This window comes from Polypterus senegalus, chromosome 14 (assembly GCF_016835505.1).
Source record: "Polypterus senegalus isolate Bchr_013 chromosome 14, ASM1683550v1, whole genome shotgun sequence".
NCBI lineage: Eukaryota > Metazoa > Chordata > Cladistia > Polypteriformes > Polypteridae > Polypterus > Polypterus senegalus.
In genome coordinates, this window is record NC_053167.1 from 63902825 (window position 1) to 64167406 (window position 264582).

The 264582-nt window shown below is 38.2% G+C and overlaps 3 protein-coding genes across 5 annotated transcripts in view; 1 reads left to right on the forward strand and 2 right to left on the reverse strand.

Annotated features, from left to right (window-relative positions):
• Positions 1-29564: 29564 nt before the first annotated feature.
• Positions 29565-194537, reverse strand: ddah1 (dimethylarginine dimethylaminohydrolase 1). 3 transcript variants are annotated; one of them, XM_039735417.1, is made up of 6 exons: positions 194064-194537; positions 67535-67634; positions 59311-59384; positions 58358-58477; positions 48590-48733; positions 29565-33575 (listed from the first exon to the last, which is right to left on the reverse strand). In XM_039735417.1, the coding sequence occupies exons 1-6, from the start codon at positions 194067-194069 to the stop codon at positions 33459-33461; spliced, it is 561 nt and encodes a 186-aa protein (XP_039591351.1). In that variant the 5' UTR covers positions 194070-194537; the 3' UTR covers positions 29565-33458. The 3 variants fall into 3 exon arrangements, with proteins under 3 accessions (XP_039591351.1, XP_039591349.1, XP_039591350.1); XM_039735415.1 differs by lacking the exon at positions 194064-194537 and adding an exon at positions 155811-156197; XM_039735416.1 differs by lacking the exons at positions 48590-48733; positions 194064-194537 and adding an exon at positions 155811-156214.
• A 1112-nt stretch (positions 194538-195649) lies between these two features.
• Positions 195650-198276, forward strand: ccn1 (cellular communication network factor 1). Its single transcript, XM_039735492.1, has 5 exons — positions 195650-195831; positions 196112-196328; positions 196652-197005; positions 197165-197367; positions 197474-198276. Exons 1-5 carry the CDS (start codon positions 195784-195786, stop codon positions 197774-197776), a joined length of 1125 nt encoding a protein of 374 aa, XP_039591426.1. The 5' UTR covers positions 195650-195783; the 3' UTR covers positions 197777-198276.
• A 57308-nt stretch (positions 198277-255584) lies between these two features.
• LOC120515020 (box C/D snoRNA protein 1-like) overlaps positions 255585-264582 on the reverse strand; it is a 51272-nt gene continuing 42274 nt past the window's right edge. The window contains exons 5-6 of the mRNA XM_039735711.1: positions 258301-258425; positions 255585-256448 (exon numbers count right to left, since the gene is read on the reverse strand). Of these exons, the coding sequence (XP_039591645.1) occupies positions 256354-256448; positions 258301-258425 (220 nt within the window). The 3' untranslated portion in view covers positions 255585-256353. The remainder of the gene's footprint in view (positions 256449-258300; positions 258426-264582) is intronic.

Here is a 264582-nt window from a genome sequence, read left to right on the forward strand (position 1 = left end):
AACTCGTACTCTCCCACTGGTTGCGTCCCTACCCTTTGTACACACCCCCCTCCCACCTCGCAACTACCGTTGTCGGATGTCTTGGTGGATTATATATAGAAAAGCAGCCAAAACCACACAGAGCAATGAAACGTCTATGTCAGTCACAGGTGTATCTGGACTGTCTAAAGACGACGACTCAAGTGACGAGTTGGAGCTGGGCACATGAGCGGGCAGCGCTTACTGAACGAGAAATCAGCAGACTAGCATGACGGACGGAGCTGAATGGACGTCCTTCTCCTCTCCTCCCGTTCCACACTCCGCGCCGTACACCCCCATCCCTCCGTCTGGCAGGCGAAGGCGCGAGGGCGGTCCTCCAGTTTTCAGTCACGGACGATTGTGTGTTGGTTCGTTCCGTGCATTGTTACAATGTTGCTTTTCTTGCTGATTTATTACATTACCGATTTTTCAAATGTTAATTTTCTCCCTGTGCTTAAAAATCATTAAAAAACCGGCCTGATTATGCGGCGTATGGTACACCGCGGGTTGGCTAGTATTTGTTATTATGGCTGGTTGATCAGTAACCTTATGATGTGTTGGTTGAAACTGTAAACGAGTCTCCTGGAGTGAATGCCAATGGTCTCATAACTGTGTTGCCAGAATGTGAGGAAAAATGGCTGTACAGGATAACTGAGGTTTTTAATAATCCTGTTTGCTTTTCTGAAGCAGCAAATTTGGCATATATCATGGACAGAAGGTAGCTTGGTGCCAGTAGCATTCTGTGCCACCTTCAACAGCCTCTGCACCACTTTATGATCTTGAGCAGTGCAGGTGTCATGCTAGGATGTGATGTAGCCAATGAGGATGGACTTGACTGCGCACCTTTAGAAGTTTGTGAGAACAGATGGAGAAATCTGAGCTGACCAATGATATCAGAGGAAATAGAGGCATCAGTGAGCTTCTTTGACAAGAACTGAAATATGTTGTGCCCATTTCAGTTTGTCAGAGAGATCCACTCAAAGAATTATACAGCTGCTCACCCTTTTGACAGTATGCCCTTTGATATAGTTGGAAGTGTGGTCTGCCTTCTGCTTCATGCTCCTTTATTTAGTTTTGCTGACATTGAGAATCAGATTGTTGTTCTGGTGCTATGGAGTCAGTAGGTAAATCTGTCTTTAAGCTATCTTATCATTGGTAGAGATTGTGCCTATGGTCGTGGTGTCAACAGCATATTTAAAGATGGACATGATGCTAAATGTGACTATAAAATCAGAGGTGAACTAGCGCTACAGAAGGGAGCTCAGTACACTATCTTGTGGAGTGTCTTGTGTTGAGGATCAGCGTGCAGGATGTGATGCTGCCAATCTGCACATGCTGATTGCACTTGGGTACGATTTCCTAAACAAACAAAATGAGGTGCTGCTAAGTCCTAAGTGTAATTGAGGAGTCTGGTGGTCAGCTTTGCCAGTTCAACACTTAAATACTGAGCTCTAGCCTATAAATAGGACTCTGTCATAGCAGATTTTATTATCCACATGTGCCAGGAATCTACAAAGTGCAAGGGTTATTGCATCCTCTGTAGACTTGTAATGTTATGCAGACTGGAGGTTAACATGACTATCTGGAAAATTATTTTTAATATATCCCACACACAGTCTTTCAAAGTACACTGGTCAAATTAATGGTTCTTGAGCCAAAACACTATCTATCCACATAAAGTGATAAATTTTGATATTATTATACAGTGTTAGTTGAAATGGAAACAAGTGTGCCAGACCAGTGAGTAGGCAAATGTAGTTTTTCATTAAAGGATGATGTAAAATGTTAATCAGTGCAACTAAGGAGACTAGACATGTTGTATTTCACTAGTAAACTTATAGATCTGTTTGAAACTCATTGATCTGTATGTATGTATAATGAGCAGAATAAAACATAAAAAGTCCATTATAACACAAAATTACATTATATTATAAAGAGCATGTTTTTGATTACAGAAAAAATCCAAAATATTGGAATGGGTCCCCAAAAAATGGATACAAACACTAAAACTTACTACACCAAATTTTCTTACAGTGGTAAACAACAGAATGTAATAAGTATTCAGGATGTTTCATTTTGTAAATTTTCTGTTAGGGGTTGTGATATTAAAGCCATGCTTTTACAAAATGAAGCACCCTGAATATTTCAGTTTAACACATTAACTCCCCACTGGCTCAATGAGGCAAAAAATGTTGTGTTTTCTCTGAAAAGAGGTTATAGTGGGTCCATAGCATATTCTGTTGTTCCCCAATATAAAAACGTTCAGCTTTTACATTTTCACTTTTTTGTCTTATGAGTTTAGGTAAAATGGGTTTCAGTGTTTGTACTTTACTACATTTAACTCTAGGCCTATAATTATTTCCTTCCTTATCTGTAGACATGTAATATTTTGTCTCCTTTGGTTTTATGTCTCCAGTTAATAATTATATTCTGTTGGATGACTAATACATATGGCATGGTTAAGCTTGTCATACATATTTGTATTATTGTATCCTAGTTGTGAATATCAATTTTGTTTGCTTTGTATTACAACATTTGGATTTTTCTCTTTATTATTTGTTCAGCACCACGCTTCTAAGCCCTGAGGAAGTCACAGTGGGTCACAAAATGAGTTAGCAGTTTTATCATTGAGGTTGCCTTTTTTCCAAAGCTGGAACACTTCTTCAACACTTTCCTTTTTGTGGCTTGGACTGATACATTCTCAGGGATGCTGCCTCAGTTTCGGGGACCCTTTTCAATATTAAGGACTTTCTCCTTAAGCAAAGAACATTTTGTTTATTGTACAGTATAATGTGATTTTGTGTTACAATAGAATTTATATAGTTTTTATTTTGCTCATTGTCATACCTAAGCATTACTGACATTTCTGTGGGTTTATTTGTAAAATATATTTACTCTTTTTTTGTTTAATTCATTAATAATTGAATGTGTTGGTTTAAAAATGTTGCTGGTATTTTTTTGTATTATGATTTCATAATATGATTATTAATCATCAATTCGGATTTAAAACAAAAAGTGTAAATTGGGCTAGAAGGGATATACAATTGTAGTAATTTATTGTTTTCAGGTCCTTATTGTATGTTTGGTAAATACTGTTGTAAGTTTGTGTAACACTTTTGGAAAGAAAAATTATATACTTTACTTATTTGTTGAGAAGAAATGAAGACAAGCCTTTATCAAACAGTAATAGTAGTTTACAGTAATTGGAAAAGGGCATATAATACCAAACATAGGTAACGCATTAATTTTTTTTTAAATAGAAATGCGAAGGTTATCTTGGAAATATAAAACTCAAAAAGAAACATTTTAGAGCAAGATGTGTGCAGCATTGCAAATCATTCACATGGTTAATCTATGGTATATTTAGTATGGAATTGTCATCTAGGTGTGTCACAGGTCAGTTACAAATAATATGTAATTTTATGTTCTGTGGAGAAGGCATTGAAACATACAGTATTTTTAAAGATACAGCTATGTCATAAAGATAAAATTATTTTATTAATCTCATTCATCCATCAGCTTTATCCTGGGTAAAGTGATAGGAAACTAAAGCCTACTCTGGCAGCACTGGTCACAAGGTATTATTTAGCCTTTAGTGAAAATCACTACACCTCAAGGAGTGCTTTGTGGCGGATGGCTGGGGCCCTTGCCCGGCCGGGACGCCTGTCCCTTGCATGGACTGGGGGAGCAAGCCTGGTCAGGACAGCACCTCCCCCAGAATGCTAGATGGCAGCCCCACTGGGTTGCAGTGGTGCCTGGGACTCCCACAGGGCTTCATGGGAGTTGGAGTTTGATGCAGCCCTGTTGGGATCCGTGGGTGCCGCCAGGGAGTGCTGTAGATGCTGCTGAGCCCTAGGGAGCAGCTGTGCTGTCGGTAATAGGACATCAAGCACCTGGAGCACTTCTGGGTGTGCTATAAAAGGAGCCAGCAGCCACTAATCCGGGAGCCAGAGTTGGGACGAGGAGGACGAAGCTTGCTGGAGGGAGAGTGGAGGAAAGAGAAGGAAAAGTATTGTGTTGTGCTGGAGACTGAGTGTTATACTTGTGGGGAATGGGGAAGGCGTTTCCCAGAAGGGAAAAGAAAATAAAAACTGCTTGTGTGATTTGAACCTGTGTCCCATGTTTGTCTGTGTCAGGGCTAGCCTTTACTGCTACCTCACACCACATTCATTCAGACTTGGTGGAAGTAAACTTAAGAGCGTGTGGGAGGAAACCCACATCAGCATGGGATGAACACATAAACTGCGCAAAGCAGACATACCAGTTAGGAGCTGAGCAAGGTTCTCTCTTAACGCTGCCTGCAGACAACGCTGCCTCACTTACAGCTCAGTAATGTTCTTAGCTCTAGGAGTTCCACTGTAATTCAGCTTAGCATATTGCAGGCTGAGGCAATGATAGTACAAAACAGTAACATACTGTGAAATACAGGAGGTGATGCTCTGCTTGTAGATTTACACTAATCACATGTAGGGCATTGTAGGTCCAGAAGGAATCTAAAAACGAGGGACACAACTGAGCCTTTATCAACTTAAAATAATTAAATTACAACCAAGTAGTGCAAAATTGAAAAAATTAAGGACACATAGAAATATGTTTAATGGTTATGTGAAGTGTACATCTACTTCCATGTTCTTCTCTGCCTACAGCAGAGAACTGCAGCAAAAACAGAGTAAGCTAAGAGGGCCAAAGTAACATCTCAGCAACCTGTGTTCACTTTATGAGGGTTATAAACCACAGTTTTTTTTTATGGTTTTCCTTTCTCTTGAGTGGTACCGTGATAGATTTTGGAACATTTAAAAGTTATTTGAAATTTATAATCCTGTTTTCTATTTCTGAGGCCTGGACAAGCCTGAAGCTTGGTGGGCTTTTAGTAAAGCTTTTTTGGGCATGCTACCCTGGCTTGTTCTATGGGTGTTTTTCAGAGTCTCACCCATTTTGCCATTTAGTGTGCTGCTCCATTACAACAGAGTGAATAATAAGCCCATTGTATTACTTTATAGACCATCATGTATGTTAAAACATCAAAAGTTGAACACAACAAAGGCAGAGCTGTGCCACATTTATTTTAGAACAATATTAGTGAAGTCCTGCCAAATTGTGAGGAAGATTTGCAAAGACCCTCACAAGGAACGTTTTTGATTTTTTCTAGTTTAAGATAATACATTGGCTTTCCATTGAATTATCGAGGGCTCATTTAGAATTCTTCTAACTGAGTAAGTATTTCTAAGTTTTATTCCATGAGTTTGTTTGGTTAAAGAAACAAGCATATTTCTTCAAAATGGACTTAGTGCTGGACAGTCTTAAAAGAAATGATTTAGTGAGGAAGGTGCTTGATGACACTGTTTGCTGTTAGGATCCTGGCCCTGATACATTTTAGATAATTTTTAAGCTTGGAAGATGTGTAAATACTCATGTATAAGTATAATACTGTATAAACTTTACAATGTTTGAATGTATGTTATAAATTTAATTCTACTGAAATTGTACAGGGGTGTGAACTGTGAAGTTATTTTAAAAATTCTGAAGATGATATATTCTCCTCATTATTAGCTAAACTATATTCAATCATAGATATTCATGAACAATTAGGAAAGTCGTCAAAAATGGTATGTTTCTGAAAGTCTGAAAGTGTAGCTGATTAGAGCATGCATCCATGTTGTCATTGTGGAGGTATGTAAAGGTCTGGATACTTAACAACTTCGATAAATGAAATATTGTGAATGGTAGAGAGGGTTGGGATATATACAGTATAATTATCTTGCACTGCGGGCAGAATAGTATAGCATCACTGCCATAAAGTATTTCTTATGTTGCTTCCATATTTAATGCAAGTGATACACAATAGGTTTTCTAATGTGGGCACAGAAGACAGAGAGGAGTTTGACGAAGATTTCCAAGTCTATGCAAGTAGATGCATTTTCATTAGCTTCTGATTATAGTCCTGGAGCACAAACATTCACAATGCACAAGTGAAACTGTAAGGTAGATAATCCAATGTCAGCCTCTGCTTTAGATCTTTGTGATATTGTGTTTCGTTTTTTTTTTTTTTGCTATCTATATGAAAGAGATTACAGGCTTCAGGGGCGGCACGGTGCCGCAGTGGTAGCGCTGCTGCCTCGCAGTTAGGAGACCCGGGTTCGCTTCCCGGGTCCTCCCTGCGTGGAGTTTGCATGTTCTCCCCGTGTCTGCGTGGGTTTCCTCCCACAGTCCAAAGACATGCAGGTTAGGTGGATTGGCGATTCTAAATTGGCCCTAGTGTGTGCTTGGTGTGTGGGTGTGTTTGTGTGTGTCCTGCGGTGGGTTGGCACCCTGCCCAGGATTGGTTCCTGCCTTGTGCCCTGTGTTGGCTGGGATTGACTCCAGCAGACCCCCGTGACCCTGTATTCGGATTCAGCAGGTTAGAAAATGGATGGATGGATGGATGGATTACAGGCTTCACCTGCTATGTGATGATAATTTGTTCCTGAAAGTGTTCCCTGCACCAACACATTAATTTTATCTCAAATAACATCAAAATGCATTAAAATTGACAGAACTAGTTTAATATTTGTTGTAAAATGTAATCCCAAACATAGCAAAGCAGTCTAGGACCTTCACTAGCCAACCCAGATGATGCACACTTTAGACCAGATTGTCCCTGACGATTATTTGCTGGCTTCTGGCCTAGCAGGCCCCAAAATGGGAAACTGGCTTTCAAAGCTCAGAAAGTTCATAATAGTCTCACAAGAATGAGTATTACTGTAAACCTGTGGCTTGTGCACAAAAGAGCAAACAAAGGATGATTATAAATAAATAATTTATTGGACAAAATAGACAAATACAACAAAAATACTTAAAGGACTGAAGACAGGTAAAAATGGGTTGCTGAAAAGGTGAGCCTACAGCAGACACATCCCAAAGCGCAATCCACAAAATCCTCAAACAGAAGCAAAACGTTCATAAACAAAATCAGAAATATTAGTAAAAAAACAGCAATAATTACAACTCCCAATACAAACTCAATGATTGCCTACCTTGAACCTTCTCTGCCCTCACTTTAAAGAGAGGGGGCTCTGAAGCTGGGATGTCAGGGTTGCCCCACCTCCTGGGGTTCCATAACACCCAACATAAGCAATAGAGACACATTTAAAAGGAGAGTACATAACTGCAAACATAACACAAAATACATAAAGAAAACATTAATTACACACACAAACACAAACTAATACATAATAATATTAGCCATCAAAACAAATCAAAGACCTTTTATCGTAAATAAAGAATAAGTTCAGTATTTGTCAGATCAAAGTTATTTTTTCACAGTTATGCATACATTTACCATGGGAAATTGTGTTCTTAAGCAAAAGATTTTTTGTACATTTCCAAAAACACAGTGCCTACTGTTGTGATTTACTGTACATTGGGCTCACTGGGCATTTTTGTGAAGTGGTTATTTGTAAATGGGAAGCTTGCACAAATAAATCTAACGTTTTGTAAAAGACTTCTTAATTTATTTAGAATAACACAAAAGGTTGGGGCAGTACAAGTGATTCAATTTAACTTGCTGTTGGAAAACATTGAAAAATTGAATAGGTCAGGAGATGTGCTGTCCTCTGCTGTCATTGTGACAAGAGGCTGCTTTAAATGGTTGAGAATGAAGGAGATGGGTCCAGAGGTAGAAATAAGACAATGTCATTCATTTTCTTCCAAGTCTTGGTTTTCCTTACAGACAGTAAAAAAGCCCGGTGCCTTCCTTTAGTTGGAGGCTCCCATACGGGCTCTGCACCAGGGGAGTCGCCCTACCTGCAGGTGCAGCTGCCTTCAGCATTGGTCCAGTAGCCTCCTGGCCCCTGGCTCCATACAGCTTTCGCCGGACTGAGACTCAGGTTCCCCAGTGACGCTGGGGCTCACTCTCCCAAGCCTCACTGACTCCCGCTGCCTTTCATGGCAAGCCAACCACCTACTTGGCCACTCCAGTTCCTGGAGATTACTCAGCTGGAGGGACTGCTTCCTGTCCTGAGTGTCGGCCATACACTCCTGCTGAGGGGCTCTCCTCCAAGCTGCTTGCATCCACCAGCCTTCTCTCGCTCATTCGCTCCCACATCGGCTCTCTGCACCTCCTGCTTTCTTCTTATTTCTATTAACCTCCATTCTCTTTCTTTCTTCTCTCCCCTCCACACTTGCGTTTCTCCTATTTATAACGGGGACATGACACAGGTGTGGCGATTAGCAGATTATGGACACGGGTGATCACGCACCTGTGCAAGTCAGTGTGGAAACACCCACTCCCGTATCTCTCCCAGGAACTGCTCCGGCCACAATACCAGCGAGTGTGGCGATTATTTATTTAAAAAGCTGGCCTTTCATTCAGAGCTGCGGACCTGCTATACCACAGCAACCGAGAGTGAAGAGGCATAGACGAGGACCAGCACCTCCAAACCTGAGGCCATGGTCCTCAGTTAGAAAAAGGTGTACTTACTCTCTGAGTGGGAGGTGAGGTATTGCCTCAACTGGAGGAGTTTAAGTAGCTTGGGGTCTTGTTCACGATTGAGAGGAAAAGGGATGGTGAGACTGACAAATTGGGGCAAAGAGGGCAGTTAATGGGGTCACCATACCAATTTGTAGTGATAAAGAAGGATCTCAGGCAGAAAGTGAAGCTCTTGATTTACCAGTCAATCTATGTCCTTAACCTCTCCTATGGTCATGAGATGAAAGGACAGATGCAGTTGGCCAAAAAGTGCTTTCTCCATACAGTGGCTGGGCTATCTCTTACAGGCAGGATGAGGAGCGCAGACATACTGGTGAGGCTTGGAGTAGAGCCACTGACCCTCCACATCGAGAGGAGCCAATTGAGGTGATTCAGGCATCTGATATGGATGCCTACCTGTGGAGATTTTAGGGGCACAGCCAGCTGGGAGGGTACCTAGGGAAGACCCAAGATTACACTATATCTCCCAGATGGCCTGGGAATGACATGAGTTCCCACAGTTGGCCAGTGGGGCTGGAGAGAGGGATGTATGGGCCCCTCCACTAAGGCTGCTGCACCTCCCCCACCCGACCTGGTCCCAGATAATTAGTGGAAAATGAATGAATGAAAAAGTCCGTGACTGACATCTCGAAGAAGTAGTGGCACTCTATAATAAATACAGAATGGTCACTAGAAAGAAGTGAGAAGAACAAAGGACTAGGCAGGCAGGCAGACATAAAGTCTAAGATCAGGCTAAAATTCAGTAAGAAAATGTTTAAAAATTGGCGATTAATCCAAAACTGCTTATTGACTCCACACCCATTTACATTCAAAGGGAAATATTATGTTGATAAATGGCTGCCAAGGAGCTCCTCAATATTCTGTGTCTACTTCTAGGAATTCAGCTATTTCTTGCATGGTTGCCTGGTTAAAGACACAATCACAAGCTCGGGGGCACAAGAGAAAATCGGTGGTGAAAAAGAAAGCCAGCGTGCAGAGGATTGTTTTTTCAGATATCATAATGCTAGGATGTAAGGCATACTGTGCTGCTAGCAAAACAGAGGTGGCTTGACAGAACAACATGCCAAGTGACCACCGGTAACACACATCGCCACAGTAAACAATATGGCTGTTTCCAGAAAAACAAACACAAAATGGCAACAGGAACAGCAATAATACATGACTGTGAGAGGAAAAATTAACAATTTAAAAATGAAATATTTCCATTCAAAACTTCAAAATAAAAGAAATATATTCACGACAGTGTGGAGAAAAGTGTTATCTTCACTTGCTTCCTCAAACACAAGCGTCATCAACACAAAGCTAACGTAATTTACAGATTTTCCAACTGCTCTGTTAATCTCTACGCTTACATTCCAAATTTTCTGTGACAGACTGGCACCCGATGCTTACTGGGATAGGCTCCGTCTTCCCTGGATAAGCAGGCTTGGAAGTGGATGGTATTGTTAGGCATTTATTGAGCTGAAGTCTTATTAGCTATTAGTATTATTAATAAGAATTTCATGACCTAAAAATTAGGGCAGCATGGCGGTGCAGTGGTGGTGCTGTTGCTTCCTGGCAGTGAGTAGAGTGGAAATTACAAGGTTCTTCAAGTGTCAACGAGGGTGAATTGGTGTGTGTGTGTTCACTGTGTGGTAGACTGGTGCCATGTCCAGGGGTTGTTCCTGCCTTGCACCCTATGCTTGCCGGAATGGACTCCAGGTGCCCCCTGACCCTGTCCTGGATAAGTGAGTTAAGAAAATGATCAGATAAAGGGGATTAGCAGAGAAGGACTGGAACAGAAAATCTCATTATATGCAGACGATATGGTACTGTATATTTCGGACCCAGAAAATTCTGTGCCTGCAGTCTTAGCAGCACTCACAGAATTTCAAAAGCTCTCTGGTGAATTCTCAAGCATATAATATTAGATTAGACACCCTACCTTTTATCATTGCAGAACAGTTTAAATACCTCGGGGTAAACATCACAAGTAAACATAAAGCTCTATATCAACAAAATTTCGCAGTCTGCATGGAAAAAATTAAACAAGACTTGCATAGATGGTCAACCCTTGATCTCACACTAGCTGGAAGAATTAACACTGTTAAGATGAATATTCTTCCTAAGCTCCTTTTTTTATTTCAAAACATCCCAATATACATTAATAAATCATTCTTTAAGCAATTAGATTCAACAATAACCTCATTTATTTGGAATTCTAAACATCCAGTTTTATTACTGGGCAGCAAATATACAGGCGATAAGAACCTGGACACAAATAGAAGAACATACACAGGCTTGGACGCAATAGAAGTAAAATCCTGCAGTACTTCTTTGTATTCCCTGCTCTGCGCTCCAATAAACACACGTTATCGGCAATACACTAATAACCCAATTGTGCTCCACTCACTTAGAATCTGGAACCAATGTAGAAAGCATTTTAAGACGGAGAAGCTTCTATCTGTGGCACCCCTGCAAGAGAACCACCTATTTCAACCTTCACAAACATATGCAGTTTTTAATATCTGGAAAAATTAGGAATTAACTTGCTTAGAGATCTTTATATAGACAACGTCTTTGCATCCTATGAACAATTACAATCCAAATTTAACATTCCAGCTACACATTTCTTTCACTATCTTCAAATCAGGAACTTTGTTAAACAGAACCTTCCAGATTTTCCTCATCTTGCACCCTCATCCACGCTGGAAAAAATATTGCTCAATTTTAAGGAATTAGACTCCATCTCTACAATATATAAAATCATTTTACAATCCCTTCCTTTCAAAGATCCAAGAGGACACTGGGAAAAAGACCTCTCAATATATCAGAAAAGGAGTGGAAAGTAGCAATGCAGAGAATTCACTCGAGCTCCATATGCGCAAAGCATACAATTATACAACTCAAAATTATATATCGAGCACATCTGTCTCAACTAAAACTCTCCAAAATGTTTCCAGGGCATGATCCAACCTGCGAACGTTGGAACCAAGCCCCAGCCTCACTGGGTCAAATGTTCTGGGCCTGCACCAAATTAACATTATTCTGGACAAAAATTTTTAATTACCTCTCAGACAGCCTTGGACTCACAATCCCTCCTAACCCATTAACAGCTGTGTTTGGGGTTCTTCCAGAGGGGCTTAAAGTGGAGAAGGACAAACAAATTGTGATTGCATTCACTACACTGTTGGCACGCAGACTTATTCTGATAAACTGGAAGAACCCAAACTCTCCTCTTTTAAGTCAGTGGGAAACTGATGTGTTATACTATTTGAAATTGGAAAAATCAAATACTCAGTTAGAGGATCTGTACAGACATTTTCAAAACATGGCAGGATCTAATCAGTAATATTTTAAAATAAGTTTATAAAGCACAGAGAATTTATTAATTTAGGTATTTTTACAAGCCTTAAATTTTACGCCGTTTGGCTTGCTCTCTCTCTCAGGGGTGGGGATCGATCTGTTCTTAACATAATTCTTTTTTGTAAAAACTTGATTGCTATGTATTGATTGTAATAAAATTAATAAATAAAAAAAAAGAAAATGGACGGATGACTTAAAAAGGAGTTCCATTATTTCTTTTGTGTCTAAAAGATGAAATACTGTTTGCAGGTTTTTTGTAGAGAATATAATAGCGAGGATAATGTAAATAGTAAGGTGGAAAGATTTAATACTAAAGTGAGGGCTGCTGTTGACATAGTTGCACCTGAAAAGACAGTGAAAAAATCTTCTAGCATTGTTATAACATGGAAGACCCAAAGAGTGTCTGATTTAAAGAGAACATACCGCAGAGCTGAGCGTAAATGGAGGAAGACTAAACTTACTATCCACTATGAAATATTAAAAGTTAAAATAACAGAATACAATAACACTGTCTGTCTTGAGAGGCGCTGCTAATTATAAATAACAATGCTAGTAATTCCAGAGTCTTATTTTCCACAATTAATCGCCTAATAAACCCAGGTAACTCAAAGGAATGCCTCTTAAGTACTTCCAGTAAAACCTGTGAGGCTATCGCTGTATTTTTCAATCAAAAAATTAATGATATTAGAAATAACATAGTATATCCCTCCAACACTAAGGATCCTCCTAAACCCCAGCATTCTGTTATAAACAAATTAAACTCTTTCACTAGGATAGATTTACCTGATTTACAAAAAATAATATCTCAATTAAAACCCTCCACCTGCGTCCTTGATCCAATACCAACAAATTATTTCAAAGAAGTATCAGGCGTGCTAATTGATAATGTTCTTGACATAGTAAATTCGTCATTAGATACGGGGGTCTTCCCAGACTGTCTTAAGACTGCTGTAGTTAAACCCCTTCTTAAGAAACATAATCTTGACCCCTCGCTCTTGAAAATTTTAGACCCATCTCTAACCTGCCTTTCTTAAGTAAAGTTCTGGAGAAGGCAGTCATTATGCAGTTAAATGACCACCTCAATAAACATGCTATTCTTGATAAATTTCAGTCGGGTTTTAGAACAAATCACAGCACAGAAACTGCACTCGTTAAAGTAGTAAATGATTTGGGTGAATGCAGACAGAGGCCATTTATCTGTTCTCATCCTCTTAGATCTGAGTGCTGCATTTGACACCATTGATCATAATATTCTTAGAAATCGCCTTAGTCAATGGGTGGGCCTCTCTGGCAGTGTCTTAAATTGGTTTGAATCCTACCTGACAGGGAGAAAATTTTTGTTAGTTGTGGTAATTACAACTCAAGACACATGATATCCATATGGTGTTCCACAAGGCTCTATCCTGGGTCCGCTGTTATTCTCAATCTACATGCTTCCGTTAGGTCAGATTATCTCAGGGCACAACGTGAGCTACCACAGCTATGCTGATGACACACAGCTGTACTTATCAATAGCACCTGATGACCCTGATTCTCTTGATTCACTAACACAATGTCTGACTGTATCTCAGAATGGATGAATAGTAACTTTCTCAAGTTAAATAAAGAAAACTGAAATCTTAGTGATTGCAATAATGGATACAATGAGGCTATTAGAAATAAACTGGATACATTAGGATTAAAAGTCAAGACGGAGGTAAAAAGCTTAGGGGTAATTGTTGACTGTAATCTGAATTTTAAATCGCATCACTAGGACAGCATTTTTTCACTTAAGAAACATAGCTAAAGTTAGACCTCTTATATCATTGAAAGATGCTGAGAAATTAGTTCACGCTTTGTTTTCAGTCGACTAGATTACTGTAACGCACTCCTCTCAGGACTACCCAAAAAGACATAAATCGTTTGCAACTAGTGCAGAATGCAGCTGCTAGAATCCTAACTAGGAAAAGAAAATCCGAACACATTTCTCCAGTTTTGATGTCACTACACTGGTTACCTGTGTCATTCAGGATTGACTTTAAAATTCTGCTTATGGTTTATAAAGCCTTAAATAATCTGACCCCATCTTATATATCGGAATGTCTGACACCTTATATTCCAAATCGTAACCTCAGATCCTCAAATGAGTGTCTCCTTAGAATTCCAAGAACAAAACTTAAAAGAAGTGGTGAGGCGGCCTTCTGCTGTTATGCACCTAAAATCTGGAATAGCCTGCCAATAGGAATTCGCCAGGCTGATACAGTAGAGCACTTTAAAACACTGCTGAAAACACATTACTTTAACATGGCCTTTTTATAACTTCAATTTAACTTAATTTAACTTAATCCTGATACTCTGTATGTTCAATTCTCATAATAACTATTCATGGTGGCTCTAAAATCTGTACTGACCCCTACTCTCTTTTCTGTTTCTTTTTCCGGTTTCTTTGTGGTGGTGGCCTGCGCCACCTCCACCTACTCAAAGCTTCATGATGCTCCAACAATGATGGATGGATTAAAAGGCAGAAGTCTACATGACCATCATCATCAAGCCCTTCCGTGAGAACCCTAAATCCAAAGAGGACTGTTTCATTTATGTTAGGTAGAATGCCCAGAGGGACTGGGCGGTCTCATGGCCTGGAATCCCTACAGATTTTATTTTTCTCCAGCCGTCTGGAGTTTTTTTTGTTTTTTCTGTCCACCCTGGCCATTGAACCTTACTCTTATTCAATGTTATTTAATGTTGATTTATTTTGTTTTCTTATTGTGTCTTTTATTTTTCTATTCTTTATTATGTAAAGCACTTTGAGCTACTGTTTGTATGAAAATGTGCTATATAAATAAATGTTGTTATCATTTAATAAATTACATGCTTTTGCTTAACGTAAGAAATCTCAGAAATTAGTTCTGATGTCCTTCTAGTTTGCAGTTTACCTTTATGTGAAACATTTGAAATGATTTCTCCCCTGTGATACACTTTAAGTGTTTCTCAGTTTATCGTGATGACAACTAAAGGGCCTGCATAACGGTAATTCCATATCCAACCAGGGGCGGCGGAGTGCACTAACAGTCTTTCTCGATCCCTTGCAGACCTTTCTCGGGAAATCCCACCGGGTTCCAGCGCATCTGATGACATCACTTCTGTTTCCAGCACCTTTTATGACATCACTTACAATCTTGCCTTCGATGACTCCACTTCAGGTCCCACCCCCCGATGACATCACTTCCTGTTCCAGTCCCAAATGACATCATTTCCTACCCTGGCCTTTAATGTAGCCATCTTGTTTGTATACTGGCAGTTCGGTTGTGGACTCCCATCTGTAAAGATCTGTGCTAAATCTTAACCATCTGCAGCCAGGATATAATATACGGGTGGCTGGCCCAAACCTTCTTGATGTCTTTGTGTGCTCCTTGTGACAGTGGCCTATGCTGAGTTTTAGTTGTGAATAATGACTTTGGTTCCAGGATCCAAGGAGCACAATCTGAGATTATGAGTGTTTCATATTTACAAATATAAGAGAAGACAGAAACTAGGGAGACAGACAATCATTTTTATCAGCCTGAAGTCTGAACCAGTGAACAGATGTCTAAAAATAAAGAAGCCATTTCTTAACTATGTTAGTTACATTATTGCTTTATGCCCAAAAGAACATGGAATCCTTTTATCAAGCTCTTGCTTTGACGTGTTCTGCAGTACATACCGTCCACAACGTGCATTTCCCAAGAACATAATGTACAAAACTCTGTATAGTAATGAGTGAAATGCACTTTATTCAGCACTCCTGACTTGATCGTTGCTGCTAGACAACACCAGGCATGAAGCACAGGCTCTCATATGGCACGTCAGTCACGGGAGGTCATCTAGCCAAGTAGTCCAAAAGCAGTGATGATGAAATGGCAAAGATGTTCCTCACTTTGCCAGTATTTAACACATTCTCTTAAATGGAGTGCTACTTTCCATAGTTAACTTTACTTAGTTTTTTTTTAGTTCAAGTGCCATGGAGTAAACATGAAAAAGCCAGTTGTCACTTCATATTTATTTTTCTTTTGTATTTGGTACACTGATTTAAAATACCAAGGAAACATCCCTGAGTGGATTAGGCAGGAGGTGAGCACAGCACACAAACTCCATCCTGCGTAGGCCAAAAAAGGAAAAGTTTGGTTTCAACTCAGCTGAAAAACCAACTGAAGGCAACCCGTGAAAGCAAGTCATGGAGAAGGTCAGCAGGGCACTAACATGAATATCGATGTTGCATTCCTTCATTGTGAGAAACAAAAATCATAGTGTAACATGAAAAGAAATGCATTAGGATGGAGCAGTCTGCGAATCTGAGAAAATCATAATTCTGATGAAAGCAACAAACCAGGAGATGAGAGCCAACATTAAAGATTACTGAAGGAAGCACTGCATTCATCTTCAACGTACTGTAGATCATCAGATCACGGCACAGGGTTTCTGCATTGGAAGCTATATTTGTATAACTGTCCTAGAAGTCAAAAGGGCTTGTGGAGAAAATTGATGACTTGGATAACCAGCCTACATGAAAGAACATTTGTATTGTACAGTGAGAAGAAAACAATATAGCTATATCACCATCAGCATCCTTACTGAGAAGGTGCAGAGATTTGCTAAAAGTCCCAAAGTGCATGGAGCTGAAGGGGCTTTTAATCCATAGCTGAACTCTGGTCAAGGACTACATCCAATAATCATTAAAGACTCCTGCACTCACAAGATTTTTATGTAAGAATGATGGGAACCTGATGTTTGAAAATGACAAAGTCCATAAGTTCTTGGGCCTCAGTGCAGACTTGGCAAACACACGTCTAATGGCATCGATATACAGATTAATATCGGAGGTCAGTGTTATTGTGTTATTGTAGCTTGTTCACCTGTATAACATGCACTTCTTCAGGGCTCGTGAAGAGATCGAGGTTTTTCTTAATAGACATGTTACTGCATTTCAGGTTTCCACTGAAGCATTACATGTCACTTAAAACAACTGAACCATCCACCGTTACAGTCAAATAATATCCTGGTATTTCATAGTTTACTGAAAACGCCTATTTGGGTTTGTATCCGCTTGCCTTTTTTGCTGCTTATTTATTCAAATATTTTTATCTTATCTATTTTGTATAACACTCAGTGAGTTCTTACCTTAAATTACCTGTGTGATACTGTTACAGTCGACCATATGGGAAAGTATGCAAGTGCTGAAGATGTTGATTTGACCCTTATTGTCCAAAGTTGGTTTCCCACAATCTTTAGCAAGTGCAGCACTACAAGTCTAGCAACATTATTACCACTAATCCTCCTTAATTAAAGGATAAGTGTCTGTATGTCTGTCTGTGCGTCCACCTGGCTGTAATGTCTGTGTCATTCCAACAAGTGACACATCGCAAACATTTTTAGTAGTAAAATGCACTGCATTTGTCATTCTTACTGATGGCACATCCCAATAATTAGCATTGCTTTTACAAATCCCATACTAAGTCACATATAACAGACACATATGCATTGCATGGTGCTCTGCAAACATTAACGCTGAGGTCTGCAATACTTATTTAGATTTCAAGCCATCTTCAACGGGTAGCACAGCTGGCAACACACTCTGTTCCAACTCTGCTTTATGACAGACAGAGGGTTTTAAAGTAATCAACACAAGTTGGGACACCTGCACAAATTGTTTGCTTCAACTTGCACGGCTTATTTTACTTAACTTGCTGCAGAACATCTTATTAGTTGTTCCATGAAGAACAAATGTCCTTTTTTTCCCCAAGAACCCTAACATAAACTTTAAATGTAAACCTCTGGCAGTTTACTGCTTACCGTTTCACCATTTTAAGTCATTCATTTCATTTCAACTGATTAAGTTTGAAGAAAAACTGAGGTGTTCTAAAAGTTTTGACTGGTAGTGTACATGTTAAAATGGTGTGGCATGTTTGGTATTTCCCGTTAGACAGTAATCCTAACCTACTTTAGTTATTCGTTTAGAAGTGCATTCAGAAGGAGTTTCCTGGGGTGCACATTTACTCTTTCTGATGAACTGAGCACCAAAACCTGCATCTCCTGTGGATCTTAAACAGAGTTCAGTAAACTGGGTGTGAAGGGACACTGTTCAGTTCAAATGCATTATAGTGTTACAGCTGATCTTTAGTGACCATAAGGTGCCAATTCTGTGAACCTCACATTGATTCTGACTGGATCATGGTGACGTTGAGTGACACAAACTGCTGGTGACAATGCATCATTCTCCTTCACCACTAGCCCAGTGATGTCTTTGTGTGCCAAAGTACAGTCTGGTTTTACAGAAAGGTTTCTTCATTGCAACAAGTTATGTTCATTTTTAACATATATGTCCTCCAAACACACAACACATATTTATATGTTTCACTCAAGTCTTTTTAGACTTTTCAGCCATAGAGTGTTTATCCATAATAACCACAGGCTTGCTGTCGGTGGAGGACGTCGAGCAGACAGTCACCTGTCTTTGGTGTTGAAATCATTGCCCCAACTATAATCCCCCCATTTCATGAGGCGTTGGTTTAGAAATGTCACACCCACACTTAAGGTAAATTCATGCATGATTGTCTTCAAATGTATATCTTGTACTATATAATGGATATCTAATACTTAATATTCTATATTATAGTATATACTAGCCGGAGTACCAGATGTTGCCCGGGAATGTATAACCGGTGAATTTCCCAAATGAAAGAAACAAAACATAGAAATAGAACAAACAGTTTTGTAATTCACATTTTATTGTAAGTTGCTCCACTCTGGATTCTGTCTGCTGTGACGTTTCAGACGCCCATCAAATCGAGTTTCTTCTGCCATCTGAAGTGGACCTTCCAATTGTACGTCTTTTTTTCGGTGGCATGGGTATATTAGCGAAATGCAGGACAATTATAATGTGTTACATGGTATTACGTATGGAATAAGTACCACAGTGAGATGAATTTACCTTATTTACAATATGTAGGAAATTGAACAAATAGCACCACAAATACAGAATGCCAGTGAGAAAGAATAGCACTGAAACCGTACAGGGAAAAATGGCAGGGAGGGGTGGTCTGTTTGTAAGGAGCGTCTGTGTTGAACCGTGATGTCATCTAATGGACGTTGGTGATGGTAACTACAGAGAGTACAGAGAAGTGACATACCACCGCTGCTGCATCTGGGGAAAATATTGGGGGAAGGATGCTGTCGTTTTAAGGCGAGTCTCTGTTGAAACGTGCTTGCATATAACGGACATTGCCAAATGAAATACAACACTATCAGTGCGTGTGGGAGTGTTACCCGCGGAAACGCTGGTGTGTCAGCCGGTCAGGCTTACTGGGTCGTTCACGTTTTACATCCATACGACAGTTCGCCTTCACCCGATCAAAACAGTCGGCCTTCTCATACTTGGACCCTTGTGCCATCTCTTGGCAATTTAAAGAAACATGGGTAAAGAGCGATGCACAGAGGCCAAACGTGGCACTAGATGGCGCCGCCGTGAACGTCTGTTGCAACATGTGTGCCAAACATTTTGTCGGTGAAAAGGTGCCCTGCGCTTCACCACGAATATTTGTCCCAACCAAACATACCCCATGACCTTCTCCTGGTCACAAAGGAGCCCCATCCCCAGTTTGGCGGCGACTGGACACCCGGTGCAGATCTGTATGGCGGACAAACAAACATACATACTGTACATACACACACACACATACATACATACATCGACTCTGCTTTATATATTAGATTATACATCTGGCTCTACAAGCTGATAAACTGCACCAATTCTGGTTTATACCAGAGCTGTCAAATTAGACAACAAATAAGGTTAAATATTTAAATTAAAAATAAGTAAATATTCAAATATATTGAAACACATGTCAACAATTATGAATACTGAATGTACGTTTGTACATTCTTTTTATATATTATTATTATTATGGTAACAATATGCTAACACTATTCAGTCAACTTTTATTTAAATATAAGAGACATCAAAATCTTGCTGAGGTGCCCCTTATAAAAGGGATGAATGTGCACAGCTGTCTTGTCTTCCATAAAGAACTGACAACTAGCTGAACAAATACCTGTTGGCACAGCTGGCCATAAAAACAGCCATGAGAAGGAGCTCAAACCCTTACGAGCCGTGCATGCTGGCTCTGCGATTCGCTACATTGATTTTTTTTTTTACTTGTGGTGCGTCTACAGAGCATGAAACTCTTATGACACAGTTGCATGGCCACTGTAACCTTCAAATGAAAAGACAGCCTTTCTTCAAAACAAGACTCTCTGTGCGTACAAAGTGACGTGACGCTGCCAGTAATGTTCATATGATGACCAGACAAAATCGACCATGATTACTTAAACACACTAAACACAGTCAATGTTTTATTTTTTTCCAATTATGCAGCTTTTTGGTTCTCGAGGTCAGAAGATGGTTACTGTCTTTTACATAAATTGAGGCATTGTGAATCTATTAGTGTCTCCAAAATGAAGTAACTGAATGTACTAAAGGCTGCATTGTAATGTCCTTTAAGTGCTTAGTCCTCATTATAATTTTTATTTAGCAGATGTTTTCAAAGCAACTTAAATTCTGTAAAACGAGTTTAAGTGTTTACCAGGAAACTACAGAGTTAGCAAACAATATAAAAACAACATTTTAATGATAATATATATATAGGATGTCACAATTTAAAATGATAAATAAATAAAAACAGCACTGGTACAAAGTAGAGTGTGCAGACCCCGACTTGATAAATCGGTAGCGCTGAGCACTGGCTGAGTGCTATAAGCAGGAGCCAGCAGTCAAAACAGCAGATGGCATTAGACTAAATGGAGTCTTTTTCTTTCTTTATCAGATACAGCAAAGCTGTAGTAAAGGTGAGCTGAATATTTTTAATTATGCCTCCATGTTTCAGGCATTATGTGCCAAGCAAACAGCCATGTGAGAGGAAAACACCACGAGTTGGTGGAGGTGACAACATGTGCATTGGCGACGGGCAGAGGTGGGTAGAGTAGCCAAAAATTGTACTCAGGTAAGAGTAGCGTTACTTCAAAATAATATTACTCAAGTAGAAGTAAAAAGTAGTCATCCAAACAATTACTCAAGTAAGAGTAAAAAAGTATTTGGTGAAAAGACTACTCAAGTACTGAGTAACTATTTGATCATAATAAATGATTTATTTTTTAGAAATGTTGTAATACAGACAGACAAAAATATAAAATAATGTGCAAATTCTGCTATTCCCAAATAATGAAATAAAAATGAGTAAGAATAAATAACATCTTTACAAAATAAAGATGCGCAAATAACACAAAGTTCCAAATCTCAGTTTTTCACAACAAAGCTTTTGAAGCCGATACCTACAGTAGGTAACATGTACGTGTGAACAGTGCAAACTACTTACAGTGACAAGCTATCCTGCACACTGACAGTATAATACTGCATATTCACTTGCTGATAGAAAAAAACATTAGAACAAGGCAGCTTGTGCACGTACAAGAAGCCTCACTTTACCTTGACTGTCTGTGTCTATGCATGTTTGGTTAAAACGGGCTTGTTCTTCACTCAGTGAAGTGATAGTTAAGCATCAGCAGGAGTTGGCTCTCATTTTTCTTGCATTATTTTCTCTCCCTGTCCGCTGTCTGTGAGGAGTTTGTGCCGCTTTGCCGCTACAGTTTGTGTGTGGTCATGTGACTGCATGGCTACGTCTGATTGGTGAAACAGAGCCATGTGATTATTTGTTGCTACGTCTGATTGGTGAAACAGTCATGCAGTAGATCCACTGGCAGCTTCTCTCTGGCAAAAATACTGTACAGTAATCCCTCCTCGATCGCGGGGGTTGCGTTCCAGAACCCCCCACGATAGATGAAAATCCGCAAAGTAGAAACCATATGTTTGTGTAGTTATTTTTATATATTTTAAGCCCTTATAAACTCTCCCACACTGTTAACATTATTAGAGCCCTCTAGACATGAAATAACACCCTTTAGTCAAAAGTTTAAACTGTCCTCCATGACAAGACAGAGATGACAGTTCTTTCTCACAATTAAAAGAATGCAAATAGATCTTCTCTTCAAAGGAGTGTCTGCATCAGGAGCAGAGAATTTCAGAGAGAGAGAGCGCGCTCGCAAAGAAAAGCAAACAATCAAAAAATCAATACGTGTGCTTTTAAGTTTGCCGAAGCACCGCAATAAAGCAGCATTTTTTAGAGGAGCATCCGTATCTTCTAAGCAAACAGCCTCTGTGCAAACAGCCCCTCTGCTCACATCTCCTCCGTCAGGCGCAGAGAACATCAGAGAGAGAGAGAGAGAGAGCGCGAGATTAAAGCAAACAATCAAAAAATCAATAAGTGTGCTTTTGGACGCACCTCAATAAAGCGGCATTTCTTAGAGGAGCGTCTGTATCCACTAGGCAAACAGCTTCTGTGCAAACAGCACCTCTGCTCACACCCCCTCCGTCAGGCGCAGAGAATGTCAGAGAGGGTGAGATAGAGGCAGAGACAAGCAAACAATCGAGCACCGCGCAGGAGGCATATCTTATAGCATTGAGGAGTTTTAGTTAATATGTAATACGTGCTCTGATTGGGTAGCTCCAAACCATCCTCCAATAGCGTCCCTTGTATGAAATCAACTGGGCAAACAAACTGAGGAAGCATGTAGCATAAATTAAAAGACACATTGTCCGCAGAAATCCGCGAACCAGTGAAAAATCCGTGATATATATTTAAATGTGCTTACATTTAAAATCCGCGATAGAGTGAAGCCGCGAAAGTCGAAGTGCGATATAGCGAGGGATTACTGTATAGTGTATATATTGGAAAAAAGATAACGATTCGAGTGTTGCCCAATGTAGCGGAGTAAGAGTAGCGATTCTTCTTCACAAGTGTACTCAAGTAAAAGTATAAAGTATGGTGCAGTAAAATTACTCTTTTAAGTACTCAAGTAAATGCAATGGAATACATGGAACGCGTTTCTACCCACCTCCGGTGATGGGAGACTTTAAATTGTTACAATAATAAAAAGAAAATCACAATTGTGACTTTATTTTTCATTTGCATTAATGAGATCAAAGAACAGTCAGGAATCACAGGTTTAGGAGTGACCTAGGAGACAGTTAGGCCTAAGAAATCTCATCCTGAAGACTGATGGGAAATATGTATAGATGGCCAGGTCTGATCTTCACAAGAAACAGTTCGCAGTACAGACTGATTTTTTGAACTGTTATTAAAATCATGATATTCATAAAATCAATATGCAAATCGTGACGTGATTCTAATTTCTGTATGAAAACATTGTGTCAGGCTTCTAAAAAACAAATGAGTAAACAATAATTGTGTATCTTGAATCATTCCTCATGTAAACACCTTGATGTCAAGCACACATCTAGAAAAAGTGCTGCCTTCTATTATTTCACAGGATAAGATCGGGTTAGTTAAGGCTAATCATACCTTTTACACTTTCTGCACTCTGTTTGTTATAATATATTATTTACTGTGTCACAGCACACAGAGTTGACATCTTCTCTGGGTTGAATTAAATGTGGTGATATGTAGGTTGAGATTTGGTCTTCACATTATACCCTACAGTAGATTACGTTGTTTTGCATAGATTTCAAAGCTTCTGTTCATACACATCACAGATACGCCGATTTTATGCTCTTATGTATAGTGTAAGAATTAGATTGCCTTTTCTTCAGACCCTGTGACCCTGTGTTAGGATATAGCGGGTTAGACAATGACTGACTGACTGACTATTACCACAATTTGTCATTAGTGTGCTCAGCCATGCACAAGGGTTGCGTGCAGATGATATTTTGCTCTGCATTACTATCTCCAACCTTCCACTTTCACATGATTGTTATTCAATGCATACTGGAGTTTAGGATCAATTTGAGTAAAAGCATTTTATTTCTGGTGAATTCAAGTGTACGCTTGTATAAATTTGAACAGTTTCTGTTCACTGTGTCTCATTAAAGAACAAGATTGGTATTTTTCAAGTCAAACTTATTATCATGGTATATATTCATATGTTGCATAAAATGTTGTTCTAAGGTATAGCAAATTTTATAAATTAAAAAAATAATAATTACTTTGCGTTTTATGATGGAGCTATTTGATATTCATTTTTGGCACATGATCTCTTGACTTGTCGATATTATTAGACCTTTACCTTTGTCTCCTGACCGTGGTTTTTTCTTTTTTTTTAACTGTCATCTCTTGTTGTTTGAGAACCATTTAATTTTGGTTCCTGAGATGGAGGTATTGTTTAAAAGACTAGATTTGAATAAAAAAGCAAGTCCAACACGTGGACAAAAAATAGAGTGGGGAGAAAAAGAAAACAAACTCTGTTCCCAAATCAAGCCCATGTTTCTGTAATCAGTGTAAAATATGATGTCTGTAGACAGTTTAACCAGAGAGGGCTGCCCATTATCACCCAGGCTTTTTACAATGTCAGTTGAACCCCTAGCTGAAAATCTCCAAAATGTCCAGTGATTAAACAGAAGGACTTGAACAAAAAGTATATCTTTATGTGGATGACATTGTACTCGATATCGCTGATCCATGGAATGTACTGGAGATCCTCTATAGGATTTCTGAGTTCACAATTAACTTTAATAGGAGTGCACAGTTTCCAGGGTTTTGTTGCATTGTGGTTCTTTACTTTGAGTCTACAAACAGTTCAAAGATCTTTTAAGCTATCGTGAGAAAAACTCTCTTTAGAATTTATTTTTTTGCAGTTTGTGTACTTGTGTGTTATCATTGTGTTATCCTTTTGAGTGCCTCCATTTTAGTCTGTACTGTATTGTTTTTAGTTCTTATAGTTGTTGCTACCTTGTGAAAACAGGATGTTATGACCTACAGTGTTATTCACGTGACAATATAACGGTTTGCGTTGCACTTATCCCATTGCCCACATTTCGCAGGATCTAGTGGTGAATTAGCACCTCTTGGCTTTATTACTTATCATTGCTTTTAATTTCGTTTTTTAGATTATTGTTTAGGTTTTGTTTATTTAACTTCTTTTGAACTTTGGTTTCAACTGCAATCTGTTGTTTGACAACACATTTTAATGAGTCCATCTTCTGGCCCCTTTAAATGTCTTTTCTAGTCTACTTTTTCCTCCAAGCAGTACATAAGACTTGAAAGGTTATGCTCAATTACTTAACATTAAGCTGAATCCACCAAAGGCTAGGTCTCCTCTCCTCTCATATTCTGGATTTGCATGGATGGGATATCACGATGAAGTCACCTTTAACAGCCAAGAGTTGTAGACCTCCTCTTGGTGAATGATGTTCTCCACTTGGCCCCTTTAGGCCATGGTCCTCATCTGTCAGTGATAACAGTCAGCATCTCCAAATAGGTACGTGGTTATGGTCACCTCCCAGAAATGGGGGGCCTGTTTTTTCTAGTTCTGGTTTCTCTGGTTAGATCGAGCAACTGTCTAGAATGGAAGACTTCAATATGTTGGGGGTCTTATTCATGGGTAGGGTATAGGTGATGGTGAGATTGACTAATGAATTGGTTCACAGGTTGCAGCTTTGAAACATTCTGCTTGACTGGGCTGTGTTCTTGAATGAAGCTTGCTGTCTGTTGGGTTGGCTGTCAGTGACAGGATTGTGAGTTCAACAGTGCAGTACAACCCCTCTGCATCTCCAGATTCAGGAGTTTACTGAAGTGTTTTGGTATGCAGTTAGGGTGACTGACTCCCAGGGCACTTCCCATGAAAAGTGTGCTGGACACAGCTCACTGGGAGGAGACCAAGGAGCAGTGCTAGGGCACCTTTGGGGGGGCTGGAGGGTTATATTTCAATTTACCTGGGAATTCCCCAAAACTCTTGCTGATCGTAATCCTCACCAGAGGCCTCATATACAAAATTAAGCCATTTTCTTACATTAAAGTCAGGATTTATAAAACATGAATTTGGCGTGAGAATTGGCATATCATTCATGCAGATTTCAACCATCTTTTGGTGTTAGCATTTTAGTGACACCAGGTGGCAGCACAATGGAGTGAACAGGAAATCTCCTTTTGTTATGCATTTCAGTTAACTGACTGGTAATATGAATATTCAATGTGGCCAAGCATGGAAAACAGACATGATGTCAATGATGCGACACGTCAGATGGTGCAATTCTCATTTCATTGTCTATCTTTTGAGTTAAAAACGTTTTTTTATTCTCACCTAACACATGAACGTGAATTGCAGTTGGCAAGAAAAGCTGCAGATTCCTTTCTTAACATGATTTGTCACCGTAAAAATCGTCTCGTAAGTCCAGCACAATTAACAGCAAAATGCTGTGCTGCACACTCAATAAATCTGTAAGAGGGTAAAGCATCATCTGCTATACGTGACTCCAAAACAATCACAAAATTAGTTAAATCATTTCGACATGCATGCTGTCACTCCGTGTCCGGATCTTGTTTTGGCTTGACATAAAGTTGCATGGTCACGATAAAAGCAGGCCCAGAATTTTAAGCGCGGTGTGAGTGCAGGCCAGCAGGGGAGTCGGGACAATCGTACTTGGGCACGGCACACAATAAACGTGCCTAGTGTGAGTACACCCTCAATGTGTACCCAATCTAATTGATCAATAAAAAGAGAGTTCTGTGTGTTGTAGGACATAAATGGCAATGGAGGATCACCTTGGATAAAGGTGTCTGCTAAATAATAATAATAATAATAATAATAATTGATTGGTTTATTAAGAGGATGATGCCGGAGTCTGGACTTACAGCCCCACAAAGGTTTGCTGCATTGTGAACCCAGCGCACAGACATGGAAGGCCAGCACGGGTGACCCAGAGCCTCTCCCTCAGGACATCAACACAATGACAATTCAGAGACCTTTAAATGTTGTACGCTGAATGTAAAGAAATTGTGTGTATTGCAACATTGACGTTTTACTTGGCAGAGTAATTAGATTTTTTTATTACAAGTTTAAAGTTAATGTTCTTAATATCTCGCAGTTGTGTGCACCTAGCCAGTGTCAGTTCATGCTGTGTGTTGGCAGAGGTGCGGGCACTGCATGATGGCACATTGCTATTGCTCTCTCCACTCAGCTGCTCCCACTTTTGATTTTTTCTTTCATTTGTGACTCTCACAGAGAGACAATTAAAAAGTTAGTGATATCCGAGTTCACATCCACTGAAGTTTTGCTTTCTGCCTTTTTCCCTCTGTTCCTCCATGGTTTGAACTTGGTCACATTCTTATAGTGATTTGATCAGGAATATTCAAAAAAAGGCATTTTATGGCATAAATGGTCAGTGACGGGGAGTGACTACGAGCATGTCGCTCATTTTAGATGTCTAAAAGAACTATGAGGTACATATGGTTTTGTCTTTCAAATGTAAGCAAACTTTTAGTATGAATGTATGCCAAGTTTTATACATGAGGCCCCGGGTTTGTGAGTGAATCTACGCAGAGGCAGACCCCACCCGGCCACAAGTTTCTTCCACTGTACATCCCCCTCCAGTTAGCTGTCAGACGCCCTTCATATCCCGATAGCCCCTCATCCACTTGTTTGCTGTCATACCAGGTGGGCCGCTCACCCTCCATGATTATTGTAATGGAGCTGCCTTTATTACATTGCCAGGTTGCTGACAAATTTCAGTCAGCTGGAAAAAACTCGTGCAGTAAAATTCATTTCACAATTACAAAAGAATACACGTTCATGAAAAAAGAAACGGGAATCACCTCAGCTGTTCTGCAAAATGTGATACTCCTGGACGCAGCACTCCTCATTTATGAAAGGCTTCATGAGGAGGGATAAGTGGGCAGAGGAACTGAACGGCTACTTGAGCATGTGATGAGACAACAGTGAAAAGCGAATGCGTGGCATGTGGCATTCAGACTTGAGCACAAATATGTCTCCGGCCTGACGTTTACCATTCTTATTCAGCATTTGTAATGACTTTCACTGAAGAGATGTGTGTCAATTTGCCAAAACAGATTTGTTTTTATTTTCAACAAGCTCCCTGAATGTCTCAAATGCAGGCGGATCCAAAAACGGCTAATGAGCAGGACGGGTGACATTAGATAGGAAGTCCTGCATTTACAGCGTGTTATTGTGGTGTGTCCTACAAAGTGAGAAACAAACGGCCACAGCCTGGACATCAAACAGGGCCACCGCAGCAAGTACTGGAGATCGAGGGGCCGCACCTTCAAAACTTCACGTTCAACACAAGAGCTTTTAAATTTAAATAAAATAATATTTGGGCAAAAGGCAAGGCACTGAAGCAGCCGCAGTGTGTGGGCCTTTTAAAGATACCAGATTCCCCAGGACAACGCAAATGCCGCAACTGTTTATACAATAAAAAAAATATTTATTTAGTTACATTTCTGTTTATTGTATTGTAAATATTTTGGCTTCATACCACTTATCTTTTTTGCTTTTAAATCTGGTGAAAGTTGACGTCCTTCGTCCTGACGTGTGTACGGAGTTTCTGGCGGCCATCGGGGTGGCCTGTACGGGGTGCTCGGTGATTTTTGGCTTATTCCTCAGGTTCTCCCTTTTCTTACTGTAGCTGTGTGCTGTTTTTTGATCCATTTTGTCTTTTGTGCTGGTACGGTACCAAGGGGTCCTGCTGTGTTCCAGCCCTGAACTTTTATTTTTGAGAGTTTACTATACTGTTTGAGCAGGAACCAAATGTTGGATTTGTAGCTCCTCTAATACTCAGCTAGCCAGTCTATGAGGGCGCTTGATTTACAAGCTAGGATGGGAACGGCAGCCACAGCATGAAAATGTGCTAAAAGAAGACGAGGAGCAGCTACTCATCTGTCAAAAGCTTAAAAAGTAATGTGTGCATTCACAGATCAGACGAAACAGGAAAAACTGTAAAATCAGCCTGCTGATGAAAATGCAACGTTAAAAACAATAAATAGTAAAGTAAGTAAGAGGAGTGCCCTGGCGGTGCAGGACTTAGCACTGCTGCCTCACATGTCCAGTGTCTGGGCGTCTCGGTGGCATGTTCTCCCCAGGTCGGGGTTTCCCAGAGATGTCCTCGTCGTGTTCATGTTCCATGCCTCCAGATGCGCCCATGAGACACTCGTACTCTCCAACGGCGTCCTGTCCAGCACGGCTCCTGCATTGGCCTAAACCAGGGGTCCTCAATCCCAGTCCTGGAGAGCCGCAGTGGCTGCAGGTTTTTGTTCTGACCTGGTTGCTTAATTAGAAAGCAATTCTTGCCAATAAAGCACTAACAAGCTATGAAATTAAATTAACTCTGCTATGTCAGGTCATTCTCATATCCTAGATTTTCTTTCCCTTTCTATCATGCAAATGATTTGAAGGCTAAAATGGACGAGGAATTCTCAGTCCTTCACTTTTTTCTCTTCATTTTTCTTCCAAGTATTTAATTAAACCCAATAGTGCAGATAAATACACACAGGTGTAAATGTAAATAAGCTAAATGGAGAAATGCTGCTCTCTCTTGTCATTTGCATGTTATTGATAATAAGGAGCAATTAAAATAGCTGTTTACGACAAAATTAAGCAATAAGGGCTCAAAATCACTAAAGTGAAGCAGAAGTGTTACTTTAGCAATAAGCGCTTTTTATTAAGCAACTGGGTTGGAGCAAAAACCTGCAGCCACTGCGGCCCCCCAGGACCGTGATTGAGGACCCCTGGTCTAAACGGATTGAGTTTAAGAAAGTTAGGTTATGTTGTTGGGAGAAATAAAAGCCATCGACAGGACACAAGCATGTATACAAATCATCCAAATGAGTACATGAAAAAGAAATAAATTCAAAACCAGTCTAGAGAAATACCCACGTTATTGTTTATTTTTTCATTTCATTTGTAAAATTTTCATTTAGAACGATACGATTAAACAGCATATTACAAAATCAAGCTACAGTACTCTCTGTATAGAACTGAAAACCTCATTCTTGTAACATTTGATTCTGAGTAACATATATAATCTTGGTACAGTGACACTCCTGAATATCTGACAATTACTACAGAATGCTGACTGTAAAGATAATTAAGACAAAAAAATAATCACAGTTACAGTTATACTGATTGACTACAATATGATGGAGCCGAACTTGATCAGTTTACTAAATTAACAGTGCAGCTGAAGCAAGTCGACTGTGTGAGGAGAGAGGCAGAGACGCTAAAACAAAGGGAAACTACGACGGGCCAGTCGTGCTCCTCACTCAAGCCTGATGGTCTTGACCAGTAGATGGCAGTATAAAGCTACCACTTTGTTTCCCAGGCCAGTCGATTGCTTCAGATCTTTATTGATTCAATCACAGTTTGTAAACCTAAACGAGTCATCCTATCAGTATCATTAGAATAGTAAGTCTAATCACATATAAAAGGCACTGGCTGTGGCAGTTGAATGTGGATGAAGACAGTGCAGCAAGTGTTTATGGGACACAGAGCAGCTAGTGATAGTACCTTTGATGGACAGCAGGATTCACACGCGGACGATGCTGGGAATGCCGATGGCGTGTCTTTTTGGCTTGCTATGCGGTGTGCACACAATTGTGCTGTCCCAGAAGGACACTTTACAAATGAGAACAGCTGGAGTTTTACGATGACAGAGTAGACATTTGCTAGTTCATCACATCTATTGCCTCCAAAAGCAAACCGAGGACACTTCTGTTTTCATGTACAGTAGTCTGTGGTGTCTCGATCTGAAGGACATCGACAAAGACACAAACCTCCAAAAAGTGCCTAAGATTATCTGAATAGCTGACAGATGAATCAGTTACAGTATCTCCATGCCGCATTGGTATTTCACGTGACGTGACATCATTAGTGCTTTTCAGATTTCAAGTTTACCTTGCCATTTTTAACAAGCATACTAGAATTGCGTATTTGCATTTATTCTCTCAGTAACAGATTTGTGAAAGTAAAACTACACAGTTTTACAAAGGGGAATAATCGATATTATATAGTATGGTTTATGCATTTGTCTAAATAAATACACTTTATAAGCCAGTACTTCCCTTCCGATGGATTCATCAATCAGTCATCCTTCGACAGACCACTACAGCAGTCAAACTGGCATCTGAACGATGAATTAGCCACACATGACGAGTACGGGCAACGTCAGTCCAACTGCAGACATGTCGATGTGCCTACCATGTAAAGAAGTTCTCAAGCTAAACTGACACCTGAGCTGAAGCAGCCGTGGAGGCCGCACTAACGGTGACTCCAAGGTCAATCAGAACAGCAGTGTCATGGCCACTCATTGGGCCTGTTTGCTCGATTCAGTCAAGGACAACTTCTTATAAGACCAGCTAACCGTTCTTTTGAGTGTGAGTCACAAAAGATTAACAGAACTGACGCCTGGCATTTATGTCTCTAAGTGATTGCTTCCTTAATAGAAAAAAATTAAAATAAAAAGTCAGTGAGACTAGAAGATGTGATTTTGAATTTCCCCTTGGGATGAATAAAGTATCTATCTATCTAGAAGTTACACTGGCACTGAACCATTTGGTATTAAAAGAATCTGCGCTCGTGTAGTGACTGTGTGTCTTCAGACTACAATACACACTTCACAAAGCCATGGCGTTAAACTTGATGTAGGAATGATCTCGGCCCGGGGAGTCACCCACAGACGACGCCTGCACATCGCTCCTTAGCCGTGGATCTACTGAGGCGCCAGGCTCCGAACAACACCTAGTAGTGGCTTCCTAAGAAACCGTTATGTTTGCCATTTTGATGTCGACTGATTTTTCTCTAAGAAGATGTGTGATTTTCAAAAAAAAAAACATTTTTATTTCAACAAGCTTCCCAAATGTCTCCAGTGCTGGCAGGTCTCATCAAATAAATTCTCTTAAAATAATTCTGTGGATAAAGTAAGGGGTATTTGACTTTCAAAACTGTAAAAACGGTGCCATAATGTTTTCCAAGTTCTCCTGAGATTGTTCGACAAAGTTGTGCCAGTTTAGGGCACGGCAGCCCACTGTGCTGGGCTTCAGTGCCACACTTGGTTGTTGTCCTTCTGCTCATCTGAGTGAGTTTCCCGTCACCTTCTCTGGTTTTCCTCCCCAAAGACATTCATGTTAGGTCACTGATGTCTTTTTACACCCCTCAGTATGACCCCAAAGTGACCGAGTGTGCTGAGACAGGCATCAGGCCCAGCAGAGCTGAACTGGATTAGGCAACTTTGATAAAGTTTTTCTTTTTTTTGTTGTCAGCTTTAATGTCCCAGCTGACTACCCCTGATGACCACGTCCACAGTGTGAGCAAAAAACCTGCAATGGCTGATATAAAGGGTCTTCTACAGGATTATCACCGCTGTTCAAAAAAGACAGGGTTGCCAAATTTGTGAAAACGTCTTTTGAACCATCTAGAATGATCCGAATTGTGAGGCCTAACATGTCAATGACCTTCACAACAAGGTCAACATGAACAAGTGAAACCCAAAGATTGTTCTTGGCGCTATATTTGTTGTGCAAGATCAGTTTGGTCGTGTGAGCCAGAGTGGCCATGCATGCGCTTTGGTGTGCCTCATGACAGCCCTGCCTGTGGCAGACGATGGCGTTCAGATATAGACGGGAGGACTTTTTCCAGCACTGTACATATTCTTCTCTATTTCTGCATTTCACAAGCAGTTACTGAAGTGTAAACAAAATAACCAACTGAGCTCCAGCCGAGAAAATTCTGTACCAGACAATGGCGTCTGCGTATTTCAGCCTGAGCGTTACTGGGTCGGTGTTCTGCCGTCCTCCTCTAAATATCACCCTGCACGGCGCTGAATGTAACGTTTGGCAGAGGGCCACCGAGGTGTAAAGGATCTCCAGGACTCAGTGGCGTAGCGTGGGTGTCAGCCGCCCGGGGTGGAGGAACATTTCAATTTAAAAGACTAAAATATACAGTAATTCTTGCCGCCCCAACTACGCTACACCACTGCCAGGACTAAAGACTTCATCTTTGATTAAAGAGTTTTGGGAAAATCCGAATTTCATCTCGCTTCCCTTTTCATTCTATAATCAAAATTGTTGGGGGCCACCGTTCCAGTGTATTCACCATGCAGTCTCAAATCATAAAGTGATGGCTCATCTTTAAGCAGAAGTCAAAACCTACAATACTTTCTTTCCTAGCTGTACTGTTGTTTGAGTCTTAGAAAAGAAAGATGGGCAATTCATATTTCAAAACTCTTAAATTCTTAGCTCAATGAGCTGCTGTTGGCCTTAACATATCTTATGATTACACCGGAATAAAAAAAAAGAAAAACACGTATAAAGCCATCTACACCCGAGTGGGCCGCATGTTCACAGGCAACAGCATTCAGCCTAAATGATTTTAAGAGCCTTATTTCATTTTAAGTCATTTAGAGCAGACAATCGATTGAAAGTGTGACATATTCTCATATTAATAACATAAAAAAGAACTAAAGAGAAACCTGTACTCTCTTCTGACATTTTCACAACCACATGGAAATGCACAACAAAGCCCTCTTCAAAGCCTTCACTGACATAATGAGATACTGAAAGCTGATACGAGCACCCAGAAACATAACTCATATTCCAGAAAGCCAGGAGAAGACCACTTGATTAGAAAGGCTGGAAATTGGAATTCTTAGCACAGTGACAAGGGGGGCATGAAAACACAGGGGTGAGCTGCTTAGGTTGGGGCTCAAGTACCGCCATTTGGATATTATTGCCAGTTTCCAGGTTATTTATCTTCATTCCTTTCACATTTCATGCCGTTTGTTGACAAGAATCGAGCAGCAAGACAGAGAACCGTCGACTTTTGCCATCTGTGTAAGGGGCACCGGGATCAGCATGTGGTCCTTCAATCTCTCAAACACCTGGGGACAAACGAGAAAACAGAATAGGATAAGCAGACGGCTGGCGCTCCGTGTGTTCTGTGCACAAAACTTTTACACATCTGCAAGTTCTCGCATTATTTGTAAGATAAAGGATGAAACTGTCCCCGGCTATTTTCCCCCCTTTAACCTACTGGAGTTTCAGGAAGAACTTCTGGGTGGCATGTGGGTGTTGGGGTTAGGGAACAGGGTCTGGTCCACACTCGGGATTCTGGAAGTAAAATGGGCATTGCTTAGGGAACTATTACAGTGGAGCTGTAGCTGCTTGTTTCATGGAGCTCCAAGGGGTGATGGGAGTCTGCTACCTCATCCCGATTTCATGTTCCATTTAGCAACAGGGCCCAGAACATGTCACGCTTGTGGTCCCCATGTAAACTCTAAGAGTATGAAGCTGCATTCAGCCGAGTTTCCAGATTATCACAAAGTGTTTTTTATCAACTGCGAAACAATATAAGCAGACATGACTTTGTCAGGAAAGTGCTTTTCCTTGTTAGAATTGGCCCAAAACAGTTCAAACGATGACCATAATGCACTATTAGCAGAAGCAGCAGTACAGCGGCCTCCAGAGAACGTCACATCAGTAGACGGGGTCAAGGATTCATCCGGCTGCTGTCTGAGCTCCTAGATTACGGCAGCAGAGGCACTCGCAGCTGGCTCTGTGCTGGCTGCTTGACGGCGTTAGGGGACTTAAATTAGTCATGTTGGGTACTCTGAAGTGATGTGATGCATTAGCTGTAAATGGCCCACTTAGATCTGAGTTCATTACAGAAACTTCTGAAAGACAATGGTAATTCAGATTGTCGCAATCAAGTACAGTCGCTTCATTCTTACATTTTCATGTCTTTGGCATTCTGGTCTTGGCTGTAAGGAGTCTGAGTCTCTCCCAGCTGTGATGAATAGAAGACAGAAAGCTCCAGAAATCTGTGCAGAGCAGTAAACGGCCGGACAAGCTAACACTGGGAGAAAACGTAGCTGTGACACAAAAGGCAACCCAGGACTCCGCTCCATCAGCACATCCTCTTTGGTCCTTTTTGCAAACACAGCAGTTGTTAACCTTTATTGGCCTCTTAGTGGTTAGGACTGTTGAGTCGGAGAGTCAGGGACTTGAGTTCATTTTAAAGCAGCACTCTGTGTGGTGTCTGCATGTTCTTCTCAGGATTCCTCTCACATGCTAGATATGTGATAACACTGGATGATAAGCTGGTTAACATGACTGGTCTGCCTACATTGGCCCTGTAATGGACTGGTATGCCACCCAGAGTTGGTTTCTGCCCTGCACCTGATGCTGCCAGGTGTTGTTGATGCTTCACCAATTATGAAACTGGACATTAAGGTTCAGAAAATGGATAAATGGAAGGATCCTAACAAATTCAAACCTGTAATTAGTCCTTTTTATTTGGTTATTTCACTGGTATGCAATTATCAGTCTTGAGTCCCCGGTATATAACTCCAAGATGTGGGCCACAAACAGGAATGAAACATAGTAGCAGTAATAGTATTAATAGCAGTATTGTCATATGTAAAGACTACAGTACGAGCATGACAGACCAACATGCAACACTTCGCCACTCTGTGGTGCCACCATAAACTACCTAAACTAATAACTTCAGGCTATTAAAGAGGAATTCAGTTTGTTGTTGTTCTCAAACATCTGAGAGGACCAAAGAGCTGACAAGAGGAGCTGTGCATGAATGCGGAAACACTGGCCCTCCTTACAGTGAGATCTCCACACCTAACACATGGCTTGGCTTTTCTCAGGGCTGCTTCTCAACTGGAAGAAAGCAATTTCCCAGAACCCGCGGTCTGTTTTAAAGCAAAATAAAGTGTGTTTTAACAAATCTGCACATTTCACTTTGATTCCTAAACAAGAACACCTTTTTCCAAAATATGTTCCATGAGTCTTTGAACAATTCTGGGCATTGGTAAATCCTCATGGGCTAATCCTTCAAAGTATGGACTGTCTTCAGAAAAATAAAAAATGATCTCTTTTCCAAAACGTGTTCCAAGTCAAAATTTCTACACATCCACATATGCTGCAGCCTTAGAAATTCCACTTCTGTGATGTCATGATGGGTTTTGCTGTCGCTTCAAGCAAATTCAGAAAGTAGACTTGTTTTTTTTTGTCTCTTAAAATCGAGCATTTCATTTCTCTCTGAGTAGACTACAAATCAGACTTTCAGTAGCTTTTTATGGAATGCGTTTTGTTAATGATGTCTCAAAAAAAACAAAAGCATCAATTAGATGTGATAAGGATAGCAAGGCTCCCATGCCGAGTCTTTTGACTTATTTAGCCCCACGTCCCTTTAGTGTGTGTTAAACCAAAGCCGAAGAAAAGATCAAGAAGTCGGTGACATTACGTCGTGTTTTACATTAGAACTTGAGATGAACTGAAAAGGAGATAACAGCAGGGCTGCGTAAATTATCAGCTAAGCCCATCTAATTGGTGGAAAACTCTGAAGTGCAATAAATTCTGAACATCAACTGTGAAGGCTGCCGACTTTCCATAGCTATAAGCGTAACACGCAGACCCTGTAATGTGCATACATGTTCCTACAAGGCCCTCTTAGATGTGCTGTGCAGATTAGAGAAGCACAAAGAAGAGTTCTGGCACTGCCATTCTTCTCTTTTGTACAACACACCAGGACTCTCTGTGGCTACCAGCAAAATAACTGAAATGCACTCTTTAATTGCTTTACCATTTGTTTCTTATGCGCTGCAGTGATATTGTTGTGAAAATCCGTCAAGACTATTTATTGCTATAACAGTAAAGGAAATTATAGTTGACTGACAGATATGGGAAGAATGTCCAGCATATTGTGGAAAGCATATGAAAGTTTTTAATTAAAACAGCATGACATGGGTAAGGCCTCTGATTTCAATTAATCAACTTTTAGCCTATGTTTTATACATAACTTTTTGAAACCTAATGCGTCAAGTGTCAACGTCAATTTATAACATTTGAAGTTTAGCCTAAAATGTACCGCATGTCATGCCGGAGCAGATCACATATCTTAAACAGGGAATATTTTTGTAATATATATTTCTATCAAAAGGAGTAGGCTGTGACACTTAAAACACACACACACTCACTAACAAATATATCTATATGGGACAATGGCACATTTTTCCTTGATGCCCCCTTTTTTCTACACAGTTTAAAATTACTAATCAAACAATTCAGAGGTGACTAAAGTGCACACTGCAGGCTGTCATTTCAGGGTATTTGCATACATTTTAGTCACAGCGTGTAGAAATGACAACACTTTTTGTATATGTATGCCCCCCATTTTAGGGCACCATAATGTTTGGGACAATTGGTGTCCCAGGTGCTTGTGATTCCTCAGGTGTATTGTATTGTTTCATTAGAGCACACATAAGATAAATGCCTAGGCTTGCTTCTACCCTATGGTTGTCATTTTCAACATGAGGACAAGAGCTGTGCCAATGAAAGTCAAGGAAGCCATTACAAGGCTGTAGAACAATGTTCAAACTTTAGGGCTACTTGAATCAACTGTCTGGAATATCATGAAGAAGAAGGAACACACTGGCGAGCTCAGTAATCGCAAGGGTCTGGCAGGCCAAGGAAGAATTCTCACTGTGCTAAAGAAAAAGTCCCAAATGCCTATCTGACAGATCAGACACAGTCTTCAGATGTGTATGTGTGCAAGCCTACGATCCGCAGAAATACAGAGTCCACACTGCAAAATGCAAACCACTAATTAGCCACAAAAACAGGATGGCCAGATAACCGTTTGCAAGAAAAATACTTAAAAAGCCTGCATAATTCTGGACAAAGGTCTTGTGGACAGACAAGGCAAAGATGAATCTGTATCAGAGTGATGACAAGAGTAAAGTGTGGAGACGAAAAGAAACTGTCCAAGAGCCAAAGCCCATCAACTCATCTGTTAAACGTGCAACAGGTATTGGCACACTTGTCTTCATGGATGATGACAGTGGCACAATGAATTCTGAGGTGCACAGAGACATCTTACCTACTCAAGTTCCAGTAAACGCCTCCAAAATTATTGGATGAGGCTTCAACCTACAACAAGATAATGATCCCAAACATACTGCTAAGGCAACACAGGAGTTTTTTTAAAGCTTAAAAATGCAAAATTCTTGAAAGGCCAAGCCAGTCACTCAATTTAAGTCAAATTGAACTGAAGAGAGTTTTTAAGTGGACATGTCCTGAAACGAGCAGGAGCTGAAGATGGTTGCATCAGAGGTCTGTCAGAGCATCACCAGATAAGATACTCGGTACCTGGTGATGTTTATGAACGCAGACTTGAAGTAGTCACTGCGTACAAGAGATACGCTAAATATGACTGATTTAATATACCCACCATTCCTATGTCCTAAACATTATGGTGCCCTAAAATATGTGCCCATGGAGGAAAAAATGTCATTTTCTGCATGGTGTGACCAAAATGAATACAAATACCCTTAAATGAAAATCTGCAATGTGCACTTTAAAAATTTAAATCACGTAATTCAGACGTGATTAAACTGTGAAGAAGAGGGGTACATCAAAAAAAAAGTGTCTTTGTCCCAAATATTATAGAGAGCACGGAATATATACAGAGAAAGACAGAGAGAGACAGAGAGAGAATTAGAACATTAGATCAGTCTAGACGAGAACAGGCCACTGGGCATAATAAAGCTCACCAGTCCTTTCCACTTAATTCTTCTAAAAAACATCAAGTCTAGTTTTTAAAGTTCCTAAAGTCTTACTGTCTGTCACACTGCTTGGTAACATATTCCATGTGTCAATGGCTTTTTGTGCACAGAGAAACTTCCTAATGTTTATGTGAAATTTACCCTTAACAAGTTTCCAACTGTGTCCCCGTGTTCTTGATGAACTAATTTTAAAATACAAGTCTCGATCCACTGTTCCCTTCATAATTTTAAACACTTCAATCATGTCACCTCTTCATCTTCTTTTGCTTAAACTGTAAAGGCTCAGCTCTTTTAATCTTTCCTCATAATTCAACCCCTGTATCCCTGGAATCAGCCTAGTCGCTCTTCTCTGGACCTTTTCTAGTGCTGCTATGTCCTTTTTGTAGCCCGGAGACCAAAACTGCACACAGTACTCAAGATGAGGCTTCACCAGTGCATTATAAAGGTTGAGCATAACCTCCTGTGACTTGTACTACAAACATCAAGGCGCTATATAACCTAACATTCTGTTAGCCTTCTTGATGGCTTCTGAACACTGTTTGGAAGTTGATAGCTTAGAGCCCACTATGACTCCTAAATTCTTTCTCATAAGGTAGACTCTCGATTTTCCGACCGCCCATTGTGTATTCAAACCTAACATTTTTACTTCCTATGTGTAATACTTTACATTTACTGACATTAAATTTCATCTGCCACAAATCTCTCAAGCCTGCTGTCTAAGTCCTTCTGTAATGATATAACGGATTCCAAATTATCTGCTAATCCACCTATCTTGGTATCATCTGCAAACTTAACCAGCTTGTTACTTATATTCCTATCTAAATCATTTATGTATATTAAAAATAGCAGCAGCCCTAGCACTGACCCCTGTGGAGCACCACTCTTAACATTAATTCTTCCCTGAACAGAAACACAGCTTTACTGAAAAGCCAAATGTGGACTTGATGTTTTGTCACAACTGATGGAATTCACACTAGAAATGATAAAGGCAGCTGACCATGGCTTCTCTTTGAATGGGTGTACAGTTAACATTCCTTCAAGCAGAGTAAGGAACTAAGGTGAAGGAGCAATAATTGTAATGGGTACAGCGTCTTCAATCAAGTTATAAAACTTGTGGTTGATGACAGGCCTTTAAATGAAAGACATGAACGCATGGCTGTAATGAAATGTGGCTTTAGACATTATGAATAACCCCTCACTCCAAACAAGTTTCCCAGCTGAGGATAACACCATTTTGAGAAGCTTGGAGGGCTTAATGTTTGAGTAAAAAAATAAAATGAAAATGAAGGGACAGTGGACACATTTCCAAGAATGAGAGACATTTAAATGTTGGTGTAGGCCATAGAGCCTGATGGGACATTTAGCCACCTTTACAGGTAGGTGTAGACAAGAGCACAGATTATTTTATACTTCTGGGTTTATTTAGTTTGATCTCTGCACTTTTCCTCCTCGTGAACAGTTAACACATTTTCTGCCTTGTTTTTACATTAGACCTGAAATAGTACAAGGTATACGCAGACATTGAGGATCATAAATGATATCTGATGCTAGTGGGACAGCCCTTCATTATTCATTTATTTTGCAGAATGAAACTCTATTTTTTACTCCTAGTGGACAGATGTTAAAAAAATTACTTCTTAGTTAAATCTAGGAAGCTGTTCAGAGGAAAGCCTGTAAAAAGAAAAGTCCAAGAAAAGTACATTCCAAGACCTTCAACGTGCCCTTGTTGTGGCTGATTTGTACATTAGTAATCCCTTTTCACTTCACATTCCCAGACGTACGCAGGAATTTTGTTTAGGGAGACTTCACTAAACCTTAAGAAAGGTCACTGGTAAAACAATTCCTGCACAGTCCAATGCCTATTTCTACTAAACCAGCACCATAAACCTTCTGAAGGAAGTAATATAAATTTACACTTTGAACTGAATGCAGCATAAATTAAAATACTGTGCGATGTAAACCCACAGACGTCAGGCAAATGAAAGTACAGAACTGAAACTTGGGAGTGTGACGCAGAACAATTCAAGTAGTCTATTTAATTTAATATTGTTTCTTTGTATCAGTATACTGCTGCTGGATTATGTGAATTTCCCCTTGGGATTAATAAAGTATCTATCTATCTATCTATCTATCTATCTATCTATCTATCTATCTATCTATCTATCTATCTATCTATCTATCTATCTATCTATCTATCTATCTATCTATCTATCTATCTATCTATCTATCTAGTCAACTGTTGGAAAAATAAAATCCAACTGAACAATAAATAATGAAATCCAGAGCACTGTGTGTAGAGTTTGGCCTTAACAAAATAGCACAGAGAATGCTAATTCACTTTTAAGGGACAACTAGCAAAAGGCTGCTCCAGTAATGACTGGGTCTTTAAACTGAGAACTGACATATTGGTGTCAGTGCCTTCCAGCTATCATTTGTTCTCTGATGGACTCTTTTGTACCTACAATACTTTTGCAACTTCTCGTGTCCTGTCAATCAACTCTTAAGCACTCTCAGGTTAACTTTTATTTTAAATTATTCACTTACTTCATGTTCTTGGACTGCTCCCTATCTTATTACTTCTCATGACACTCTGGTATGTTCTGGTATGGCTACTGGATTAAGTAACATGGCATATAGCCACGTCCTTGGTCACACCATCAACCTGCATGCTGCTGTTCCTAACCACATCTCCAAACGCTACTTCACGGCCCCATGAGGCTTCTCTGCGCAGCACACTAGCTTACTTACACACGCACCTTACCTGACTCTCGGCTCAGCTGCTGAGTAATACCTGGCCTTCTTGCTTATTTTGTTTTCTTCTTTGATTATTTTTTGTTTCAGTCTGTTTTTTGGTGCACTTGCTTTTTTTTGCTGGCTTTGACTGTTTCTTAGTGCACACTGATAAGTAAAACCCTTTGTTCTCTCTTGAGAGCTCTGACAAATGAATCTATGTTGTCAGCAACCTTAAAGTAACCAATACTAAATAACAGATCTAAGTAAGACCTATTTCTAGAACACTGATTTTAAACACAAACACACACACGAGGATTCAATGATGCAATTGTAGGTTCAAAAGGGGTACTAAACTAATGACATTGGTAAATGAAGATATGTGCATTACACAGAATAAGACAATAACACAAAACCAATAACAGAGACACAACTTACAAAAACAGATACAGAATTTATAGCAATCATACTGAATCTGTCGTAAAAGTCCTCTAGTTACAAATGAAAAGGAATCAGTTTAGTTATGTGATCAATGGCTGATGAAGATCAGTTTCCTAAAACAGTACAATTTATGTCTTACTATACTCTGGTGTGGAGAGTGGCTCAGCAAAAGCCTGGTCTGAAGATGGCCAGGTAAGAGCAGAGGTGCACTTGTGCTGGCAGTTTTACTGACACTCTGTGTTACGGGTGGTCCTGCACTGCCCGGCCTTACTGGTAATACTTTACTTGCTATGGCTGGCAATGCTGCCTCCTCAGAAGTGGTTTCATTTTTTTTTTTCTTTACTCTTATTGAGCATGTATTGTTGGACGGGTACTGAGGTGGAACTGTACCCTGGAACAACTGTCACTGGCAGAGTCTAAGAATACTTCTAAGGGAGTCCTCACCTTAAAGCTACACTTTAGATTAAGTAAGTAGTTTGGCACATTTCAAAGGACACACACAGACCAACTTCAAAATGTAATATGTTTAGCCATCACACTGTCCACACACCGCCTCCCATACCCCACTCGGGGCCAAATTAGGATTTGAGGGTGCCCACATTTATTGTATTTGTTTATATATTTAAATCTGTGCCACAATAAACCTGGTAGTTGAGTGGACCTAAATGTTTTATGATTTTGTTGCCAACCAAACCATCTTGGTTTAAGCCTACTGGTGATCATGTTGCCTTGAGAGAAGTTATCACTACAAAAAGGACATAGCAGCGCTAGAAAAGGTCCAGAGAAGAGCGACTAGGCTGACTCCAGGTCTACAGGGGTTGAATTATGTGGAAAGATTAAAAGAACTGAGCCTTTACAGTTTAAGGAAAAGAAGATTAAGAGGTGACATGATTGAAGTGTTTAAAATTATGAGGGGATTAGTACAGTGGATCGAGAGTCCACCTTATGAGAAGGATTTAGGAGTCATAGTGGACTCCAAGCTATCAACTTCCTGACAGTGTTCAGAAGCCATTAAGAAGGCTAACAGAATGTTAGGTTATATAGCACGATGTGTGGAGTACAAGTCACAGGAGGTGATGCTCAACCTTTATAATGCACTGGTGAGGCCTCATCTTGAGTACTGTGTGCAGTTTTGGTCTCCAGGCTACAAAAAGGACATAGCAGCACTAGAAAAGGTCCAGAGAAGAGCGACTAAGCTGATTCCAGGGCTACAGGGGTTGAATTATGAGGAAAGATTAAAAGAGCTGAGCCTTTACAGTTTAAGCAAAAGAAGATTAAGAGGTGACATGATTGAAGTGTTTAAAATTATGAAGGGAACAGTGGATCGAGACTTGTATTTTAAAATGAGCTCATCAAGAACACGGGGACACAGTTGGAAACTTGTTAAGGGTAAATTTCGCACAAACATTAGGAAGTTTTTCTTTACACAAAGAACAATAGACACTTGGAATAAGCTACCAAGTAGTGCGGTAGACAGTAAGATGTATGGGACTTTCAAAACTCGACTTGATGTTTTCTTGGAAGAAATAAGTGAATAAGACGAGTTTTGTTGGGCTGAATGGCCTGTTCTCATCTAGAATGTTCTAATCTCTTTAACCTGACATATTGTTTATTTTTTTGGCATTTGTTGTAGCATCTGTTGGTCTAGTTTGGGCAGCCATCATCCTTTCTTGCACCTGCGTAAGTTGCTCCAAACAGCAAAAGAGATTATAGGTTTTACATACCAGCATACATTAGTAAATTAAAATACCAGATCCAATCAGTGATCAACAGTGAAAGGAGAATGCACAGCCTACGGACAGATAACTCTATAAATATGATAAACCCAAAGAACACTGGTTTGTACAAATTTCATTTGAAAGGATTGCAATATATCCCAGGAAAATCCACAAAGTGCTCCCATAACTATTGATGAAATGGACATTCTCAGTATATTAAGTACAAGGAGCATGCTTAAAAGAGAGTGCAACACAAGACACAGAATCAAACAAGAGGACATGATGTTGCCATAACTGCTGTTGCAGAAGACGAAGCCGATGAGGAGAGCTACATAATAGGAGGTTTTGTCCCAGCTGAGCTCTTAATCACTTTGGTCCTACACAATCAGGGATGGCCAGAGATGGTCATCCATCACACAGAGCAGAGACAGCCCAGTGCGCTGCTGGGCTGTGCAGTAATGAGGTTCATAGTTTTGATTTATGATTTTATCTTTTTTTAACAGGACGTGTATAAAGCTGATAAAGCAGCTGTGAATACTTTGTATATGAAGTAACTATAACCAAATTCTCCATATTTATGGGTGTCAGATTGCTGTAGCCTATTGCTCTATTTGTATTTTTATTTTATCTGTTTCTGTAATGGTCATGTAGTACCCATGCTCAAATTTAAAGAATTCTCTAGACAAAAGGGCAAGGTGGCAGCTGAACAGACAGGGCCATCTACAGATCTGAGACTTAAAGGCTGTGTGGTGGCAGCTCTCAGCAATCATAGTGGGTGTAGACACATTCAAAAGAGCTTCCAGATGTTACTGAGGAAATTAATAAATAATAAATAAATTATTTTTTTTCCTTCTAGGAAGTGTGAACTCCTTTTAAAAAGTTAATGAAAACACATTAATTGCAAAGTGTTTGTCCACAATTTTCATAATTAATTATATAAAGAAAAAAATAAATAAAACAAACCGTGACGCCACAGTGACCCATTAGTTAGTAATAATAATAATAACACTTTACATTTATATAGCACTTGTCTCACTACTCAAAGCACTACCACACAGGGAGGACCGGGAACACAAAACCATGATCTGCCCAGTCAGTCGCCATGTAGAGTTTACATATTCGGTCCTTGTCTATGGATAACCTCCATCCCAAAAGATGTGCAGTTCAGGGTTAGGCTCAATGGGATATTCTCAGCTGACTTGTTGTCTCATCAATGGCTAGTTCTGCCTTTACGTCTGATGCTGCTCAGAGAGGCTTTGTCACCACACAATTCTGCAACTGGGCTAAGAAAGCTCACCAATGGAACAAAATGAAGACCAATAACATGATCTAAACATTATTTTCGCATCAAGGAAAGAATACAAACTGATAAACAAGTCTTCTAATTCAAGTACTAAGAAAACACCTTATGTGAGTTATTAATGAGCAAAAGTTAAATATAAATCAAAATCATCAACATATCAAATTCTGAACTGTGCTGCCTGCTGTATTGACTTTCAATATGGTGTCCTAGTTTTACTCCAAGCAACTACATTTATTTTTCTCTCACAAGCTATAACCAAGCATTCAGTTTACATGGTGTCTTCAAAATCAACCCAGTGTGCCTTTCTGTTTCGCCTTTTTTGTACCTCTTGTCACAGATATATATCCCATGCAGGGTGGACTTCTGATTTCCTGCCTTGTGCTTATTGTCCGTGGAGCAGCTCTGCTTACATGCAATGGTTAGCAGGATAAACTGGTTGCAAAGACAGATTTACCGTCAAGGGGCAGCTGTATTAAAACCTCTGAAAAGTAACTACTGGTTTACGTTGCCATAACTTTCACATTGTCTAGACTAGTGTTTCCCAACCTTTTTCCTTTGGTGGCACAGTTTTTGTAACCAAAAACAGCCCAAGGCACACCACGATCTTACTAACCACAAACTGGAGAAGCTGGTAAAAAGGAGCTCCGAGTTCGAGATCAGCATTTGCAGACATGGCACTTAGTTGCTGCATGCTTTCCTCTCCTTCCTAGGGTCTTATTGGGCCCTGCTCCAGCCCTATGTGTCCCTTTCCTGCCTGCAATTCTTCTTATAGATTCATACTTATAAATTCATTTCAGAAATCTGGACGGAAGCTAAACTGCAACTGTCAAACTGTGCAGTAGTTGAGAATGCATTGTAAACAACACTATAAAAACTGTCCAATACTATTTTCTAATATGCCACAAAAAGAGATGTAAAACGATAGAAAGGAAGGTAAAGGTTGCTGTGTTATCTGTTTAGACCAGGCGTAGGAAACGTTGGTCCTGGAGGGCCGTAGTGGCTGCAGGTTTTTTTTATTTTATTTTTTAATGTAGTGTTCTTTTATATTGTAGATTTTTTCCTTTCCAAAGATATAATCTAATTTGATTTGAAGCCTAAAACTGATCATTTTCAGTCTGTCACATTTTTGTCTTAATTGTTTTATTAAACCAAACAGTGCATGATAAATCCACACAGGTGTAAATGGAAACAAGTTAAATGGCATTAGTTGCATCTTATTGCCAGTAAGGAGCCATTAAAAACACTGAATGCAGCTGCTTAAGATTGAAATAATCAATTAAGGGTGAGGAACCTTAATAAGCAAGACCACTAAAATGAAGTATCAAAATGTCACTTGAGCAATAAGTGCTTCATCAGCAATAACTGGCCTCCAGCCACTACGGCCCTCCAGGACCGATGTTGCCTATTCCCAATTTAGACATTTCCGACTAGTTCATCTAGTGGACAACAGCTCACCAGATGCTTCTTTCAATAAAAAGACAACTTGTGTCTCATCTTTTTCCATTACAGCATCCAATAATCTTTTTTCTTTCTCCTAGTTTGCCTTTTATCTTTAACATGTCATCTACCAATATCAGTGCCTTCTCTAGTGAGCCTTTTTTTCTCATGATGTAACAAGTACAGTATTTCATCTCTAGTTTTCATACAGAATTGTAGCATTTAGCCTGGTTGGGACAGGTCTAAAGCCCACTAATCATCTGCAGTACCATAGTTCACAAGTGGAGATTTTTCTTTTGGCCTTAAGTTGCTACCGTGACTGTTGTTATTATTGAGACTTGTGCCACTATTACTTATTTGAATTTTATAATTGGCTTGTTCAGGAGTGTCACTTCCTACAGTTTCAGTTTTTACACCTGCCATTCCCGAGCACTTTAATCAAAATTCTGTTCCAGAATTCTCTTAGGCAGAATGCATGTTATCTGGGTATCCTCATCAATACTGCTAAGAGCGGGGTCAGAAAGTCATACAGGCAGGATGAAACAGTCTAAGAAAAGTTGGAGAGGTCAGGAAGTATTACTGTAAATGTAAACATTTTCCATACGATTGCGAATGATTGAAAATGTTAAAAAAACACTAAAATTGAGTAATGTGAACACAGAATTGAGAAGTATAATTAAAACCAAGACAAATCTATATTCAATAGAGTTTTAAAAAGTTCCAAAAAGTACACAATTTATTCTTGGCAGGCTGTTCATATCCAGTGGCTCATAGTTAAATGGCCCCGATTATCTTGTGCAGGTGTCTTTAAGAAATTTGGAGTGCCCATTACAATTACAAGTATTTTGTTTGATGCTGCTGTTGTTGTTCTTTGAGGGAATTTTCAATTTATAAACCACAGCCTGTCAACTTTTCAGTTTATTGTTTTCAGGCAAGCATTCTTCTCGGTTATTTAGAAGTTTTGATTACATTACTGTAAAAAAGTAAAGCTTACTGTGCTGTAATTACTAGCACAATTTTATCTTTCTTTATGCAGACTACAATCACATTTCCAACTTTCCATTTCTAAGAAAGTTCTCCCTACTTAAGTGGTTGTTGGAAAACATTTGTCAGCAGTGGCTGTTCCTTATGTCAGCGTTACAGACACCGGGGATCCGTTGGTTTTTGTGAAGTGAGTCACATCTCACTCTTTTGTTTAAAAACATAGATTCGTTTTCTTCTGTCTAAGGCACTTCATTCATTATTTAATTTGAAAAGCTTAAATATTTACTTACCGTATATACTCGCAGATAAGTTCTCCCGAGGATAAGTCGGGACTTGATTTTACAGTATAATTTCTGGTATTTTATAATGTCGGTCGTATAAGTTGATTGCGGAAAACTCCCACTATTGGTCCAAGGGATTATGATATGCTAGCGCCCACCTGAGAGAGTAACAACGGAGCACACTACCTTTTTTTTTCTATGTGGGTGCGACAATGTGCTGTATCAGCGTGTGCTCCTAACCTCTCTCTCTCACTCGCTATTGAGCCTACGTGACCACACGGTAATTCCCGAACTATTCTGAAGCAACATCTGCACTGTTTTGTATTTTTTGTATCTCGCACCCTCATACACCTTTATCGTAAGAGCACCCCTTAACTACAATGGAGCGTTCAATCAGAAGGAAATATGAAGCTGGTTTTAAATTAAGCGTTGTCGAAGTAGCAAAAGAAATTGGTAACTGCGCTGCTGCAACAAAATTTGATGTGTCTGAGAATCTGGTGCTGATTGGAGGAAGCAAGAAGATGTTAAAAAAAAAATGAAGTGTCACATTTTTGAGCGGCGTATAAGTCGGGGTCTGATTTTATGATTGATTTTTCAGGTTTCAAGACCCGACTTATACCTGAGTATATATAGTTGTTCATTGAGTATTTTCTTGCACATTTTTCATGACATTTACATGTGTATCTGAATTTTCTTTTTTTTACTTGAATAGTACTGGAAGGATCCATTGCGTTTTGTCTTAGCTCAACTGCAATTCTTTTCTTGTTTCCTTTGTAACACTCTAATGCTTTCTTTGTTCTTTATTTACATTGTCAAAATGGGGATAGTTTTAGTCTTCAAATTATTTTGTTTGTTTTTGAAATGGACTTATTTTGCAATTAATACCCACAGTATAAAGATTTTTGTTTTTCCATTGTCCAAATCAATGCTTTCTGAAACGAAGTCTTCAATGATTGCTTGTGTGTATTCAAATTATGCTTCAGAGGATTGGTCACTTCTGTCTCTCTTACTCTGTCAAGAAAAACCAAGCTGAGGGATGAAGCAGCTTTTCCCTTGAGCACAATTTCCATGTCCTCTCATATCTTTCTAACTGCCTTTTCACAGTTTGGAAAGTAAAACAATGTAAGGTCAGAACATCTTTTCTGCTACATATATGTCTTATTTTGTTAAAAACAGCTGAGCCCTGTGATGGACTGACATCCTACACAGCATCCAAGATACTGGGATATGGCAAAATTGAATTATTACGCGTGCCAGGAGTTGTTTTGTTAAATTATGCTGAATACGATGCAATCTTTGACTTGCCACAATTTGGTGGTATGATAACAAATTTGATTCACTGCAACTATTGATATAAATTTACAGATGAAGAGATGGATGCTACACAGAAATAAAACAAAAATAACTTCAATAAAATCAACTCACCTTTGAGCTTTCTGGGTACTCCTCTGGTGGGGAATGCAGCAAGACGTGTCCTTTGTTTGGAATATTTAAATAAATGCAGTTTGCAGCCGCATCGTCAGGAATGGTCAACTTGTCATATCGATAATCACTCATTTGCTGTATGACCTAGAAAATTGCAGCCAAATGATATATAAGAACCTGACACATCCACATTTTCTGTACAAACAGCCTATGAGAAGGTGCCTTTTTTGGGAAGTCAGCAATCTATTTTTCTACAGTGAAAATAAAAGGACAGAGATTCTTGTGACCCGACATTTGTGCGATAGACATATGCGCGCCGACAAAATAGCGCAGATTAAAACGTGCCGTCAAAATCGCCCTGACAAAATCTCGAAAGTTTCATTAAATATGAATTACTAGTTTAAACCATATATAATAATGTTTATTTTAGAAGTCAATATTATGAGACGCGGCATGCCATCAGCACGGCACACAGATAGTCCTTAAGATCACGCCCTGCATGTGTAGGAAGAATTGCAGCAAGGGCGTCGCACTCTCGTGGTCTCTCTCACGATTTTGTCCGTCGCGGTTTTGTCGGCGCGCATATGTCTATCGCGCTTTTGTCGGTAAACCGAGATTCTAGCCCACTTCAGTGTCCATGCAAAAAAGCTGCCCATTCGCCTGTACTCAGCAACTGAAATCATCAATCAACCTGAGGAGTCCATGGACTGTGGAAGTTCACAAAGTTAGATTGTAGATCATGATAACAGAACGTTGGATACAGTTCTATGTTTCACGCATTTTTTTATTAAGTCAATAATAATTTAATCTTTAGATTTGCTTAAGGTAATGCACTTAAAACAAACACACTATAAATTAAAATTGACAATTTATTTAGTTGTTTCAAATTTGCTTTGCATTTTTGTGTATCCGTTTAAAGAGTGGTAAAAGCTACAAAAAAATCAATAATAAATAATAAAAAATAATTTCAGTCAATTCCTTTAAAGAATAAGTTCAATGCATATGCATATTTATTTTCATAGTATGACTTTTTACATGTGTGTCATGTGAAACATTTATCATAAGGTAGGTAGGCTATGTAGTTTCAATACAAATGATGGCTAATATGGAGCTATATTCTACAAAATATAATTATTAGTACAGCTATACATTTTCTATTAATGACTACAAACAATCTTTTATCATTGTTGCAAAAAATGGAGGCTTTTGCATAACCTTGTTTCTCCAGAATAGCTTATGAGAAGCAGAACCGTCACTTTATCAGGAGCAGACAGTACTTAAAATATTCAGTGTTTTAAAATGTACTTTTTGTATAGTATAAAAGAGACAATGCCAAAAAGTAAACTTAAATTGTGGTAATTTAATGGTGAGTCTAAATTGAAATACACAGACATAAAGGTGTTTTGTATTAATTGGCAAAAACAAATAGAATTTAAAATGAGGTAATGCTAATCATGTGAATTCCAAATCAATAATCCAGACTTGGTATTGAAATATGCAATGATTTTACAAATAAATGTCGCATGGCTGGTTCTTTTCATTCAATGAGAATTGCTGGAATGGCCTGTTGTATTGCAAGTATTGGACTAAGCAGGTCAGGAAAATAGATAGATAGATAGATAGATAGATAGATAGATAGATAGATAGATAGATAGATAGATAGATAGATAGATAGATAGATACTTTATTAATCCCAAAATAAATAAATGCACAAGTTTCTTAACCGCTGTGTCAATGTTCAGTTCCACAAAGCTCTCGAATGAGGGACAAAATAATCAAATAGATTTAAATGTACTAAAGAAATTTTCATTTTCTTTCATTAAAGGCATTTTCTGAATACAAAGACTTTGAAATAATTCTCACAAACTGTTTCTTATTGAAACTAAAAACTGAAGTATTGAAATTATTTTTAACGTATATATACCATAACATACCATGCCATGACTTAACCTTCTCAAATCTGCTTAACCCAATTCAGCGTCATTGGGAACTGGAGCCTATACTGGGTATGAGGCAGGGCATCTGGACTGGGTAAAAATCATGTGCATGGCAATCTCCATACTGCATTGTAACATCAATTCTAACAAGTCCATCTAAGGATTGCACAGCTAAATACTAATATCAGAGTCAGAGCATTTGACCAATGAATTATAAAATAAAATATCTTGTCTATTACTCAGTTCGTAATAACCGGGGACACTATATTTCCTCTTCATAATATGGAAAAGTCTCATTACAGTGATATACTGAAAGCCTACCTTTACAGTAGCAAGTGTCTGATTAATTGGCGTGCCTGCTGCTTTTCGCATGCAGTAAGAGCATCCAATAACCTCACAGCTTTTTAGATAGCCTTTTATTTTTAAAAAGTACTCAAAACACTGTTGCCTTTGTGTGAAGTCTTATCTAATGGCAGCATCTCCAAATGTCTTTACATTAATGCAGAAATAATGATCTTTGCCTTTCTGGTTGAAAGTTGGAAACAGAGTTCTCGAGGTATAATTATGTCAGGACTATTAATCTTCCCCTGACATCTAAAATGCTGTCAGCAGTCAAAGCACAAAGACCGTCAGAGTCAATTAAGTGGGCTTTTTTTCAATATTTTACAATTTCAAAATCCAATCTGGTGAATGATCTGAACTAAGCTTTAAGTATTTTAAGAAGAGACCCATTTTAAAGCTTATTTAGATCAAAACAACACTTACGGAAACTACTGCATTCTAGGACTTAAAATCTTTTGGCCTTTTAATTGTCAATGAATAGTGACACGTTTTACTGGTGCAACAAAACGTCAAAAGTGAAAAACAACAAATACCACATGGATGTCACTTCCATGGGTAAAAATATAGCCCAAATGTTAAATGTCATTTTGTTAACAGCTATTGTTGTTATTTTAAGACAGACCTTTCAGCATCCTTTTATAAAGTGTCACAATAATTTATATTTACTATCTATTGAAAGCTTAACAAGTCACAGTTTGTACAATTCCAGTGAATGAACGTAATGACTACTCTGCCTTAATTTCTAATCCACACTCTGCAGATCTAGCCCCTGCCTAGTTTCTCAGTCCTATCAAAAACTGAGCAGCATTCAGTTAGAAGGCAGGGTGACTTGTGTCGCTACTGAATAAGAAACATATTATAGTTCCTGTATCTATACATTGCCTGAAACACATTTTATACATTTAATTATATCAAAAATGGAAAGAACTGAAATGAGTGAAAATTTCAGCTTTGTGTTTTTACATGACTTAAGCAACACAATTTGACCATTTAAGATGCTATGCCTAACTACTGTATGTGAGCATGTGTTTCTGTGAATGTGTTATCTGACTCATCAAACTCAAAATTGTATTTATAGTCTTAAACATCTTGAGCATTACTGATTTTAAATAAAAAAGAATCATAAGAATTTCCATGTTAATAATTATATTTTTTATCAGAAGTAACCATAAACATACCCTTTTCAAAAACATTTCAGCTAAAAGTATTTGAAAAGTAAAAGGTCTTCAGTTTTTTGTTTAAGTATTTTTGATGGTTTTAGACTGCCATCATGTGACACTTACAGTAGAAAAAGTCTTTGTCATCTATGACAAACCATCTTCAATTTAGAGGTTTTGTCAATGAGCGTAATCAGAGGATGGGGAAAGTTCCATGACCCCCATTAGCCAGATTTCTTCCAGTAAAGGGTGACAAGAAACCACTTTAATGCCCCTACAGTACAACTTTTATAATTTTATAATACAAAGGAAATATTTCAAGATTTAAAACATATATATGACATGGAGAGCAAATTCCTGATTAAGTTTATTCATGACACTGTACTTTATATACTATTACCTTGTAAACAATACATTAAAATTTGAAAAGTTAAAAAATGTAACATTCAGCAGCTTTGCTGTCTACAAAATCAATGTGTCATGCTCTTTATCATTTCTGTGTGCAAACAACCATTTTCAAATACATTTTATTTCAGTTGGTGTTGCAATGGATACTGGTACACTTATTTTACTGTATTACTACTGACAGCTTGAAGTATGTTTTAAAAAGTATATGTACACATATTGTATAGTATATATATATATATATATATATATATATATATATATATATATATATATATATATATATATATACACACACACATGTGCGTGTGTGCAACATTTATATAGTTTAACTGTGCATCACTTTCCATCATAACCTTTAACCATTAACATTCTTAGTCCTAAGGTCATTAATCTTCTGTATACCCTTAAAGAAATAGTTCCCAATTTATTTTTTGTAAAAAAGATATAAAATAATCCGTCCTCTTAAAAATGCCTTCAGAATTTCCTAGAGTATACTTGCAGAGACCTCCGAAGATGCATTTGTCTCCAGAAAATAATCAATTTGCTTGGGTATGAATTCTGTACAGTGCTCATCAGCTAGTGACAGGGGGACAAGATGCCAGCTACTAAATGAGTGTGTAGGATTTAGAAAGTTAAGCATCAGGATCAGAGGGGTGTGGTTTGAGATAACAATAGTGTCATACTTGGAAATGGGCACAAGATTATTGTCTATGAAGCAATAATCGATTGTATAGTAATAATGATGAACATGCAAGATGAAGGAATATGCTCTAGGTTAGGATTTAAAAACCTTCATGGGTCTGACAAGTTCTGATCCATTACAAAATGTGTAATTATTTTTGTAGTATTAGATGTAATTGCCATTTTGGGTGAAGACTTATCCAGGTCTGGATTTAAAACACAATTAATGTCTCTGACCATTATAATTTTATGAGCGTTCGCATGAGGAATGGATGCGAATACATTTTGGGTGAAATCTCTGTCATCCACGTTAGGTGCATAAATATTTATCAGAATCACTTTAGTATTAAATAAATTGGCCATCACCATGAGACAGTGACCTTCAAGATCACATATTACGTCTGACACTACAAATGGGATAGTTCTGTGTATTAAGATTCCCACACCCCTAGTTTTCTTTGTATAGCCAGTGTGAAAAACGTGTCAAATCCAATCCCTTTGCAACCGAAACTGGTCTTTATTTATTATGTAAATCTCCTGTAAAAATACAAATGGTCAAAGTTGCCAGCAGAATTCTCTTTGCCTTGTCAGAACACGGGATCATGTTTCAAAAGGATGTTGGGAGCAGTCTATGTAGCTTTCTTTATGTTTCATTCAGAGAGCTAAACATGTAAAACTGACTTTCAATATTAATTTTTAATTTTGCAAGGTACAAGAGGCTGTATCTAATATTACCACTGCGTAGACAGTGTTTATACTATAGTATATGGCGTGTTTAGCAGCTGTTGCAGAAGAGAAATCTGGGAAAATACAAATGCTGTTATTTTCAAACATAATCTCCTCTTTCTGTCTGAGAAGGGACATGTAATTTTGTTTGGCCTGTAGTTTGTATAAGGGTTCTTGGTTTTGAGGCATTTGAGCCACATATATGGTAGGCTGCTGAGATCTTGATGTCTGATTTCAAGTCCTCTCCAGTTATTTTAGAGAATAGTTCAGCCATGAATTTCACTGGGTTTGGACTTTCACATTTTTCAGGGAGACCTTCAATTCTGATGTTGTTCCTTCTATAACTATCTTCCAGCTCAGCCAGTTTGACAGCAAGCACTTTGCATTCTGATTTTGCAGCCATTGCATTTTTATCAGTGATGGAAGTCGATTGTTAACTATTGCTTAACATCTTCAAGCTGAACAGTGAGTACGCTTATTTTACTCTCTAAGTCACTCATATTTTCCTATATATTTTCATAAATTGTTCCAAGAAATTCTGCTAACATTGTAGTAAACTGCTTCTGAGTGTGGCAATCATTTCCTTCAGATTGAAAAGTGTGTTTTGGTCTTCTCTGCACTCCGTAAACAGGGTTGTGGGTCTGATAGGAGATGATGCGATTGATGCAGCTAACTCAGGGGGGTATTAGCTGCGGTTGGCAGTGGAGATGCATGGGCCATGCTCAGTTCCAATAATTTTCCTGAAATCAATGAATACTCCCCGCCTTGCTCACAGTTTCACTCCCACTTTTGCTTTCGGCTGAAGGTGATGCTGCAGCAGGAGTTCTTGTAGATCAATTCCTTTGCCCATCTGTTCCAGGTCAGCCTCTTGTAGGCCATACTGCGACCTTGAGGCCGGTCTTGACTTTGATGAAAATTTAGCTGCCTGAGTCTTATCCTTTTCTTTCTGAACCCTTTGTTTACTGTTCATGCTTATTTATACTTGCATATAATGTAAATACAGGATACCTCAGGATGATAGTAAAGAATGGGTAAAATAACACCGCTACTAACTGAGCTCAGCTCTAGCCATCCATCTCATGCAAAGTATGAGACCAAAACCTTGTGAAAAATATAGAGTACAACATGACTGTGTCTTTAAGAAAAATGCAAAGGGTCAATAACAATAATATATGACTTTATAATTCTCAAAAATTATTAATAGAATTTTAAATATGTGGCAAATAATAAATAGTAACTACATAAATAAGGTAAAGTTAAGAGAGTTAACAATAGGGCATCATGTACTTCTAGACATTTTCCTTATTCAAGATGTACATGGATTGTGGAAACAAGTTCTTCCTCAGTCTCTCTGAAATGGATTTTAGGCAGCAGCGTTTACCTGACTGCAGTACAAAAAAGAACCTTTTGTTAGGATGGCTGGTATTAATGATGATTTTCGTTGCCCTGGTCCGGCATCGTTTGGTATAGATGTCCTCAAAGTTAGGAAGTGTAAACCCAGCTGATATGTTTAGCTGACCATACAATTCTCTGCAGAGCCTGGCCGTCCTGCTGCATGCTGTTCCCAAACCAGGCAGTAATATTTCCTGTCAAGATACTTTCAATAGTGGATGTGTAGAATTTCTTTAGTAATAGGGAAAGCAACATGAAATCCCTGAGGCATCTAAGAAGGCAGAATGTCATGCCTTCTTTACCAAAGTGCTGGTGTGTTTGGACCAGGTTAGATCCTCTGTGATGTGGACACTGAGGTATATAAAACTGTCCACCCAATTCAAATGAGTGCTGATAATACTGTGGGGGGTGGCAGTGCTTCTGCTGTTTTCTTCCAAAGTCCACAATCAGCTAATTTGTCTTTCTCACAATCAGTAGTAGACTGTTGTCTAAACACCAGTGTGGCACACTCTCCACTCCATCCAGGTGAGCCTGTTCATTGATAGGTATCAGGCCTACCACAGCCGTGTCATCAATAAACTTAATAATGATGTTAGAGGCATGTGCAACCATGCAGTGATATGTGTAGAGGGAACACTGTAGAGGAGTCAGAACAAAGCCTTGTGGAGCACCTGTGCTAAAAGTAAGAGTAGATGATGTGCAGCCATCGACTCGAACCATCTGGGATCTGCCAGTCAGAAAGTTAAAGAACTAAGCACAAAGTAAAGTGTTTAGGTGCAGGTCCCTGAGTTTGGTTATGAGTTTGGGTTAAATCCAGTGCTATAGTCTATAAATAGTATTTACACCTAATTCTTTTTCTTGTAGTCCAGGTGAGCCAGTACCAAACTATATTTTTTATGTTCTTAGATTAGGTATTTTGGAACCCATTGTGTAAACAAGTTTGTCATAAATTAACTCGTAAGTAGAACAATAACTGTTTTGCAGATGAGCCACTACATCATCAACTGTCACAGGTTTGTTTGTTAGAACCATTTCATGGGTACATTGCCAGCAGGAGTAGATATGGATGGGTGACCTGATTGTTCTTCATGTGTGATATTGAGGCAGCCATGTTTGAACTCTTTAATCCATTTGTAAACACTTCACTTAGCCACAAACTTTGTTTCCATACTGTGCTGAAAGTCAATGACAGATCTGTGTGCCTAATAAACATTCAGCCTTGATACTCCTGCAAAACAGTATGCTGCAGTTCTTTGGTGCATACAGAAAGGGTTAACAACAGTATCACACTTCAGAAATTAAGAAGACCAGTTTGGACCTGCGTTGCAGCAACAAACAAAGCTCACACGCACATGTGCAACTACTGTTGCTGCCAACAGCATATAAAAGATCAAACACTATTGCAGATACTTTTTGACTTACCCTCATATTATACTGAACTTATATATTAGTTGCAGGATGAGACTCTACTCCATTACAGAAAGTGTGACGAAACTAGTTTGTAATTATTATTTCATTTTAGTATTTAATAACATAGTATTGTTTTTTTGTGCTTCGATCCAGTGTGTATATGCTACAGGGGAGCCAGTATTTCATTGTCATTCTGACCTGCATGCCGATTAGAAAGCAAAACCTTGAATACTTAAACCATTTTAAATTAAACAAAAGGCAAAATGAGGTGTTCAATGACATGTCCAACTCTGTGCATAAGACTTGTTTAGTTAAAAAAAAAAAAACTGTAATAATGCATCAGCAAAATATAAGTGGAAAATGCGAAGTAATAGCATTATTAATGTAGACAGCAGATGAGTTAAAAGCAGAAATTGGATGTGATAGAAAGGGAAACGCAGGACTAAAATTTAAAACCCCTGTATTATAACAGCGAGATTATGACATGGTTAGAAAAACATCTGGAACACAGAAAGAACATGTGTAATACGCACAAAAATGTTATCATACTACAGTGGTAAGCATTAAATACAGTATAAAGAAAAAACCGTGCAGACACTGAGAAGATGGTGAATAACCGACATGAACACTGAACAGACTGGGGTTTGATTCTGGCCTCCTGAGGGTATATAGAAGCAGTGAAACCTGCTTCCCACTGTGCAACCCACTACCTTTAATATTATCATTGGAGAATTTTTTTATGCTCCTTTGGTGTTGCTGCACTGTCCAATGAAGTAATCTGAACCTTCTTACTTAGTCAAGGTGATGGTGAATGTACTTCTGTTTCTAGATATAATTAACTACCAGGGATACAAGTGCTGCAAAGTGCATGGAGGAAAAAAGAAATAACCATAACTTCACTGACCAAACCCACTGTGGGAAAGCACCTCTATATATCTGTGCTATGTCCCAAAAATGCCTCCTAAGGGCACTTCCATAATAAAGAGCATGTGTGTCATTAGATATGATTTCTCAAGAAGAAACATTACACAACAAAACATAGCCTATAATCTTTCCCTGTACAAATGGGGAATCTGCAGAAAATTTTGAGGCGATATATTCACTGATTTGGATTTGCATACCTGACAGAAGGTGCTAACCTGCTTCCAAACAAGCATAAAAGCCCCGTCTGGAATGGGTGCTCGATTTCTCAGTACTGTGAAATATCCCACCCATCTCATCCAGTTATCAAGATGGGACACGTGCCTCTCCCGAGTTCTACTACTCAAACCACTTATGATTACATACTGTAGCCATCTGTTGCAAGACCCAGCTTTGTAAGCGAACGTGTTTTTGCTTCTGCCTGGTAAATGCACCACAGTGTGGTGAGAGGGTGAATGAGCATCCTGCCTGACTTTAAGTTACGCACACATTGTCCTTCAAAACAACCCAGCACATTCATACAAATGCTTTATATTTATAATGTGTGCTTCTTGTTTGTGAAGGGGCTAAAGAAAGCTTTTCCTAAATTCTTTGAAGATAACTGTTTTTCACAATATTCATGAAAGTGTACTTGAAACAGTTGTCTCTACATTACATACAGTAAATGTCTTCAGTTAAAATATTTAAAAAGGAGTGCTATATGGTAACTTTCAAACATCATAGACTAATCCACTGCTGCACAACGGAAGTCAAAAAGCATGCTGATTTCTCTCAGTTCTAACTTAGCACAATACCTTCAAAGCTTTCTGTGCTCCGTCACTGGAGCCAATCACTAAGAGTCCCGGACCAGCCATGCTGCAGAACGACTTTAGGTGCAAAGCATCATAAATGGGGACTGTTGAAACTGCGTAGTCCTGAGTAAAATCAAAACAAGTGAACAAAATCTGTTAAAGAACTTCTATCTAATACAATACAACTTTCTAAGATCTCATCTAAAAGTGCTCTTCTAACATGCTGTAGTTCAAACTCTTCTGCCAGCTGTCATGATATGCATTTATTTGGCAAATTCTTAATAAAACAAGCATATATAAAATATTTCAAGCATAACAATAAATATGCTACAATTCTATAACAAGTAGAAGAAGAGCAAAAAACTGCTCACCTGGAGTCTCATACATCTGGTATAATTTAAAACAAAAATACAGAATTATTTCATTAACCAAAATTCCATCTATTCCAACCAAAATTAATCTGTTCAATTCTACAATTTCATTAACTATGCTGTTAAATAAATCCTCTATACTCAATGAATTATTTTACTAAATCGCTATCTAAAAATTGTAAAGCAATCAGTTGTGAAATTGGAAATGGTAAGATTATCATTATTATTTTTTTTGCAGTTCTACAACTTATGTTGCGATGTACCAAAAATATATAGTATATAGAGCCATATTTAAGAGTATTTTTTTACAGCATGTGAAAAAAAAGCATACAAATAATGTTTCATCAGAAATGGTGGGTGTATAGGGTTTGTTTTAAATAAAAGGCAAAAAAACATATGGTTAGAGATTAATGCTTGTCAATTCTGAAGGCCCATCATATATTATGTGAGACTCTCTTAAGTACAACAACAGATTTCTAAGATCAGGACTGAAGTAGCAGGGCTCAGCAGGAAGACCTCATTGACTAAATTTAGATAATCATGGTAATTTTATGTAAGTTACGTTATTATCATGAACTGACTGACCTTAAATGCATCTGCAAGGATTTCAGCTCCACGTTGATTTGTCCTTTTAGACAGGCCCACAAAGAACTCTCGACCTGCAGATGAAGAAAAATGAAGAAAAAGACGCTTGCAAGTGAGTAGGTACATTGTGTATATTTATTATGAATGTGCTACAACAACAGTGAAAACAATTACATTTAATGAACTAGCAAAGTTGAAATATAAGCATCTGCACAACAGAGCGTTTAGCAAAAACTGGAAAATCCACATTCCTTCAGGCAGATAATATTAATCTAATCTCCTGGCGATGATGTGAGAAATATGGAAGACTGCAGCCAATGTAAACTTAGACCCCAGGCAGATGCAGAGTGGGCTGTTGAATTTAGAAGCTACATTAACAAAAGTTAAATTACTTAGTTGGCATTCAAATTTTATATCCATCTTCGAACTTGCCTGTCATCGTTTAGTTCCCAAGAAGTCAGGGTCTTTCAACAGTAAAGGCAGAATTTTGAAACTTACATTTCGAGTCACAAAGCTACGGTAATTTAGAAGAATTTTACACCTGCCTGTTGGACTTTACCAGTTCCACTTGCAACATCAGTTCCCTACAACACACACACTGCAGAACTACTTTAGAAGTAACTTAATGTGGCTTTGCAATTGGGAAGGAAACTCACATAAACATGGGGTGAACATGAAGACCAACTAACTGCTCAGTCTGGTATCAAGCCAGGAACATAAGAACTAGTAAACAACAACACTAGCCACTGTCTGAGTTTACTGCCTAATAGAAATACTTACTTACATGCACAAAAATGTATCCATAGCCTTTATCAAGTACTACTAATGGCATAAAGTCTGGTGGAGCTGTGGAGGCCACTTGGGAATTCATTGCACCACAGCAACCTTTGGGAGGTTTTGTGCAAGTCAAATAAGCTTGAAAGAGTTTAGTTCCAATGGCTTAATGGGCTACATGACACCTAGCATATGGCTTTATAATGTCATCTGGCCTGAAGCAGTTAATTAAAAATGATGGAATTCAAGGTCAAAAATAATTTATTCTTTCAGCTAAAGCACCGACAATTATATTTTGCAGGAGGCCATTGAAGAACCAGGTGGGATTACTATTAACATCCTGTCTCTACAGTAATCCAAATACATTTTGCAGTGAGACAGATCCCAATTGATTTTTCAATGGTTTGATTTATTTTAAGTTTGTGTGTGTGTTTAATAGCACTCTGTCCAGGGTTGGTTTCTTTCTTGTGCCTGATGCTGCTGGGATATGTTCCAGGAACCCGTGACCATAACTGGCTTTGATAACAGATGGATATAATGTACTCCTCATACTTTTAAAAAGAAAGGGTCAACCACGGCTTCTATTTTTTAGTGAATTTTCATTAAAACAGAATATTTGCACACTGCAGACTTGAGACGCAAGGTCAAGCTAAATGGTTATGGTCACACGGCCATGTATTTAAAACCCACATTACAACATCAGACAAGAGTTTAAAGTCCTACTAATATGGAGGTGCAGTGGATAGCATTTTCCAGACCATTCGCCAGGAGGAGTTTGCATGCCTTCCTCATGTCTGCACGGGTTTCTCCCGTATTTCAACGATGTGCATGTTGGTTAACTGGCAAGTTCAGAGTGAAGTGAGTATGTGTGTGTGTGATTGTCCTCTGCACTGGACTGGCAGCGAGTCCCAGTGTGAGTTCCCCCCTTGTACCCTACCCAGAGCTCCTGGCAGCATATGTCACTTGCCGTCCTCTTAATGACTGTGAAGAATTCACTGCCATGCCAGCACTAATTCACAAAACTGCTCACAGCGATTAAGACTTGAAATTTAGAATATTTTTGAGATTTTTTTGTACACTGATATTAATTAATTATATCATCCATCCATTTTCCAACCCACTGAATCCAAACACAGGGTCACGGGGGTCTGCTAGAGCCAATCCCAGCCAACACAGGGCACAAGGCAGGAACCAATCCTGGGCAGGGTGCCAACCCACCGCAGAAAAATGATATCTGCAAAATTAAAAAAAATAGAAAAGCAAAAAAAAAAAAAAAAAAAGAAAAATCGTGAAGCTTTTTAAAAAGCAACAAGTTTATTATTTGGGTACATTTTAAAGAACAGTCAGTTCTACACATTTGTGAAAGGGTCAAAGATTTAAAACAGCAAAGATTTTAATTGGCAACAAACAGAATTAAACAAGAAGAAGGAGAAGTTCATGTAGAAACGAAGCCGAAATCTATTTCAGACACAGGCTCATTAATCACTGAAATGTACTGACAGAACATGCACTGGAATCTGGAATGTCAGAAATTTGTAAAAATAGATCAGATATGTACTGTATATAATGTGAGAGTAGTGGTGATTCTTTAGTGCTGGGCTTTATATGTTTTTTTTTTTAAATTTTTCTTCAGAAATTGTAGCCATTATTTAGTTTTCTCCCTGTTTTACTGTACATTTCTTATAGAGAAAGCACCATATTGAAAAGCAGCATATTAATGTTAAGTTTTAGCATTGGCTCATAAACAGTTTATAATTTCTCAACACAGTAATAGTAAAATTAGTTGTCATCCAAATAACAAATCCAAAAACTTTGTCAGGGTTTAACAGAAAGGCTCTGTACAACAAAAACTGAATTTGGCCCTTTGTAAGGAGAGAGTGGGAAGAACCTGTGCCCCTTCCAGAGTTGGCTTTTTTTGATCTAGATGCTATCGGGATAGACTTTTGTGCTTATGACCCTGAACTAGACTGAGCAAATTTGCAAATGTTTGTGTGGGTGGATTGAGCAATGGATTGCTGACTTCTGATAGCACCAAAGTGTAAGATTCTATGCCTGGGTGGGGTTTGCATGCTCTCCCTAAGTCCCTATGGTAGGCTTTCTGTTGATACACCAGTTTTCTGCTGTACTCCAAAGACATGTGATTTAGGTTAATAGCTGTCAAATGATCTGCTATGAGGGAATCCGTGAGTGAATGCACACTATGATGAACTGAAACCTGTTTGTAGCTGGCTCCTGCCGTATGCTGGGAAAGACTACAACTCTTTGTAACTCAGTAATGTACTGAGTACATTCAGAAAATGGATGGGCATAATGATGGATGATTGATTGAGTTCAATATGATAGCTAAAAATAATTGTTGTGTTATACTGTTTTCCTTATTGATTTAATGGTTTCATTTGGACATAAAATGCCACATTTATGACATTCTTGATCTAATTTACACTAATATCATGTTAGTAATATTGTATTAATTGCAGTGCACTGAATGAAAGAACAGTGAAAACAGTGTAGTTACATAACTGTACAAAGAGAACACCTGAATTCCTTATTATGTTTAAAGATATTCTATCTGCTGTTTGCTGCTCCTTGGATGGACTCCAACACACCTGCAGCCTCAATACCAGAAAAATCAGGTATTGGACAAGGAATGAATACCTTCAGAACATTCCAACAGTACTAATGCAGTATTAAGAGCATTTCATTTTTGGTAGGTCAAAGCAAAGGCTATCAACAAAGTAAGGCATATTCCGGCTGAAGCAGACACTGGTAATGCTGTTAGATCAGTCTAAAGTGTGAAACCAAGGAAAGCCCATGGCTGAGATGGTATTGGCTGTAATGACGAGCACTTACACACCTTTTTCAAAGCTGTTTCAAAGGACGGTGATTGTACCAGTCACCAAGAACACAAGACCAAAGGAAATGAATGATCTATATCTAGTTGCTTTATTTTCATTATCAATGACATCTGTTCAGCAGATAACATTAAAGCATCTTCCTCCAGTGGTTAAAACACTTTATATCCATGAATAGCAAAGGATGTCAAGGATATCATCTTTGAACATACAGAGAAAGTTAATAAAATAGTCAAGATTTTTATAGATTACAGCAGTGCATTCCTTAACAGACAGTTAGTCAGTCAAAATGTTGACAGAATTCTTTGTTAATTATTCTACTGTTGTACAATTGTCATTTTAGTCAGCAAGTGAGCTTTAGATAGATAGATAGATAGATAGATAGATAGATAGATAGATAGATAGATAGATAGATAGATAGATACAGTAGATATATAACTCTTATCACACACGTGCGCATGGGAGGCAGCTAAAGGGCTTGAGTGAAGGCAGTTCTGAGGCATGCCGGGATGTGGCAGAGTACACTATGGAAGTAGACGTTACCAGTTCCGGCCCCTGTGATGTCACATCCGGGCTCGATCCAATGAGTGAAGAACACGTGCGCAATCCTTATGACCTCACTTCCTGTCTTCCCCTTTAAAAGCCTGCCCTTTTTCCTTCTTCCCTCAGTCTTGTTTTGGACTCGTTTGTATGCACTTCAGTGCTGTATTTTCATAAAAATAACGACTTTGCAGCCGGGATACCAGATTATACGGGTGGCTGCCCCAAATCTTTATCTTGAGTATGTCTCGTTATTACGACACTCTTTTCTGTCAGCTTTTAGACATATTACCAGAGTGGGTCATATCCCGTTCTCAGTAATGTATATTTTAGACATAAATTAGTATCCAAGTGTTTATTAAATATGAAGAAGATACTGCATCTGTGAGGTTTCTAAATACCCAAGCGTTATCTCAGAAATGTTTTAAAAGTGAGAAAACAAATTGCATTAAGCGGTGCTCTGTAATTTCAAAAGATCAATGTGAAGAAAACAAAATAGATGATCACAGACTTCAGAAGGAAAGAATGTCATCCACCTACTTCAATAAATGAAGAATAGGTTGAGCAAGTCACATCTGATAAATGTTTGGGGATTCAAGTGGCCAGTGCGTCAGAGGGTCACATCCGGGTTCTTACCCGGTATGTGATACCACTGTGAGCTGAGAGGGGTGCTTCTGCTAACTGTATTGCTTTCCTTTGCCTCCACAATGCCAAGAAACCGCCCAGTGACTCCACTCCACTCCTTCCGGTCCCAGGACCATAAAAGCCCAGCCACCTGTGAAAAGGCGTGATATACTGTATTGACTAGAGTGCAGAACAGATTGAGTTTTTTAAAGCCCAGAATACAGCCTTTAAAGAAGTATTGATAAACAGTAATTTGTTTGTTAGAATGCAGTTTTAAGTAAATAGTATATTAAACTACAGTAAAACCTTGATTATCTATCAGGGATTGGGACAGAGGGCGGCATGGTGGCACAGTGGTAGTGCTACTGCCTCGCAGTAAGGAAACATGGGTTTGCTTCCCAGGTCCTCCCTGCGTGGAGTTTGCATGTTCTCCCGATGTCTGCGTGGGTTTCCTCAGGTGCTCCGGTTTGCTCCCACAGTTCAAAGACATGCAGGTTAGGTGCATTGGCAATCCTAAATTGTCCCTAGTGTGTGCTTGGTGTGTGGGTGTATGTGTGTATGTGCCCTGCAGTGGGCTGGCGCCCTGCACTGGATTTGTTTCCTGCCTTGCGCCCTGTGTTGGCTGGGATTGGCTCCAGCAGACCCCCGTGACCCACAAAATTATTTAATTCCTATAATATTGTAACGACCAGTGTAATAAGGAAACACAACTCAGAGGTATGAGAGTTTTCTACGTTTTACTTGGAGCCATCGCTCCGTAGCAAACGGTTATCTGGGTTACAGAGCACATCTCCAAAACAATAAAAGAAAGCTTTCCCTACCAATCAGTTTATCTCCTGCCACTTACATTCTTTTTTTCTCTATAATGCAAACACTCCTGTTTATTGTCTCCTGGCTCCCTACTCAAAACTTCTTTCTGCTGCACCTTTCATTTTCTCCTAACTTCTCCTGTCTCTCGTCTCCTAACAGATGGGTCTGCACCTTACAGAACAGAAGCCCTTCACCCAGTCCCTTTACTTACAGCATTCATTAAACACTTTCTGCTCCCCAGCAGTGCATCACAAGCTACCCACAACAACACAATATATTAACAAAACATAATATAACAGAATTTTGAAAAAAATGACAGAACAGGAGAACATTAACATTAATTCATTAATATTACAACAACAACAACATTAATTTATATAGCACAGTTCCATACAAATAATGTAGCTCAAAGTGCTTTACATGATGAAGAAAGAGAAAAAAGACAAAATAAATAAGAAAATAGAATTAGGGAACACTAATTAACATAGAATAAAAGTAAGGTCTGATGGCCAGGGAGGACAGAAAAAACTAAAAAACTCCAGATGGCTGTGGTTTCCATTTTCAACATGTTTTTCAATTTTGTTGGCATCACAACATCATATAGTTCACTGTTGTTCTTTGTACTCTGTAAATTGATGCAATACTTGAAGCACTTTTGCCATTTTGTAAACTTTTAATAATTTCATTTTTTGTGACAATTCCAACACCACACGCTTGTGTTTATCAGCCATAACAATGTAGAGTAGATTAATTATAATAAAACAGACAAGCTATGAAATGCTATTAATGCTATTAAAACTGAAGGTACGTATCCGACACAAGTCAAGTCAAGTCAACTTGTGGAGCATGCTCTGGTACAGTGCGTTGCCACACCCACTACACGATGAAAACAACTCGAGATCCTGGTTTGCAACCCCCCAGGCAGAAACGCAGTTCAGTACCGCCCTCCGGAAATGACCCTCTATCTGCCGCAACCAGGAGTTACGGATGGCGACCCCTTGGCCTGGTCCAGCCACTTGGGTCCCCAACGATGAGGATCTTACGAGCTGGATCACCCTCAGAGAAACACGCCACATGGCCGTAGTGCCGTAACTGACACTCCCTCACAATGCAGGTAATGTCCCTCATTTGGGACTCCATGAGCAACCGCTCCTTTGACACAAAGTCAAACCAGCGGTACCGAAGGATTTTCCGGAGAGACACAGTACCAACGGAGTCCAGTCTTCGTCTCAGGTCACTGGATAGTGTCCATGTCTCGCAACCATATAGCAAGACAGGAAGCACCAGGACTCTTTGACCTTCGTCCTTTTGCATAGATATCGGGAGCGCCACACACCCCTTTCCAGTGACCTCATGACCCCCCCATGCTCTCCCAATTCGTCTACTGACTTCATAGGAAAAGTCACCAGAGCCATGAATGTCATTGCCAAGGTAAGTAAACATCTCAACAACCGACACTGTGATTTCAAAATGCGGCCTGGCACGTAGTGCTGGTGAAGAATACTACACGGTAACAGAAGGGAGAGTTGTTCCAATATGCACAGCTCGCAGCATACTGCATGGAAGTAGTAGTACAGTAATAGGTAGGCGATGGAGTGCATTTTTTTTCCGGCCCTGTCGGTTAACAGAAACTGACGGTTAATCGAGTGACAGATGATCGAGGTTTTACTGTACATTATATATTATCACAGTGTAATGGAAGGCAGGGATGGAGAGGCTTCCCCAGTGAGACGGCTGGTGTTTTCTTTCCTGGGCTGGACAGTGAAGTGGAGGGACAGGGGGACACCGCCAATCAGGGCTGTATACTCCCCCAATGCTTTAGGTGGCAGCAACCCTTTACTGGATCGCCCATGTGCACATCTGCAGGGTAACATGACAATTGTAGTTCTGTTGTTGAGCCCTGCTGAGTGCTGTGGATGCTGCCATTTTGAGTGGCTTTTGACGGACCCAGAAGTGCTCACTTTAAGCACTGTCATGGCACGCAGGGAGTCAGAGCTGGGAGAGAAGGAGGAAGGAAAAGCTCAACTGGCCGGTGTGGGGAAGACAGGAAAAGAAAGAACAGAAGGAATTGTGTAGGTGATAATTTAAAGGAAAAAAAACTGTGTGAAGGTATTTTTTTGAACCGGGGACTGTTGTTTATGTAGTTGTGCCAGGGTTTTGGCATCTGTTAAACCTCCTACAGGCCACAACATATAGTAACTTAAAGCATCATCTGGCACTATATGACATAACTTTGAATGTACATTTTATGGTGTCTGTTTGATATACATTTGTACGTTAAAAGATGAATCATCTGTAAAGTTATACCTTTTGCAACAAAGTACTTACAAACATAATCTGAAAATATACCAGACTTAAATTGTGATAATATGCATCTGAGATCAAGCTAACAATTGCAAAGGCATACTTAGGCACCATTCAGATAAAAGTGGAAAGTCACGCTCACCCTTTAACATTTAGGATGGGATTATAATACACGATCCTGTGTCCTGCCAGGGTTGTTTCCTATCTTGCACTTAGTCCTGCTAGGATAGGCCCTGAACCCCACAACCCTTAGATGGATTAAGCAATGTTGACAATGTTCTGTTGTTATGTTACTACATATAATAATTACAAGCACTTACCTGTAAACAGAACATCTCCTCCATCTAGGGTGGCAGATTCATCTGTCATTTCCACGATGTTCAAATGTAGATCTGTCAGCGCCTTTTTCACCATTTCAGTCTACAATACAGAATAATGTCAAGTTTTTACTACTTGATAAACTGTTACTACAACCAGTCATTTAAAGTGCCCTGATTTGTCATAGGATGATAGCTAGTAGATACTCAGAGATGAGACAATATAATTCTAAACAGTCACACAGTGAGACAGTTGGTGCAGTTGAACAGGCAACCTAGGATTTTTGCTCTGTTTTGCCTTGCTGATTCCCCAAATATCACAATTCTGATGGTGATGATGTTTTAAATAAGTGTAAAAACTCATTAAAGATAAAATGGTAGAATCTACACACAGAACTAGCCAAGTCATACAGTTTGTAAATCCACAATATGTTTGGGCATATTCATAACATTGCACTACACAAGTAAATTTCCAATAGAAGGTATGTCTGAAATACTTAGATATTTTTTTTCTAGGTTAAAAGTGTAGACAATCAAAAATAGGTTTCAGTGAAACAAAATTCAGACATTTCAAAAGTCTGTACAACACTGTAATGGTTTAAACAGTCACAGAGTGTAAATTAAATCAGGAAATTGTTAAGTTTACTGTGTGTAAGTAAATATGATGAAGAAAAAGATTAACCATAATATAAGCAAATGCAAGATGATATATAAAAGTGGAAAGATGCAAGCACATTCAGCAAAGAGTCACACAGTCTGAAAAAACTTAAATACATCTGAAGTGTGCAAAGAATTTGTATTTAAACAAATACAAGGTTTCAAGTAAGGATGCTAGGTATATTTTTAAATACAATATACAAACAAAAACTAAAATTCAAGAGCTCTCTGGTAAACACATTCAGTGAAGGATTCGTTTTTTTACCATTCATATTCTGAACCCACTTTATCCATTTTAGGGTTGTGCTGAGCTTGGGCTTTTCCCAGTAACACTGAATTCACAGCATTAACTAACCTTGAATACAGTATGATGTCAACGTCTGCAGGGCATGCATATTATTACAGATCTAGCACACACCTTTATCCAAGGTGACCTGCACATATTACAACTGTTTCGACAGACTACATGTTTTCAACTGAAGCATAAAGGGAGTAAAAGGGTCACAGATGGGCCACACAGTAATGCAGTCACGGAAACTAAACTGTCAAGCTTGTGGTGTCTTAGCCACTGCACCACACTACTGCACACCGGCACCCATACTTAAACAGTGTTCATTTCAAGTTGTCAGTTCACATAATTTGAATGTTATGTAGATCTGTAACAAATCTGTAGAAAACTAACCTGAAGAGACTTGTGTAAATTCTGCACAGGCTCAGGAGCTGTGAGGAAGAAGTGCTAAACACTTTGTCACCTTTAAAATAAAACCCATCCATCCATTATCCAACCCACTATATCCTAACTACAGGGTCACGGGGGTCTGCTGGAGCCAATCCCAGCCAACAAAGGGCACAAGGCAGGAAACAAACCCTGGGCAGGGTGCCAGCCCACCGCAGGGCACACACACCAGGGACAACTAAGAATCGCCAATGCACCTGGCCTGCATGTTTTTGGACTGTGGGAGGAAAACCACATAGACACGGGGAGAACATGCAAACTCCATGCAGGTAGGACCCAGGAAGCGAACCCGGGTCTCCTAACTGCAAGACAGCAGCGCTACCATTGTGCCACCGTGCCGCCCATTTTAAAATAAAATGCTCTGTTAAATTGCTACAGTATATACAAATGTAATCTAAATAAATGTTATTTTCAACTTTTGCAGTTGTGGCTCCACTGATTCACTGCTATAATTCATTGATGTATTTGTTTTCCAAGCAAATCTATTTCAATACAGGATCACATGGCTATACTTCAGCAAGAAGTTATTATTTAGTCTACTGCTTCAGAATGAGTGAGGCACTCTGTATATACAGGAGGACTAGAGCAAGGAGAGACAGTACAGGGAACTAGACAAGAAACTCCACAGACACAGGCTCCTGCTTCAAATCTCCTGTCACCTGTCTAAACGCCAGGAAGTGCAATGGACACACTGTTCAGTTTAAGTAGTCAAGTAACAGTGTGTGTTCATTCTAGGACTTAACATTTTACAAGGCACATGGGAACAGCACCGCTACATGACGATAAGGATATCATGCACCAACTCCATCTAGTTTTTCTTTTCTCTTTCATTTCATTCATTTTGTCCAACATTGTCATAAATAAAATTAATCCTCCTCAGAACAAGGTATGGTACTATCACAATGTCTCTAGGCTATGTTAGTTGATATGTGGGAACTTTAGTTATACATCAATAGCTTCTTAACCTTAGCATAATTACTCCCAGATTCAAAGTGGCTTTCAGTGAAACATTTGTTTAATTTGATTAGGGTATAGTCGCGGTTCTGATAACTTGGAAGAACTGAACTGCACTGTAACATGACTTATGCTCTGCCTGTGGCCTGCAATTTACTAAACTTCTAACACATTAACATCAATAGAGGTGTTTGGTTAAATAAAAATAAATTGAAGTGAACTGTGAACATAAAATCATTTTTTCATATTCCATCCAGGGCTGCCAACAGCATGAAATCAAGTCTGTTACAGAATGACCTCTCCACAAAAAAGCACCATTTTGTACAATGAAGCCAAGTGGGAGTCTCCTGGGGCATTTTACATAAAGAGATGGAGAAGATAAATTTCAAACAGACAGCACATATGTCCAGAATGTAACCAACTGCTATAAGTCAGAATAGCTGCCCAAAGGACTGGTAATGTTACTCATATACACAATTCATTTAAATTCATAACAAAATGTCATTATAGATAAGTATACTTAGTATGCAGGAAAGCCATTGTAAAGATATGGAGTCATTTGAGTCTGTAACATTTTCATTCGGTATGTCAATATAATTAGGTCTCAAGTCTGAATCAAAGTATTAAACGTACATAGACTATTATGTCCTGGACCTCATTTATCTCCTTGGCAGAGGGATAACGGCACCTGTGTAAATAAGAGGCTCAGCCTCTCATACATGATTTCACTAGTGTGCAATTGAATCATACTCGTACTTTAGCAACAGAAGTACAGCTGTACTTAAGTAACACAATCTTATTCAGGCAAGGCACAGTTTAATTAAGATTCAATCAGGTCAACACAACTACTCTAAAGTTTCAGTCCTGGAATTCTTTTAATCAAAAGGACAAGGATGAGCCAAGCCTCCAGCAAAGCTACTGTGTTATCAATTAGAACACATTAGCTTGAGGCAGATAAGAGCAAGCTGATACACAGCTGAACTTTTAGGATTGTTGTGTTTATGCACCTGTTAATCAAAGAATTCAACTGTAAACAATGCAAATCTTCCATACCGGCGTGCAGCCAGCGTTATTTGCATATTTATTTATGACTAACAGTCTGTATTATTCTTGCCGCACTTAACCCATACCAGTACACATATCACTGCTCAGTATCAACTTTTACTAAACAAATTAAAGCCAGAGGAGTCTTCAATATTTTCTGCACAGCAAACAGTAATTTTATGCATTCCCTGTTTCTTTCATTTATATATATATATATATATATATATATATATATATATATATATATATATATATATATATATATATATATTCCAATGATCAGGTTAACCCTGCATTTTGTAAGTTTTGTCTTATCATTTTGTTATGAATCAAAACCAGCACTTTGTCAAAATTAGACCTGCATCCTGACAACTGCCAAAAAATTGAAAAAAAGATGAGCATTTTCAAACGTAAAACTCCTTTACAGAAATGCCTGCCTGAGTTCTTTCATCAGCTAAAATGTTTGTTATTAATAATAATAATAATAATAACCTGTTATTATTTTTTTATTTGTGAAGGAGGGAGCATCTATCTCTTCATATTTATGCACAGATGTTACTTTTAGCACAACATTTACAATCTGTTCTGTGGTGTCAAAACTCTTCTGCTTGGACAAGGTGTTCTTACTATTATTCCGCCTATGTCCTAGACAAGAGACACTGGCGCCCATCCTGAACTGTTGGTATATTACCTTTGGAGAACACAGCCAGTACCTTAATCCACCAAGATGAACCACTAAATTTGTCAAAAGAGGAGAGTTCTGTGCAAATGTAGACCAGACCACCAGCAGGTGCCCTGACAAGTACAAGTCTGACAACTGGAATGGATTTCACATTCTGGTGAGACAATGAAATTCTATCTAAAAATTATAATGTAAGTAGAAGATCAGATTCGGAGGAAAAAACAAGAGGATTTCAAAAGAAAGAGGTGCAGATACAAAGACTCAGCCAACCAGAGCTTCTAACAGAGATTTAGCAAGTAGTAGTCTTGATTCACTTTTGCTAGGCTGTCTGGTTGAGGGTGATTGATTCTGAAAGACCAAGAGTATCCTCTGAGGGAGTGCCCAGCTGGCAATGGGAAGGCACAGGACAAGGCTAGGTGTTATGGGAAGTCTTCAGAGGAGACTAGCACACTGCAAGTAGGAACAGGAATGCAGGACACTTTAAAGGGAGTAATACCCTACATGTCTGCTAGGTGTGCCCATAAAGGAACAAAGGTAAGGGCACTACTATAAACTTCACAGAGAGCTTGATTTGAAGTATGCAGACCTCTACAAGGATACTACAGGTGCAGGATCCATGAAACAAGCGAGGCCAGGGAAGAAGGATCACAGGCAACAACTCCTCCAGGAAACATGTGAAATATCTATCTGGCTACCAGGAGATCTCTCTCTGTCTCTTTTTCTCTAGAATAGGATTCCCATAGTAACTACACCTGCTCTTTGCCATCGTGGTAGTACCCTAGCAATCTCTAATGGACTGGTCCTGGAATCAGCCTTGTATGTAGAATTGTCAAGATAAGTTTTGGCCTGCTGTAGTTTTAAATTGCTTTACATGGGCCTGGAAAAGGGAGGGCTGGAGTATCTCGGTTTCACTTTCACAGATGAAGAATGATGCTGAAAGGGCCTCTGTTTCGGATTATTGGCAGTGGCATAGCTCGAGTTCGTGCCGCTTGGGGCAGGGCTTCAATTTGCCGCCCTCCAACATATCTGAATATGTTTAGCTATTTAAATAGAAAATTAAAATGATGTATAGAGAAAAATTAAGATAAATTTTGCATAGATTTATTCATATATAAAGAAACAGCAATCATTTTTTATATATATTTATAAGCATCAACTAGACAAGAATATAGTATAGACGCACTGATAAGCCGTGTTCTAATTATTAGTTTAATATAATTACGCTACGAAAACCAGAACCAAAATAGGGTACAAGTGATTGGTGGGGATGTTTTCTGCGCAGAGCAAGAACGCATTCGGACTGATAACGAAATGAAATTATAAATTGTAAATTAGTTGTTTATCTTCCTAGAAATTATCATCGGTGTAATTTTTTTATTTTTGTTATTGCCTCATAAATTTCAACTGCTGTGTCTGATGCCGTCACAGGAGGACAGTCTGAACATTACTTTTCAAGCATTTGTGGTTAAAAATCGGAGAATTTGACCATTTTCATTCATGAGTGAACCCTGCTGCTTACACACGAACTGTACTGAGCCTTTTGGCCAATAATGCCGCCCCCAAATATGTGCCGCCTGGGACGGACCGCCCCCTCCGCCCCCCCAGCTACGCCACTGATTACTGTAGATGAGACTACTCAGACCACGTTCCTGTTCCAGAATTCTGCTAAAATGTTCTGTTTTTCCAGGGCAGAATTAGTTTCAGTATGAATTGCCATTGACCTGTATTGTAAATTGTAAAATACATTTCTAAAAAAAAAATTTTTTAGTATGTTAGTTTAGTGATTATCTTGTAATAATCTTGTTTTGGACACACATTTGTTCAACAGCAATTCATATGAAATATATAACTCATTGTTCCAACTTCCTACAGTAGGTGCTCATTAGGTTTCTGTAAAGAAACTTATTCCATGAATGTAATGATAATGTACACTAGCATGAACATTGTCCCCAGAGGGTGACTGATATTTGGCACCTTACCTTTTATTTAGTCAATTCACGTTGGCATTCCACCATTGGTGAATAATACAGTAGTTTTAATTGCCCATTCCCAAGTTTTCTGCATCAGGATTTCACTCTATATCCTATACATCATAACAGAAAGGAAACTGTTGCACACTGTTTCATTTCTGATTTTTACAATATCTAACCACCTGAACGAATTAATTAAACACAAACAGAAAAAGATTAAACTCCCCAAAAAATTGAAAAAATAAAGATTCATATATAACATTTTCATTAAAAAAGGAAAAAAGCATATCAAAATCAAGGCACGACTTTGGAGAAGAAGTTCCCAGACTTTCTGACCCACCGAGTCTGGCCAGTCATGTCGCTCATGCTGTGAAAGGCATCTGTTCCAGTATATGAAACCTTTGCTTTTACAGCTGTGGGCTCCAGAGGAGGCTTCCGGATTCCCTCTACTAGCAGCTACATCACTTAAAAGGTATTTCTGAAAGCATCATGGAATGCTACCAGCCCAAACGATCAAGGTACAAATGTCAAGTGCACTGACCCTTAAAAGTATCCAGTGGTGCACTCCAAACAGTCTTTAAGGTCACATTTTTTTCTGCCATGTCATATTCATGCTTTAATACAGTAGGGGAGGTTTAAAGTGGCAGAAAATCAAACAAACAAGTTTTAAACTTACCCTACAGCATGCAGAAAGCATGTGGGCCATGATCATAAAAATCATATTTTGCATGCAGTTTACTTACATGGCCAACCAGAAGTCATTGCAAGTAAAATAACAGATGTTGGTTTGTTAGAGTAAAGCCAGATTTACTATCACTTGGGGATAAAATTTATTAGCACTATCAACACCCTTGCATTAACCATAATTTAAAACTCAGATTGTTGTTTAGCCCAGGTTTAGTAAATATACTACAATTTATGAGAAGCAGTGAAATGAAATTTATAAGTAATTCAAATATCAGATATGCATGAAGGCCAAGATGTGATCCAGACTGATTTATTTCAAGAAGTATACATGAAATCAACCAACCCAAATACTAAATAGCAAAAACATCTATTTAAAATCACTCCTCACATTGCATGCATTTTCCATTTGACCTTATTGAAAATGTATTAAGAACTGGAGAATAGTGCATTTGGTCTCCGAGGAGACTGGCCATTCTGTCTCTTTTTTTTGATGTGTTGCGTAATTGACTCCCAAATCTCAAACATGTGCAGGCTAAGCTGACATCCAGTTGGCCTTTGGGTGCCCAGTCCAGGGTAGCTTTCTACTCTGCACCCCATACTGCCTGAACAGGTTTTGTCTCCCTGGCTTAAGCAAGTACAGTAAATGGGTGGGCTAGATATGAAAACACAAGCTTCAGAAAGACTCATAGCTCCTTTGTAATGGATTATAAATGTTCTAGTAGAGATAAACTACACAGCAAATATTATAATAGTAATTTTGTTTAGTATAAAGTTCTAGCTGTCTATCATATTTTAAAAAGACTTGTTTACCAATGTGAAAAATTCCTTTAAACACAAATATAAAATGAGTAAACTGCACATGAAAGCATTTCTAATATGTCCTTCTTTCAGTGTACATGTTTGAAAATGATAAATAAACCAAGAGAAACTGACAGCAGGCTCAAGGTATGGAACATCATCTGTAATATAATAAACATAAGCTCACCCACAGCATAAAGTCATTCAGTCTGTCAAACTGTTAGGGAGTGTGAAGTTGTAAACATAGTTGCTCCAAACATCTAGATTCAATGTCAATCCAATGTAAATACCAGCTGATGAGATTTACATTTACAATCCACTTAACAACTAAAAATGACAGCAAAACTAATATGAGGGAAAAATCATGTTAGCGGTGAAACAACTTTAATGTCTGCCCTTCATTGCATGTCTAATTTTCATATTTGTAAATGAAAATGAAAGCTGTATATTTTTATTAAATGTGACCAATATTTTAAATATTGATTTTAATAAACATACTGACTTCTCATATATGCAAGGAAATATTCATCAGCCTGTCTGCATATCCTTAATACGTTTAAGAACCATTGAATCCAACAATATAATGTTGCATGAAAACAAAACTGGCCAAGTTAAAGTAAACAAGCAACACTTTGATAAAAGTAGGAGCTTCAGGCACCGCAGAACATTTTCACATCTCTTATCTACTTGTAAGTACAAAAAATGTGCTGTCTAAATCACCTAAATAATATATCAAAGATAGCCAAGCTGCACAATTCCACACAATATGGAAATAAGTACAGTGTGTTCCTTCTGTCCACCTAAGCACACAAACTGCAGTTATCTCATTTCGTCTCAGTTCCTGAAACCTCTTTTTCCAGTGAGTATCGCAGTGCCAGCTGGCCAAGCAGGTGAGCCCAGATTTCCCTGTCCCCAGCTACAGATTCCACTTCTTCCTAGAAAATTCCCTGTTGTTCCAAAACCACCTGTGAGATAAAATCCCTCCAGGGTGTCCTGGGCCTGCTGCTTGGTCTTGTGCCCAAACCACCTCAACTGGCTCCTCCTGATCCACACGATTCTACTCTGAGGCTCTCACGAATTGCAGAGCTTTTCACCCTATCATGGGGTGTCACTCTGCAAAGAAGCCTCATTTCAGCCGCTTGTACTCACAATCTCATTTTGGCAGTCATTACCCATAGCTTATAACCATAAAGTGATGAGAGGGATGTAGATCAACCAGTAAACTGGGAGTTTTGTCATTGGACTCAGCTCCTGCTTCACCACCACAGACCAGCACAGCTCCCTCAGAACAGCTGCTGCTGCTCCCATCTGCTTGTTAATCTCATGTTCCCGTGTTTACATCATTCATGAACAATAACCCAAGATACCTGAACTCCTACACTAAGACAGTTACATTGTTCCCCCCTCACCTGGAAAGAGAGAGAGAGGGAGAGACAGACTCACCTAATCTCAGACTTGGAGGTGCTGATTCTCATCCCATCCGCTTCACATTCGGCAGTGAATTGCTTGAGTGCATGCCAAAGACCATGGTCAGATGAGGCAAAGAGGACATCATATTCATAAAGCACTAATACTACCCTTAGCCTTCCCAACTGGACACCCTCACAACCTCATCTAGACCTTGATATCCTGTCCATGAAAACCACAAACAGGAGTGGTGACAATACACAGCCTTGATGGAGCCCGATACTCACAATGAATGAATTCAAGTTAATGCCATGTATTCTGACACAGCTCTCACTCGCTGCATCCATAAAGGGAAAGAACAGCACACAAGAGAGGCCCATGTTAACCCATATTTCTGCAGCACCTCCCATAAGCATACTGCAGTTATTTCCCAGAAATTCCATATTTAATTCCAACATATTTCTGTATAATATTCTTAAGCTTAAGACCAGAGCATGAACAAAAAAAAAACACAATTACAATGCTTTAATGGAAATTAGCAAAACATGCAAAATGTATTGTATATACTATACATGAACATGAAAGTTTTGTTAAACACACAAAGCAGATAAAACAAATCAGTTTCAATTTAAATAACAAATGCAATTACGACAACGTAAAATACATTAAAATAGTCAATGAGACACAGTCAGTTGACAGCTGAGGAGAGGAAAACAAAAACGTCACTCAACTCAACTTGTGGGTTGTACATAGTCAGTCATAACACAAAGGGAATTCTACGAAATCCTAATTAAATGCTGAGCAGTTTAAAAAGAAGATCTTTTGTTATTGTATCCTTGTTACATTTAGTATTCGCCTCCACTGTAAGTATTAAATAAACTTAAACTGCATAAGTAATCTAAAATCCAGTGTTCATTTTCCATCTTAAAATGGCAATACATTACTCCAGAATGCTGCGGGGGTGTCCTTTCATTTCTGCTTGCTGTGTGTTATTCCTGTAGTGTGTGTTTACAGTAAATGCACTCCAAAGTAACTTGCATTAGTAAACAGCATAAAAAACACCTTTGCCATTATGTTAATTCTAATGCACATTCTAATTAAATGTAGTACTGAAAAAAACCCAAGCCAGAAATGTGCCCCAACTGGCATTCTGCCAACTGTGTTCTGCAACTGACTCTGAAAGATGCAACTATTAATATGCTGCTACTTTTTTGCTTCTGGTATTTATTTATTGATTTTAAAATTTACCAAGGGCGGAATGGTGGCGCAGTGGTAGCGCTGCTGTCTCGCAATAAGGAGACCTGGGTTCACTTCCTGGGTCCTCCCTGTGTGGAGTTTGCATGTTCTCCCCGTATCTGTGTGGGTTTCCTCCCAAAGACATGTGGATTGGTGATTCTAAATTGGCCCTAGTGTGTGTTTGTGTGTGTCCTGCGGTGGGTTGGCACCCTGCCCAGGATTAGTTCCTGCCCTGTGTTGGCTGGGATTGGCTCCAGCAGACCCCTGTGTTTGGATTCAGTTTTGGATTCTGATGCACCATAATCCCCTGGTGTCCTAGGAACAAACAGTTGCTTGGTTGATTGCACTTGTGTTTTGCAACCCAACATAGTAAAAATATGACCTTCTTATGTCTACCAAGTGTGTTTCTTTATGTCGCTCAAGTGTGAGCCATTGGACAAATGATGAAAACAGGCAATGAAAGTGTGCTCTGTATACAGCCTCAAGAACTCAGCATTATGATACACAGGAGGATGTATCTGTGAAATTACTGTATAGGACAATGTAGACAAAAGGAGAGATGGATTATTCTAGAACTTTCACACTATCTGCAGTTCTACTTTAAAAAAAACAAAGGGATCAAACAAAGTCTAAGCAACTCAATCTTTTTCTTGGACTTGTAATTTAATCACTGAGAATCTTGAAAATAGCGAGTAACTTGAGAAGACATGGAGCATATAGATGGTGTGGTAAAGGGCTTCCTATATAGAGAAAGCTGTAAGCAAAAATTGCAGATGCCGAATTAATGCCACCTTTACTTTGTGGGTCCTGCAAATAAAAAAAAAGCTTCTGCATGCCATGCTAGGGCTACCTTTCCCATAGAAGATGGGATGAACTGCTGCATCCAAGAATAGTGTTGTTTCTTATAGATGCTGCTGAAAGCATTAATTATGGTCTTACATCACTTTCCTGCAGAAACAGCGAGGAAGGTAAATAGCTCCACAGAAAGCAACATTCACATCCTACCCAAGAATCTCCACAGCATAAACAGCATGTAGGGACAGCATTGCCTTCATATGTAGGCTGCATGAAGCACAAACTGTGCTGAGGAAAAGACAGCATTACCCTTCCTACTAAGGTCATAGGAAGCATGAATTGTTGCATGGTGGACTGGTGACTTTGTTAAAAAGCATAAGGTATCTGGCAGATGATTTGTGTAACTTTCTCCATAAAAGATTACTTTGGCCATTACTACAAAGGTTATGTTAGTTATAAACTACTGCAAGTATTGCTAGCATCATGTTTTTTTTACTTGTGTATCACAAAGCATGAAGTGTAGTACTGAATAACCATTACATTACCTATACAGAAAATGTATAGCATGTATTGTAAAAAATCAAATATCAGCCACATTAAACAGAGGATGAAGAAAGCATGACTTGGTACACAGAGGACTAGAATTCCCTTTTTTTTTGCTACGGACACTCTAAGATGTACATATCTCACAATGGCGTAACATAACTCTTGTGTTTCATTGGCATCACTCTATGCACCTGGATTCTTTAAGTCAAAATGTGCATAAAACGATAGATAGATAGATAGATAGATAGATAGATAGATAGATAGACAGATAGATAGATAGATAGATACTTTATTAATTTTATTATTAAATTCACATACTCCAGCAACAGCATACAGATAAAAACAATATTAATTAAAGAGCAATAAAAGCGCAGTGCAAGTTAAAAAATGCAAGTTGGAGAGTGTGAGGCAGGTGTAACAGTCTAGAATCTTGTATAATGTTAATGTTTAGCCCCCCGGGTGGAACTGAAGAGTCGCATAGTGTGGGGGAGGAACGATCTCCTCAGTCTGTCAGTGGAGCAGGACAGTGACAACAGTCTGTCACTGACGCTGTTCCTCTGCCTGGAGATAACACTGTTCAGTGGATGCAGTGGATTCTCCATGATTGACTGGAGCCTGCTCAGCGCCCGTTGCTCCGCAACAGATGTCAAACTGTCCAGCTCCGTGCCTACAACAGAGCCTGCCTTCCTCACTAGTTTGTCCAGGTGTGAGGTGTCTCTCTTCTTTATGCTGCCTCCCCAGCACACCACTGTGTAGAAGAGGGCACTCGCCACAACCGTCTGGTAGAACATCTGCAGCATCTTATTGCAGATGTTGAAGGACGCCAGCCTTCTAAGGAAGTATAGTTGGTGCTGTCCTTTCTTACACAGACCATCAGTATTGGCAGTCCAATCCAATTTATCATCCAGCTGCACTCCCAGGTATTTATAGGTCTGTACCCACTGCACACAGTCACCTCTGATGATCATAAGGAGCCTAGGCCTCCTAAAATCCACCACCAGCTCCTTGGTTTTGCTGGTGTTCAGTTGCAGGTGGTTTGAGTTGCACCATTTAACAAAGTCCTTGATTAGGTTCCTATACTCCTCCTCCTGCCCACTCCTTATGCAGCCCACGATAGCAGTGTCGTCAGCAAACTTTTGCACGTGGAAGGACTCTGAGTTGTATTGGAAGTCTGATGCATATAGGCTGAACAGAGGCTGAACAGGACCGGAGAAAGTACAGTCCCCTGCGGCGCTCCTGTGTTGCTGACCACAATGTCAGACCTGCAGTTACTGCACATACTGAGGTCTGTCTGAAAGATAGTCTACGATCCCTGCTACCAGGTATGAATCTACTCCCATCTCTGTCAGCTTGTACCTAAAGAACAGAGGGTGGATGGTGTTGAAGGCGCTAGAGAAGTCCAGAAACATAATTCTTACAGCACCACTGCCTCTGTCCAAGTGGGAGAGGGATCAGTATAGCATATAGATGGCATCTTCCGCTCCCATCTTCTCCTGGTATGCGAAATGCAGAGGGTCGAGGGCGTGGCGGTTCTGTGGCCTCAGGTGGTGAAACAGCAGCTGCTCCATGGTCTTCATCACATGTGACATCAGAGCGACAGGCCAGATTTGATTCAGCTCACTAGGACTTGATACCTTTGGGACTGGGGGTGATGCAAGATGTTTTCCAAAGCCTTGGGACTCTCCTCGTTCCAGGCTCAGGTTGAAGATGCGCTGTAGAAGACTCCACAGCTCCAATGCACAAGCCTTCAGTAGTTGTGGTAAAACTCCATCTGGATCCACTGGTTTGCTGGCACGAAGTCTCCTCAGCTCTCTGCTTACCTGGGCTGCTGTAATTGTGGGCGGGGGGAAACTCTCCCCTATGTTGGTATCAGCAGAAGGATGGGTGGAGGATATAGCACTCTGAGGTGAGAGTGGGTTAGGGTTGTCAAACCTGCTAAGGTAGTTGTTCATCAGGTTTGCTCTCTCCTGGTCTCTCTCGAAAGTGGCACTAGCTTCAAGCTTCAGCCACTGATGATCTTCATCCCATCCCACACTTTCTTCATGCTGTTATTCTGCAACTTTTGCTCCGGCTTTCTCCTGTACTGCTCCTTCACCTACCTGAGCTTGACTCGTAGTTCCTTCTGCACGCAATTGAGCTCATGCTGATCAGCACCTTTAAAAGCACTTTTCTTCTGGTTCAAAAGGCCCTTGATGTGAATTGTAATCCATGGCATGTTGCTAGCATAGCAGCGTACTGTTCTTACTAGAACTACAATGTCCATACAGAAGTTGATATAGTCAGCAGTGAAGTCAACAACCTCCTCAATGTTCTCACTATATGACCCCTGCAGGATATCCTAGTCCATAGTTCCAAATATCAAAAGCCTGCCTGCAGCTGTCCACCTAAAAGTGCTACAACAGTTCAAGAATCAGTTGCTTTAATTAGGTTTTGACATTGTCTTTGTCTAATTAAACACCATTCTGTTCTTCATAAACACAGTTAGTGCATCTTATGTAATATAAATGACAAAATGGCTTGATACAATGTGCCTGGTGACAAATAGAAGCCCAACCAAGTTGGGTTGTTGCAGTGTGTCCGATTTAGCCAGGACAGGCTTTGTTCCCTGTGCCCCATTTTTGGAATAAGCGTGTTCTGAAAATGAATGAGAGTGGATATCAAAGAACTTGAACTATTAAATTACTGTTGAATTCATAAACTTCTTTTCAAAACATTACTGATATAAAAAAAAACCTGAATAAGAGATGGAAGCTTGCATGTTTACATTTTGCTTAATTTCCCTAGCTGCTTTAACAGGTTTCCAAAGAAGCCTTCAGAGCCAAAACACTTCTCGATATCAGAATGAGGTTTTGTAAAGATTTATAGTAACACAAATGTAGGAAGCCTCAAACATGGGGAGAAATGCAGTTCCAGGACTTTCTTTCAAAAGGTTAAATGCTATATATTCTAACAAAATGGAAAACTACCATTAATCAGTTTGGCAAGGGTGTCTGCAGGCATAATTAGTTCAGTCCCAAAATACCAGCACAGATTTACACTGATAAAGATGATGACATGAAATGTAATTCTTGCACAAGCATGCTGAGAAAGAACCTTGGTGAATACTTTCTGCTTACAATTACAAAATGATCAATTGTTACATGTTGGACTACGAAACACACTAGACTCTGTCTGGACATGCACCTTGGCCAAGAATGCACCTGGATAAGCAAGGCATTCATTATCTGCAAGACACCTAATATCTCATAATACCTGTGCACTGCCTGCCAGCTTCTCATTCCATACTGACCACACGCTGTGTGTCCCATTTTGAACCTGAAAAGCATTTAAAATTCATGAAGCTTGTTGAAAGCCTGTCTGCCACATTCTCTTCATTCCTGAATAGATGGGAAATAAAGTAGAATGGACAATTGAACTGAGGATTTTATGGGCCCCGAATGAAAAAAGAATGCTGCATTAAATTTTCCAGAAACAGCCTCAGAGATAAAGTACCCGAAAGAACATTCTTATGAATTCTCAAACAATACTTGGGCTTTGCCAACTATACTCTTAGTGTTGCTGATGCTTTATTTTTCTTGTAGAATCAATTCAGTGCACCAAACATATGTAATTTCTGTGAACAAGCTCTAGCTGAAGTCATAGAACATTCATTTTGTTATACTAAGCACTTTGGGCACTAAGGAGGCTAAAATTCAAAATAGGTTTAAAATTCCTTTAAGGTACTGACAAAAGAAAAGTCCATTAAATACAAATATGAGAGTATTTTTTATCTTTTAAAATTCTTTACAATTGCTTATTAGTGAATATTAACATATTCTGTGTAAGGGCCACCAGTGGGATGCTCATTATATTGGGTGTCATGACGCCATACCCAACGGGATTGCAGCCTAATGGCACTTAATTTGATGCCTAGCTTGGGCAACGTCTTTGTAGAATTACCTCTGGGTACACCTGCTTCTTTCATAAGCCCAAAGGCATGCATTTGGGTAGACTGGCAAATCTATATTGTAAATGTTTGTATGTCTGAGCACACACATGAACTCGCTGGTTCATTCCTTCTGCTCAGGGCTGCTGGAATATGCAACAGTTCCCCATCACACAGTTCTGGTAAGGTGCCCTGGAAGGAAGGTTTATCTTGTTTTTTTCCATTGCTTTATATTAACAGTCCAATATAATGTTTAAAGTCACATTACATGCTGTCTAAATCAGACTGAATAGTTTGCTAAGGTTCATATAACGAGCCAGTGACACTTGAAGCTGAATAGCATGAACATTTTGCTAGGACAGCAGATATTAAAAGAGTGAAGAGTGGGATGATAGCCTCCAAGTTTTTGAAGTCCTGAAGTGATGTTAGAAGTCCTGAAATACAATTAATGCCATGTTTTATTCAAGGTTACATATCATTTTACATTTTAAGCCTCTACTACTCATTCATAGAATGAAAGCACGGAGTGAAAGGCCTTATAAACTAAAAGAGTGCCCCATCTGGCTAGGAGGCTTCTAGCTCTGCACTATGAGGGGTGGATGACATCTCACATCTATAATGATAGGATCATCTAGTGATGGAGGGCTGAGATCTGTTCTTGTGACATGAATACATATTACATATTTGTTAAAAAGAAGACCTGAAATGGAAAAGTGAGCTGAACTATCGACATGTTTTTATTATATTAGTATTTTTTAATAAATTGAAAAGTAAAACAAAATATCATTGACGATGATACACATTTCAAATTGTATTTTAGTAACAAAAAGCACATGTCCAAGGCAAAAACAGTCACTTCTCTTACAGAGTAGGTCATTGTGGCAACATGCAGACTTAGACGGAAAGACCCCAGCAATTTCCAGACCCTACTGGTACATTCACAGGCATTTTGAGGTCTGCTCCAAATCTTTTAATACCACCTTGGGGAGTCACCCAGGGGACATCCCATATCTACACCAAACCACCTCAACTGACTCTCAATTCGCAGAAGCAGGATCTACTCCAAAGTCCTCCAGTGTTGCCGAGCTCATGGAAAGTGAACCTAGCAACTTTGTGCAAGAACCATGTGTCAAAATAACATATGAAACAATTAAGAAAACACTTCTAGGACAACTACACAAAAATACAAATAGTCATTTTAAAGAGTGTTTTAAAGTAACTTCTCATTAAATCTATTTATTTATACTATTCACTGTGCACAGACCCACAATCAACAACATTACAGATTTAGAGAAAGGCTCTTCTAGCAGGCATATGTAAAAGAAATAAAAAGAAATTAACTGCATGGCAATACATCGAAAGGACTTTTTATATTAAAAAATCTGTATCCCAACCTTCCTGAGTAAATTACGCATATGTAAAAATACTATTTTATGTATTATGTAATGATTTTCTCTTTATAAAAAAAAGGCTTATTGATACTCTGCTTTCTTCCTATATCTCACTGACAAACATATCAGGTGAAATGGAGACGGTAAATTGTCAGTATGAGAACAGTCGCGTATGCTTGAACGTGCACTGCAGTGAACCAGCCTCATGTCCAGGGCTGCCTCCTGCATCTGGCTCTGGTTCACCTTGGCCTTATACTGCAATAAGCAAGTTACAAAATGAATGGATGGATGGAAAAACGAATAAACGTTTATTGGAATAAAACTTAACACAGTGTAATATCAATTCAGATTGCATTAAATGTTTTGGAATATAACTTAATCAATTTTATTATAATAGTTATACTATAATGTTAATAGTATACTATTTGTTATGCTATAATATTAAATCACTTTTCTCAAAAGTACGCTGGTTTTTTAGGAAATCAGTACTAAAATCGGAAATTTCTGAAATCTACAGGCATGTGGAATTTGTTTTAGTGAAGCTCACAAAAGTAAAATACCAATACAAATATGCAGGACAGCAGTAATGAATATTTCCCAATGTTCAGAAATAACCAACTTTACAAAACACTTGAAAATATTCATTAAACCAACTTCCCTTTCAAATTAATATATACTGTAAATAGAAAAACAAAATCTTGTTATATAAAAAAGATTCTGCTGGCTCAGAAACAACAGGTCAGATATTGTGCATGTTGCACAAAATTTTAAAAGCAAAGATAAAATACAAATTAGCTATTCAATACTGGTTTGTTAATGAACAGTCAGCTAGGGTTTAGGCATTGGAGATTATGTTTCACTAATATGATAGAATTTTAGAAGACAACCACCAAACAGGATACCGGTATTTTTTATTTTGGCCTGCATAATGATTATAAGTGACTGTTAATGAAAGTGAGCAATAGTTACTTAGGGTACATAAATCTAATGACTATGTGTTAGGTGTCTTGCCCAAAACAAGGCATTATGACAAAATGCTAAATGTTAGTTAGGTCCAACAGAGATCAGTGTAGAGACCACTTTACTTTTTAATTTACATGCATAATTTAGGTACTGTAAACAAGTGATAGCTGATAGAAATGTAAATTAAGACAGACAGAAGTAAATAAAACTCAAATATGGCAAAAGAAGCTGAATAAAATCAAAAGTAAGTTTATAATGTGATAAGAAAACCACAGATACAGTATATACACATAATGGGATGCTCGAAGCTAGAAAGTGAAGTGCATATAAAGACTTAGGAGTCATAGTGGTTTCCTAATGGTATGGTTGAAAGCATCATTATGTATTCCTTTAAATCTTGAATGGATGTTTTTGCAAACACTAGATGAATAAGAATATTCAATCTACTTTGTATTAAATGGTATGATTGATTCCAAATTAATGGTATGATTTCTTCCAAATTAGCATGGTGGTTTTTATCAGAGACTACAGCTACCATAATTTCAGGGCTTTTGTTTTTATTAGTGAATGTATCCATTCATTTTCTAACCCCATTTTTTTATTAAATGGTTGTATGGTGCCTCCTATAATATTAGACACATGGCTGGAACTAACTGTGCATGTGATACCCATCTATGACAGGGCTCAGAAACCCTCTGGGCCAATTTAAAGAGCCAACTATCCCAGCATGCACATCGTTAAGATGTAGGAGATAGTTTGTCAGTCAGTGCGATTGAACTGGCTGTTGTTGTTTAAAGTCCATAGTCAGCTTAAATTGGACGGCTTTCTTAAATTGGACGGCTTTACACTGTGACTCAAAAACCTCAAACAGGTGTGGAGAAGAATGTGTGATACTGTTGATCATTGAACATCATTTGATTAACAGCATTATTCATACTCAGGTTGGTAGTCTGCTCTAACCACTTGAAGGATTAGTCTTAATATGACTGGCTCAGTTTTTTTTCTAATACAGGTATCTTAAATTTTCATGTCAGCTAGTGAAACTGCACACACTTACTACACTTATCAAGCTCGCTTTTGTAACCGTCTTCATGGAGTTCCTTATTACAGGATGATTCCTTTTAATATACAATTGTAATTTTTCTGTGTCGCATTGTATACAGCTGCTCGCTGTCCAAAGTGCTGAAATGTGTGTCATTGAGAGGTGTGTCTTCACACTTAACCGTAATTATCATGAAACGCAAGATCCCTAGACTTTTGTTCTGTGACATTTTCATCCTACATTTTCTACACCATTCTCCAAGACAGTAGAATCTTTATTACAGTAGTATTAATACTGGTACTCTTACCACAAGTATAGAGTACTGTGAAATTCTTGTCTTACCAACATGCCTGAAACCTTGTGGAAAATCCCCTTAGGTAAAACTCCAGTAAAGTTTAAAGGGTTTTGGCCATTGTAAATCACAAACATTAGCTCATTTTGTTAGGGGCTGTTTACTTAAACAAGTCACTACATTCTACACTCCAACAAATGAGCTATTGCATCAGCCTCTTTTGTAACCTGTCATAGCAAAAACATAAATTACAAGAATATGATTAGGTCCCTATTAACTTTCATTTAAACACACACAAACACACACACGCAATAATTATCATCTAATGGACTTAATTCAAACAGACCTGGCCCAACCTGGTAGCATTACAGGAACTGGCATGAAATAGACACCAGCCCTTTGCAGGTCACACTTATGCACACACCTACGTTTATTGATTTTGGAGCACACATATAGATAAATGACAAAATGCATGATGTTGGGATGAGGGAGAAAAACTGGAGCACTTAAAGAAAGCTCACTTACGAACTCCACATAGACAGGCTGAATTTTGAACTGAGGAGCCATAAGACAGCAGCATTAGCCACTGCACTACTGTATTTCACTAATTCACTAAGTGCATTACTCAATAATAAATTATTAAATTAATTGGTGCAAAAATACATCTTCATTTAAACTCATTCACTAGACTGTTGAAAGTCAATGCAGATTTACTGTATTCTAGCATACATCTCCAGCCAATAAAAATCTTATTTTTCTGCATTAGATGGAAACATGGGTTTTACGTGGCATTGCTTTAATTTTTTAAACATAATAATACCATCATATACTGCTTAAATGTGTCTTGGTTAGAGCCCCTGATCATGCAAAGCACTTGACTTTATGTACTGTGCATTAGCCCAAAGGAATAAATAAACCAAGGGTACATTCAAATAAAACTATCACTCTTGGCTTTTTTCTATACGTAACATGGGCTGCAGTCCCTGGTGACAAACACTGTTTATAAATATATATACACCCCTTTTTTTAAGGCTGTAAGCACTCAATTTGATAACTGAAAGGAAAGGCACTAGTAGCTCCTGGACATGAATTACGGTACATGCTAGGGCCTTAGTGTACAGCGTATATGTGTTTCATACTACTACAGCTGCCATGCTCTAGACCCCTTCATTTGAATTATAGCTAGCTCAACTACATTCAGCAATCCTTTAACTCAACCATCTCCACTGTTTACTGCTGCCTCCTACACTTTACCCAGATGCTGTGTTTAAAAAAGGCAACGGAAGCACTTGAACCTTCTAGAGGCAAATAGTTTGACCCTGAGCTGCCAATGTGAATCATACACAAAATAAATTCAAGCTAAAGTATGCGCATTAAGATGGAGGAATGCCAAATGGCACCCTCCATCGCCTCTTTGTGACACAGCCTCCCCACTGTGCTAGGAATTCAGGGCAATTTCATGACAACCTCCCTTGGCTTCCTGAGGAAAAAAAAAGAAAACATTAAAGACAGTCTAGCAGATGAGATGTGGGAGGCTACAAACATGTATAAAACAAGTAAATACATTTTTTAACAATGTATTTGCTACTATTATTATTTACTTCACTGTACATCGTCCAATAAATTCTTCAGCATGCATCATACTGTATGCTGAAAGCATCCATAGGTATAGCATGGAACACAAAGTACAAAGCAAAATCCACCTGTCCATTATTTGAACCCTGAACCACAGTCTAGCCTAACAACACTAGGAACAAGACTGACCAACTCTGCACTAGGCACCAGTCTATCGCAGGGTTCTGCATGCCTAGGCACATACCAACTCTAAGTCATTCTGGAACAATTTAGAGTTGCCAGGTAACCTAACATAATTCCATTCAAAAACAGCCACGCAGCCACGAGGAGAGCAGGCAAAGTTCATACAGATAATGACCAGGCTGGAAGTTATTCACAAATTTTAGTATCTAAGAAACTGTCTCAAGTAGAATACTAACTAAATTAGTCTGAGATGGATAAGTTAACTTATTTGGTATAGTAATGCTATTTAAGGATATGAACCATTTCTTTTAACTCTTCAAAATGCTTTTCTGCCCATGTATTCTACTATTATATTCTACTATCACTAATATGTTTCAGTATCCCAGTATAAGGGGCAAAAGGGAATTTCAAAACCCATCTACAAATGGCTGTGGCTTTCAGAGACCAGCTGTTCTATGAGGTCTTCCACTGAAAGCACAAATTACTCACCACTTAAAAACTCCAATACAGGTCTGGCCACTAGAGCTGGTATTGTACAGTTTAATTATTCTAATAGTTCAGCTAGACACTCAGTTCTGACAGTTGAGTTTATCCTTCTTTCATTCCTTAAAGAAATGTTCAATTTTATTTTCTATTTAAAAATCTTTGACTCCCCAAAGCAAAATGTGCATAGTTTTATAGATTTAAAAACTGTTTTCAATGTGGCTACACAAATTTCCTTGGTCCACAACTAGTATTTTCTTCAAATGCTGTGGCCATAAAATTCCAGGAGGATGAATTCAAATTGTATCCCAGTCAGTCTGTGTTTAGTTTGAATAATCTCCCTGTGTCTGCATGGATTCTCCTCCAGTATTCTGGTTTCACTGCTGCATTCCAAAGACACACAGTTTAGCTTAAATTTTAAGATGCCTTGCTCTGGGTTCATGTGAGTGTGTGCAAATATCTGCTGCAATGGACTTACATCTCATTTAGGGTGGCACCTGCCTTGTGCCTGATGTTGCTGGAACACATTATGGAAGTGGATTCAGAAAACAGATGGCTGGATTAATATAAGGAATATGTTAATGTATCTTAATAAAGTTACAAATTTAATGTATTTGAAACAAAACAAATGTAATAATCAGTAATATCAGTAAAGGACAATGTAAACTCGTCCTTTTATTATCATACCCATGGTCTGAGCTTTTTTCTGTGTTTTCTTTAGTTACCTTCCAGTGTGCAGTTTCTTCCCACACTTGCCGTAGTTAAATGTATTTGTTTTATGTATTTTTTTTTGTTTATTGAGGAATGGTGATGTTTGTGTATATATATTGGTGCCTTATGTCTGTGAGCTTCAACATCTCAAATTCTATGCAACGCTGCTAAGACTATAAAATGTCTACTTTGGATGCTTACTGTACTGGAAATGAATGAATGGAGTGCTGAGCTTCTCAACAGGCAGCACGACAGCCAAGCAGATGACATTACCCCTTCCAAAAATTTGAATCAAAACTTTAAATCCTCTCGTTGGTTTGCCCAAGATTGTTCACATTTTGAAACACTTAAGTACACTTCCGGTGCACTTGAAGAAAAAAGCATAAAGTTTGAGAAACGGGATTGCCAATTTATAAGGTTCAAGAGAAGTAGGGCATTGCTGTATCTAAATTTACAACCTGATTTTCAATCATATAAGTCTACTAGAAGCAGCATCCAGCATTTAATGGACAAGTCATTTGAAGCTGTGGTCTGTCTGTCTGCTAGTGCAGCTTCAGTCTGTTCTGGTGTTTTCAGCCACCAGGTGGCACTGTCATTCAAACTGTAGTGAAAAGGAAAAAGGGAGAAACAAAGCTAACGCCAGGGGTAAAATTTTGGGTTGGGCTATAGTCTACATTGTTCCCAAATCAAATGATGTAGCTGTGCAAATTTTGACAGAACCTGGTTCAATGGTGTGGATTTGTAAACCAAACATGCACGTATACACTCACCTAAAGGATTATTAGGAACACCATACTAATACGGTGTTTGACCCCCTTTCGCCTTCAGAACTGCCTTAATTCTACGTGGCATTGATTCAACAAGGTGCTGAAAGCATTCTTTAGAAATGTTGGCCCATATTGATAGGATAGCATCTTGCAGTTGATGGAGATTTGTGGGATGCACATCCAGGGCACGAAGCTCCCGTTCCACCACATCCCAAAGATGCTCTATTGGGTTGAGATCTGGTGACTGTGGGGGCCATTTTAGTACAGTGAACTCATTGTCATGTTCAAGAAACCAATTTGAAATGATTCGAGCTTTGTGACATGGTGCATTATCCTGCTGGAAGTAGCCATCAGAGGATGGGTACATGGTAGTCATGAAGGGATGGACATGGTCAGAAACAATGCTCAGGTAGCCCGTGGCATTAAAACGATGTCCAATTGGCACTAAGGGGCCTAAAGTGTGCCAAGAAAACATCCCCCACACCATTACACTACCACCACCAGCCTGCACAGTGGTAACAAGGCATGATGGATCCATGTTCTCATTCTGTTTACGCCAAATTCTGACTCTACCATTTGAATGTCTCAACAGAAATCGAGACTAATCAGACCAGGCAACATTTTCCCAGTCTTCAACTGTCCAATTTTGGTGAGCTTGTGCAAATTGTAGCCTCTTTTTCCTATTTGTAGTGGAGATGAGTGGTACCCGGTGGGGTCTTCTGCTGTTGTAGCCCATCTGCCTCAAGGTTGTGCGTGTTGTGGCTTCACAAATGCTTTGCTGCATACCTCGGTTGTAACGAGTGGTTATTTCAGTCAAAGTTGCTCTTCTATCAGCTTGAATCAGTCGGCCCATTCTCCTCTGACCTCTAGCATCAACAAGGCATTTTCACCCACAGGACTGCCGCATACTGATGTTTTTCCCTTTTCACATCATTCTTTGTAAACCCTAGAAATGGTGTGCGTGAAAATCCCAGTAACTGAGCAGATTGTGAAATACTCAGACTGGCCCGTCTGGCACCAACAACCATGCCACGCTCAAAATTGCTTAAATCACCTTTCTTTCCCATTCTGACATTCAGTTTGGAGTTCAGGAGATTGTCTTGACCAGGACCACACCCCTAAATGCATTGAAGCAACTGCCATGTGATTGGTTGATTAGATAATTACATTAATGAGAAATTGAACAGGTGTTCCTAATAATCCTTTAGGTGAGTGTATATACATAATACACACAGATTTCCAGACATACTTTATATACCAGACATACTATATATATATATATATATATATATATATATATATATATATATATATATATATATATATATATATATAAATTTTTTTTTTTTTTTTTTTCCGGGTCCTCCCTGTGTTGAGTTTGCATGTTCTCCACGTGTCTGCGTGGGTTTCCTCCGGGTGTTCTGGTTTCCTCCCTCAGTCCAAAGACATGCAGGTTAGATGTATTGGCGATCCCAAATTGTCCCTAGTGTGTGCTTGGCGTGTGTGTGTCCAGGGTTTGTTCCTGCCTTGTGCTCTGTGCTGGCTGGGATTGGCTCCAGCAGACCCCCGTGACCCTGTGTTAGGATACAGTGGGTTGGAGAATGACTGACTGACTATATTTATATTTCACATAATCAGTGACTGGAATTTACAGCCAGTTACCTGGCCCCAGGAAGATGCGCTACTCATTATTGCAAAACCAAACCACCTTTATGGAAAATTAGTTATTTTAACAAAATTTGTATAGCCATAAATTACACCTGTATTAATGAAATTGTTTAAATTTCACAATCTGATGTAAAGGTATGGGATACGCTTGATCTTGACATAAATCTGTACGGGTAACCATTTTCTTAACCTGATGTTTGCAGGATAGGACTGTGGAGATAAGTAGTCTATTTTTGGAGCTAAGAACACAAAGAAAAAATTAACCATGGACATGATACTAGTTGATCACAAGGCACACTCATCTACACATCCACATATGCTCAGATGCGGGTCAATTATCTTAAGATTATATCTTTGAACTGTGTAAAAAGACTGTTGTAAGCATGGGTAAGTCCATGCAGGCAGTAATTAAACAGAGGTAAAGCAATATGAAGTAGCATCGTCATTCCGCTTCCTTCACAAAATATTCATTTCTTTTATAAACCCACATTTTCTATTTTTGAAAAGTTGGAGTGTATGCCAACAGGCACAGGACAGGAAGCAGCCCTGCAAAAGATGCCAGTTCACCAGGCACAAGGCACACTTGTGCCCACTCTAAGGCTCTCTTATAATTTACCTAACTATCATGGTCAAAGTGCCTCAATGTGGAGAAGTTCAAATATCTTGAGGTCTTGTTCACGAGTGAGGGAAGGATGGAGCTGGAGGTTGACAGATGGATGCGGCATCCGCAGTAATGCGGGCTCTGCAACGGTCCGTCGTGGTGAAGAGAGAGTTGAGCCAAAAGGTGAGGCTGTCGATTTACCAGTCGATCTACGTTCCTACCCTCACCTATGGTCACAAGCTAGTGGTAGTGAACGAAAGAGCAAGATCGAGGACACAAGCGGCCAAAATGAGTTTTCTCCGCAGGGTGGCTGGACTTTCCCTTAGAGATAGGGTGAGGAGTTCAGTTATCCGGGAGAGACTTGGAGTAAAGTCGCTGCTCCTCCGCATTGAGAGTCAGTTGAGGTGGTCCGGGCAACTGGTCAGGATGCCCCCTGGACAGGAGGGATTGTATCTGGCCTGGGAACGCCTTAGGGTCCTCCCAGAGGAGCAGGAGGAGGTGGCCGGGGAGAGGGAGGTCTGGGCTTCCCTGCTTAGGCTGCTGCCCCCGTGACCTGACCTCGGATAAGCGGTGGACAATGGATGGATGGATGGATCATGATCAAAAACCAAACAAACAGGCAATTTAAGAACTTTGGATGAAACCAGAGTGCTCAAAATACTCTGAGACAATCAATACACGAACACAGAGCCAGTCAAACAACTGGGAACTGAACCTAGGTCCCGTAACTCTTTTAAGGCTGATGTCGACTTTTGTTGAAATTGAGGGGTAGAGCAAGGTAATCAACTGTAAACTGCAACAAAACTCGCCCTTACATTTAAGTTTGACTCTCTTTGCAAGAAGGAAAGTTAAGTAGCTTTGTTGATTTGAACAAACAACCTCTAAAATGGCATTGACATCTGGCAAGAGACTAAATACACCATGGATGTTTTACATATTATCGCTGAATCGGACTCTGACTTGTCAGACTTGAAATTTGATGCAAGTGATCAGGAGATGGACATCGAATATGAAAGTGAGGTACCAGCATCAGCTGATTAGTCCCCAGATGATTGTGATGTTGAACACGTTTGCGTAGCTGATACGCCTACGGCAGTGCTCGCCTGAGAGGACCACCACTTATGGTGACAAAAAGTACAAACCATCAAACCAATTGTGTCACAAAGCGACTGCCACCACCGCCCACCTGTGCGAAGGCAGCCAGCTGCTGGCCAATCAAGGTGCCCCCAAGCAGCCATGCCTTCAGAGATGCCTAACTTGCACCAACAGCAGCCACAGAACCCAGCAACAGACGTTTTATGTTGATTTATGTGTGAAACCATTGCTTTGTGTGCTTTTCAGAAAACTGAGTTTTTTGGAAAAAATATTCAGCCCTCAAAGAGTTAAACACCACTGCACAATGGAGTGCCCCTAGTTTAAAAAATTGTCAGATTATTAAGATTACTTTCCTTTTACTTTATTATTTAAAAAATTTTTAGTCTACACACATTCATCATGTGTTTACTGTATACATCAGAAAAATATGCTAATTGGAAAAGTATATCTGTATTACCTAAATATACTGAAAATGCAGAGAATTACAAGCTGGTTTAAGACATCGGTATATACATTACTCACATTCCTTTTATTTGATAATTACAATTAATTAAGATATTTCTTCTGTTGCTGACAATCTTTTATTAACTAATTGATCAATCCAAAAATTAATTTCAGAAGCTTCAAATTCTGTCTAATGGAATCTTTAATTACACAGCCAGCAGATGTTAACTTCACGCCCACAACTCTACTTTTACATATTATGAAAGTGCACGTTTTATCAGTTTACATTCTCATTCACCACTGTATTAGACTGGATAAATCATAGATCATAATCAACAGGTTTGGACATGGCAAATTTGCTGGTGCCTTCGGTGTACTTTTAATATAAATATAGCATGTGTCATACAGTATAATAAGTAATTTTCCACAGCCAAGGAAAATGTACACTACATTGACACTTTTCACATTTTTTAAAGATTGAATGAATTTTCAGTTTTTAAGCATTCAGTATGAAAAGCACATGCTTTGGTTAGCTAGCTTGCAGAAGTTTACCATCATAATAGAACAGGTGCATCATGGTCACTGTGCTGAATTAAACAGAGACAAATTCCCAGAGATTAGCCAAAAGCAGCCAATTTCATCAAACAATTGCAGAGAACACAATAGACTATCACTAACTATTGAAAAGGCAGTACATGCATGGCTTGTTTCACACAATAGCCTGGCTAAGGTTGACAGTGCAAGACATGGATGCTCTAGGGGACCTGTTCTTTATCTGGATGAAGCCCATTCATTGCACCCAGGAGGTGGAGCTAGGCAGGTCACTTACATAGTAAAGCCACTTTAAGTCATGCATTCTTTGATAACAGGCTTGTATTTATGTCAGAGGTGAGAAGGTGACTTGGATCTGCAGTTGGCAAGTTAATAAACAGACTCATCAGAATGGTGATTATTTATAGGTTGTTTTAAAGCATGCTTTTATTCTATACTGAATAGAAATCATAACGTGAGTAAACTTTGCTGAATTTATGACAAATGTGAATTCAACTTAAGAAGTTAGAGTTTAACCTCACATTTAGATCTACAAACTTGAGTGGCATGATAATGTAAGTAATATGGGCATGAGATGTAAACAATGCAGGTGCACAGCATGAATACCCTTTTCTTTCAAGAAATACAACTTTTGCCAAAACCATTACTGTGAACAAACCAGAACTGTTCATTGCATTATTATGTTTTCTCTGCTGTTGTGCACAGGGCTTTAGGGACATGGTGGATATTTGCTTACCACCAAATTGTACACCCTGGTGACTCATAAGGTTAATGTTGTTGAAATGAGTGCAGCAGAGGTTCTGTAACAAAGGCCGGCTGTGTAAAGGGTTTCTTTTTTATGATCAAAAACACAAAGATGTGGTGCCTACCCACATTGCCAAGCCCTTGAAGAAGGGACTGCTGTCAAAGCCCTCTCAAAATGGCCACATTCTTGAGATTCCTTGCATTCTTACTGGGACTCCACTTAAAACAGTCAATACAAAATATTGCCATGGGGAACAGTTCTGGCACGGACTCTCTCTTAGACAAGTTCTTCCATAGCTATCAAGCACAAAAGACTGCAGGCTATTTTAGTCTCACTGCAGTAAAAAATGTCTACTTAATGCCTCAAATTTCAAGATAGATACTCCTTCTTTTAAAGTGTAGATTACTTACAAGTATCTCCATAAGGATCTGCAATGTGCATTAATTTTCAATTTTAAAATATTATGTATTTTCATCACTTCTGTTAACAAAATTGTGAGGCTTCAATTTTTTTTAAAACAATAAATGAACCAATATTCCTTAAATGGTAGTATTTTCATATTTCAAAATTAAATTTCTATTGGTTTAGAATTGCTGTGTAAATAAACAAACAACTGCAAGTCTACTTTTATTAGGGCTAGGAATCGATTAAAAATATTAACTGATTAATCACATCATTGTATGCAATTAATCGCAATTAATCACATCTAACATTAAAACATGTAATCATAAAATAGGTACTTAAATCAGGAAGTATATATAAACACTGAGTCACAAAATTAGTGTAGAATTTAGAATCAACACCAAGGTATTTTAAAAAAATTACGACATAATTTAAATTTAAACCATGACCTTAAACCTGAACGTTTAACAAAACACTACTTGAGCAAGTACAACCAGATATTTTAATGCCTTCCTAAAAGGTAAGCGTAAAACTATACCTACAGATTTTCAATGCACTGTTAAAGACTAATGTAATTTAAAAGTATAAGCATCTCCTAAATGGACATACATTAAAATTTTGTTAAAACTACAAAAATACCATCCTCAATTGTTCATCATTATCAACAACATAATTATACTCACAACAAGTCTGTGGAAATAATAGTGTAGTGCCCCAGGTTCTGACCTGTGAGAAACAACACTCCTTAGGTAGCTGAGACCTGTCTGAGAAGGACGGGACTACCTTGGGAAGCCAACATAAAAGCAGCTTCGCCAGGAGACATGTCAGAGGTCTATCTACCGGGGTGAGTGTTCGTCAGCGATTCTCACAGAGCCAAGGAAGAGTGGGCACCTTTGCTTCTAGCATGCAAAAGTTCTCTATATGCTCACTAAAACTGCCGTGTACTTGAATAGTTATGTGCCAATTTTCAAACTGGTCTTTTTGGCAGTCAGCACTGCAAGCTCCGATAGTCAAGACTATTTAGACAGTTAAGCACGTGTATGACATTTAATGTTTTTGTAGTTGGTAGAATTGTGGTGTGTTTTGGGATTTTTTTGAGTTACAAAACGTGTGCCACCACAGAAAAAAGGCTGGAAAACACTGCTGTTCACCTTTGCTTCTAGCATGCAAAAAGTTCTCTATAGTAGCCATCTCACTTAAAACTGACACCGATTAAGCTTGGGCATTACTTGAATAGTTATGTTTGGGTATTGTTCCCCTTCCTTGCATTCTTTGCATACATTAGCAAAAATACTGCAAACGTAAACATGGGTAGGGATAATCATCTTCTATTTTCTAGAATTTTGTCATTATATTAGGGCAGTCAGCACTGCAAGCTACATGACAGACTGGGAGTACTGGCATTGTAAAATGGCGATGGCCTCCAGCTATATCGCAGCCCTGCCCTGAATAGGCGAGTTAGGAAGATGGATGAATGGATGGATGGATGGATGGATGGATGTCTGTAATGTCTGTTCAGTTCTTGTCAACTGATTACATGCTACACACCTGCTCAATATTCTCTCTCACTCAGCCACATGCATGCGTTATCAATCTTTGCAAATTAAAAAAATATATACTTCCTTACAGTGAAAGAATAAATGTGTATGGTTTTTCTCAGTTATTATTATCCAGTTGTCTAAAAAACTAACCAAACCATAACTGGGCATGAATATTAAATGTCAATAAATATGCTTGGTGATGACATTGTGAGGTGAATCCCCACTCCTGGAGCTGAAGTGAGATACACACCCAGTCTCGTTTTAAAATGGTTGAATCTCAAAACAACGGTTTGCTTTTTGCTTTTTTCCTTTTTAAAATGATATACTGTAGATATGCTATTTTGCAGCACATATATAATCTCAAGACGTGGATCAATCCTCAAACAACATTTTTGGCTTGAGAAAAGTATGTTTTCCGAAAGGTGTAAGGTTAAATTCGATATCTATGTGTTTCTTATCCTAACTAGTGACAATATCAAATTTCAATTATTTTTCTCTTCTTATACTGCAATTTCACATGAAAATCTACTATACAAAATTTAAATTGTTTATTTAAACTAGTTTGAAAACTAACATTTTGATATAACACCCATAAGCCAAATTGAATTGATCTACCTCAAAGTGTTTTCGTGTTTTACGTGTTTTCGTACATACATACAGACATAAACACACACAGATATAATTGCAAAAATGGTCAAAACAGCAAATGTGGAGATTCATCAAAATCCAAAGCTCAAATCTTTTCACAAATACTATATTTTCTCTATACTATGTGTATGAGAAAGTAAAAAAATAAGCATCTACGATAAACATGCCAGATATTATTACTTATTTATATACTATACACTGTACATACTGTATATATATATACGTACAGGTATATATAGTGAATGATAAGGACCTGGCCAAGAGAAACAGAGTGATTTAAGTTTTTACTGATGAACATCTACGTGGCATAGAGACTGAACTTAGTCACTGTGCCCTGATGTTTTTGAATTGTAGTTCTTCTCTGGGGGCAGAACTGACAGATATGCTAGACTTTCCTTGTGTTCCTGATTTGCACTACGCATTTACTTTTTATCCTTAACGTTTAATTCCATGAATTGTATTTTACATATGTTTTGATCTTTCATCAGGTTTGTACTGTTTGTGAATTGACATTTCTTCTTGTTTTCTGTATTTTTTGGATTGTCTGAATTTTTTTATTACCTACACTGATTTTTAAATTTGAAAATGAGAGTTAAAAACCAAACAGCATCACAAAAGCAGAAGAAAATTAATCAGCTGCATGCACGTTTACCCTTTGATTTTTCCATATAAACAGAATGGAACAGTTAAAGACAGGGCTAGAATATTATATAATTGTGGGAATATCTAATTATTCATCTTATTTAGTAACAGTGTATTAACTATGTTGCATGTATTTTTATTTTTGTTATTTAACTTCTCAACAATGAAAAAGAAATTACATGGTACAAACACAAAATGACACCATAATTGGAAATTTATCTAATTAGGTAAAAGAATTATCAAATAAACTTGAAATTGTAGTAGGTACATGTTGTGTTTCACAAGTTGACATATTCATACAATTATTATATAATCTCTACGCATATAAGAAAATTGAGTGGAGAACACTCCAGATTTTTGTCTTACAGAGCTATTAACATAGTGATGACTGCATTAATAGAAATTTCTAGTCTTTCACACAAGGTTTTTTCAGTTTTAGAAAAATGAATGTATCTCACATATCTCTTGTATGGCCTTGGAACCTCTTAGATTTTGGTTTTTCTCCAGCCCTCTGGTGTTTTTTTTTTTGTTTTTTCCTTTCCACCCTGGCCATCGGACCTTACTTTATTCTGTTAATTAGTATTGCCTAATTTTTATATTTTTTTCTTTTTTCATCTTGTAAAGCACTTTGAGCTGCATCATTTGTATGAAAATGTGCTATACAAATAAATGTTGTTGTTGTTGCATCTCAGTCATTTTTGACATTAGTTAAAAGTTTCCAAAACGTATGTTTTATTTTTAATATATTTGGAAGACAGGTTACTTAAAGTCAGTGCCACAGTGAGGTATAATGATAATCACCTGCCTTAGTCAAGTTCACCAAATTATCCTAAAGATTAAAAAATAGAAAAGTTAAAATAAATAACATAAATACTTTATATATCTATAGCAACATTAATTGTATGGCGCTTGATTTGGTGAACATGACACAAGGACAATTGTAATCTCCACTCCTGAACAAACAATTAACACAGACACATTTAAAAATATTCATCAAAGAACCACTGACTTCTCTAAAAACTCATGCAACTTATTCCCAGTGATATGAACTTTTATGAAAATTGGTCTTCCTGGTCTGATTTGGCTACAGAGTTAAGCAAGTGGAAAGAGAATAAACAAAGACTGACTTGGATGTGGGTGATAATGAAATATGACAGCTATTTTTGTTATAAAACTTTACCCTCAAGTTGACATACCCTATAATAATAATAATAATAATAATAATAATAATTCTTTATTTATTTGTCAAATACATAGTTATACAGGACAACACGCAATGAAATGCATCTTTTCGTATACCCCTTGGGGTCAGAGCGCAGGGTCAGCTATTGTACAGCGCCCCTGGAGCAATTGAAGGTTATTAGGTGACTTGAGTCAGAATGCTATATAAGTGATTAACTCCTTCAAATTTGCTGATAAATGCCTCAGACTCTAAAATTAAAAGAAAACAATCAGTACACAAAAGTACTGTATACAATGAAAGGCTGTGAAGCCAAGGTTAGCAGGGTGTTCAAACATTTCCATAAATTTAAATTTACATTTAGAAATTTAGAAATGATTTATTGTAGCTCACCATGGTACATAATGTTTAGTGAAAAGGCCAGGGGATTACACTTATGCAGAATAATAGCAGTATTATTAGTATTACAGCAGAATATTAGTAGTATTGTGGGCAGGAGGAGGAGTACAGGAAGCTAATCAAAGACTTTGTTAAATGGTGCGACTCAAACCACTTACACCTGAACACCAGCAAAACCAAGGAGCTGGTGGTTGATTTTAGGAGGCCCAGGCCCCTCATGGACCCCGTGATCATCAGAGGTGACTGTGTGCAGAGGGTGCAGACCTATAAATATCTGGGAGTGCAGCTGGATGACAAATTGGACTGGACTGCCAATACTGATGCTCTGTGTAAGAAAGGTCAGAGCTGACTATATTTTCTTATAAGGTTGGCGTCCTTCAACATCTGCAATAAGATGCTGCAGATTTTCTACCAGGCGGTTGTTGCAAGTGCCCTCTTCTACGGGGTGGTGTGCTGGGGTGGCAGCATAAAGATGAAAGACGCCTCACACCTGGACAAACTTGTTAAGAAGGCAGGCTCTATTGTAGGAGTAAAATTGGACAGTTTACCATCTGTGGCAGAGCGACGGGCACTAAGCAAACTCCTGTCAATCATGAATAATCCACTGCATCCACTGAACAGTGTCATCTCCAGGCAGAGGAGTAGCTTCAGTGACAGACTGAGGAGATCGTTCCTCCCCCACACTATGCGACTCTTCAATTCCATCCGGGGGAGTAAATGCTAACATTAATTTAAAGTTATTGTCTGCTTTTAAATGCATTTTTATTACTATTTAATTTAGCCAGTATATTGCTGCTGGATTATGTGAATTTCCCCTTGGGATTAATAAAGTATCTATCTATCTAGCTATCTATTGATGCAACATACAAGAACAACACAAAATAAAAAAATGAATATAAAAATATAAAATATGATGCAGCATAAAAGGACAACACAAAATAAAAATTGATGAAAATAGGATAATATATGAAGAAAAAAAGTCCAGGTAGTCTATTGTGCAGGTATACATAGATTTTTAGTAGAAACTTACGCCTGATTTGACAGAATAACTGCACATGGAAAAACCTTTAGGTGGCACATTATTTTAGCTTTCACTGCAAGAAGATGTTTGCCGAAAGTAAGCCTTTGGAATAGGTGTTGCCCTGAGTGAGTCTTTGCAGCACACTTCCTTACCCTAGACTCATCATACAGAACTCAAATGAATGGCATATTGCAGCCGATAATCTTTTCACCAGCTCAGATGATGTGTTGCATGATGGCCTTAGCCTGAGCTGAGACAACACCAAACCAGACAGTTATAGATGAGGTCAGAATGGACTTGATGAAGGCAGTGTGAAACTTGACTAATAATGTTTGAGGGAGATTGAATTTCCTTAGATACTACAGAAACAACGTTCTCTAATAGGCTCTTAATAATACACATGATGTTTTTATTGCTTTTGAGGTTTTGTGACAGCACAGAGCCCAGAAACGTAAAACACTCTGCTGCCCAAACAAATGAGCCGTTTATAGCAAGTTATAGGTGAGCAGGTGACTGTTTCCTGAAATCTATGATCATTTCTTGAGTTTTTTCAATGATACGGTCTAAATTATTATGGCTGCACTAAACTGACTGATGTTCTGCTTCTTGCATGCTTAAATAAACAGCAGAAAATAAACAAAGATGCTGTTGTAAACAAAGCAATCACAAAAAAACTCTCTCTGCCAGGCCATTCTCAATGCAAAACTTGATATAAACATCAAAAACTTTACTGTCAAAAGGAGATGTTTAAGTTCTTGTAGATTTGTTGGGTTTTTTCTGTTTGCTTTCTGTGGACTGCGATTAGTACGGCTATATTTTTTCTAAAAGATAGCAACTGGAATTGTAACTTTCCTTGATTTATGTTCTCCAGTTTTTACAATCATAAAGGAGCCTCCAAAAACATGCAGCCTCTGTCTGAATCCAGCACGAAATCTGCCAAGGTTAGTCAATGCATATTGAACATTTTTTCCATTATGTTTAGGTAAAGTATACAGTATATTTCACTTTCTTTTATTTTCATTAGTTGAATGCAATAGAAGTACTAAATGATTTCACATTTTTCTTTTTTTAAAAATAAAGTATATATATCCACCCATTTACTGAATCAACTTAATCCAAGACAAGTGTGGCAAGAAGTGACAGCCTATCTCACCAGTATTGTACGCAAGGTTTTAATTAATCTTGGCCAGGCAATTGCTTATGCATAGACCTAGAGGAAAAATGTAGAAATGCCAACTAACCTACCACACAAGTCACTGGGAAAAGATAAATAGGACACTGGAGAAAAATCACAAGAATGCAGCAAGGACATCCCTTTGGGATTGTGAGACAACATCACTAACCATAACACAGCCCTGCCACCCAAGAACAACCTCAACTGTTTTTCATTTAAATATTTTTTACAAAGCAGAACTTCCCTCATACTCAGAAAACATTGTCCATGAGCACCATGAATTATTTCTTCATCAGAAAAACTAAAGACCATCCATACTATGCAGCTTAAGCATATCTTTTATCTTCCTTGATATGTTTAGCTACCCTTTCAGTGTAAAAAAATGCATTGGTCCATAAAATATTTAAAGATAAACCTTATAAATATCTCTCAATCCATTCCTGAACTTGATTTTCTGCAACAGGACTATGGATGTCTAGGGTTTTTCTTGAGAACATCGCAAGGTGGACCTCTGGATGAGGTGGCATCCCAACTTAGTACACACTTTCCTGCTCAATCTCACACACCTCAGATTAATTAAATATTATTTATTAACCTACAATAAAATTCACAATTTTAAAATGGGAATGGGCTCAAATGACAAGGAAAACCTCTAAGGAATTGGGAAGAACAAGCCAGCTAGAGTCAGACCTAACAGGTTAGCAAATGTGCCTAGAGTTGTAAGGCAGTAGTGTTAACAACTATGCAAAGATACTTCTGAACCTCCATCCTCTCATTACTTGAACCCTGAGCCATTTTATTTGGCCACAGGGAGTGGTAGCTGTTCCCAGCAGCATTTGTGTCAAGGCAGGGACTAGCACTGGATAGGATGTCAGTCTATCATGGAGCAACTCACTTACAGCTACTGAGCCAGCTGAAATTACTGGTTAACTTACAATATAACATGCATGTCTTTAGGGTATTAGAGGGTGCCATACAAATGCCTAAGCTGGAAAAGACCCCAAAAAGAGAACCTAACAACAAAAAACAACTTTTATTTATGTGGCATGTTATGTCATACAAATGATGTAGCTCAAAGTGCTTTACAAGATAAAGAAAGAAAAAGAAAAAAATATATAAAAATAAAATTAGGCAATACTAATTAACAAATAATAAAGTAAGGATAGAAAAAACAAACAAAAAAAAAACTCCAAGGCTGGAGAAAAAAAACCCAAAATCTGCAGGAGTTCTGAGGCCATGAGACCACCCAGCCCCCACTGGACATTCTACCTAACATAAGTGATCTAAATCAATCCCAATGGTTTTCAGGCTTCACGTGGAAGAATTAGATGATGATGGTCATGTAGACCTCTGGCTTTCAATACATCATGGTGCTTTGATCAGCTGGTGGTGGTGCAGATCGCAAAAGAACAGCAGAGAAAGTATGGATTTTGGAGCCATGAAAAAAAAAAGATAATTAAATGCATATACGGAATATCAGGGTTACACTAAAATGAAACGATGAGAAAGCCATGTTAAAATACAGTAATGGGATTTTAGCGTTTTTTTAAAGTGCTCCACCATATTAGCCTGGCAAATTTCTATCAGTAAGCTATTCCAGATTTTCAATCAAGTTCAGTAGTACTCTGTACTTCAAGTTCATGCAAAAGAACAGATATAATAAAACAGTGAATGGGGCAGCTTGAAGTTAAATGAATTGTATACATGTACTCTAACTTGGCTTAAAAATGACAATAAGAAGTGGATGGAGAAAGGAGAAAAAGGCTCCTGTAAATTTGAAAGCTTGCCCTTTATTCTAAAATAGTTCCTAAACAGCAGAGACATTAAAGCTAAACGGTTCCTTTATAAGCTCTTTTTTGTAGCTGTTATGAGAACTCAATTAATTTAGTTGATAATTGTGGATATCTGTTGCCCATCCTGAAATCATTGGGTGCACTTAACCTGATATGTCCGTTTTTGGGAATCTTGGAAGAAAACCACAGAACTCAAAGAGAAACACATGCTGAGAAAGGAGGAAACATGTAAACTCAACACAGACAGCTGAGCCTAGTTTCCTAAAGCTGGAATGTAGCTTCCTAAGCCCTGTGCCAAATGTATAAGCTTTTAATAATGCTAAATGACTAAAAATATTTAAAAAAGCAAAACAAGGTATAAGTATCTGTATCCGTTTCTTTTGTTTTCAGTATTACTGATAAAAAATGAGTTATCCAGTTCACAAAAACTACAGTCAATTGTCCCAAAGATGTTATGTAACAACTTTCTATAAATCCTGGATTGAGAACTACATGATGCACAATAACATAACTGTTGTCATTTAAAAACTACCGGCAGGAAAAAGAAACAATATGTTAGTAGCAAGAGGAAAGTCACTAATTACAATACGTTTTTACTAAGGAATGTTCCCAAGGAAAACAATAATAGCACAAAAATGCTGCTTTCCTTTCAGCATACCTCTTTCATTTATCACTCTGGATGCCATACAGTACATTATGTTTCATATGTACAAAAATATTAATTCAAGCATTTTTTAAAAATAGCTTTGAAACATCTTTTGTGTTGATATTAGAAAATTTCCCCTGGGTTGTGTTACAAGGACAGTGGTTTGTGTTGCTTCCCAAAAAAGTTAAGTTTTGTTAAATGGCAACTTTAAATTGGCCCAGTGTAGGAGTGTGTGTGTGTGTGTGTGTGTGTGTACTCTGTGATGTATTAAGAGAAGTTTCATTCTTCCTACCCGGCGCCCAGTACTGCTAGTATACAGTCCAGTATAAATGGCCTTGTACTCTTTATATACTTAAAATAACAAGCAATGTAAACAATACCTCCATACATTTTTAACAGGCTTATCCAGTCATGGGGTTAACATTGTGACCTGACATTTGCGCAATAGACATATACGCGCCGACAAAATAGCGCCGATTAAAACACGCCGTTGAAATCGCGCCGACAATATCTCGAAAGTTTCATTAAATATGAATTACTAATTTAAAGCATATATAATAATGTTTATTTTAGAAGTCAATATTATGAGACACGGCACGCAGATAGTCCTTAAGATCACGCCCTGCATATGTAGGAAGAATTGCAGCAAGGGCATCCCACTCTCTTGGCCTCTCTCACGATTTTGTTGTGGCAATTTTGTCGGCGTGCATTTGTCGAAAACCAGTTAGCGGGTTTGTCGGCGTTCACTTGTCGGTCGCGATTTTGTCTATTTGGCAATTTTTTTAATTGTATTTTTTATATGAAACCTCATACGGGGCTGTTTCATGACTTATGCACGGCATAGGCTTCAGAAACCCATAACTGTATATTGGTCTGAAAATGAATGGAGAGGCTTTTCATATAATGTATTTATTGCATAAGGATTTCTAGAACCTTTTCAGCAGAGGATAAAAGATGGTTCAATTAATTCCCTTCCTCCATTTTCTGCAGTCTTTGGCATCCTCAGGAACAGGTGTTCTGCTCATTTAACTTGCCACCAATTACTTCGATGTCTGTTAATGCTCTTTGCCTCATCCACTTATACTCCATTACAATATGCACTGTCATTCTTTACACAAATAAACTGCCAAAGCCTGTCTCTCTTCATCTGGTGACCTCTCCTCTAATCCTGTCTTTTCTCTTACCGCTGTACTCATTCTCCTCTTCAAAGAGAAACTCAGCACATCCACTATATGATTCTTATTTCAGACTAATCAAATTTTACTTCATGCTCCACCTACCTCAGCCATTTCTCACTCTCATATATAATGCACAGCATGCTTACACTTTTCCCTTTAAAGCAATATATGCGTCTTTGGAAGACAGAGAATATATGAGAGCTTCTGCAGCTTTCCCCATACCTAGCTTATCCTTTCTACCACTTTCAAGACTGCGAATTCACTCATGGTTATCATGTCATTAACAAAGAAAAGAAGTACCCTCTTACCTTCACTAAAACACTTGTTGACTGCAGACTACCCTCCCAACACCTTTACCTCAAATGCCACATTATGATGCACCTCTTCCACACTAATTAATTACAGTAGTAAACAACAGACACCCTAAGCAATTCCTTATAAATCTTTCTGGCAGCTTCTTCTTTCTCAATCAAGAACAGCAAAGGAAACATAAAAAAACAGGGTGAAACACCTCCTTCAACTCAAACCTTTCACAGCCTAAATTTTACGAGATTGATCCCCATTTGTGCTTCCTCATACAGCAGACTGACATTACCAGATCCACAACTTCAAAAAACAGCATATTTTAACCTGCCTGATTCTTTCCTTCCTTTGAATAAGAACATAATTACAAGGAATATTCTGATGGCAAGTACTTTGACTGTCTGGTAACTCTCAACTGATGAGCTTCATCAGTAAAGTATTAGCATCCTACACCAGGGACCCCATCCTGGATGGGTTACCACTTTTTCCTTCTGCTACCCAAGTATGGTTTTGCTGTCACACAACCCACAAGAAGTAAATGAGTGTAGTTTGACACTCACAAGTCCTTTGATGTAAAAGGTTGCATTTTAAAAAACAAATGTGTTATTGTTTTTTTGCTTTTCAGAATTCATTTTAGGGATTTCTCCAGGGAAGCAACCATCCATCTAGGGTTCTCACAAACATATTGAATAAAGCAGGTTCATGAAAATAATAAAAGGATTGATTTTAGACACTTACTTATTTAGGTGAACACTTTACCTAGAAAACAGCTTAGTATGCAGACTTTTTAGAGTCGTCTTTAAGCAAGTCACAGAAGGACTTAAACATCAAGTCATATATAGATTTTTCCCACAATTCTAAAATGGATCAGCATGTGAGAAAATGAATGGTTGAATACAGATTTTTAACAGATTAATTGTTCTCCCTTAAATAACAGTTTTGTGCATCTCCTTATTTAATGGCCCGTTTACTAAATAAGGGTGTACTATGAACCTGTTCCTGTGCACATGTGTTTTGCAGCTGCTTGAAGCTTTTCTTGTTTTTACTATTTTTTTTGCCAAAATGCCTCTTTGAAAATCTGGATTCCGCTGTGCTGGTATGCAGCTGCTAAAAAAACCTGTGCAAGCCAGAAATGCTGACAGAGATTACAGGATCCAGAAACAAAATGACCACATATACTGCTATAGGATATTCTGCTTCCAGTTCTGAAGTACCAGATCAAATGGTTTGTACAAGAAAACTGCAGTGAGAAAAACATGGTGAAACCTGGACTTACGTACACCTTAAAACTATTTCAAATTAACAGTATATACTGAGTATGTGATGAACAGTACAGCTATCAGGCATTACCACTGACCTTCTGATAAAATTATTATAAGTAAAAATTCCTTTGAACAGATGATGACACTGCTGTCTTATCCAAATAAGGCAAATTTCTAAGCAGTGATATGGCAGCTAAACTATAGAAGACAGCTGCAATAGAGCCAAATGAGTCAGAGCTCTCTGTTTATACGCGGTGTGGCAGGTATTTCCTACAGTCTCTCTTTCCATGTAGGGAAGCCCAGAAGAGGAAGGGAGGGAGATGAGGAGGGCCAGCAGTAATCTTGTAAGCAAAAACATGTACCTGATCAGCAGCCAGAAGTAAGTCTGATGCTGTCTCCCAGCTTTGCTTCACCCTTTATTCATATACTATGAACAGCGAAGTTAACAAATAAACATCTGATGAATGACATCAGCAACTCTGACACATTACTTGCTTTTATTCATGTGCAATTAAGTGTAATGTAACATAACATTCTCAAACCCACATAATCTATTTCAGTGTCACGGGGACAAAATCTGCTGTGGCATGATTGGGAACAAGGCAGATATCAACCTGGACAGAGATCCAGTCCATTTTAGGGCCCACATATACACACATATATCTACTCTCTCAAAGGACCAACTTGCATGTAGTTGGTGATTTTGAAATAAAAACTGGAGCAGACAGATGACAAGTCACTCAAATCCTCCTTCACAAAATGCTGGATCTGTGAGGCAGCAACATTTAGACACTATGCCACTGTACCTTCTTTGCAAAATAACACAAAAGTGATATTTGTTCTTTATTAAAGAATAACTGGTAAGAGCATGGCCTGATAGAAGTTATTCTTGCCCTGGAAATGAGTTAAAGGAAATTTTTCGAAGAAACTTCCAAGGGCATATATTTTCCTTCCTGCTTACAGTATGATACGGTTACTTAGGCCCTGCTGGGAATTTACGGTAATTAGGCAGACAGGTTGAACAGAAGTCAATACTGGACAAGCCTGGAGTTTGAAGATGACTTGCAGTGAAAGACTGAGGGCAGAGGGACAGTGAATTGGAGACAGAATATAAGAAATGCAAGAGAACATTTTTGGTGTGTGCCATAACTTGCGAAGGCAACTGCAAAAAAGACAGAGAGATATCTGTATATATGGAGGTAGTGTTTACTTCATTATTCTGTTGGCATTGCTGTCTCTTCAATCCTTTCACGACACAAGTGCTTTCTTCAAACACAGAAACATCCATCCATTTTCCAACCCACTGAATCTGAACACAGGGTCACGGGGGTCTGCTGGAGCCAATCCCAGCCAACACAGGGCACAAACCAATCCTGGGCAGGGTGCCAACCCACCGCAGGACACACACAAACACACCAGGGCCAATTTAGAATCACCAATCCACCTAACCGGCATGTCTTTGGACTGTGGGAGGAAACCAGAGCGCCCAGAGGAAACCCACGCAGACACAGGGAGAACATGCAAACTCCACGAAGGGAGGACCCGGAAGGCAAACCCGGGTCTCCTAACTGCGAGGCAGCAGCGCTACCAATGCGCCACCCCACAGAAACATTAACATTAAAATCATTTATTAGTAACACATTCAACTTCTATGACTGCTTTTTTATAAAATGTGGACCAGTAAAAATAATACAATAGAGCCAAAAGTTCCAATCAAGAATGGCCAACTCAGGATATCCTGGTTCTCTTATTACTTGGAGACTGTATAGTAAACATTCAAGGATCCTAATTATTCTTTAATGGTTTTATCATCTTTCTCACTTTTAAATATTAAATTAATTGCACATAACTGATCGACACTAATGGCATTAAAATTACCACTTATTTTTCTTGGTTATTTTCTATTCTTAACAAATTTACAAGTTTTACATAAACACATTTTAATTTTTACTAAAAAATAAATAACTAAATATATTTTTTACCTCGTGCATCTAGTTAGAGTTGTGACTAAGAGAGGGAAGTTGGTGGCTGCCCAGGGCCACTCATTTTGGCCGTTCTGCGTTGACCCAACTACAACCCCCATGCCACAATATGCTGTCCCTCTTCACATATATAAATACATAGCTGTTAAAGTATTTTAATAAAGCAATGTACAAAACTTGTGTTTTCACTCACAATGAAATCCACTACCTGCTGTCACCCTCCACCAGAAACCCCAGCTGAAATGCCTATTTAACCCAGAACCCTATTCTCTTCTTGAGACAGCCCTGGCCTAAGTATGCTGCCTTTCAATCATATATGTGGTTCTCGCCAGTGGTGAGTTTGCATAACCTCCCCATGTCTGCAGAGGATTTCCTCCCACACCCCAAGTCTTAGGATGGCGATTCTAAACTGGCACTGTGTGTGTGTGTGTGTGTCCAAATCTCAGTATGTATTTTTTTCCCTTTGTACTGACCAGCAATACAGATTGTGCAAGTTTATTTTTATGGATACAGTATTGTGTGATCCAAATGCCTACAACACCTAGACAATTTTAAACCACACATCAGATACAAAATGAGCCGACTTAAGTAGCTGAATAAGATCTTGTCAGGGTGTCAGGGCCTGCCTTTATTCCATAGTGAGGGGAGCAAACTGTGATAGGGAACGTAAGGCAAATCTCATGTTAGATTCAATAAATACTGCATAGAAAAAAAATAATGGGAGTAAAGTGAATTTGAAAATTGATAGGGTAAATAAAGGGTAAATAAATCCACATTTATTGCAAGACAGGGAACTGCCATGGATATAACACTAGTCCACTGCAGGCTACACATTCGGACAATGTATAGTTTCTAATTCACCAACATGCATGTAAGAGGAATGTGGTTGGAAAACTAAAATACCTACTGCAGCACCAGCCTCCTGCAACCCTAGACTGGATAAGGAGGTCAAAAAAGAGGATGGATAGATGGACAGAGGAAGGAATAGTTGGATAAATGGAAACATCTGTAGCTGTTGCCTCATTGCTTTATGAGCCTGGATATAATTACTCCTGTAGTTGTTGTTTGTATCTCATCCTGATATTCACTACTATAGAAATGAAATTGTATTCTTATAAAACCTGGTTGAATTTAACTAAGAGCATTAAAAAAAGACATCTTTTATTTTGGTTGAAATAGAAGTACATGTAATTTGATCTTACTTTCTCACAGAAGCTCCCATTGTTCTATATCTAGGCTTTGCTAGCATGATTTCCTTATAATTAAAATGGGTCCAAATTACACTATTTTTATTAAGCATCACTCGTTTACCTATTAAAGCACTTATTACTCCTTTGATGTTTCTCATACTGACTAAGGTCTGAAAAACTAGCTGAATGTTGTCTCCACCCCAATCAGGACTTTAAAATAGCTTATTTAAAAAAGTATGAGCCACAAGGATTTCCATGCATTGTCACAAAAACTCTTTTCTATTAATTACAATGAAATGTATCACTGGAGAATGAAAAGCATGTGGAGTTCAGGAATGATATTTGCACTCTTTGTGAATCTCAACCTCAGGGAAATGCTACGAATACAACACTTCCAAAGTGATATCCCTTTTGGTAGCACACTTGTTCCAAATCATATTGTTGAAAGTATGACACGCTATAAATTGACAAAGCTGTTTTAGTTTTATGCTTTGAAGCCAACTAAACAACAGAAAATTGCTGTAGAATTATAGATAATATTAGTTTAAATTAAGATGACAATGAATCTGTAACTTTGCTTACCCACAAATCCACCAATTTTGTAATGTGTCAAGGAGTCAGAGCTTATTCCAGTTGCATTAGTGGAAAACAAACAGGTCAACAGCACATTGTGGGGTTCATTTATGCATACAACCGCAAGGCCAATCTAGAATCACTAATTATTTTAAAACACAAGTCCTTGGGATGTGTGAGGACAAACTGGAGAAAAAAACACACAGACAATGTGAATATGCCACAGATAGTGGTAATCAAGCTAGGATTAAATAATAAATACTATATGCACTCGCGTATAAGTTGTGTCTTGAAACCCGAAAAATCAATCATCAAATCAGACCCCGACTAATACCGATTTATACATCTCCTTGCTTTCTCTAATCTTGCACCAGTTTCTCAGACACATCAAATTTTCTTGCAGCAGCAGCGCCATCCCCAATTTCTTTTGCCACTTCAACCTCTTTTAATTTAAAACCACCTTCATATTTTCTTCTGATCGAACGCTCCATCGTAATTAAGGGATGCTCTTACAATAAAGGTGTATGAGGGTGTGAGATACAAAAAACACAAAACAGTTCAAACGTCACTTTGGAATAGTCTGGGTATTACCATGTGGTCATGTAGGCACAATACACAGAAAAAAAAGGTAGTGTGTTCTGTGGTTACTCTCTCTGGTGGACGTTAGCATATCATAATCTCTTGGACCAATAGCGTGAGTTTTCCGCATTCGACTTATACGATTGACATTATAAAATAACGGAAATTATACGGTAAAATTAAGCCCTGACTTATCCGTGGAAGAACTTAAAACTCGAGTATATACGGCATATATTTTTAGAATATGTATTTTCTACATACTACATGGAGACTGGGGTTTGTGTCCTGGGACATCCCTGCATGGAGTTTGTATGTTCTCCCCGTGTCTGCATGGGATTCCTCCGGGTGCTCTGGTTTCCTCCCACAGAGTATACACATGGAGGTTAGGTAGACTGGTGATGCTAAATTTGCCCTAGTGTGTGTGTAGGTGTTTTGTCCAGAGATGGACTAGTGCCCTGTCCAGACTTTGTTCCTGCATTGAGCCTTAGGCTAGCAGGGATAGGCTCCAGCACCCTCCATGACCCTGTTGAGAACTAAACGAGTTACAAAGTAACTGGCTGACTACATTTGGCACATTAAGTCATCATCATTGTTGTCTTTATTGTCATAGGCACATGGCAATGGCAGGTTAAGTAATCTAATTCATCTAGGTGTCTAAATTCGTGTCATGTTTGTGCATGAGTTATTTAACCGTTATCACTTGTCCTCATTTTTCTCTCCACCAAAATATTATCTTTAGTACCTCTCCATTTGGAAACTGACTTATTTTGTCATGCACATCTCACTGATACATTATTGTAATTTTCTTTCAAATGATTTCCCTATACCACCTTTAAGTAATAAATTTGATTTAAACTGTTACTGGAGTCTTGAAATGCTATTACTACTGAGTTTTATTCAAGTTTAGACATTTTCCGTTTCAAGGCTATACCACTTACTGTATTTATAAAGCCGACAGAACAGAATGAAGAGCCTTGTGAACTAAAAGAGCACCCTCTCTGGGTAGGAGGCTTATCTAGCTCTTGACTGTAAGAGTGCTGATGACAGCTCACCTCTGTAACTGGTTGTCACTGATCCTTGGGGCATAGATGACAGCAATTTAAACAGTTCATTTACAGAGTAGGGATGCATGTGCTGCCAACAGCATTGTGTCACAGTTTAATGTATTGAAATAATGTCTTACTAGACATCCAAATATAACCCTCAGAGATGACAGAGAAGAATCAAAGTTGTGTAACTCAGTTCATCTGCTCTACGTCACCCACCAGTTCTATTTTTGTCCATGTGCCTCAAAGACACTTCACTTTGCTACAGGCAGTACCATACAGCAAATATCTTGCTTTCAGTGAAAAAGGAGAAAACTGCTAAGCCATTCAAGCAATTTAAACACAGGAAAGAAAAGAATTAAATTCCACATAAAGTAATTTTCCATATCGGTAATACATTGCCAAATAAGACAGTGGGTTTACATATGTTTTGGCTAACCACTGTATGAGTACAATTAAAAGAAAAAGAGCACTTCTTAGGAACTGGAAAATCAGTGGGCCTGAACATGCGCTCTTTTATGGCCTGCTCCAGAGCATGAACTTGTAATCACAACCAGTACTGTATATTTCAGCTATAAATACAACCCTCATCAACATTTTTTTAAAATTAATTATTCATCAACTTACAATGGGCTATCATTTTATTTTAAACCTCTTATCTATAAGGTGCAGGTTCTTAACAGCTTTTTGGTCCAAGATTGAAGGGGGCTCTTAAACTGGCTGATTTAAGGAGTCACATTGATGCATTTTCTCTGTTTAGTATAAAGAGGAAAATTCCTGTGGATCTACAAAGTTGATATTTTTTCCTAAGTTTAGCTCTCAAAATCTAAACAAGATTCCAAAGTAATGCTGTCATTAGTGGGTGGGGGGGGGAGGTATCCTTCTTTTCCGACAGGAACTTTCAAGCACTTTAACACAGCACTGCACTAAGTCATTTAGAGAGAGACCTCCAGTTAAGTAATGCTTGTATAACAGAGAAAACATGACTATAGATTCTGTCCCGGAGAATAAATGACTTCCTACTACACTTCAGGGAATGGCAAACAAATTTGATACTTTTTTCCAACCACTTTGCCAAAGAAATACTTCATCTGACACCATCTTCCGATTCACTTTATGTGCTTCTCTTTATTCTTCACTGCCAGTTCTGTGTAATGAGACATGAGGTTATCTTAAAACACTTCCAAAGTTACTTCATTTTTAACATGGGGGGCACAATTAGGAGCTTAACATTTCAGTGAAAAAAGAAATAAATAATGCAGCAATAGTGTTTGATCAGTCAGAAAGTACTGAATTAAAAAAAAACAGTTCTTGAAGATGATACATGCTATCACCTTGTGCATAGATGTCTTATACTTTCGGCACCCTTTGTTAGTTTTTCACTGCAGAGTGGCTATAATTATTATTGTAAGAAAATCAGTACTCTACTACTTACTGTCAATTATACAGGAATCTGATGGTTCAACACCAGTGCAGAAGGTACTGCAAGTGCACATGTTCACTATGATCACCATTACCTGCCATCCTTAATTTAAAATTACACAACATATGGTGTTGGGACCTTTAGAAATGTCTGTATTTAGCAATCTTTGATCAACTCATTTTTTCTATCACATGCAAATAAGGATACTTTATTAAAATGTAACCACCAGAATATCTTGTAGTAACTTGGATATATTTACTGTATATACAGTACTTTGACACTTTACCACTCTCTTCACAAACTTAATCTCCAGATGATTTGAGATTGCGAAATGGACCTTTCTGTACCAATTTCAGATAAAGGATGAAAATCATTCATTGACCTCAGAATCTCCTCATGTAGTTCAACTAAAAGTCCAACACTCTTTCACAGTATCTTAACTCTGGCTTCTTAAGGGGTGGCCAGACCAAGTCCCTAATTGTGAGTGATGTTCTCAGATGTTTCCCATTTTGCCACTGTACCACACTTTGACATTACTGGGACAAATTCTGGATTAGAGATTACTGAAACCAATATTACTGGTAATATACTTACAGGAGTATTTGGTATATTAAAAGATGGGATAACACTGTTTGAAAAATCTTCTGAACTGTCTTATATTACATTCTTCATTCATCTCCTTACATTCCATAATTGGAAATATCCTGACCCACCCACTATAACACAGTAGGAAAAATATATCCACTCTATTTAAAATTGGAAAAACTTAAATTTTCTATGTGAAGAACTGTCCAAAATATCTTTAGAATTTGTGAAGAATTTATTAATGTTGACCTTATGTAACTGTGCTGGACCTCTCTTAACCTATTAGATGGTTCAATATCTGCCAACTACATATGTGGCAATCCAATTTCACAGCTCCATATCAAAAATGGGTATATAAAATATAATATAAAATATGGTATTATTTATTGTATGCTGAACTGTTCTGCATCAAAATGACTGTAATTTAATAAAACTAATAAAGGGGAAAATCTTAAATATACTGCATATATAATGACTTGCATTGAATTTACTTCAGTTAAGTTCAAACAATAAACTAATCATCAACACCAATATACCAGCATATAATACAAATAAGATTGACAACAGTATTAATAGTCCACCAATAACAATTTTAACAGAAAACCTGAACTGAAAGAGGCTCTTAAGTTAAGATGAAACCTGGAAGCCCTCCTCTTAGCAAATATGTGCTACTTACCAGAGGAAAGAGAGTGAACAAAGTATGGACAGAGTACAAGACTATGGACAAGACATTCAGGTCTGGAAGAGTAAGGTGAACCTGAAGGAATAACATAATTTTATGATTTTAGAAGCAGTCAGAACCATTCTCTTTAAGTACTTCTTGCCCTAATAATTTAACTGTCCAAGAAAGAATGGCCTCAGGTGAACTTTTATATAATGGGTATGGTAGCTACGTTCTGGAAATGTTCAGTACCTGAACAACCTTTGTGTCTGCTGCCAGTTATTTTTTCTTCATTGCCATTTGCTTCCAGACTGTAATATTTCACAAGTTTGGCTTCCTTGTTGTTGTGCATATACTTATTATAATCCAGGGCCAGGATGAATGTAACTTGAGTATTCTCATCAGAGTATCTCACCACTGAGATAGAATCTGCATGTGAAATACAGTCATTAGTATAGAATGACAAATGGGGTTACAGTGAGACACAACCCTGCAGGGCACCTGTACTCTGCATACTTCAGCTTCACCAGATGCTGTCTGTTAGAAAGGAAATGTAACAGCAACAGAACATGGAATTATTGACACCACGTCTATCAGTTTATCAAAACATATGAGAGGGATAGCTGTGTTAAAAACAGAGCTGAGGATCTGAAGAAGGGGCCTGAGTTACCTTGAAAGCTTGCATATTGTAATCTTTTAAGTTAGCCTATAAAATGTGTCATTTTGCTTGACTTCTCATCATATCCATAAAGGCTAACACCGCATTTTGCTTGACTTCTACACCCTTTTACTTTAATTCGTCTGGAAATCAGGGTCATCAGAATGCTCAGTATGTTTCTCCCTGTAGTCAATATTTAGCAGAAGGCTTTACCAGATACAATAACTGTATTTTGGGCTCATTTTATTGCCCAATGTATTCTTAGAATTAGCCTTGGCCCACTTTACTGCCCATTGGAATTTTGTAATTTTTCTGTATGTTCTTGTAATATTTGTGTTTTGAATGTTCATGCTTTCTCCAACTGTTCATAGACATGCATCAGCTCATTCATTCATCCTCTAACCTCCTAACCCAGTTTAAGGCTCCAGTCTCATCTCAGCCTTGCCCACCATCCATGGATGTGGCATCAGTTCATCACAGGGCACAAACCGGCACATTACTTGCCATTGGGATAATAAACAAGTGTACACTGAGGAAAGCTTAAATAGATAGATAGATAGATAGATAGATAGATAGATAGATAGATAGATAGATAGATAGATAGATAGATAGATAGATAGATAGATAGAATGGAGGTCTATGGACTATGGATCTCTAAGGCAGCAGTGGTATCAACATGGTGTTCATAGGTTAACATATCTAAATTTTTCTGCTAATCACCCTGGACACAAATGTTTAATTTTGTGTACTGTGATGAACTGCTATGCTATCTTTCAGTCTTAACCCTTAGTTTCTCCAAATATGGACTGAAAAGCAGTTACTTAAAAAGAATGAAAAATGTTTTACATCAAAATAAAGCCCATGCCATATAAGAGTGCTCTAGCTCTCCAGACCTCAATCTAATCTCACTTCTATAGCCTGGAAAATGGTGCTATAATATTAGAACTCACATCGGAAAGATCAAAAACACAGTTTTATGGTATGCAGTATATGTCAGAAACTATTAAAACACAGCACTCTAATTTAGTGATTTGCTTTCCATTAATAATGGAGCTGTCTAATAACACTTGCTTCAATATACATTATATGTGTTTTACTTTTCAATATGCTTTCTTGTACTTGGTACAGCTCTTTACAATAACTATAGCTTAATTTACATTTTTTTAATAATTGTAATATTACTACGGAAGCAAAAGTGAATAAGGATTCCCAAGACTTAGTAACATTCAATAAACAGTAGCTGAATATGAAAGCCAAGTTTCTATCCAGAAAAAATGTATGGTATGATAGCCAAACAGGAATAATGATTCACAACAGGATGCTTAAAAAATGCTTTAGTGTACTGACTTGTAACTTAAAAATGTTGAAGCATGAAGCGAGCAACACTTATTATATTACAGTATTTTAAAATTATTATCTTTTTAACATATTGTACATCTGGAATGTTTATACCATAAATAGGGCATCGTCTTAATCTGATGCAGATGGTGTGTGAGAAACTAAAAAATGCCCTATTGACATTTCATTGGTAATCAAAGGGCATAAATACTGCTCATGGTACTTCATTGTGTTGATGAAACAATGCAAAATATTAACATTGTTAAGTGATTTTAAGTAAACACCATTAATATTAGGTTTACATAGTGTAAAGTTAATTTGGACTAACAATTGGGAAATGTATAAAACCTTTGTATATTCTGCACAGAGTAATACACATCTGCTTCAAAAAATGAAAAAGCTGCGCAAAAATCCTGGTAATTGTTCTAGAAAAAAAGGCCAAAAAGATGAAACAGCTGTCTCTGACCAATAATACAATAAACTGCACTATTCCTACAAAATGTTTAGGCCATAAAGAACACTGGGCCTCTGTGATCAATTATATTTAGAGCTCTTTGATAAAATATCTTATCAAATCCACTTCTAGATTGAAAAACAAGTTATATAAAATAGGTCATTTTAAGATGTAAGCACATGGTTCAAAAGAAATATATTAAGTTTGTTACTTTTCCACTGATTTTGACTGCTATTTAAAATTTTGCTCAATTTGTGCAAGGTGAAGGGTTTCTGTCACTAGAGGGCAGCAAAGCCACTCCTGGAAAGGCAGCACATTCAGGTGAGATGTACTAACGGCCCTGTCTGAGGGATAGCAATGTGGGAAATGTTCTGAAACATCAGTTCATGAAATGCTAAGGTATTAGTGATTTAAGAGAAAACAGGAAATTCAAATTTTATTAGGGAAGTTCTTTCAATTTTTTTCCAACACTCCAAAAATGAAAAACAGTGTAAAATGCTAAACATATACGAAAAAGCTACCTTTCTAAGTTTTTATGTAGTCAGTTATTAAAATGTACACATTTACACACCCTGATACATAAAACGTGACAGGTTTTATCAAGTTGTTTAATTCTATTTTAGGTGTAGATAGTTTATTAGTAAAACACCATCAGCTGCATGAAAAGCAGTTTTGCGTACTGTATCTGAAAAAAATAAAAATAAATAAGTAGGACCAACATTTGGATCAGCCCAGAAACAGGTAACATAACACAAACAGACATAGACATATTCTTCAAATTAGTGTAGATGACTCTTAAATTCAAGCTGTTACATAAGCCTGTGCATCTCATAGCTTATGGATAAACACTCTTAGGATTACTTCTTGAGTGGTTTTAATTTTGTGGTTGAACAATGTATATTTTACCAGAATTACTTTAGAGTTTTAAAAAGCAACCCACAACCATGATGTAGCACTCTTCAGGATTAGATCTTTTCCAATTTTGGAAGTACCATGGATAACAAGATGTCACAAGGAGAATTAACACCGTAGAAATGAATATTCTCCCTAAGTTGCTACATCTATTCCAGAGTATCCCTATATACATAAACAAATCATCCTTTAAGAAATTAGACTTAATTATAACATTGTTAATCTGGAATTTTAAATTGCCTTGCATTCTAAAGGTGGCATGGGACTACCTAACTTTACATTTTACTCACTGGGCAGTAAACACACAATAACATATTGGAAATCAGCAGAAATTAATTAAATCACACTGGCATGGCTTGCATTGGAAAACAAATCCTGTTCTAAATCTTCCTTGTATGCCACAACTTGTGCTCCATTCAATACTAACTGTCATCAGTTTACCAGCAGTCCAGTCATCTGCCACTTACTTAAAATATGGTCCAAAACAGGAGACATTTCAAGGAAGGGATGCTCTTATCTGTTGCTCCTATAAATGATAATCACCATTTTAACCTTCTCAGACCATCTTGGTGTTTAAGTTATGCACAATGCTAGAGATTTATATTTCCAACCTAATTGAATCTAATGCACAATTACACTCCAAATTTACTTTCCAGCTATGTGCTTTTTTTTCCTATACAGTATATAAATTAGAATTTTTGTTAAAAGAGACCTACCCATCTTTCCACATTGTGTATCCATATCAATCCCAGAGGCCATAGTGGTTATTCTTAATGAAGACTTTGAAGAACATTTCAATAATGAATAAAAATATTTCAAAGAATCTACCATCAAGGAAACTAGAGAACAGTAGGAATGGTACCTCTCAACTGTCATCTAAGAAAAGGAGAGTAACTCAGTCATACACAGAATACACTCTAGTTCTATATCTAGCAGACATTCAATAATTCAACTATGTGTCTTTCATCAATCACAGTTATTTTGTTAAAAACTGTCCAAAATGTACCATGGGTAAGACAACCTGTGAGAACAGTCATCTACCTCTGGGATCACTGTTATAATATATGTTTTTTGTGTATTTAATTTCAGTTTGTTCGCTTATGTGCTGCAATTGGCGCACCACATCACCCCAATTTGTCTTAAAAATAAGACACTGGAAAACCTGGTATAAATATGGCTGCAGTACAAATGGCAATTATCCTTCTGTTGATTAAAAAACAACAATCTCTTAGTGTCAGTTTCTTTTTCAAGTAGGCCAAGTACTAGATTTTTTTTTCAGGTTTGTTGAGTCTCTTTTTTGACCCTGTGCTTTGTTTGCTTGATATATTTTGATCTCCTAGTTTTGACTTTTTGCTGGGCTCTGACTATGACTCTGGTTAATCCTTATATTTCCTTGTCTTTTCAGTCTCTCACAATAATTCCAGAGACCTGGGGCCTCATGCATAACACTGTGTGTAAAATTGGCACAAAAATATGGCATATGGAAAAAAGTGGAAATGTGCGTACGCACAAAAAAATCCAGATGTATAAATCCACGTTCTTACGCTATATGAATCCCGGTCAGCGTGAAAAGTAACGCTCGTGCACACGGCTGTTGCTCCACCCTGACTCCTCTCAGAATTACGCCACTTTGAATATGCAAATCAATATAAATAGCTCCTTACGTTTTGCATTCTGTGAAAAGACAATGGAAAAAGCACAGGGAAAAAGAAGAGTGTCAGCGAATACCAAGTAGAGGCAAGGAAAAATGTACTATTTGTTGGTTAAAGAAGTGATAAGAACAACAAAAGGAAGTTGATCGAGTGACAGAGTGGAGGAGAAACTTGAAAGTTCAAGTTCAGAAATTCACTCAGTGCCCAAAATAAAAAAGAAGTGGTCAGCTATCAAAGTCGCAGTGAAAAGGTGAGTCATAGCCCACTGTGTGTCATATGGAAGAGTATTAGGGTACAAAGAAAAGAAAAAAAAAAAAAATAGAGACACAGTGTGAGAAAAGGGTTGAAATTTCCACTTTAATCACATAGTTTATTTTGTCATTAAAGTAGAACGTCATAAACTTCATCTTAAAATCATTTAATTTAATTGTTTCTTAAATCTTATCTTAACTAAAGTAGCACGTTAAATGCTTCGTATTCTATGTACTCTTATGTGTGTGAATCAGTATGTGCTTTTTAAACAGGTCTTCTCAGGAAACAGAATATATTACATTCATGATGTTACAGCTCTCTGAATAATTTAATTACTAATATGTATACCTGACATTTTCATGATGATAGAAATTAAAGCATGTGTAAAACATTGAGGCATGTTGGCGAAGTGGTAGTGATGAGCTGGCGCCGCTTCCAGAATTTGTTCCTGTCTCCCACAAGATGCTTGCTGCCCTGTGCATGACCCTCACTAAAATAATTTATTGCAGCAGTACTGTCTCTTTCATACGTACTAACCCCGGATTCCTGTCCATCCTTTTCTTTCTCCAAATAACCAATTGCCACACAATAAGCTGTTTAGTAAATGCCAAGTCATCTGTAAGCTTAGAACACCGATTCTTCAAAACTTTTAGGAACATTGAAATATCTTCATAGTACATGTTTAATTAGTCCACCATCTATCTATCCATCCAGGATCGCGCCAACCCCAGCTGGCATACAGCGTGAGACAGGAATAATCCCTGTGCCACCGAGTCCTCGCATATTTAATCATTAACAATATATATTATTTAAATGAAGTTTAAAATGTTTCTGTATAATGTAATATATATACTTTAATGCATTTCATCTTTAAAATGGTATCAAGAGCTCACCGAAGGTAGCGCTTGGAAATCTAAATCAACTTAGAAACCAGTTGTCATCATCTGTAAATACGCGCTCTCAATTGAATTGAATTCCTTTATTGTTATTTTATGATACAATGAGATTCAATATGCAAATCCTCCATAAACTTATTTTCCTATAAAATGGTAAAATAACAACAACTATAATAATAATAATAGGATAAAAAACAGTGAAAAATATACAATATGAAAGCATAAGCGGCTCAGGTTGTGCAATAATACAACTGTAATGCAAATTTACAGTGAGGCAGTTGTACTTATAAGCACAAACAGTTCTACCGGGAGCACTTGATGGACTGATTGAGTGCATTTAGAGCTCTTGGGATGAAACTGTTTCTGAACCGTGAGGTCTGTACAGGAAAGGCTCTGAAGCCTTTGACGAATGGCAGAAGTTCAAATAGACTGTGCGCATGCCCAAGGCAACGTGTGCTAGAAGCTCTATCCCGATATTTCTCCCCGCTCTTGACACAATCTGCAGTAGAGCTTTTCGATCAGCTGCTGTAGAGCTGTAATTCCACACTCAGATACAGTGGGTAAAATACTCTGAGTGGTGCACTGACAGTGACAACGCTAAAGCAGCTACTGTATAGTATTTGGAATAGTTTGGCCATTTTGTGCACCATTATATGGTTACGGGTTGATTACAATCCGATGCCTTAAAATAATAAATGATATGTGGTTTATTTCAGTGTATTTGATAAAGCCACGTCAGGGATGTTAATCTAAAAAATAAAGGGAATCCACACAGGAACACTAGCACTGCTTTGAAGATGGATGCCGCCAGTTTGCAAAACCGAGTGCAGAACTTGCGTACACAAGGGATTCACCTGCCGTGAAAATGTGTGTGGCTTTACGCCAAGTTTAGTTTTTATACATCATGATGTGAGCATGGAAACGGGCACACGCAATATTTTTGTGCGTACACACCATTTATACATGAGGCCCCTGGTCTTACATAACATTAGACTGTATGTTTTGAGAATACTCTAAATTAACATAATTCTGGACAAAAATCTTTAAATTCTTCTCAAACAGCCTACAATCACTCTAATACATTATCATTCATATCGGGTGTACTCCTGAATGGCAATAAAGTGCATAGGGAGCAACTGATTAATAGCCTACACAGCCCCTATAGCACACTACTAGCTTAAGTGGAAGAATTCCAGCCCACCTTCTATAACTCAGTGGGTAAACGATGTTCTATATAATCTCAAATTAGAAAAGATACATTTTTTAAAACAGGGCAAGAACTGATAATATTATTTTAGAATATGCACATTGGCCCTGTGATTTTTTTTTTTCATTATGCCTGTGCCTCTCTTATTTTACTCTTTCTTTTGGGTGAGGGTTGAATCTCATTCTGAATTTTTTTTTCTATGTACAGTATTTCTAATTTTCCTTTGTTTTCTTTGTCGTTATTTTGACCTAAATGGCTGTACCTGTTATGTTATTATTATATGTTTGATTGAGTAGGATGATGTTGTAATGCTTTGAATTAAAAAAAAAAAAACAAAATAAATAAAATATATACATTTAAAAAAAATTCTGATATGCACAGTATGTAAATCCACTAGACCAAATATACTGTGTGCTGTTAATTTGAACTTTGCTATTTTTTTCATATGCACAAACAGTAGAAAAACTTGAAGCATTCATTTACTGGAGTTTACTGAGAAAATAAGTGTTTCAGATAATGCAGAAAATTAGGGGATTTATTAATAGTAAGAACTGAGCATTGGCACAGTGGCTAGTGCTGCTGAGAGACAGTCCCATAGTCCAGGATTGTAATTCGAGCCTGGCCACTCCCTTTATGGAGTTTACACATTCTCCCTATGTTTTTCAAAACTTTGGAGTTCAGGTTAATCAGCAAATCTAAAGTGGACTTGTATGAATATGTCTGAGCGAGTGTTCCTTGTGTTTGGTATTACTGTTTAATGGAAAGATAAAAAAAATGTGTGGTTGCTTTTCAAAATTGTAACTAAGAAACTACTCCATGCAAACTATCATTTTTTAAGGAGCCACATTCATAAACAGTTTTGGATATTATCAGCGGTTGGAGGTTCATCTAGCAGGTATTGCTTGGTGAACCTGCTGAATTCTGAAGTAGTCTTCTTCAAAGCACTCATCCCAAAGAAGTCCATCATGATGTCAAACTCCTCTCCTCCTCTTGTCTTCCAGTATTAGGTAGTTGTACCATGTTAGCCAATATGGATGTAGTGAGAAGTTAAGTAAAATGACACCTTTTATTGGCTAACTAGAAAGATTAAAAAATGCAAGCTTTCATGGCAACTCAGGCCCCTTCTTCAGGCAAGATGTCTTCTCACTTTGTCTCCCACAAAAGCACCAAACGCTATTGACTCTGCAACCACTAATATGTCATTATTGCAAAAAGTGAACACTTTTTAGGTTAATTTAAAATATATTTAAAATCCTAAATATTGATTTCCTCCAACATCCTAAATTTTCATTTCCTGCTCACTTTAATATTAAGCTATCTCTTACATAGTTTTAGTGTATCAATTCACACACAATAAACTCGTATTTATGATATTTACTAATAGCAGATATAACTGAATATAGTAGCATTGCAACTATTTAGAACATCAATAGACTGAATTTAGAAAATTCCACTGTGAAACCAGCAATTGAAAATGACCAGTTTTAATATATAGTGAAATTGGTAATGATTTAGCTCTCAAATACCTTGTCAGTATTCTGCACAATTATGTCAATATCTCCAAATAAATGAATGAGTATTTTCAGTACTCTTTATCATAAGGCTTTGTTTTCTTCATTTCAAACAGGATTTACTAACAATGTAACTGTCCCATTAAACTCAAGAATATAAATTCCACTCCTCAGACCTTTCTGAGACACTGACACAAAACCTCCATATATACATTGTCTCTGACATGACATAAAACAGCAAACTATAGCAGTTAATGAATGTCCAATATTCACACATTGTCCTAATGATACATGACACACCAGAATGTTATTCTTACAAAGATATTGAGAGTATAGAATAAAGTGTACCCTGATAGTATTGTTAACTACAGTAACACAGCTGTCAAAGAAATGGCCAAGAATATGAAGAGAATAAAGAACATCTGTAGTGTGCCGCCAACGAAACAGAGTTCATATGCAAGTGTGTTTCTTCAAACATTCCAAGAAGACTACTTGTGTTTTTATAACGTTACAGGTATGCATGCAATGTAGACTAAATGTCTTCCAGCACTTATACGATTTCATGCAACTAGAATGTTGCAAGTGACAGCAGAGTAACCCTGACATACAGTGGGTCTAAGCTCTCCAACCAGTTTGAATAAAATTAGAATACAATGTTTTCTATACAAATGGCTGCCATTCCTCCTATTATTAATTTACAGGTTGAATTTAATATGCTTAATAAAATAATATGGATGTAAATAATATGTACTAAATTACACTACTGTTGATTTAAGGAACTTAATTATATATATTTTGGTGCCTATGAAATTATGCTCATAAAGTAAGAATTATATTTGCAAAAATGTAATAAATATTTTGTAACATGATCAGTCAGCACACATTGAAAATCAGGTTTCAGTGTCATAAAAGCTAAATAGAGCAAGCTGCCCCAGAAATATTTAATGGAGTTTAGCTGTGCCACCACAGAGCTGTTTGTCATTTTATAGTTATGGGCTAGGCTTTATTTATTTCCTAACCTTTTTATATATGACATAAATTTCATAAGTCAGTGTATTCATGTGCAAGGAAGCAAACTAATTCATTCCTGAACTGTGAGCTTATTTTATACTCCATAAGATGATGATATACATCTGTAGAAAAAAACAGAAAAAATACTTCCATATTGGAAAGAAAATACAGTTTTCTTTGCATTCTTCTGCTTATTCTTTGTTAATTTTTGTTTCAGAAATTGTCACAATTACCACTGTAATTCATATTGTCACAAATAAACTGGGCTCAGTAATTCTAAACTATGTCGCTCTGATTGCAAAGAATGTTAATAGATATTCAGCCAAGGGAGAAATGGAAATTATTAAAAAACACTAAAAGCACCATTTGCCAGAAGCTGCCACACACTCTTTCTAAGTAATCTGCCATATACCAATATATAACTGAGCACAGTTATCATATTCATTATTACATTTTGATGAGATTTATGTAAGGTAGATCAGACACACCTGAAGTAACAACTGGTAACAAACTATATAGGTGAAAATGAGTTGCCAAGGAAAATGTTACAAAAGCCTTCCACATTCTCTCGCCATCGGTCTATTAGCTCTGTTTCCACTACTTTTTTTCAACACTATTTTACTATCACTGGACTTTGACACTCCCATCCACTTTAACAACATGGACGAACATGAAAAGTGGCTAGTGTAGTGTCAAATTTAGGAGTTAGCTGGCTTAACAATTTCCATCTTAGTTAAGGTGGAGACTATCTTGTTTTGGAATTCATACAATTCCAACATGTTTTCAAATATTTAAGTCTGCAAACCAAAAAAAAATCTCTAGATGGTTTGTGCAACTTATTTACACTATAACTGTAGACTTTTTTGATTATACACTCACCTAAAAGATTATTAGGAACACCTGTTCAATTTCTCATTAATGCAATTATCTAATCAACCAATCACATGGCAGTTGCTTCAATGCATTTAGGGGTGTGGTCCTGGACAAGACAATCTCCTGAACTCCAAACTGAATGTCAGAATGGGAAAGAAAGGTGATTTAAGCAATTTTGAGCGTGGCATGGTTGTTGGTGCCAGATGGGCCGGTCTGAGTATTTCACAATCTGCTCTGTTACTGGGATTTTCATGCACAACCATTTCTAGGGTTTACAAAGAATGGTGTGAAAAGGGAAAAACATCCAGTATGCGGCAGTCCTGTGGGCGAAAATGCCTTGTTGATGCTAGAGGTCAAATGAGAATGGGCCGACTGATTCAAGCTGATAGAAGAGCAACTTTGACTGAAATAACCACTCGTTACAACCGAGGTATGCAGCAAAGCATTTGTGAAGCCACAACACGCACAACCTTGAGGCGTATGGGCTACAACAGCAGAAGACCCCACCGGGTACCACTCATCTCCACTACAAATAGGAAAAAGAGGCTACAATTTGCACAAGCTCACCAAAATTGGACAGTTGAAGACTGGAAAAATGTTGCCTGGTCTGATGAGTCTCGATTTCTGTTGAGACATTCAAATGGCAGAGTCAGAATTTGGCGTAAACAGAATGAGAACATGGATCCATCATGCCTTGTTACCACTGTGCAGGCTGGTGGTGGTGGTGTAATGGTGTGGGGGATGTTTTCCTGGCACACTTTAGGCCCCTTAGTGCCAATTGGGCATCGTTTAAATGCCACGGGCTACCTGAGCATTGTTTCTGACCATGTCCATCCCTTCATGACCACCATGTACCCATCCTCTGATGGCTACTTCCAGCAGGATAATGCACCATGTCACAAAGCTCGAATCATTTCAAATTGGTTTCTTGAACATGACAATGAGTTCACTGTACTAAAATGGCCCCCACAGTCATCAGATCTCAACCCAATAGAGCATCTTTTGGATGTGGTGGAACGGGAGCTTCGTGCCCTGGATGTGCATCCCACAAATCTCCATTAACTGCAAGATGCTATCCTATCAATATGGGCCAACATTTCTAAAGAATGCTTTCAGCACCTTGTTGAATCAATGCCACGTAGAATTAAGGCAGTTCTGAAGGCGAAAGGGGGTCAAACACCGTATTAGTATGGTGTTCCTAATAATCCTTTAGGTGAGTGTATGTCTTTGCTCAAATCTGGTTCCAGTGCATTAGGAATATCTATTGTCTGTCCATGGAACACATTTTGCAGTCCTTTTACATCTTATTTTTTTCTTGCAAGTGTGCCTCTCATGGAGTTTTGACTAACTTGTACTGTGGATTTCAGCAACTGTCAGATGTATAAAAGTGGAAAACATGCAAAATATACAAGTTGAAGTGACCTCTTACTGGATAAAACTGAAACAGTAAAATAATTTTTAGTTGGACTCGCACTGAACCTTTCTCTGTTTTAAGACAGACAAGTTTGTAAATTCATGAAATGATTTTCAATGGGAGATTTTGAAATTTCTGAAGTTTCCAATCTGTTAAACATTTCTCAACTAAGACTTGACTGTCTTGACAAATTTTTTGGAAAATAGCTGTACCACATTTTATACAGAATTGGTCTATAGAGGGTCAAGTTTTTTCATGTGGACAGACAGACAAACTGACAGAGAGACGTAGCTATTGCAAACAGTGCTACTCGTATTATATGCAAACCCACCTAAAAGGAACTCAACAAAAGGATTCAGAATATAATAATTATACATAAATGTAAATTCAAAAAGACAAAATAATAAAAAGCACAAACAGCACAGACATATTCTATTGATTTTCTGACAACTCAAACCTTCAGTTTTTAAAGATTCAGGCATGATACAGAAAGCCATAAGCATTCTAACCTCACAGTCAATAGTCAAACTGATTTGCTCAGAGCCAGGTATTTCTATGCTGTTTTTTCCAGGTATTACTTCTACTCTGAGGCATTTTTAGATACTGTTCTTTTCCATTACCCCATGGAAATTATTGTAAAGTACTGAATCTCTGTAACACACAGTAAAGCTTTTTAAAAGGTGTATAATGGCATCAAGCTGGTGTTAATACCAATAAAAGGTTCTGCAAAAAGGAGTGAGCTAATAGAAAATTGCACATAATTTATTACTATTTAGCAGTTTATTACCATATAAAGGTGAAAAACTGGACATGATATAAATTATTCTTGAATTTTAATCTCCCAGCCAGTCTTTGAAATAGTCTTTGATGTCCATGTATATGTAGCTAATGTCATAGTAATTTCTGTCAGGATTGAATTGTAAAATTAATACAGAAGTCTATAATATTGTTTCACTTCAAATATTTACAGAGGAGAAAGTAGAAACTTCTACATTTATTCTGTTTTTAACTTACTTTTCCTAATATAGGTGAGGTGGAGGCTATCTTGCAGCACAAGATGCAAAACAGTTCCCAACACTGCCCATTACAGGGTATGTTCCCACATACTCCCACCAAGGACCAAATAAGAGTTTATACTGAACCAAACATCTGAAGGTTTGGGATATAGGAAGAAATTAGTATCCAGGAAATATCCATGCAAAGAAACTGTGAGAATGTGTAAATACAACCTTGATAGAGACTAAGTAGTTTTCAACCACAAGAACTTGGATCTGTAAGGCAACATCTCTAATCGTTACACCACCATACCACTATATACCATACCACTAATCCATGACTTTAAAAGATCCTTCAGTTTTTAGACCAGTAGGCTGATAACTGTGAAACTCAAGTAACTCTTGTAAAAAGTGTATTTTCTGAAATAAGACATAAATAAAAGAAGCGGAGTTTGCTGTTTTGTCCCTTGACATAAGCCTGTTTCAGTTCTATTGTGAACATTTCAACCATTGATGTAACTATCATTTCCAAAGAAAGAACACTTATGCCTGCATTCAAAATTCCAACACTTTAGTCTACAAAGAGAAATATCAGTTACATAGGCAAGTAACATAATTTCAAAATGCAACAGCCACTGTAGTTAAGTTAATGACAGCTTCCCTCCAAAAATCAATATCGAAGTACTTTTTACTGATGCTTTGACAGCTTTTGTCTCTTTGTGTGCTTTGCAAAAGCATACTTGTTTTAAAAGGCCTCAGTTTGAGTGAAATGAGGCAAATGCATAATTTAATAGTGGCAATTAATATGGCGATTCTCCGTCTTCAAAAAGTCATCTGGTTCTGCATTCATGGAAAAGATGAGGGAGTATAATTGAAACAGTTTGAACCTTGACTTGTAATTGCACTGAATAGCACACTAATTGCAAATGGCTTACTTCATTTCTGGAAAAAATTTTGCAGAAACATCTGTTAGGGAGAGCATCTCCAAAGAGCATTTTTATTTGGAACAAAAAGTGAAGAACTGAGAACATTAATGAAATTTTACACAGATACTGTCTGCAGTTTTACCATGATTAAAATTTATTTATTAAATTCCTTAATAAAGGAAAAGGGAGTTGTTACATTTAATGTGTGTTTAGTGGTTTGTCATGTGGTGGGTGCGGCAATGCACTGTATCAGTGTGTGCTCCTAATCTCTCTCTCTCTCTCTTTATCACATTTCACCCATATAAAAAAATACAGATTGGCCAATTATTTGTATTGCTCAGTAACACAATCTGCATGTGTTCTTGCTGTGCTGTAACTTGATTTACATAAAATCATTGTAGGCTTGAAACTACAAGAACAATATATTTTCAAAATAAAAACAAAGTGGAAAAATGTTTAAAAATAATATTATAATGGCATCCTAGGTCATCCTAAAAATAGCCTGTCAAAAAAAGACACTTTCTTTCAAAAATAATCTAGTAAACCGAAATATATTCATGCTACACTGATTTTTCTCTCCTCACTGACTGCCAAATGGTGCAGCAGTACACCTGTGCATGAAGAGTTAAAAAGTACCCCACATTCTGCATTTGTTATTACTACAACTGTCTAAGCTTGGTGTTAAGTTCACACATTCTACATTGATTTGGGGGGTGAAAACTGACTAATGTTTATTCTAATAACGAATAAGTTTTACAGAGACTTCATATCTAATTACAAGTTATGAAAATATGCCTAAGGTCATTGTAATAATGTAGAGAACACTATACAGTTATGACTCCTAGTATTTCCAAATATGCTATGTAACCATAAATAAAAATCTTGTGTTAAAAAGGAACCAGGAACTAATGACTGAAACAGGAGAGTTAAAAATATGTACTGCATCGGTGGACAATGGCTGACCCTGCATTGTGACACTCTAAGGTCATGCAACAAGACAATTTCACCTTTGTGGATTAAGTGTATCAAAAATCACCATATTGCTCTAATGAAGAAGTCACCTGGGGCCTCATACATAACGCTGTGCGAAGAATTCACACTATAACATGGCATACGGACAAAAGCGAAAATGTGCGTACGCACAAAAAAATCCAGATGCATAAATATGTGCGTTCACCAACTTCCACGCTCTTCCGCTACATAAATCCCGTGAAAAGTAATGCATGTGTATGCACCTACTGTCCCGCCCCATCTCGTCCCAGAATAACGTCTCTTTGAATTTGCAAATCAATATAAATAGTGTGGTATATGGCCGGCCATTCATCCCGGCCAATACCCCCATGCCACCAGATGGAACCCTCCCTGCGATGTGGAAATGCCCCGAATTCCAGCAGGGCATCATGGACCTTGGAGTTTTCCTTCACAGTCCTGCCGGATACCATGGGGTCCACCAGAGGACGCTGCAGGGCAGCTCAAGGATTATTTTCCATACAGCCCGGAAGTATATCCCAGTCACGGGGACAGAAGAAATGACGTACTTCCGGGTTGAAGAAAAAGGAGTTTTCATCCGACCCAGAAGTGTTGCCAGTCACATGGACAGAGAGAGAGAAACACTTCTGGGTCAAGGACTATAAAGGATTGTGGGAAACCCCAGAGTGTTGAGCTGAGTTGGGAGGAAGGGTGACAACGCCTCTAGGAGTGGAGGATTATTGTGTGAATTATTGATTACTGTATTGTTTATGAATATTGTGAAGTGGAGGGTGCTTTTTTGCACTTTATTATAATAAAGTCAGAATTTGGACTGTTATCTGGAGTCTGGCATCTGGTCTGAGGGTTCAAGGGGACAACAGCGCCCCCTATCTGTTACAATAGCCCTTAAGTTCAGCGTTCTGTGAAAAGGCAATGGCAAAAGCATGAGGGGAAATAGAAGAATTTCAAGTGGAGGCAAGGAAAAACGTATTATTTGTTAGTTTAAACAGTGATATAAACAACAAAAGGAAGTTGATCAAGTGACATAGAGTGTCGGAGAAACTCAAAAGCTCAAGTTCACAAAGTCGCACAGTGCCTGAAATAAAAAAGACGTTGTCAGATATCAAAGTTGCCATGAAAAGGCGAGTCGCAGCCCACTGTCTGAGTGTCATATGAAAGCTTATTAGAGTACAGAGAAAAAAAAAAATAGGCACACAGTGGGAAAAGAGCTCAAAATGTCAACTTTAATCTCTAAATATTATATATTATAAATAGTTTACTTTGTCATTAAAGTAGAACATCATAAACTTCATCTTAAAATCATTTAATTCATTAGTTTCTCAAATCCCATCGTAACTAAACTAGCACATTAAATGCTTTGTTTTGTATTTGATCTTCTATGTGCTCTATGTATGTGAATCACTACGTGCTTCTTAAGCGGGCTTTCTCTTCCTCCAACAGGACACAGAATTCATTACATTCGTGATATTACAGCTCTCTGAATAATTAAAATACTGAGATGTATACTTGATATCATTTTCATGATGTTAAAGCATGTTATTAAACTTGGGAACACGGTGGCGCAGTGATTGTTCATGCCTCACTCAAGATGCTTGCTGCTCTGTGCATGACCTTCGATGAAATTTATTGCAGCAGTACTGTCTCTTTCAAACGTAATAACCTCCAATTCCTGTCCTTCCTTTTCTTTCTCCAAATACCCAATAGCCACACAATCTGCTCTGTAATAGTCGTTAAGCCATCTGTAAGCTTAGCACGCCGATTCTTAAAAACCTTTAAAGAACATTGAAATATCTTCATAGTACATGTTCAATTATTCCATCCATCTATCCTTCCCTTGTCGCGCCAGCCCGAGCAAGAATACAGCATGAGGCAGGAACAATCCGTGAACAAAGCACCAGCTCCTCGCTAGTACTGTGGCACTGTGTCCTCACATGTTTAATTATTAACAATATAGATTATTTAAATGAAGTTAAGGTTTTATCTGTATAATATAATAAACATATTTTGCTGCATTTCATCTTAAAAATGATATCGTCATCATATGTAAATGTGTGCTTTATAAAGTGGCACAGGTTGTGCAATATTATAACTGTAGTGCAAGTTTACAGTGAGGTAATTGTACTTATAAGTACAAAGCATTCTACAAAAAAATGTATCAGTGAAAAATGTGACTAAAACGCTTATGCTAATGTGGTAAAATATTCAGAATCAAGTCAATATTTTGCTTACAATGAAATAAAACTTATCTAAAGAACTTTCATTTCCATTGGATTGTTGCAAGCTAGATCACTGTAAGATATTTCCCATTAAAGTCTTACATTATTGTTCTTGCATTTTACTGTTTATTTTAAGCATTAATTGCAGAATGAATACATTTGTAAGTGATTTGATCTTGAAAACAACAAAGCTCAAAAATTCAGTGATGTACATTTGTCAATATTTTGCTTTAAAAACTTATGAACTTTCATTTTTGGCAAGCTGATCACTGATCATTAAAGTTACAATTGTTCTTCAACTGTATTTTAAGCCAAATACTGATGTTTGAAAACAACCATTTTAATGTTTGGGTGCTGATCAGTTTCATTTTAATAGCATTTAACATAATAGCACTGGGCTTAAGGCAGAAAAATAAGGCTGGATGGGACATGAGTCCATCCCACCACACACTTACAGCAGCTGTCAAATGGCAAAAACTGATCTTCTGCTCTGTACTGTATAATCAGTGTCAGCTTCCATAGGACCCTTTCATCGGTAATCTATGTTTGACCACAGCGCAGCATGGTGGACAATTCTCAATGCACCGATAACATAGCTATCTAAGAAGAGGTGCTAGTCCTAATGCACCCCTATCAGTGCTTCCAGCTATTGAGTTCAGACCAATTTTGTTTGTTTGTTTTTGTTTTCATTTAACTGATATATTTCTAATTGGGCTTGGTGTTCTTTAAAACTCTTTAAAAATTCAGAAATAGAGTTTTGTAGTGAAACTGCAAAAGTGTTTAAAAAAACAACAAAATCATGAAGGCCTTTTCACACTATGAAATAGAAGTCAAAATGAGACATTTTATCGCTGCACAAAATTCTTTGGCACCTCTGTCAGACCGCAAAAAGAATGCTTTATTTGATATTTAAAAGAAATCGGTAGGTGCACTGGAGCTTGCTGAAACTTTATGCTTTTGACATATAAGCAATACGATGACATGCAAACAATTTCAAAAGGACTGAGCAATTCTGACAGCAAGACTCCGGGTTATACTGGCATTTCAGAATCCTGAGCAGCCGTTATAGCTTGACAGAAGCATAGATTAAGAGGAAGCATGCTTATGGCAGAGATAAGAGGTTGTAAGGTGTAGAAACTGCCACTTTCCCACTGATGAGCAGATCGCTGTCTTGATGTGTATGTATGTCAGAAAGACCATGGCAGGCTGCCAAATATTTCTTAAGAGAGACAAACAAGTCTCTCTCAGTCTCTGTCCATTAATTAGAAGCTGAAAGCAAACTGAACCAAGCAAGAGGTTACAGGTGAAGCCTTCATAAAGGGAACATTCGTTTAAAAAGTCTAGGAGAATACAAAACTGAAACTGACATGAATTTAGCACTTTTGAATAGCTGAGATCTTACATTCTTTTTATAATAATTTGCCATTAGAAGCTGTTCAATGAAAAAAATAAAACTAGCTAAATCCAGTTCAGGGTGAAGGGCAGGGCAAAAGCTGATAGCATCATGTGCAAGGCAGAACAAAGACCTGGATAGGACACCGCCAGGGCCATTAATACACATATCCACATTCATGCTCAAATAGAGCCAAATTGAATCTACTCATTAATCTAACATGTTTTAGGAAATGTTGAAAACCCCAGTCACACATGGGAAGATTATGCAAACTCTAAACAGACAAAAGGCGCTGAATTCAAACTAAGGATGTATGCGACGGCAACATTAGCCACTGTGCCACCATGACAACCATGTTCATTGAATCAAATAATAATCTTTAAATCATTTAATAAAGTGTTGTGGAGCATGTGAGTTTTGCACTAGAATTAACAAACCTCAAAAAATTACAACCTACACACAAAAGATACATGGAGTTATTCGGATGAACAAATAAACCCAATTGATTGATTCATTTTCTGAACTGACAAATTCCATTAAAATGTCAGAGGGAGAGGAGTTATTCCACCATTACTGAGTGCAAGGCAGGAATCAACCTAAGGCAGAATGCCAGTTCATTGATGGGCACACTCATGCATATGCACACACACACAATCTAACTGACACAGGCCAAATTTAGAGTGGTAAAATAACATGAAATGCATGTCTCGGGGCATTTTGCACCCTTTTAGGATTACTATGGTTGCATAAACATACAAACATATATGAGAACTGGATATCCAAAAAGTGAAAACAGAGAATAGAAAGCAGAATAACATTTTACATTTATTTTTAATACACATATATTCAATTTTCAAGCAAGTCACTATTTATTATTAATGTCATTACATAGACATTTCTGAATTACTTTTAAACCTGATTAAATGTTAGTCATTAGTCACTATAAATATCTAAGGTGGAATTCAAATTCTGAAACATTTTTCAAAGCTGATGAAACATGGATTATACAGCATATAAAACAAACCTGTCCATATATACGTATTTATATATATATATATATATATATATATATATATATATATATATATATATATATATATATATATATATATATACATTTACATTTGTACATATAAATGCAGAAGACAGAAAGTATATTTATTCTTTTGTGTCTCCAGAAGCCCTCATTTGAAAAACAACTAAAGAAAATGACTAAGGAAAAGAAGTACAAATTTTACCTAAAGCAAGATCACAATGTAAAACTCCAATATACTGTAAAGCATGCCACAGCAAAAAACCTTTTCCACAGGATCTGTGGTACACTTTATAAATAGCAGTTCTTTTAATTGCTTTTCTTTTCCAACCACTTTGTCAAATGCGACTAAACTCAGTGAACTAGTACAATCTTGAAACATACATAGGTATGTGACCAATAAACAATTTCAGACACATCACCTTTTGACACTTTGAAAACAGGTTTAAGGGTATATCCATGGGTGTGCCTAAGTCTTGACTGGCATTTGCAAGGATGGAAACAAACATCAGCAAGAGGCAAACTGGGTGTGCCCAGGCAGTGAACGCAAGGCTACGTAAGCAAGAGCTATGAGACAAACCTCTGTTACGGAATGTTCACAGTGGAAAGAATGCATCACTCAAGGCTGAAGATTAAATGGTACATCAAGAGATGATTAAATTTCATTATCTGCTCACTACATTATAATCAAAAATAAGGCAGACATATTGAAAGTACTGAAATTTTCAAACAGTTCCAGAGTGGTAGTGCATTTCTGACAAGAAATGTTACCCCATTTATCCTTCCAGAATTTTTCAAGTAACTTTACAACCAGCATTTATTGTCTTATGACTGACATGTTTAAATGTAATTCACCTATTGGACCTGATGATGAATGCTGCAGATAGACAGCACAGGAGTCAAGTGTTTAGTGCTGCTGCCTCACAGCTCCCAGGTCCAAGGTTTAAACCTTAACCCAGGCACTGTGTAGATACAGCAGACAAGCAAAATTCCAGAAAACATTGAAGGCACGGAGGCATTAGATAGGATACCATACGTCTTTTCCAAATATGCTACAAAGCACAATACCAGATAACTAATTAAATTCAACATTCCAGTTTTATTAGCCATGCTTTTCTATCACAGGACTATTGCACGATAAGCGCTGAAAGGAAACAGGACTAAATTAGCAGAGTTTGGGGCAAACAGAATGTGAAAGTAACCAGGCTGGAGATTATGTCCTTACATTACAGATAACTGGCAATGATTGCATAGTGGAAACAAAGTCTGAAGTAGCTCACTGAAAAAAACAAAATGTAAAAATACTCCTTGTTCCCACAGTGTTTTGCTCTCGTTACAATGCAAATGCTCAAATCCCAAAACTGAGAGCCAGAACGTGCACATACCTCACATTTCCACATCATGAAACCACTGATAAGCCAATCGACCAGTCATGAATTAAGAACAAAATCTACCCACTATGATCACCTGCTGTTTGGGGACATTGTCATGTTACTGCTGAACATAAAAAAATGCGTATTAACATTTGTAAAACAAATAATCAAAGAATCTGTATAATTTAGATATATTTGTCAAAACTGTCAAAAGATTGAGCTTATTTTAGCATGCATGTAGTGGTCTGAACAATTGAAATTAATTTGTTTCATTTTCCATGGAAACGTCATTCTCATTAGGCATCTTGCTAAACACTGCTTGATTGTGGATGCATCCCTTCTGAAAATTTCAAAAATAAGTCTTGGTGAAACACAAAAAGCTTCAGAATTTCGGTTTACTGGCTACAGCCTATTCTTGATCTAAAGTTTTAATTCTGCTCTATTTAAATAACTGCCTGGTCATTTCACTCCTGCCTTTTAACCATAAGTGGGATTTTTGAAACTCTACAACTCGTTTGTTTCACCAGCACCTGCCGTCTGTAATGACAGATGTGCTGGCTAGCAGTTTAAAAAAAGAGAATGTCAGGCAGGCCAGGAATGCAATGCATATGTCTGACAGTCAATATAACCACACTCCAAACTGGATATCCCAGTCTGAGTAGGAATCCTCAAAAATTACAAATTCCAAAGCAAACCAAAAGCAAATCCAGAAGATGCACACAAATCCAGTCTAGAAGCTACAGTATACAGCAGATCCACAGTACAACGGATGCTTTGGGCACAATTTATCCATATTACAATGATCCTGCTGCAGTTATTTTTACATTTACATTTATATGTATTTATAATTTATATTTATTTATATCATATAATTTAAATAATTATATTTATTTGAAAAATTATATTTATTATAATTATTTTTACATTTAGTACAAGTCTACACAAAGCTGGAAAATGTGCACATTGTGAAGCATTCAGGTGTATTCAGGGGCTTTGTTAAATCATTTGAAAGCTGAAGCATTTAAATTTTTTTAGTTGCTTCATCAAAGTGTTAATTTTTATTTATTAAACAGTTCTGTAACGAGTCATACTCAAAAACAACAGCACAGTAGAATGTAATTACATGAATTAGTGGCCTACTTGAGATACTGAATATGCTTTTTAACAGTACTTTACAATGACACATAGCTCAGTAACTTTCATAGACAGCAGATTCTGATTCAAGTGATTGAAGTCCTACTGTTAGCTGTTGGTTGTGGTGGGTCTGTGACTTACTGTACTTTGCAATTCTTATATATAACATTTTTAAAAGAAGTACCTGAGAGAGTGTTAAAATCCTGGTTGAAGTCTCAAGATAAAATTCTTCTTTTTTTTTCAGACCATGGCGTACAGCAGGTCTAGATCTTTGCCAGTAAATGATAGTGTCATAGAAATATTGAATTATTGTAATGTGCAGATATGGCAGTTATGAAGTTGTTTCAGTGTAATGAAAATACTGAGTGCATATTTGATCACTCTGTTCTTAGAGAAGAATGCAAACATAATTTCATTCCACTTGCATTTATTTCTAGATAAGTGACATTTGCTTTTGTATTTTGTTATTTAACTTCTACAGTTGCGTTACCTCATGCAGCACATGAAGTGAGCTGCAAGCTGTAGTACCAGAGGCTTGCATGCTCACATCTCCCTGAGCTTCACTAACTTGCACTGGGGATCTATTTTGCCATCACAAGTGGCTATTGGATGAGTAAAACAGAACAATATACAAAATACACATGTTTAAATGACCTCCCTCAAAGTAAATTTGAAACAGTAAACTAATCCGTATTCAAACCATCTCTTTTATCAAAAAATTTCCATGAAGAATAATTGTGACAAACTGTAACATAATCAGTCCACAGAGAGCCAGGTTGCTGTGATGTCTTGGATAGACTGTACAATTTTTTAAATTTCAAAATCTCCTATTAAAAAGCCTGTGGTGGGTTGGCACCCTGCCCAGGATTGGTTCCTGCCTTGTGCCCTGTGTTGGCTGGGATTGGCTCCAGCAGACCCCCGTGACCCTGTATTCGGATTCAGCGGGTTAGACAATGGATGGATGGATGGATGGATCCTATTAAAAAGCATTGGCAAATTTGCAAACTCATTTATCTTAAAACAGTGACACATTCTGTGTGACTTCAATTATGTATTAGTTTACTGTTTCAAATTTAATGCACTTTGAGAGGGGTCAATTAAACATGTATATTTTATACATTTCAATCCTTTACTCATCCGAGAGACAATCCCAGTTAGTGAAGTGAAGGGACAGGAGTGCATGTGCAGACTCCTTGTACACCACCTTTCTTGTCCTGTTGCTTGAGGCAAGTTAGCTGTACAAGTTAAAAATAAAAAAATCTCACTATTCCACTATCTGTACATTATAATGACTGAACATTTCTCTGACACTATAATTTATCAACAAGGCTCCAGACATGAACTCCATCATGGTCTGATGCAGCCAACAATTTTACCTTGAGACTTCGACAGAGACATCTTTTTAAAAAAATTTAAATGCTACAACTATCAAATTAGGTAACTACATTCTCTAACACAGCAGAATGGTACAGAATGTGCACATTGTTTAACTTGATTTAAATCTGGTAACCACAGCAATATCTCAAAATAGTAAGACCTGGTTTCTAAAAACATAAAAACACTTCTTTAAATGAATACATATTTGTATGTAAAGGGTATTCCACAAGTTAGGAAAAAAATATAGTAATTATGAGTCAACTTAAAAAGACAAGGAGGCAAATACATTTAAAGTGCAAAAAAGTTTATTTTCTAATACTGTTCTAATACTTCTACCTTATAATGAGCAGTTCTTTTCACGCCACATGAGCAGATGTTTCACTCTGCACAATAAGTTAAACTGAACAAAACTCATCTATAATACATACAGTCCCTGTCACGCCATTATTTGCTTTCTTCATACAATTTTCCATAGCTTGCTTAAGCTGCCTTAGATATAACTAACAAGAGTCTTGAAAAAGAACTCCTTGAAAAAGCAGTGGTTGCACACCTATTGAAGTAGCCTTCATAGTTCAGATATGGCCAATTTGTATCCTGTATCAAACATAAGCATTCTGTGTAAACCATGATAAGTCCTAATAAAAATGGCAACAATCTGATAATGTGTCTGTCAATGCCAAGAGCAGTGAGGCTTAAAATGGAGAGATCCCAATGTGAAAAGAAGGTGTACTTGCAATCAGAAGCCCAATTAGTCACTACAGAGAGAAAGGAGACTTCCTTTAGCTGAAATGGCTAAGATGGTTGCATAGGAACTATTTCTTTAAAAATGTTGGATTCTTGGTAGATGTTATTGTTCACATCACATATTCTGCCACTAGGCAAAATAATTTGTGATTACTGTGTCAATTTTCAGTTAATCAGATAATATACTGAGATACATTTATTTCATGCCAGAAAATATGAAAACTCTTTCCTTTTGCAGCATATGAATGTAGTTGAAATAAAGGTGTGTCCTGAAAAATACTTCCAGTCCTGTAAATCCCTCCACACCCCCAATTACTCGAAGAATTGAAGAAATGGGGGATAACTTGTTTATCCAGCTACAAAAAAAACAACATACAAACTTTGACCTTTTTCACTTGCACTTTTACGAAAGTAATGACGTGGGTGACATAGAACAGCTTCACATATTTATCTGTGATGTGAATTTAAACATGCCTTTCTGTCTTCTGTTGAATTATGACTGCAAATGCTTGATTGCATTTTGCTGTTTTTGTTGTTTTTTTTATTTTAATCCCAATAAAATTTTACTTCCAAAAGTATAACCATAAATGAATATTGGTTTACAATGCTTCTACAAACATAAATCTGCAAATGTGTAAACAAAAATGATATAACAAAACATTACGGGGGAGTTCTATTTTTTAAGTCTGTATGCTTTATGAGCAAATTGTAAAAGAAATCTCAGCTGCTACCACAGACAATTTCATTACTTTTTTCTGGATTTGATTTATTGTATCATATAAAACAAAATACAATCAATACCTAAGCTAGAAATTTTTTAAATCCTTCTTACATAAAATAGAAGGATCTGTATTTACCAATAATTTCTTAATTTTCACAATGAGTATTGTAATAAACTAACAGAAATAGTTCTGCGCACTCTAGTTTGCGGTAAAAGCACTTGCGTATGACCTCAACACTGGAAATCTAAAAAAAAAGAAATTCAGGAGAGATTCAATGAGCTTACCAGCATTATCATAGATTTTCAGGTTTAAACTGTGTTTTAGATTCTCTCTGTTATCGATAGAAATAAGTTTGTCTAGTCAAAACATTAAGTCTTGATCAAAATTAATTTGATGTACACAACAATAAATGACAACTTGATGTTGCTAATTTACAATCTAGTGCTGCTAAGAACACTCCAGACTTTGAAGCAAACTTTTCTCACTAAAGTAATCCAGGTGTTTAACAAATACTGTCCAGAGTTGGACATGGTGTGATGGTACAGAAACTAGTTCTCTTACAGCCCCTGGGTTTGAGCTTGGGCATTGTCTGTGAGAGGACTCACAGTTCACTGCTCCTGCTTGTGATATCCAAGATGAGAGAACAGGGAAAACCAAGGGACAAACAAGGAACTTCTGACACCTTAAAGCAGTTTTTTTTCAAAGGAAGTGAACCCTCTACAGAGACACATCCAATAAGGCCAGAGGAATTCCATGACATACAGTCTGCCCAGTGCAGGTAACAAAGGAAAAAGACCAGCCTAACCTGATCCAGCCTCCTGACTCAAAAGCTCCTGATGATAATGGAGACTGGAAGCTATTATGCAAGTTTATTTCTAGCAAGTGAAAAAGAAGGAACTCCACAATGTAAGAGGGCCTACCCCAGTAAACTGAGCATTGTTTCATTTTGTTAAGGTTCTGTGGAGTCAAATACCCTGAAAATGAACTGCTACATACTATATTGAAAAACTTCACTGAAGGAAATATGAAGGCTTTTACAAAGCACTTATGTGTTTATAAGCTATTGGGACTCAAGAACTGCATTTTAGTCTTCATTTTGAATAAAATAGGTACTTAATAAAAAAAAAAAAACTCCTGGACTGTCCTAAGCATGAGTTCTTCTTCTGGTGTCTGAGAGCTTTGTCATGTCTGTATGGGTTTTCCTCCAGATACTCTAGACTTTTCTTCTCATGTCCCAAAGATATGCTTATTCATATAACCTTCTAAACTGGCCCAGTAGAAGTGACCATGGAGAGTGTCTAAGTGTACCCTGTGATGGGACCAGTACCGCTTCCACGGGTGGTTCTTACCTTGTGCCCAATGTTCCCCACACATGCAACACCTTCCTATGACCCGGAATTGTTTAAGTAGACTGAAAAACCTGCATACCAGTCACACCTCCCTATACCTGTGTATATTTTTATATATCTAATGGAAAAGCCAACGTACATGCACTATGCTAGCCCATCACAATTCTGTGTTTAAGTTTATATAGGTTTTATTCCTTATTAATTAACACTACAGCTTTCATTTGTTTCATTTCAAAAACAGCAATAAAAAAAAAATCAAACTCACTCGCCTTTAGCACTTCATGCCTCTGCCTGTTCTGCTACCTTCTATGTGTCTGTCCCCATTAATAAGTACTTCAAGCATTTCGGCATTGAAATATCCTCTGTAAATGGAATTTGTAATGTCTTTGTTGAACTTACATTTCAATTCATAATTATTTGATTATCAGTAATTGATTGTACTTACTGTATTACAGAAACAATGACACAAATGCTTTTAACAAGTGTGCTGTATTTAGTGTAAAAAAATAAAAAATAAACATAATTTTCAAAAGCTTTTAATTTTTCTTCTAATTTAGCATTGAAAAACTTCACATTAATAATACTTTAAGCATTTGCTTGCTAAATGGAGGCTCTACCATAGTCTATCTATACAGAATGCAGTATATGCTGTTGGCAACACAAAATACGTATTTCATTGTTGTGTTATTAATTCAAATGCCTGATCTGAATTACAATATCAAGGGAAATAATCGTGAATTATGAATTTTGTGCACCCTTGATTAAAAGAAAAAGAAAAACATCCTTACAAAATCAAGAGCAAAAAGAGATGGAAAAAAATAGTTTTTTCAATGACTTAGCAATTAGCCTGAGGCCTGCTAGGCCCTTATATACAGCCTCACAAAGCAGCCCCATTTGCAGCTGACCTGCAGCACTGGAAAACCCCACCTCCATTTGCAAATATATTTTCATTAACCAAAATAAAATAATTTACAAAATAAATAAACAAGCGAATATAAATGAAATCATGACCAGTTATGGAGCCTCTGCAAAAGTCTAAAAACGTATGGCTAGCAACAGTTATGGCTAGACCAATGGAATTACAATTGGTTAAGTTTTAAGATGAACAATATAATTGGAAAGAACTTCTACCACCCGCTGAACTATGTTTTATTAAATACTTTTTTGATCACCTCATCTTGGAGATCATAGCACATATGAAGAACAATTCACTGATGTACCTGCCTTGACTAGAGCAGGAGTCATCTGAAGTGGGTGAAACCAAAAGCAACTACATGTAAACTAGCTAATGCATAGAAAACTGTAAAAACTAGCAAAAAAGATGAAATCAACATACTCAGACAACCTCAGATTGTGACTGCCAAATGATTACCATGGACTCAAAAGACAGTATGCTTCTTCAAAACAGAAAATCACCTCTTCACCAATGGCTTCACAAATATAACTCTTAGATTTAGAGAAGAAGTATTAAGAAGTAGTTACGATTAAAAGAAATAACTGCTAACAGCTACAAGTTCACTTAATAAATGACTTTAGTGATGACAATAACTACCATACAACAACAAACTACTCATTGCTGGTATGCCATATAAAGGCTTTCTTCACCCTTGTACTATATTTTATTTTCTTGCTGTCCACTTTTCAGCCCTTGGTATACAGGTATATTCCTTTGAGGCATGTAACCTCATTATACTCACTCCTTCAAACATTTTTTCAAAGTGCTGTTTTCATTGTGTATACGAAAGACAGAAGTATTTAACAACAATATTCTTTTTAAATTAATAACTAAGATTATAATATTATGAAAATATGGCAAAGGAATAATATGGATGAATAATTAATAAAAAAATATACTGTATCACACTAACATATAATGAAGGACATGGATATATGGTATGATGTTCATCTTAGATGACTGTTCCATAAAACACAACAATTACAGCATGCAACACACTATCATAATGATAGCTGGAAAAAAAATTTTAAAAAACAGCAAAGTGCATTAACTTGGGAGCATTAAAGGAAAGTACAGATACAAGACTTGACAAAATATTGGTTCTTAAGTGGCACCTAAGGTCCATTATTACAACAACTACTCAATAGGAGGTGTAATGACACTTTCTATACAGCTTTATCATATTGATAATGTAGTAATAACGTGCAGTGGCTTGCTGGACTATGCAGCCTTTTATTAGGCTAAAATATTAAGAATCATTTTCAAACCCAGGGGTTATGCTCCTGTTCTCTTGCATCCACATCAGTGAGAAATGCTCCAAAATACAGGTAAAATTCCGTTACACTGAATATCTTTATAACAGAATTTTCATTACAATGAAGTATTTTTATGGTCCCGACAGTTTCCCCATATGACACAAGTCTATAGAAATCTCATTACTACAAAGTACATTCAGTAGATACTCTTATGATAACGAAGTGCCCAAAAGACCTTGAAATGCCTGAATGAATCATTCACAGAGCAGGTAGTTCTGAGGTCGCAGCTCAGTTGTGCACAACGATCCTCAAACAGAAACATTGTAAAAAAAAAAAAGTCTTTCTTCTGAATTTTTTTTTTGTATTTGCTGTTTTTGTTTTCGGTGGTTTTCAGTGATACTTTTTTGCTTATTGCTCGTCAACATTCGGAAAACATCCATTGGAATTTAACTCATTGTCACCCTATAGAAACGGCAGACATGAAAAAACGATAACAGTTCATATTAGAAAAAAAACTTAAAATTTTTGCGTCTCTCAATTGTGGCAAAAAGAAAAAAGACGTTGCCAGCGAATTCGGAATTTCAGTTCTCGGAAGACTGAGCAAAAAAAGAAGAAAAATCTCGGGTTGCAAATGTATGCGATCTGCTGCATCTGAAGACGCCGAAAAGCCATTTTTATATACGATTCAGTGATACTCGTTCAAGAAACATTCCTATTAATGTGGCACTCAATCAAGAAAATGTGAGGTTTCTAAATTTGCTTGGGATCTCCCCCAAATGGACAACACGCCAAAGAGCGTCCCGAAGTGCGATCACTGAGGCTGTGGATGACTGTGTATCTGTTGCCGGGACAACAGCAGGCTCACAGCTCTGCTGCGGCACAGCACTGAAGCAAACAGAAAAGATCTCGATGGGTGATGCAAGAAACATTGTAAATGCAGGTAACAGGATTACTTGCTCACTAACCTGGTCACAACCCTGTCTGACTGCTGTGTCTGTTAATAGGAGAGTGGCAGATCACACTACAATAAATAACCATGCTGTTCCTGTTTCAAGCTGAATAAAGCTGGTTTTGCTAAAGTACTGAGACTCAGCCTCGTGTTTTGGGGTGTAAGACAGGGACTTATAGCGTGCCCACAGTCTATTATTTGCTTCTGTGGGGCCTCACTGCGGTGCTATAAGCCTGCTGTTGCCCTGCCCTGGCAATGGACAATCAATCTTCTACAGACGAGGCAATTGCGCTTCGGGACACACTTCACCGTGATGTTCCCATTTCGGTCCCAAAAGAGTTCAGAAACCTCACAATATGAAGAAGAAAAGGATGATTCCGCTTCTGATTGATAGCTGTGTTGCCCACAACATGCTTCCGCATTTAGATAATGTTCTTGTTGAATTCCTCCCACCCAATTGCACAGCAGTGCTTCAGTCATTGGATCTGGGCATTATTCACACCCTGAAAGTGTATTGTCACAAGGAAATGCTGAGAAAGATTCTCGTCAGCATAACTTGTAGACAGGAGAAGATTCAAATTAACGCGGAAGAAGCTATTGAAATGATTGCAAAGGCCTGGACTCAAATTAAAGAAAGCACTATAGTGACAAATACAGAATCTCATTACAAAAAAATATTTTTTAGGTCCCTAGCAGTTCGTTGTAACAGAATTTTACCTGTAATATTAAATGGATGATCCAACATATCTAATGTCTAGGTCCTATTTACAGCCCCTGGTTGTTTCACTCAGTAAATTACTACCAACTAAACAATCTTTCCTTTTATTAGGATGGATACTGCTGTTAAAAAAATCCTCTAAAACTGCTGTCTGCCTTGAGTTGAACTGGTGGCATGTATTATAATGATAAAATCTTACCAGCTGTGAAATAAATAGTTGAAAGTATCATATTTTTACAGTATAGATGAAAGCCAGAATAATTTTTACATTTACAGCTCTACATGATTATGCTTAGAGTGCTTCAATTCTATGCAAATGCACATTATACTTTACTTGTTTATAGTGTTGGCAATATGGTAGAATTTTCACTAGATTTAAAAACTGAATAATTGCTGCTAAATATTAACTGCTATATCTTAAAGAATGACATATGAAACTTAATTTGGCATTCAGTTGATATATTGCATTTGCTGCATATGCAAATTTGCAACTTGGAAAGTAACATCTGTCACAATCTAAAACCTAGAGAGACTGAAATAAAAAAACATTAAGGGTGAAATGTTAAGACACTTTGTGCATTTATAAATTGTGAGGGCTTCAGGACTCATGAAATCTTTAAGACAAAAAGATGATTGAAAGCAACAGTAAATTGTGTCACATAGTAAGGCCAGGAGGTAAAAAATGACAAGGGCATGACAGTCACAGAAAGCCATAAGTTAAAATAGCCATGGTTAGCATACTATAGGAGGCTCCATTGACTGTCTAATTGTCCTTGTACATTAGTCAATGGAACAGGAGGTCACAATTTTCTTTCAAGGGTGCTGTAAAGGAAAAGTCCAATTGGTTACCAGACCAACTCAAATCAAAAAGGTTAATAGTCATGGTATGAAAAGAATAATTAGATATTGGAATAATGAACTGGTACAGAAATAAGGCACTAAGATTGTTAAAATCTCTGCCTCTTTTATACAAAGTGAAACAGCAGCAACCATAACCATAGTACAAGATAGCAGATGCAGAGGTTAAAGTATAAAATAAAGTCAGGAACATCTGACAGTTTTCAAAAACCTTAGTATAAAGTTTGAGTCATATTGGATTAGATAATTCATCTACTCATCCATTCATTCATTAATAAACTACATTAATCTTTCATTTGAATCATTATGTCCCCATAATACTGTATTAGTACCATTGCATAAAATACTGGTGTACAAAGACGAAAAATGTCAGCTACAGGTTACCCACCAATGGTCAGAGAGCACTTTAGGATCTAAGGGGTGTGGTGCATTGCCCGGACACAGATAGGCGGACACCGATGGTTCACCCAACATTACGTTTATTTTCACAGTCCATATTTACCAAGTGACACACAACCCCCAGAACTCCCCCAAAGTCCAGGCCTCACTATGCCTTTCTTGTCTCTTCAGGCTGCCTGCATTTCTCTCCACCAAGACCTTGTCTTCCTTCGCTCCCGACTCCAGCCATCAAATGGAGGGAGGCGGCCACTTTTATAAACTGCCGGACGTGCTCCAGGTGCCTACTGATAATCTTTCACCGGCAGTCCCCAGTGTGGGGGAAGGACCGGCTGCACACCCGGAAGCACTCCGGGTGTCCCTGGTCTTCTTCTCCCAAGCACTTCCGGGTGTAGTGGAAGTGCTGAGGGCCAGGGCTCTTCAGGCATTGGGGTACCCCCTGGCGGTGACCACGGGCTTCTATAGGGTTGAGCTTCCAAGCTTAGTTCCCGTCCTCCCCAAAGCCACCAGTGCGGTCACCCCCACGTGGTCTAGGGGAGGCGTAAGCCCTCCTCCGGTCCTCTGGGGCATCCCGGCTGGGTACCACCCTCAGCCACCTGTGACGAGGCATTCTCAATGTAATCCACTCGCTTATTTACGTTTACATGGCTTAACACTTCACCATTAATATTCAATGGCAGAAATCTTCATTATTTAGATAACCAAACCATGGCTCTCAAATTGAAAAAGTCATGTCCCACCCCCTGTACTTTTATGAGTACATCAAAGACAACATAATTAGGACATACAAATTGCAATTGTCTCCTTTTTATTTTAAAGATGTGAAGAGCATACTGAATCAGAATTAAATCAATTACAGCATGTAACTCACATGTAGCTACATGTAGGAATAAACTCACTTACTTTATTTTTCCTCGTATGTGTCTCCCTGAATGCACACCTATCTGAGCAGTGATTATGTGGAAGATCTACACACACCAATAACTAATGACTAAGCTGAAGAGAGTAAGATTCATATCAAATGGAGTCAACAATTTAATTTTAATAACCCAGTAGCAAACTGTAGGTTGTGCTCTCTTTAATACTTCAATGAATTATTTCAATCATGTATTCAATGAGGCTTAGAGAGAGGTATGTAAAAATATATTTTTGAACTTAGTAAAAGGACCAATGGCAATTTGATTTGCTATATCTTACTCTGGCTAAGCCATTATCAGCCATCCACTTTTATTTTATTAACATTTACACTATGCAGTATCCTGAAAGGGGTTGCTATTAACTTGCACTTTTTAGACAGCACATTGAATCTATTTTCACCTACATATTTAAAATGTTAACCCCTTGGTTTATTTTCATCATGGCCCTTGACTGAAAACATTCATTTCTCCATTTAAGGTACCCATTTATGAATAGTTTAGTAATATAATACTTACTCTATTATTTATTAAATTACTTTATAAGCCCAATTCTTTCCAAAAATATAAGTACTACAAAGTACTATTTAATTTAAGTATTACAAACAACTTTCTAAATAATTTGATTCCTTCACAGAATAAAATATTTTTATACTGCTTAACTCCAATTTAGGGCTGTGGGGTAAATAATTTCATAAGCGCAGTATATTATAAATATACTGCACTATATTATATATGTATATATTAATTATTTATGTAAACCCAGTAATTAAATCTTTCACACGAGTGCTAATTATCATAAATAACAGAATCAGATCTCACTAAAAGGCAAAAGGAAGTCATTTAATTTAAATGCTTTCTTGTTCTAATTTAAGCCTTATTAGTCATTCAATGAAAATAAAGCAAGAGTAAAAGAATACATGCTCTTTTATCCTTTCATTTATACATATGTCCTGGTGGTTGTGTTATGGTGACATTTGAATTATTACTTTTCAAACTGCTTGAGTATATACATGTCATTCTACTCCACCACCTACATGATCATAAACTTAGATTTTAGTTGAGTAGCAAGCAAGTGATTCAGTGTAACTCTGGTCTGTTTCTTCTGACTATCATTATGTTTCAATTGATGCAAAGGCAAACTAATCCTACTCTAGACAAAGATCGATGTTGGATCAAATAGACACATGAGTGACGATGCTTAAAGAGGGGGAATCCCATGAATTCCTAACAATTCCATGAAACTTCATATTAAGCCTCAATTGCAGGAAACATTCATCTTATGACCAGTGAGGTTGGTTTCTGTGCTAAAGTGCATCAATTTTTATTTTATGTGTATACTCTGTATCCTCATTTCTTCTAGCATGCATGTCTACAATCTATTTACATTATCTTTCATGCAGAAAGTTTTATAATTTGCATGGTTTTGGTTTCAGATACAGTATGTGCCAGGAACATTCTGGAATGCTAATGCCAAACAAGACCAGGTGGTAGGAAACTGAGATCGCACATTCATTCTCTTTTCCCAGGGCTTATAGGACTACTACACCATGTGATTATATGCTGCCCAATGACCATAAGAAATGTAGTACAGCTGTAATCATGAAATTAAGACCTGTAATGAAGAAATGTAGGCACGGTTTTGGGTTATTCTTTCTCCTTGATGGATGAGGAGTATACTGCATGAACATGCCAACTCATAGTGTAAAATGAATGAGAAATCTTGCAAATTGTTAAATGAATTACTTTCAGACACTGTCCTAATTTCTATTTACTGCTCTTATTTCGGCAAAATGCATGGAGACTAGTTACCCGAGGTAGCAAAAACATAATTTTGTTCTATTGCAATCATGTGAAAAATGAAATTGCACATGCTCTCTGGCACTTACCAATGGATCTACAGCAGAGACAGATATGGTTACTTATACAGTATACCATATAAATGATACTCAGTATTGTTAGCAAGTTTCAAATCTTAATCATTAATTTAACAAATACCTACTAATTAGTTTAGTCATCTAAACATCTAATAGACAGCTAAGTTAGTGACATGGGTACAAATGATGCTTTTGCTATGCAGAAGGTAAGACCCCTACTTCTTCAGTTAAAATGAATGTTTGCTATTTACCATCCTCTTCCCAACAACTCTTCTGGAAACTGCTCAACCCACTTCATAGGTGCCTTGGTTAGCACTACCAAACGCAAGGAGGACCCAGCTCTAGAAGAGGGGCACAATCCATCGTGATGGACATTCATAAGAGGGCAGGTTAAAGCTCTCAGTCAATTTAATACAACTGTCTTTGAGATGTGGGAAGAAAACTTGAAAATCTGGAGAAAACCCCATGCAGACAACAAAGAATATGCAACCTTGACAAAAACAGTGACAAGGCCGATATTTGATTTCAGGAACCTGTGGCAGTGAGGCTACAACTCTAACCAATTGGGCAATAAGCCATGCAAGAAGGCCAGCAACATAACCTGTTAAAAGGGTACCACATGTATGTGTGACCACTGTGTGTGTTGTTATCACTGTCTCTTTCAGTGTTCTTGCCTGTATGTGATAGTGTATCATGTGCAGATTTTAGGGGAAAATAAATAAATAAATAAAAAGAATTAAAATGGTGGTGCTGATTCAATACTATGGGATATTTGTGGGACCTCTGGGGGATACTGTGACAACAAGCAGTATTCAAAAATATAACTTTACAGCACTTTGTAAACAACTAACCTTAAACTTTACTTTATTCAGTGTGTGATGCCATTCCTGCCCAAAAAAATAAGTAATCTTATTAAAATAGTGCACATTTCATTAAAAATACTGTACACTGAGAAGAAGAGCAAAACAAATTAGTAAAACTCACCAATATTAATTCACAGCTTTCCCATTATTCACTGTATGATCTGAATTGCTATTCTTAACAGCTGGTGCCACTGTGGCAAACAAATGGGTTGCATTTAACGCTAAACATGGAGATATACTGATAGTTTAAACAAAGAAAAGCCAACAGATAACTGATAGGCAGTGCACTGTGTAAAGTGCTTGGCAAGATTTGTTTTTAATAAGAATTGTTACAAGTAATTATTTAAACAAAGATTCCCTGCTTATGATTCTTCAATTGCCTTTTAAGTATTACTAATATTATTTCTTAATATGTTAATTGAAAAAGTCATAATAAACAAGACATTTTTTTCAGAATAACATGACAACACTCTGCTTCATAGTTATTTAATTCTGGAGAAATAAGGCAGATATACAAATCATTCTGGTAAAAGATGAATGGTGATAATAGAGTGCACATTACACATTCATGTGTTCTTGTAAATTCCCCATTTTAAAATGTACTTTAGTCAATAATAAATTTAGTTTTCCACAAGTTAAATTAAGGAGGTATGGTTGTGAAGTGGCAGGTGCTACTGGTTCACAGTTCAGCTTAGTCACTTTTGACAATGTTTTAAGTTCTTCCTGTATTCACTTGGGCTTCTTCTGAGAGCCCTGTTTTTTCCCACATCCCAAAAACATACAGTGCACACAATGATATACTAATATATGTAGCATGTTAGGTTATATAGTGACTTTAGGTTGCACTTAGCATAAGTGAGTGCAAATGTATGTGTGTCTGACAATGAGCAGGCATCCCATTCACATATGGTTCCTGCCTTGTACCCAATGCTTTCAGAGATAATTCTAGCTCCCTATGACTCCACAACGGAATAAGTGGGTTTAGAAAATGAATGGATAAAAGGAGAAGTGTGATACAGTGTACACATATGCAGCAGCTCACAGTTTCAAACTATACCGTAGTTAGTGCTCAGATAGATTAATCAAATTAATTTTGGAGGAATACATTCAATGTCAGCATCAAGCGTACATTTTACATATGTTAGGATTAGGCTAAAACTTTTGTAAGTTCTCTCAAAGTCCACTGGGTGTTTAAACCTAGAGCTCCTGATTCATCCCACATTCCCTGTTAGGGTAGCTAAGGATTATAAACTTTAAGACATGAGTGAATGTGACGGCATGTCTTTGTGAGACTGCTGTCCCATCCTTGCTTGCTCATAACTATTGAAAGATCTTGCTAGAAAAGGCCGCAGTTGTCTTTGGTCCTGCAATGGAAAACATTGAGTTCAAAAAATGAACTTATGAATAAACTTTATCACATTCACTTCACATGTGATAAAACAAATACAAATATTGCAGCAAAACATACATTTCACCAATCCCCTAAAACTCATGGGTTAATATCACTGAGGATTATGTTTAACAAAGGTAAAATTTCATTATGAAATTATATCTTAATATAACATTCTAAAACCTGCTGAATCAAATCACTGTGAAGTGGATTTAAAGACAGACCTGGCAGTGGGAGCAAATAATTTACCAACCTTAGACAGCCCATTGCAGGGTCCAAACCTACACACACACACACAGGACCAATTTAGAATCAAATTCCAATTTACACAGCATGCACGTCTTTGAAATGCTAGCAGAAAATCAGAGCACCCAGTGAAACACCCATGAAGAAACAATTAGAATGTACAGACAGAAAAAAGGCATGGGATTTTGGCCCAAGATGAATGGATCTGCAAGGCAACAGTGCTAATCTGCACCATGTCACCATACTGTATCCTATATTCCATAAATAGTGGATTATGTCTCTTTGATTACATTTTCTACTTAATATTACTATTAGTTGGGTCCAGAAATGCCTAAACATTACAGTTTGTTTTATAGATGACTGACATTTTCACAGGTCTGTATGCCAATAAAGCTGATTCAAGCACATTCAGAATATACAAATTATACAGACTCAAAACATATACTGGGTATAAACAAAATGATTAATCGGGATGTTTTAAACATATTTGTCCCTTTCCCCAAGAAAGAAAATAAACAAAAACTTCATTCATTAATTTTGATTATTTTCCTTTTATTTTTCAATTTCTTTGAGTTTTGCACCTCCACTTTTCCTCTTATCTTGATAGTTTTCCTTCATTGTATCTGGTGCTGCTGGTATTTGTATTGACTCCAGGGCAGCCCTGGGGAATGTCAAATTGTGAAAACAGAAAACCAGTTTACTCTGTATTTTTATACACATTTTCCACAGCTAGGTGAACTTAACGTTTTGTCTAAAGCTGCAAGAAATGGTTTTTAAACAACTATGTAATAGATTTATATAAGTGCCAGGGCATATTCAAAATATTTCAACTTGACAATAAAGAGTCAGCTGTGTTATTTAAGAAAAACAAAATCAAATATACATATTTTGTAAACCCACTTAAACCTGTCATTGGAGCATATATCCCAGCAAAGTATAGGACACAAGGAAGAAACCATTCCTGGATAGGGCTCCAGTCCAACGCTGGGCAATCACACTTACACTGGTGACAAATTAGCATTGCCAGTCCACCAAACACACTGTGGGAGGAAACCAGAGCAACTGCAGATACAGGGAGAACATGCAAGCTCTTAACCACAAGGACCTGGGAAATGAACCATGGCCTCCTAACTGCAAGGCAGCTGCACTAACACTGTGCCACCATGCCACCCTCAAATATATAGATTTTAATTTTAGCAAAATATTGTATAAACAATGACTTAAAGTATAGCTATTTTAAAGAGGATTTAATTCCCATCTTACACTAAGAACCCCAAAAGGTAGACAAGATAAATAAGGTGGATTCATCAAATTTAAAGATGCATGGAAGCGCTTCTGACTTTTTTTAAATAGTAGCTAAGTGGTTTAATGCACTGTTAGTCATTTAATTCAGTCTGACACCATTGTGGAGTCGGAAAAGCAAAAGCCACAATAACTATTTTAAAAAATTCTTTTTTTTTATCAGCGCTGGGCAACACTTCTGATTGAATATGTGATTAAAAATATTAAAGGGAAGCACAATGGTGGTGCAATGATAAGTACTGCTATATGCAAAGCCACATAAGACCTGATGTAAATCATGTCTATAAAATCAGTGACTAGGATCTTATCCCAGTCTATATCAGTTCTGTTTACCTCCCACCCTATAAACAAATGCAGGTTATGTAGAAAGGCAGCCCTGAATGGATGAGCTGAGCTGTGTGAATCCCTGGCCAGGCTCCGGCTTCTGGCAGCACTACATCAGTACTAGCTTCAAGACGTACTCTGTAACATAAAACTGAATTACACAGAGAATGAATAGAAATATGAATATTTCATAATTTATATGGTGGAAGTCTAAAGTTAGAACTGAGTAATTTCACATTAAGAAAAAGATACAATGTAATTTACTTTTTATGTAATTTGTTTATGCTACCAAGATAGGCTTCATCTACTTTCAAACCTGTAATGAACAGTGCAAGTTTGATAATGGATGAGTGAAAGGATGGAAGGGTCAAGAAACAGCTAACCAGAAATCTAAAAAGGGATAAACTACAATTTAATATTTTCTCTGTCTCTCTCTCAAACACACACATACAATGATGACAAAACATTCTTCAGCCAACTATATCCATTTGACATAAAGTCAATTTAGAGTTGCTAGTTCACCTACACACATTTTTGAGACGTGTGCTTGTTTCCTTATGCAGAGATTGGGAAAATGTGAAAAATACATTTACTAAAATCAATTTCAATCATATATGTAATGAAAGGTAAAAAAAAACTATTATACAAGCCACTGTTATTTTGTAATAAGTACAAATTATACAGAATTAGTCTTAAATATTATGTATTTAAGGCTGAAATGTTTAATCAAAGTTCTAAAAAATATATTTTTTAAGATAAGACCCTCTTTTCCAAAGTTTCAGTAACTATAAGCATGACGTTGTTCAGCGCAACAAGTTGCATAGACCTCTGAAGACATTGAAAACTGGGTAAACGTTTATTGCTGTCATAAACTACACACTTTTCACAAGATTGTATCCTTTCACGTGCTGCTTAGCAGAAGAATATTTGCCCACAGGCTTCACAGACACAGCTTTAGTGATGTGAGTCACACCCATGAATAACTGTAATAAGAAACGTCTGATGAGACCCGAAATAACTACCCGGTCAGTAGAGAAACAATATATGCGTATTTTGCTATAAAACACACCTCTATTTGTATTCGACCGCTTTACACCTAAGATTAGCTATATGCTTCACCATTCAAAAGTCATTCTGAACGTTCTGGGATGCTAATGCATAATAAAGCAAGGCTCGCATTGTGTTTCTTTGTTCTGCATTGGTTAAGGAAATTATTCAGAAAGCCATCGGTGTTGTTAAGGTAAAGCAAAGCATCCTTCGGCTCAACATTGTGACCTCATCTGCCGATTTTCTCTTCCGTAAGCCACTTGCTCGGTCATTTAAAATGAAGCGTTATTGCCATATGCTCATCTGACACGGAGCTGTTGCTCTTATTGTTTTGCACAGGGTGTTGCCTGTTAAGATCACTGAATCCACAAAATGAGATGCTCGGCAAGAAAATGATAAACGAATCGCTTTCATCGCAAACACACTCAGAAGTAAAAAAGTTTAGACATCACTCCGTTTTACCAGTTTACAACATTATGAAAAATAAAGCACTGCTTAAAGATCAATACTACATTTAAAAGAAAGTCTGGGAGACTGCTGGCAAGATAGATTAACACATACACACATAGTTAAGTACCTCTTTCCTCCTTCCAAGCGCTCCAGGTCTGGTGATCAGCGCCGTATCTCCACATACGAGCGCAGCATCTTCTACGAATACACTGTCGGGAAGGCTATCATCCACCGGCAGTTCTACTATCTGGAGCCCGAGCTTGTGCATCAGAACTCCGACATAAAGCTCGTGCTCTCTCCTGGCTCTAGCTAGGTCTACGTCGTCGTTGGCCTCATTCATTCTAAGCGCATCTTTCGGTAACGAAGCAGGGACGCCTCGCACGATTGCATGGGTGTACTCGCCAAATCCGACCGTCAACCCAGCCATGTTTAAGCGGGCATGAAACGCTGTAAGCGACAGAGACAGGTGCTGCAATGCTGACAGTCCCTCCTTTATAACTGCCACAAAGGCAGCGGAGGAGATGCTAACGTGCCAAAGCGAACCGGGGCTGGACTGACGCCCGAGCCTCACTTGTTGTCACGTGCGTGTGGATATAAAACTGCGATTGTAAATCCTAAACCTTCAAAAATCATAGTGGGTTGCCGTCGACATAACCCACATTTTCATAAGTACTGCTTTATACATTTAGAGCGTCTTCCGAGTTACAGCTATACATTTCAGAGCTGGGGGTATCCGGTGCCTAGCCAGGTAGCTTTGCGTGTAACCCCATAACTAAACTAGGTCGGGACGGCACCTCCATAACTGAGCACAATCATACGACGCTAGACCAGAGGCGCACCGTAATCTAACCTTTACTCGAAAGTACGGAAGAGTAACTGCAGAAAACCCATGAGTATACTAGACAAAAACTTTAAAACTTCCTACAGGTAGTGCTCCTGTCATCGATTCGAAAGCAGACTCCGGTGCTAATTCCTCTAACAACTGAGCTATGTTTTCATATATCTGAAAACAAATGCAAAATGTTTTCAGAACGCAGAAGTTGCAGTACTACTTGTACTTGTTTGATGTCCGTTTGTACAGCGATATCGTTCTTATCTTCGACGTGGCAAATGGCAATTGTTACACAGAATTGGACACTCGGTATCGTGTACACGCTGGGTGTACTTTAATTGGAAAGGTAACAGGATCCTTTGAATTCCTTTCCTTTACTAAACAATTAATTTCCCGAAGCTGTATGTTCGTTATGTGTCTTGTTAGGAACCACCCTAGGACTGGTACATAGTTGACATTTGGGCATATTTGCATTAAGATATTATACTCGATATCCGCTAGTTTTCTCTTTGTTTAATTTCTTTTAAGGAAGTTTACTGACTGAAAATCATCATAGACAGATATAGGTATAAAGTAGATATAGATAGAGAGACAGATTTTTTTATATATTTTTGTCACATTATTGCTTATCAACTTCTCAGTCTATCAAGCAGTGTCATTATAATTTGCAGTTGTTCTGTGACATATGAAAGCTTATACAGTATGTAATGTACATGTTGCACATATTTGTAACTTGGACTTGATATGTTTAAGAGGCAGATCCAGTTTTTTTCTCTTTATAATTAAGCATATATTTCTGTAATGTGCAGATTATTCTATACCAATTGATACACCCTACCTGCTACAAATACCAGCAGTGAAAAGGACTCAACTATGTTTTAGCTCAAATACCTCTTCTTAAGCCTTTGAGTCTATCAGAATTAACTTCATGAAGCCCTAATTATCTTCTGCTAAAGATATCAAAACAAAACAAGTGTGTACCATGATGTGCCCAATATATGCATCATTCGAGGTTATTTTCTTTATAGATTGTAGTATATTTTTTGATACAAATCATGGAACAAAGTATAGCACAGTTGATAAAATTGTTTGCTTTTTTAAAGGAATGATTCCAGACAAAGAAAATACTGTGATATTCTTAAATTAGATAAATATGCCTGCTCACTAGAAACCATGTAATATTTTGGCTCCTGAATGATCATTTGCATTGGAATGTACTTTGGTTTTTCATGTAATTATCATTATATATATTTTTTCTTTATTGTTGTTATATTGCCTTTGTAAACACATTTGTGCATATCGTTTACAAGGGTCCTACTCAGTTATTAATCAAAAAGCAATTAAAAGCACTTAAAACTTTACAGTAAGTGAAATTTTTATATATATATATATATAATTGTGATGGACTAGCCTTCTATCCAAAGCTGGTTCTACATGATACTGAATTGGGATAATTACGTTTGTTTAAAATCAATGTATGGCACTAATATACTCTAGAAAAAATTGTTCATAATAAATAACTAATGAATTCTCAACCAGTACAGTGTACATTTAACATGGCCTTTGGCTTTGGAATTATTTTTTCACATTCATCAATAACACCAATTTAAGTTTATTTTAGACTGCATATAAAATGGTATGTTTTATTTTTGTTTTTCCTGAAAATGCTTCTCAACATTTATGAGCATTATAAGCATTGTACTAAAGATTTTTAGGATTAAATATGTGGGACTCCAGCAGTGGCTTCTTACTCACTAGCTGTTTTGTACCTGTGTGATAATAAGGTACACCACATTCATTAAAATTAAAATTGCAGACTAAGTCATTATTCTGGGTGTGGTACGAAAATGTACATTCTGTACACTCTTTGTCCATCTTTTATGTAGGAAAAACTATTCAATTAATTTGGACACACATATTTGTACACAGTGTAGGAGAAACACCAGTAACTAAGTGTTTTTATGGTGGGCAGGTATATTTAATGAAAGCTAAACATAACTTGCTTTATTGGGTGTTCTTTGTTACAGATATGCCTGTGCAGCTCCCAAATGGAAAATTCAATAAGCTATTACTTCAGGGGTCTATTTGTCATCATCCATGTGACACTGTGTCTACTAATAGGTTCACGTTGCATGAGCTTACTTGTTCCCTGTGAGTCACCTGGATTGTCTGAATACAGTCAAGTTAGTTTTTGATTACACTTCAGATTGTTACAGATTCTGAGGTAAAAAATAAATGGCAGGTCACAACAGACAAACAAATTAACTCAAACCATTACAAATGGTCTTATCAAATAATGCCAAAAGTGAGGGGATTGTCATGCAACTCCATGCCGCAAATCATCCTGGAATATACTCACTTAAATTATATTCAGTATACTGTATTAAGCAAAACATAGTGCATTTAAATCAATTTAAAATTCATTATAAACAAAACTGTAATACCTACATTTATGGGATACACTTAATAAATGTTTTCCTATCTAAAGCACACAAAGCATTTAAAATATTGAAGCAGATAAAGAAACATACATTAATTTGCCCTTGGCCAAAGAAATACCATAATTGGCTTAAAATGAACTAAGAAAAGAAGAAATTGTCCATCCATCCATTATCCAACCCGCTACAGTACATCCTAACTACAGGGTCATGGGGGTCTGCTGGAGCCAATCCCAGTCAACACAGGGCACAAAGCAGGAAACAAACCCGGGCAGGGCATCAGCCAACCGCAGTCCAAAAGATTAGGCACTCATTATCACAAATAAACAACTGAAAATTCTTTCTTTTGCACTTGCTTTTTAAGCTTCAAGCTTTTAAGCTTTTAAGATTCATCCATGAAGATTTTAAGGTCTATTTCCTTCACAAAGTACATTATTAAAGCACATTTAAAGCAGAGCACACTAACATGTACCTTAACTACAGTAATACCTTTTAGGTCACAATTTTAATGAACTAGTGTCCCTTGGTTTTTTACTCTCAATTTAAAAAATGAGCTCTTACAATAAAAATATTTTAAATAAATAATATGTTAATAATAAAATCAAAAGTTGAAATTGAAAGAAAATGCACACTACTTTTTTTATTATGGTAGTGTTCTGCAGTGCAGCATAGAGCTTCATTCTTTCTGACAAAGGATCTGAAAAAAGCACTGCACACCTGACAGTCTTTGAATGACACCATCTTGCATTTAGAAAAACCCTACATTGATATACTTTCTCCCAAGGTGGAATACTCCTTTTTCCTGTGGTGTCATCATAGATTTCACTTCTGGACCACCATTCACAGTGACAAAGTACATAACCCTCTGGTCCTCGACACCCCAACACTTTTATACAGAAGTGCTCTTTTTACCCATGTAAGGTTTTGTCTCACATAAGACTTGTCAGGTCTTAGCCCTACCTTTTGCTACCCATATGGCATCTTTGTTTCTGGAAAAAATATACCAACTGGGCAGGCCCCTTCAATAATTAAAGTTATAAGCAAAAGGAATAACCCACAATTTTTAGCCAATGGACAACAAAGAGGCTAAAAATTTCCACATTTTGTAAGAGGTCATTTGGAAAAAATTCTGTACTACAAAATTAGAACTGAACACTATTACTTGTCTATATGGGCAAAAATACAGTATATGGTTGTCAGCAAATCACAATAGCATGAACAACTCTTGTGCCCATGAAACAATGTTACTGGCAAAAAAAAAAAAAACAATAATGTAATGTAACTCTTATGAAGTGTAATAGGCTGATTGTTTTCCAAATGACAACCAGCTAGGTGTCAAAGCATTTCCTATTAAAGAATTGATACATACTTTTTCCACAGAACAAAAGATAATACATTTCTGAAAAAGTCAAGTTCTCAGCAAATGTTCACAAAACACAATGGGATACTTGATGTGTTTATGGGGGGGACAAATAAAGACGGTGATTCTTATTTCTAAGCAGCATCTGCTGAATATAGCCGGATATAACTCCTATTACGAGAAAAATATGCTTGGATATTTAAAAAAAATACAATAGTGTATGCAGTAGATATCTGTACAAAGCAAAACTACAGAACTCTTTATCTGTTTTTTAGTTACAGAGATTGACAGGATGGTCTTTGAACTATTCAGGAATATTTTAATCTTGAGCAATCATCCACAAAATAATGTATGAATGGTGTCAATAAAATATGTTTTTAATGTTTTGTCTTCATTGTGAGCAATTTAGTTCTGAAGCGTAACTCACAATAAAGTAAGGTATTGTCTTTAAATATAAAATTGGAATGTCAACATTATAAAGACAATCTGAGCATTCATTACCATCCACTGTTTTACTGAACAGTAAAAATGAATACAGTATCTTAAAAACCCAGGATAATTTTGATAAGCAGTTCATTGGAAATCCGATGTTTGTTTCAGTCAGACAGAGACAGATTTGACCCACGTGAAAAATGCATATTTCACGATACATATCCGTAAACAGTATTTCTATTACAGTGAAATATAAATAATAACAACCTAATAAAGAAATTAGTGTGTGTCTTGCCTGATCCACCTTTCTAAATTCCATAAGAGTTGGAAAATTTCTTTACCTAAAGATTTTCTTTAACTTTTTGCTCTCTTTTTACCAAATAAAAATGAACTGTCTTTAAAATAATATTTTAAATAAAATATTTGCTTAAGTCTATTAATTTACAAGAAACTACCCACATAGATCTGAACCTGAGTCTCTGAAGATGTTAGTGCTTCCCATTATTTCATTTAAAGTTGTGAAATATTTTAAGGTGGTATGGGGGTTATAGTGGCTAGAAATGCTGTTCTCCATGGACTCTGTGAAGTCGGAATGTTCTTCCCATTTCTACATTTTTTTCTCATAATACTCGTTTACATATTTATATATTCAAATTTTTAGAGAAAACAAGTGGCTCTTGATCAGACTGTGGGTATTTGCGTAAATGTGTCCTGTTAACTGAATGATGCTCTATCATGGAGACACTTCTGCATGTCATCTTAGATATTCAACTGTAAACTGTAACCTTATGCTGCACATCTTGCGATCACGCCATTGTCTTCTTTCCTATAACTACCATTTCCTGTCTACCTTTTCTCCTCAAAACATCACCTGCTCTATTTATTGGACAGTCTATTTGTTCGACAGTTATCCTCTTAAATTAATGTTTTTTCAGATGTCCGTCATACCAGGAAATTCAGAACAGTTATTCAAACGGAAAGGAGAATGGTTTCTCTGAACATCTCTTCTGTACACCCTTTCCCTCAGGACAGCAACGTGACTTTGCCCTTCACATAATGTGCTTGAATTACACAAACAAAAAATAATTTCTCCAGAATGAATAGGAGGCTTCAGTATATGGAGAAAAGACAGCATCTTCTTCATACCGGTGAATGTTTGATCCACAATATTCACTTCATTATGTAACAGAAAAAAATAATAATAATTTACAGAATTTGGCGATAATATTTCATAATACCATGAAATTTAATGTTTTTATTAAAAGGAATTGGACTACCCATTATCATATCTATCCTAGGGTTTAGGCATTTTTTGATTTCCTGTCAAATTTGAATATCAGATATTTGGTCTTGTGTGTACCAAATATGCATTTCAAAGGTTTAGTAATAAATCCTGTATCTCTCACAGATCACTTACCTCAAGCTGCAACATATTCTCCTTCCATATCACTACATCATCTTGGTAGGAATATGCAAATTGACCATTTGGTTTTAGTTATCAATTGTGGATCAATGCCAAAACAAACACAAAAGCTCTTCTGTCTCCAATGTTTTTAAGGTTGGTGGCATACTACACGATTTTTAGACTGAGAATATACTTAACTGTATCTGCTGAATTTCGTCTTGAGGGTGTCAGATTACATGATTTAATATCACAGGGGATGACTGCTTCACAAATTTTGGGCAGTTTCAAATTTTCAAACTCAATTAACATGCAACCTGACAGTGCAGTGGCATATACAAAAGCTTTCAAGGTATGGCAAGTTCAGCTGCAGCCCCCACCCATTCTTTGTCCTTTTTCTATTTTGTTGTGGTACAAAATACAAGAGACATCAGACAAATTAGCCTTTCTTATGCTTTTTGATCTAAAACATTCAGTATTCTCCTTTCATTGCAATTACATTGCACTTTCACTGAGTATTCATTGGTTGTTCATTCTCAAACACATGCAAGCCTTTCCTTGTGACATAAGACAAAATCAAACCTTGTAAGGGCCCGTTTATACTTCACGCTCAGAACGCGTATGCGCATGCATCATGGCTGCCATGCGTTCCCAGCATTCATTTGACATGTCCCCAGAGCAGGTCCTCAGAAATCAACGCAACACGGGCACGACTTGCAGTACCAGCAAAAAGTGGGGGGACGGCGCTGTGTGATAAAAGTCTCTGTTTACTATCTACGTGTGACACAAAGCCGGGATCAATGTGCGTGCTTCGATGTTTGATGAATGGTTCGATGTGGTGAAGCAAAATGCCGACATACAGATGCATTCGTGGTGCTTTTATATTCAAGCGTAGCATATTCTCGATTGTAATGACATGATTCATTTTAAAAGTCTCACATACCATCTTTTCTGCTGTCTTTTTTTTCTGGGGCTTCCTCCTGACCTGACAGGAGCGGCAAAAAGCAATAGATCACCACACAGAACACATTAAATATAATCCTTAGATTTATAATTGTATCACTTTCATGATGAAATGCATTAAAGTATGTATGTTACATTTTACAGATAAATCGTTAATTTTGTTTAAATAATGAACACTGTTAATAATTACACACATGGGGGTGACACGGTGGCATAGCGGTAGCGCTGCTGTCTTGCAGGGAGTCACGTCACTGGTATTAACTTCCTGGAGTTTATATGTTTTCCTGGTGAGTTTCCACAGTGTGCTTCGGTTTCCTTCCAAAGATATGCAGATTTGGTGACACTAAAATGACACTAGTGGATGTGAGTGCTTGTATTCACCTTGCGATAATCCTCGTCCAGGGATTGTTTCTGCCTCGTGCCCAATGCTAGCTAGAATGGATACATCCCTGGAATGATGGATTTAATCATTAAACATCCTTCTCAGAGATACTGCGGTAAGGTGTCATTGGAATTTAATAGGTGTTCCAGACAATTCACAACACAGCGAAGCTGAACCAGTTCTCACCGTGATAATATCTCACACTGCCACCTGGTGGATTCCTCCAGATTTATGTAAAGTACGTGCGCAAGTATAAACAGTACAACGCTTGCGCAGCAGGAGTGTCCGCTGCAGCATGCGTCACTACGCGTGAAGTATAAACACGGCCTAAGTGTCCGAACACTATGACTGCATTGCTGGGGATTTTTCACTACAGGACTGGAGGTCAGTATGCTGCCACTGCCCACAACTACGATTACAACTGACAATCTCAAAGTATTTTCTGTCATTTCTGTTATTATTATTGTAACATAACACATACAAAACACTTCCCAAAAATATGATTAAAATGAACAGGGTCAGAAATGGGCAGCTTTCCCATTATTCATTGTACAATCTGAATTTCTATTCTTAACAGCTGGTGCCATTGTGGCAAACAAATGAATTGCATTTAACGCTAAACATGGAGATATACTGATAGTTTAAACAAAGAAAAGCCAACAGATAACTGATAGGCAGTGCACTGTGTAAAGTGCTTGGCAAGATTTGTTTTTAATAAGAATTATTACAAGTAATTATTTAAACAAAGATTCCCTGCTTATGATTCTTCAATTGCCTTTTAAGTATTACTAATATTATTTCTTAATATATTAATTGAAAAAGTCATAATAAACAAGACATTTTTTTCAGAATAACATGACAACACTCTGCTTCATAGTTATTTAATTCTGGAGAAATAAGGCAGATATACAAATCATTCTGGTAAAAGATGAATGGTGATAATAGAGTGCACATTACACATTCATGTGTTCTTGTAAATTCCCCATTTTAAAATGTACTTTAGTCAATAATAAATTTAGTTTTCCACAAGTTAAATTAAGGAGGTATGGTTGTGAAGTGGCAGGTGCTACTGGTTCACAGTTCAGCTTAGTCACTTTTGACAATGTTTTAAGTTCTTCCTGTATTCACTTGGGCTTCTTCTGAGAGCCCTGTTTTTTCCCACATCCCAAAAACATACAATGCACATAATGATATACTAATATATGTAGCATGTTAGGTTATATAGTGACTTTAGGTTGCACTTAGCATAAGTGAGTGCAAATGTATGTGTGTCTGACAATGAGCAGGCATCCCATTCACATATGGTTCCTGCCTTGTACCCAATGCTTTCAGAGATAATTCTAGCTCCCCATGACTCTACAACGGAATAAGTGGGTTTAGAAAATGAATGGATAAAAGGAGAAGTGTGATACAGTGTACACATATGCAGCAGCTCACAGTTTCAAAATATACCGTAGTTAGTGCTCAGATAGATTAATCAAATTAATTTTGGAGGAATACATTCAATGTCAGCATCAAGCGTACATTTTACATATGTTAGGATTAGGCTAAAACTTTTGTAAGTTCTCTCAAAGTCCACTGGGTGTTTAAACCTAGAGCTCCTGATTCATCCCACGTTCCATGTTAGGGTAGCTAAGGATTATAAACTTTAAAATATGAGTGAATGTGACGGCATGTCTTTGTGAGACTGCTGTCCCATACTTGCTTGCTCTTACTAGAAAAGGCAGCAGTTGTCTTTGGTCCTGCAATGGAAAACATTGAGTTCAAAAAATGAACTTATGAATAAACTTCTGCGGTGGGTTGGCACCCTGCCCAGGATTGGTTCCTGCCTTGTGCCCTGTGTTGGCTGGGATTGGCTCCAGCAGACCCCCGTGACCCTGTATTCGGATTCAGCGGGTTTGAAAATGGATGGATGGATGGATAATTAAACTTTATCACATTCACTTAACATGCGATAAAACAAATACAAATATTGCAGCAAAACATAAATTTCACCAATCCCCTAAAACTCATGGGTTAATATCACTGAGGATTATGTTTAACAAAGGTAAAATGTCATTATGAAATTATATCTTAATATAACATTCTAAAACCTGCTGAATCAAATCACTGTGAAGTGGATTTAAAGACAGACCTGGCAGTGGGAGCAAATAATTTATCAACCTTAGACAGCCCATTGCAGGGTCCAAACCTACACACACACACACACACAGGACCAATTTAGAATCAAATTCCAATTTACACAGCATGCACGTCTTTGAAATGCTAGCAGAAAATCAGAGCACCCAGTGAAACACCCATGAAGAAACAATTAGAATGTACAGACAGAAAAAAGGCATGGGATTTTGGCCCAAGATGAATGGATCTGCCAGGCAACAGTGCTAATCTGCACCATGTCACCATACTGTATCCTATATTCCATAAATAGTGGATTATGTCTCTTTGATTACATTTTCTACTTAATATTACTATTAGTTGGGTCCAGAAATGCCTAAACATTACAGTTTGTTTTATAGATGACTGACATTTTCACAGGTCTGTATGCCAATAAAGCTGATCCAAGCACATTCAGAATATGCAAATTATACAGACTCAAAACATATACTGGGTATAAACAAAATGATTAATCAGGATGTTTTAAACATATTTGTCCCTTTCCCCAAGAAAAAAAATAAATGAAAACTTCATTCATTAATTGTGATTATTTTCCTTTTATTTTTCAATTTCTTTGAGTTTTGCACCTCCACTTTTCCTCTTATCTTGATAGTTTTCCTTCATTGTATCTGGTGCTGCTGGTATTTGTATTGACTCCAGGGCAGCCCTGGGGAATGTCAAATTGTGAAAACAGAAAACCAGTTTACTCTGTATTTTTATACACATTTTCCACACCTCGGTGAACTTAATGTTTTGTCTGAAGCTGCAAGAAATGGTTTTTAAAAAACTATGTAATAGTTTTATATAAGTGCCAGGGCATATTTAGAATATTTCTTCTTGACAATAAAGAGTCAGCTGTGTTATTTAAGAAAAACAAAATCAAATATACATATTTTGTAAACCCACTTAATCCTGTCATTGGAGCATATATCCCAGCAAAGTATAGGACACAAGGAAGAAACCATTCCTGGATAGGGCTTCAGTCCAACGCTGGGCAATCACACTTACACTGGTCACAAATTAGCATTGCCAGTCCACCAAACACACTGTGGGAGGAAACCAGAGCAACTGCAGATACAGGGAGAACATGCAAGCTCTTAACCACAAGGACCTGGGAAATGAACCATGGCCTCCTAACTGCAAGGCAGCTGCACTAACACTGTGCCACCATGCCACCCTCAAATATATAGATTTCAATTTTAGCAAAATATTGTATAAACAATGACTTAAAGTATAGCTATTTTAAAGAGGATTTAATTCCCATCTTACACTAAGAACCCCAAAAGGTAGACAAGATAAATAAGATGGATTTATCAAATTTAAAGATGCATGGAAGCGCTTCTGACTTTTTTTAAATAGTAGCTAAGTGGTTTAATGCACTGTTAGTCATTTAATTCAGTCTGACACCATTGTGGAGTCGGAAAAGCAAAAGCCACAATAACTATTTTAAAAAATTCTTCCTTTTTATCAGCGCTGGGCAACACATCTGATTGAATATGTGATTAAAAATATTAAAGGGAAGCACAATGGTGGTGCAATGATAAGTACTGCTATATGTAAAGCCACATAAGACCTGATGTAAATCATGTCTATAAAATCAGTGACTTGGCTAGGATCTTATCCCAGTCTATATCAGTTCTGTTTACCTCCCACCCTATAAACAAATGCAGGTTATGTAGAAAGGCAGCCCTGAATGGATGAGCTGAGCTGTGTGAATCCTTCGTTGATGTACTCTGTAACAGAAAACTGCATTACACAGAGAATGAATAGAAATATGAACATTTCATAATTTATATGGTGGAAGTCTAAAACAAGAACTGGGTAATGTCAGACTAAGAAAAAGATACAATATAATTTTGTTTATATGTTATTTACTTTATGCTAACAATATAGGCTTCATCTTCTTTCAAACCTGTAATGGACGGCGCAAGTTTGATCGATAATGGATGGGTGAAAGGGTCAAGAAACGGCTAACCAGAAATCTAAAAGGGATAAATGACAATTTAATATTTTCTCTGTCTCTCTCTCAAACACACACACACAATGATGACAAAATATTCTTCATCCAACTAAATCCATCTGACACAAAGTCAATTTAGACTTGCCACATTTTGGGATGTGGAAGGATAGTATGATTGCTCATGCAAACATTGGGAAAATGTGAAAAATACATTTACTAAAATCAATTTCAATCATATATGTAATGAAAGGTAAAAAGCTCTATTATACAAACCATTGTTATTTTGTAATAAGTACAAATTATACAGAATTAGTCTCAAATATGTTATGTATTTAAGGCTGAAATGTTTCATTAAAGTTCTAATTTTTTTTTTAAGAGAAGACCCTCTTTTCCAAAGTTTCAGTAACTATAAGCATGACGTTCTTCAGTACACCAAGTTGCATAAACCTCTGAAGACATTGAAAACTGGGTAAACGTTTATTGCTGTCATAAACTACACACTTTTCACAAGATTGTATCCTTTCACGTGCTGCTTAGCAGAAGAATATTTGCCCACAGGCTTCACAGACACAGCTTTAGTGATGTGAGTCACACCCATGAATAACTGTAATAAGAAACGTCTGATGAGACCCGAAATAACTACCCGGTCAGTAGAGAAACAATATATGCGTATTTTGCTATAAAACACACCTCTATTTGTATTCGACCGCTTTACACCTAAGATTAGCTATATGCTTCACCATTCAAAAGTCATTCTGAACGTTCTGGGATGCTAATGCATAATAAAGCAAGGCTCGCATTGTGTTTCTTTGTTCTGCATTGGTTAAGGAAATTATTCAGAAAGCCATCGGTGTTGTTAAGGTAAAGCAAAGCATCCTTCGGCTCAACATTGTGACCTCATTTGCCGATTTTCTCTTCCGTAAGCCACTTGCTCGGTCATTTAAAATGAAGCGTTATTGCCATATGCTCCTCTGACACGGAGCTGCTGCTCTGATTGTTTTGCACAGGGTGTTGCCTGTTAAGATCACTGAATCCACAAAATGAGATGCTCGGCAAGAAAATGATAAACGAATCGCTTTCATCGCAAACACACTCAGAAGTAAAGAAGTTTAGACATCACTCCGTTTTACCAGTTTACAACATTATGAAAAATAAAGCACTGCTTAAAGATCAATACTACATTTAAAAGAAAGTCTGGGAGACTGCTGGCAAGATAGATTAACACATACACACATAGTTAAGTACCTCTTTCCTCCTTCCAAGCGCTCCAGGTCTGGTGATCAGCGCCGTATCTCCACATACGACAGCAGCATCTTCTACGAATACACTGTCTGGAAGGCTATCATCCACCGGCAGTTCTACTATCTGGAGCCCGAGCTTGTGCATCAGAACTCCGACATAAAGCTCGTGCTCTCTCCTGGCTCTAGCTAGGTCTACGTCGTCGTTGGCCTCATTCATTCTAAGCGCATCTTTGGGCAACGAAGCAGGGACACCTCGCACGATTGCATGGGTATACTCGCCAAATCCGACCGTCAACCCAGCCATGTTTAAGCGGCGATGAAACGCTGTAAGTGACAGAGACAGGCGATGTAATGCTGCGCTGCTGACAGTCCCTCCTTTATAACTGCCAAAGTGGCAGCAGAGGAGATGCTAACATGCGCCAAAGCGAACCGGGGCTGGACTGACGCCCGAGCCTCACCAGTTGTCACGTGCTTGTGGATATAAATCTGCTCAACCTGCGAATGTGGATCCTAAGCCTTCGAAAATCATAGTGGGTCGCCGTCGACCTCGCCCACATTTTCATAAGTGCTGCGTTATATACATTTAGAGCGTCATCCGAGTTACAGCTATATATTTCAGAGATGGGGGTATCCGTTGCCTAGCCAGGCAGCTTTGCGTGTAACCCCATGAACTAAGACGGGACGGCGCCTCCATAACTGAGCACAATCATACGACGCTAGACCAGAGGCGCACCGTAATCTAACCTTGACTCGAAAGTAGCCTACTAAGAGTAACTGCAGAAAACCCATGAGTATACTAGACAAAAACTTTAAAACTTCCTACAGGTAGTGCTCCTGTCATCGATTCGAAAGCAGACTACGGAGGTATTTCCTCTAAAAACTGAGCTATGTTTTCATATATCTGAAAACAAATGCAGAACGTTTTACACAACGCAGAAGTTGCAAAAATACTTGAACTTGTTTGTTGATGTCCGTTTGTACAGCGGTATCGTTCTTATCTTCGACGTGGCACCTGTTACACAGAACAGGACACTCGGTATCGTGTACACGCCGGGGGAGCGCTGTACTTTAATCGGAAAGGTAGCAGGATCCTTTGATTTCCGTTCCTTTACTAAACAATTCATTTTCCGAAGCTTCGAATACAGAGCAGCAATGTGCCAGAGTCTATTCTTGCTGCACTACGTGTCTTATTAGGAACCACCTTAGGACTGGTGCATAGTTGACTTTAGGGCATATTTACATAACAGTCTTTAAGAAATGATTGCGCGTGAATATCTCGATATCCGCTAGTTTTCTCTCTTTTAAAAATTCATTTGAAGAAGTTTACTGACTGAAAATCATCATAAACAGGTATAGATATAAGGTAGATATAGATAGATTTATGTTTTTTGTCACATTATTGCTTATCAACTTCTCAATCTATCAAGCAGTGTCATTATAATTTGCAGTTCCGTGACATATGAAAGCTTATACAGTATGTAATGTACATGCTGCACATATTTGTAACTTGAACTTGATATGTTTAAGAGGCAGATCCAGTTTTTTCTCTTTATAATTAAGCATATACTTTGATAATGTGCAGAGTATTTATATACCATTACAGTATATATATTTGTTCTTTATTTTTGTTACATTGTCCTTGTAAATTGAATTACATATATCAATTATATTGTTTGACTTAATTTCATTGTTTGTTTAAAATATATTGTCCTTGTGGTCTGCTTGCCCTTGTGTTGTGATAATGATTCCAAACAGAACACATTTGTGCATATCATTTACAAGGGTCCTACTCAGTTATTAATCAAAAAGCAATTAAAAGCACTTAAAACTTTACAGTAAGTGAAAATTTATATATATATAATGTGTATGTAAGTGTGCGTGTGCATGTACAAGAGCATTGTGATGGACTAGCCTTCTGTCCAAAGCTGGTTCTACATGATACTGAATGGGAGAATTATATTTGGTTAAAATCAATGTATGGCACAAATATACTCTTAAAAAACTGTTCATAATAAATAACAAATGAATTCTCAACCAGCACAGTATACATTTAATATGAAGTTTGGCTTTGGAATTATTTTTTCACATTCACCAATAACACCAATGTAAGGTTATTTTAGACTGCATATAAAAAAGGTGCGTTTTATTTTTGTTTTTCTTGTAAAGGCTTCTCTGGAATGTCCCTACAACTCTAATCAGCATATTCCATCCAAAAGATTAGGCAATCATTATCACAAACAAATAACTGAAAACTCTTCTTTCTGCATTTGTTTTTTTAAGCTGTTCATTTAATCATTGATTATTGTCCTTTATTAAGTAAATATACTTGGATGTCATTTTAGCTGCTGCTACTTCTAAAGAATAAACTGTAAACTGCACCTTCATTCCAATGATAAATCAAAATGTAGTACTGTAGGAAAAAACAAAATTATCAGTCACTTGCATAGTGGCATTTTATTATGCATGTTGATTGCTAAAAATGTATCAGAATCAGGCAAATATTGAGACAGAATTGATATGACAGCCTGTTATAAAAGGTGCAGGGACATCACCATCTCAAGCTGGTGATCAGTATTCCAGAAGGGTGTCTTGGAGTACCATTGAGCATTCTGGGTTTTGTTATTGATCCAAGGCTAATTCCTGCCTGTGACTGAACTAATAGTTTAATTGAAAATGTTATTTTATCACATCTACATTTTACTGCAGAAAGAGAAATTGTCTGTTTGAATTTGTAATATTTAACTGTGAAATTAAGCAAACAATTTATTCACAGGAATTTAATTTTATGGATTCATCCATGAAGATTTTAAGCTCTATTTTCTTCAGAAAGTACATTATTAAAGCAGAGCACACTAACGTGTAACTTAGCTATAGTACTACCTTTTAGGTAACAAAAAGTTTTTTACTCTCAATTTAAAAAATTAACACTTACAATAAAAGCATTTTAAATAAATAATCTGTTAATAATAAAATCAAAAGTTAAAATTGAAAAAAATGCACACTACTTTTTTATTATGGTAGTGTTCTGCAGTGCAGCATAGAGCTTCATTCTTTCTGACAAAATATCTGAAAAAAGCACTGCACGCCTGAAAATCTTGAGACAAGACAAGATTATTTCTAAGAGGTTTTTTCAAGTCCCACTAGACGAGACTGTTGCCAAGAGATTTTTTCCAAGTCCCGCCCCCCTCTCAACCATTTACGGTTAAAGGCCCACACCTCTCACCTCTCATATGTGTGAATTCTTTTGTCAGATACAGTTCCTGCTCTCTCAGTTCTTATAAATTTTTACATTTTCCTCACTTTAAGTTCCCAATAAAAGAAGACTTATTATGTCCAAATCTTAATGAATAATTTCATCACGAAGGGTTATCAACTGAAGAAATAAGTACACGGGCAATCCTAGCACAGAGAAACGATGAAGTGAAACTAATTAACACGAAAACTGTCAATCGGTTACATGGCAAATTGGTTAAATGCGTATCAGTAGACTATGCTGAACAGTTGGTGGTGATTGTGCGGAAGATGAAAACATCAATTTACAATATCCCGCAGAATATCTATAACCGTTAACACCGTCCGGTCTTCCATCGGCTAAGTTACTGTTGAAAGAAGGATGTATTGTAATGTTATTGCGTAATTTATGCATGAGTGATGGGCTATGCACAAGATTAGTTGTATTCAAAATTGGTCGATCAATTTTGACAAGTAAAATTTTAACAGGCGACAAGAAAGGTAATGTAGTACATCTTCTGCCGAAAATATTAGAAAACAAAGGAGATTTTGTGCCATTCATATAAAACGTTTACAGTTTCCCATTAGAATAGCTTTTTCTATGACAATTAACAAATCACAGGGACAAACATTAGAAAAAATCGATTTATTTATTAGAGAGAAAGAAACGATATTCACTCACGGGCAGATATACATTGCATTGTCACGATGTAACTCCAAACACAGAATTAAAATTCAGTGCGATATTGATGAAAAGTTAATTCCAAATATTGTTTTTGCTGAAGTTTTACAGTAAAAGTGTAAGTTTAAAAAGCATTTGCGTGTTAATTTCAAAGCCAAACAGAACAAAACCATATAACACAATGAATACCTCTAATGCAACATGAAACATAATTTTCTTTCAATTTATTAAGTTTTACTGTTTTTTACTATGGTTAATTTCTCACTGTAATGTAAAATAATTAGGTCTATTAGGCATATGTAACAATTCTCATGGAAATAACAATCTATTTAAATTGTACATCCTTTTCCCCATACGCGAGAAGCAAAGCTGCAAAGTGGCTAGCGCATAGTGCACGCCTGGGGGTTGACGAGCGAAGTGAGCAGGGGGCAAAGCCCCCAACTTTTAAATAAATAATCTGTTAATAATAAAATTGAAAGTTCAAACTGAAAAAATGCACACTACTTTTTTATTATGGTAGTGTTCTGCAGTGCAGCATAGAGCTTCATTCTTTTTGACAAAGGATCCGAAAAAAGCACTAAACACCTGACAGTGTTTAAATGACACCCTCTTGCATTTGAAAAAACCCTACATTTATTTACTTTCTCCCAAGGTGGAATACTCCTTTTTCCTGTGGTGTCATCGTAGATTTCACTTCTGGACCACCATTCACAGTGACAAAGTACATAACCCTCTGGTCCTCGACACCCCAACACTTGTATACAGAAGTGCTCTTTTACCCATGTAAGGTTTTGTCTCACATAAGACTTGTCAGGTCTTAGCCCTACCTTTTGCTACCCATATGGCATCTTTGTTTCTGGAAAAAATATACCAGCTGGGCAGGCCCCTTCAATAATTAAAGTTATAAGCAAAATGGAATAACCCACAATTTTTAGCCAATGCACAACAAAGAGGCAAAAATTTTCCACATTGTGTAAGAGGTCATTTGAAAAAACTTCTGTAATACAAAATTAGAACTGAAAAGTATTACTTGTCTATAAGTATTAATACATGGCCAAAAATGCAGTATATGGTTATCAGCAAAGGACAATAGTATGAACAACTCTTGTGCCCATGAAACATAATGTTACTGGCAAAAAAAAAAAATGTAATTTAACTCTTATGAAGTGTAACAGGCTGATTGTTTTCCAAATGCCAACCAGCTAGGTGTCAAAGCATTTTCTATTAAAGAATTGATACATACTTTTTCCACAGAACAAAAGATAATACATTTCTGAAAAAGTACTGAAGTCAAGTTCTCAGCAAATGTTCACAAAATACAATGGGATACTTGATGTGCTTATGGTGGGGTGAGGGGGGGGGGTGTGCAAATAAAGACAGTGATTCTTATTTCTAAGCAGCATCTGCTGAGTATATCCAGATATAACTCTTATTTCATTGAAAATCCCATCTTTGTTTCAATCAGACAGATTTGTCCCATATGAAAAATGCATATTTCACCATACTTATCTGTAAACAGTATTGCTATTACAGTGAAATATAAATAATAAGAACCTAATAAAGAAATTAATGTGTGTCTTGCCTGATCCACCTTTCAAATTTCCATTAGAGTTGGAAAATTTCTTTACCTAAAGATTTTCTTTATCTTTTTGTTCTATTTTTACCAAATAAAAATGAATTGTCTTATACATAATATTTTATTAAAATATTTGCTTAAGTCTATTAATTTACAAGAAACTACCCACTCAGATTCACTCACAGATCTGAGCCTGGGTCTCCAAAGATGTTAGTGCTACCCATTATTTCCTTTAAATTTGTGAAATATTTTAGGGTGGTATGGCGGTTATAATGGCTAGAAATGCTGTTCTCCATGGACTCTGTGAAGTCTGAATGTTCTTCCCATTTCTACATTTTTTTCTCTAGTTTACATATTTATATATTCAAATTTTCAGAGTAAACTAGTGGGTAAGGAAGTGTGGGTATTTGTGTAAATGTGTCCTGCTAACTGAATGATGCTCTATCAAGGAGACACTTCTGCATGTGTATCTGAGATACTGAACTGTAAACTGTAACCTTACGCTTAAATTGAACTGTTTTAGAAGACATAATTAAAAAAAAATTTGGTTATGTCACTGCTAGTAAAATATCAGTGGCTAGTATTGCTTAAACTTTCACACATCTCTGGTTAACTTCAAAGCAGTGATTCTATTTACAATAACTGAAACTGTTGCAAGTTAGTAGACCCTGGATCTCCCAAGTATATCATGCCATGCAGTTTTAACTATTTGATTAAAATCTCATTCAAAAACTTCTTCTTGATCTCTACTAGATAGTGCCACTTAGTAGTGCAGTTTCAATTTTCGTATGCTTGAGTCCTATTAGGTTTGGCCAGGTTGAGCTTGCCACATACTTATTCATAGTACATTGATTTTTATACTTCTGTAGGCTTTCATTTTCATATGTGAAGTTACCTCTTTCTACTAATGGCCTTCCTCAGATATTTCACATAAACCCTTGAAGCATGCTGGGTCTGAAAACCAGGTAATGAAACTTCATCAGTCAAACACAAGACATTCTCCTATGCACTTATGCATTTTAAAAGCAGTATGTATAAAAAAAATCAGTCAAACAAACAAACACAAAATGTTCCAAGGGAAACAAAACCATAAAAACTTCTAAACGACCCCCTAGTGAAAATCACCTAAAACTCTAAATACTGTACAAAAAATAGATAAAGAATGTCAGCTCTCAAGGAAAAGGACACTGCACATTGTGACAGCATGGTTTGATGTTAGCAAGCAGTCTATTCTTTTCTTTCTTTAGTAATGAGTTTTTTGAGGAAACCCGCAGATATGGACTTGAGCAAGTGGAAGTAGTTGAAGAGTTTGGTTTGTTAACGGTTTGTTATTTTTTTCTGTTTTCACAGTACGTATCTCTCTATTGTTTAATATTTTTGGATCTTGACTTTCTTCATAGTTTTCTGGGTGGATGGACACATCTTGAGCTCACTCCAGTTTGCCTTCTTAACTTTAATTATCATTTCCTGTGTATTTTTTCTCCTCAAAAACGTCACCTGCTCTATTTGTTGGACAGTCTACTTTTGGACAGCTGTCCTCTTAGATTAATGTTTTCTTCAGATGACTTACTCAATCAATTGAGTGTGGTTCCTTCCAAGCATCATTCACAATATTTAGTAGGGTCTGCCTACTTGTGACATGACTATGGTTTATAATTCAGGTACTGGAAGTTCAAAACCATCCTCCTGTCCATCATACCAGGAAATTCAGAACATCAGTTATTCAAAAGGAAAGGAGAATGGTTTCTCTAAACATCTCTTCTGTATTCTCTCCCCCTCAGGACAGCCATGTGACATGGGCCTTCACATAATGTGCTTGAATTACACCAGCAAAAAACAGAAAGCATCTTCTTCATACTGGTAAGTGTTTGATCCACAATATTCACTTCACTATGTAACAGACAAAAATAATAATACTTTACAGAATTTGGTGGTTTGTGTATAGGTCTTAATACAACTACTATAATAGTTCATTCTTCTTCTTCTTCTTTTGGCTGCCCCCGTTAGGGGTTGCCACAGTGGATCATCTTTTTCCATATCTCTCTGTCCTCTGTATCTTGCACTCTTACACCATCACCTGCATGTCCACTCTCACCACATCCATACACGTTCTCTTAGGACTTCCTCTTTTCCTCTTGCCTGGCAGCTTTATCTTTAACATCCTTCTCCCAATATACCCAGCATCTCTCCTCTACACATGTCCAAACCAACGCAATCTCGCCTCTCTGACTTTGTCTCCCAACCGTCCAACTTGAGCTGACCCTCTAATGCAGTGTTTCCCAACCTCGGTCCTGGGGGCACACGGTGGCTGCAGGTTTTCGTTCCAACCAGCTTCTGTTTTTAATTGGACTCCTGGGCTAATTAAGTGATATGTTATTTCCCAAGTTCTGTGTTTTGGGAACAATATAGAAATTAGAAAACTAAGTTAAATATATATTAAAATGTACCAAGCAGTTATATGGGAATAATGTATTTTTTTCTTTTTAACAATATTTTCATCTTGATTTTCATTCTACTTCTCTGTGCTCTAATTGTTTAATTAATCCATTATTTACTAATTAGTGGGTCTAATGCTAAAGTAGTTGCAGCCTTTGATGATTCAGTGTTGTTTGCCAGTGTGTCTGCTCTGCTCATTTTTGATTGTCATTAATAAGATACAACACAGGGGAAAAACAGCACAGAGAAAGTGCAAAATATAATGAAATCAACAAAAGATAGTTAAACATTTAAATCTATAGCAAAAGCAGAAATGCTTCTAAATGTCTTATAAATGTAAAAATCATGCTGTTGTACTTTTCTGAATGTAAAATAAAATAAAAATAATGCCAGCTAATTAAATGAGATCAATGCTATCAGGTGTTGTCACTGATTAGGAATCTGGTTGGAACACTGCTCTAATGTCCTCATTTCTAATCCTGCCCATCCTCTTTACCCCAACGCAAATCTTAGCATCTTTAACTCTGCCACCTCCAGCTTTGTCTCCTGCTTTCTGGTCAGTGCCACCATCTACAACCCATATAACATAGCTGGTCTCACTACTGTCCTGTAGACCTTCCCTTTCACTCTTGCTGATACCTGTCTGTGACAAATTACTCCTGACACTCTTCTCCACCCATTCCACCAACAATACCATAATAGTTCATAATAGCATGAAATTAAATGTTATTATTAAAATGAATTGGACTACCTTTATAGAATATTTATTATTTAAATTGATGTGCTGCTTTAAGGTACACCAATTATTCTGAAATGTTTCATTTATAGTATTCTCTGCTGCAGTTTAACAACAATAATCCACCTAACTTTTAGAATCTGAGATCTTTTAGGATCTATTTTTCTGCTCTAGCAGTGATATGCTTGAATATTTATGTCCAAGCTGCAAAGTTCTAAAATAAATCTTGAGTTTTCCCTAAAAAGTGAAGTACAAAGTCAAGTAAGTTCTATATACCAGGAGTTCACTAAGATTTATTATATGTGAGAGGTTGTCACACAATCCATTGTTTTTGGTAAATTGTTGATTATATCATCAGAAATTAAGAAGCAGCACAAAGCTGAATGCAGCCTGTGAAACAGGTTTCCCCCCCATTCCCTGGGCATCCACTAAACATTTTCCATGGTTTAATTCCCATCCCAAAATTAAGTTTTGCACGTGAGTAACAGCTTTTTTAAATTTTCTCTCGCCTTCCAAGCTTGCAGTAAATACTGATGTGGTATATTCATTTTTTTCTCATTTTGGATGACATTCTCACAGTTTTTGCAAAACTAAGATTTTTTTGAACATTGCATCCATCAGTGGTATAAAAAGTCTTTAAGTCTTTTCAGCAAACGTGAAAAAATATAGACAATCTAAAGGTACCCACTCATCACAGAGCAACATAATATTTATACTATGGCACTATGGTTTATATGTGGTGACATGACTAGCATTATATAGTTTGGCAAAACCATGAAAAAAGTACTAGAATCTGTGCGAATATACATTGTTGGGTTATCACAATCCGCTTTTTGTGACAGTTTACTTAAGCAAAGTGTTTGTGGCTAGTCTTCCCTTCAGTTATTGTCTGTAATGCTTTCAAACATCTCTACAATCTTCAGAAGCCTCATATCCTGCAGAAGCATATGACAGAGGTGTCTCTAGTGTCTACAGTTAAAGACTGCAAGTTTTAAACCATTTATATACTGTGGCATCCGGCCGGGGCTGGAGCCAGGCCGAGACGCCCAGGAGGACCGGAGGAGGGCTTGTGCCTCCTCCAGACCGCGAGGGGGCGTCCACCCTGGTTATGTTGGGGGCCTTGGGTAAAGGGCTTGGAAGCCCAGCCCTGTGGGGACCCGTGGCCGTGCCTGTAGAAGTCTGGAGCCCAGCACTTCCGCCAAACCAGGAAGTGCTGGGGGGAAGAAGACAGGGGACACCCGGAGGGCTTCCAGGTGCGCAGCCGGCATTTCCGGCACACTGGGGTGTGTCTTCAGAGGAATGCCGGGAAGCAGCTGGAGCCCATCCGGCTTCCTATTTAAGGGGCCGCCTCCCTCCAGTCATTGGTGGATGTCGGGTGAAAGAGGACGGCGCTACAGTGAGGACTGGAGGCGGCCAGGAGAGAGGCACGGAGAACTGTGAGGCCTGGACTTTGGGGGATCGGTGCAAAAGTCACTGGGGTTTGACAGCACGTTAAAACTGTAAATATTGTGTGAATAAAGAGTGTGTGGTGGAACTTACGATGTCCGTCTGTGTGTGTCCGGGCCAACGTCCACAGTGGCGTAGTCGGCAGGATGCTCCACCTGGGTTACGGTGGGGACCTGCAGTGAAAAATAAGTCTGTGAAGGGCCCGGCACAACAGGGGAGCCCACCCACGTGCTGCAGGGGCGGCGTGCACCCAACTCCGTCACAACGAAGTGCTGTATGGACCACAGGGGGTCCATTGAAGGACTTTGTTCTAGTGGGGCGGCTCACCGACGCGGAGCCCAGGAAGGGGGCTGCCGAGAAGGAGAGGCCGTGGCTGTGGAAGCCACAGCAGCAGAGCTGCCCGGAGAGACGCTCTCCAGTGAGAGAGGAGAGCGTGATGGCCGACCAGAAGTTCCTCCACGTTAGAGGCGCGGGATTGGACAGCGTGTCCTGTTCTCTCGCTGGAAATTGCTCGAAGGCGAGAGCAGGGAATGTTCGTCCCGTGTGCCCAAGAAACCCGAGTGGGCCACAGAGAAAGGCTCACGGAAGCCCGCACAAGGTAAGCCCACCGCTGGCTGCTTCTTTCTCCTTGGCGGCGATCTTACAGGATCTGCAAGAAGAACTGCACCTTGTGCTGTCGCCGCCGGCCGAGCAATGTGTCCTCCGGGCGGAGACGCTGCAGTCAGGAGGGACGGCAGTGGCGTCGGATCGGGAGCCGGAGGCAAGTGAGGATTGGCGCACTGCAGGAGCTCCTGGACGGAGAGGTACAGCAGGGAAGGTAGGTGAGACCAACCCCGTAAAGCTCCAGACGCCAGCGGGGCTGGGTCTGCGCTCTTACAATGAGCAGATCCAAGCCGCCGCGGTGTCCCAAAGTAGGCGAAGGAAGCGGCTTGGGGAAGCCAGTTCCTCCAACAAGGGAGGACGTGTCGCTGGGTGCGCGCGTCCCGCGAAGGGCCGGCCTCTGCGGAGGCAGAGAAAAACCCTGAAGCGCGGGAGGCGGACGTACTGCAGGAGGAAGCAGACAGAGTGAGCAACAGAGGGCCGATCGGAGCGAAGAACGTTGGCCCAGTGGAGAGGACGAGTTGAGGGGCTGCGTCAGGGCAATGTCTCCGCCCCTTGTTTTTCTATTTTTTTTACAGGCTCGGGCTCTACCCTGCATTGTGTCGGCTTGGCGCAGAGGCGTCTGCGTCCTCGCGGACTGGTCCGCTGGTACCGGAAGGTCCCAGCTAGCGGGGGAGTATTGTGGCAGGTGTCTGGGTGTGGTCACCAATCTGCCACCTACTTAAGGAGCCGTCACCCTGCAATCAAGGCTGGTCGGGTGAGGAGGAGGACAAGGTCGTGGCAGTGGAGGCGAGGAGAGGCCCGAGTGTGTTGTGTTGAAAAGACAGTGGCTAGTGAGAGCCTAGACTTTGGGGAATTGGGGGGTTGGTGCACTTTTGTAAATAGTGTAAATAAACGTGGTGTGATGGATCAAACGGTGTCCGCCTGTGTGTGTCCGGGCCGCTATACTTCACAATACCTTTCTCCTGTATTTCGTCTCCTGTTTAAGCTGAATACAGTAAATCAATGTTGTGATTGGATTCTGTTAATTGTGCCTTGCATGATTTGCTTCAACAGAGTCTCTTATTTTCAACTTTTCTTTTATATTTGTAGTTTTTTTACCAGGGCTGTTTCATCGACAGGTGCAGAATTGTCGAGCTGCCTTGTAACTTAGCTTAGGCATTTTACCACTTTCTAAACCATTTCACTCTACACTCTATTTATTTCCCTCTTTACAATCCACCTTTAGATTACCCTTGACAACCTTCCCACCTTATCATTTTCTCTAACATATTTTGTTTTACTCATCTTTACCATCTATCATAAAGCTACTCTTCTAACCAATTCTTCCTTCAGACAGCTCCCCATCACAGCACATTCATCCAGCAGCAATTAGTCACAGGTCACTTGGGCAATACAAAATACAAGACCGTTTTCTTCTACCTTGAAGCCTCCATTATACTGTCTGTAATTTGCAGGTTATAACTAGATTGTAATCACTTAACGCTGCCTCCATGTAGAAAAATGAATATTTGTACTAAATGTGGAGAGTTCCATAAATATGCATATCTGCGCAGGAATTCGGAAATAAAAGAAATAAAATGCAATGGTACATAACAGTATTCAATGATCTGTCTTTTCAGTACTTGATACTGAGAGTTTCACCTGAAGCAATAATTAAGTTTTGAATATTTCAAGAAATGGGTATCTGACCAAACATACTGAAATATGGCTTGAAAATACTGATGTCTATTTGTATGATTTTGTATTAAGGATATTTCACCAGTAAGGAGGCCTTTAATGTTCTGTTCTCACAGTATTTATTATACTTCAGATGAAATTAAATGTCAGTAAGTATTACACATAGGAAGTAAAACTGTTCAATTTGAATATACAATGGGAGGTTTGAAAATTCAAAGTATACCTTTATGAGAAGGATTCGAAGTTAACTCATCACTATCACCTTCCAGACAGTGTTCAGAAGCCATTAAGAAAGCTAATAGAATGTTAGGTAGCACAATGTGTAGAGTACAAGTCCATGGCGATTATGCTCAAGCTTTATAACACACTGGTGACGCCTCATCTGAGGTACTATGTACAGTTTTGGTCTCCAGCTGACGAAAAAGCCTAGAGATGTGCAACTAGGCTGATTCCAGGGGCCTCATGTATAAACGATGCGTATGCACAAAAATGTTGTGTACTACCATTTCCACGCACACATTGCGATGTATAAAAACTAAAGCCACACACATTTTCACGCCAGCTCAATCCTTGCCGTACGGAAGCTCTCCGCTCAGTTTTGCAAACTGGTGGCACCCAGCATTAAAGCAAAGCTTTTGTTCCAGTGTGGTTTCCCTTTCTTTTTTAGATCCATATACCTGACGCAACTTTATCAAATACACTGAAATTAACCGCATATTGTTTATTAGTTTAAGGCATCTGATTGTAATTAACCTATAACAATATAATTGTCCACTGAATGGCCAAACTATTCCAAATACCAGAGCTGCTTTAGCATTGTTACTCTCAAGTATTTATCCCACTGTATCTGAGTGGACACTCACAGCTCTACAGCAGCTGATCAGAAAGAGAATTATCGGTATACAGCATCAAGAACACGTTGCCTCAGCCATGCGCACATTCTATTGAACTGCTCTCATACGACAAACCCTTTAGAACCTTTCGGACATTGTGGTTCAAAAACAGTTTCATCCCAAGAACTATAAATGTACTTAATCAGTCCATCAAGTGCTCCCTGTAGAAATCTTTGTACTTATAAGTACTGTTACCTCACTGTAAACTTGCGATAGTTATAATATTGCACAACCTGAGCCACTTTATAAAGCGCGTATTTACATATGATTACAATATCATTTTTAAGGTGAAATGCAGCAAAATATGTGTATTACATTATACAGATAAAATGTTAACATCAATTAAATAATCTGTATTGTTAATAATTAAACATGTGAGGACACGGTGTCGTAGCACTAGCAATGAGCTGGCGCCCTGTTCAGGGATTTTTCCTGCCTTGCGCTGTATTCTTGCTGGGGCTGGCGCGGCACTGGATGGATAGATGGATAGTGTGGTATACCGGGTCTGCAGCTTCAAAAAAAAAAAAGGGGGCCAGGTTTTAAATCCATAAAGCTGTGTCACTCTCCGTGGGCGTGATTGCATGGCCACGGGGAGTTAATTGAAGTAGATGGAGCAAGTTGCACCTGCATGTGTGGGTGCGATCGTTCACAATTGCTTCATTGGCTTCCTGTGGCATGTGATTAAGGTGCTGCGCCCATGGAGGTGGGTGGGTATGTGTATATATACAGGCTGGCACAAAGGAAAGGGAATAAATGGATCGAGAAATTAGGAGGGATCGAGGAAAAGAAGAAAGCAGGAGGTTAAAGGACATGAATGGCAGTTTTGAAGTTGTGATCTGGCCACCTGGAAGGAAGAGACAGCACGAGCTGGGGCACCACGAAGGAGTGTTAGGCTGTAGCGCTCTAGGGGCTAGTCCATCCCACTGAATGATCGGGTGGAGTGGGGTGGGCAAGGTTGGTGTCCCCCCGATGGATCTGAGGAGTGACAACGTGAGCTTGAAGAAAAAAAGGAAGGAGAGCTGACCTCGGACAGTCTGGCCGTGATGTCCCTAAGAGAGCCAAGATGGAGGTCGGCTGAAAGAAGCTTGTGGCTGTTGGGTCTCCGCTGGCTACGGGAGCAATGGGTGAGCCGGGGAGAATGATGAGACGGAGGTGTGCTGAGGTGAGAGAGACTGCATTTTAACTTCTGATTTTAAGAAGCATTTATTTATTGTTTTATCCCAACTTTTCACTGTTTTTATGGATTTATGTATTTATTGGAACTGTGGAGTACTGTACTTTGCTTGGACACAACTGTTTGTTTTAATAAAAGCACCTTGGCATTTTTTGCACTATCCCCTGGCTTCATTTGAGAATTGTCCTCATTTGTCAGCTCATCTCGGTGACATTACCAACGGTGTTGGGTTCAAGAGCTCTCGGAGGTCGGATGGGAGCTTGGAGCAAACCTGCATTGTCACAGATAGAATAATTAAAAATGTACTATGAAGATATTTCAATGTTCATTAAATGTTTTGAAGAATCGTCATTCTACTGTAAGCTTACAGATGGCTTGACATCTATTACAGAGCTGATTTTGTGGTGATTGGGTACTTGGAGAAAGAAAAGGAAGGACAGGAATTGGGGGTTAGTATGTTTGAAAGAAACAGTACTGCTGCAGTAAATTATTTCATCAAAGGTCGCGCACGGCGCAGCAAGTATCTTGCGGTAGGCAGGAACAATCTCTGGACGGGGTGGCAGCTTGTCACTAACACTGCGCCACCGTGTTCCCATGTTTAATAACATGCTTTAATTCCTATTATCATGAAAATGATAACAAGTATACATTTCTGTATTTAAATTATTCAGAGAGCTCTAATATCACAAATGTAATGGATTCTGTGTCCTGTTGAAGGAAGAGAAATTACATAGTAATTCACACACATATAGCGCATAGAAGAACAAATACAATACAAAGCATTTAACGTGCTACTTTAGTTAAGATGGTATTTGAGAAACTAATAAATCAAAGATTTTAAGATGAAGTTTATGATGTTCTACTTTAATGACAAAATAAACTACATGATTAAAGTGGAACTTTCGAGATTAAAGTTCTGTGCTTTTTTTTTTCGTTTCTCTGTACCCTAATAAGCTTCCATATGACTCTCAAACGCTGGGCTACGAGATATCTGACAACTTTTTCATTTTGGGCACTGTGCGACTTTGAAACTTTCGAGTTTCTCTGACACTCTATGTCACTCGATCAACTTCCTTTTGTTGTTTATACCACTGTTTAAACCAATAAATAGTACGTTTTTCTTTGCCTCCACTTGGTATTCACTGAAATTCTTCTATTTTTCCCTGTGCATTTTCCATTGCTTTTCACAGAACGCTGAGCTTAAGGACTATTTATACTGATTTGCATATACAAAGAGGAATAATTCTGGGAGGAGTTGGGGATTGGCAGCTGGCGCGTACACTTGTGTTACTTTTCACACAGACTGGGATTTATGTAGCGGAAGAACGTGGATTTTTTTGTGCATATGCACATTTCCACTTTTGACCGTATGCCATGTTTTAGTATGAATTCTACGCACAGCATTATGCAGGAGGCCCCAGGTCTGCAGGGTATGTGCTATGAGGAAAGACTAAAAGAGCTGTACCTTTTCTGTTTAAACAAAATGAGATTATGAGGTGACATGACTTAAGTGTTTAAAATTATGAAAGGAATTTTGAATACAATGGGTCAATGAGTTCAACAAGAACATGGCGACATAGTTGGAAAGTTGTTAAAGGTAAATTTCTTTTTTTATATACATTTTATTTATTTTATTGTAATCATTCCATACAAACAAATGAAGATGAATTTTTACAAAAATAGGACTGAAAACAAATCAACCCACACCCCTGAGAAAGAGAGCATGGCCAACAGAGTAAAACTTAAAGATAGTAAAAATAAGTAAATTGATGAGTTTAATAAGCGGGTAAAGATAAATGGAGAAGAAAAAGAAATGGGAAGAGAATCTTCTTCCACAGTGCTTTAAGGGCTTAATCTAAAATTTTATTGATTAGATCCTGCCAGGTATTAAAAAAAGTTCTGCACAGATCCTCTAACTGAGAATTTGATTTTTTCCAATTTAAATTTTTTTCAATTTCCTTTATACAAGGAACCACATACACATGGAATAGGTTACCAAGTAGTAGACAGTAGGACTCTAGGGACCTTCAAAACTTGACATATTTTGGAGGACTTCATTGTATAAGACTGGCAAGCTTTGTTGGGCTGAATGGCCTGTTCTCGTCTAAATATTTGTAATGCTTTAAAGTACTTAATTTCATAGCTCAGATACATTATCTAACATAATGTAAAAACAAATTTTCTGAGTGTGACAGCTGGATACAATAATTTATTTACATTCATCTGAACTACTATAATTAATCTGTACAAAATATCAGAAATGCATACATAAACAGATGTATTATAATAATCTGAGTAATAATAAAAAACACTTAAAGTGGTCACACTTTGTAAAGCATTGTGCTTACAAAACAATACATATTTGATATTGTACTAAGTTAAAAGTAAGAATGTTTAAGGCTTCACAAATTTTGAAATGGTTGCACAAAAATCTGTTATTAGGGATCAACTAAGATGAAAAGAAAGTAACATATTGAAAAGTATGTACAAAAATAAAATGTAATAAACCATAAAGTACCTTAATTCAGTGAAATAATTTGGCTGTTGAAATAAATGCAGTAGACAGCAAATTGAACTGAGCTGTACTACTTCTGCCAGAGGCTAATAAGACTGCTGCTATCAGTTGCTTACAAGACAAAACCTGTTATGTCATCATATCTCAACTATTGTGGATTTTCTGTATTTTGCATTTTTTTTACATTAACATTTACCACAAAGTGCAAAGTCCAACTTTAAGTTAACGTTAGTGTCTACAAGGGAAACCATTAAACCTCAAGAACACACAATGATCTGTACCTCTTATTAAGTAAACGTGAACATGAACATACCACCTGAACACCAGAGCTATTGTTCACATAGATTAAGAGATCAAGTACATCAAAATAAATGAATGTGAAACAAAATATAGGCTACATATACAATCCAATATGGGGATACAATCATTTCACAAATGCGGGGTTGTGTGTCATTATTTAATTTATCAGTCTAGTATGTTTAACAACATACGGTAAATGCTAAGTAATCTACTTTATGTTTCCATTTTCTCCAGAAGCCTCTGTACATTTGTGTATCACAGAAACCAGTTTTATTTACTTTTTAACACAACAGAAAGACTGGCTGTAACATTAGACTGAAGTCTACAAGGCTGCCAGTTCAGCACATATCACAGACTCTTTCGATAGTCCTAAGTAAGCTTCTTGTTAAAGATTCAACTGTTAAAAAAATGTAATTATCTGGATAAAAGTCATCTGTTGTGTCTCGACATTTGGGCTAATTCTTTTGCTAGGTATGACTTTTGAATTCTTCAATTATAAAAGGAAGTGCAACATATAATGTGTGTTGCTAAGATGTAAAGGACTGTCTCAGTTTTAGAGTTTTGAAAGCTCAATCTGACTTGTTGAAAAGCAGAGTTCTGTGATAAACTTGAACCTCACCTGCCAGTGCCCTAATCCATGTCAATATGATCACAATTTTCACTTCCCAAAATGTAGTTTCTACATACAGATCCAAAGGAAACCTGTTAAGGAAGACCCACAATTCTTCAATGCATGAACAAAACGTCCAAGGTAGAAATCAATATGAAGACTATTGCCTACAGGCAGATAATCTATGCATTTAGTAGAGTTTGGATGAAGCAGCTCTCAATACCAAATCATTACCAAAACAAAAAGCGCTTTCTGGAATAATCAATATAATTAATGTACTTCAAATGAAAGCTTAATCTGTCCATTAAAATACTTATCATCCTATTAACAAGTGCAAATGGACATCAAGGCAGTTCCAATTTATCATCTTCATTACATATTTATATTATGATAATTAACACAAAGATAACATACTCAATTATCCTGAGCTACACTTCACAAGGGCAGAATGGTGTTGCATTTGTTAGCACTGCTCCCTCAAAGGTCTTGGAGGCCTGGTTTGAAACTCTCAGTCTGTGTAGACTTTAAATGTTCTCCCAGTGTCTGTCTCTTTTTTGTTTTTTTTTTCTCTAAGTAATCTGGCTTTCCTTTCACATCCCAAAGACATGTGTACTATCTTACCTGGTAACTTTAACCCATCCCTATATGAGCGAGTACAGGTTTATGTGTGAGTGTGCCCTGCAATGGGCTGAAACGTTCTTCTAGGTGGGCTCTAGACCTGCAGCCACTGCTCACGGGATGGGCTCCAGCCCTGTATGACTTCAAGTTGGATTAAGTGGGTTTGAAATATATTGAATATATGTTACAAATTGCATAATTTTATTTTCAAGAAGTGAAAGATATAAAAAGGAGTATTAAACCCTTCTGTGTCAATGAATAAATATATAGCAACTCTTTTTGTAAGATTTTCAGACAGAACATTTATTTTAATTGAGTGATGTATTTTATAGTAGTAGAAATAGGCCAGTTATTGACCAAGCCTGGCTCTGTCTTGCAGGGAGTTTCTTTGGCATTTTAAAATGGGCACTTCTGGTATGAATATGAGTATATGAGTGTGCCTTGTGAGGGACTGGCACCATGTTTTGGGCTGCCTGCTGAAAAATGTGGGTACAGAAACCAGACAGAAGAATAACATTAATATACTGAATACACTTAAGTTTGTTAAATTTAAAATATTTAATTTCTTTAAATGTAAACTAGGGGGCTTTGCCCCCTGCTTGCTGCACTTGCCAAACACTCCATGGCCTGCCCTACAAGCCAGTCACTTTGCGTCTCTGCCACTCGTGGATTTCACTTTCAACAAACAACAAATCTTTTAATTCTAGTGGATATGCCTCTTCATTGGGAAGAAACACTACTTTTCCCTGATGGCAACACAAATTTGATGATCTTCAAGTCTCTGACTTAAAGTTTAAATCCGAATAATTTATTTGATCTCTTTTTGCTGTTCCATCATTTCACCAAGTAATAATTTACGTTTCTTTGTGCTAATGAGATCTTTACTATCATTTTTCTGAGACTTTCGAATTTTAGCACTTTCATTATCTCTAACCGGCTCTGCCTGTGTAGCGCGCCAATGTTTTTGAATTCTTTACGACGTTCTACTTTGTCATCTACTCTTTGCCTTTTATTTCTGGCCCCGGGCGTGATTAAATCTCTTGGCACAAAGTCTCATTCACGGGACATGAAAGTATCAGTCTGAAAAATTCTCATCTCGTCCCAGGATTTTTTTATTTTAATAGAGAGACATATCATTCCACTACGTTTTGGCAGATATATCAATACCCATTTTGTTAAATCAGCTGTCAATGTTTGAGATCTTTCCTTAATTATTTTTTTCTCTACTTATGTAATTTAATAGTGAATAGAACGTGCCAGTGAGCTGGCTGCAAATTATGGTTGTCTGCATGAAGTGTTAGAAGTCTGCTGAGAGACAGCAGGTGGTATTCCATGAACAACAACTTCACTATAGCATGACTTTTGAATCTTTATTTGTCAACATTTAGCCATGCATACAAACACAAGGGTGAGATATCTGCTTGTAGGACACAAATTAAACATTAACTCAGAGATGCATTCAAGCACAAAATATAAAAAGGAAGGAACTCAACTACTTCAAAAAAATACGTTAACCCTTAAACAATTAAAGTCCATGCCAAAATCAATGCAATATATACATGTATTTGAGATACAATAATACAATAAAAATATCATTTTTTTTCAAAACCAATGCATGTCAGAATCCTCTAAAGAGGTGCAATTGCAGAGCACTCTGAAACACTACCACATGCACATAGAGACATTAGAGATGTTTACAGGAGGCAATCCACATAGCAGCAACTCTTTTGACTATGAAAGCAAATGAATCATCCCAGAGAATGTTAAAGTGGACACCACATGAATGCACATGAAACAACAACCAGACAAGTCCCAAAACTACAAGACAGTAATGCTGTAAACTGCATCATCCACTATAATAAAATAAATGACTAAAAGAAACCAGAATTTCTTTTATAAATTACCCTGATATCCTAAGCTCTTTCGTTAGATGTGTTAGAGGTATAATGTTTATTCACCTTTACATACTTGAATTCTTACAAAGCCAGCTAAAACAGGTTAAATTATCTGCCTAAGACGACATAGTGAGTCAGTGGCAGGAAATTAACCATCATTTGTCCACATCTTCCACACATAAAACATAAATACTCATCATCAGTTTATCTTTGCATTTTTCATCTGCTTTTATTATATACACTGTAAATAATGTCAGTAAATTTAATGGTAAAAATAATGTAAATGGTGAACGTAAAATACCTTTTCTGAAAAAAAGGAAAGTTACCTTATGCCCTACTGCAAATTACCTGTATATATTAATCAATACATTTCATTATTTTTTACAGCCGAGTTCTGTTAAATCGATATTTTTCTACCTTCAAAATATGCATTCAGTTACACTGAAAAAATCGCTGCTGAACAACTATAAAATGTAAAGCGCGGTTTCAGTAACACCGAAGTTACGATATTTGCATAAGGACACGCCCCCTTTTACTGTATTGTTCTGGTGAGCCGCATACCTTTGAACAGTAGGGAAAAAAACAAAGATGCCAGACTTATTTTTCCCTGCGTGCTGCAGGTTTTTTGGGATTATGGAAGCTGCTTTATGGTGGGTCCTATTCGGTAAACTGGCACACCTGTAGGACGCCATACACCGCAAAAGCAAACTTTACTTCACCACAATGTGACAATGTGCCACAATTCCTTAAGCACTGAATTCTTTCCAATATATGTAACTAAATGATACATCATGTTTGCAGTTAGTTGTTGTTATTTTACTGATGCCAAGTGTGTACTGGTGTTTGATTCTGATAGTATTTTGTAAGGATTTATTGATTAGCATATTAATTACAGTGCATGGGTTTCAAGTTATGGTTAAACATTCACATCTGTTGGAATGTGTTGTAAAGAAGAAACATTTATTTACTACAAAGTTATACCATAGACCTAAAAATATTGTCACCTTCTTTTTTACGGTAAAAGTCTGGCAACCACAGCTGCCAGTACTTTACAGTAAATTTAAAATTATTTTTTTTTATCGCGTACATGGTTTGTGCAAGCTGAAACCTAACTTGTAGTCACAAGTCACAGACCAACTTATGCAAAAACCAGTCTGTCTCAGATATACACAACGCGCTCCAATGAGTTTTAAACCAGGAGTTTAATGAGTATAGCATGTATTTATTAACAGAATTAATGATAGTTATAAGAAATATATATCTGGCTTTTTCATAAATCCATTTCCATGCTTAGACCATCTTGTGTGCATTCAAAACTGTCGTATATGTAATTATTTCAGTTAAAATGATGTACTTTGTTGTAAATCATTTAAAACAGAAGAGCCATCTGAGACCATACAGTTCCAATCTAGTAGTCTGTCCTGACATCAAATGCAAAAGAAAAACACTGAGATCTCTCCATTATGCCCTGGCTTACAGTGACATATTTAACAAATAACACACAGCAGCAAGACAAATTAATGTTTCTGGAACTCCTAAATGAGAAAGTTGCATACTTAAACTCTAAAGAATGTATTGTATATGGAAACTGTGTTTAGTTAATACTAAAATGATGTAATAGGACCATAAAAGTAGGGAGATATGCCCCAATGTCTGACAGGGAAAAGCTCTCCTACTGGGATTCGTTCGGAATGTGCCAGGAAAAAATTATACTTGTGATTACAGCATTGAAACACTCCATCCAAGGCTTGTTATATTTCCTGAATATGCAATGTTTTTTTGATCAAGGAATAATAATGAAGTTTATTCCATTTACTCTGCAGTGATGACAACACCAGTACTGTTTCTTAAACTGGGCATTCATCTGGAAAATGAAGCACTTAAGGAAGAGGAGGTTAGGAGCATGCCGTAATGTCAGTAAATGATACAGTGCATTGCTGCACCCACCACACGACAAACCAACTCAGAATTCAGATTAGGACCCGAGTGCAGCCATGCAATGGTCAGGACCACACTAGTAAAGATGGATTGGAACAGTGTGAGTTTTTTTTATGGTGGCTGGAGTGCCAATTCTGCCACCAACCCCCAGGTTTTTCCCTGCAGGTTGGAGGGCCTACTTGCAGGAACGGATGCAGATTAACGTCATACCAAGGACAAAGCAATTGCAGGTTAAGGGCCTTGCTCAAGGACCCAACAGAGCAGCGACCCTTCTGGCGTTTACGGGATTCAAACTGGCAACCTTCAGATTGCCAGTGCAGATCCCTAGCCTCAGAGCCACCACTCAGCCATTTTAGGAAGCTCAGACCAAAACAACATATTCAAATCATAATCAGAGATTTATTCTAAATATGTTTTTCTCTTCCTCAAGACTGACAATCAACAGCAAAAGATAAAAGATTTATGAACAGAGGCTCATTTCACAAGTATGAAATATTAGATGGGACACTTGTATGAAAAGCATTTTTTCTGGCGTCAGTGGCTCACCCCAAAAACAACAAATAACAACTTTGCGTTTAAATGTGTCTGTTTAACTTGAGTACATTATTAGTTTAAAAACATATGACATTTAATTCTCATTTTGAAATTCTACTCTCTAAGACACTGTAAAATTAGCTGCAATTTAGTTGTCAAAAAACGTTCAAGAGCATAAACCATTGTACTGTTTGTCTCAGCAACATCAATGCAGTCAGCAATTATAATTCTGTCATTAGTAGTATTAAATTGACATGTTTCATTCTGCTTTTAAATTAAATCTTACAATTATGTCAGATCAAAATATGTCAAGCTAAACAGTCTAGTGATGTCATTTGTATCTTATACCTCCAATACACATTTCATTTATTTGCACAAAATTAACAACTTTTAATTACACTAAATTAAAAAAATGACCACAGTTCATTTAACCATTGGGTGTAATCCATTGTTTACAGAATGCCATTCATGTTATCCAGTGGCGAAGGAAATGTTGCTTTTCTGATATAGGTTTTGCTAATGTTTCTCCAGGATATTGAAAATTACTCAGCATAGATCAGATCAGATTCCATAACAAAAAAACATTCAGAACACAATGAAAAATTATTTTCCTAACCATCACTGATTTTTTTGTTTTGCACTGTGAAAAAACATAGGGGTTATGGGGAAGAATGTGCAGCTTTGCTGCAAAGGGACACCTTATGCAAATTTAGAATTCTGTACCATTTTGAGTTTATGAAAATGCAAGACATTCATAAAATTGTCTTGCACATTGAAACATTTAATTGATATTGACAGCTAAAACCTTGCCTACAAAGCTCTTGTTCAGGGTTTGTTCCTGCCTTGTGCCCTATGATAGCTGGTATAGGCTCCAGCATCCACATGAGCAACCTGTTCTAGTTTAGATGGATTATAAAATGACAAACACTGCTTAAATGTAAATGTATGTACATATATCTGTTTAACTTTATTATGTTAACCTTTTATTCATATACCTTGTATTCGTTTTTATACTGTTAAAATGCATGCTTATCGTAATGTATGTTTAGAGTGTATAGCATGTATATTCTGCAAGGTTTCTTACCCAAAGGAGTCCAGTTGTTTGTTTATGAGAAGAGAAAGGTAAATACGTTTTGCTGTAATGCCTGCTTTGTTGTACAATAAAAGGCGAGATTGCCTTAACAGTGACATTTTCACAGAACTGGATTTAACAAAGCTCAGACAAACAAAACATCAACACGATTGTACAATCTGAGGACACCGGTCAGCATCATTCACATGTGAAGGGATATGAATAACATCTGCTAACACATTATTACAGGCCAACATCATTAAAAGGTTGATTGCATACCATAAATTTAAAGTAATGACTAAGAACAATGCAGGTTTTCATGATGCATTTTTGTTTATGTCATAAGCAATCATCTATTTGGAATGGCACGTCTGATTCCGCCTTATGTTTGCCATATGTGTTCTGTTTAAAAAAAAAACTTTGATTTTTCCTTGAATCACTTATGGAGTGCGTGGATTATACACTGGGTATTCCGTTTGGAGAAAATACGTAATAGAGATGCCTCACTGTAAGAATGAGACAGCAGATTATTCCTGCATGCGCGCATTCATTCTTGCCTTTTCCAGTCCCTCTTACTCCAATAAAGGGGCGTGTCGGCTTAATAAACAGCACTATTACTATGTCCAGGGTGTGACGAGCGTGTTGTCCAGTCGTACTAGTGCACTCTTACTTATTTGTAAACGACAGATGTTGCAGCATATAAAAATATATCGCGACAACGTATGAACCACCTCAACATACACATACATGAATTCCTTCGTTTGGGTACATTAAAAACAAACAATGCCCGTAAACATTTAAGGACAGAAGAGGGGGCATCACTGACGTTGTTGATGAACCCATACTGTGTGCTAGCAATTCCATAAGTAAAGCGACCAGCAGGACGCCAATCAGAAAGCAATATCGGTTAACAATATTATGCACAGACACTATTTTTCTTAGCCATAGATGGGTCGTAGGTGATCATTGTGTGAGTACTGCTTACAGCGGGAGGCAGTTCCGTTCGCACTGGGTGCACCTGGGTGGGATGCCAGTCCATCACGGCGCACACTCACACCGTCTAACCTGCACACATGTGAAGTGGGATGAGACTGAATGAAAAAGCACAAAGCGCACACAGGTGATATCCGACCGTGAAAAGAAGACAGGTCTCCGGAGACAACACTGCACTGAAACGAAGGTACTAAAATAATGTGCATGCGCGAGGGTTGCCAAAACTCTGAATAAAACATTCACCTTTAGGCACAAAATGATGGAAATTCGTACGAATCGGAACTCACCAGCATCTTCCCTAATTGAAATCTTCTTCATCCACTTTGTACATCTGCTTTTGCCGAATTAAACGACACGTGGAACCTGCGCTCCGTGTCCTCGTCCTTCATCACGCTCGTGCCCATTTTCGCTGAAATCTCGGTGTCTCTTACCGTCTCTCTCTCTGTCTATATCGCCTACTTTCAACACCGCCCAAACTCGGGCTCTTGCTCAGTTATTAATGACATCTTCGGTTTCTGATGAAATGCCTCCTCTGCCCTGCACTGAGGTGTACATTTTCAGAATCTCCGAGAACGCAAGGTTTTTTGAACTATAGGTGAAGTGGCCGACTAAAGCGATGCACTACAGGATTTTTTTTCCCTTCGACTGTACCACAAGCATTATGGAAAGTTGGACCCCTTCTTTTGTATATTTTTGTATTATTATAATGATGGACAGGTTGCGTGAAAACTAAATTAAACCAAGAAACGGGAAAGAATTTCCTGTGAGGGAACACGTTTAACAACCATTTAAGCTGTCAGGAATGCTTTGTGGTTTGCTAAGTGAGGCTGAAATATGTTAATAATCTCGGCTACTGCCATACCAAATATGGCAATATTGTTACGTCTGGAGTCTGCGCCTCCATCTGGAATCGCTTAGCACAAAGGCATACAGAGGAAAAGGGGCCAAAAATAGAAGCTCTAAACTAAACTCAACTTTATTTCCAAAGCCCCTGCTGGAAAATATTTCCGCGGCTGTTACTTCTGCCTCTCCAATGATAATAACACAAGAAACGCTCAGATTTGATATGGTGATGCGGAGTGATTTTTAAAATAACATTCCAATCCAATCCCTCTCCCTACCCCTTTTTGGAAAGAAATGTTTATACAAACATTAATTGACTTTTTGTGCCTTTTTTATTAATCATATTACGGTGAACGATGCAACCAGGCGTCCCGTTTAGGTTTTGTTCCAGTAGGCGAGCCAGGCCGCTGCCCTGTATAAACACAGTTAAAATGGACGGAAGATACAGCGCTCACATCATCGGGGGTCCAGCAAAACAGGAAGGCCGATGCCCGAGTTCGTCTTGGATTGAGCAGAATGATGATTTTTGCTGAGCAACTGAGCAAATAAAGCTTGCATCGACGTCACCGCGCAGTCATACGTTAGCTCAGTGTTGGCAGACAACGTGACCCCGGGGGCTCTTACGCGTGGCAAGGGGGCTAAAAAAAATGGCAAAGAATTCTCACCGCAACCTGACTTCTTCACGCCACTTTGCGGGACCTCGCGTTATCAGACATTCATTAACTTGCCCACGCAACCTCGAATAGGTAGGTAACGCAGCTGAGTACAGCTCACCTAAAAAAACAAAAGTATGAAACTTTATAAAAATTATTTTCATTGTATGTTATATATCCAAAAGAAAGTGGAAGGTAGTTTGCAGGAAAATTTCATTTAAGGAAAAAAAAAGTTAGACAGGGAGGTGCTTGCCTTGGACGGAAAACTCACCAAGAAAAATTCCTGAAATAGTTTCTGAAGTGTGCAACACACGGCCAAGGCTGACGTCACCGAAAGCACGCGCCGCGCTCCGCTATATAAGGGCGCGCTCAGAACTGGGCGCTCAGCATACACTCGGGGAACGCGAGCGGTGGGACGAGTTAAAAAGCAAACTTACTTTTACTTCCCCGAAACGTGGGACTTCAAACTTCGTGAAGTTTTCGGTTTATTTGTCAAAGCTAAATAGGAATCATGCTTCTTTCGTCGCTCTCACTGCTTCTCATTGGATTGCTCAACTCGGTAAGTTCACCATCTCAGTTGTTTTCATTCTGGTTGAAACCTGAACTTGAAAAAAAGTGATTGGCTGTAGGGGTTACTGAAAACAAGGAATATTAAAATTTTGTTGTTACTTTTTTGCGAATGCTAAAAGATCTTGACTGTTTAATAAAAACGATCTGTTAGGCAGTGAACTTGGTATTACCTCTTAAATCGTGGTCAGATTATGTCACAAAGTGAAATCTCTTTTTAACGCTAATGATGATGGGACTTATGGTGAATTCTGCATTTGTGTTGCCTCCAGGCTGCCTCATCCCTCTGCCCCGCGCAATGCCAGTGCCCACAGCAGGAGCCCAGCTGTGCCCCCGGGGTGAGCCTTGTCTACGATGGTTGCGGTTGCTGTAAGGTTTGCGCCCGGCAACTCAATGAAGACTGCAGCAAAACAAACCCGTGCGACCACACGAAGGGGCTGGAATGTAACTTCGGGGCCAGCTTCGGTGCTTTCAGAGGAATATGTAGAGGTAAGTTGCCCTTTGGTAAAAAAAAAAAAATATGTAGCGATCTGTCTATAGACACTTAATCGATCGTAACTTTCCAGAAATGATTTCATGCTGTTGGAATGTAACTTATCTAAGTTCAGTATGTACACGATCTGCTTAAAAAGAAAAAAAAACGCCACTCCAAAGAAACTCATTGTTCCACTTGCAGACTCTCCTGGGAATCTGAGGAATTTTATTATAAATCCAGGCTGAGCATAGTAGAAAATAAACCAGTCTTTTTGTTTGGAAGTTTTTAGTTTCAAAATGACCGATTTTAAAATGATGTGTGTGTGTTTGCTTTTCAGCAAAATCAGAAGGAAGACCTTGTGAATACAACAGCAAGATTTACCAGAATGGGGAAAGTTTTCAGCCCAATTGCAAGCACCAGTGCACCTGCATTGATGGAGCTGTTGGCTGCATTCCCTTGTGCCCTCAAGAACTCTCCCTTCCTAACCTGGGCTGTGCTAACCCTAGACTGGTGAAGGTATCTGGGCAGTGCTGTGAAGAATGGGTCTGTGATGAGTACAAAGATACTGAACCCACAGAACAGACTGATCATGCCTACAGCAAGGAAAGTGAAATGGATGCTTATGAAAATGAGCTCACCAACAAAAATGAACTGATTGCCTTATTCAAAGGAGACCTGAAATCTCTGCCTGGTAAGTACTTTTTAAGCTCCAGGAGAAAAAAAAAACCCAAAAAACTACAGCTTTGAATGCAGCTATGTTTTTATCATGCATTTGTAGCCTTCTCTGAGTTAAAATGTGTTTGTATTGATGTTTATCATCTCATGTCTTGTTTCACATTGTGTCTTTCAGCATATAGGCATCAGCATCACTCAGTTATGCTTGAAAGTCAGAAATGCATTGTTCAAACCACCAACTGGTCCCAGTGTTCTAAGAGCTGCGGAACTGGTATCTCCACCAGGGTAACCAATGACAACGCAGACTGCAAACTAGTAAAAGAAACACGCATCTGTGAAGTCCGTCCTTGTAGTGAAGCTGCGGCTGCTACTATGAAAGTAAGTGTAATTATCATGTTACTTTAAACATAATTCTTCTGTTTTGACAATTTTTCTTTAAATTTGATCAATCAACCTTAAACATTTTTAATCGTTTATCTTTCAGAAAGGAAAAAAGTGCACTAGGACAAAGAAATCAAATCAGCCTATCAACTTCACATACGCAGGATGTTCCAGCGTGAAAAAGTACCGGCCAAAATACTGTGGGTCTTGTGTGGATGGAAGGTGCTGCAGTCCTCAACAGACGAGAACTGTAAAGGTCAGGTTCCGCTGTGAGGATGGAGAGACCTTCAGCAAAAACGTAATGATGATTCAGTCCTGCAGGTGCAGCTTTAACTGCCCATATGCCAATGAATCCTCCTATCCCTTCTACAGACTGTATAATGACATTCACAAGTTTCAAGATTAGTTTGAGGAGGATCAAAAAATCCATTGTGGAAAAAAGTTTTTTTTTTTTTTTTTTTGAATTCCAGAATATTTAAATAAGGGATGTGACATACAGAGTCCTGTATGACTCCTTTCAGATGAAATTCCCACGGAATTAAGGACTAAACAAAGACTGAATGAAGTGCACTGTAAAGCTGGAAGAATGACAGCATCATTTTGATTATTTTCTTTAAAGTACGCTTCATAATATTGGAGCTTTATTTTGGCTTCGTTCTGGAGCTATTTGTAATTATGTTTAGGCTATATATAAAATGTGGTTAATATTGTAAACTTTGTATATTTGGTTATTTAGGCCCAACACATGATTTCAGTGGTAGAGTTTTTAGTTAATTTGTGTACAATCTCAGTAACTCAAGTAAAAATGCTAAAATTGCACTTGTCTTCCCTGAAATAAGCAAGTGATCACATTCCTTCCTACTGTGAGCACACATTGGTGTTCATATATGTGGCAGCTATTAAAAACAAAAGAAACTCATCCACTAGGGGACTTTGAAAACAAACGTACAAACTGTTAAAACAATGAATGAATGTTTTTTTTTTATTTATCGACTTGTAGCTACTTTCATTTGAATATACAAGTGTATATTGTCATACTGGAATAAATTGTAAAAAGGATTTAATTTTATATGCTATAAATAAAAAAGAATTTATTTATGAATTTGCTTGTCAGTTTCTTTTATTGGGTTAAGTACAATGTTAAATTCTTTTAACTAATACATTACATTCAGGATTGCAGCTGAAGTGAGTTATATTATATGAGGGAGTGTGACGTGTGCCTGTTTCTAGCATTATACTATGAATTCTCTATGTTAAGAAATAACAATAAATTTCTGTTTCATTTTGCTGAGAAGCACGTTTGCCAGAAACACATTAATATTCCTATAAGTCCTAAAGAACAATCTGTTTGATGTACCCAAAGGAATATTGCATTTATTTCAAATGTTTGTTATCCCACCAAAAAAAAAAACAACACTTGCACAGTAAGCCCGACAGTCTTCACGTGTCATAAGCCAAAAAAGCAGCCAGGTAAGAGCAGGACGTCCTTTCTGTTGACAATTAAATGAGTTATACTGTGCTGGAAAATGAATCCTGTAAAATATATTATTAGAGCACACTTTAAGGTTTGCCATCAGTCAGCTGTGATTTCACAGAAGGTATTACGATGAAGAGTAAACCTTTTCTGTTCTTATATAATGTCAAGTAGTTTCCACACTCCATCTGCATTTCCATTTAAAAGAGCTGTATGAAAAGAATGCCATTCTCAAGTCTCTAGGAGGCAGTTTACTCTCACTAAATCAGTCGAAGCAATGGTTTTCACTAATCCTAATAACCCAGCGATTAAAAGTAAACATAGTGATAAGAGGGGAGGTATGCCAAGAATTTCAAGTACTTCTCCAATAGAGACTGAAGGCCAGACAAAAGCTACTTTCATAATTAAATTGCTTTTTCCTAATTATACAGAGCATATCTGTGAGATGTGAATGAGGTTTGCCTGCGCAGGGGGGTTGGAGGCGAGATTCCTGGCATGCCTGCATATGGCCTAATTTCCTTAATCTGACGAACATAAACAGGGTGAACGCATTCACAATGACGTACCACAGGAGCTGAAAGCCTTTTTTTATCACTAGCATTCTGTTTGACAATGACTTTGGTAAGCCAAATGTTTCAGTTAACAATTTCTTGGCTTTTTTTTTTTTAATGTCTTGCATTTCATGTAAAGGCTGAGAAGCCCAGCTTAATCCTATTTTGTGAAACAGTCCCGCTGACAACATTATGTAAATTGGCATTTGCTGCTATTGAAGCGGTTATTTGATGAATTGAAGCCACAGTTTACTCTTGATAAAGATTAGCTTCTGGTTTATGTTCAGCAGTTGCAGGTTTTGATCCAGGTAATGGAACAGCTTTGGAATGCAGCAGGAAATGGACAACCTGATGGACAGCAGATGTTGGAAAATATCTCAGTCCAAGTTAGTGTCTTTCTAAAAATACTTTTACTCTTTGTTTTTTTTATCACAAAAGGAGAGCAAGACTCATAATCCAGGTCATGGTCATGCACAAACTACAGATAATCTGTTCCAGTTCGCCTACGATAACAAAGAAGCAGATGCTACAAAGAGCCAAGTAATCAGCTCTTTTATAAGAGAAAATGTTTGCTCTGCACTAAACCTGAGGTGTGACTTAAAGGGGTGGGGGACTGAAAGTGACCGATAAGAATCAGAACACAATAGCATTGTCCACAAGAGGACAAATAACAGCCCCTGAAGCACATTATGGCCCAAATAAATCTGTCTTCATAAAAACCTTTGTCATTCAGCAACCACTATACACATTCATAAAGCAGTAGTCCTTCAGAAGCTACCATCTGGGAGGTGATGGTGCACCATTCCTTCCCACAGGTTATTTCCAGCCCTATTTTTGACCTGCTTCCTCACCATTAGCAGAAGACTGAGGTAATGCATGTATTTAGTGACATCTTGTGGAAAAAGTGGAAAGTACTCCTCAAAGTCAAGGGAGGCCTGTCTTTCTCATCCTCATGGCATACATTGAAACTGTCTCAATAAAGTAAGTTACTCCTTGAAAAACCATGCGCAAATGTTAAAAAGACAGATTAAAAATGTGCATTTCATCCCTTTTTGACTATACACAAAACCTTAAGATGATGTTGTTGAAAGGGCAAATATCAAATTTTTGACTATGAAAACTTTCAAATTTTAGCAACGGGTTGCATGTTGGTCAGACAATTAAAAATGTCAACTGTGTCGAGCAGATATGACAGTAAACTTGAACAAGTGGCAAGGAAACTGGCTTCTGTTGCAGACTTTTTGCCAGGTCTATTGTTTTAGTGCCCTTCAGAAGACAAATGGTGTCTCTGTTTCATTTTCCACAGGAAACATCTCCATTTTATATTCCAAAATATCCATCTGCTTCAGGAATCATTTGGTTCCAATGCTGCAGGAATTGGGAATGAAGAAAGTTGTTTTGACACGACTGGAATGTTTGATGTGTATCTGATAATGTTCAAAATAATGAACATAATATACTTTACAACTTCTACAAGAAATATCAGCACTTATCCACAGTATCAACCCATTCCATGAATGGAAAAAAATATGCATACACAGGGAGAGCATGACAGACAGACAGACAGACAGACAGATAGATAGATAGATAGATAGATAGATAGATAGATAGATAGATAGATAGATAGATAGATACTTTACTTTCACTTTTGGTTCCAATAAGCAGTGCAATATCAATGACAACCCGATACCAAAATTTGGCATTATAACATCAATTAAATATTTCATTCATTGATATAACATAGCAAGACAGTGAAATATAGTGGTATTTTTGATATCCTCCAACATTCCCATTTGTTAACGTATTCAGAAATGTTGAGGATGCTATGTTTTATAAATTTTAATGTAAGATAAATGTGCCATGTCTGGAATATCCACAATTTCTGTAGTTGAAAAGCCCAGTTGACGATACCCCATAGCTAATACATAACCTGTTCAAATATTTATGCTGTTTGATTTCCAGTTGTAGGATTTAAATTCAGAAGAAAGTAATATTTATACATCCAGTACCCAGGGGTGCAAATAAGGGGAGTGCAGAGTGTGCATCACATGGGGAGCATAAAAAGCCAAACTGTCTCTTATGAGGACTTTGTCTTCAAGGCCCCCCTACCCCATTGATCTCCAGGGAAGGGCAGATTAAGGAACATCATCCTGTTTTCAAAGGAGTTTCCCCTCTCCCTTTGATTTTGCAGATTGTTAAAAGGCAATCCCCTTCTAAATCATTGGATTCAAATACAGCGCTCTGTCTTCTCCTCCTGCGGTGGGCTGGCGCCCTGCCCGGGGTTTGTTTCCTGCCTTGTGCCCTGTGTTGTCTGGGATTGGCTCCAGCAGACCCCTGTGACCCTGGAGTTAGGATATAGCGGGTTGGATAATGGATGGATGGATGTTTATTTTACGTTTGGAATCAAGACTACGGAAGTTCATTTAGTTCACATCTTTGTTTTCGCAAAGGCATTTTGAAAGTCACGTAACCTTGATTGTCGTGCCAATGACATAGTGAATGTGACACAGTAAATATGGTGGCAATTGCACTAAGCTATAGCCCCTGAAGGATAAAATTCTTTACCAAAAAATGTATTGTGTTAGTTATGTTCTTTTCATACAGACCCCAGCAGTAGGATTTGATTCTTGGTTACAATTTTATTTTGTCCCCTGACTCATGATTAATGTTTATTCTTGGTTTTAATTTTCTTTGCCCCCCCAGACTCATAATTAATGTCTTGTCCCGTACTTTTCTAATAGCCTGGTTTGATCTGACCAGACATTTTCACCCCCGCTTTCCCTGACTTTGCTTTGCTTTTTGTTTTCTTCCCCTGATCGCCGTTGTGCTCATAATAATATTCTCGCACACACACATCTTTATGTCCATAACAGCATGATGTCCTCACTTCAATTTCTTACCTACAACAATGTTTTTTATGACGCATGTGAAATTTTCTTTATGCCAGCTGCCAATTCCCTAACTCCAGGCTGCTTCTAGACATACCTTTACTCCTGGGCGTGTATGTACAGCCTGATCTTTTCAGTTCTGCATTGGAGCTTTCAGGAGAAAGATCTCATAAGTAACCCATTGGTTGCATGAACTTGTACACCTCGATATTTTGGAGAAGTCATCATCACTTTCGTAAATCATGTTGATTATTTGCCTACATTAGATTTAGAAGTTTGGACATTTAACAAAAATTGGAAATTTGTGAATATTCACTTCCATTTCTACAATGGGATTTTCTTGTATTGCACCTCCTGACTTACACATTCACTCAACCAGGCTCTGCCTCAGACCATCTTCATTCACTTCCTCCAGTGCAATGAGCCAACATAAGCCAGCGTTCTTCCAAACTTTGCTGGAAGCCACATACCCAGGCAAATGGATTTCACCAGAAGAACTGGTCAAGTACATTCTACTCTTCAAGTGCTTGATCATCTCTCTCACTTTCACTCACACATGCATGGTGTCTCAGGATGGCTCCACGCTTTCTGACTGTGTCTCTTTCCCAGGTCTGTGTGTCCCCTCCAGAATTTTCTTACCAAAAACACCACTCATCACATTTCTCTCTGTCCCTCCTTCTCACTTGCTCTGTCAGTCTTCTAGTTTGTGCCATGACAGGACAGCCCACCTATATGTGTCACACGCGTCTCATTGGTCAGTACATCCCTGGTTCTATTCAATCATTATACATACTAACTTGAAGGGGACAAAGACAAGAGTCATCTATTCAGCATTCTGTTGTTCAATGGGCTTCCTACAACAGCTTTTATGCAGCGGTGTAAGCCAGCATTAAAAACAAGCTAATTATGCCCATTTTCGATTGCTTTAAATTGTTTGTTTAAATATCTCCATCAAAGTCACATAAGTTGCTTGGCGTCAAAGTGCCTAAATCTACTTACACAATTAATGTTTCACAAAAGGCTTCCTGCTTCAAAAGAAGACATTCTAAGGTCCGAAGAAGATCATGCCTTTACACTAGGCTACCCACGTGCCTGACAAGTGCCTTCATGGCCAGTAGTTCTCAAAGTGCTTAGGAAGGAGGACCAATGTGCCAAGGTCAAAGACATCATAAACATCAATAACAATATTTATTGTACTGAACTATGTTTATGAATATAAAATGCAGTAACATTTGATTTTCAACCAGCGACCTTTAATAAATTCTTAGCCACAGCAGACACACAGATGGAATGGCAGACCAAGGCCAGGGGTGGGTTCTACAGAAGGACATCAGGGTGAATTTAAAGGAGACTCTGGTGCAGTGGCAGGAATACTGGAAAAGAAGAGACAGCGAGTGTGAAGTACCACCGAAGGGGAGGTAGGGAAGGAGTTGTAGCTGAATGCCTGATACAAGTGCACCCAGTACAAGGGACTCAGATTTAGACAAGACTCTAAAGTCTACAGGCTCCCTGAAATTTATGAACTCAGATTTTCACCGGGTTCCTGAATTTTTCACCACACAGATTGGGACAAGAGGACAACAGCATAGCAGGAAGTAGCGGAATTGTGGCAATTGCTATATTGCATGCAAGAAAGTCTGATTGAGCACTCCAAGGTTGGTAGTTTTAAAACTATTCCTCTCTGTTACCAAGAGTGGATACTTTCACTCAGGAGTGCAGATGTCAGGCAGAAGCCCTATTGTTATAAATCAATATATCCATAAGTAAGTACAATACATAACAGATTAACATACTGTACCAGACCAATATGAACATCACCAAGCTCAGACAGGATGACTTGCAGACCACATTTCAAGAAACTCTGTTGTAGGGACCACAAACCTAAAAAATGATGAGAAATTAATGTTTTGTTACATGAAAACAAATAAATGAGCATCACAGTAGATAGATAGATAGATAGATAGATAGATAGATAGATAGATAGATAGATAGATAGATAGATAGATAGATAGATAGATAGATAGATAGATACTTTATCAATCCCACTACTTGTGTGTCCCATAGGGTCAGTCTATACCGAATTGGGTGGGGTGGCTTCTCCTCCAAACATTACAAAATATTCATTATTTCCTGTCTCTTTCTCTCAATTTACCTCTATCTTCATGTCGGTGACCGGTGACCCACAACTCACTTCTGGTTTATAGACTACACTGGACACTGGCAGGGTGTGAGCCTGGCCAGGGTGCCTCAACCACCGTCCTAGTTAGCACAACACAGTGCCAAGCTAGACTTGGCAGAGGCTCTCCTGTTCCTGAAAATGGAAACTCACAGTCAGGTGTCATTTACAAGCAGGGACAAGTCATTGGTCACACATTGGGCAGCCTCTGCTAAAATGTTTGCAAAAGCATCTTGACAAAGATCCTCTTCACCAGTCTGAACGTTGAAATATCACAGGCCTCCTACACTTTACATAAGAAAAAATATATCTATAAAGCCATGAGGATAATGGAAGTCCATACTAGTGCACAAGATAAAGATACTTGGGCAGCATGGTAGTGCAGTGGTAGGTTCACTTCCCGGGTCCACCCAGCGTTGAGTTTGTATGTTCTCCCCGTATCTGCGTGTGTTTCCTCCCACAGTCCAAAGACATGCAGGTTAGGTGCAATTGCGATCCTAAAATTGTCCCTAGTGTGTGCTTGGTGTGTGCGTGGGTGTGTGTGCCCCGTGATGGGCTGGCGCCCTGCCCGGGGTTTGTTTCCTGCCTTGCGCCCTGTGTTGGCTGGGATTGGCCCCAGCAGACCCCCGTGACCCCGTGTTAGGATATAGCGGGCTGGCCAATGACTGACTGACAGACTAAAAGATACTTTGTACCCCACAGAGACACTTTTATCCAAAACTGCCATGTAAATTCTGTGTAAAATGTGTAGGAACACAGTGGTCTGCTCTGCTGGGTTTAGGCACTAATTCAGTATTTCCATTGCAAAAACATTAGGAGGACAGTGATGTAAACGGCAGTCACTGCCAAGTTTCTGTCAGGGTGTGGAATCCAGTGCGCTGATCCTGGGGCTGGTTCAAGAAGTTAATCAGTATGAACCAAAATTCCGATTGGATCTCAAATGCAGGCGGTGATGCAATTGTCTGATCAGAGTGGGCCTATCCCCCCTGATTCTTACACAAGTATCAGCCAAAAGATGGGATTAACGTGAGGAAAATTACCCAAAATGGACCACTAGGTTTGCCTTAATGTTCTCACAGGAGGGAAAAGATGAGAGCAGCACATGCCACCCTTAAATAAAGCACAACACAGGCTTGTGGGACTTCAATGTTGGATCATCAATGTCACTTCTGTGCTGTAGAAACTGCTGTAAGGCACCAGTAGGAGCTCAAAGATGGTTGTCACATTTCAGGGTCATAGGGTGGCATCAGGTTAAAGGCAGGAACCAATCCTGAAATGGATGCCAGTTTTCTCACAGGCTAATAAAGGGTCATCAGTTAGCCTAATGTGCCCACTTTTAGCATGTAAGTGAAAAGCCACAAGAACACAGGAGAACATGTAAATGTCTTGCTTGGGAGTTGAAACCAAGCCCTGTAGAGATGTGAGGGAGCAGCACTAGTTAATGTGCCCCCCAGGTTTTATTTCACAGGCATATGAAAAATTGAGTACATCCAATGGAAATTGTTGACTTTTTGACATATTTGAAAAGGCAAACATTCAATCTTCATGCAAAAGGTTCCTACAGAAAAATGTGATTTAGAAGTGATACATCAAATAGACATAGTGTGTTCATTCTTATAATCTAAATGCAGGTTTGTTATGTGGAAAAAGTAAGTATCTCTTTACATTTAATACCCCGTCAGATTCCTAAAATTAGAATCAGGTGTTCGGGATTAGGTGCCCATGATTAGAACCTCCTTAGGGAGTATGCAGGTGGACTCTGCCTTATTTAAACTGTAGATATACAGTATAAGGTCTGGTATTCTCATTGCTATTGACATGTGTAGTAAGATCCTCCAAAGATCAAAACAGCTCACTAAGGCCCTAAGAAAGGACATGGTGGATGCCTACGAGTCTGGCAAGGGATTTAAAAAGATCACCATATTATTGGAAATCAGACATTCCACTGTGAGGAAAAGAAGTGGAGTAGATTTGAGAACACTGCAAAATTGTCCAAGACTAGCTGGCCAAGCAAACTCAGCCCAATAATAATAATAATAATTCTTTGCATTTATATAGCACTTTTCTCACTACTCAGAGCGCTCAGCAATTGCAGGTTAAGGACCTTAAGGGCCCAACAGAGCCGAGTTCCTTTTGGCATTTACAGGATTCAAACCGGCAACCTTCCGATTGCCAGTGCAGATCCCTAGCCTCAGACCCACCACTCTGCCACAATAGCTGCCTTCTTGATACTAAAGATGTCTACAAGAACCCCAAAACTTCATTATGGGGTCTGTAGGTAACTCTTAGCAAAAGCTGGTGTCAAAGTGCACACATCTAAAATCAGAAAGGGGTTGTGCAAATTTGACCTGCATGTGAGATGTCCCAGGAAAAAGCCTTTGCTGTCCATTAAGAACATTATTTTCAATGGCAAACCGTAGTCTTGCCCTAAAGACCAGGCTTTCTGGAACAACGTGCCCCCAACAGATGAATTAACAATAGAGTTGTTTGGCCATAGTAGATATGTTGGTGCCAAACTGAAGAAAGCATTTTAGAAGAAGAACCTTTTATCAACTGTGAAGCACGGAGGTGGAAATGTTATAGTTTGGGCTTGCTTTGTTGCCTCAGAGACCTGTGCTTGAGGAGAATGTTAGGCCACCTTTCTGAAACTTGATGTTAAACTGGAAATTCATCTTTCAACACAATAATAATCCAAAGCACATTAGCAAATCCACCCAGAAATGGCTCAGAAAGAGGAAATGGAGTTTTAAAAACGGGCCTAGTCAAAACCCTGATCTGATTCTCACTGAAATGTCGCATTTGTAATGGGCAGTAAATGCAGGAAGACTGATAAATATCTTGCCACTGAAGGGATTTTGCAAGGAGGAGTGGTAAAAATGTTCACCAAGTCGATGTCAGAGACTGATGGGCAAGAACATACTTCTGCTAAAGGGGTCAATACCATCTTCTGAGGCCAATAACCTGCTTACCTTTGCCCCAGTAGACCATTACAACTACTGATTTTTTTGTTGTTGAATACATGATCAAAAAAGTGGTTTTATTCAAGTCTATAGACTTTATCTGACGACACTGTTTGAGGGAAGATTTACTGTTTTTCTGTACAAATACTGCATGTTGAAAAACCCAACAATTTCCATGAGGTGTACTTACCTTTTCCCATGTATTGCATTTGTCAATATGGAGTAGGACGTGCAACACACAAACAAACTAAATGGATGTTTTTAAACTTCTACAGTAAAGCTAGTTCTTCTGACTATTTCCCCTTATGCATGCTTTGTGCTTCTTTCAAGGGTGGATTGCTAGTCTTCATAGTGGGCAGCTTGGATCTGGTGAACTACCTGTATATAACTGGAAATTCTTACCTTTCGAAAGTTGTGGTTTTTCCTGACTTCTTACTATCATAGCTACCTGAAAAGAAGAAAACAGAAAATATTTTTTTATAAAAATCAATAGCCAAGGAACCATAAAAAAAAAATCAACTTCACTTGTGGCTGGGGTTAAATATCTAATATATATTTTTTTATTTTCATCTACTTTTCTAGAGAACGGCTGTGTGCAGATGGAGCACAGGGAGAGGATGCAGCACTTCACAACACTCACTCACATTGGGCCAATGAACCTAACACTCACATCTTGGAGATGTGGAAAGTAAAAATGTACAACATGATGGAGGAGATGTGCAGTCCTGATATGGGAAGTGACTCAAACCCAACTGAAATATTAAACTGTAAATAGCATGAATAATTTTAAGTCACACTAAAATCCCTTTGGTGCATATAGTCTATATTATATAGCCCCTTTTATTGTGGCCATCATTAAAAACACCTACCATGTCCAAGATAGGAGACTGGCTCATGGCCATATGAAAGTGCTAATCAGCATGGCTTAGTGGCTCAGGCACTGGACTCCAAAGCACAAAGCTGCACATTCATATCTCATCATTACGTTCATTAATTTCACTGTTATTGGTTGTTAAATATCATGTTATGAAAACAGATATATTGAATGATATTGCTTACAGAAAGATGGCGTACAAACCAAAGGTTGGCTCTTTGCACTTCATATTTTTTGGGCCTACTTAATGCCTGCATCACTGAATTATACTGCAGACATTCCATCCGATCCATGGTGCCGAGTACCAGCGGAGGAATAGCTAAACAAAAATAAGCGGAGTCGCCGAGAGGGAAAGAAAACACAGAACGCGTCAGTCAAGAGTGTTTCCATTGGAGCCTGCCACCATAAATAAAATCAGACGGCCTTGGGGAACGGGAAGAGCCGCAGTGAGCTTTATGACTCCCCCCATACCCCCCCCAAAGGCACAAGCGTGCTTTGTGAGAGAAGTCAGGCGCGTCATGATGGATCTACAATGGCAGACGGTTCAGAGCACTGGGTGGGGTGACCATTGTATGACGAGGCCAGCTGGGTGGCCCTCACCGGGGGCACAGTAGTGGCCTACCGTTCGGCCACAGCTAGGACGCTTTTTGGCTCAGTGAGCTGTTCAGAAGCAGCAGTTGAGAAGAGTCTTGCTAAATGAGCAAAATTAAAAGCACTGCAGCTAGCAAATACAGAGACCTGAAGGGAAATCCAGGCACAAAAATGATGATGGGGGTCTCAAATCTTTGTGGAAGATTCCTTAAATCATATTATTTTGAAAGCAGATCCAAAAAATCACACTTAGAGAGGGACACAAAACTGGAGCAATAGAAGAAAAGCAGACCTCCAGACATCATGACGGCATAGCGGTTAGTGCTGCCACCTCCAAGCCCCAAGAATAGAGGTTCAGTCCTCACTGTATCTACTGTACACTGGTTCCTCCCTCATCCCAAAGCAGTCAATGTGCCTCAAGTTCTTTGGATTAATAATGCCAACTGCTATCCCCAGTTGCCCTTGGATTCTTGTAGATGGCAGCCTTTTTATTCTTCACTTTAGCTTAGGTCTGGCATCTTATAAAAAGGGTGACAGCGCAGACCCAAGCAACTATAGGCCAGTAAGCTTAACATGCATCACAGGCAAATTAATGGAAGGATTTATTAAGGATAAGATTGAGCAACACATGGCAAGGACAGGATTTATTCTGAACAGTCAGCATGGGTTCAGAAGAGGGAGGTCGTGTTTTACTAACATGTTGGAATTCTATGAGGAGGCAACAAAAGGATACGATCAAAGTGAGCTTATGATATTATTTATCTGGACTTTCAGAAAGCATTTGATAAGGTGCCACATGAGAGGTTGGGCATCAAGTTAAAAGAAGTGGGAGCTCAGGGTGATGTTTTTAGATGGGTGCAGAATTGACTCAGATACAAGAAGCAGAGGGTGATGGTGCGAGGAACCTCATCAGAACTGGCCGATGTTAAGAGTGGTGTTCCACAGAGGTCAGTGCTGGGGCCGCTGCTATTTTTAATATATATATAAATGATTTAGATAGGGGTCCTCCCTGCGTGGAGTTTGCATGTTCTCCCCGTGTCTGCGTGGGTTTCCTCCGGGCGCTCCGGTTTCCTCCCACAGTCCAAAGACATGCAGGTTAGGTGGATTGGCAATTCTAAATTGGCCCTAGTGTGTGGGTGTGTTTGTGTGTGTCCTGCGGTGGGTTGGCACCCTGCCCGGGATTGGTTCCTGGCTTGTGCCCTGTGTTGGCTGGGATTGGCTCCAGCAGACCCCCGTGACCCTGTGTTCGGATTCAGCGGGTTGGAAAATGGATGGATGGATTTAGATAGGAATATAAGTAAGAAGCTGGTTAAGTTTGCAGATGATACCAAGATAGCTGGATTAGCAGATAATTTGGAATCCGTTATATCATTACAGAAGGACTTGGATAGCATAGAGGCTTGGGCAGATTTGTGGCAGATGAAAGTTAATGTCAGTAAATGTAAAGTATTACACATGGGAAGTAAAAATGTTAGGTTTGAATACAAAATGGGCGGTTGGAAAACTGAGAGTCCACCTTATGAGAAGGATTTAGGAGTCATAGTGGACTCCAAGCTATCAACTTCCTGACAGCGTTCAGAAGCCATTAAGAAGGCTAACAGAATGTTAGGTTATATAGCGCCTTGATGTTTGTAGTACAAGTCACAGGAGGTTATGCTCAACCTTTATAATGCACTGGTGAGGCCTCATCTTGAGTACTGTGTGCAGTTTTGGTCTCCAGGCTACAAAAAGGACATAGCAGCACTAGAAAAGGTCCAGAGAAGAGCGACTAGGCTGATTCCCGGGCTACAGGGGTTGAATTATGAGGAAAGATTAAAAGAGCTGAGCCTTTACAGTTTAAGCAAAAGAAGATTAAGAGGTGACATGATTGAAGTGTTCAAAATTATGAAGGGAATTAGTACAGTGGATCGAGACTTGTATTTTAAAATGAGCTCATCAAGAACACGGGGACACAGTTGGAAACTTGTTAAGGGTAAATTTCGCACAAACATTAGGAAGTTTTTCATTACACAAAGAATGATAGACACTTGGAATAAGCTACCACGTAGTGTGGTAGACAGTAAGACGTTAGGGACTTTCAAAACTCGACTTGATGTTTTTTTGGAAGAAATAAGTGGATAGGACTGGCGAGCTTTGTTGGGCTGAATGGCCTGTTGTCTTCTAGATTGTTCTAAAGTTCTAATGTTAACTGAACAGTACCTCCTGGAGACATTGTGTAGTGTAGCAGTTTTGAAGGCAGAATGGTCTCCTCTTGTTTCTTCTACAGGTTATTTAAAAATCTCTCTTGCTAGGTTGGTCTCTGGGCCTCCTGCCCTACATTCAAGTCTGTATTGTACCTTGCTGGTGTATCCTCAAGTTTTTCCCTATTTTGGCATGACAGACAGAAGTTTAAACATCTGTGTGTCTTTGTTTTATGGTTCATGAACAGAGCTGAGTGGGTGGGTGACAAAAATGTCACAAGTGTGCATCTGTCATCAGAACACCGAGGAAGTCACCGAGTGTTTGTGAATACAGCGTCCAGCAGGTAATTGTGAAACACCACACCGCACAGTGATGAACCACTGGTAGTAATGCATGACAAGGCTCAAGCCTGTGAACAAATATCAAACTTATTAAAGCAATTTACAGATATCTGCGTTGGACTGGGATGGCATCACAGCTGATACTGCTCACTTTCAGCCACATGACCCAAATTTTAAATCCTGGACCGGTCACTGTCTGTGTTCATTGTGCTTCTTCAAGTTTTCTTCATGTGTTCAGGTTCATGTTTGATTAACTGACGTATCTAAAATGACTGAGTGATGGAGTGGTGTCTTGTCCAGAGCTGCACTTCAGGTCTCTGGGATACCATTTTGAAAACTGATGAATGTGTCTGACTGACTTATCAATACTTGTCATTTTTAATTTATAAGCTCTTGCACCATACTTTAAAAAATATTTTTTAGCCAGGCTGTGATAAGGATCATTAAACATGAATACAACGATCACAGACTATTAGCCCCTGTCTCCCAAACTGAACTTCATATAGTGTACACCTCCAGACCAGGACAGACCCAGAACAGGAGCCCAACAGAAAATTCAATCCACCATCTAATATTAAAATGAAACATCCATGTTTTATTTCCACAAAGTCCAGACCTTTCAATACCATTGAGTGCAAGGTAGGAAGCAAACTTAGATGATGCGTCTTTGATTCTGGGGGGCCATGCACAGAGCAGAAGCCACCCCAGGATGGTGCACCAGTCCATACGAGTTGTTGCAGAAAAGTAATGAGACTGGCAACACTGCAAGCGACCTGGCAACGCTGCGCTGTTCTCCTTGATAGAGCACGTGTATCAGTACCCTCCCATAGCTCAGTGCGAGTGTCAACTCCTTCCGTTAACTACATGATTTTTGTGACCGCTATTAGCGAAGTTGTGTTTTTGGTTGTGCGTCACGCAAAATGGAACAGCGGAATTTGGAGCAACGTTGTGCCATTAAACGGCAAGTGTGACGTTTGAAAAGTTAAAACAGGCCTATGGGGAACATTCTTTATCCCGAGCTCAAGTTTTTCGCTGGCACAAATCATTTTTAGAAGGCAGAAAACGCGTTGAAGATGAACACCGTTCAGGGAGGACTTCAACTTTGAAAACCAATGAAAACATCGAATGTGTGAACACTCTTGTGAGATCAGACCGTCATTTAACATTAAGAATGTTGAGCGAACAATTAAATTTGAACAGATTTACCGTTCATCAAATTTTGACTGAACATTTGCACATGTGAAAGGTCTGTGCCAAAATGGTGCTGAAAAACTGCCCTCTCCATAACAGAATTTTTGACCTCAAAAGGCATTCCTGTGGTTCCCCAGCCCCCTTATTCACCTGACCTCAGTCCGTGTGACTTTTTCCTAAACTGAAAAATGTCCTCAAAGGACGTCATTTTGGGACTTCAGAAAACATCCAAAAGAGTGTAATGGACATGCTGAAGACCATACCGGTTGAAGACTTCCAGCGCTGCGCTACCAACAGTGGGAACAACGTCTCCATCGGTGTGTAGCTGCCCAAGGGAACTACTTTGAAGGGGATAACATTGATGTTTGAAAAAAAGAAAAACTTTGGTAAATAAAAAATCAGTCTCATTACTTTTCTGCCACACCTCGTAGATGACCGAAATCACACCCGCTAGGCAGAGTTAAGAGTCACCAGTCAACTTACCTTTGTTTTGTGACAGGATGGTAGAGAATCGCACACAGACACAAGGGGAACATGCACACTCCACATCGACCTGGGCGAAATACCGATACACAGAAAGAATTCTGTTCAAATCAAACCCTTGAAACACTTCAATAAGATTTTCCTGTGCCCGTCTTTATCAAGCGTCGCAGTGTAGCAAAACGGTCCTACCTGGCTCAGAAATCTCAGAGTGACACAAATTGGTCCAACTCTTAATAGTAGGAGTAAAATCATTTGATCAGTTTTCCTAATTTAGGAAACATCCACCTTCACCAGGATTTAGTAGAGCTCACGAGCTGTCCTATCCCACTAGGAGCAAATAGAAAAATGGTAAATCCTGGGAAGGGCCAGACAACAATAAAGATGTAAAAAGAGATCAATGTGACAGAAATAGAATATTTGTAACAAATGTTGTATTTCACATGATTGCTCCATCATGCCATGTGAGGTCAGCTGAAATGAAAGTGTTGGTAACATTACATTTGTTAGCCCAAGGGAAAGGGCTGCTTTGCAGTAGCGATGATTTGGGAATGTCCCCAAGAAACATTTCATGAATTTTGTATCTAACTTTGTGTGAAGCAACCCATAGATTTATACCACACCACATGTGGTAATGTTAAAGCAACCTGCATTTATGCAAATTAGCACACACACATAAAGATCATTGACCCAAGTATGGATGACCATGGACATGTGAAACACAGGTGATATCACAGTATCAATACAGAGGTGGGTCATGGATCAAAACTATTACCCAGGAGATAAGTGGGGCTGGTAGGGTGATGACAGAGAAGTGTCACACAGATACACTGAGCTCTGCATTCCACAAAGCCTTCGCTTACAAGACTCCGGGGGCCTTGAATAGATTGGACCCTCACAGAAGAGAAGGTGAAGATACCAAGACAGCAATGACATGTGACTGTGGAAGACAATCAGGGACAGTAGAAGAGTGAATGCCAGTTTAGCAACAAAGCTGGAATAGCCGTGGCATATTTCAGTAACCGTTACTTTACGGGGCTTTTCCCACTGTCATAACAGCTGGATTGTGATTCTATTCTTCTGAAAGTATGGCTGTGGATCATTCATTATTAAACAAACATGCCCGTTATCAGTTTCTCTCTCATTTGGTGTGTGTGTCTTGGTCTTCCATGTTGGTGTTCATTATAGTATTATTCTTGATGTCGTTGTGAAGTGGCAACAATTACCTGCAGCTTGGCACAATATCCTCTCTTATTAGGTTTTCCTTCTTTTTCTCCACTCTCCTACTTATCTTTGAGGTGAAGCTTTAGCATTAGTATCAGAAAACTAAAAAATGTCATCATGAATAGCACTTGCGGCTCAGGGTGCCGTAAAATTGTGACGTCATTCATTCTGAAATGTGAACTCTAACTCCTCTCTGTAAATGGGTGTAGGACACTTCATAACTACTTCAGATGTTCGTCTTTGGGATAAGAACAATAAACAGTCAGACTTTTAGTGCAGTTCCTAGGAGTAATCCTTTGACGCTTGATAAATAATGGCAATGATACAGTGATACAACAATTAAAATATGAAAAATTACATAAACATGAAGGTATCTAGTTTGCACAGCTTGGGTGCCCTCTAGTGGATAAAAGATTAAATATTGTGGGAAACCAGCACCCTTGAAAAATTGTACTCCATGTAACATATAAGGCACTGCGATATCACTGCTAGCTTCCAACTCTGCCCGGACATGAGTCTATTCAGTCATTCAGGTTGCATTGGTCCATGTAGATCTGATTTACTTAGTTAACTGGCTTTTTATGCAAAACATCTGACAAATCTATCTATATATATATAAATAAAAGTCAATATATGTATGTATGTTCCAGAATCACTTCTTAACAGCTGGAGCGATTTTCATGAAATTTGCTACACGTTTATCATTGGTCGACTAAACCCACTGTAGGGTGAAATCAACCCTAACCCACCCCCTTCTGGGTAGAGTGGGTGGTAATTGTGTGGTCTTGTATGTTTGTTATCATCCATTTGACACTCGGATCGGCCGCCAGAGGGCAAACTGGAGGTGACTGCCACCACCGCGCCCCTGTTGCTTTTGAAATTAAATAGAGTTGGCCGGTTCTGAGTGTCAACTGGATGATAACATACATGCATGACTGGAAGACAAGTACATTAGTTGGTCTTCACTGTTTGTTAAATTATTTTTAAATTTGTGTGTTTTTTTAATAATATTTTTCTCAAACAAAAAAAAACAAAACACTATTTTCCTCCCGGGCAATGCTGGGTATTTCAGCTAGTGTGATATAATTGAGGGACAGAGAACCGCAAGTTTAAATATATCTCAAACTAAATGGACTTGGATTTGTATTATTTCTGCCTTATGGTCCAACATCAGCCATTTCAATGCAACGCCTGTCATCTTTGACTCTCCAAGTGGATACTACACTGAGACTAGGAAAAAAAGTGGCAGTATATATCAAACTGTTAGTGGAGATCATGTTTTATTCTTTATAGTGCCTTTCATGTTGCCCACTACCACAAAATGATTTGTAGGTATGGTGTACCTTACAGTGATATTGAATATGTGTGTGCAAAAATCCACTGAAGAGACTTTCTGGGGTCACACAAATCACGTACAGTCAGGTCTATAATTATTTGGACAGTGACACGATTTTGATAATTTTGGCTTTGTACACTGCCACCATGGATTTGAAACAAAGCAATCAAGATGTGATTGAAGAGTAGACTTTCAGCTTTAATTCAAGGGGTTTAACAAAAATACTGTTTGAGCTGTTTAGAAAAGACAGATTTTTATACATGGTCCCTCCATTTACAGGGGCTCAAAAGTATTTGGACAAACTAACATAATCATGAATATAATGAACATTTTCAAAATTTGGCTGAAAATCCATTACTGCCAATGACTGCCTGAAGTCTGGAATCCAGGCCATCTACAAGTGCAATGTTTGTCCGTTGTACTGTGAAGCTTTGTCCTATCAGTTTTGCAGCATTTGGCAGAAGCTGAGCAGATAGTCAAGCCCTGTACACTTCAGAATTCATCCTACCACTTCAGCCAGCAGTCATATCATCAATAAACACGAGTGACTGACTTCCATTGGCAGCCATGCATAATCATGCCATAACACTGCCTCCACCATGTTTTACAGATGATGTGGTATTCATCAACATTCTGGCATATATTGATCTTAGTTTCATTTGTCCAAAGGAAATTGTTCCAGAACTGATCAGGCTGTAAAAAATATTTTCAGGCAAAGTCTAACCTGTTCTTCCTATGCTTGATGTTTGCCATTGGTTTGCACCTTGTGGTAAACCCCCTGTTTTTACTTTCATGAAATCTTCTCTTGATTGTAGACTTTGGGAATGATAGGTCCTACCTTCCCGACAGTGTTCATGGTTTGGCTAAATGTTGTGAAGGGGTTCTTCTTCACCAAGGACAGAATTCTGTGATCATCCAGCACAGTTGTCTTCTGTGGTTTTCCAGACCTTCTGGTGTTGCTGAGTTCACCAGTGTATTTCTTCTTTTTAAGAATATACCAAATGGTTGATTTGACCACTCCTTGTGTTTCTGCTGTGTCTCTGACAGGTTTGTTTTGTTTTCTCAGCCTAATGATGGCCTGTTTTTATTTGCATGGACAGCTCTTTGGACCTCATATTGAAAGTTCACAGTGACAGCTTCCAAATGGAAATTCCATACTTGGAATCAATTCCAGACCTTCTAGCTGTCCATATACATTTGAGCCCCTGGAATGGGCTTTGTGCAGAAAACTGTCTGTCATTCCTAAACAGCTCATACGATATCTGTTATAAACCTCCTAAATTAAAGCTGAAAGTCTACACTTTACTCACATAATGATTACCTTATTTCAAATCCTTTGTGGTGGCATACAGAGCAAAAATTATGAACATTGTGTCACTATCCAAATAGGTATGGACCTGACTGTAGGTGTAGGGAATGAACCACAAAAGCACAACACCTGCTGAACCCACCATTGTAACTTTTAGATATCGATTTTAGTAAGTTAATGATTATCATTTTTATACATTGTAACAATGAAAATTCAGCTTTAGTATGTAGTGTCCACCTAGGACCCTGCTGTGGTCAGACCATCACATGTCATAGTTGTAGAGGGTGACAGGCTTTGTGAAACAGATTTAGGATGAGCCTCATCCCATGTATTTGTTTGACAGTGAAGGCCTCCATGTCCAAATGAACACACATAAGCATCTTTAAGAAAACTCTGATTGGTCCATCCTATACCAAGTTAGTCTCCACATAACCCAGCAGTTTTCTGAGGACAGATGATGAGACACCACACAGCTGCAAGAACATCTTCATTACACAATTTTGGGCAATTAAGCCATCAGATTGTACATTTGTCAGCCTGATTATTGGATGGTGATCTTGCGTAAGACATAACAGCCATATAAACTGAAAACTGAACCATGGTGGGGTGCTGGGGCATTGCTAACTGGCTCTTTCTAAGGCCAATACATTATTTAATTAAACCCCAGAAACTCGACAATGCAGCAATGAAGACAGATTTCCTAAAGTAAAGGTCAGAGATGTAACATTAGAATTTTCCTAACCTGACATTGTGTACTTAGTTTTCACTGGGATCATTGCGTACATCACCAGCAGAGCACCCACAAAAAACTGAAATGTGGAAACAACTGTAGGAAGTACCAAATAGCAGCTGCTAGGTAAGGTACAGCAACCTGTGTGAGTAAATGTAAGCACAAAGCTGATGGGAACTAGCTGCCAATAGGCTTTTCACCAAAGCTAACTTGGTAAAGATGGCACACCCTGCCAGTGTGGTCAACACTGGATACACCTCAGACTTTACTGTCATATTGACCAAAGATTTGTTTTTTGCAAACGAGATGCCTGACATTTTCAGAATTACTCTGGTACAAAAATGTCTCACCTAGCAAGCTGATTCAATACCTCATCAATCTTTTCCTTGACAAAGAGAGGGATAGGGTACACCTGTTGGAGGTTGGGGTCCCCTGCATGTTCCAAATTTTTGTACCAGCTCTGTAAACTTCTCCAGGAGATGTCACATAGGGCTGCTGAATTTCCTATACTTCTGATAACTCAATGCTTAGTGCCTCAAATTGAGTCTATCACAAATATATCTCACCCCTGTTGAACAAGAACCAGCATTATGGTTTTGATACTCTGATACTAAACTGACCATTTGGGCTTATGTTCTGGGGTGTAAAAGTATTCACAAAAGGCACTTTAGCTTCTGAGGTTCTTTTTATATTTGTGAACAAATTGATAACCGGAAATAACTAAATTGCTAGCCTTGATTTACATATACAGCCCATGGCATCCATTCATCACTCACATCTCAAGCACACAGATAGATCAAATTGAGCAATAGGGCCGAGGTTGGCAACTTTAGCTTCAACACAGAATAAGCAAGAGTACCTTTACGGGGGCCAAGGGATTGTTGCCCCCGGGCACTACCTCTGAAATGGCTGCACGGATCAAACAAAGCAATAGAAGCTGGTGACCACAGTTTCAAAAAACCTTACCAGGGCTCAGAGAGATGCCCGTTTCATTCAGTTGTCTCATTGCTACCCCTGAAAAGAATCAAACAGAGCAATCAAAGGTGGTGACAGGAGTTTCAAAACTTCAGGGATCAGAAGCTGGCTACTTTGTTACCCCCGAAAAGAGAGCACAATTCTACTAGAAGTTTTCACCTTAACCAACATGAAAGACTTACTCTGGCAAAGCCAAATCACTAACTTTAAAAGTCCAGTACTAAACAAATAACGAATCACTCGAACAATACACTAGGACAGATGAATAAAGCAAGTGTCTGTGAGGAAATATTCAAACTTTCACTTAATCATTACTTGTACAGAAACCAGACATTAAATGCTAGAAGTCAAAAGAAGAAGAAATCATACAACCTGAATGATTCAAATCAGTGTCCATACAGCAGGCTTTGCCTCAGTATGACCAGGAGAGAGAGAGAGAGAGATGTCCATACAATTTAAAGGGCCCACTCTTCTTAATCCAATTAAGATGTTCTTTACAAAGACGCTCCATAATGAAACAAGGCTGGTTTCACTTGTGTTTTCATTTCATAGCTGGCACTGCTCTGCACTTTACTCCTTAGGCAGCGCATCTTCATAACTCACCTTTTAATGGCAGGCAGGCAGGCAGGCAGGCATGGTGTTTCTCATGTTAAAAACCTGGGTCATTCCTCTTTTCTGAAAGCAGGCATATTGTCCATCTCAAGCCCGTCCCTCTACACTGCTGAATATACATCTGGGTCACATCAGAGGTGCTATGTTTTATATTGAGGCTTGATGGCTATTGTTAATAAATGACAATAGCCAAGAACTGGGTAATAGAGAATTTATCCTTTGCCTTGCTCTTCTGTCAACCTGATGTTACTTAAAGCTAATTATGTGGTACAAGTTAAATAACCAAGTCCTCCAAATCTCCCATTTCACATTAGTTTACAGGCAACATTTCTTCCTAACATTTGCTGTTCTCAGTATTAACATGCCCATTTGCATCCCAGTATTCACTGCTGTGTTAAAACACACTTTTTTCCTTCATTTTGTTTAGCAGATGGGTGAATAGATTAACAAATCTAGTGGATCCTTTTCCTAGTTATACAATGCCTTCTAAAACGTTTACTTTATTTACTAGTCCCATGAATACTTGTCTTCATTCACCTTTATCTGCTTCCCTTCCCACAGCTTTCCCTGACAGTATGTTGTCATACTGAGCTAAATCGCCTGCTTCTTGGAACTTCTTATTCTGTGATCTTGTCCCCTGCCTACATTTAACTTTCGCCACACCTTGTTGTGAAGTCCTTGACTAAATGCACACAATTACAAGCATTACCAGTTTTCTCTTATACAGCCTATAATAGTAGGGGTGGCACAGTGGTAGAGCTGCTGCCTCGCAGTAAGGAGATCTGGGTTCGCTTCCCAGGTCCTCCCTGTGTGGAGTTTGCATGTTCTCCCCAGAGCAGGAAGCAGTGGAATTGTGTAAAATGCTATATTGTATGCAAGAACAGGGTTGGTAGTTTTAAAACTATTCCTCTCTGTTACCAAGAGTGGATACTTTCACTCAGGAGTGCAGAAGTCAGGCAGAAGCCCTATTGTTATAAATCAATATATCCATAAGTAAGTACAATACATAACAGATTAACATACTGTACCAGACCAATATGAACATCACCAAGCTCAGACAGGATGACTTGCAGACCACATTTCAAGAAACTCTGTTGTAGGGACCACAAACCTAAAGAATGATGAGAAATTAATGTTTTGTTACATGAAAACAAATAAATGAGCATCACAGTAGATAGATAGATAGATAGATAGATAGATAGATAGATAGATAGATAGATAGATAGATAGATAGATAGATAGATAGATAGATAGATAGATAGATAGATAGATACTTTATCAATCCCACTACTTGTGTGTCCCATAGGGTCAGTCTATACCGAATTGGGTGGGGTGGCTTCTCCTCCAAACATTACAAAATATTCATTATTTCCTGTCTCTTTCTCTCAATTTACCTCTATCTTCATGTCGGTGACTGGTGACCCACAACTCACTTCTGGTTTATAGACTACACTGGACACTGGCAAGGTGTGAGCCTGGCCAGGGTGCCTCAACCACCGTCCTAGTTAGCACAACACAGTGCCAAGCTAGACTTGGCAGAGGCTCACCTGTTCCTGAAAATGGAAACTCACAGTCAGGTGTCATTTACAAGCAGGGACAAGTCATTGGTCACACATTGGGCAGCCTCTGCTAAAATGTTTGCAAAAGCATCTTGACAAAGATCTTCTTCACCAGTCTGAACGTTGAAATATCACAGGCCTCCTACACTTTACATAAGAAAAAATATATCTATAAAGCCATGAGGATAATGGAAGTCCATATCAGTGCACAACAGAAAGACACTTGGGTGGTGCAGTGGTAGCGCTGCTGCCTCCCAGTTAGGAGACCCGGGTTCTTTTCCCGGGTCCTCCTTGCGTGGAGTTTGCATGTAATCCCTGTGTTTACGTGGGTTTCCTCTCAGAGTCCAGAGACATGCAGGTTAGGTGCACTGGCAATCCCAAACCCTAGTGTGTTCCCGGAGGTGGGCTGGCGCCCTGCCTGGGGTTTGTTCCTGTTTTGCACCCTGTGCTGGCTGGGATTGGCTCCAGCAGACCCCACGTGACCCTGTATTAGGATATAGCAGGTTGGAAAACGACTGACTGACTGACCCTATAGTAAAACTACTGTCTTGATCATATAGTTCACTCCCTTAAAAACTACATCTTATCTAAAAGACACAAAAATTTATATTACAAATCTTATTTAATAAACTAAAAAACTCAAATTTTCAAACCCCATTACAGTGCATCAAGCACTTACATTAGTCTACATAAGCAAGACTGGCTCATTTGAGCATAGACTGCTGAATGTGCCATCCAGTGGTCCAACATGCAGGCCAATCCAAAATCAACTTCCAAGTTTAGGATCCTGGGGCCTCATATATGAAATCTTGCTTAGACTGTACACTAAAATTGTGCCTACGCTCAAGGCAAAACTTACTTATACACACACACACAAACAAAATTCAGATTTCTAAACCCATACATACACCACCACAGACCATGCCATGTTCCTTTAGACATCTCAAATGAACGACGTGCTCGTAGTCACTCCCCGTCACTGACCATTTATGCCATAAAATGCCTTTTTTTGAATATTCCTGATCAAATCACTATAAGAATGTGACCAAGTTCAAACCATGGAGGAACAGAGGGAAAAAGGCAGAAAGCAAAACTTCAGTGGATGTGAACTCAGGTATCACTAACTTTTTAATTGTCTCTCTGTGGGAGTCACAAACGAAAGAAAAAATCGAAAGTGGGAGCAGCTGAGTGGAGAGAGCAATAGCAATGTGCCATCATGCAGTGCCCGCACCTCTGCCAACACACAGCATGAACTGACACTGGCTAGGTGCACACAACTGCGAGATATTAAGAACATTAACTTTAAACTTGTAATAAAAATAATTTTGCCAATTTTTCTCTAATGTACTAAACTTAATTGCAATCCTATCAATCATGCTTAGTTACCAAGAAGCCAACGATAACACACAGCATGACCGTCAAGTCTGCTTCCATCACTACTATTCGATACAATAACGGAACTGTGGGTTCAGCTAGGCCACCTTGTCTGTTGTCAATCACACCAGTTACATTAGGAAATTCATCACTCACAGCACCTTTTGACCCTGGCTTGCTTACCCTGACCATAAGCAAATTCTATGCATCTGGGTGGCATCTTAATTATACCACATTTTCCATTAAATAGAACAGAGTTTTGTTTTTAATGCAGTATGTTCATGTTTATTGTGGCCCCAAAGAGTGGTGACACATTGCACTTTCATTGGACATACAAGTATGTCACTGCAGTCAGTACATGTGACAATGCTGCTACTGCTACTAATACTACTACTAATGATAACCATCCTGTTCCTTGCCTTCTAAGAGCTGATGTTTAAAGAGGGCAGAAGAATTCAAATAAAAGAGAGAGAACACTTGAATTACAAGCCCCACTTTTTTTTTTCTTTAAGATCTACTGCTCCCCCGAGTACCATAATCGGACTAAGGGGTTTACTCACTGGACCAGTAGTCTGGTTGGACAACAGTATGCTCCCCCCTTTAGGTATCCTTCTTAGCATTCAGTCACTCAACACCATTTATCCTTCTATTTGTCCATAGTCCACACGTGGAAAAATGTTTTATTTGAGTAATAAAAGTTGTCAAAAGCAGTTACCTGGCAACACTCAGAAAAATACTGCAGTTAAAAAAAGAAATTTGAAAGTGAAAGACCATCTGCTATAATGGAAAATATCACAGAGAAGAAACCAACCTAAGAAGCGACACCAAAGAAGAAGCCCCACCACCCACATGGTGACTTGGAAAGGCCATTTTCTAGTCACGGTTTTCTTTGCTGCGTATTTCACGACTCTGGGACCAAATTACCACCCTGCTGCCCCAGCGCAGATGGCTCTTTCTCCATAATCTGTCTTTTCAATCAGTTGCCAAAAAGATACAGTCCTTCACTTTGCATTTAACAAGTATATGTAGCTAAATTTTAAAAAGAAAGGGATGAACAAAACATAGAACTGTCATGCTTTGTGATAAATGATCGATGTCTACATTGGTTGATAATGGATTGGGTTTTAGAGAGCAGCCGGTTTACAGAGTCACAAAGCCCGTTACATTTGGCTCATTTGTATGTACTTGGAGAACATCTAATATCCTTTAAACTTTGAGAACAAATTCTAAAACACTCCTACTCTGTAAACAAAGCTAAAAATGATAAACAGTTTTATGAGATACCAATTAACAAGCCTATCACCACCACTGTCCCAGTCCACAGTCGCTCCTTGTTGAACCCATTAACGTTTGGCAATTCAGAAGCATCTCTGATGAAGAACTGCTACTGTTCTAACAAAGAAGATCCGACTCTGTGCCAATGGATGAAACCCTGAAGACTCACCATGGCCACCAGTTTGACAAAATGAATGAAAGCAAGTTAATCAAAACTGAAAAATGTGATGAGTATTTTATTTTTTTATGTCTTACCCAAATTCCATAAATTACATATGGACAGCAGCAAAAACAAAACCTGAAGATGTCAGAGTCCAAAACATTTCCTGTCTTCTCCAGGGTCTTTTTGTGTGTGGTACAGTCAGGGGAACTGGTCAATCAGAGAACCAGAGACGTAACGACTGCCACCCTCAAAAGGTTACTGCATTGGTGTTGTGAGGTGGGACTTAAGCCCCTGATCTTCCAGATTCCCCAATTCAGACTCACATGAAACCCCAAAAGTGGGACCCCACACCCCAATCGCCAAAAACTCCAGAAGGGGATAAGATACATACAGTACAGGCCAAAAGTTTGGACACCCCTCCTCATTCAATGTGTTTTCTTTATTTTGATGACCATTTACATTGGTAGATTCTCACTGAAGGCATCAAAACTATGAATGAACACATGTGGAGTTATGTACTTAACAAAAAAAGGTGAAATAACTGAAAACATGTTTTATATTCTAGTTTCTTCAAAATAGCCACCCTTTGCTCTGATTACTGCTTTGCACACTCTTGGCATTCTCTCGATGAGCTTCAACAAGTAGTCACCTGAAATGGTTTTCACTTCACAAGTGTGCCTTATCAGGGTTATTTAATGGAATTTCTTGCTTTATCAGTGGGGTTGGGACCAGCAGTTGTGTTGTGCAGAAGTCAGGTTAGTTGGACGATCATTTATTTTTCAACAGGACAATGACCCCAAACACACCTCCAGGCTGTGTAAGGGCTATTTGACCATGAAGGAGAGTGATGGAGTTCTGTAAATGGTCATGAAAATAAAGAAAACACATTGAATGAGGAGGTGTGTCCAAACTTTTGGCCTGTACTGTATATTTGCAAATTCTAGACTTGTCACACATCAAAAACCTAAGATGGGATAAGGTCTGAAAGGAAGACCAGCAACAATATTTCATCTCCGTCTTTTTTCTATAATTGCAGAAACCAAGATGGCTAGAGAGATTCCACTAACCAATACTTCCAACTTCAACCTCAAGATGACAATCAATGGGAGAAAGACATCGCAGAATGAGCCTCCCCACCAACTTAAAGACATATTGGAAGTGGTGCTAGAAGACAGATCTCATTCTTTCTACAGATTATTTTGTTGGCGCTAATATGACAATTATTGTAAGCATGCTCAAAGTTAAGACCATACTGGCTGGGGTGTGGATAAGCAAGACAAGGCATAAGCCACTAAGTCACATTCTGTAACCAATTTTGAAGCATGACGTGAAATTCAAGTGATGCATTACAAAATAAGCACCAGCTAGTGTTTTCAGATTCATGAAGAGTAACAACCTGTCATCATTATTAATTTTATTATTAATTAATTAATACATCATAATTCCTGTCTTGTCAACCATGGCCAGTGACTAGTCCACCTCTGACCATCAGTATGGGCTGTCCTTAACTGAAGACTAAGTAAGGAGACAACTGAGGAAGAGACAAACAGGAAAAGCCACAGGACCAGATGGAGCCAGATCTGTGCTGACCAACTTTGTGGTGTCCTTTGTCACCTGTTCAGTTTGTCCCTATGGTCCTGGACTATGCGAGTCATCTTGTGGTAGACCACCTGCACACACTGCAAATTGCCTATCTAAATATAAAGATTGGGGTGAGGGATGCAATTATCTCTCTGCACTTATTCTCACTTGGACAAAGCTAGCAGTGCTCTGAGGATTATGTTTTTTGACTTCTCCAGTGCATTCAAGCCATCCCTGTTAAGGGGTAAACTCAGAGATATGCAGGGGGATAAGCCTAAGGTGTCCTTTATGAAACTCAACAACTATGTTTCTGATACAGATGTGAGCAACACTGGAGCACCAAAAGGACCAGTCCGGTCTTCTTTTCTCTTCACTCTGTACACCTCAGACTATAACTATACCACCAGGTCATGTCACTGCAGAAATTCTAAGATGATTCTGCACTTATGGGGTGTATTAATCAAGGGGATGAGACAAAGTATACCGTAGGAGACAGGTGGAGAACTTTATTTCTGGGTGCAAAGAGAATTGTCTGCATATTAACATCAACAAAACCGAGAACCTAGTTATTGACTTTTGCAATAACAAATAACAGCTCTATGTCTGGTCACTATTCAGGGTATGGAGGTAGAGGTGGTCCACTCCTACAAGTACTTGAGGCCCACATCAATGACAGCTTCGTAACAAAGGAACTACATACAAAAGAGCAGAGCAGGCTCTTCATTATTAAGACAGTGCACCCCTTTATCTATCGATCTATCACCAGACAAGAGTCACCAGCAAACTCAGGGTATCTGTAGAACTGCAAGAAACCTCCATGAGACCCAGGAAGAAATGCATTCAAACACATGGAGAACTGCAGGCTAGAAGTTAACAGAAGTGAATCCAGAGGGCAACTTAACAGAGGACTAGTCACTGCACCTTGTTCAGGCCAGCACCACTCACAGATAAAGCTGTTCTTTGTTATGACTTGCAGGAAAATGAAGTGACATGAGCTAGAGGTGGGTGACCTTGTGGCATCAAATCTCCCTACCAAAATGTTCACTTCAGTGCCACCCCATTGCCTGTACACAAAAATCAAATTGTGTTTAAGGAGACGCCGCCTGTGCATATCATCAGTCCGTTTCTTGTTGTGTTTTATACTATAGAAACGGCTTTCTAAACAAATTTTAAAGTAAAAGTTCAAGGGTGTGAATGGAGGAAACACAAATCCAGTAACACCTCTCAAATGAGAGAGTTGCTCAATCTTTTAGTGAACACTAAAATGTTAGCACAGAGCATTATATTCTTCACCTAGGAAAAGTGCCAAAAATATACATTCACAGTTTTTTTTACATTGCAGCTGCAAAATTCTCTTTGGTACTATTAAATGAAATTATGTACTTTTGTAATTTGCTTCTTGTTGTGTGTAAAATTACTTGGCTGCCCCTCTCAGTTAGACACAGATTAACAGAGCTAGTGATTGTGGCTGAAATGCACAGCACAGAGCAAGGCAATCATCACACTTGATTTCACAGTTGGTTGCCAAGCAAATTTAAATCCCTGACCTTATAGTCTGGAAAGTGGTGAACGTTCTGGTATAAGACAGCAGTTACACTGCCCACTCCACTTAGACCTTTTAATTCCAAGGGGTTCTGGCCTCAGAAATGCAGTTGCTTCAAGCCATAAAACTATTTACACTGAGCTGAAATCAAATAATAATAGAATAATACAACTTTGAGAAACTCACCAGAAATCAGATTTTCTGTTCTCCTGTTCCTCTCTCCCCCACCAGAGCCTTCATGTTGTGTGGGACACGATGAGGTCTGCCAGACACTCCCAGGACAATCCTGCAGTGCTGCCACCTAGAGGCCTGTTGCTAATAATAACAAGGGCTCATCCTGGTATTTCACGGTTTAATTCCCGATATTCTTATGATTTCTGCTTGTGGAAGCACAAAAACCACACATTTACTCTTCAAATGATTTTTGTCTTCTCAAACAAATCAGTTCAGACTGTAAATTGCGGCTCTACAATTATGAGAGATGTGTATCAAAAAAATGGCCGTGTGCATGAAGGTTCTAATTTTGTGGTTGATATGTGCTTTGAATTCCTATGTTAATGTAGTTCAAGATGAAAGTGTATTGTGACCACCAAATGAGCCCCAAATCCTTGCCCCAACTACACAGGCAAGTGTCTCAGGTTCAATTCACCCTTCTTCCAAAGGTTTCTTTAACAATCTTTTTATTCTTCTTTCCTTTCCTTTGCCTCCACTCCTAACTCTGATTCTCCTGGGTGAGGTGGAGAGTCCCTTTTAACCAAGACCCAGGAACACTTCCATTGCATTAGCACTTTAGTGATGAAGCAGTTCGGAGTCAGGAAGAACCGCCATCTGACAGGGGAGCATCAATCATAAACAGCAAACCTAAGCAGCCCCCAAGGGACCCCAACAGTGCTACCCTTTAGCACAACATCTCCCTTGCAGACCTACGGTTGTCCCATCCAATGTACTGGGGGAAGACACGGCCCTGGGAGGCAGTCACCATCTGTCCTTCCTTTATATCTTCCTAACTGGGAAAGGGAACACCCACCATCCCATCTAGGAGACAGATCCACCAACATTCCCTGTCCATTATGAAGGCCTCCTAGGTGGGAGGCATGCTGGTCCTCACGTTCCATCAGAGTGTATATCACCTTGATTTGCCGGCAGCGTTAAACTTATTCAGGATATTATTTTTAGAACAAAATCAGTTAAGGCATCCCACTGGAATGTCCACAGCACAATGCAAGGCAATTACAAAAAAGTAGTAAAATATTCACAAGTCACATGGCAGACCACACATAGGTGACAGGTGAAGAATTGGAGAAACAAAATGAACATCTGTTGACCTCTGTACAAGATGATTCTGGTTTTAATGCCTTCCATTATCCAGTAGTGTGGTGATTCCACTTGTGTACACAAATGTAGGCCCTCAAATAAACAAAAGCTGTCAAAAAATCCTTATCACATTTAAAAGCCTCACAAATTCTGTTTTGGTATACTTCCTGTATATAATGAAAGCCAACATCTCGAGCAGCAGCACACCTGCTTTGACAGTTGCCCTCCATTTGGAATATCCAGTTTGGGGTTCTTGTATTGTCCCATTTGGAGAATATTTCCTTTAAAGGGTCAGTAAAAACCAGTCATCAATGTATAAGCACTGGCTGGTCCATTTTTGGGGGCTAAACCATAATGCAGGCCATGTTACCTTCAAGATAGAATCTGAATCTGCTGCCCACTTGGCTAGAATGCAGTTTAGTCTAAGACAATAAAAAAATCAAGGAAGTGGAGCCACGTGATGTGATTTTAGTATTAGAATTATATGCCGTTTGCTTGCTTGCATTCTTTCTAATGGGCGTTATCGGACTCAGTGGTGAGAAACCACAAATGACTGTGAAGGGCGTTTTGAGCCTCTGAGCTCCCAAATTAAATGGAATGATCCAGCAGCAATGTGCATTTCCCAAAAATTAAGTATGAAGCTTGAGTGTACGTAATATCGTAACGGCTGGCATCAATTCATAGAGACAAAGAAACACATTATACACAAGCCAATTAGAAAGTAATTATTAGTTACCGGTTTGCCAGGAAAACTTGGAAACATAAAATTATTACGTAAAGAAAACAAACAAACCATCAAGTAACTCTGAAAGGGAGCCATGCAGCCCGAAAAAACACGAATGGTGTATTATAAGTATACAATAGAAGTGGAGGGTGGCTCACTGGCATAGTGGCGGGTCATGCTGCTGCCTCATGGATCTGGCACTCTCCGTTCAAATTCTGTGCTTGGTCAATGTCCGTGTGGAGATGGTAAGAATGTGTAAACTCCACATGGGTTTTATTACAAAATTCCTGAAATGTACATTAGATTAACTGCTGATTCCAAACTGGGAATTGGGCCTATGTGGGTGTGTGTGAGTGGGCGATGCAATGGCTCTGTGCCCAGTGCTGCAGGGATAGGCACTGAGAAGGAAAAGATAGCTAGACTTTTAGTAAGACAGAAGTAATGTAGTTTAAGGAATAATCTCACTAATTGTCAATTTAATTTTTTAATTCAATTGATACCCAAAAAAGCAAGTTAATTAATCTCCAGCCAATAAAGGTAACCCATGAGATATTTAGAAGAATACTCAACCTGAAAAATATTTTTTATATTACTTATTCCATGAAGTTTGCAGTGATGGCCCAGACAAAACTTTACACTCAACTTTTCATACAGAATAAGGAGAATAAAATTCATTGTATAATAGAAGCCAATACTGACACATGCTGTACAACTGCAAATAGTGTGAAAAATGTCCACAGAAGAAGAGAGAAAAAGAAAAAAAAAATCCTGTTACTCATGTTGTTCAGTCCACGTGACTGTTATCTAATTGAATGCTCAAAACATGCAAATAAACTGCCTAAGTATAGACTGTATTTCACAGTATTTTAGCATTTTGAGCATACAATTGGATAACTGATGTGGATAATGCAACATGAAAAGTTTTCTTTCTTTTTTCCAAGAACGTTTTTGACATGATTTGCTGTTTTACAGCATTATACGATTGGTTTCAATTATACCTTAATTTATTTTCTTCTTCATGCTGTGTGAAGAGACAAGATTATACGTTTTTCTCAGCCATCAATACAAACAATATGGGTTGAGTAACATATACAAAATGTTTCTGGGTGGACTATTCTTGAAAGAACAATTTAAAACAGATCAGTCTGATAACTGGTTTACCAACAAGAGAAGACCAGTCTTTGTCGACTGAATGCATAGATGGTTCATGTAAAAATAAAATAAACCATAAAGAATAATTAAAGGCAGAATAGTAGTGACGGGCAAAAAGATTCAAACCAAACTGAATTTGCAGTAAAACTAAAACAGCAACAAAATAAAAACAAGAATTTAAACAAGAACAAAAGGTGTTAATTTAATGTCTGAAATCATTTTCATTTATTATTTAAATAAAGATCTCATCTCTGTCCACAGCCCTATATCACGTGACAACATTCTGTACAGCCGTGAATTGTAGTTGTTGCGGTAGTACATACTATGATAATCATTTTGCTATTTTGACAATCACAATCCTAAAGATGTATTGGAAACAGAAAAAAAGTTCTGAACTCAATGGTACATGAAAAGGACATTTTTGTGTACTGGGATCACCTGTGAAGAGAACACTGTAATGTGCACTGTGGTATGTTTTGGAGTGTCTTCATGTAGAAAATATGCAGCATGTCACATTTAATATAAAAAAGACAGCAACACGCCTTGTTTTTCACCTCCTAAGAAATACTTTTAAAACCCCAAAAAACGTTTTAGAGAGTTTTGCATTTCACAATTACTAAATCATCTACAAGACAAATTGTGAAGTCAGTTTCACTAAACTATATACAAATTGAAAGTTCCTGGTTTTACTCATTACTGCAGAAGGATCATTTCCTTTGAGTGTTAGTTGTCACATCCTCAGAAGAGGCACCAAAAATATACAGTCTGCTGGATAAAAAGTACACTTGGGTTAGCTCCATGAATTTTTAGGAAAGGAACTGTGTAAAGGCACACAGTTCCATGTATAGTATTGTCTCAAAGCCAAAATAACAGTAATAACAATCATGACATAAATAGTGTATTGAACAATCATTGGGGGCGGCACGGTGGCGCAGTGGTAGCGCTGCTGCCTCGCAGTTAGGAGACCCGAGTTCGCTTCCCGGGTCCTCCCTGCGTGGAGTTTGCATGTTCTCCCGTGTCTGCGTGGGTTTCCTCCAGGTGCTCCGGTTTCCTCCCACAATCCAAAGACGTGCAGGTTAGGTGGATTGGCGATTCTAAATTGGCCCTAGTGTGTGTTTGTGTGTGTCCTGCAGTGGGTTGGCGCCCTGCCCAGGATTGGTTCCTGCCTTGTGCCCTGTGTTGGCTGGCATTGGCTCCAGCAGACCCCCGTGACCCTGTATTCGGGTTCAGCGGGTTAGAAAATGGATGGGTGGACAATCATTGAGTGTTCAATCCATGGAAGGCAGAATGACTGCTGCTGTAGCAATTAGGATGCTTGCATTGCGACTTTCTGTGTTAGCTGAGGTGTTCTCAGTTCTCCAACTGTTATCTTCTCCAGTGGCTGCCAGAGCGTGCAGAAGCTCTTAGACTAGGCTATGAAGCGCTGCATATTAAAAGTCCCAAAGTCAAGCAGGTCGGTGGTTGTGGTGCTTTTGACCAGGATCCAGTGCAAGTGTAAGGGTGTGGTTACACTTTTTGTAAGTTTAACGAAAGATTGATTTGGTACCACATACCAATCACTGTTTAATTAGAAGCTTTGCACCCTTTTGCTAGAAATCTCTAGAAAGTACAAAGCATATTAAACACACAGACCTTATTGACATATTTAAAAAAAAAACAACATCATGGCTGCCGACAAACTTGCACATGCGTACATGTGTTGGCAGAGGCTTGCCACACAGCACTATCGTGCAAATATGTGTCATCTGTTGAACTGTCATTCATCGATACCATGTGAATTATTGACAAGACTAGCTTTTAGTGGCAATAGTTTGTCTTTTATGCAGCACTGAGAGATGTGTCACGCATACAGAGGCCTTTCGGAGAGGGAAATCACATATCATTCATCCATCTATCCATTACCCAACCAACTATATCCATTCAGTGGGACAATATTAGCAGTGATCATGGCCACATCCCTTAAAAATAAAGAACAGTTCAGGTAGAGTTAACAAAAAATAAATAACTATACTGAAATGAGGAGATTGCTAGTAATTTAGTTTCAGCGAGGTTTACCTAAAGAGAACATCAATGGCACAGTTCAAGATAAATATACAGAAATACACAATGTCTGTGAAGTAGAAATGGTAGACAGACATTCGACTGAGGTAAGCCATCAAGCAGTGTGCTCTACCAACCTGTGACGCCTGCCTCAGTCAGACTGGTCTGGGTTATACACCCAAGTTAAAGAAGTAGTTGATAAAGACCAGAAAGTAAAATGTATTGTATGCAGTCACTGGTCCATCGAGGTAACCTTGAAAACATTCTCACAGAAACAAAAAAAAAAAAACACAGCCAAAGAAGGAGAGCCATGGTAAGGCACAGCAGAAGAAAGACCTGCTCACAAAAAGGGCTTCTAAATGTGCTTGTTTTTGCTATGACAACTCAGCCTTTATCTGAAATGTAACCACAGTGAACTTTGGGACTGGAGTGAATCAGTTGAATAATCAAGCAATCCATGGTCCTGGATGAGTTGTATGGTTTGGATCAGACTATTACCTTTTTTTGGTGGCAAAATAAGAGACCCGTCTCACTCAACTACAAAGCAGTATCTGCTCACACTTTTTTTTTTTTTTTTAAATTGACATGCATAAAAATGCAAGATAGGTGCCATCTAAAAGGATGCTTCTCCCCCAGCCCTTTGGTTATTTGATTTGTATGCTTTGTTCTCTCTCTCAGGCTGTCCCTTCAAAACAGATCATCATTCTGAATAGCCTAGCAAAGACAATGGAAAATTCGGTACATAGGTTCATTAGACCGAGAAGAAGAACGGCACTCTAATAGAAGGAAAGCAAGCCAGCTACAAATTGAACTAAAATGCTCCATTCTGACAAACAAATGTCTTCTTGCGTCACAAAAAAGCAATTGTTAGGCGTCCAAACACACAAAGTTACTCAAGAGATGCCTGCCCATTAGTAATACTATCAGACCATGGCCCAGTCATGGAGGGCTGCCAGAGGACATGATGATGTGTTTAGGAGCTTTTGGTACAGAGGGAGAGGGGGAAGAAAGGACATCATTTAGCTGCTGAGCTTGAAGGAGGTCGGAGCCCAGGATGGCAAGGGGCCAGTCTTGGGCAGAGCGCATGACGTATGGGCCTCTGCAGATGACACATTGTTACTGCCTGCATACACAGCGTGGCAGGCACCCAGACACAAGGATGCGGCGGTGATGTAGGAAGCCAGCCACGTTAAACAAGCAGAAGAAATGAACGGTTGTCAAAACTGAAATTACACAACCCCATGGGCAATTTATGTTGCTAATGGATACCGGCATTACATAAACAAGAAGCTTCAAGAACGAGGCAAATGAAATACAGGTTACCCTGTTTTCCTGTCTTTGGAGAATAAAGTCGGATTATGTATTGCAGCACACTTCTCAATGCAGAGCTTTGTTGTTGAAATGAGTGTCGAGAGGCTGTTTTCAGATCTTACCAGTAAAAAGGGGACAGCATGTGATTAACTCCACCAGGTCTGGGCTCATGTACCGGTTTGAAGACGACAGAGAAATGGGGGGGAGAGAACGGGAACAGAAATCTTCTAGTAGTAGTCTTCTTTAGCCATGTGCAAACCATTTGATGTCCATATGTTTACAATTTGCTAGGATCCAACTGCTGATTATTGAACACGGACCACACTAGACACTAGGCCCCGTTTGTGTTTGGGGGGTCTCGAAGACACGCAACCGAGGAGAAATTTCATCAGACTGCTGTCTTTAATTGGCAACTCCTCACACTAGAGTCCAGGGCCTCTGCTGCTGTCTCATGTCATTAACTGGCCAGCAGGAAGTTCAACCCAATATTTTACACACTTAAAGCCCTAGATTTGGTCAAGCGAGCTGTGCTAGCAGGATGTTTGATTTTATAACACATGAAGTTTTATAGAATGAACTTGTCTAGTCCTACTTGCATTTTCTTTGTATACCTGCTTCTTCTAAGTCAGGGTCACAGCAAGGTGGTGTCCAGTGCAGGAATCAGTGCAGGATGGAGCACATTACTTGGATCACTTAGACACACCTGTCCACTCCCACAAAGGGGCAGATTTAACTTCTCAATTAATTCAAGTACGTGCCTCTGGACTGTGGGAGAACTGGAGTCACAATGAGAACACACAGAAAGTATGCCAGCTGCAAATGGAAGGCATGCCATCTCAGTCTAGCTCAGAGTTAACACTAAATGGCATGACAGGATAAAGAATCAATGTCTTCTATTACATTTTCATAAAGTCCACATGAAAATGAGGGCAACTATCAACGGATGGCTTTATGTCAGAATTTAATGTTACAGAAGAAGTGGCACTTCCTACTGTTGTGTCGTAAAAACACTGGGTAATGCCACAGAATTCTGCTCCCGCATAGACGCTGTCGCTACTGACACAAATGCAGTTCTACTAGTGCACTCTGCTTTTCCAGAACTTTCACTCTTTCCACCAGCTTCTCAATTTTTGGGATGGTTTGAAGTGAAAATCACATATAGGATAATGAAGGTCTTAAAAGCTGAACATCAAAAGCCAAATGTGAATCATAGTGGCTCCTAAAACAGGGGAACAAATCACCAGTTCAGCATCAGCTTTACAGTCACAGCAGAGATCAGGTGTCATAAACAGCCTAAATGGCCTTCTTCATCTACAGTAAATAAATATTTCTGGAGAGGTGCCAGAACATTAACAGCAATCCTTCAAAAAGTTCAGATTTCTGTTTCTCTTGCTGAAGGACACTGAATGGGGAAAAAAAAACAACCTAAGAGCTAGGTGGACCTTTATAAAGACAATCTTAATAGCTGGACTGCCCAAAACAAAATTATTACTTTTAGAGACTCAATTCTATCTTCATTATCACTGTTGATTTGGGTAATTAACAGAGAAAACATGTTTGTGGAATTCATTAAAAGGCTTCTGTTTTTCCTCCCAAATTAGCTAATTTGCTTACTCTTGTTCCTGTTTTGTTTGGTCAATAATTTTAAATTGAAGTAAAAAGAATGCATATTTTTCAGATTGAATACAATGCTTACATTTCTAGTCAACATTTGTAGCTTAGTTAGTAGCAGTAGCAATAAGATGGTCATGTGTACAGAGAACATTGAAAGTCTTACAATCAACCTGCAGCACAATGCCACACTCTGATGCCATGATAAACAAGAATTAGAAATGCTGTTGCCATGGCCAGTCAAATAGCTGTCACACAGCGCTCTTTCAATTCCATGATAAAAATGATTGGCATTTCCAAATATCCATGTTCCGAATACACTACACCCACTTCAGCATTGCAAGAGCACTGGATACAAGAATTGTACTACAGTAGATCTAGAAGGGTCTCCCGGCCCCTCCCATTGGGCGTTTATTCAATTTGGATGTTCCATTCATCCACTTGCCTTGTGGTAACCAGTTAAGGCCAGCAGGTGGCTTTTCACTAATTTAAAAGCATTCGATGGTATAGAATCAGCCAAAGAAGAATCGCATACAAGTACAGCCTAATAAGTGCGCAGAGGGAATGAAACAACATGCATACATGGAAAGTACCTCTTGAGGGTATGTGAAGTGACCTATAAGTGTCTATAATATAAGTGTTGCTGCATCAAAGAGTTTAACTTTTCACCACATCAAACAGTGCTCACACGCACTGCTGGATCTCTCCATAGGTGGCTTTTGGTCCCATTGAGTGAGCTGCCTAGCATTCCCATCTCTGTCCTTCTGATATGCCTGTCCACATCATTCACCAGAGGGAGGGACTAGTCTGATATTTAAAGAAAAACAAAAATAAAATTATTTTACTTATAATATTATAATTACAGGTAATATTCCATTACAACAAATATCTTTACAAAGAAATTTTCATTACAACGAAGTATTTTTATGGTCCCAACAGTTTCCCCATATGGCACGAAACTATTGAAATCTTGTCACTACAAAGTACATTCAGCAGATACTTTCATTACAACGAAGTGCCCAAAAGACCTTGAAATGCCTGTAATGTTTTGTGGCCGCAGCTCAGTTGTGCAAAACGATCCCCCAAACAGAAACACAGTAATTTGTTTTTCTTTCTTTGAACTTTCTTCATATTATTATTATTATTTTTTTTTCCTTTTTTTGTTTCATGTGGTTTTCAGTGATACCTTTTGCTTATTGCTCATCAACATTTGAAAAACATCCATTGGAATTTAACTGACTGTCACCCTCCTATAGAAACGGCAGAATGATAACAGTTCATATTAGAGAAAAAACCCATATTTTTGCAGCTCTTGATTGTAGCAAAAAGAAAAAAAAGACGTTACCAGTGAATTCGGAATTTCGCCATCAATGCTGTTAACTTTCTTGAAAGACAGAGCAAAAAAAAGAAGAAAAATCTCAGGTTGCAAACGCATGTGAACTGCTGCATTTGAAGACGTCCAAAAAGCAGTTTTTATGTGGTTCAGTGATGCTCGTTCAAGAAACATTCCTATTCATGCGGCACTCATTCAAGAAAATGTGAGGCTTGTAAACTCTCTTGGGACTTCCCCTAACTGGACGACACGCCAAAGAGTGTCCCGAAGTCCAACCTCTGCATCTATGGAAGACTGTTTATTTGTCGCCAGGGCAACAGCAGGCTCAAAGCTATACTGCGTCTCTCAAAAGAGTTCAGAAACCTCACAATATGAAGAAAAGGATGATTCGGCTCCTGATTGATAACTGTGCTGCCCACAACATGCTTCCACATTTAGATAATGTTTGCGTTGTATTCCTCCCACCCAATTGCACAACAGTGCTTCAGCCATTGAATTTGGTATCATTCGCACCCTGAAAGCGTATTATTGCAAGGAAATGCTGAGAAAAAATTCTCATCAGCATAACTTGTAGGTAGGAGGAGATTAAAATTAACACGAAAGAAGCTATTGAAATGATTGCAAACTCCTGGGCGGAAGTTACAAAAAGCACTATAGTAACAAATACAGAATCTCATTACAACAAAATTTTCGTTATAACAAAATACTTTTTAGGTCCCTGGGAGTTCATTGTAACGGAATTTTACCTGTATTATTTAAAATTATAATTATCAAAGCTTGTTCATTTTTTTGATATATTTGACTCTGAACACATCAAACATCAAATAGTGTTACTGATTTTTTTTTTTTTTAATGAATTTTTGTAAGCTATTCTGAATATGAAGTATGGATATTATTACACAGAATACACATGCAATACATATAGGGCTGAAGTCCATCCTGGACCCACATATAAGGTCAATAAGGAAGTGCTAGTTCAGTTTATCTACATTTACTTAATTGGCTGACACCTTTACCCAGGCCGACTTAAAACATTTCTGATACAACTGGTTATATTTCTTTGGGTTTTCCAGTTTTACCACAGGCAGGTCAATTGACTTGCTCATGGTCACACAGCGTCAGTAGTGGGATTTGAACCCGCAATCTCAGGGTTTGAAGTCTGAAGCCTTAACCACCACAACATATTGCCTGCATCTAACCTGCCACCGTCAAGATTTGGGCCAAAAATTCATATTGACAAGGTGGGGAAAGAAATTGCAAATTCAACAGGGACAAAAACCAGATTCAGGATTTGAACTCAGGTCACTGGATATATTAGGCAGAAGCAAGCATTCACCACTCTGCCACAGTGATATCCAAGGACATTATTAAAATCATAAATCATAAAACCATTTATAGTAACACTACATGTCTCTTGCTTTGATTTCCTATTCAGCTGATCCTAGCCTTAACCTCACATTGAACCTTCCAGATTTGGAAAAGTGGGAAGCAAAGCAAGTCAAAGGGCTATTCTCATGTTCCACTCATTTGCTTTCCCTTCATTCCTCCATTCTCCCACTGATATTCTTAGAACACTCTGTGCCTGCATCACTTGTGTGCGTCTTACAGCTGTGCTAGTAGAATCTGATCAGACTTCAAATATCTCCACTACGCACAACCTTCAGTTGCTCACCTCCTCTTTCAGTTCCATCCTTGATGTCTTGAATTGTCACACCTATTACCATTTCCAAACATAACAGGGGCCGTATTGGTAAGGTCAAGCCTCTTTTCTCACAGCTTACTTGACTTCTTCTGGCTTCAGCTCCATTCCTAAGACAATTATCTGCTATGATTGTCAACCTCTCTTCATCTTCCACTTTCTAGAAAGATTACCAAGTGTTTATTATATTCTAATCTTCCATCAAACAAAATTCTGATTGCTATTGCTATTTCTCTTTTCCTGTAATCAAAATTGCATTTGCAGTCCTCTCTAACATAATATCAGGGTATTTACCTCCACTGTGTCTCAAACCAAGCTGCCACCCATTCACTTGCTGACCTGCTTGTCCAGTTCAGGGCAAGCTTATCTAAGCAGCATGGGGCACAAGGTGGGGCACTGCTCCATTGTAAGGCACGCGCTCACAAATACCCACAATTACTCAGTTCAGAGTAAGGACTTAAGCTAACACACAGGTCTTTAGCAATGCCAGTCCAGACACAAGAAGGAGTATCCAGGTCAGGATTTGACCCCAGGACTCTGGGCCCATGTAGTGGTGGTGGTGGTGGTTCCAACCCTGACCACTGCGTCATCATTTTAGGATTAGTACAGTCCATCGTATTTGCTTTCTTTTTTGAGTATCAAGACTCATGACTTGAGGTCACAGAATTATTTTTCCTAATGTAGTCCTGTCAGTTCTTTTAAATTATACCTGCCATCTTTAATTGTCAAATTGCTGGCTCTTCTTCAACCTTTTACAAGTCTGTATCATTTACCTCAAGTCTAGGCTTGCAATTCTCATTGTATCTTTGATGCAGTCTTCATACCTCCCTTTGATACTTACAGTATACGATGCATCCCTTAGGAAATACTCTACTCCTTTTTCTTCAAGGTTTCTACATTTTAGCTCCATCATTTTTTGGTTCATCTTTGTCTCCCGTTTGTTTAAATGCAACATTAGAACACCCATGTTCATATAGTTCAGTCCTCTTGGCTTTGTTGTGAGGTCATATTCCTTTCATAAACATTCTATCGAATTTGCTTTGAACTCAAGGATTAGCGAGTCCTACCACCAGTTTATTTTATTTTTCTCAGCCTTCTACTGTGTAGAATCTTCATACTGATTCCTTTTTCTCCAATATACATTTTTGCTTCTTCCATCATTATTTTTCATCATGTCCATTCTGTTCGTTTCCAGTCTCAATTTTTCTTTGAAAATTTCTTGTTTTAAAACACCCTAGATGTGCCTTTTTTATACCACCTTTCCTTTCATTTTTAGATCAATAATTTTGCACCATTCAGATTGGACTTGGACAACTTGTACTTCCCTATGCTCAACGATTAGCCCAAGATTAGACAATCCTTGACCTTTGATTGCCCTCAAACTAACATGTCTGGGGAGTTCTGCCATCAATACGTTTTTAAATAAGGGTCAGAAGGAAGACTGTGTCAGAAGGAGAGTGCAAACTTCTAGGTCACATATTTTATGAATGGAGACCAATAAAATAAAGGCTGTTAACAGAAATTAAAGGAAACAAAAATCATCAGAAACTAATACTCCATTATGATCTACTATCCTGGGTTTACGTAATGCTCTGCATTTGAACAAAAATATTTAATTGTATCAAAACAAATTTATCACATATTTCCACCCATCCATTAATCTATTATATCTCCATTTCAATTTTTAAGTGGTGTGTCATCAGGCACAAAGCAGGAACTGACACTCCATGGGATGCCAGTCCACCACGTGATTCATTCACTCACTCAGACTGTTCCAGCTTAGCTATGCCATTGTACAGGTACCACAAATGCATTAAAGAATTGTGGGATATAATGCATTAAATTAAATAATAAAAGCAGACTTAACAATAGTGAGAGGTTTGATTGTCTGAACTTAATTTTTCCACATAGAGATGCAAGGAGCCTAGCGCAGTGGCATCATGGAGGGGACACAAGTGTTGGGGAGATCATAGATGACCAAGGTATTCTGACAGGGCCCCTCCAAACTCAGTTTAACAATACACAGAACTTCATGGCTCTGGGTCTAATTAACAGGCTCCACTCACATGCTGTTCTGGCTTTATTTTTTAATATTTTCATTTCATTTACTTATTTGGCTAACACCTTTATCCAAGGCGACTTACAACATTTGAGATACAACTGGTTACATTTCTTTTGGTTTTCCCAATTGCAGCACAGGCAGGTCAAGGGATTTGCTCATGGTCACAAAGTGTCAGTAGCGGGACTTGAACCCACAACCTCAGGGTTTGAAGTCTAAAGCCTTAAACCACAATACGAGGTGTGGCAGAAAAGTAATGAGACTGGCAACACTGCAAGCGATCTGGCAACGCTGCGCTGTTCTCCTTGATAGAGCACGTGTATCAGTACCATCCCATAGCTCAGTGCGAGTTTCAACTCCTTCCGTTAACTACGTGATTTTTGTGACCGCTATTAGCGAAGTTGTGTTTTGGTTGTGCGTCACGCAAAATGGAACAGCGGAATTTGGAGCAACGTTGTGCCATTAAACGGCAAGTGTGACATTTGAAAAGTTAAAACAGGCCTATGGGGAACATTCTTTATCCCGAGCTCAAGTTTTTCGCTGGCACAAATCATTTTTGGAAGGCAGAAAACACGTTGAAGATGAACACCATTCAGGGAGGCCTTCAACTTCGAAAACCAATGAAAACATTGAACGTGTGAACACTCTTGTGAGATCAGACCGTCGTTTAACATTAAGAATGTTGAGTGAACAATTAAATTTGAACAGATTTACCGTTCATCAAATTTTGACTGAACATTTGCACATGTGAAAGGTCTGTGCCAAAATGGTGCCGAAAAACTGCCCTCTCCATAACAGAATTTTTGACCTCAAAAGGCATTCCTTTGGTTCCCCAGCCCCCTTATTCACCTGACCTCAGTCCGTGTGACTTTTTCCTGAACTGAAAAATGTCCTCAAAGGACGTCATTTCGGGACTTTAGAAAACATCCAAAAGAGTGTAACGGACATGCTGAAGACCATACCGGTTGAAGACTTCCAGCGCTGCTACCAACAGTGGGAACAACGTCTCCATCGGTGTGTAGCTGCCCAAGGGAACTACTTTGAAGGGGATAACATTGATGTTTGAAAAAAAGAAAAACTTTGGTAAATAAAAAATCAGTCTCATTACTTTTCTGCCACACCTCGTATCTATGTCTGTGCGTTTGTCTGTCCTCACAAAACAGCTTGGCTCCCGGTCGACAAAGTTTGTTGAAATCTGGCAAAATTTACCCATCAAGGAAGTTTGTCCAATCAATTCAGTTTCCATTGAAATATCTCAAACACATCACAATGTACACATTTTTGAAACCTCTCATTGTGAAGCATTGGTGAATTTCCAGACTTGTCTATCTTCAAACAGAAAAACATTCCGTGTGGCTTCAACTATGAATTCGTTTGTGGTTTCAATTTTACTTTGAGAGGGATTACATCAACTTGTATATTTTTTATATTTTTTCCTTTTATTCATTTAACAGCTGCTCCTGAAGGCAAAACAGTGAAACACCTGCAGCTGTGAGTTGAGGTAGAAGTGGTCATAGGCGGGCAGGGCAGGATGACCAAGTACTACAATGCACGAAAGGTATGACATTACACGTCTACATATTTGTTCACTTCACTAATGATGGAATTCATTCATTTATTTATTCAACATGGTAGTAATGATATTGTTTATTTGATCATCATCACACAATGTAAGAATTGTCCCTTATTGTACCAGAATGCAGGGGTAGGTGTCATTATATTCTAACAGTCTGACTTCTGCCTGCACCCAATCCTGCGATTGTCTTTGTGGCTGTATGGCGTCTTTTACAAATCTCAGTTACAGCAGCTCACTTCCTCAGAACCTTGAATTCAAATCAGGTGACATGACGTTCATCTCCATACAAGAAAGCAATAAAAGCAACTTACATTATCCAGAAATGTATGAAAGATGGCTTAGTGACACTTTAAACTACAGTGACTAAGCGTGCATTCAGTTTTTTCATTACACTAAAAACAACCTCATGGCTGCAGTATTATTAAGATTCAATATGTCTCTGACACTGTAGATTATTGGCAAAATACCACAATAATCGACTCTCTCTCATGTTTGGATGTAACCAGCAATTTTAGCTTGAGGCTTCAGCACAGATTTTAAAATGTCCATCAGGTACTTTTTTTGAAAAATATGCTTAAGCAAACTGAACTAAAATTAGCCACAGACCCTCCACATCTAAGAACCAACAAAAGCACATGAATTTTTCCATCACTTGAGTTGGAATCGGATATCTGTGAAAGCAATTTCAGTCATAAGATATTGTAAAATGGTATTAAAGCACAGCTTTTATACAATTCTAGTAAATGTAATTACATATATTTATCACTGATATTATGACTCCCCGGCACAAAAGCATGAAAATAAAATAAAATTATACATATTCTTTGATGAATAGGCTGGAAAATTTAAAAATGTTCCAACTTTTAAACCAGCTAAGGAAGTCTCTGAACAAATCTGAATGCTATGTACATATTCATCCTTCTTAAATTCTGTCTTGTCATTTACAACTCTCCCCCGGTTCCTGATTTTTAATGTCAATACCTTACTGGTCAATACTGACTTTGCCTGCTAGCTTTGAAAGCACAGCTCAAAACAGATGAACAACATATAAAAAAATTAAGTCATTTTATCCAGTAGAGATAACAAGAGCTGGGTCAATGTTTAGTTCAGTTCTTTTTATTTTATTGTGCACATGTAAAGGATCTGAAGAAACTGCAGTGGCCTACAGAGCACCCATGTCACAAAATCAGAAATAAAGCTCCGTTACCTGAGACCGCTGATGTCAAATGCTGGGCAGCCATGGTCTTTTAAACAACATTATAAGTGATGCGTACATATCACTTGCTCAGCTTTTGGAAGATGAAGGTAGTCTAGACGCTTACTTTTTTTTTTTTTGGATTTTCCTTCTCTCTTTTACTTCTGTAATCACAGTCTAATTTAAGTTGACAGCGGTTCACCTTGTAGTTATTACCATTTTTATTTCATCTTTGCAACCAAATATTTACTTTAGTTACCAAATTCAACTGCTTCATTCTCATGTTGTGGATGCACCTTCAAGGCATAAACAGACTAATCCAGTATTTTCTTAGAAGAGCTTTAGAGTAGTGTAGAGCACAACCATGGAATTGAAAGTTTAAAACTTAAATATATTACTCAAAAACATCTGTATAGAGTCAGTACAGTCTAGTGGTTAAAGTGGACTACACGTCACAAAGACCTCTGTTCAATCCTTCGATTCAGTTGACCTGCCTGTCCTCCGCTTCTAAAATTAATGTGCACCACATAAACAATTTTATAATAGACCTGAGTGAGGAAAGCCCCTTAGAATGGTGTCCATAATAGGAAGGTGCTATAAAAATAAACGCTGACCATTCCAATTCTATCAGTTTAAAGATCTCAAGAAATTCATTTTTGACAGCTTAGAAATTTGAGTTTCAGCTGGCTCAGTCGCACACTGAGACTGATATCTCACATTTCATCTGTGTGAGCACTAAAAAGGCCTTTTGTTTCAAGACAAAGTGATAATGTTTAAGTTACAGTTTAAAAGGAGCATGAGATCTGAGAGTCAAGGACAATCTTCCTTTGAAGTTTACTTGTGAAATGGCTTACCGCTCACAAAAAACACTTTTTTACATCCAGTAATTCCCTCCGGGAATTTCATAATTCTTTGAGATAACATTCCACAAGTGGGTCAACTTGGCCAGAATCAATTCCTAGCAATGCAACTCCTGACGCCCTCAAAATGATTATTTAACAAAACACGTAATATACAAAAAAATCCAGAGGAACAATTAAATTCATTTCCTAAATGCAAGATTTTATTTGAGATGCCTACTTCCCTCTGGCCTAAACGGTCTTTCACCCAGCTAAGCACATACGGTTCTCAGTCTTGCATTAAGGATGTAGCTGCACTCTAGTTTCAAGAGTTGCTTATCATGGTTAAGGTCACATTAATCTAGCTCGGCAGGAATAAGCATAACCTATCAAAGGGCCTAACTGTTAACATTTATATAGTGCTACTTAAATTGCAATGCGCTCTACGCAGGGAGGACCCGAAACACATGACCTCCTTACTGTGAGGTAGCAGTACTAACATTATGGCACCTGTGCGGAACTGTTCCTAAACACTGTTGTATGTCTCTCAGGAGATGCTCATTTAGCTGCTATGACATGTTGCGTTACAGACGGGTTAAATTGTTTAATTCATTTTAGACGTTTTAGAGCATAAACTTTATAGAAAGGTGGCTTGCATGTGAGCATGTGCAATTTGAGGTTATCAGTTAATTATGGTGGAAGTGGTGGTACTTAACTAGTTGGTGTTGCCACAGTATAAATGCAGAAGGGGTAAATGTAAGGGAGGAAGAAAACCAGAGAAATAGAAATGACCAAGAAAAAAAGAATAGTTTGGAATATCTCTTTTGAAAGTAACAGGACGGACGACATCGGCTCTGCTGAACTGAACGAGGTAGTACAATTCCGTGGGGCAGAAGGTTTCAAATCTCCTTAAGCATTTTGAGAGACAGCAAGGGAGAAGAATGTAGGAGAACTGCCACAGGAAGTGGGAACTGTGTGTAGGACAGAATTCAGGTCATTGCCTCGTTAATGAGGAGTAGGCAGAGCTGGAGGAGGTGATTGGGGGGCTTTGTTGTGTCAAGTGAACGGTTCTGTGCAGGTACTGATGGAAATTTCAGATTGCAATGCTGAGGATTTCACACCAGGGATTCGTTCCTGTGTCCTGAGACTGAAAACAAATGTATTGAGGATGGATGTTTGAATTATATTTACACTGTGTGCAGAATTATTAGGCAAGTGAGTGTTTTGACCAAATCATCATTTTTAATGCGTATATTCCAACTCCAAGCTGTATTAACTTGAATGCTTATTGGATTTAAGCACGTCAGGTGATGTGTATTTGCGTAATGAGGGAGGGTGTGGCCTAAGGAGATCAACACCCTATATCAAGGTGTGCAGAATTATTAGGCAGCTAGTTTTCCTCAGGCAAAATGGGCCAAAAGAGATTTAACTGACTCTGAAAAGTCAAAATTGTAAAAAGTCTTTCAGAGGGATGCAGCACTTTTGGAATTGCTAAGATATTGGTGTGTGATCACAGAACCATCAAACATTTTGTTGCAAATAGTCAACAGGGTCGCAAGAAACGTGTTGAGAACAAAAGACGCAAATTAGCTGCCAAAGATTTGAGAAGAATCAAACGTGAAGCTACCAGGAACCCATTATCCTCCAGTACTTTCATATTCCAGAGCTGCAACCTACCTGGAGTGCCCAGAAGTACAAGGTGTTCAGTGCTCAAAGACATGGCCAAGGTAAGGAGGGCTGAAACCCAACCACCACTGAACAAGAAACATAAGTTGAAACGTCAAAACTGGGCCAAGAAATATCTGAAGACAGATTTTTTTCAAAGGTTTTATGGACCGATGAGATGAGAGTGACTCTTGATGGACCAGATGGATGGACCTGTGGATCAGTAATGGGCACAGAGCTCCACTCCAACGTGGAGGTGGGGTACTGGTATGAGCTGGTATTTTTAAAGATGAGCTAGTTGGACCTTTTGCATTGAAGATGAACTCAAAATCAACTCCCAAACCTACTGCCAGTTTTTCGAAGACACTTTCTTCAAACAGTGATACAGGAAAAAGACCATGATTTTTATGCAGGCCAATGCTCCATCACTTGCATCGAAGTTCTCCACTGCGTGGCCAGCCAGTAAAGGCCTTAAAGATGAAGGAATAATGACATGGCCCCTTCCTCATCTGACCTAAACCCTATCGAGAACTTGTGGGCACTTCTTAAACGCTAGATTTACGGGGGAGAAAAACAATACACCTCTCTGAAGAGTGTCTGGGAGGCTGTAGTCACTGCTCCACAAAAAGCTGATCGTCAACAGATCAAGAAACTGACAGACTCCATGAATGGAAAGGCTTATGACTGTTATTGGAAAGAAGGGTGCCTATATTGGTCATTGATTGATTGATTTATTTTTTGAAATGTCAGAGGTGTTTATTTGTAAATTTTGAGGTGTTTGTTTATTATTCTCACTATAACAGATGAAAATAAACAAGTGAGATGGGAAAATTTTCATTTTTCCTTTAGTTGCATAATAAATCTGTACACTAATAGTTGCCTAATAATTTGTGCGCACATATGTATTCCCCTGATGATGTTCACACTCACATTTCCGTTGTGAAACATTCAGGTTTCAGGTTTATTAACATTTTGGATTGACTGATAGCACTGTGTTTGTTCCATATTAAAATTAATCCTCAAAAATACAACTTGCCTAATAATTCTGCACTCCCTGTAGTATTCATTTATTGCACTCAGAAGGACATCATTTTATAACATGATTTTATTGGATATTTAATTATACATTATGATACTTGAATGTTTTTCCCTTGTTTTTAAATAAAGACTGCTCACTTTTTACACTGGTAAGTCATGTCTGCCTCTTCACTTGCTACTGGTCCATCTCAGTCACGAACAAGATTCTTTATAAATTTCTAATATTAGAACAACAACAATTAAAAGAGGCCATTCAACAATCTTTTCCAAACTTAAACAGAGGCCATCGAAACTCAACAAAAACCCCACTCTTGACTACGCTACATGATGACCGAGGTAGTTTTTTGTGTGGTGGGTGCAGCAATGTGCAGTTTCAGTGCATGCTGAAAACCTGTAACCTCTAACTAGTTGTTCATGTTTCCCAATGGAGGAGGACAAAAATGGAATCCCTGCGTTTTGTTAAAGAACTTAATTTAAAGCAATAACTGGGACCCTCTAGACTCAGTCCCTCTTCCTGCTTTTCAAAGTGATGGGACTGTGGCGGTCTCACTTAGTCTGCTAGCCTTGAAAGCTCAACCTGGAATTAGTCAGTTTGTTCAGTTCTGTTGATTTATCCTGCTTGATAATTTTATGCTGTAACTAGGTTTGATTTAAACAGGTGTTTCTTATACTTTGTTTTAAATCTATTCAAAGCTCGACTGTTCGTTTTAATTGTCCTGTTCATTTTTTGAAGGTACATGTTGTTATGAAATTACATAAAATAAAGTTTGATCAACTGACATGTAGAAGAAAACCCCCGAGGGAAATGTGTAACCTTCACACTGACAGTGGTAAGGCCGTGATTTGAACCCAAGAAGTAGCAGCACTCACTGCTTTGTCACACAGAAAAAAACAATTTCCAATGTGTGCAGGTTGTGACAAGTTGAAGCCTATCCTGGTAGCACCTGTCTCAAGGCAGGAAACTGCTCTGGACTGGACACTAGTCCATGTCAGGGTCCAAGTAGGGCTGAAAGTTAATCTAAGCTGCACATTTTTGGGGATTTGGAAGGAAAGCCCACACAGACACAAGGGAACACAGCCGAGGACCGGATTTGGGATTTTAAAGCCTATATACTGCAGATGTGAGGTGGCAATGCTTCCCAATATGCCACTTTGCTACCTGCATTTATTAAAGAAATGCAAACATATTTCAGTATTTTAAAAGTTCTAAACTGTGAAAAAGCAAGTTCAAAAGATACCAGTCCCAAGGAATGCAACCTGCTTGAAATTCTAAAAAGGCAGGAATGTCGAGCCTTGTAATATCAAAAAGTTTTAAATGGGCGTTTTTTAGAATGACAAAGTCTGAACTTGAACAGACTGTACAGAATGATGCTCGTCAGCCTTCCCGTATCTTATCAATAAATGGCGTCAGATTACCAAGTTCAAACCCAGACAAAGAAGGAAAGAAACAGAAGAGCCGCAGGAAGCAGAAATGGTTTTAATTTGAAATGGAAAACACAGAGCTATTTGTTCCAAAAGTGATTTGGGCCAAACACAAGGGAGGAGAGATTAAATCAAAGGAAACACAGGGAACAGGCCAAAGCTAATTTGTGGCAACACAGCGAGATTCAAACACTGCGATGAGAAATGGTGCACATGTAATATCTGCGATCATGAAAAACAGGCCGCCAAAGCTTTGAGATTTTATGAGAAACTCGCAGCTCATGCAGAATCATAAATTAATTAAAACAAAAAAAATCATTGTACATTCATAGTTACATCAGTGGCACACACAATCTAAGTCAAGAGAAAATCAGAATTGCAAAGACGACAAACATAGTAATGTTAAGTTATGTGCGGGCAGCGCTGCACAGGGATGGGGGCTCGTATCTTGATGAGGCGTGCGTGAAGTCTTACAAGGAATCTTACAAACGGAACTGAGAAGGACCTGCTGTCCGGGAAATCACACAATCAGACCAGGTTCACTAAGGGCAGGCAGGGATTCTTGTAATTGTTTTTACTTACATACAAATACTGTACACTGTAGCTGAATTCTCCAAGGTCTTGGACAAAGAAAAAAGAATTTGACAGTGCAGAACTGGGGTACTCATTCTCTACATTCTCAGCTCTAATCACATTATTGATATTATATTCTAGCCCCGAAGCCTCAGTTTGTGCTAATTAATTCTTATGTTTTCTTACCTTAGGATGGGGCGCTTGACAAGGATTCTTTTCTGTTTGAACCTCTTTGGATTTCTTGGTGACTCCAACTGGAAATTTGTGCACTTCTAAAGATGAGCCTTCAAGAAAACAAAGGCAATGTGCTGCTTTATATGTCTGATAAGGACTCGTCACTTTGACATGTTCTATCTACTGATGACAAATTCAATAGGATTTCTAAATTTTGGATTAACATTATTATATTTACACAGGCTAAATTTGAACAGTTTGTTTTAAATGCATTAAATGTATGCATTGTAGGAGTAACTAAAAGCTTGAAAAATACCAAAAGTATTTAAAATATGAAAATTAATTGATAGTTAAGCATGATTCTAAACTTGGACTACTGATCTTATTATTAGGACTCTGCCCAATTGCTTATACCTCACGTAATATATTAGTTGCTTTAAATAAATTTGTAATATAGAATGGGAAGATGTCAGCTGTAATCAAGTCCATTGCGTTATCTTACCAAATTTTCTTTTACAACTGGGACAGAACACATTTGGATTGTGGAATACATTTTAACAATTCTGACTCTATGGCTGGCAATGGATAAGAGATGTACAATGTGTTCCTCTCTAGGCGCTCTATTCACAAGACTGTACCTGAATACACTGGTGATTTAGTAATAGAGCAGTTAATACAATGGATCAAAATGGTTATTGTCTATCAACCATATTTAGAACAAACAAGCCATTCATTGTCTCTTTCAGCAAAAATCCCCAGTATAAGTAACACATACACTATCAAGGTCTTAGAGATTTGAGTACTGATAACGAATTGACATCTTTTGAGCAGTTTAGCTTTAAACACAACACCACACAAAGACACTTCTTTATTAGAAGTAACATCACTCACTTTCCTCCTTTATTCAGAGTTTGAAATTTATTAGAAGGCCCCAATACTGCAAAAGGAATTATGTCAAAACCACAGCATTGCTAGCAGCATACCTTTAAGGTAACCTGATGCAGGATCTTAAGATTAGAAGAAGAGACAATGAACTGAGCTTCAGATATCATTAAATTTTGTTTGATTCATGCCAAACACAGGATAATTCAACTCCAAAATAGCAGTCTTGGCTTAAGACTGTTAACAGATCTACCCTGGCTTTGAAGTCTTCACTTTGTTTGGACACAAGTCCATGACTGATGCTTTCATGTATCTACTGAACACTACACTGGTGACCCTCACCCTTCAGTATGGATTTCTGGTGATTCTACACTCTTTTGTGACATGAGCAGCATCTATACCAAGCTCTCCTTTGCTGATCACTTTAAATAACTACTAATTTACTATTCTCTGACTTCCCCATTCATTTAATGTTTTTTTTTTTCTTTTTAGCTTTGACCCACATATGTCCAATGGCACTCTCTCTAAATTCCTCTTCTTCTTTTGGCTGCTCCCATTAGGGGTCACCACAGCAGATCATCTTCTTCCATATCTTTCTGTCCTCTGCATCTCGTTCTGTTACACCCATCACCTGCATGTCCTCTCTCACCACATCCATAAACCTTCTCTCAGGTCTCACTCTTTTCCTCTTCCCTGGCAGCTCTATCCTTAGCATTCTTCTCCCAATATACCCAGCATCTCTCCTCTGCACATGTCCAAACCAGCGCAATCTCGCCTCTCTGACTTTTCCTCTCAACCGTCCAACTTGAGCTGACCCTCTAATGTACTCATTTCTAATCCTATCTATCCATCCTCGTCACACCCAATGCAAATCTTAGCATCTTTAACTCTGCCACCTCCAGCTCTGTCTCCTGCTTTCTGGTCAGTGCCACCATCTCCAACCCATATAACAAAGCTGGTCTCACTACCATCCTGTAAACCTTTCCTTTCACTCTTGCTGATACCCGTCTGTCACAAATCACTCCTGACACTCTTCTCCACCCATTCCACCCTGCCTCCACTCTCTTTTTCACCTCTCTTCCACAATCCCCATTACACTGTACTGTTGATCCCAAGTATTTAAACTCATCCACCTTCAATATCTCTACTCCTTGCATCATGTACTGTATTCTGTCTTGTTCCTACTGACCTTCATTCTTCTCCTTTCTAGATCATATCTCCACCTCTCCAGGGTCTCCTCAACCTGTGCCCTACTATTGCTACAGATCACAATGTCATCAGCAAACATCATAGTCCACAGGGACTCCTGTCTAATCTCGTCTGTCAACCTGTCCATCAGCACTGCAAATAAGAAAGGGCTCAGAGCCGATCCCTGATGTAATCTCACCTCCACCTTGAATGCATCCGTCACTCCTACTGCAGACCTCACCACGGTCACACTTCCCTTGTACATATCCAGTAAAACTCTTACATACTTCTCTGCCACTCCCAACTTCCTCATACAATACTACAACTCCTCTCGAGGCACCCTGTCATATGCTTTCTCCAGGTCCACAAAGACGCAATGCAACTCCTTCTGGGCTTCTCTATACTTCTCCATCAACACCCTCAGAGCAAACATCGCATCTGTGGTGCTCTTTCTTGGCACTCTCTCTAAATAATAGATTTAAAAATATACTTAAACCTATTGCATTGATCATCTGATACATGTTAATAATTTGTTTATTTATGAAATTGTCTATTTTCTTTTTTTAATACAATTGCTACTATACGCCATGAACAGCCAAACCAAGAATGTAAATGAAAGATTTTCAGTTTTAAGCAGATTTCTAAACCTACAAAAACTTAACATATCCTCAGTGAACCTTACGGATTTCTTCAGTAAAACATTTTTTAGAACGGTGTAAAAGTATTTTAGAAGCTTTTTTCTTAATTGTTTTTACATTAAATAATTTTATAATATCAAAATATTTAATACGAGGACTCTTCTGGAGTAGCATGACACAAAAACCATACTGCAGATATTACACCATACGCTGCACTTTGGATTTTTCTTAAGCTTTGTTCTTATTGACCAAAATAATATTTAACATAACTGATCACTGGCACAGTTTAGACCAAAGGTTTTCAGTATTTAAGCAGAGAATGAATCTCCAAGTCATTCACAAACTGCTAAGTGTGCTGAAGCTAGTGAGGCCATTACATCTGATAAGCTACTGGGTCAGAATTTGGGGGACTTAAGCAAGAGTATGATGTGTTCTTATCTCTTTCTTGCCAGATCCCACATTAAGTCATCAATCTTAGAGATCTCTACACAGGTTCTTTAAAAAGGCTGCTGCACATTACTCTTTAAAACCTTTCTTTAATGTCACAAATATTTTAAATGTATTCTTCTCAGTACAGTGTCCTTGCTTCTCAGTACACTTATACTAGGAATCTAAAAGCTGATCGATGTTTACAAAAAATAAATAAATGAATAACCTTTTTTGGTTAAGTGTGAAGCAAATTATGAAGCATTTCTGTCTCCTCCTCATCACCTGTAAATCAACAGCCTCTCCTAGTTCTACCCACACTTCCTCTATTACTATATTTCTGTTGTAGTTAAACTTTACGATGCCATGGACACTCATGCCTCAGAAGAGCACAGCCTTAGAATTCTCAGAGAGTCTGAGTTATAAAACAGTTTCGCGTATTTCCATTGAAATTCTCTTTTAGTTTGGACATGAATTTAGTAAAGGATATAATACAAACAGTGCCACTGGCCTGTGGTGTCAGGAGCTAGCTCTGCTATGGCTAATTTCCATTCCATAGTATTAGATTTTACTTCTCGTTATATTAATTTAATAAAATAAAAAAAAAATATTATGAATAATCATCATCCAACTCATTACTTATCAAAAAATGCAATAAAAACATACTTACTCCCTTCCCATGTGCGTCTACCGGTGGAAGTCTAAGTAGCCAAGTTTCCATCCAGTTTTTTGCGATGTTTTGTTATCGACAAACAGAATATACGTAAAAAAAAATGTGCGAAATTTGCTGTCTCCAGCCTGTTTCCATCCAACTGGCTTTTTATCGATAAAATGGTGTGCGTGATGATGTCATCCCCCCCAAAACGAACTGTCACATAAGTTTTGTTGTATCGCGAAAAAAATCTGCCCTTGAGCCGTTTCCATACATAATTTTGTGTATGTCACAAATTATCTATCCTTTTGTGTTCCACGTTACACCCCCTCCACTAAACAAAGAAACAAAGAAATGGAGAGATTATTGTGACAGTTTTATGAAATTTGCTAGCTTACTGTTATTTCAGTTTCACAAATAATTGGAATTGTACATAATATACGAAGACGACAGCAGAATGAAGCAGTTGTCTGATAGCCCTAGAGCTTGAAGAAAGTACCCCAGTGCGACGAAACCCACGGGCATGGGAGAGACGACGGAATAAGACCTTCTGGGAGGAGGTGGTGGAGAGACACTTCACAGAAAATCTCTGGCTGCAACATTTTAGAATGACACGGCCGACGTTTGAGATGTTGTGTGGATTCATCAGTCCTGATGTTGCACCCATCACAGGTTGCCACCGACCACCGGTTCCAACCCAAAAGCGGATTGCCATCGCCTTTTACAAGCTGGCAACCTGCGCAGAGTATAGAGTAGTTGGAGAAACTTTCGGGGTTAGTAAAACTACTGTCCATCAATGTGTATATGCTGTGTGCACCGCTATTAAAGAAAAATTAATGTGGCGTTATATCAGACTTCCGACTGTAGCGGAGGCCAATGAAATTGCATACCGCAATTCCTTGGTGCATCTTGTGCCACAGATTTACGGTGCGCTGGATGGCACACATGTGCCTATTCTTCCCCCGACGGAAGGCTACCGCGATTACATTAATTGCAAAGGGTGGCCATCTATTGTTCTCCAGGCCCTTGTTGATGACAGGTGCATGATACGAGACATTTGCGTTGGCACTCCTGGAAGTGCCCATGATGCAGCTGTGTTTGCAGCATCGGATCTGTACAGGTGAGCCTACCTTTCAACATCCCTTCTCAGTGCGATAACAACTGAATTAGTACTGTAACCTGCTTCCCTTAAGGTTTTTAATTAAAACTGAAATTTGAATTAATACAAAATAATGACGTTTAATTAAAAAAAACTAAAGTTAATATTAATGACAGAATTTCTCATATATGCTAAAACATCTGCCATTTAATAATAAGAAAAAATGTTTAGATAATGAAACACACGGTTTATTAAATATTTTGACTGGCACAGTAAATTACCTTTGCGGTTTTTGTATTATTTAGACATCCTAAGAAACACCCCCAGGCTACAGTTGATGTGGAGGGAGTTCAGGTACCCCTTTTAGTAGCAGGAGACCCAGCTTATCCGCTACTGCATTGGCTCATCACGAGAAATAATGAGTCTCTTCATCAGACCATGCAAACCGCTCCGCCATTCTCGTTTTGATTTCACGTGATGAAAATGTATCATGGGACACATTTATTTGCGTTAAAGCCCTTTTTTTCCCCGACAAAAAGTGTTTCCAATGTAGTTTTTGCAACATCTGAAGTATCGATATGGAATTTATGCACTAAAGTTAAACGGAAAAATATTATGTCGACATGTACAACATTTTATCGATAATTCGCATTTCCATCAGCTAAAATTTGAAGCGCTAAATATTTTTTCTCAAAAACTCCTTGGATGGAAACCTGGTTTGTGGCAGCAAGCTGAGCCAAAGATAGTGAGCCTTTCTGAGCAGCTCTCAGTTGTTCGACCTCGTTTTGGATTAGTCTATCCTTCTCTTCCAAGTGGGCCATACCAGACACACATTATGAAGAAGTGGCCAAGTGTGCATCCTCAACATTCTCAAATGACTTCTCCCATTTTGGAATTAGCTCTAATCCAATCAGTTACCTACTGAAAACTTCTTCATGTCAGAGAGAGTAAGACCAAGTCACCAGTACCTTGATCATACTTTCTCCTCAAAGCTTGTTAGAGCAGACCTACAACATCAGAATATGCACAGAGCAAACATATCCCACCTAAATACTTAAATATTTAAAACACAGGGTGGGTCTTAATATCATGTACAGCAAAAATCATTTATAGGCAAGAGTCCTAAAGCCCATTTTAAAACTAACAGAAATAATTTCCAAGAATACAAGTGCGACACTTGCTTGAAGCAGCAGTAGCCTTAAAGCACTATAATCGCAAAAAACTTTTCAGAGAGTAATGAGATCATAAGCCTTCTTTAAATCTATGCAATGTATAGACTGGACAGGAATACACTCACATCCCTTCTAACACTTGCACAAGAAGAAATTATTATTCCCCATTCAATCGCAGGACATAATCCACATTATGACACTTAGAACAGAGGTTCAGCTGGAGTTTCCATTTCAGCCCCTGGAATAAGTCTGAGGAATGTAATGCTTCAGCAGAAGAAACACACTGTCTAAAAGCTTTAAAAGAGAGTATACCAGTTTATTAGTCTTTGGATGCTGCCCATTACCATTAATACAATACTGGAGAGAGAAATTTAACTGGGGCATCCATTCAATACCCAGGGATTTGAACATGCCTGGCCACGTCTCATTCCTGTAGTCTTGCCACTGCAGTTTCTTAAAACCTTTGCCGTATAAAAGGTCCAACTTTCACCACTTGCCTCCATCATGATTTTCTTCAAAGAATACAAGTCCACTTGGTTAAAGATCTCCAAAAGAGTTCAATGTCTCTGTAAACACCTCCAGTTGATGTCTAGCTCACTGTTTTTGCATAGTCAAATATTCTGACAGAATTCTTTAGAAGACACTGGAGAGTCGCTCTCTCTCTCTCACTAAGGCTTGAAAATGGAACTAACTACAGCTACAACTAACTCTGCTCGTCACCTCACTTTCAGTACATCCATGCTTTAATGAAAGAATGCCGAATGGATGTAAAATGCTGCAGGGCTGTCCCAGAGAGGACACTCAAACCTCATAATCTTAAGTCAGTGGTCCATTTCTCCTCCAGCTCAATGAAGCATTGTCTAATTATCAAAAACTACAGGAAATTCAAGCATATAGTCTACATACTTTACATATCTGTAGTTCAAACTTTGGTTTAAATTGTTTGTGATTTAAGGTACAGCAATAGTGCTACACTAAAAATTTTTTCTATATTATTTTTCTGTAATATAAGTAAAAAAGCATTAAATTATTTTTGTCCGCCAGTTTCCAATTAATAGACAGGTTTTATTGCAAATTCCAACTTGCATACACCAAAAAAAATGTTCTATATTACCCAAGTTGCAGCAATCAAACTATACAATAAATTTTAAAGCAAATTCAAGACTTCAGAACAGGGAAGTACTAGTTTTGGGGAAAACATATTCATTTACTGAGTAATAACATCACCAAAAAACTTTTCCTGCAATTGATAAATGCAATAATATTTTATATACTGTACAGCATTTAGCTATTTTAAGTTGATAACACTGCATGTGGTTTCAATAGCCTATAAATTCCAGGAAATTAAAAATAATAACTGCACATAGTGACATGATTTCATAAATGATACAGTGAGGGAAAAACACATTTACCTAATAACAATGGTCATATCATAAAGCCGATAACTACTGCGTTTAAAAGCACTGAACAGTTTCTTATAGTTGTTACTCCAATTTTCTACACACTTACAGTAACATTAAAAAAAATATATTGTTAAAACTGGCAGATGAAAATAATTATATTCAAATTACCCAATTATATGCTTTAAAACACATTAACAGTTTTGAATGCTTACAAAATAATATTTAATGAAGATATTGGGGGGTTAAATGTGAGGAAACAAATATTTGAAGAAGAAAGAACTATGATAAATTGACCCAAAAAATAAACACATTGACACTGAAGTTCATTTTACTGCAGCAAAAATTTACTTTTTATTAAATGGCAGTGTAAAAATTGTCTTAAAATTGTTTTAAAGAACCATATTTTTTTTTTAACAATCGTCATCTCTAAGTTCTCCTTCTTCCAATTCATCCTCTTCTTTAAAATGGACTGCATTTTGAGATGTCTCACAGCATTCTGCGATCTCTGTTAAGAGAAAGATGAATTGGCATGCTATTTATAAAGCAAAACTTGATTTCTTACAGATCTCACAGTTTATATGCACATGCCTTATACCAACCGTTAAGAAAAATATTTTATAGATGTTTATTGTATAGAATTTACACACCTTGATTTTAAGTGAATAAAACACGACAAAATTAGAGGCCATGTTGTACAGTATGTTGTTTCAAATGGGAATAAAGTGCCATGGCTGCCAAAAATAAATATAGTACTTACACTTAGAAGGTATTTATTAAACCCAAAAAAATTAAACACTAACACTAAACTGTCCTATACGAGTTGGTATGGTAGTATGCATTTGAGTGTGTTTTGCAATGGAAAATGAAGGAATGTTTTGTTTAATTATTTGTCCACTTAATACAATAGCTTCAGCTAATAACTCGAGTCTTGAACATTCATAGCTATGACCATATTTACCTTGCATATTCTCTTCAAACAACCTTTTTGGGCTGAAGCCACCTGACAGTCTCTATGCATTTAAATTTGATGCTTTTACCCAGCTGGAATGTGAACTTGTGCTCAAGTCTTTTTAGAAATTAAAAGCAAGTTTTTTTAAGGGATTGACAAAATCCTGTATCTTCACAAATTTGTCAGTGCCATTACAATGCTTCATACAAGGGTGTTGAGCATGGTGTTACACAAGGGTTGGGTCTTCTGCTAAATGGTCTGCTATGGACCTTGGTAAATCATCTCACATTTAGTGTGATGCAACTCTAGTATTCCATTTTCTAAAGAATGCAACAATAGCTGAATGAGATTCTCTGAACTGGTTTCTTTAACTTACAGCCATGGGGCCAGTGTCTCAGCAAGCTGGTTACGGAGATATTAGTCAGTACTTTCACAAGGAAAAAGTGAAGGATGTGGATGGTATGGTACTTTTTTATTTCCTAATAATTTACACAACCACTCCCAGGAGAATTCAACACTGTTATTACTCTCCTCATGTTATATGGTCAGCACTCTGTTCTGCATAATAAATGCATGTCAAGCTGTCGGGAACCTTGTACAGACAAGTGCTGTTCTTCTCAAATCACATCCGCAAACTAAACTAACCACATGTGGACTACATTTTTTGATGTGACCTCTCAAGAAAACAGGATGCACCTGAGCTTAATTTGGACTGATGTAACAAAATAAATAAATAAAAACTTATTAAAAGAAAAAAGACATTTCATTTTTTTTTTTTTACAAGAGACCCCTATGAGCAATGTAAACAGGCAAATAAGAAAGCCACATGACAATCAGACTAAACTGGTGAAAAATGTAAAAACAATATGATATTGGTGAAAAGGTCAGTGTACCAGAATAACTAACACGCATTTTACAGATTTTTTCTGTTAACTGGGACTGAAGAAGCTTGTTCTGTAAACAAAACTTAGTTATTCTAACAAAAAACCTTCCAAAGAGAACTCTGCAAAAAATGTGCAGCATAACCATTAATTATTTTACTGTATTTTCTATAAGATTAGGCAAACTAATGTATAAACAATACACTCCATATATTTAATTTAAAACTGGATTTCTTTCTCAGTTTTATAAACCTATATCGTTAAATATTGTTATCTTAATGTAAGAAAGTAAATGACACTCAGTTAATAACATGTATTACAATTATTTGACTGTGTAATGTAGCAAATAAAAATCACAGCTTGAACAGTGACACAAAACTGTATTTCAACTTTTTTACGTTTTATATATTAGAAACACTGTGAGAACAACTTTGTTAATCTTACCACATACAGTATTAAAGCCAAATTATACAGCGAGCTACCATCTGCTTTTATTTTACATTGCAGAAAAATGAAACCCAATGTACCTTGGCCAAGAATTAAATATTTCGAAGCCTGATCTTTCAGCACAATGTGAAGTGTAGGGTATTCAATTATTGTCTTGTTCTTCAGGTTTTCAATGAGGCTTTTTGTAGGATCCAGCTTGTAATACCTTTAAAATAGGCAGAAAAAAAATCAGCACAACATACTGTATGTAGGAGAAATACTACATTCAAATTTGCAGCTTATATAAAAAAAAAATACAAAAAGGCACATCAGAAAATCGTAAGAAGGTAATATAGGCACAAATTACTGTATGTACAAACATGTATTCCCTTTATTATTGAAGCAATATTGACATTTGTAAAGGAAATATCTGTATTCACTTAGATGTAAGTAAAAAACAGCCCAACATGTTGGAAACGGACACCTTGAATTATGCAATGTATTTGTTAATTTATAAAGAAGCGATCTAATAAAATAATTTTTAGCAAGCCATGGCAGTTTACTTTGGATTTCAAATACCAATAACATTACACTTTCAAAAGGCTGCTCCTGTTAGGGGTTGCCACAGCGGATCATCTTTTTCTATATCTTCCTGTCTTCTGCATCTTGTTCTGTTACACCCACCACCTGCATGTCCTCTCTCACCAAATCGATAAACCTTCTCTTGCACCTTCCTGTTTTTCTCTTTCCTGGCAGCTCTATCCTTAGCATCCTTCTCCCAATATACTCAGCATCTCTCCTCTGCACATGTCCAAACCAATGCAATATCGCCTCTCTGACTTTGTCGTCAAACCGTCCAACCTGCGCCGACCCTCTAATGTACTCATTTCTAATCCTGTCTATCCTCGTCACACCCAATGCAAATCTTAGCATCTTTAACTCTGCCACCTGCGCATCACTCCTCTGAGCTCCCTCTCATTCACTCACATGTACTCTGTCGTGTACTTACTGACACTTTAAAACCTGCTTAATCCAAATCTGTTTGTACAAAAATTTACAAGGTAAGCAGGTTTACTGATGTCTCCCAGTGGATGCAAGATTTGTACATCATCAAGATATTAGTTCGAACATTCTTTAATATACAGCACAAGGTCTATCATAAGTCTGAAATTTTATAATGACGGGCTATTACTGTTTCTATAGTTGTAGGGTAAACATTAAGACATTTCTTGTAAAAGGTTCATACTTCAGTTGTTTAGCAAAAACTTTGATTTTCAAATTGTTGACTACAATTAAGAATTTCTGTAAATTCAGAGAAAAACTGTGACTCCTGTGATGCATATTTTATTTTATTGTTTATTCAATTTAGAGAACCTCATCTAACAAGAAACATTTTTTGGGAGAATAAATAAAAATGCACTTGTCACCCTGCGTGTTTTAAAAATCACCATAAGTGGCAGGTGTATTCTAACACTTAAAAATTTTATTCAGCAATTGTGATATGCAAGTGCATGGACTATGCTAACAGATTAAAAATTTAAAAAGTTGATTTCTGGGGCATGACTTGAATGCCATATGTTGAAAAATGCTAACACTGATTAAAATCTTATTTCTCATGAAAGCATGGAAAAGTTGATCATTCTTGTACATGACCATCTACACTTAATACTTTAATTGACAATTAGGATTTAACCAAAAGCAGTTATGTATGGGGAAACATCTGCTAATTTACATTTATTCAAAAGTCATTAACAATATCTTCAGAGAATATACTCTGAGTAATGGGTTAGCTAATTTGTTTGATCTATTTCTGTACCGGAAGGTACGGATAATCATTGAAGCATTAAAAACACACAAGTGATATGTCTCCATTTTTATGTTCAAAAAATATAACTTGTATACAAACCCATACTGGAGCAAAAAAGGCACATGCAGCACAGTGTGAATAAGGTTTTTTAAAGGATTAGTATAAACAGTAATGCATAAGCTAACTTATAGGCATTCTGCTGAATCCACAACACATTTAAAACCAGAATAACAGCAAAGTCAATGGACATGCAGCACATTGCAGACAGTTGTCCTCACTGATTATGTGCATGTAGGGAATCCAATCCTGGGCTCCCTCTCACATTCCCGGGAATGAAACTGCTGTAATTCCCAGGAAACCAGGAACAGCCAAGCTTGCATATATAGCGTGTAAAAGTGTAAAAATCGATCAAGAAATAACAGAGTTATAGTTGAAAACTGAAGACTTCATTGACGTCTGTCAGACAACAGCTTTGAACAGCAACTTGAAATTGCAATGCGTCAGTCTGTTCTATCCGCATTAGCTGTGTCAAGAAACTTGCCATCACAGAACGATGACTAGAAACTGGATGCATCAGTAACAGCTGAAATAGCGGTGTTTCACAGCACGGCAAGCACGGACGTTATTTAGAACAAGTGTATCTGATGACTGTGCTGCCTACTTCAGTGGAGGTAAAGCGTGCTTTCTCAGCAGCTGGCGTACTCTACACGAAGTACTCTCTCGCCTGGACGACCGCACACCGGACAAGCTATGCTTTCTACACTCTTATTACCGCAACTAACTAGATCAGGGGTGCCCACAGTTTTTCGGCTTGCAAGCTACTCCTAAAATAACCAGGTCGAAAAGATCTACCTACATTAAAAAGTATATATATTCGCCTCTAGCGCTGACGTCCGATTCCCGAGAGGGGGTGCAGTGAGGGTGTACGCCTGATGAGCCCAGAATTAGGGCGAAACACGTGTCACGTACAGTAAAACTATTTTAGACAGACAGACAGACAGACAGAGTATACTTTATACATAAAATATATGTTGTCGCACCATGCATAACTGAATAACCTTTAAGGCACAATAACAATTCAATACATTTATGGTCACTACAGTATTTGGATTTAATAATCTTCATGTGAGAAAAGGCTGACTCGCATAAATAAATAGAGACGAATAATGTAGTCAAGGAGCTTTTGAATTCAGCCAAGCGAAAAATGACGGCTGTCCTATTAACTGCGATTTTAGTTCCCTCTCTTTTCTCTTTCTCAGATCGCTTTTCGGAAGGAAGTCAGTTTCGTAGTTTTTATGAACAGTTTGAAAGTGCCTTTCCACATTTTCCTTCTTTGGAATAGCAATGACAGATTGACAGATCAGACAAACGCACTTCGATTGTGACATTGTAAGAGAAAAAAAAATCCTGTTCTAATTACACATAAAGCCCATACCCTCCCAAAACAATTTTTTCAAAATCCCTTCTTTAGTCGATATAAATTGGAAGGATACCTAGATCACAGCCGGAGTTTTGCAGTAGCTCGCGCATTTGATTGTGCGTGCGGGAAGATCAGTGTCTTAGAAGAAAGGAGATCTCAGAATGGCCTGTATGTCAATCAAGTGGCAAATGCCATAGGGAGGATATATGACAGACTAACGTTTAAAAAAAAAAATTTTTTTTTGAATGCAACGCGATCTACCTGCACTACCTTTGCGATCGCGATCGACGCATTGGGCACCCTTGAACTAGATACATGTACTTGTATGACAGCATGAACTGCTTGTAGATAAGGTTAGTCTTTTATTGGTGTCAACATACTGCAGTAGTTTGATTAAAAATAAGTGTCGGTCATTCTAAAACCATTCACATGTGAGATGCCCGTGCATTGTGTCATCCCGGGAAGCCAGGGATACCCGGGAATGACATGTGGGATTCCCGAATTCCCGGGAACGGATAAACCCGTCCAGGAATGGATTCCCTATGTGCATGGTTTTAAACATAGAACATAATCTAGACAAGGGGCCTAAGTCAACCTTGGTTGTTCAAGGGGTATTTTGTTCTCCTGAACTCTGAAATTATGGCAGCAAACTGTAAGAGGATCTTCTTTTCCCAATTCAGGTCTCTATCGACAGGCAAACAAAAAAGATGGCATACTTGCAAAGAAAAATACAATGCATGTGTTCATTTGCTTATAAAAATTAAAGTCTTTATACAAAAAAAAAAAGTCTTACAAATCACTTAATATTAGATAATGAAACTGAATGTCTATCGTTAACAAAGCGGTAGCTTTAGCCCAGTAGACCACAGTAGGGTAGTAGTAATAAATGTCAGATGTACAGTGAAATTCTTATTTTCATGTCAGTTCAACATGCAGCAAACTGGCACTCTCTAATGTCCATGTTAAACAAGAATGAAGGTGTGGGCAATGCTGTGTTTGCATGTTTAAGAAACTGATGAATTGGAGAACATCTGCAATAAGAGTGAATTCCTATAGTTGGGCAATGTTTTAATTAAAATGTAAGAATCTATTAGTTTTAATCATTCTCAAATGGCATACAGAATGTACAAAACCATTTGTATAAAACATTTGGTTTCTTTCTTCTTAAATGTTTTCTCAGGAATATCCACATGGAAAAAAAGAAAATAAACAAAGTATTCTGTATAACCCGTAAGTATGCAGTCTAAAAAAACAGATGAATTTAACATAAACACTTGCTTGACACATTCAGTTAGCTGAAGGATTTATTCAAACATTAATTATGCCTGTAAAATTTATATATAGATCATCAAGTAGGCATTCCACTGTCAACAAGGCAGGGCAAGTACTAAGTGCTTTTCAAAGCACAGTAATTGCAAGGTGGTAAACCAGAGTGCAATGCATTTCAAGATACACTGCACAGAATCAATTTACCTTTCTTTTCAGGTTCAGCAGACATCCTGATGGATGGACTGCTAGGGTCTAAATAAAACTCACAGTTATTTTTTTAAAAATTAAAGATTTTACAGTTTTTCTTAAGTTTGCTGTTGAATAATAGGGCAAAACTATTATACCTTGAATTTGGAAACTGCATTTTACTTTTTTGGGGGTTTAGTAATTCTAAATCGGCCCCTGTGTGAATGCGAGTGTGGGTGTGAGTGCATGCATGTGAGCTGCATATGCAATTTACTGGCACCTTACTCAGGGCTGTTTGTTGCCTTGCACTCATCCATGCAAGGTCAGGTTTTGATTAAGTAGGTCTGTAAATAGCTGTGTAATTTTTTTTAGCTGAAAAAAAAAAAAAATTCACAGCAAGAACTGTAAACACTGGATGAAATATGCAAACAATCAATTTTTGTTGAGTAAAGAACTGAAAAAAGGACATGTTTAACATATTATGGTCAATCAAGTGAGGAATGCACTTATGCGGAATACTCAAGCAAACACTGAGAAAGGACAGTTAATGACAAACTGTGAAGCCAGTTCTTTCTTCTTTTGCAGCCTTTGGGTTGGGGGGAGAGAGGAGAGAAAATCCTGCTTTGCATTTCTGTGAAATTCTAGACATCTGTTATATATATTATGTACTGTTAACTGCAACTGTAACTGATATACTTATGATTGTGGTCATACTTAACTAGAAATCCAATTTATCTGCTAAACTTCTGGTATTTAATGTATGAAAAATAATGACAAAATATCATCTCCCATTTTCTGAATCTTCTTTTTCCATTACTATACCATGGACACCATAGCTAATCCCAGAAACACAAGTCACAACACCGGCTTAGGGTTACACTTACACACATTCACATACATACATTCACACATACACACACACATATATACATATACATATATATATATATATATACATATACATATACATATATATACATATACATATATATACATATATATATATACATATATATATATATATATATATATATATATATATATATATATATATATATATATATATATATATATATATATATATATACATATATATATATATATATATATATATATACATATATATATATATATATATATATATACATACATATATATATACATATATACATATATATATATACATATATATATATATATATATATATATACATACATATATATATATATATATATATATATATATATATATATATATATATATATATATATATATATACACACTCACCTAAAGAATTATTAGAAACACCATACATATTATATATATATACAGTATATATATATATATATATATATAGCAGGGCTCATAAAATCGCTAGTAGCGTCCCGCTATTGTGTCTTCCAGTCGGGCTACCAAAATCTATCTCAGCCCTGCCCGTCGGGCTATCATAGGAAGGAAAATATATGGCAATGCTTTTGCATTCTTTCGCAAATGTAGCTGGGTAATTATGTCATTTCACGGGCATCGATAAGCCACTGTCAATATGTGAAATATTGAAATGGCGTTTGAATTGCGCTTGTTTTTACTTTCACTTTGCGATCGCGTGAACTGTGTATAAGCGGCAGTACTGATTGGTCAGTGACAGATTAATTGCGCACCAATTCCGCTGACATCGTCTTATCACTCATTGGTTTACTATT

What these genes read in the sequence shown, in the direction of transcription:
- ddah1 (XM_039735415.1), bottom strand. Translation starts at nt 156,110, where the DNA reads ATGGCTGGGTTGACGGTCGGATTTGGCGAGTACACCCATGCAATCGTG. An exon ending in TCCTTGCAGATGCATTTAAG is followed by an intron (nt 58,478 to 59,310) that starts GTCAGTCAGTTC and finishes GATTTTACTCAG; the next exon opens with GACTACGCAGTTTCAACAGT. An exon ending in AGTACCCAGAAAGCTCAAAG is followed by an intron (nt 33,576 to 48,589) that starts GTGAGTTGATTT and finishes GTTTGTCCCCAG; the next exon opens with GTGTTTGAGAGATTGAAGGA.
- ccn1 (XM_039735492.1), top strand. Translation starts at nt 195,784, where the DNA reads ATGCTTCTTTCGTCGCTCTCACTGCTTCTCATTGGATTGCTCAACTCG. An exon ending in AGACCTGAAATCTCTGCCTG is followed by an intron (nt 197,006 to 197,164) that starts GTAAGTACTTTT and finishes TGTGTCTTTCAG; the next exon opens with CATATAGGCATCAGCATCAC. An exon ending in CTGCGGCTGCTACTATGAAA is followed by an intron (nt 197,368 to 197,473) that starts GTAAGTGTAATT and finishes TTTATCTTTCAG; the next exon opens with AAAGGAAAAAAGTGCACTAG.